Source organism: Schistocerca serialis, chromosome 3 (genome assembly GCF_023864345.2).
Source record: "Schistocerca serialis cubense isolate TAMUIC-IGC-003099 chromosome 3, iqSchSeri2.2, whole genome shotgun sequence".
NCBI classification, from domain to species: Eukaryota; Metazoa; Arthropoda; class Insecta; order Orthoptera; family Acrididae; genus Schistocerca; species Schistocerca serialis.
In genome coordinates, this window is record NC_064640.1 from 1,001,040,784 (window position 1) to 1,001,329,141 (window position 288,358).

Here is a 288,358-nt window from a genome sequence, read left to right on the forward strand (position 1 = left end):
GGCTTCCTATGTCGTTCAGTTTACTAGCGCGCAACATGCGTTTCCTGCATGCACCATCAACGTAATAGCAAGACCAACCACACTGCCAGCATCCTGCTCTCTCGATGGCGGAAACGCGGAACTTACACGTCCGCTGGGTTGCCGCTGGCAGTGGTCTCCGAGTATTCTGCCGCGTTCACTAAGCAAATCTTGGAAGTAAAGGAATTCCATGCGGTACCCAAATAATGGCAATTTTAAGAGTCGAGGGGCATGAAAAGGAAGCAGTGGTTGGGAAGGGAGTGAGACAGGGTTGTAGCCTATCCCCGATGTTATTCAGTCTGTATATTGAGCAAACAGTAAAGGAAACAAAAGAAAAATTCAGAGTAGGAATTAAAATCCATGGAGAAGAAATAAAACCTTTGAGGTTCGCCGATGACATTGTAATTCTATCAGAGAAGCAAAATACCTGGAAGAGCAGCTGATCGGAATGGACAGTGTTTTGAAAGGAGGATATAAAATGAACATCAACGAAAGCAAAACGAAGATAATGGAATGTAGTCGACTTAAATCGGTTGATGCTGAGGGAATTAGATTAGGAAATGAGACGCTTAAAGTAGTAAATGAGTTCTGCTACTTGGGGGGCAAAATAACTCATGATGGTCGAAGTAGAGAGGATATATAAATGTAGACTGGCAACGGCAAGGAAAGCGTTTCTGAAGAAGAGAAATTTGTTAACATCGAGTATAGATTTAAGTGTCAGGAAGTCGTTTCTGAGAGTATTTCTATGGAGTGTAGCCATGTATGGAAGTGAAACGTGGACCAGAAATAGTTTACACAAGAGGAGAATAGAAGCTTTCGAAATGTGGTGCTGCAGAAGAATGCTGAAGATTAGAAGGGTAGATCACATAACTAATGAGGAGGTATTGAATAGAATTGGGGAGAAGAGAAATTTGTGGCACAGCTTGACTAGAAGAAGGGATCGCTTGGTAGGACATATTCTGAGGCATCAAGGGATCACCAATGTAGTATTGGAGGGCAGCGTTCAGGGCAAAAATTGTAGACGGAGACCAAGAGATGAATACACTAAACAGATTCAGAAGGATATAGGTTGCAGTAAGTACTCGGATATGAAGAAACTTGCACAGGATGGAGTAGCATGGAGATCTGCATCAAACCAGTCTCTTGACTGAAGACCACAACAACAACAACCCAAATGATAGCCGTTCTCCTGGTTAATAAGGTTTCCTGTTCCGCGTATCTTCACGAGCTTTTTGATAATGTAACCCCAAAACGAGTTATTAGTAGTCAGATTTGTTGTTTTATCTTATTCGATTATGCGCTCTGTGAATATACAATGTTCACCAATGGCAGACGCCACTCGTTGCAAAAGGTAAGTGCAGCGCTGGTCTTATAAATAACATTCTTCAACGGTGCGGTGCCGAACCGTATTAGCAAGGAGATCTGTACATTCCCGTCTTCCATAATAATAAATCATCCTACACTGATGCAAGAAGGTCTGCATCTTAGATGGTAGACAGGAAAGTTTAAGTTAAAGTTTCCGGGGAATCTTGCCTATTTTGAGCCAAACGTTGCTATTAAACGAAAGAACAGTTGTATATTTTGTCGACGTACTAACTTGTCCGAATGTTGATTTTTCCTGTACTTTCCCTGTTCATTTTTAGAACACAACCTACGGCCGGGTTAGAGACAGAAGTGATGACATTTTCTTCAGTACCTGACCACCATTTTGCAGGACAATGCTCAAGCACGTACAGTGAAAGCTGTTACTGATTTGTTTGACTGATGGGGCTGCTAAGTGCTGTACCATCTACTGCACTTCCCTGACTTAAGCTCTCGTGAGTTCAGCTCGATTTCTAAACTGAAGGAAACACTTCACGGCATTCGCGTCAGAACTGCTACAAATTCGTCGGGCAATAGACCGCGCCGCTCGAACTGTCAACATAACTGGCACTGCTAAGAGTATCCTACGACTTCCACATCGCTGGCAACGTGTTATACACAGTGGTGATGACTACTTTGAAGGTCAGTAAAACTTTGAAACACGTATCTATTTTGTACGAGCTGTAAATAAATAGTTCCCACTATTAAAGTTCCAACCCTCCTATTATGAGTGACTGCTCTTTGAAGAAGTAGATTGTCGACAGAAGAGACTATAGACCTTCATCTAGAACAGTTATTAAAACATAAATACGGATGACAGTCCTACACTTCGGCAGGTAACTGTTACGTCTTTTTGTTCTAGAAAATACTTCAAATTTAATTCTGTATCTGAAGTACGGTGTTTCTGGCGCCAAGAGTCACAATTTCAGGTTCAGAGAACTGAATTGGTTTGGAGGCTGCACTGAAATAATGCGTAACCTAGAAGTCATTCAAAGTAGGGCATGGCATTTATTAACGATCAGGATTACAGAACTATGAAGAGTAATTTGCTGACCAGCGACGAGCGTTACGAGTCTGTGCAAAGGACTAAAAGGTTGCGCTGAACGTTATCCATTGTGAGCCAGCAGTAAACACTGAATGAGATACCTCTGTCGGCAGCGACAGTCTTCATATAACCGTGTTACGCAGTGTGAACGTGAGCAAATGGTCAGCCTTCGCAGTATCGTAAAACTGTAGCCTGTCCAGAGTGTAACAAAGGTGTTGTGATGCGTGTTTGGACGATGTTAGCCGAAGAGAAAGGAATGAATCGTAAATCCGTGAGTTGGCCCTTAGCGCCGCCGAGCGTAAGATGCCTCCGCCAACTATATGGTCGCCGATACAGAAGGCTGATTGCTGATTGGAAGCAGATCGTCTTTCCCGATGAGTTTTGCTCCAGTTCGGACTGCAATGTTGGGTGAGGTTGCGCGAGACTCTACAGAAGACAAGGCGTCTCTCAGAGTTAATTAACCTACGAACATGGTTATTACGGTGAGAGCACAGGTTCGACGCTGGCCAAGAGCATGCAATCTGTGGATCGTGTCAGAATCAATTGTTACTGCGTGTCAGCAATATTGATATGGACACAAACTGCCACATAATTATGTGCTACGAAATTTGCACCTTCATGCTTACTCTATAAATAACATTCAAGTGCCTGGCAGAGAGTTCATCGAACCGCCTTCGCAATAATTCTCTATTATTGTAATCTCGCGCAGTGCTCAGAAAGACGAACTTTCCATGAGAGTTCTGATTTCCCTTATTTTATAATGATGATCGTTCCTCCCTATGTACCTCGGCGTCAAGAAAATATTTTCGTATTCGGAGGAGAACGTTGTTGATTGAAATTTCGTGAGAAGATTCCGCCGCAACGAAAAACACCTTTGTTTTAATGATGTCAACCATAAATCCTGTTTTATATCAGTGACACTCTCTTCCCTATTTCGCGATAATACAAAACGTGCTGCCCTTCTCTGAACTTTTTCGATGTACTCTGTCAGTCCTATCTAGTAAGGAACCCACACCGCACAGCAGTATTCTAAAAGAGGACAGACAAGCGTAGTGTGAGTAGTCTCTTTAGTAGCTCTGTTACATTTTCTAAGTGTCCTGCCAATGAAAGACAGTCTTTAGTGAGCCTTCCCCACAACATTTTCTATGTGTTCCTTCCAATTTAAGTTGTTCGTAATTGTAATTCCTAGATATTTGGTTCAATTTACGGCCTTTAGATTTGACTTATTCATGTGTAATCGAAGTTCAATGGAGTCCTTTTAGCACTCATGTGGATGAACTCACACTTTTCGTTATGTAGTGTCAGTGCCAATTTTTGCACCATATTGATATCTTTTCTAAATCATTTCTCAATTTGTTTTGATTTTCTGATTAATTTACTTGTCAAATGGCTCTGAGCACTATGGGACTTAACATCTGAGGTCATCAGTCCCCTAGAACTTAGAACTACTTAAACCTAACTAACCTAAGGACATCACACACATCCATGCCCGAGGCAGGATTCGAACCTGCGACAGCAGCAGTCGCGCGGTTCCGGACTGAAGCGCCTAGAACCGCTCGGCCACCGCGGTCGGCAATTTACTTGTCGATAAGTGACAGCATCATCTGCAAACAACCTAAGACAGGTGCTCAGAGTGTCTCCTAAACTGTTAGTACAGATAAGTAACAGCAAAGGGCCTATAACACCACCTTGGGGAACGCCAGAAATCATTTCTGTTTTACTCGATGATTTTCCGTCAGTTACTACGAACTGTGACCTCTCTGACAGGAAATCACGAATCCAGTTACGTAACTGAGACGATATTCCATAAGCACGCAATTTCACTACAAGCTACTTGTGTCGTACAGTGTCAAAACCCTTCGAGAAATCCAGAAATACGGAATCGATCTGAAATCCATTGTCAATATCACTCAACACTTCATGTGAGTAAATAGGTAGTTGTGTTCCACAAGAACGATGTTTTTTAAATCCGTGTTGACTATGTGTCAACAGACCGTTCTCTTCGAGGTAATTCATAATGTTCGAACTCAATATATGGTTCAAAACCCCGCTGCATATCGACGTTAATGATATGAGCCTGTAATTTAGTGGATTACTCCTACAAGCTTTCTTAAATATTGGTGTGACCTGTGCAACTTTCCCATATTTGGGTACGGATCTTTAGTCGAGCGAACGGTTGTATATGATTGTTAAGTATGGAGCTACAGTATCAGTATAGTCTGAAAGGAACCCAATTGGTATACAGACTGGACCGGAAGAATTGTTTTGGTTTAGTGGCTTAAGTTCCTTCGCTACTATGAGGATATCTTTTTCTACGTTACTCATATTTGGAGCTGTTCTTAATTCGAATTCTGGGATAGTGACTTCGTCTTCTTTGATGAAGGAATTTCGGATGGCTGTGTTTAGTAACTCTGCTTTGGCAACACTGTCATGGATAGGATTTCCATGGCTGTCGCGCAGAGTAGGCATTAATTGTGTCTTACCGCTATCATACTTCATATAGGAGCAGAATGTCTTTGAATTTTCTGCCAGGTTCAGAGACAGAGTTCCGCTGTGGAAACAATTATAAGCATCTCCCATTGACGTGCGCGCTAAATTTCGAGCTTCTGTAAAAGATCGCCAGTCTTTGAGATTTTGCGTCCGTTTAAATTTGGTGTTAATTTATTTGGTGACAATCAGTCGATTGCTGGCGATACTATTTCTTTGAATTCAAGCCGCATCTGATCTACACTTACACTGTTAATTTGGAAGGAGTGGAGATTGTCTCTCAGAAAAGCGTCAAGTGAATCTTTATCTGCTTTTTTGAATAGGCATATGTTTCGTTTTCTTTGGAGCATTTGGGGGTTACAGTCTAAAATCTCGCTACGACAACCCTGTTTTCACTAATCATTGTATCCGTTTTCATGTTTGTTATTCGCTCAGGATTATTTGTTGCTAAGAGGTCAACTGTATTTTCACAACCGTTTACTATTCGTGTGGGCTCATGAACTAACTGCTAGAAATAATTTTCAGAGAATGAATTTAGCACGTTTCGGATGATGTTCTATGAGTATCTCAGGATTTAAACATGTAATTTCGCCAACCTATCGAGGATAAATTAAAGTCACAACCAACTATAATTGTATGAGTCGAGAACGTGTTTGAAATTAAACTCAATTTTTCTTTGAACCTCCAGCACGTGCATCATCTCAATTTGGAGGTCGGTAAAAGGATCCAGTTATTATTTTATTTCCGTTGTAAAGAATACCCTCTGCCCATACTAACCCATAGGAACTATCTACTTCAATGTCGCGACAAGATAAACTACACTGGAGGTATGAATTAATAAAGGCCTTCAGTCACAACTTTTCGTGTTTCATTAAGTACACGGAGTATATCGGACCCTGTGGGTCCATCATCAGGTGTAATTCGTCTTCATACATGCTTTATTTTTTTCTCTTGAATGAGGTGAAAACAAAGCATGTATTAAAACGAATTACACCTGATATGGACCCACAGGGTCCGATATACACCGTGTACTTAATGCAACACGTAAAGTTGTGACTGAAGGCCTTTATTAATTCATACCTCCAGTGTATTGAATACAGTCACGTTTGCAGCTGCGAAATAAGGATAAAATTAAAAAGATAAACTACTTCTAACTGCTGCGAACACACCTCCACCAACTGTGTTTAGCTTAGTCTTTCGGAACACCGTTGGGATTTTCGCAAAAATTTCCGCTGAATTTATGTGCGGCTTTAGCCAGCTTTCAATGCCTGTAACAATTTGACCATCAGTGCTTTCTATTAGTGCTTGGAGCTCTCGTACTTTCCCCCACACTGATACGACAATTTACAGCTGTTACACCGATGGTTCCTGTGTCTAAGTTCTTCCTATGTTCGGCCTGCACCCTTTGAGACAGAAGCCCTTTTTTGTTTTCCCGAGACCCTCTAGCATAAAAAACCTCCCAGTCCACGCCGCACAGTCCCTTCTATCCGAGTAGCCGTCTCCTGCGAGTAGTGGACTCCTGACCAATTCAGCGGACCCAAAACCCAACCACCCTAGGGCGCAGGTCGAGGAATCTGCAGCCTACACGGCCACAAAAACGTCTCAGCCTGTGATTCAGACCTCGGCTCTGTACCAGAGGTCCGCAATCGGTCCTGTCAACTATGCTGCAAATGGCGAGATCTGCTTTCATCTCTCAAGCAAGAATGGCAGCATTTATCGTTTTTGTTAGCCGCTCGAAACCAGAGACAACCTCTTCCGATCACTGGTACCGACGTGAGCTACCACCTGTAGTTGGCTGAACCCTGTGCTCTTCATGGCATCCGGAAGGACCCGTTCCACGTCAGGAATGACTTAACCCAGTAAGCACACGGAGTGCACGTTGGCGTTCTTTCCCTTCTTGGCAACCATGTCCCTAAGGGGCCTCATAACGCGCCTAACATTGGAGTTCCCAACTTCCAATTATCCCATCCTCTGTGATTACCTAATTTTGCAGCCTGAGAGATTTCCTCTGAAACAGGACAGATGACTGCATCTCGCTGAGCGAGTGTCAGCCACAGACAGCATCTGGAATGTGTTCGTCAGACTAACCGGGGAGGCCTTACATGCGGTCCCCTGCCACGCCGCAAGGCAACCTCCCACTCGACTACGACTGAAGGGTCTACCTCAGTGCGAGAAGTAACTTGGCTGGCCACCGTTAGGACCGATCGGAGGACTCGGACGTGCTGGACGTCCTTTGGATCCATACGGCCGGTACACGGCAGTGATGCCCTTCCACTGAAGCTTCAAGCTGTGTAACCGAAGCCATTACAGTCTGGAGCTGAGAGCGAAGTGTCACCAACTCGGTTCGTATCCGCACACAACAGCACAGTCCCTATCCACACTAAAGACCATAGAAAACTAAACTAGTAAGACAAATGGACTACCGACACGTACTGCGGAGCTCTACTGCAGCCCCTGACGAAAACTCAAGAACTTAGTCTAATAAATTAGATTAATACGCAGAGATTCAAAGACCAAACTACCGAAGCTTTCTGGAGAGACTAAGTAATTCACCCCTGATTAGGAACTTGTAATATGTCACGAAATCGGTTGACTTTCCGTGGAAAACGGAAACACGACAATTTTGTCTATTAGATATTAAATTAACAGACAGAAACTCAAGAAACTGAACTATCAAAGCACACAGATGAAATTATAGAATTCGCTCCAGGTTAGGAACTCAAGAAAGTCATAAAATCGGTTACTTCCCTGTTGCTGCGCCTGCCTCGGCCAGCTGCTGCTGCTTGACTCGACTATAGAGTATCGTGACGATTTGTGGAGGTTTTGAAGTTCACTCATATCCATTCTACGTATACATACACAGTGAGATTCAGCTAAGACGTCACCTCAGATACACTGCAAGGAAAAAATAAAAGAAAAAGGCCACGTGAAGGAATTGCTCGAATTGCCAAAGGAGACGGAAAGCGGTAGACGTGATGTACATGTACAGGCAAGCAAATGATTAAAATTTCAGGACTGGATGATTCGCTCAGGAGAAAGAGTTTCGCAAACTGAGCAAGTCAGCCGGCCGGAGTGGCCGAGCGGTTCTAGGAGCTACAGTTTGGAACCGCGCGACCGCTACGGTCGCAGGTTCGATCCTGCCTCGGGCACGGATGTGTGTGATGTCCTTAGGTTGGCTAGGTTTAAGTAGTTCTAAGTTCTAGGGGACTGATGACCTCAGAAGTTAAGTCCCATAGTTCTCAGAGCCATTTGAGCAAGTCAATAAGTTGTTGCTCCACCTTTGGCCTTTATGCAAATAGTTATTCGGCTTGGCATTGATTAACAGAGTTGTTGGATGTACTCCTGAGTGGTATCATGCCGAATTCTGTCCAGTTCTGCGTTAGATGTTCGAAACATTGTTTATTGGAGAGAGATCCGCCTACTTTGCTGACCAGTGTACCAGTAGAACCTCTCGCAATGTGCGAGTGGGCATTGCCTTGCTGAAATGTAAGCCCAGGATGGTTTCCGATGAAGGAGAATAAAACGGACGTATGATATCATTGACGTCCTAATGTGCTGTAAAGGTGTCGCAGATGACAACCAAAGGAGTCCTGCTATCAAAACAAATGGCACCCCAGACCATTACTCCTGGTTATTGGTCCATACGGCAGGCAGCAGTCAGGTTGGTATCTTACCACTGTCTGGGGCGTCTCCAGACACTTCTTCGCTGGTCATCGGGGCTCAGTTCGAAGCGAGACTCATCACTGAAGACAGTTATGCTCCAATCAATGAAATTTAAGGCCGATGAAGAGTCTGGAGCGGGGCCCCCACGGCATAATACAATGAGGTGACAAAAGTCATGGATAATGGTATGTACATATACAGATGGAGGTAGTATCGCGTACAGAAGGAATAAAAGGATGCTGCATTGGCAGAACTGTCATTTGCATATAGCTGATTTATGTGAAATGGTGTCCGACGTGATTATGGCCACAAGACGAGAATCAACAGACGTTGAACGCGGAATGGTAGTTAAATGTAGGCGTATGGGGCATTAAATTTCGGAAATCGTTAGGGAAATCAATATTCCGAGGTCCAGCGTGTAGAATGTGCCGAGAATACCAAATTTTACCCAGTAGCGCTGACCACGCACAACGCAATGGCCCGCGAACTTCACTTATCGACTGAGAGCAGCGGCATTTGCGTAGAGTTATCAGTGTAAATGCAAGCAACACTCCATGAAATAACCACAGAAATCAATATGGGACGTATGACGAGCGTATTCGTTTGAACAGTGCGGTGAAATTTGACGTTAATGGGCTATGGCAGGAGATGACGCCGGCCGAAGTGGCCGAGCGGTTCTAGGCGCTACAGTCTGGACCCGCGCGACCGCTACGGTCGCAGGTTCGAATCCTGCCTCGGGCATGGATGTGTTTGATGTCGTTAGGTTAGTTAGGTTTAAGTAGTTCTAAGTTCTAGGGGACTGATGACCACAGCAGTTAAGTCCCATAGTGCTCAGAGCCATTTGAGAGCAGCAGATGACTGACACGAGTGCTTTGCTAACAGCACGACATTGCCTGTAGCGTTTCTCCGGGGTGAATGACCATATCGGTTGGACCCTACATGACTGGAAAACCGTGGCCTGGTCACACGAGTCCGAATTTCAGTTGACAAGAGCTTATGCTAAGTTTCAAGTGTGGTGCAGACCCCACGAAGCAATGGATCCCAGCTGTCGACACGGTACTGTGCAAGATGGTGGTGGCTCCATAATGGCGTGGGCCGTGTTTACATGGAATAGACTGGGTCTTTTGGTCCAATTGAACCGATAACTGACTGGAAATTGTTGTGTTCGGCTACTTGGAGACCATTTGCAACCATTCACAGACCCCATGTTCACAAACAAAGATGAATTTTTTTTGGATGACACCACGTCACCATGTCACCATGTCACTGGACTACAATTGGTCGTGATTGGTTTGAAGAACATTTTGCACATCTAGAGTAAATGATTTGGCCATCCAGATCACCGGATATGAATCCTATCGAACATTTATCGGACGTAATTTAGAGGTTAGTTTGTGCACAAAATCCTGCACCGGAAACACTTTCACAAGGACGACTATAAAGCTAGCATGGATCAATATTTCTGCAAGGGACTTCTAACAACTTGTTGAGTCCATGCTGTGTCGAGCTGCTGCACTACGCCGGGCAAAACGAAGTCCGACACGATATTAGGAGGTGTCCCATGACTTGAGTCATCTCAGTGTAACGTAGTATCCCGCCAGCCCCGGGTCGTGAAGCGTTGCATGTGTCGCGCAACCGTTAGCCTAGGTGATGGAGTGCCAGGACATGACCGTCGATCTGGTATAACAATAAACATAATTCACTCGACCAGGCAACACGTTTCCATGGATCTACCATCAAATCTCGATGATCATGTTTCCGCTGGCATCCTAACTGACGATGTCGTGTCGCTGGCATCATGTCCAAGTATGTGCGCTGAGCGTTGGGCTTCGAAACACATGTACCTGTACCAGCATTGCATCCTGTCGTCGAATCTGCCACAGATCGTCACCCATCCTGCTTTACAGAGCGTATAAGCCTTATAAATCCCTTTTCTATGATGGCGTGGACGTACAAATCCTTGTCGGCTGCTCGTGATTTCATCATTCTTCAACTACTTTACATACACTGAGGTGATATAAGTCATTCGATACCTCCTATTATCGTTCTGGGTTTTTCCTGATGTAGTTCAGCAATTCGACGTGGTATGCACTCAAAAAGTCGTTGGAAGTCCCCTGCAGAAATACTGACCCATGCTGCCTCTATAGCCGTCCATAATTGTGGAAGTGTTTCCAGTGGAGGATTTTGTGCATGAACTGTCTTCTCTATTATGTCCCATAAATATTCGATGGGGTTCATGTCTTGTGATCTGGGTCGTCAAATTATTCGCTCGAAATATCTATAATGTTCTTCAAACCAATCGCTAACAAATGGACCACTGACATGGCGCATTGTCATCCACAAAAATTCCAACGTTGTTTGGGAACACGAAGTCCACGAACAGCTGTAGATGGTCTCCAAGTAGCCGAACATAACCATTTCCAGTCAATGTCGGGTTCAGTTGGACCAAAGGACCCAGTCCATTCCAATTCCACGTAAACACAGCTCACACCATAATGGCGCCGCCACCATCTTGCTCAAAGCCTTGTTGACAACTTGGACCCATGGCTTCGTGGGGTATGCACCACACGCTAAACCTACCATCTGCTCTTACCAACAGAAATCTGGGCTTATCTGACCAGGCCACGGTCTTCCAGTCGTCTAGAGTCTAACCGAGATAGTCACGAGTCCAGGAGAGACTCTGCAGGCCGTGTCGTGCTGTTATAAAAGGCACTCCTGTCGGTAGTCTGTTGCCATAGCCCATTAACGCCAAATTTCGCCACACTGTCCTAAGGGATACGTTCGTCGTACGCCCCACATTGATTTCTGCGGTTATTTCACGCGGTATTGCTTGTCCTTTAGCATCGACAATTCTACGCAAATGCCTCTGCACTCGGTCGTTAAGTGAAGGTCGTCGGCCACTGCGTAGTGATTGGTGAGTGATATTGGCTGGAATTGGGTATTCTCGGCACACTCCTGACACTGTGGAACTCGGAATATTGAATTCCCTAAAGATTTCCGAAACGGAATGTCCTATGCGTATAGCTCCAACTACTATTCTGCGATTAAGGGCGTTTAACTTATGTCATGTGGCCACAATCACGTCAGAGACCTTTTCACATGAATCACCCGAGTACAAATGACAGTTCCGCCCATTGAGTGCCCTTTTATAACTTGTGTACGTGATACTACCGCCATTTGTATATGTGCATGTCGCTACTCCTGACTTTTGTCACTTCAGTGTATATGCTCACAACAGTTGCAACTTCGGGGTTTCCTAGTTACTCAGTCAAAGGCATTAATCTATAACAATCTTTCCTTTGTGGAAGTCGCATATGTCAGTCGATTTACCTGTTTGCGGACGTATTATCGCTAGAATGATTCCTCATTCATCTGTGCTCAACTTACTGCGCATATACATTCCTTGCCGCTTCGCATGCCCGAAACACGGGGTGGCGGCATTCAACCTTGCTGAGGGCAGTGATCATGCTGCTTTGGCTCATCTATGTACGTATATATGGTGTTATTGTAAAACAGGAGTTAAAACACCTAACTCATTAAATATTTGTCCACATGATGACACCTCTGCAAGCACCAAATACAATTTTCACGAAACGTTTTTTCAGTAATATTTCCCTGAGTGATAAGTTACCAGGTGATATAATTCTACAGAACGCTGTTTAACAAAAATGGACAAAGAGCGTTACTCTGCTGATTTACTTCTCTCTCTGTGGCACACAGGGCAAAAGTTACTGTTCAGGAGACTCAAATGGCTCCGAGCACTATGGGACTTAACATCTGAGGTCATCAGTCCCCTAGAACTTAGAACTACTTGAACCTAACTAACCTAAGGATATCACACACATCCATGCCCGAGGCAGGATTCGAACCTGCGACCGTAGACTCAGGAAGGAACAGCGAATATGTATGATTGTTACTGTACTTTCATGTAGACAAATTTTTTCTGGGAATAATATCGGCTATCTCAGCTACACAAACTATCAGCAAATATTTGCTGAACCCACTGATCGGACAGTTTACAAACGCTGAAGTTTATTTTTAAAGATGCCCTTATGTGATGTAACAGTAGAGGACGATATAGATAAAACAGCTGGTAAAATGTTGGCTACGTAGCATGTTGGTCTGTCTGCCGAGCTGCTACAGAAGTATCACAGATAAGCAAAGCAGTTTAAAATTAAATTTTCTGGAGGAAGCCTTGAGACGTCTGAAAAAGTAGTGCATTTAGAATGACACCATTTACAATGAAATTACTCAGTCGTATTGCCCTGTAATAACATTAAACTCTATAGAAAATAAAAATGCAAATGATAGGAAACAGGGTTTCTTAGAGCTTGATGGGTAACGGAACGTTTTAAAACTATTAAAATTTGTTGTAGAACAGACATTTTCACGTATATTTACTTACTTATTGTTTTACATAGTGTATAAATTAGCACCTCCTCCTCCATCTTTTACATTCAGACAATGACTACAGTAAAGAGCTTCTACGAATACAGTTGTCTGTGTCTCTAATTTTTAACAGTCCTTGTGATTCAGTTAACCTCCATATCCGCATCCAGTGACGCCTATGGTCTGAGGATGACACGGCGGCTGGTCGGTACCCTTTGGGCCTTTATGGACTGTTCGGGAGGAGTTTAATTTTAGTTTTTTTGTGACTGAGTTAAACACATATGATCATTTAGGTACACCTGCAACAACCATTTGAAGCTGGGAGAGTGTAAAATATATTTGACGTTTTAAAATATATTTTGGCTGTGGCTGTGTTAAATTCTGGGATTGAGAGGCGTTGGCTCAGCGGATAACGCTTGCTTTTGCTGTGATATATACACAAAAGTGGTTACATCGAACAAAAATATAAGATCAGAGAAAATACAACAGGAGATAGAGCGTATGTAAAAGTATGTTAGTTTCTTCGTTCGTATGCAGATAGTCAAATGATATCGTGTACGTCGGCTCACTGAGATTTAAAAGACCAAGTCGAACACTTATCAGCCATAAGTGTAAGTGCAGCGATGTTACTGAACTGATATACAGTACTTGGTACTAGATTTCATATAAAATTCCTCACATATTAATGTTAATTGAGTTAATACTGTTATTAAATTATGTACACTGCTACTGGATCACATCTACATTAGTTCTGTATTCAGAACACATGTGGTACAAATACTCATCTGTTCAATTAAGATGTAAGATCGTAATGAAGCTCTCGTCTAATATTGTGTACGATTATAACAGCACAGCTGTTTGTGCAAATTACATCACCCGGGACTAGCAAAGCCGCGAAAATACACAGGTTACTAGTGGCGCAAAGTATTCTTCCTTCTATTTTCTGTACAACACAAGAATATTGCGCTGAGAAAATTAGCGGTGGGCTTAGCAGCCAAGCTCCTCAGTGGCGGAACAAGAGCTTCTACGTGGCTCGGCATTAACTGGAAGAGACGGTGGCTGGCTCCGGTGTACGGCCGCTCATTTTCCTGTTGGACACAGACGGACCATGCCAAGTCCAGTGCGAACAACTGAAGCAAATAAGCAACCGTAACCAAAGTTGGTGAATATTTGTGGGGAGTCCATTTCTTCATTGTAAACTGTTAAAGAATGTGTCGCTGAATTCAAATGACCTGGACGTATCGAGAATATTATCCAAGTGGAGGGTGTTTCATTTCTATACGGCTGGTCCCGGCGGAGGTTCGGGTCCACCCTCGGGCATTGGTGTGTATGTTTGTCCTTAGGATAATTTAGATTAAGTAGTGTGTAAGCTTAGGGACTGATGACCTTAGCAGTTAAGTCCCATAAGATTTCACACACATTTGCACATTTGTTTCATTTCTATAACCATAAGTGAAAACTTTGGGAAGTAGTACATTGTGGTTCTGGACGACCTGTGATTAATGGTGCATCAAGTATCTGACGCCATATGCATATTAAAAGGAACAGTACTACCACATCGCGATATTATTGCACTTGGCCTCCTGTGGCCGTTATTTGAAACATGCTGTGACCTAACAGCAAACAAGTGCAGTGGTGGCTAAGGTAAACCATAGCACCGCGGATGATTTCAAGACAGCTGTGCATATAGTCTAAGGGGTTTCAACGTGTCCTTGTTCAATATCATGATAAAAACTCGCGATAAGCCGACTGAAGCGCGCTCACTACCAGGGGCAATAACATCGTGGTCAACTAATACCGTACACTTCACATAAACAGGCCTAAGTCGATAATGGCAGCTGTGCGGTGGCACTCGAATCGGAGGTATCCGGTTCGAATCTTGATTTGTAAGAAATTTTCGCCATTAGTATTTGATCGACAAGGGGAGAAGAGGTAGTGGGTAAAGTTTCTGACCACTAGATCTGGTGCAAATATTTTGGATTAAATTCTAAACCTCTTCTAATAGTCTCAAGGAATGAGTGCACGTCACACTGATGATGATAGTCCGTCTGTGCGGTTGGGGACATTAAACTGGGCAGCCGCCTTGCTGCTATTCGACAGGATTAGGCTACGTCCCGGCACCGGATTTCTCCCTCTCCGTGCTCTCATCATCATACAATACAAGCATTATACCACACTATACACTCGTCTATTATAGTACCCTATAATGAATAGTTGTGCTCAAGACGCAGCTCACACACGGCGAGAAATTGGACCATTGAATCAGAAGGAAGAATAGCCTTTACGACTGGGTGTCTGAACCACCCTTCGGAGTATCCCAAAAAAGTCATACGAATCTTTCTTTCATGCATAAAAAATTATCAACTAAGAGGAACGTATGTTCCGGTTAGGGGTAGTCATTTTCGAACCCTGAATGAGAACAAAAGAGAAAAAAAATTTCAGTAATGTTAGAGTTATTTAAAAAGGTATCCACTTGTCCCTTTGTGTCGATTTGTTGCTATGGGTAAAATTGGACCCAAAACATCAGGCAAGAAATGAAACAGCAATGAGAGCTGGACGTGTATTTTGTCCTATGCAAACGGTATGCTCCTGACTGATGAATCTTTAAACAGCTTGCTCTCGTGTAAGGCGAACATGTAAGTAAAGTAGGAAACGATAGTCATTATTCGCAAAAGATCTGTTGATTAATGTGGGTGGTGTGGGACGGTTCGTCATCGGTGTGGGATTGTGTAGCGCTCTCTTTTCAATACGATCTGCGCTTTTCTCAGTTATGATGAATGCATTACAGACGGGATCGAGAATGGTACCCGTTGCCATCCGGGACGTGCCACTGAGCACTGCCTGCCTCTATGTGTAAGAGGAGCCGAATATGATCACGTCTTCCTCTTGAACTGCTTAACTCAGTCAGCAACGTGCTGATGATCTTCGTGCTTTGCTTATGATGTTCATAGGGAGTGAATGCCGTTCAGATTGCAAAGCTGCTGTCAGAAGATAGAGTGGGCCACTTCATGCAGTGAATTGTTTATTGTTGAAGATATCCAACCACAAGACGATCCCTGTGTGATTGAGTGTTGTCGTCTTATTGGGTGACATCATGTCCCATTGCACTAATGTGAAAAGGCACGTGAGCATTAATAATATCTTTTCCATGTGGGAAGACTGCAAACATGGGCGGCAACCTAAGGCAACAACAGTTCACACGCAGACACCGTTTCATTCTTAAGCATTCCCTTTGCGGACGTTTGATAGGTGTCAACTCTATCCTATTTCTGCCTTATCGAAACAACCCTACTGTTAGTTCCCAAGAGAGACCGTGGGCTTTCTGGAACGAGAACGCTGTTTCATTGGCTTTTCGTCATGTGTACATGTTGGCGTACACATTTCAACTTCCCTCCTTCCTTTTTCTTAACCCTTCTGACCCTTAAACCCCGCCGTCTCCCCTCATTCCTGCAACTATACGATGAGCATTCCTCACGTGGCTAGCCGCATCGTATATATGCGAAATCCGTGTAGCCTTTAGCGTACGGTACTCGACGAAATCAGTGACTATAGTAAGAGCAGATTGCATTTACCAGTATATTCCTAATTCTTTATGTGCAGAACATCAAATGACACTGCTCTCTGCATCCTTTGACCTTGAAACGTTTGGATTTCGATGCTGTGCTTCTAAATTTCTGCTACAATCTGTAAAAAACAGAAGGTCATATATCTACCCAGCTGTAGAACTTATTTCACTTCGACCGGCGTTATGTCTTTCAGTGCTCTTCACATTAGATATCGCCTCAATGCCATTCAACCGAGCTACCTACCCCATCTTTAAGTCTCACAGCACCAGCTGCTCTTACAGAACAACTTCGTTTGCAGTCAGAATCGCAGAAAACTCTAACAGCCTGAGATTGAGCTGCTGATCAGCTTCTGTAACGTTGATTAGCAGCTGAAAGCTCTGCTTGCAGAAGTCGACGCTCTCACTCGCATCGCGACCTACAAATATCTGAAGATGACGTAATTACTGCAACGAGTCGTAGTTATTGAAATTTCTACAATTGTTACTGCAAAAAAAATTGTTTGGTAGAAACTGACAATACCTGACGTTCTGCTCTCATATGGCAAATCAAAATTAATATTCACTTGCCTCAAAGTACAGAAGGAATAAGTTCGTCTCAAAAGACCTGTTCATTTTGTACATTAATCTGACATAAATAATATACTCATTTTTCAAAATAGTTTGTTTTGCGGAGGTATTGCCGCTTTTGAGATTTCTCTTTAAGTTATTGAAGTCAGTATTCATCCACTTGTCATCTCATTCACTTTAAATTCTGGTATATAGGCAAACCAACTATTCGCACTGTAACAGACGTGTTACATACCTAGTCCTTCAGGTCGGTGGTAATGAACTACCTTTCTCGGATGAGATAATAATTTACACTTGTAGACCCAACATTTCACCTCTCAGTGTTTATGAGTTTCTATGAGAGATGATGTTTTGCTTACAGGCGTTCTCTGTTTGTTTCCAGAAAAAAAAACAAATATGTTTCCAGATCTGAACAAAACAAAACCCAAATAAAATGAATTGAAAAATAAGACGAAAGAGAAAACCTCTGCGTGGTGCACGAATTGGTTACTCTTCACTTATATGCGATTTTCTGTAACAGTTTTGCTGCGACTGATCCTCTGACAAGCGAGGATTTTTTTCATATTTTGAAGCGTTGGCATATATGTTACTTGGAAAATGTCATTACGTATATTTCAAAGAAATATGGAAGAGTAGGGTTTAACGTGCCGTGGAAGACGAGGTCAGAGGCTGGGCACGCTTTCGAGTAGGACAAGCACGGGAAAAGAAGTGGCTGTGTTCTTTTAAAAGACAGCACCTCGGTATTTGCTTTAATCGATTTAGGGGAAAACGTAGCTCCAGATGATCGGGGATTTTATCTTCATTCTTCTCGAATAGGAGTCCAATGTGCTAACCGCTTCTCTACCTCGCTCGATACCTTGAAAAAGTAAGCTTTGTTCGACATAATTGTCATACTCCTTCATCTATTAAACATTATAGTATTTGCTTTACCTGCACCTGAAGCAAGTGTCAGTAGCCTACATCTTACACAGAAAACAGAACAGAATGATTACCAAATGACGCGGTACACCGGATTGGTATCCGAAAGGAGGGAAATTAAAATCACCCTCCGACAACACTGATTTGAGTGTTTTCGTGGTTTCCATAAATTATACCGTGATGGTTCCTACATCGAAACTGTGTTCGATAACATAGCCCTCCTTTGTCCGGCGAATTACTTGCAATTTCTCTCATCAACGCGATGTCGACTGTCGCCATTCTTTTCTCTGTCAATTGAGACAAGGGTTAGATCTTAATTCAGATATTTTCGTGTCTTTCTCCATAGCTGAAATACGTTTTAAATCGTCGAATGCTGAAACAAGGATTAGACCTTGAAGCAAATAATTTCACGTCATCGGATGCTGAGGTAAGGATTATCTCTTAAATACATCATCGCAAGCTGAAGCAAGGATTAGAACGCAAGTCAGATAATTTCTTGTCTGGCACCACTGCAGAAAAATGTTATTTATCTTCAGAAATGAAGACCAGGGTATATTTTAAGACAGACAGATTAATGTCGGTCTCCACTGGTGAAGTAAATTATACATTTCGAGATGCGAAAATGTATCGGAAAGCGTGTGTGCAACAGTGCTCGAATCACAGTACACCGGAGACCATCGGCAACAGCTTAAGAAGGTCGACGGTGAAGAAAAATGGTTTCGCTGTTGCTAAGGCGCGTGACGGGGGGTTCCAGGGAGAGTGTGTGCCATGTCCTTTCTCTGCTCGCATCGATCCCCACGGAGGGTCACCAGCGGACTGTGCACGACGGCCACCCAGGAGAGAAAGGATAAGGTCGGGATTATTCATTGGAAGCGCGGCTGGGCCCGGACCTCGGGAACTGCAGAGAGAAACACACGGGACCTCGACTCGGCGCCCCAGGCATCGAGGTGAATAACTGAGGGCGCTGGCCGGATACAAAAGTCCACGCCCTCACTCACCTCGCCAATAATTTAGTCAACACTCTGCCCCAGCTCAATCGTTGTGTTTAAAACGGAGCCAAATGTATCTCTGACGCAAGCACTATTAATAGGACCAATGGACCGAGTGCTTGCTAACTGATGGCGTACTGGAACGCCGTGTTACGTCCTCCGGTATTTGTCCCGGTTGTAATTACAACGCGGTAGATCGCAGTAGCTGGTTGTAGCGTTAGTTATTACATGCTTAAAATAAGCAAATATGTGTAGTTCTTTGCAGTTAGACGTGGGATACGGCAACGCTTGTAAAACGAAAGCCAGTGTCACAAATTGCTACAAGATGACAAGACCACAGATAACTTAAAATTTTCTTTTTCGTACCGTATCATTCCTACAGGTCCTAGGTAGGTCGACCGCAATGACTATCAACGAAAAATGTATTGTTCCATTTATGAATTGTAAGCTGCCTTTGGCAAATGACGGCCAGCTTCGGAGACTGTCAGTGCGTACTTCTTTTTTTTTCGCTTAACTTGTTAAATCAATGTTGCTACCTTACTCTTATATTTAAAGGAGAAGAATCTTCAGATGTAAAGATAGCTTCGGGAGTTACCCAAGTAGGTGTTATAGGATCATTACTTTTCACAATATATTTAAAAGACCGAGTGGATGATGTAGGAAGTTCCAGAAGCCTTTTCAAAGTTGACACTGTTGTATATATCGAAGCCGCAACGCTAGAAAACTGTAGCGAAAGACAGGAAATCCTCCAAGACTCGACGTTTGGTGCAGGGATTGGTGGTTGCGATTTTCAGTATTCTCTCACTCTCTTTGCGTAAACTGTTAATTTCGGAGAAAAAATGAGTAGGACCTTCTTCTGTAGGAAGTTTAATGTAGTTTAATTTTGCATCAGGATAAGTTTCCACTTCAAGTCCTGGTTTTCGAGATATTCCAGGAAAACATACAAAAGTGACTTTTAATCACGCCCCCACGCCCACCCTTACGACACGCTGTCCGTTATGAGAATCAAACAGGAAATTTTTGGTATTGGGCCGCATCATTATGCGGTTATAAATATTTTTTTCAAATTCCACTTTGTTGTCTCAGAATTCGGTTATAATACAGTAGAGGACACTGGACTCGCATTCGGTAGGACGACGGTTCAATCCCGCGTCCGACCATCCTGATTTAGGTTTTCCGTGATTTTCCTAAATCGCTCCAGGCAAATGCCGGGATGGTTCCTTTCAAAGGGCACGGCCGACTTCCTTCCCCATCCTTCCCTAATCCGATGAGACCGATGACCTCGCTGTCCGGTCTCCTTCCCCCAAAAAAAAAAACAACAACAAGTCTCTCACAAATAGTCACGTGGTATCTTATCTACGAGGTTAACCATTATTTAGAACATACTTGCCGGAATACTAACTGTTGCTTTTGACAGAAGAGTACTAACTGTTGCTTAAGACAGAAACATAAACATGCCTCCACTGTATTGTGTAAGTCAGTAAAAAGATTAAGTACTACACATTCTTTCTTTATAGGGATGTAAGCTTGATTGTTTTTAACTAGACATGCAGAAAGTAGATTACTAAAGAAAATTTAAACCGATGTGGCCTATAAACTGCGTGCACCACTGTATGGACGAATGACTATTTCTCACGTTTCTGAAAGCGGTCTCTTGTAAGAAACAAGGCAAGATTTTTAAAAGTATACTTAGTGATCATCGGTTCACACTAGACCGTGGACAGAAAAGAAGTAGGTGGGATAGCTTGCCGCAAGAGTAATTCGTTCAGTCTTTATGCACAGATATTGTTGAACGGTTATATAGCAATTTTCAGTATGCAGGTGACCTGAAATTTCTATCCAGAGCAGCAAATTCAGGAGTGTGTACGTGACATACCAATAATATGAACAAATTTTAAGAGCATTTTACCAAATCCTGACAGAAGCCAAACATTTCCTAAACAAATGTGAGCTGTTCCCATTCATCAAATAGACTGGTATTTCATTAGATAAGATCAAGTTCTGACCAAAACGTAGCAATATGTACTTAACCAAACATTCAGAAACTTGATTTCAAAAGAAAATGAAAATGTGCGTTGCTTTCGTCAACCTGTCAGCTGCTTTCACAACTGTCTGAGGCAAATAACTACTTCTCTACTTCTCTAGTGGGAGTCATTTCAGATAAAGTATTAACTTTTTGCATTTCTTGATATAATACTGCTAGTAAACTGCAGCTAACTTCCTTCTAAATCACGGTCGCAGGTTCGAATCCTGCCTCGGGCATAGATGTGTGTGATGTCCTTAGGTTAGTTAGGTTTAAGTAGTTCTAAGTTTTAGGGGACTAATGACCACAGCAGTTGAGTCCCATAGTGCTCAGAGCCATTTGAACCTTCTAAATCAGGCAGCGAAAATATTTCCGATTTGGCGAAATAACCAAAATAACCTTTTTCTTCTTTCCTTTTTCGCAGACGAGTGTTCACAAGTATGGCTGGAAAGAATTCATACTGACTTGGTTGATGTGAAGTTAAATTTAGCCATGGGAAAATCAGTGGCACCATCCATTGGCGTCCACTGCTTTCAAATATTTTCCCAGGACACCTCACAGGGAAAGAATGCTTTTAAATAAGTGGAGAAAAATTATGATTAATATAGCTATCGCTACAACTGTAGCGTCTTAGGTCAAGGAGAACACCACGTGAAGAAAGTGCACGTTTTGCGTAAGACATGTATGAGCGAAAGAAGGACTGTGAGAGAGGATGGCAAAAGGCAAAGCCACATATAGCTGATGTCCTTGGTAACCAACCACCTACGAAATCGTGGGTCCATTTGACTGATTCCGTTCTACACAGTGCCTACCCAACTACGTCAAATACAAAATGGATCGCAGATAGACCTGTGTGAATGCAGACATCTTTAGACCATATACGATAAACAGCGAATGAGGTCATTATTTTCAAAACAACATCTCCATCAGCTGAGTGGTGGCGGTATCCATATGCATGCGACTTACGGAATACTGTTCACCGTATGTTTATCTTAATTGCAGATTATTATTTTCAGTTAAGGTTGGTTTATTGCAGTGGTGAAATCTCGTGCAGCGTTTGTGTGCACCGAAAATTATGGAAGTATGCGGAAACGAGTAATATTTCATTCCACAGATGATTTGTTCAATCAGTTTCAATTTTTTTTCTGCAATAGAGTATTGTAAGATATTTGAAATTCTGCAAAACAACTGTCTTCCTTAATGTTAATTCATTCTAAGAGCAATTTACAGCTTGATACTTGCTTAGATGCGTCAGATATACGATCCAGATGCAAATCTTTCTCAAAAGCAACAGGATTTACAGTGACACGTATCGATTCCTCACAAAATCTTATTAAGTAATTTTTTGTACAAATTATCAAACTCGGTATGCGGTAACTTCGGACAACGTATTCTTCATAAAACAGTTCATCCTCTGTTCACCTTGTCTAACGAATATTTCTAACAACCGTTCCACACTGCACTGGAAAGAAATACTGGAAAAGTCGTCCTAAGCAGATTTACAAAACATTCTCTCTCTCTCTCTCGGCAGGTTGATATTCCGTATTGACGCTGGAGTTCTGTAGAAGACAGTACTGCGAAAGAACGGATCTGTTCGCTATGTATTCTCCCCAGGAAACTCCTTATGAAGGCAGAACACCTCTGTAGTTCTACGTTCGCAGCTACACAAGCATCCTAGCTCGTAATACTGCTTTTGGTGTGGCGTTAAATGATAACCGACAGACATCATTCTCAGGCGGGAAAACAAACTGCCTTCCAAATCAAGACCTTCTAGAGTTCAAAATTGTAATTTTTTTTCTGACTACGCGCGCGAGCGCACACACACACACATACACACACACACACACACACACACACACACACACACACACAATCACACGCACGCGCACACACTGTATAAATATATTTTAAAATTGAAAGCTATATACCAGACACATATTTCAGTCCTTCTGGAGCCTCGCCGAAAAATTAATTTGTAATACAGGGTTCTGTACAATGAATGGTTAGGGAAACGTTATTGAGATGCAAACCGCTTTCTGTCTAGTGATTTCAGTAGTTACATCTCAATAAATCCAAATTAATGAGAGACAATGCGTACGGGGATGGTCACGTTACGATTCTGAGACGTTGAAACAACAGATTTTCATCAGATTTTAGTTGTACGAATTTAAATTGTTCGGTCCCATCCATAATTCTGTGGCTATATAAAAATAGTTTTAGAAGCGTTCTGGCTCAGACAGTGCATGCGCTGTGTTCTATGCAGTTATGCGACAGTAAGCCACGAGTTGACTTCGCCCAATAACCAATATGCTAAATCATTCCATTACACTTCTTGAACAATGGAGCTTAAGTTGCACATGTCCACTTTACTGGAAGATCAAAAATATAACTACTGAAACTCGTCACGAAATTGAATTTTATGACAGCACGATTCTAAATGCGAACTTCTAACTTTTTACGTGGCAGACATAGGCCTAATACGCTCCACCAAAATGAAAAGAAATACTGCTACCTGTATCCACTCGTTACCATTGTCAGCGTCTTTAAATTACTCACAAATAAAATTTTACAATGTAATTATATTACTGATCAGTTAATACATATTTGTTTCCCCGCTGTTTAACAGTACTTTAGACGGCTGCTGTTATTAAATTAGACGTCTCGAGGCTTTTCAATCGAATATTTATCCCAACCTGAATTTGTACTCAGAAAATCGACAGTCAAACAGCACTCTCTTATTTAAAAATGTTCAAAGCTTGTTTATAGCTGTTAACACACCGAATGTTCACGTTATAAGAGTTTGTAAGACTTTGCAGAATTCGTTCTAATTTCTGCACTGTTTTAATCTCTACAGGTAAATGAACAAATCTGCACCACAATACAACATTTTTTAAATAATTACGTGTCTATAAAACTATGACTTCACTGTGCAGTTTGAGACCCAGTATATATCGTAAGTCACACGTAAGCTTCACTGGAGGATCATCGATTTGTGATAGCCTCGTCAAACTGTTAACTCAGCTGTCAGAAAACATTACGGGCTTAAAGAGTTGTCATGCAACCCTTTAGCGAATATCATTGAGGTAGTTGACTCAATGAATGATCAGACATGGTAGGGGTAGGAAGGAATTCATCACTGACTTCTAAGGGCTGGCGGTGAGAGTGCTCGGAGCTCGTACCTTGACCATACAATAAGCTGCTCTTCTTGAGTGATATACATGATGATGATGATGATGATGATGATGAAATGATGAGGACAACACAAACACCCAGTCCCCGGCCGAGAAAATCCCCAACCCGGTCGGTAATCGAACCCGGGACCCCGTGATCCAGAGGCAGCAACGCTAGCCCTAGACCACGAGCTGCCGACGAGTAGAAGAGCTGCTACTACAGGACTCTACCAAGAATAAATGGCGAAATGTTGGCATAATTGCGGAGAGCATTGGAAATTTGATAGGAGACGGAAGTTGGGTACGGGCTTTTGTGCAGACCGGTGGTTACAGAGCAATGGAGCAGGCTGACAAGCAATACAAGTGTGTAAACCATCATTTTATCCCTCAACACTACGTGCTATGCACTCAACCGAGTGAGCTATTTGAAAAAACAGCCAATTCATAACACTAAGACATTCTCGACTAGTGTCACGAGCAAGCGAACCACGTGGATATAGACTGAAAAGCACATGTTGGTTTTGCGAGTCGCAGTTTACACTCCTCTCCCAGGTTTGCTTTATTTGTGACTGACGTCAAACACACGAGAACGTGAATTCAACTTGAAAGGAGTCTAAGTACAGATCGACGGTATTGAGTTCATAGTGTGGGGCATATTTATGTGGTAAAAACTGCTATTCTTGATAAGCTGGTAAGGAAAGAACAGCAAGTGTTCACCATTGTGACTGTCAACTGGTTGCATTTCTCCTAAACGGGGGTGGCACAATTCAAGACAAGACACACGTCCTATACAGTAATAACTAGGAGAACTCACTGCGGATTTCGTCCACTGGATGCGTCTTACTAAACGACACCTTCACTGACAGCCGCATTGCACATAGCGTGGTTGACGATGAAATGATGCTGTTGACATCAGGTAACATTTTCATAACAGTTCGAGCTAAACAAATGACATACCTATCCGTTTCTATGTTGGTGATTATAACTCAATAACTATTTCGCTTAGTAGATTTATTGCGGCTTATTACTCCAGTGATTTTCCGATATATTCTAAAACACGAAAACGAAGTAAAGTGTAATAACTATACGATTATTACATCATCGTTTTGGTCTCCGCACAGTTAAACTCAATTATTTTTGGCAGTTATCGTGCAGGTCTGTAAGAAACACATGTGCCTACGACGAGTGTTTAGGTTTACAAACAGATAGCCTGACTATTGCTTCTAATCGTTTCTGATCTCTTATCTTCAATAATTACGGTTAGGACTAACGTAAATTTTCACCTGCCTTCGTAAATGTGGTAGCTAATAGATACGTTTATGTGAAGTTCGACTGGGAAAATGAAGATCGAATTCTGGCGGTGGAAGAAATTTGCCATCGCCCTTGTATGGTTATCAAGTGAAGGAGAGGTGGTGACACAAAATTCTCTATCACCAGACGGTGTGTCAACGTCCCGGATTAAAAAAAAAAAAAAATGGCTCTGAGCACTATGAGACTTAACATCTATGGTCATCAGTCCCCTAGAACTTAGAACTACTTAAACCTAACTAACCTAAGGACATCACACAACACCCAGTCATCACGAGGCAGAGAAAATCCCTGACCCCGCCGGGAATCGAACACGGGAGTCCCGGATTAATTTCAAGATAGTGGTGTGCAGGTTGTAAAAAAAAAAGTGTCGAATACTTCGAGAGGTGGAAGAACTCATCGAAACAAGAAAAATCAGTCTAATAAACATGGGTCTGAAATGCATACTTTCTGCGATAAACACATGTTTACAGGAGGTGTTCAACGTGACATCTATTCATGAAAAGACCTCTCTGCCCTCCGGCGTATGGAATGACGGGCCCTTTGAAGTATACCCGGTTGTTGTACCTGCTGACACGCGTTGAAGAGGCGAACCTGTAGAGTCCCCACATCGTTTATTGGCGTGACGTAGATCAATTCCTTCAAGTGTCCTCATAACCAAAAGTCTAGGGGACTGAGGTCTGGGGAACGAGCAGGCCAAGGTATGGGTATCCTCGACCAATCCAACGGTCCGGAAATGTCTGCGTCAGATGTTCGTGCACATTGTGACGAAAGAGTGCTGGTGCGCCATCATGCACGAACGACCTTTATATTCGTTGCTGCAGCGGCACAGCCTCCAGCAAGGTAAGCAAGTCCAGATAATACGCCTTTGTGGTAGTACGTATGAGCTACTAATCAGTTGCCAACTTCGCCTGCCCATATGTTGATTATGTTGATTGAGAATAGTGTTGATGCCCTCTTTGGCTCAAATGGCTCTGAGCAAAAAATGGTTCAAATGGCTCTGAGCACCATAGGACTTAACTTCTGAGGTCATCAGTCCCCTACAACTTAAAACTACTTAAACCTAACTAACCTAAGGACATCACACACACCCTTGCCCGAGGCAGGATTCGAACCTGCGACCGTAGCCGTCGCGCGGTTCCAGACTGTAGCGCCCAGAACCGCTCGGCCACCCCGGCCGGCGCGGCAGTGCACACAGATGGATTTTAATGAAATTATATGCAGATAATAACCAACACCTTTTTATTTGAGGAAGACGTTATAAACCTAGATAAGCGAACTGCCTGATTTATCTACTGCTACTCAAAGGCTATCCGACAGACTTCTTTCAGGTCAGTCCTGCACAATGTGGTTCATTGCGTGCTTGGACCATAGATGCATACAGACTACGCACACCCCTATCTCTACCGTGTTACGCTTTGAAATCAACATCAAAGTCACGTGACGGAGGGAAAAAAGCCAAGTTTCTGTCATTACCCAGCTATGTGAAGTGGAGTCAACGTACACACTTTTTATCATTTAAACCTGAAATCAGACTGAGATTTTAACAACTGAACGACTTTTCATGTTAGTGTTACACATGTGTTAGTACACTTAACCTAATTTCTCCGAAATTTCTTATATTAATGCGGTGGCTATCGTATATACCTTTAGGCAAGTTAAGGGGTAACTAACAGTTTGAAACCTTGTGTTGACAGTTCTTTTACTTTTTACAAGCTAAAGTATTATAGTTATTCGGTGAATTCCTATATGCATTGCACTAAGAATTATTTAGTTCACTTCATTCATAGGTGTAGAAGATAAAATAAGTGTGTGGCAGGACTCATTTAATTTGACGATTCCTCAACAATACGGGTGAAAAGTTTTATTATTCTTTTATGAGGAATAACACCTGTTTCTATCCATAATGTCCAATATCTACAAAAAAATGTCTGTTTTATGACTTTTGCTTAATCCTAAATATATACCGAAGCACATAAAGATAAGAAATATAATATATATTACTAAACACCGATTCCAGAGAAAAGTCATGTAGTTAGTAAAATTTTGTTGACTCAAAATTTTTGTCATCATCGAGATTTAGCTCTAAGAACCAACTTGTTTCTACGAGATAGATATATAACGGCTCTTATCATTCAATTTATATTATTTGGACGCAAAGAACTACTGTACAAAAATAAGGCCATTCGCATTTGCTTGGTAACGATAAAACTCCTTAGGTTCTGTAAATTCATTGACTTAATGTGGAAAAATGTGTTCGCAAATTTTTTGTGGTTGTAAAACACCTTTACCTGTGGAATGAAATATTACTTCGTCTTCACATCTTTCGTTGCCAACAGATGCTGCAAGAAGATTTCATCACTGGAATAAACAAATCTTATGCCAACGTCTGAATTAGAGTCCAGGGACGATTTTAAAAACTAAATAAGTCCACGCTTTGAAGATACAGAAATCAGGAAGTTGAATATTTTGCGAGTTTATATTCGCTGCAGTCCTTCTCAAGTTATTTTGAACTGACTTCGGACCTAGTTGAAGACATTAATTTGCACAAAAGAATCATAAGTGGAGTTTACACAAAGACATGTTGGAATGTCTTTTCGGGCTGTTACGAATACTAATCCCAGCTTTGCACTACATCTATTCATTAACGAAATTTGTTGCTAGCAATAAATTTGAGTTTGAGAACAATTTTAATATTAGCAACTATCTGAAAAACTCGGTATTGCCCGAGTATTAATTTGTAGCCGTGCCCTAGACTTCATACGCCTAGGATTTATTTTTGGCTTGTAAAGCTTCTTTGTATACAACGCCTGAAGCTTATTTGCTTCACTAACATGGAAGAGGGCCACGCAGTGCTGGCCATGATAAGCCAACTGACACTAATGTCCACACCTGCAACAGCCTGCTCCTGGCCTTGTACTTTGTTTATAGTCATGACACAATATAAACTCACTGCGAATTGTAAGCGTTTAAAGCAAAATGGTAAATCGTTACGGATAAGGGGGCTTCAGGGTATAAAAACTCGCTTACCTGCACCACTTCCCGTCAAAATTTCCGCTTCTATGATATTATTTTGGAGAGAGGTAACTTTAAGCATCTGTGACTGAGGGGCTCTGAGGAGCAAAATAATGCAAACTGCATGCCATCACAACTGCGTCGTGTCATGCTTTCTAAAGAAGTTTCCAAAGAGCATCGCCTCACGATCTTCATTGGATTCTCGAGACCGCGTTGTACCCAGGCTTTTAGCCGTGCTGGTGTATTCAGAAAACATCTACCATTTTCCAGAGATTTTTATTCGTAAAAAAAACAAAATCGAAATACAAGGGGTAGGCATCCAAACCACAAACCGAACTTAGTCAATTCGTTATTCCTTGCGAGGAATATAAATAAAGCCCATCGAAAGAAGTACAGAAAAGTCGTTAAGTTGTTAATAAATAATGCGAAATCAGTAAATACATTTATCTTAGCTAACTGAATTTAATTTTCGGCCGGCCGGAGTGGCCGAGCTGTTCTAGCCGCTACAGTCTGGAACCGCGCGACCGCTACGGTCGCAGGTTCGAATCCTGCCTCGGGCATGGATGTGTGTGATGTCCTTAGGTTAGTTAGGTTTAAGTAGTTCTAAGTTCTAGGGGACTGATGACCTCAGAAGGTAAGTCCCATAGTGTTCAGAGCCATTTGAACCATTTTTAATTTTCGTTTGTATTCGTGGCGATAATATCGCTGCACTTAACTTACGTAAACTTCCCGAAATACATCTGTCAGCGTGTTAAACAACACAAACATCGTCATCTATTGGTTCTTTGGTGTGCTATGAAACTAACAACGCTAAATGTTGATTCTTTGGTGCACTACGCCCTGATGAGTAGACACCCGAAAAACTAGGCTGGAAAAACAATTTTAGATAAAACTGTAAACTGGGATATCTGTTTTTTCGTAATACCATTTTGACACAGTAAAGCCTGTATGTTTCCCGAGCTACTCTCAAGCTCCCAGTGTAAAACCCCATGAAAATGGTCTAGTACTTTTGGAATTTAACGCGTCCAAACAGGCACGACAGTTTTACAGTTTTATTAGCGGTACAGATTACATTTAGAAACACAGCCCTAGTAAGAAGGAACATCATCATCACTATCGTCTATCGGATCTTAACACTAGTACAAAAATTTGTGAAGCATCTTTTACCATCTATGAGGGAAAGTAAAATGGCTGTCAAAACTAATGTTTATACATACGTATTAGAGGTATTTCTCCTTTTTAGCTTCCTCTATACGGCAGAGAGTAACAAATCTTAAAATAACCGTGATCTTAACAAATGTCTGCAATTTTTTCTAACTGAAACGTCATACATCGTACGAGGGCGTTCTGAAAGGTGCTGCCTCGAATTTTTTATGTGGAAACTCTTAAAGCCATTAAAATAGAACACATGTTATTAACATTGTACATGTTTATTCCTCAGGTCTACATATTTGTAGCCCTCTATCGCAAGAGGGCTCTGAACTGTAGCATGGTGTGTTACGTAACTTCGTTGGTGCTTGAGAAACAATGTGCTGTATTCGACTCTCAAATTCGAAGAGTTCATCTACCTACGAAGCACCCTCTGCTTCATCATGACAATACCAGACCACACACGAGCGCTTCGACATTTGCAAGAATCTCTCGCCTTGGGTTCACTGTCATCGACCAACCTCCATACAGTCCCGGCTTGGCCCCATCGATTTTTATCTCTTTTCGAAACTTAGAGCCCTTCGAAGACTTCACTTTGATAGTGATGAAGCAGTGCAACCAGAAGTGAGGTTCCGTCGACAAAATAAAACATTCTACAATGATGGTATCGACAAACTGGTTTCTCGTTGGGCGAAATGTGTTCGTCCTCTGGAAAACTATGTTGAGAAATAAATATGTAGACGTGAAGAATAAAGAAGCTGAATGTTAATAACCCGTTGTTTTATTTAAAAAGCTTCAAGAGTTTGCACACACAAAAAATTTGGAGGTAATATTTTTCAGCATGCCCTCGAAATTCCCATCGTGAACATGATATAAAGAGTGCGTAAATAGCTACGTGACTAGTTGCTGGAGACAGTCTGGCTTATTTGGAATTGTAATGACAGACGTGTGAATTAAGAGACATGTGTAATAAAGTTATACGCAAGAATCATTTCGTACTACTTTCCGAAGAACCTGCAGACATTCTAAGTATCATATGATTCGCACTCCTTTTATTAGGATTTTGGCATTCGCAAATTCTCTGCGTTATAGGTTGTTCTTTGTATGATTTTTGCAGAATCCGGCGAGGACCCTTGGCACCACACAGAGATCTTGCACGCTGTGTCATGTATAACGATCTGATTCACTTGCTGGAACACGAAGCGAACCGTCACCGCTTCAGGCTACAATGCGCATCAATACGATCAATAGCGAAGCAGGGCGTGTTCTCGGACACGACTTGGTTGCTTTTCATTACAATGATGGCCGCACACGTATTTCGTGCTTAACATGTTCCTGTGTACACTGTGGAGCCCTCCGATTAACGAACTGCTGATATGTTGTCGTAGTTTCCGTTACATACACTATGTGACGAAAATAGTTCAGACACCCATTGTCGTTCATTACAAAGGTTCCCGCCGTGTATCTCGTTTTAATATTTTCCCGATCGTAGCGTGCTTTTTTTTTTTTTTTTGATCAAGTTTAGACTTTCAGCATATCGTTCCAGCAGATTCACCACATGTTCTTCAAACATACAATGGTACTGTCTTTGGCGGGGCTTTAATCATCACACTGTTACGGAAAATGCGTATTTTCAGCCTACAGCTGCAGCGTCAGAAACATGCTGAGGCATGGAATTTTTTTTCAAAAACACCAGCTTTGCCAAATCTAACGGTGGGAATCTAAGCAGGAATAACAGCACAAATCACACCCTCGAGTGGCACATGGTGCGTCCTGACTTATTATGCGTCCATCGTACAATAGATGCATTGTTTACTGCACTCTGAGTGTTTTTGTGCAGCCGTTTTTGAGATCTGTTGGTTCTACGCAGCAGAAAGGCCATGAAAACAAAGTCCGACATCCGTTCGGCTGATAGTTCTGTTACTGAAGTCGGTGTCTGAGGTGTAGTGCTCGACATTGGTATGTGATGATTGTATCGTACTGTACGGTATATAGTCTCGCGGTTACTATTTGTTAATTTGTTTAGTTCACTACTAATGGCTTAGTGTTGTACCTTTACTTTTCCTCTTCAAATCACATTACTATAACTGTGCCAGAAGTGGCTTCTTTCTCTCAGACGTTTATCAGCGTGATGGAGCATCCTTCATTATTTGGTAGTTTATTTTGGAGGTCCAGTGCCTTTTCCTTCACAGTTATCGTCAACTGTGATAAGGAAACAAGGACGTGTGTGTGATGTATTTCAATCAGTCAGAGGTTGTTTTCTGTGTATTCGGAACAAACGAAGAACAAAGGTTAACATCCCGTCGATGAGGATGACCTTCGAGTCGGAGCACAACTCGATTGCGGAACGACAGGTAATGAAATTAGCCTTTTTTTTATATGAAGCTTTCCGGCATTTACATGAACCGATTTCGGAAAATTACGCAAATCCTAAATCTGGATGATTGGACAAGAAATATATTCCCTGTACTCTAGAATACCAGCCAAGGATTTTACCACCGAGCCCACTAGCCATGTGTATTTGTGTTTATTTGCTTATTTTAACTGTTTGTGTATTGTGTTTCTGACGTGGTGTTCGGTAAACGAACTGGAATGTCGCTAAATAGAAGTATAAAGCCTTCAAAACAATACTCGTATGTCTGTTGACTCATACTCGTGGTAGCTAAACATCTAGGAGATTGACTGTGCCGGCATTGCCTGACGTCACGCACAGAGCGTTCATGTGTCTAAAGATGTTTCTTCACGCAGTCCAAAATTGGCAACCTCATACAACGTCTGGGACATATCAAACTACAAAGCTACTCCATTTTTTGACACATCCCTAAGCCAGTGACCAAACAGGGACATCGGCCAGTCACTTGTATCCCAAATTGTTGAAGCTTTCCTCGCTGCACAGCAACAACAGTTTTCTGTACAGCCTAAAAAGGCATAACGACACTGAAAAACAGCATGACTCACCGCCAAGAGCTGCCGAAAAAGAAAAACTTTATTACACAACCAGGTCCACTCCACAGACCATCATCCGATATCATAAAATATTTATGACAGCAAACTAGGCTGTATAAAATCAATGCCGTCAAATAATACAAAATTCATGATTAGCCACTGGTTTCAAATAGTAATACATATTAGGGTCAGTCAAACGAAAACCGATCCCCCGCCAAAAGGGTCCATGGAATGGTTCCATTCAAAGATAATCGCCACACGTGTAAAGACATTTATCCGACCGGTCGACCAGACGATAAATTCCTGTTTCGCCGAAAGTGGTCGATTGCTGACGACCCCACTGCCGCACGCACTCTTGCAATTCCACGTCCGACTGAAACCGACGTCCACGCAAGTTTTTCTGCAGGTCGCCAAAGATATAAAAATCATACGATGGAAGATCATGGCTGTAAGGAGGATGTTACAGTGTTTCCCAGCCAAACCGCTGGCAGTATGAAGGCAAAGTCGTCAGAGGAAACATCCCCCACCCCCACCCCCTCACCAAAGAAATCTAAAGCTGTTGCCACAAGTTCCGATAAGACCACGATGACCTTCCTCTTCAACTCAGGGGCTCTCTGCTCTTCGGAATCGTTGAGCGTGCAAAATCAATCAATGTGCTGTGCTATGAAGACACTTTGCAGCAACTAAGACGCCCCACAAAGTCTAAATTCCCTGGATGAAGATGTTGGTTCGTGCGGATCTCAACATAGTGGTCATCAGCGCCTGTACAAGTTCCAAATCTTTCCATTCCCAGTCTCGGCACTTCCCGCATCATGATGAAATGATAAGGACAACAGAAATATCCAGTCCCCTGGCGGAGAAAATCCCCGACCCGTCCGGAAATCTAACCCAGGACCCCGTGATCCAGAACCAGCAACGCTACTCACTGACCACTAGCTGCGGACTCAACACGCCCAGGAATACCGTCTGAGTGAATTATCCTGTCGCCGGCCGGGGTGGCCGAGCGGTTCTAGGCGCTACAATCTGGAACCGCGCGACCGCTACGGTCGCAGATTCGAATCCTGCCTCGGGCATGGATGTGTCTGATGTCCTTATGTTAGTTAGGTTTAAATAATTCTAAGGTCTAGGGGACTGATAACCTCAGAAGTTAAGTCCCATAGTGCTCAGAGCCAATTATCCTGTCGAATTATAACTCCCTCTCAAAAACTGCCAATCCGGCGAAGGCTACGCTTCAGCGATTTAGTTGAGAAGCCCTGAAACATCCCCCATACGAACCAGATGTTGCACCGTGTGATTTTCACATTTTCGGCGACCTCAAGAAAGACGTGCATGGACGTCGGTTTCAGTCGGACGGGAAAGTGCAAGAGTGGGTGCAGTCGTGGATCCGACAGCGACCAACAGCGGTCTACGAAACGGGAATTCATCGTCTTGTCTAGCATTGGGATACGAGTAAATGTCTTAACGCGTGTGGTGATTACTTTTGAATGGAACCATTCCAGTGTCCCGTTGCAGTGGATGTTCGGTTGACTGCCCTTGATTTTTACATAAACGAGCTCCTCGCCAGGCCACGAAGGCCCAAGGGATGTCGACCGGCCGCCGTGTCATCCTCTGCCATGTGGAGTCAAGCGAATGCGATATTAAGTAGCATATAGTCAGCACACCGCTTTCCCGGTCGTTCTGCCGACTTTCCAGACTGTGGAGCCGCTACTATTCAATGAAGTAGCTCCTCAATTGTAATCACGAGGATCAGTGCATCTCGTACCATTCCTCCCACCAAGGAAAAGTCCTTGGCGGTACCGGGAATCTAGCACGCGTCCTCGGCATGGTAATCATCTACGTTGATTAGTCAGCTATGGAGGTGGACTATATACATCACAGTCAGTAGTAGAAATGTATCACAATCGGTTCTCCTTCATGGTATACTAACAGTCACCTTACAACATTACGAGAGGTGCCACTGTGCACACTGTCACCTGTACAACTAATTAGTATATAAGACAGTATTTCGTGCATACAGCGTGATTGTTATTGAAATATATGAAATAAAATCGTTATAATTTCTCAACGGTTTGCGTTAGGACGTTGAAACCGCACAGTTGGCCGCCAGTAATAATGAGAATCAGTATCCGCAGTATGGTTTGGTTTAACGACGAAGGCAACTTTCATTTGGATGGGTTCGTCAGTACGCAAAATTGGCGCATTTGGAGGACTGGGAATCAGCAATTCACGATCTAAAAGCGTCTTCACCCTTAGCGGGTGACTGTGTGGAGTGCAATGTCCAGTCACGGAATGATTGGTGCAATATTCCTTGATGGCACGGTGACTACCGAACGTTACGTGAAGATTTTGGAAGATGATTTCATCCCCAATATCCAAAGTGACCCTGATTTCGGCACGATGTGGATCATGCAAGACGGCATGCTGTGGGTTACACAGATTGGCCGCCATATTCTCCGGATCTGAACACATGCGACTCCTCTTTGTGGGTATGAGTATGTGTACAAGAATGATCCCAAAACCATTGCTGGGCAGTAAACAGCCATTCAGGAGGTCATCGACAGCATGGATGTTCCGACGCTTAGCGGATCATGCAGAATTTCGCTGTCCGTCTGCGCCACATCATCGCCATTGATGGCAGGCGTATCGAACACGTCATAACCTAAATCCGAGTATCTATAGTGACGTTTACATGTTGAATAAAGTGTGTGCATTCCGTAGTTTGTAACTGGCTCGGGCTCTAAGCACTATGGAAGTTTGTAACTAATTTACATTATTTTGATATAGTTCAATAACTGTCACCCAGTATAAACAGTGAAGAATTTGCACTCTGAGCGTTAACAACGTATTTATGAAGAACATTAATTAAGGCAAAGTGAATCGACAGAAGACGTTCCGAAAGAATTTACAAAATAAAGCGATTACAAAATTTGACGAGATGGAGACAGAACTTTGGTGAGAGTTCTGGAAAGATACCGAGACCATAGAGAAAGCTAAAAAGGAGCATATCAATGGATGTTTCCTACATTTCCACGTAGAAACTTCCGACGCCTATTACCCATGGAGAAAGCGCTCACAGAATATATTGTTTTTGCGACTGCATAAAATATTCCTGTCATAGGCATGTAAAAAATAAAACACTCCTCATTATCATATTATATGGCATGAAAAATTAATAATGATGAAAAACATTGTAAGGAATTATCTGGAATAATTATTATTACCTATACACAGGGTGATTATGCACTAGTGTTGGGAATTAAAACAACAAACAGAAGTATTGCAACGTTTCGTTTATTTTGCCACAAAACAGTATCAACAGGTGATGGAGAGTAGAAACAATGTAAAGAATACAGAAAGCAAAATCGGCAACATGAATAAGGGTAGACAAAAACGTTCTTCGTTTTTTCCAACTTAAAGGATTTGAAGACACATTCTGACAACTAGTTTATGTGTTCAGTATGGGGCGTGACCACCTTTTCCCTGACAACGAGGGGGCATGCTGCGAATGGTGTCATCAATCTCACGCTGAGGTATTAACGACCGTCCTTCCTGCAGAGCTGCTAATAAGTCCTGGAGAGTTGTTGGCGGATCCTGACGTCTCCAAACTGCATCTCAGACATGCCCTATTGGGTTCAAATCTGGGGAGCTAGCACGCCGCGCCACATGTGCAGTATCTTACATTTCCAAGAGAACATCAGCCACCCGTGCTCTATGAGATCGAGCCTTATCTTCAATCAATACGAAGTCTGGGCCCACAGCACCTGGCAACAACTGTACGTGAGGTCCCAAGATCTCGTCACGATACCTGACAGCATTAAATCTTGCCGATTCCCCCGTACAATTTCACGAATAGGGGTTCGAGTGGTCAACATAATTCGTGCCCACACCATTAGGGATGCTCCACGACACTGGTCTCTTTCCACAATGTTTGAGTGTCGAAATCGTCTTCCACGTTCATTCCAGATACGAATCCGTCGAGAATCACTCTCCAGAGCAAATCGGGACTCATTTGTGAAAGAACATTGACCCACTGTTCGACGGTCCATGAGGTATGTTGACGACTCCACTCTGGACGTTTCCTTCTGTGAAGAAGCGTCAGAGTAAACATACTGCAGGTCTCCGACAATAAGGGCCACTCTGCCGAAGCCTTCTGTGTTCTGGCGTAACCACAAGCGCCGGAACCAAGAAGAAGAACGCAAGAACAGAGCAGACGGTGAAGAAACGTCAGCCAAATAGCCCGCTGACAAGGACCGCGCCACGCCAGGAGCGACATCTGCAAGATGTGAATATAAAAAATGGTTCAAATGGCTCTGAGCACTATGGGACTTAACATCTGAAGTCATCAGTCCCCTAGAACGTAGAACTAATTAAACCTAACTAACCTAAGGACATCACACACATCCATGCCCGAGGCAGGATTCGAAGCTGCGACCGTAGCGGTCTCGCGGTTCCAAACTGTAGCGCCTAGAACCGCACGGCCACTCCGGTCAGCGATGTGAAATTAAGCGCCGCTCCTGCCAGCCTCGGCCGCTCAGATCAGCTGAGTGCCATTAGTGGACGGTTATAGACCGGCACTCGCAGAACAGATTGTAGTGATCCGCATCAAGTGCCTACTGGGACTTTGTCTATAGCGAAAACTATTTCTGTTTGCATGTAGCTTACGACACCGATGTAACTCCAAAGTTAAGTATTGTCAATCTACTTTAAAGAAATAAAACTACTAATGTTATTTGCTTGAACTGTTTTATAGCATTCCGAGAACGCAGCATTCTTTAGGCACCCTATAAGCGACGAGTGGGCAAGGTCCATTCTGAACACCGTTTACCTTGATGAAACACGTCCAGTGGTTGCTGCTTGGTCAGATTCCAGTTACCGTGCGATACTATGGGGGTACCGTCTTGCCCTTACAGCCAAATAACGGTCCCCACTTTCAGATGTCACAAGAGGTCGGCCATGATCTGGTCTTCGGGATACAATTTTGGTCTTTATAAATTGCAGCCACATCCGAAAAACAACCGAACGATTCACATTAAGCCACCGGGCCACATCAGTATGCGACTGTCCTGCTTCCATTCTTCCTACGGCCCTCCACCGCAGAGAGTCTGTAGGCGTCTGCTCTGTGCAATACTGCAATGTATGTGACTGAGTACACAGCGATTGTAGATGTGGGACTGCCAGGCAAACAGTACCCCGTTTGATAGGTGCCCTGACATCATCGTTGGTGTGGTTGTCCGTTGACCGGAATGCCATCTTCCATGCAGAACACTATCGTACGAACTTAGACGCAGGACTGGGAAATAGCGGTTGTTGCTTTAATTTAGGACACTAGTGTAATTAAACTTTGTCTACGTAACCCAGTCTGGACGGAAAACTGCTTATCGTATGGGTACCGAACTTTATCTGAATGATGTTCAGACTGTGCGCTGCAGGCTTTGCATTTTTAGCAGTGTCATGACATGGCGTCAGGCGCCGATATTGGTACGGCAACATAGTGTCAAAACACAAGTATCAATGTGAATTACTTCGGCAGACAGTCAACATGGGTCTGGACAAGATTGGCAAGACTTACGCGAAAGCTGTTTTATCAAAACTACAACAATATCGTTTCTGCTCTTCGAGAGTATCGACGCTTTAAGGGAATACGGAGAGGTCCTCCTTCTTCATAGTGGTTGAATAACATGATTCGGGAGTTCGAATTAATTGGAAATTTGGGAATCGCTCCTGGGAGAGGTCGGCAGTCAATTGTGCCACAAACTGTTGAAGTTACTGTTGCTGAGAGTTCTGGATGCAATAAGCGACCTTCAAGCAGTGCACGAGTTGTGTCTCAACAGCTCAACATTCCATGGTCCACCGCCTGAAAAGCGCTGCAAACAATTGTGAAATGTTATCTCTAGCGCGGTCGCAGGTTATCGTGGACGCAGATAGTCGTCACACTGAGTCACGTTTGTAACCTGTAACGTATACATGGTACGCACTCAACAAATGGTATCCTCACATGTGGAGACTGAAAAGTACGTCTTTCAATGATTTGTTAGTTTTTTCTCTTCCACATGTCCTTATAAACTGTAAGAAGAATCTCCTCCTCGGACTGCTTATCGCAAACCGAGAGAAAGTGCGTCTGTTACGGACTATTAACAAAATCAAACCTCTTACTTAAATCAAAAAATATGCCTAGCGTTCGAAACCTTTTGTTTAACCCAGCCAGTACCTAACAGAGAAAAGAGAATATAGCATTTTCAGTTGTTAAACGACTTCTAAGGCCGAACTATATATTTGATAGCAGATCGTGTGATATAAAATGATCAAAGATAGATACTGGCGTCCTGTATTAGTCGTCTTTAATGATCATAGTGCACTTTCGTAGAATCCTACCTACACACAAAAGTCTTTAATTTTCTGCCCTCCACCGGTTTACCGTGTCCGTTAGTTTCATTCAGCTTCGTTGGACAGGGTGGGGCAAATAAAAATGGCCGGGAAGAGTGGATACGATTGGATGTGAATGTATGGATATAGCCAAAACCTCTTTCTTCCAACGGAATAGAGCCACTGCTTATACAGCCGGTCTAAGCTTGGACCACATTTGCGCAATCTTCACGCCTGACAGTTGTTATCAGGGGCCAATCTGGTTGCGCCCTAGCTGGCAACCCTGGTCTCCTGATCTGTCATTGTGCGACTACTTTGTGTGGGGGGAGCCCTCAAGTCTAAGGTGTATCGCAGCATCCCTCATAGTCTTCAAGAACTGCAGCAGTACATCTCGGACGACATTGCAGCAGTTCCAACAGTCCAGCTTCGATATGCCTCCAGCATCTTGCTGATCTGGGCCCAAGAGTGCCAAGAGATGAATGATGGTTACTTTCAACCTCTGCTAGAGTTAGGTTAGTATTGTATTTCCTTTCCTTTGCCGTATTTCTTTGTACCCTGGAAACCTGTTCTGCCGGCCAATTTTTTTTTGCCCCACCCAGTACTACACCTGGGTATCTATGCGATGTGAACGGACGCGGATTTTCATCTCTGATGTGTTAATATTCTCGTCTTTTTCTCTCCTTATGTCTGTTTACGCCTATTCACATTGAAAGAGGGCTACCTTTCAACAGTGAACAAAACACGGTTTAATGCTTTCTTCACGCCCTAACAATTATTTAGCGATACTTCCCTGTAGACGACAGACTTAGGATGCTTCGGGCCCTCTCAAATAAATCTTTTATGTATACGAAGGAACAAGACGTTAAGGGAAAATGTTTTTCCCCAAATACAATACGTTAATATCCAACCAGACTTTCCCAAAATGTTCATTTGTGCAATAACTGTCGACGGACTGTTAATTAAGGGTAATTTAAGCCTGCAGATTTCAGGAAACGTAAAATTTTACCTTTTGACTACACGTTCGGTAAGTCACAATTGGTGTCAACCGTGCCACACAAAATCAGGAAGCCACAGTGCTTGGGATACTGTACGGAACGATCGTGTAACTCATTGTACAAAAATTAAATGAAGGCTTCGACTCTTTGGTATGTTACTCTAACACTGCCGTTAGTCTGCTAAAGAGATAGCTTTTAAACTAAATGCAAGGATTTTACTGGAACACTCCTCAGCCGTGTATTTTACTAACAGCAGACATCAAAATTTTGGGAAGGAGGACAGGTAAACATTGCAGGCTTGTTGACTCGTGGGCGTGTGCAGTAAAATGAGCTGTAGCTGGGACCATGATTTGCAACTCTTTAGCTGGGTGCCACGTCCGCAAGCACCAACGATGAATTTGATTTTAAACATGCACCGTAGAGAGTTGTAGAATCGCCAGGTTCTCCTTTCAGTCATGTAATGATAAAATGGTTTGATCAGATAGACATTTAATAACTACACTATTCACTGTAAAAGATAAGTTTATTTATACACAGCATATCCATAGTGATGTATTAATTACAGGGTGTTTCAGAAGTGATGTCAATATTCAGGGATATGACAGGAATGATCATTTGAAATAAAAACTTCAAGTAAGCATGGGCTCTAAAACACATACCTTAAGAGCTATGAGCAATTCTTGATCCTCGATACCGTAGAACAAATCTCTTCAACTGCAAGCTCTTTGCTTTCCATATTTTAGGACGTGGTAGTTAGGACCAAACCAAGAAAAAAATGTCTAGTAAACATGTGCTCTAAAATGCATACCTTAAAAGTTATCATCCCTTATTCATAAGAACAGTTGTGTTTCGAAGTAGCGAAAATGAACAAGTGCTCATAGCTCTTAAGGTATGCGTTTTAGAACCCATGTTTACTTCACTTTTTTTGTTTAGAATGATCATTCCTGTCATATACCGGAATACTGACCATCATTTCTGAAGCACACTGTATATGTCATACTCAACGTCTTAAGCTGACAGACATCAGATGTACTAGACCAGTCGTTGTCAAGGTTCTTTGCTCAAGAGCCAGTATTGTTTATGTATGTGGTACCTCGGGTCGCTTATGTACCGATCTTATTATTAACTGGTCAATTACGTAATTAGCACGTTATGAGCCTCCAGAGACTAGCCACAGTAAGGGAGCAATAAGCTGGCCACCGGCCCCTTATTTCTGAGCCGGCCGGTGTGGCCGTGCGGTTCTAGGCGCTTCAGTCTGGAACCGCGTCACCGCTACGGTCGCAAGTTCGAATCCTGCCTCGGGCATGGATGTGTGTGATGTCCTTCGGTTAGTTAGGTTTAAGTAGCTCTAAGTTCTAGGGGACTGACGACCACAGATGTTAAGTCCCATAGTGCTCAGAGCCATTTTGAACCTTATTTCTGATCCTTACAACTCGGCACCATTCAGAACACTTCGTGTCGATTTTTCTTTGTTCCGCGTTTCTGCCAGCCTCAGTGACCCCAAAGTTGTAAAAGTATAATTTGCAGACAAACTCTTGTTGTGTTGTCTTTGTGAGCAGATAATTAATTGACTAATAGCAGTAATTGTTCTTATATTTAAATCCATTATGCAATATGAGACATGATCACACGTGTTTATTAAATGTTTTGAATGTCATTTTTTTTCTTGCGTTGCTCTACAACAGCCTTAATTTAAATTCATATTCCTTGTTATAAATACGTACCACATTTGAAGAAGACCATATCTATAATGCGCTTTCATGGATTCGTGTTACTTCCGTTTAAAACACATATCATAGGATCTGATCGGTACGAGCAACGCACGCCCATGTGCGGTCATCACTGGAAGACCAACAAAAAAATATTCCATTCTCAGATCACGTATGACGTCCTACAACGAAGCAGGGACCGCGCTACTTACCCCTCCGCCTCTGAGATAAGCGGCCAACTTTACTTCGCTCACTACCGCATTCACCAGCGTCAGTTAAAATTAAGCACATCTTAAAATAATATTGTATCTGTAAGTAGATTTGTTTGTTACCAATAAGTAATACACTCCTGGAAATGGAAAAAAGAACACATTGACACCGGTGTGTCAGACCCACCATACTTGCTCCGGACACTGCGAGAGGGCTGTACAAGCAATGATCACACGCACGGCACAGCGGACACACCAGGAACCGCGGTGTTGGCCGTCGAATGGCGCTAGCTGCGCAGCATTTGTGCACCGCCGCCGTCAGTGTCAGCCAGTTTGCCGTGGCATACGGAGCTCCATCGCAGTCTTTAACACTGGTAGCATGCCGCGACAGCGTGGACGTGAACCGTATGTGCAGTTGACGGACTTTGAGCGAGGGCGTATAGTGGGCATGCGGGAGGCCGGGTGGACGTACCGCCGAATTGCTCAACACGTGGGGCGTGAGGTCTCCACAGTACATCGATGTTGTCGCCAGTGGTCGGCGGAAGGTGCACGTGCCCGTCGACCTGGGACCGGACCGCAGCGACGCACGGATGCACGCCAAGACCGTAGGATCCTACACAGTGCCGTAGGGGACCGCACCGCCACTTCCCACCAAATTAGGGACACTGTTGCTCCTGGGGTATCGGCGAGGACCATTCGCAACCGTCTCCATGAAGCTGGGCTACGGTCCCGCACACCGTTAGGCCGTCTTCCGCTCACGCCCCAACATCGTGCAGCCCGCCTCCAGTGGTGTCGCGACAGGCGTGAATGGAGGGACGAATGGAGACGTGTCGTCTTCAGCGATGAGAGTCGCTTCTACCTTGGTGCCAATGATGGTCGTATGCGTGTTTGGCGCCGTGCAGGTGAGCGCCACAATCAGGACTGCATACGACCGAGGCACACAGGGCCAATACCCGGCATCATGGTGTGGGGAGCGATCTCCTACACTGGTCGTACACCACTGGTGATCGTCGAGGGGACACTGAATAGTGCACGGTACATCCAAACCGTCATCGAACCCATCGTTCTACCATTCCTAGACCGGCAAGGGAACTTGCTGTTCTAACAGGACAATGCACGTCCGCATGTATCCTGTGCCACCCAACGTGCTCTAGAAGGTGTACGTCAACTACCCTGGCCAGCAAGATCTCCGGATCTGTCCCCCATTGAGCATGTTTGGGACTGGATGAAGCGTCGTCTCACGCGGTCTGCGCGTCCAGCACGAACGCTGGTCCAACTGAGGCGCCAGGTGGAAATGGCATGGCAAGCCGTTCCACAGGACTACATCCAGCATCTCTACGATCGTCTCCATGGGAGAATAGCAGCCTGCATTGCTGCAAAAGGTGGATATACACTGTACTAGTGCCGACATTGTGCATGCTCTGTTACCTGTGTCTATGTACCTGTGGTTCTGTCAGTGTGATCATGTGATGTATCTGACCCCAGGAATGTGTCAATAAAGTTTCCCCTTCCTGGGACAATGAATTCACGGTGTTCTTATTTCAATTTCCAGGAGTGTACTTCACTCTGAAGAAGCTCTTAACGTTAACTGACGTTTTTGGCTTCAGCTGTTAGTTGCTAGACGCGTATTGTTATTAAATAAACTCTCATATTAGCGTAAAATACGGCTAAGAATCGGCTGCTGCACGAATATTTGGTTAGGACCGCATGCGGCCCGCGGGCCGCTATTTGACAAGTACTGTACTAGACGAAGCCGGGTATACAGTTCTGCAACGCACTAATGCTGTAATTACTTGCACTATAGATAAGCTACGAGTGACAGGTACGGATATCCTGTATATCTGAACCATTTACTATATCCACTCTGACGTAGACTTACTTAGGCCACGCTTACTTATTGATGAGATTTTTCAAGTTCCAGAGCATGCTCAGGTTTTGTCTACGTCACGTCCAAATCACTTACTCAGAATTAAATATAATACGAGTTACATTTCAACGAAGGCAGCTTAATTCGTTTCCGACAATCTCTTAGTGACGGTCGAATCTCCAGCTATAAAAAGAGATAGCCAGCGGCGGGCGCGGACCACGCACGATGGAAACACTGGAAATAGTTTAAAGATGTTGGGGGACGGCTTCTTTCACGGTTTAACGTTCATCAAGGGATAGACATTGATATTTACGTGGTAAAAGAGGGGCAAAAATGAAGGAATAGGTCGTTGTTGCCTCTTAACCTAAAATAACAGGAGCCTATGTAAGGCATGGGAAAAACAGGTTTGATGGCACACCCATCACTCTAGAAAGAATGAGGGTAAAAAGCAAGCTCTACTCGGTGCTTAGAAACCAATATAAGGCTTCCTTTCGGCTATGTATTTCACACTGCTTGTAGTTATTTGTCTAAAATATGATAAAAACGATCAACATTGCAGAGAGAAAAATTCATTGTTCTATATGAATAAAGTATATCGCCGCAACGGTTCCACTGCAGTAACTATCGATTAAGAAATCTTCTGTTGAGCAACCCTCTACCGATGGAAATCACTCGCAATTACCAGAGCTCAGAAACTACAGAAACCAGTGCATTAATCGCATATCCACCGTTAACAGGAACAAAATTTTTTTATTCCTATTTTTAAGTTGTTGGTGTTGGTGTTACTCATCTTACCAACACGGACGGAATAAGACTCACAGGCTTGGTGACTAAGGGATTCAAGGTGTAAATAGAGCACTTTAGGATTTAATATCGGTCCGAGTCCACTAAAAGAGAATTTCACATCGGATAATGCTTTGCAAAGCGTTTACACCGAAGTGACAAGTCATGGGACACCTCCTAATGTCGTGCAGGACCCCCTTTTGCCCGGCGCAGTAGAGTAACGCGACGTGGCGTGGACTCTACAAGTCGTTGGATGTCCCCTGCAGAAGTATTGACCCATGCTGCCCCTACAGCCGTCTATAACTGCGGAAGTGTTGCTGGTGCACGATTTTGTGCACGAACCGACCTATCATTAAGTCCCAAACATGTTTGATGGCATTCATGTCGAGAGATTCGGGAGGCCAAATTACTCGCTCTAAATGTCCAGAATCTACTTCAAACCAATTGTGGACAATTTTGGCCTGATGCCAGGCGCATTTTCATCTATTTCCATCACTGTTTGGGAACATTAAGTCCACGAATGGCTGAAAATGGTCTCCAAGTAGCCGAACATAACCATTTCCAGTCAATGATAGGCTCATTTGGACCAGAGATCCCAGTCTATTCCACGCATTGTGGAGCCGCCACCAGACTGCACAGTGCCTTGCTGACAGCTTGGTTCCATGGCTTCGTGTGGTACGTGCCGTACTCGAATTCTACCATCAGCTCTTACCAAGAGATATCGGGACTCATCCGACCTGGCCACGGTTCTCCATTCGTCTACGGTCCAGCTAATATAGTCATGAGCCCAGGAGAGACGCTACAGGCGATGTCGTGCTGTTAGCAAAGGTACTCGCGCCTGTTGTCTGCTGCCATAGCCCATTAACACCAAATTTCGCCTCACTATCCTAACGGATACGTTGCTTGTAAGTCTCACACTGATGTGTGCGGTTATTTCACGCTCTGTTGCTTGTCTGTTAGCATTGACAACTCTACGCAAATACCGCTGCTCTCGGTCGTTATGTGTAGGACGTCGACCACTGTGTTGTCCGTGGTGAGAGACAATTCCTGAAATTTGGTATTCTAGCCATACTTAATACTGTGGATTTCGGAATACGCCATTCCACGTTCAAAGTCTGATAATTCCCATCGTGCGGCAATACCCACGTCGGAAACTCTTTCACACGAATCACCTAAGTAAAAATGCCAATACCCTGGCCTTTTATACGTTGTGTACAAGGTGCTAGCGCGATCTGTATGTGTGCATATCGCTATTCCATGATTTTTGTCACCTCAGTGTGGAGCCCCGCTTTGAAGTGCACGTCGTCCTATTAGTGTCAAACTAAATTGGTTCATAGGCCGCGGGAAAGCAAGTGCGTAACACATTCAATAGAACGGTGCACATTAAAGCAATGGTGTGTTCAAATCAGTCTTCATATCACAAGACCCTTGAATAAGTAGGCTACAGATTGTGAGAGCATATTTCAGTTATCATGCAACATGCAGCTTGGTACCCGCAGTAGTGAACTTCTCGAGGATGCTTGACATGGCAGAAAGGTATAGAAAGCTAATGCGTAATTTACCTGCTCCCATCCAAGCATCCAGATTTATGCTTCCCATAATCCCCCCCAAATCTCTTAAAGTGAATGACGCGATAGTTCCTTTGAATGGGCACGGCCGACTTATTCCCTACTCTTCCCATACCCTAACATGTGCTCCGTCTCTAACAACCTGCTCGTCGTCACGACGTTAAACCCAAATCTTTCTTCCTTTATTTAATATGCTTGTTTTATTGCGATTTTATTCTCTATTAGAGTATCGAAACCTAGGTAGCGTACCACACATTTTCCAAATCTTTTTCAAGAAAACACTGCTAAGCCATGATGCAGTTCTTCGTAAATTTCAGAATTTTAAATCTCAGTTTTGATCAAACATTCTGATTTGTTACAGTGACATAAACATTGAATTTGTAGTTCACGTTGAAAATTTCGCTTTCGTCTGTAGTGAGGTTTTTCCGCTTGACGGTGTAGTGCTCTTTCTTGCCTAGCGTTGAGGCGATACTCTACCTTACGCCTTTCCATTTCACTAGCTTTGCGGAGCATCCACATTTCTAATTTAGAAATAACAAGCTTCCCATTCAGTGTCATCTTTCTCATCCACAAAGTTCATCTAATCCCTTTTAACTACATAATTCAGACTCAAAATGTTTTTACTTGCTTTGCGTCACCTACAATGTAGGTGTGTATTTTACTGGTTTACTAATTTCTCTCTGAGAATTAATCTTCTGTCGTTCCACAAGAGCTGTAGTAATTTTTTCTCTCTGTTTCACAGTATTGACAGTTTGTAGAGTAGTGCGAAGAGAAAACTACGAGGCGGCCGGTTGGGCCGTGCGGTTCTAAGCGCGTCAGTTTGGAACCGCGTGACCGCTACGGTCGCAGGTTCGAATCGTGCCTCGGGCATGGATGTGTGTGATGTCCTTAGGTTAGTTAGGTTTAAGTAGTTCTAAGTTCTAGAGGACTGATGACCTCAGTAGTTAAGTCCCATAGTGCTCAGAGCCATTTAAACAATTTTTTTTAGAAAACTACGACGTTTAGAAAACCAGATGGACGGATGCTACAGTGGTGCTGTTCTGTGACTTACATAGGTTATCAGTTTCTACCTTAGAGATGATTAGAAAGTGGGGTGTCCTGAACATGTTAGTGCGCTCCATATGAAAGTTAATTTATGAATTCTGAGCGGGAAATTTGACTGTCCTTATTAAAGCAGTTACTGCAGACCAGTATTTACGGTTAACTGGAGTAAAATTGTTAGTTGAAGGTCTCTTCAAGGCCAGTAAGGAAACAAATAATTTTCTTATGAGTGGCTTTGTTGTTATTACACTTAAGGTAAAGATGCACCTAACTAGAAGTGTTAAAAGACGGAATACAGTACCGAAAACATTCTTAATAATAAATATAAATATGAAGAATATTGAATAATAAGGCTACTGGACAGGTTTCAACGCAGTGTGAGAGAATTATTGAATTCAACGGAATATAAACACCGAATTACTTCCATCAGTTGTCTGTTCATGTTTGGATATTAGTTTGCTGCTGCGTAAGTCCGACTTGCAGTAGTAGTAGTAACAGTAGTTTCATTCATTCGTGGATCACTTTTACAAGAATACTGTACATGTTGTGGTATTACTATTTAGAAACAAAAAGTATTGTTCCTATAAACACATATTTATAGACGTAGTTTGACAAGGATGGGACAAGTAGTCGACCTTGGCATTATAGAAGGAACCGTGTGGCATTTGACTGAAGTACTTTAGGAAAACCATGGAGAATCTAGATGAAGATGTCTGGATGGAAATTAGAGACTCCGTCCTCAAAATAATGAGGCCAGTCTGCTTAAAACACTGCACCTCATTCGGTTATTCCCTAGCGTGCAATACTTCTTTGTTTATGTATTCTTGCACACAACCCATTTGAAAATAGAAGCCTGCCGTTGTAGCCGAGCGGTTCTAGGTGCTTCAGTTTGGAACGGCGCGACCTCTACGTCGCAGGTTCGAATCCTGCCTCGAGCATGGATGTGTGTGATGTCCTTAGGTTAGTTAGGTTTAAGTAGTTCTAAGTTCTAGGGGACTGATGACCTCAGATGTTAAGTCCCGTAGTGCTCACAGGCATCTGAACCATTGGACGAGGAACTGCGACTGTGATTTAGGTTGGCGTTTATCTTGTAATAAATATGCTACCAGTCGCCTTTTTTATAATTTATTCAACCGTGAACGTGTTTTCGAGCCACTGCAGGCTGATCTTGAGATGGAGGTGTTACAATAACATTATGTTGTGGACCAAGTGAAGCTAGATGCAGTGCTGGTGCTAAGTGCACTCACTGCCTTTTGCTTCTTTTAACGTGCATTACTAAGATATGTACACAAATAAACACAATATGTAGCTACACTTGGTGGTACACTGGCTCACATCCTGTGGATGCCCACTGAGTGGCGACTGGTGGCCTACTCAAGTGAATCACGTTTTTGTTCCATCGTACCGATCGCCTCTGGCGTCTACGGCCTGCAAAAATTGTCGGAAGGTTCCAGGCTGGAGGAAGGAGAGTTATGGTCTGAGGAATGTTTTCGTGACATTCTCTGGTCTTCCGAGGGTTTGACTCGGTGTGGCACGACGGTCTCGAGTTCAGACTTTTTAAACACGGCATACCGACGTCCCACGTGACGCTACTGCCTGAACGAAACTTCCACCTGAGGGCCGACCTCGGTACGTCCACAAATGGGCAGATACGTGCAGGGGTGCCGTAGGGGTCGGTACTCGGCCCATTGCTGTACTCTCTGTACGCTGCCGGCGCTCCGAAAGTGGCAGGAGTTGAACTGGCGCTGTACGCGAATGATACAGCCCTGTTAACTCGCAGCGCGAACGCCCAAGTGCTGAGAAGCCGCCTCGGGCTCGTGGACAACAAAGTGGTGGCTGAAATTCAGCGCCATGAAGAGCCAGGCAATTGTTTTCACCCAAAGACTCCTGCCGCCATCGCTTACGCCCGTCGAAATCCTGGGAGAACCTATCCCATGGAGGGGGACGGCGAAATACCTAGGGGCTACTCTAGACCGCAGGCTCACCTGGAAGCATGACATTCGCGATGTCAAAGGGAGAGCAATAGGACGCCTTCGCGTCCTGCTAAATCCGCAGTCGTCATTGCCACCACAACACGGCATCACGCTATACCTAACATTGGTTCGCCCACTATATGTTGCCGTGGTCCGGAGGAAAGCGTCAGACGTTCACATTGTGACTCTGCAGCGGATACAGAATCGCTCGCCGAAGACTGCCATGCATCTTCTGAGGCGCTATTCGACGCGCCAACTCCACGAGGACACGGATCCTGCCGCTCCGAGATAGGATCCGCGCCATCGCCACGAGGTTCTACAAGTAAGCGGGCCACTCCCGCAACTGGCTCATACGAGGACTGGGCCAACAACCACACCAAAGGCCAACCACGAGCTGGCCTGACCAGCTGAGGGATTATTTGTTTACTTTCCTACAGGTTTCCACCAGCAACGACGGAGCAAGAAGACAGGTAATATACATTCTCTCCCCCTTAGGAACTGCAGGAATGACAATTCTGTCTAAACTGCACCGTGGGGTCCTAACCACTCGTCTCGTATAGGGTGCCTACAAGATGCTGCATTCTTGGAATGCTATATAACAATTCAAGCAAATAATATTAACAGTTTTACTTCAATGAAGCGGGTTGACAATACTTAATTTGAATATACAATGGTGTCTCAAGTGATGGGCGACATGCAACATAAATCCTAGTCCTTTGCTATATGCAATATCAAAGCAAGTTTGACACAGAGTTTGTGTATCACAAATAACTGATATCGTAGCATTCTCTGCTGGGCCATGCTAATACTCTGAGAATACTGTCCACTAATGTCTGGCCGACGCTGGCAGCAGCGGCGCTTATATTCACTTCCGCTTGATGCCGCTCCTATCGTGGTGACGTGATGGTCAGCGTGCTATTGGCTGACGTCGTCCCACCATCTTCTCTTCTTCTTCGTTCTGGCGCTTGTGGTTAGGCCAGAACACGAACCATCTCCAGCCCAGGACCGGCTCGTCATATAGCGTCAGCGTCAGTGTCGTGGCATTCCCTGGCTGATCTCGTCACTCTGGAAGGAACAGTGGATTAACACAAGTATGCATCTATCCTTGGGGACCATATTCATCCCTACATTCAATTTGCTTGTTCCTCGCACGATGGCATTTACCAGCAGGATAAGGCGACGTGTCACACAGCTCGCAGTGCATGTGCGTTGTTCGAAGAGCACCAGAATAAGTTTGCTGTCATCCGCTGGTCACCGTAGTCCCCGGATTTAAACGAAATTGTGAATGTATGGGACCACGTCGAACGGGCTATCCGAGTCATCAGTCCTCAGCCTAGCGCAGCTGACCATGACGCTGGAGTCGGCATGGCTCCACATCCCTGCCGGTACACTCCAGGACCTCGCCGACCCTCTACCTGCACATCTGCGCTGCACAAGGTGCTTATTCAGGGCACTGTCAGCTCACATAAACGTGATCTGACCATGTAAGTTGTTACATAAATAAAATGTTTTTAACGTAATTGTACGTTCTTTACGTAACTGTACATTCACATTTGTCAAATGTAGCGACTGTTTATTTTGCGTCACAGACCGCTTCATCTGTGTCGTAACTGCACGCCAGTGCGCTGTAAACGTAAGCGCCATTTACATTATGATTCTCCCGGAACTGTGCTGTGTTTCACACTATAATATGCCAGTCAAATTCCGTTTATACCTTCTGACGATGCAACTTTGGATGAATCGTATTACGGTAACATAGTGCTTTGCTACAGTAGTCAGATATGTTTCACCACATTTTCAAGCTCTTGTTTTCTGTGTATATAGGTACTGCAGGAATGACAATTCTTTCTAAACTGCACCGTGGGGTCCTGCCCACTTGTCTCGTATAGGGTGCCTAAAGGATTCTGCATTCTTGGAATGATATACAACAATTCAAGCAAATAACATTAATAGTTTTACTTCAATAAAAACCTGGATGTACAATGGTGTCGCAACCATTCCAAGAATGCAGCATCCTTTAGGCACCCTATACGAGATGAGTGGTCAGGACCCCACGGTACAGTTTAGACAGAATTATCATTCCTGCAGTTCCTAAGGGGGAGAGAATGTATATTACCTGTCTTCTTGGTCCGTCGTTGCTGGTGAAAACCTGTAGGAAAGTAAACAAATAATCCCTCAGCAGGTCAGGCCAACTCGTGATTGGCCTTTGGTGTGGTGTGTATCATTGTGATGTGTATCATTACTTTATGATTTATTGTTTGAAAGATGTAGATTGTCCAACAGTTATATTTAGTTTCTCTTTTCCTGGCAGATCTCAAGATCGTCATTATGGACCGAAATCGGTAGTGTCTACTTTTTTGTGATCATTGACTGAAATGTAAGAAACAAACTTTTAAATGCCGAATAGGCTATCCACAGGGTGGTCAGAAACTCTGTGAAAAGCTTATAAGGGTGCTGCAGAGGAGCTTGTGGTGAGAAATAATCGTTTAGAAAACAAATTCGATACGTTGCATTGGAGTGCGCCAATCAGATCGTCGAGCGCCAAAAATTCAAGCAGCATGCCAGAGACGGTGTCGCCAAACGTGTTCTTCGTTTAATTTCATCAAAGCGAACGAACGTAGCTTTTGCTCGCCTAGCTTAAATTTATCACTTCTGAAAAACGCATATTTTAACTGGTAAACAACATTTCAACTAATAGTAAGTCACTGACTCACAGACGTCTGTGCATTACAGCAGTTTTGCTCGTGCAAGTGCTTTAATTTGACTGAATAGGTATTTTCAGTGCTAAATAACTCGAAAACGGAGTCATGTATCGAGCTTTTCTTCTTAACAATTATTTCTCAGCACGATCTCCCCTGCAACACCTATACAAGCTTTTCAGACCTTTTTTTTTTTACCACCCTATATATATTAACAAATTCGATTCAATAAAAATTATTATAATTCAGAGCATACGAAATATATTTGTATTTTATTGAAAATTCTACTCCTGTTAAGTATATACTCTTCATATTATGTGAACAGCAAGTGCTCTAACGACAGCAGGGCTTGTAAAAATTAAAAAGGTCCCCTCTTTAATTCTGTTTGAGATTAGTACCTGGTGATGCTAAATCTGGACATTCCATAGACAACTGTTACCTGAGCGTGACCTCATAGTTTTAAAAATTTTCGTAACTTAGATGCAGAAGCCAGAGTATGTCTGTTGGGAGATATGTAGAGCAGTGGGGTGTCAGAGGCAGTGGCTGGGCTGGGCGTGGCTGCCAGCATCCCAGATCGATCAACACGCCCAACTGTATCTTCCCTCACGTCAGCGACGGCCGTTTACAGCATTCAGGGCTGCGGCTGTCCCCCAGAGCTGGGAATCGCTTCATTCGCGTTTCAAAGCCAAAAGCGTCCAAAGTTGTGTGACATCACTCTGAAGACTTCAACCGTAGTAATGTCGTTTACTCTCGGAAGGAGGGAGGGAAAATTCGGTGCAAAATCCAACGACTTGCGTAATCTGGAAGTTAAAAGACGGTCCTGCTGGATGTCGTCAATAGTGTCGCGATGTCACCGCTGTCGGAGCTCCAACATTACAGAGCCGTCTCGTTTTAGAATGACAGGAAACGTGGCTCGCCTTTTCGGCTGAACATAATCTAATATATGCGTTTCATTACGGACATTTAGAGACGAACTTCGCTTTGAGTCTTTATAATGACCCGCTTCTCCACCGAATCTTTCATATACAGAAAATTATTTTCAGCTTTGACGTAAAAGATGCCTTTGAAGTAACGAATATTTCAATTCTACCAAAAATTATCAACGACTAAAATTTTTATCGAGACTTCCTCACTGCTTTCTACTGATCAGAACTGTATGGTACTTGTAGCACTGCAAGCAGCTCGAAATATTTGGTAGCTGAAAAACGTATGTCTTGAGATACTGGGGAAGACATTTGGTTGGTTAGTTAGTTACTGGTTCCATATATCATATTCACGGTAAATGTTATGATGTGTTACTTATCAACAGAACAAAAACATTATATGGCTACATGCAGGCCATTCAAGTTTTACATTTTTTCTGTAATTGAATGTGTGTGTGTTTTGTTATGTGTGAATGTGTCATTCTTTGTGAGAGTGGATTGTTTTAAATGTGTTATTTTTTATATGAGTGGCTGTTGTCTGTGTGGTGGGTGGGGGGTGGGGGGGAGGGGTGGACAGTTGAGAGAGAGAGAGAGAGAGAGAGAGAGAGAGAGAGAGAGGGGGGGAGGGGGCAGTCATTATCTATTGTGGTTATGTGTCTCTCTCTCTCTCTCTCTCTCTCTCTCTCTCTCTCTCACACACACACACACACACACACACTCACACACACAGACTCCCAAATCAAATGAACGAATAACAAATATCAAACCACACACACGATACAAACAAAAAAAGAAATATACATACACAGCAGCAATTGACAATACGGTACACTGAAATATATAAATGTTCAACACACAATGGAAAGTGCAAAATTTGGGTGACAAAACACCGGAAATCGGCCATTTGGAGTATGGGGAATGAATAAACACATCTCTAGGACCACATACATGAGCTACCAACTTTGGAAATAGTAACACCGAACGACAATTTAACCCCACGAAACTCGTGCTGCAAAAGTTGTTTCTAACCTAAAAAAACAAGAGAAAAACACTACACAATGTAACATAGTAACTAATACGTAATGCATTTATTATACAGGGTGAGTAACTAACTATTGCCACCTAGAATAACTCCCAAAGTATGATAGTAGCGAAAAGTTTGTGGGACAAAAGTTGCATTGGACAACGGGAGCCATAATATGACGTTGGTTTTTTATTGCTAGGTGGGGTCGCGTCAGGGATAAGAAGGTCAACTTTGTTTTTTTAAATGGGATGCTAGGTATACAATGTAACTTCATCAATATTTTAGCATTTTTTTAAAGTAAGAGGTACAAACAGGATAACTGAACTTACACGTAAAGAGTGATCGTAACAGCTGTAATTAACTCACATATTGTCCGTGAGTAAACTTCTTTTTCTGATGTTATCCCGTATCTTCACGTTATTCCTGGATTTGGCAATGTTATTGGTACCGTATGCCTGGACACCTTTCCAGTCGCCGCCTCTTCTCTTTTCAGTTTCCCTAATCTACCTTCCCGATTAAGGGAGCTAGCAGTCCGCACTCCAACACGCAGAAAGCCGTATTCTATTTTGTGACGTAGTCTTATTTAAGCTCTGCCCGTAGATCTCAGTGGGGACTATTTTACCTCCGGAATATTTTACCCAGGAGAAGCTGCAGCTCGCGGTTTCCATACTGGGGAGGGCTGCGACATTTATCGATTGGAACTAACCTAGACCTCGGGCTAGCCTACAGTTCAGTCTGTCACCACAACAAAGAATTCAGGAAGAAGTTGGTGGGGTGGGGGTGGCTGGGGGGGGGGGGGGGGCACATCACGCTCTAGCCAAACGTTTACATACTGCATCTGCTTTCCGTGTCATTATCAACTACTGATGATGATGAGGCCCCATACTTCGAGAAGCGTAGGGAACGATGCGGGAGACCCGCACCGCCGACTAGGCAAGGTGGTTTGCCATTGCCTTCCTCCGACCGTAATGCGGATGAATGATGATGATGAAGACAACGCAATAACACCCTGTCATCTCCAGGCAGGGAAAATCTCTGACCCCGCCGGGAATCGAACCCGGGACCCCGTGCGCATGAAGTTAAACGCTACCGCAAGACCACGAGCTGCAGACTATCAACTGCTAAATAACATCATAAGCTAACTCCCAGGATAAGATCTACAGGTAGATTATTTACAGCCTCACATTTCCCGAAAATTAACCACAACACATCGCACTAAAAGATGCGTTTTGGAGAGATTTTTAATGCTGTGTGTTAGCTTCGCTGCATGCTTAAAGTTTTTGGTATTTTCATTTATAGACTTCAGACGTTTAATGTTTTGTAAGCTCTAACCGCGGTGTTTATGAATTCACATGACGAAACAGAGATTTTTCCATGATGTCGCCGGCCCCTGTGGCCGAGCGGTTCTAGGGCTTCAGTCTGGAACCGCGCGACCGCTACGGTCGCAGGTTCGAATCCTGCCTCGGGCATGGATGTGTGTGATGTCCTTAGGTTAATTAGGATTAAGTAGTCGTAACTTCTAGGAGACTGATCACCTCAGATGTTACGTCCTATAGTGCTCAGAGCCATTTGAACCATTTTTCCATGATGTCACGGATCATGTGCTGAGATTGGCTGACGCAAGCAACCTGAACAACCGCCAAGGAATTTTAGACACCGTATTTGTCGTATTTCTACTCGTGTATTACAGAAATATCCATTTTAAGTGATATGGCGCGGGCAACCAATGAGCTGAATTGTACATTACTCTGTTAAAATTGCTCGTATACCCTTGCCTTGAATTTCACTGGTTTCGTTCTTGATTCATGTTTGCATCTGGTGTGGGCGCACCAAGTTTCTTCACTTTCATCCCTACCGCATGTTTCAAAATTTACCTGATAAATTGCTCACTCAGTTGATATTGTGTTGTTTTCGAGCTCATGGTGTGCTACTGTTATTCGCAAGAAAGTAAAACTCACTAAAATTACGTATAGTACACTCACAAAAAGAAACTTGCTAATAACGCACGCTACCCGCAGTATGCAACAAGGAAACTAAAGTAACAGGACATATTTTGCACAACAAGTATACCGCACGTTTTTTCTTCTAATTATTCGTATAACTCTCGCTAGATGGTGATACTTAAGTTACTGTACTCTAGCGCACTCTGGCGAGTCATTTGCAAACTTATGCTAACGGTGGCTAGAATTTCCAGTGCCAGAGACTGAAAAACTGTCTAAAACACCACAAAAACAAGAACACTAAACGACAATTAAAGGTGCGTCAAAGCATAATAGATGTATACAGAGACAGGGATTCGATAGCCAAGTTTCAGCAACACTGTGAATTTCCTTTTGAGTGAGGCAGTGGAATGTTGATGATGTCTGGTTTATGAGGCGCTCAACTGCGCGGTCATCAGCGCCCATGCAAAGTCCCAAGTTATACGCCGTCCAGTTTTTTCACAATCCAATCTATCGACTGACACGAATGATGATGAGGATGAAATGATGAGGACAACACAAACACCCAGTCCCCGGGCAGAGGAAATCCCAACCCGGCCGGGAGTAGTGGAATGTGAAAATTGTGGCATGTTCGCCGGACACCATTTGGCTGAAACACCAGAGCATTTGGGAAGCCCATAAGAACTGTACTCCGAGAAAAGCACATCCACAAACCTATGGTACGTAGTACTAAGCGTGATTTCAAGTCAAAGGATTGAAACTATCTACTAACTGTTAGGAAAACATCACATGATATTACATATCAACAGTTCCAACAACTTTAGCCGTCATTGTTTAAATGCGTGTGGTAAATATGCGAAATTCTTTATGGTAATTTAAATTTTGTAATACGCTATTGAGAAATTTATTTTAATATATATATTGGGTGTCTCAGCCTCAGATCCTTTAACTGGTTCAAATAGCTCTGAGCACTATGGGACTTAACATCTGAGGTCATCAGTCCCCTAGAACAGAGAACTACTTAAACCTAACTAACCTAAGGACATCACACACATCCATGCCCGAGGCAGGATTCGAACCTGCGACCGTTGTGGTTGCGCGGTTCCAGACTGAAGCACCTAGAACCGCTCGACCACCCCGGCCGGAAGATCCTTTAATTACGAGCCACGCCTGCCGAGAACAATGTCATTATCAGTAATTCGCACAGTGGAGCCGCACGTCCCAGGGGGATATGGTAGTTATAGTTTCCCCTTCCTTTCAGTCATTCACAGTACTAACATAGCAAGGCCCATACGCTTTATGTTACAAGAGCAGATTAGTTAGTCATCCAAATTGTTGCCTCATCTCTCCACAATTACATCTGCGTTGGTTGTGCGTACAGAACGGCTGTCTGTATCGTTGAGGCACTGGTTCCTAAGGGACGGGCGGGGGAGGGTTGAGGTGTGGTGGGGGGGGGGGGGAGGGGGGGTAGGATGCGGGTGTATTGTGGACTAAACGCTAAAATAGATTTTTTTTTTTTGGTCATCAGTCTACAGACTGGTTTGATGCGGCCCGCCACGAATTCCTTTCCTGTGCTAACCTCTTCATCTCAGAGTAGCACTTGCAACCTACGTCCTCAATTATTTGCTTGACGTATTCCAATCTCTGTCTTCCTCTACAGTTTTTGCCCTCTACAGCTCCCTCTAGTACCATGGAAGTCATTCCCTCATGTCTTAGCAGATGTCCTATCATCCTGTCCCTTCTCCTTATCAGTGTTTTCCACATATTCCTTTCCTCTCCGATTCTGCGTAGAACCTCCTCATTCCTTACCTTATCAGTCCACCTAATTTTCAACATTCGTCTATAGCACCACATCTCAAATGCTTCGATTCTCTTCTGTTCCGGTTTTCCCACAGTCCATGTTTCACTACCATACAATGCTGTACTCCAGACGTACATCCTCAGAAATTTCTTCCTCAAATTAAGGCCGGTATTTGATATTAGTAGACTTCTCTTGGCCAGAAATGCCTTTTTTGCCATAGCGAGTCTGCTTTTGATGTCCTCCTTGCTCCGTCCGTCATTGGTTATTTTACCGCCTAGGTAGCAGAATTCCTTAACTTCATTGACTTCGTGATCATCAATCCTGATGTTAAGTTTCTCGCTCTTCTCATTTCTACTACTTCTCATTACCTTCGTCTTTCTCCGATTTACTCTCAAACCATACTGTGTACTCATTAGACTGTTCATTTCGTTCAGCAGATCATTTAATTCTTCTTCACTTTCACTCAGGATAGCAATGTCATCAGCGAATCGTATCATTGATATCCTTTCACCTTTTATTTTAATTCCACTCCTGAACCTTTCTTTTATTTCCATCATTGCTTCCTCGATGTACAGATTGAAGAATAGGGGCGAAGGGCTACAGCATTGTCTTACACCCTTCTTAATACGAGCACTTCGTTCTTGATCGTCCACTCTTATTATTCCCTCTTGGTTGTTGTATATATTGTATATGACCCGTCTCTCCCTATAGCTTACCCCTACTTTTTTCAGAATCTCAAACAGCTTGCACCATTTTATATTGTCGAACGCTTTTTCCAGGTCGACAAATCCTATGAAAGTGTCTTGATTTTTCTTTAGCCTTGCCTCCATTATTAGCCGCAACGTCAGAATTGCCTCTCTCGTCTCTTTACTTTTCCTAGAGCCAAACTGATCGTCGCCTAGCTCATTCTCAATTTTCTTTTCCATTCTTCTATATATTATTCTTGTAAGCAGCTTCGATGCATGAGGTGTTAAGCTGATTGTGCGATAATTCTCGCACTTGTCAGCTCTTGCCGTCTTCGGAATTGTGTGGATGACGCTTTTCCGAAAGTCAGATGGTATATCGCCAGACTCATATATTTTACACACCAACGTTAATAGTCGTTTTGTTGCCACTTCCCCCAATGATTTTAGAAATTCTGATGGAATGTTATCTATCCCTTCTGCCTTATTTGACCGTAAGTCCTCCAAAGCTCTTTTAAATTCCGATTCTAATACTGGATCCCCTATCTCTTCTAAATCGACTCCTGTTTCTTCTTCTATCACATCAGACAAATCTTCACGCTCATAGAGGCTTTCAATGTATTCTTTCCACCTATCTGCTGTCCCCTCTGCATTTAACAGTGGAATTCCCATTGCACTCTTAATGTTACCACCGTTGCTTTTAATGTCACCAAAGGTTGTTTTGACTTTCCTGTATGCTGAGTCTGTCCTTCCGACAATCATATCTTTTTCAATGTCTTCACATTTTTCCTGCAGCCATTTCGTCTTAGCTTCCCTGCACTTCCTATTTATTTCATTCCTCAGCGACTTGTATTTCTGTATTCCTGATTTTCCGGGAACATGTTTCTACTTCCTCCTTTCATCAATCAACTGAAGTATTTCTTCTGTTACCCATGGTTTCTTCGCAGCTTCCTTCTTTGTACCTATGTTTTCCTTCCCAACATCTGTGATGGCCCTTTTTGGAGATGTCCATTCCTCTTCAACTGTACTGCGTACTGCGCTATTCCTTATTGCTGTATCTATAGCGTTGGAGAACTTCAAACGTATCTCGTCATTCCTTAGTACTTCCGTATCCCACTTCTTTGCGTATTGATTCTTCCTGACTAACGTCTTGAACTTCAGCCTACTCTTCATCACTACTATATTCTGATCTGAGTCTATATCTGCTCCTGGGTACGCCTTACAATCCAGCATCTGATTTCGGAATCTCTATCTAACCATGATGTAATCTAATTGAAATCTTCCTGTATCTCCCTGCCTTTCCCAAGTATACCTCCTCCTCTTGTGATTCTTGAACAGGGAATTCGCTATTACTAGCTGAAACGTGTTACAGAACTCAATTAGTCTTTCTCCTCTTTCATTCCTTGTCCCAAGCCCATATTCTCCTGTAACCTTTTCTTCTACTCCTTCCCCTACAACTGCATTCCAGTCGCCCATGAGTATTAGATTTTCGTCCCCCTTTACATACTGCATTACCCTTTCAATATCCTCATACACTTTCTCTATCTGTCAGCTTGCGACGTCGGCATGTATACCTGAACTATCGTTGTCGATGTTGGTCTGCTGTCGATTCTGATTAGAACAACCCAGTCACTGAACTGTTCACAGTAACACACCCTCTGCCCTACCTTCCTATTCATAACGAATCCTACACCTGTTATACCATTTTCTGCTGCTGTTGATATTACCCGATACTCATCTGACTAGAAATCCTAGTCTTCCTTCCACTTCACTTCACTGACCCCTACTATATCTAGATTGAGCCTTTGCATTTCCCTTTTCAGATTTTCTAGTTTCCCTACCACGTTCAAGCTTCTGACATTCCACGCCACGACTCGTAGAACGTTATCCTTTCGTTGATTATTCACTCTTTTTCTCATGGTAACCTCTCCCTTGGCAGTCCCCTCCCGGAGATCCGAATGGGGGACTATTCCGGAATCTTTTGCCAATGGAGAGATCATCAGACACTTCTTCAAATACATGCCACATGTCTTGTGGATACACGTTACGTGTCTTTAATGCAGTGGTTTCCATTGCCTTCTGCATCCTCATGTCGTTGATCATTGCTGATTCTTCCGCCTTTACGGGCAATTTCCCACCCCTAGGACAAGAGAGTGCCCTGAACCTCTATCCGCTCCTCCGGCCTCTTTGACAAGGCCGTTGGCAGAATGAGGTTGACTTCTTATGCCGGAAGTCTTCGGCCGCCAATGCTGATTATTTATCAGAATTTAGGCAGTGGCGGGGATCGAACACGGGACCGAAGACGTTTCGATTATGAATCAAAGACGCTAACCCTAGACCACGTGTTACGAATGTAGGCATACAGTTATAAATTATACGAAAGGCGTCCTGCTAGTGAGTAGCAATATGGTCAAAGTAATAGTCTTGAGATTTCAGAGTTTCGGTGCTCAGATACCTAAAGCATCTTCGCAGTAGAATATTGTGAATACAAAAATCATAGGTTTTAACAATACTGATGTTCTTTTTTCTATCTGCGTGCAGCTGAGAACCAAGATATGTGTAATTTACTTCCTTCTCTATTCCATAACGAGGCTATTTTCACGCGCTCGTGTATTAAAATTTAAAATTAGTGAAGTAATTAATGACAACTTGATCATATTTATATTTGTCCGAAAGAGCAGACAGCGTCTTGATCCAGTAGCCATTATGAATTAAGACACAAAGGAATTATAGACATCGACAGCGAGTGGGCATTGATTTAAATGAATGACTACTCGCTGCCGATGTCTATAATTCCTTTGTGTCTTAACATGAGTATAGAAACTTGCAGAAACTGTACCATTGATCTGCAAAATTTTACAGACTTCCACAGCCCCATGATTGGCAGAAGGTTCTACAAACATTCGAATAGATTGTTATCTGGAAACGCTCTGCTGAGCCCTACCGATTAAAGCCGATTAGCGAGTCACGATTACCCTTACTGCTGGTGATCGTAAAACCAAGACCTCAAGCTATTACGGCCAAGCAGTCGTAACACTGTGAGAGGGCGGGTAATAAACGTCCTCGTAGGAACCTTGCTCTGTCACTTTATAGTTTTGGCATTTATTGTCAGGCACTAAGCCTATGTTTAATTTATTAGAATATAGGCATTTAATCAGAAACGAAATGAATATGGGGGTACCTATGAATATGGGGGTACCTATGAATATCAACACTAATGTCTGTTTGCCTCTTTGAACATGCTAATCCCCAAAACTTCTGGATGAATTTTCATCGGACTTACACAAGTAACTTGAGCGTAGCTTGGGGAAACATGCAGGCTTTATTTAAAGTCGGAACACGGCAAAAAAGGATATCGAATTGTGAAGTTTTATCTAAAATCGTCTGCGCAGCTTAGTAGTCATGATGTTTAGTGATCACAGGGTAGTGTACCAAAGAACCAGTATATGACGCTGTTAGTTTCATAGAACACCAAAGAACTAATACTTGGGGCTGTTAGATTCTTTAAAAAATGAACAGTGACTGATGTATTTTAGGGACTTTAGCTCACTGATAGAATTAAATACCGTTTTGTTATCTTTCCGAACACAAATTAACATTGAATTTTCGTGGCTAGGAAATATAGATTTATTGATATGCCTTTGTGTATTAAGAACTTAGCAACACTGCTTTGCTTCTTTCGATAGATTTATATTCTTTGCCAGGAAAATACAAATTAATTATTTTTTGTGATTTGGGTGCCTACTCATTGTATTTTGATTTCGTTTTGTTAACGAATAAAAATACCTAGAAGACGGTCGACTGTTTATGAATTCAGCAGAACGGCTAGAAGCTGGAGGGCTATGCAGTCTCAGTAACCCATTGAAGATTGTGAGGTGAGACTTTCTGTGGCTCAAGAGCATCAGGCTTCAACACTATCTCTGGAAAAGCTTTCCGAAAGCGAAGCGCAACGCAACTCTGATCAAGAACGTCGGGCGTTATCTCGCTTCTCAGAGCCCTTCACTCAAGAGGCTTAAAGTTATTTCTCTCCAGCGTAAACTTCTCTCTAACCTAACATCATAGAAACAGAAATTTCGACGGTTTGTGGTGAAGGCGAGCTAATTCCACTTATTCCTAACAATTTACCATTTCGCTTTAAACGCGTACAATTCCCGGTGAGCTTATGTCACGCCGTGGCCGTAAGCAAAGCACAACGCCACATGCGGCCTGTTGCAGGCGGGGACTTTAGTGTCAGTTTCATGTTCTAAGTGGCTCTATCCCATGTTAGTGAAGCAAACAACCGCTTCGTGCCTGTCCTCAGTCATACTGTTTCAAACTGGTTTGTACAAAGAAGCTTTATAAATAAAAAATAAATTCCACTTACATGACGTCTCGCTCACAACTATAAATAAATTCCCAAGCAACGGTGGGTTCGTCAGCTAGTTAGTATTAAAATGTATGCAACATTTCTATTCCATTTGCCACCGTAAGGTATCAGCTGGAGGACACGCATGTACCAGAATAAATTTTCTCCTTACACTTCCATTCACGGAGATTACGTGATAAAAAGGGTTCTCAGTATCGCTCTGTATGTGCAATAATTTATCTGATTTTATCCTTGCAGTTACTACAAGAAATGTTTCATGGCGGAAATTACATGTAACTAGACCCATATTAAAACAAATGTTTCGAAGCTTTCAGAATTTCCAGCGGGAGTTACTGTACGTTTCTGTGACGCTCTCAAGAAAGGTGAACAAACCTACAACATATCGAAGGATCTTCTTAAAATATTCTCTATGTCTTCCGTTTATAACAGTCAGTTCATGTCCCAGATTGAGGAACAATAATCATAAATTGGTCGAACCGTCGTTTATTAAAGTTAACTTCTACCCAGATGAATTTAACTTCCGTAAGATCCAACGATAAATCTTAGCTTACAATCTCTTTTCCAAGGCTAGGGTCAAGTGATGAAGCTACGGTCGATCATTTTTGTCAGATGTCCGTAGATACTTGATAGCAGTAGCTTGTTCCACTGACTGATTACCGGTCATGTAATCAAACATTAAAGAACATATGTTGAAGGCGATTTCGAACACCTGTTGCGTATTTTCTAAAACCATGTTTTTAAAACTCGCAGCCTTTTAATCGTATTACTACAACTACCGGTTTCAGTACTACACCAACAACACGTTATCTGTATCTATTCCAACAAAGCAAGAAATCAACAAAAACTAACCGGTTATACAGGGTGTCACAAAAAGGTACGGCCAAACTTTCAGGAAACATACCTCACACACAAAGAAAGAAAATATGTTATGTGGACATGTGTCCGGAAACGCTTACTTTCCATGTTAGAGCTCATTTTATTACTTCCCCTCAAATCACATTAATCATGGAATGGAAACACACAGCAACAAAACGTACCAAAGTGACTTCATACACTTTGTTACAGGAAATGTTGAAAATGTCCTCCGTTAGCGACGATACATGCATCCACCCTCCGTCGCATGGAATCCCTGATGCGCTGACGCAGCCCTGGAGAATGGCGTATTGTATCACAGCCGTCCACAATGCGAGCACGTAGAGTCTCTACATTTGGTACCGGGGTTGCGTAGAGAAGAGCTTTCAAATGCCCCCATAATATGAAAGTCAAGAGGGTTGAGGTCAGGAGAGCGTGGAGGCCATGGAATTGGTCCGCCTCTATCAATCCATCGGTCACCGAATCTGTTGTTGAGAAGCGTACGAACACTTCGACTGAAATGTGCAGGAGCTCCATCGTGCATGAACCACATGTTGTGTCGTACTTGTAAAGGTACATGTTCTACAGCACAGGTAGAGTATCCCGTATGAAATCGTGATAACGTGCTCCATTGAGCGTAGTTGGAAGAACATAGGGCCCAATCACCAACAATGCCTGCCCAAACGTTCACAGAAAATCTGTGTTGATGACGTGATTGCACAATTGCGTGCGGATTCTCGTCAGCCCACATATGTTGATTGTGAGAATTTACAATATGATCACGTTGGAATGAAGCCTCATCCGTAAAGAGAACATTTGCACCGAAATGAGGATTGACACAGTGTTGGATGAACCATTCGCAGAAGTGTACCCGTGGAGACCAATCAGCTGCTGATAGTGCCTGCACACGCTGCACATGGTACGGAAATAACTGGTTCTCCTGTAGCACTCTCCATACAGTGACGTGGTCAGCATTACCTTGTACAGCAGCAACTTCTCTGACGCTGACATTAGGGTTATCGTCAACTGCACGAAGAATTGCCTTGTCCATTGCAGGTGTCCTCGTCGTTCTAGGTCTTCCCCAGTCGCGAGTCATAGGCTGGAATGTTCCGCGCTCCATAAGACGCCGATCAATTGCCTCGAACATCTTCCTGTCGGGACACCTTCGTTCTGGAAATCTGTCTCGATACAAACGTACTGCGCCACTGCTATTGCCCCGTGCTAATCCATACATCAAATGGGCATCTGCCAACTCCGCATTTGTAAACATTGCACTGACTGCAAAACCACGTTCGTGATGAACACTAACCTGTTGATGCTACGTACTGATGTGCTTGATGATAGTACTGTACAGCAATGAGTCGCATGTCAACACAAGCACCGAAGTCAACATTACCTCTCTTCAATTGGGCCAACTGGCGGTGAATCGAGGAAGTACAGTACATACTGACGAAACTAAAATGAGCTCTAACATGGAAACTAAGCGTTCCCGGACACATGTCCACATAACATCTTTTCTTTATTTGTGTGTGAGGAATGTTTCCTGAAAGTTTGGCCGTACCTTTTTGTAACACCCTGTATATATATATATATATATATATATATATATATATATATATATATATATATATAGATGGCGTAAAGTAATACTCAGAAAATATCAGTTATTAAGCGCACATGTAATAACATCTATCACTGTGGCAAACCATAGAGTTCCTGTACCATCTACACATATACCGAAACTAAATGGTATCTTTGCCCAAAAGTTGATGTGTCCAATTAGAAAGCGCAGTTCAAACTGATTAGCAGCTAAGTGCACATATGCAAAGAGTATAAAAACAAAGATGTTTGTTATGCAGAACAAACCTAAGGAAAGATGTAACAAATGCTTCTACATGCATTAATGTCCAAAGATGATGAAACATGTCACGTAAGATATTGACAGTAAACATTAGATCAGAATAAAAGTTGAACAGGGAAAAATAGTAACATTTCAGAACCAATGTATGAGTAATTGGAATTGCATCGAGGTGTGAATTTTTTCCCCAAGTGTTACCAGAAAATTTAAAATGATAAATAAATAAATAAACGTTGCTAGGTTGAAATACTAAACTCCTGTTTCCAAAATGGTTTCATTTCTGAACATGATACAACGGTTCGTCCTTTAAATCGGCACACGAGCACCAAACTGACGGATACGAAAATAAGTGCCGGCGGGATAGAGAATCAACTGAAACTGCTCAACAGACGAAAAGCGACTGGAATTGATGGGACATTTATACAACTGATTATACATAGAGAATGCGAAATAACTTAATGCTCGTCTAGCAGCACTGTACCGTAAGTCACTGAAGGATCGAAGCGTTCCCAGGTGTTGGCAAAATTCCCAGGTCACACCCGTTTTCAAGAAGGAGCACAAAACTATGGTCGTATTTCGCTGACGTCAGACTGTTGCAGAAATTTAGAAGATGTTCTATGCTCGCGCATTATGACACTCTTAGAGACGGGTATCTCTCCTGCAGGAATCAACATGCATTCCGCAACCAGCGATCACTTGGCTCTGTTCGCCCACGATTCCCACAAGGCAGTACATACCGGCACTCAGATTGATTCCGTGTTCCTTGACATCTAGGAGGCGTTCGATATAGTTCTGCACTATTGCCTAATGAGTAATATACGAAAGTATCAGACCAGTTTTGTGATTGGACTGAAGATTTTCTAGCAAACAGCATGTCATTCTTGACGGAGAGAAACCTTCTGACGTAAAAGTAATTACTGGCTCATCCTAAGGAAGTTTTTTACAATATATGTAAACGACCTTGTTAATAGCGTCGGAAGTACAGTGAGACTTTTCGTGGATTATGCTGTTATACAAGGTCTTCGGAAATCCCCTTTACGAACTTCTAGGCCTTGTAGTGGGGAGTGAGTAGATAATATATTGAACACTAACCCATGTCCGGAAACGTCATCCAACGACGCTGCAGAGCGTCAATGATATAGGTGCTGGCGCCTGTAAATGTATGTATACACAGGGTGATTCCTTGATAATTGTTTGCTTTGTTTTGTTCGAGGGCGCAAAAACAACTGGGATCATAAGCACCCAATTCAAAACAATAGAACACGAAGACAGAGAAGAGTTAAGAAAGGCCACACGTCAATCCCAATCGACGTAAGAAAAAACAGCTAAAAACAGGGAAGCAGAGAAAGGTCTGTAAAATACACCATAGAGAAACGGAGATCTAGAATTAAAAATTAAATGGCCTTCGCCGTACTGCTACAACGGATAAAAAGTAAAACGTGGTCGTGCGTCGTTCGCTAAAACGGCCCATAACTCAGACGGAAAACCCAAACGGGAACGTAAACGGCTTCAAAATTGGCATTCGGTCATGAAATGGCAGACAGTTAAAACTTGGGCGCAAGGTGCACAAAGTGATGGGGGAGCGCCACTCAACAAATAACGATGGCTAAAAAGGCAGTACCCAATAAGCAACCTAGTTAAAATGACCTCCTCCCGACGGGAGGGCCGAGAGGAGGTCGTTGAAGCCGCTGGGAGAGGTTTAATAATCTGGAGCTTATTCCCATGAAGGGAGGCAAAACGGAGATGCCAAAGTGACACCACCTCCTGACAGACTGCAGCACAAAGATCATCAGAGGATATATAGGAACCAGTGGGCTGAGGTACGAGGACTGAAGCCTTGGCAGCAGAGCCAACAGCCGCTTTTCCTGGTAGACTGACATGACCAGAAACCCACATAAGCATCACAGTGGCTCCATCAAGAGTGAGCGAGTGACAGTTTTCCTGGACCCGTTGCGCTAAAGGATGGGCGGTGTACAGCGCACAGACACTTTGGAGGGGGCTGAGAGAGTCTGAGCAGAGGACACAATCGAAAAGCCTTTGTGACCAGATATACTCTGCGGCCTGATACAGGGCAAAGAGCTCTGCTGTAACTACTGAGCAATGTGCCAGAAGCCGATACCGAAAAACTTCGGCGCCAAAGACGAAGGCACACCCGACACCATAGTCAGTCCGAGAGCCATCAGTGTACTTAAAGGTACCATCGCGAAGTCCCACGCGAAAGTCGTGAAACTGAAGGCGATAGAGCGAGGCTGGAGTAGTGTCCTTAGGAAGCAAATGAAGGCGATGGTGAATAAGGGTCGCTACACGAAAACAAGATGGTGAAGGGTTCACACCCACTGGAAAAGTTGGTGGTAGAGTGAAGTTAAGCCGCCGGAGCCAAAAGCGGACTCCAGGAGGTAAAAGAAAAGAGGGACGTCTGCATACTGGCAATCAATGGAGTCATCGAAGCAGGAGCCATAAGATGGATGGCAACGCATGGCAGACATACATACCTGCTGAGGAGAAACTCACGGCAGTAGGACAGTGGTAGTTCGGCAGCCTCAGCATAAAGTCTCTCACCCGGGCTAGTGTAAAAGGTGTAGTGGCCAAACAGATGCCATGATAGTGGATAGTGTTGAGGTGGCGAAGTTGATGATTTATGGTGGAGGGCGCCAAACGGCAAGGCCATCAGCGCCCATGGCGTAAGAAGGACGAACGTGCAGATGTATAAGCAAAGCACCCAAGTTTCCAACGGAGAAGGGACCGGTACAAACAGAGGAGTGTGGTTCGATCTGCACCCCAGGAAGCACCATTGAGGACGCATACGACAATGGGGCATCGCGTACAACGGGCTGCCAGGTAAGACACATGGGAGGACCAGGAGAGTTTCCTATCGAGCATGAGCCCCAGGAATTTCGTAGTTTCAACGAACGGAAGAGCAACAGGCCCAAGATGTAAAGATGGTGTGAGAAACGAATTGGCCGGCAGAAGTGGCCATGTGGTTCTAGGCGCTGCAGTCTGGAACCGCGAGACCGCTACGGTCGCAGGTTCGAATCCTGCCTCGGGCATGGATGTGTGTGATGTCCTTAGGTTAGTTCGGTTTAACTGGTTCTAAGTTCTAGGGGACTAATGACCTCAGAAGTTGAGCCCCAAAGTGCTCAGAGCCATTTGAACCATTTAGAAACCAATTGCGCTGCCAGAAAATGAGACCGGTCCGTAAAGAACTGCAAAAAGGGAGCCGGAGATGCCCGGCGGGAGATAGGCCATTGTATAGAGTTAATGGCGATAGCAAAGAAGATGACGTTCAGGACGGAACGAGATGATGATGTTCAGATGTGTGTGAAATCTTATGGGACTTAACTGCTAAGGTCATCAGTCCCTAAGCTTACACACTACTTAACCTAAATTATCCGAAGGACAAACACACACACCCATGCCCGAGGGAAGACTCGAATCTCCATCGGGACCAGCCGCACAGTCCATGACTGTAGCGCCTTAGACCGCTCGGCTAATCCCGCGTGGCTGGGCGGAACCCTGAGTCACACCGTTTTCCTGGATAAAGGTTTCCGAAAAGGTAGAACCAACATGCAACTTGAAAACTCGGTCATCTAAAAATTCCTCGAAGAAATGGGGCATGCGGCCACGGAAGCCACACGTGTAGAGTGTACAGAGGATACCAGTTCTCCAGCATATGTCGTAGGTCTATTGCAAATCGAAAAACACGGCCACAGTCTGGGATTGCCTCCTGACACCTCATGACATGGGTGCACAAAGAGATGGCAAACTGTAGAACGGCGCGCACTGCGCAGTGTGCACTGGGTAGTAAATTGCGAGACTCGAGCCACCATACCAGCCAGGCATGAATCATACGTTCCATGACCTTGGAAACACAGCTGGTGAGAGAGATGGGGCGGTATTTAGAACGTGTTTGTCCTTACCAGGCATAGGTAAGCCTGGCTTCACGCCAGCGTCTGGGAAACGTGCACTCTGCGCAGATGCGGTTGTACATATTAAGCAGAAAGTGATTGCCCGCAAGAGAAAGGTGCTGTAACGTCTGAATGTGAACAACGTCTGTCCCTGGGGCGGAGGATAGGAATGGACTGAGAGCATGATCTATCTCCCTCATAGTATGGCTCAAATGGCTCTGAGCACTATGGGACTCAACTGCTGTGGTCATCAGTCCCCTAGAACTTAGAACTACTTAAACCTAACTAAAATAAGGACATCACACACATCCATGCCCGAGGCAGGATTCGAACCTGCGACCGTAGCAGTCGCACGGTTCCGGACTGCGCGCCTAGAACCGCGAGACCACCGCGGCCGGCTCCCTCATAGTAAATGCGGCATTGTAGAACTCACCATTCTGAGAAGAGGAAGGTATCGCCCGAGTCTCATCCGCTCGTCTCCGACGGAGGACGGCAGGGTGATACTGGGAAGAGATCGAAATTTTCGCAATGGCGGCCCAAGGTGTTGTAGATAGCAATAGGGTCCATGATGGCATCGTTGGCTACTGTTAGGCAGGAAATTGGGGAATGGCTCTCGGTCCCAGAGAGTGGTCGGATGTTAGCCTAAACGACAGAGGAGGATGTGGAACTCTTAAAAGAACTAGTGAATGAAATCCACCTAGCTTTTTTGTTATCCCAAAAAATGCGATGACACTGGGCACGCATCTGTTTATAATGAATGCAGTTTACCATCGTAGGATGACGGTTGAAAAGGCGCAGAGCACGTCTGGGGCACGGCGTGTTAAAGTGGAGGTGCGAGGGATGGAACTTTCTGCAGTTGTAACGATATCGTTTGTAAGATGGTCATCACAACTGAGGAAATCTTGTTGTTCGAAGGTCGCCAGGGAGGAGTGATGCCGCCAGTCAGTCTTGATAAGCTGCCTTTTTGGTGTGTACGCAGGTGGGGCAGGAGTCAGCAAACAGGTAGAACTTGGGAAATGGTCGCTCGAGTGGGTGTCAGAAAGAACGGACCACTCGAGACGATGGCCAAAGTGGTCAGTGCAGAAGGATGGGTCCAAGTGGAAATAGGTGTGCGAGGAGTCGGAAAGGAATCTACATCTACATCCATACTCCGCAAGCCACCTGACGTTGTGTGGCGGAGGGTACCTTGATACCTCTATCGGTTCTCCCTTCTGTTCCAGTCTCGTATTGTTCGTAGAAAGAGATATTGTCGGTATGCCTCTGTGTGGGCTCTAATATCTCTGATTTTATCCTCATGGTCTCTTCGCGAAATATACGTAGGAGGGAGCAATATACTGTTGCAGAGTCTTCCACTGGAGTTTATCTATCATCCCCGTAACGCTTTCGCGATTACTAAGTGATCCTGTAACGAAGCGCGCTTCTCTCCGTTGGATCTTCTCTATCTCTTCTATCAACCCTATCTGGTACGCGTCCCACACCGGTGAGCAGTATTCAAGCAGTGGACGAACAAGTGTACTGTAACCTACTTCCTTTGTTTTGGGATTGCATTTCCTTAAGATTCTTCCAATGAATCTCAGTCTGGCATCTGCTTTACCGACGATTAGTTTTATATGGTCATTCGATTTTAAATCACTCCTAATGCCTACTCCCAGATAATTTATAGAATTAACTGCTTCCAGTTGGTAACCTAGTATATTGTAGCTAAATGATAAAGGATTTTTCCTTCTATGTATGCGCAGCACATTACACTTGTCTACATTGAGATTCAGTTGTCATGTAGGTGCTCCTGTGTTAAGGCACAAGAGGTTAAGTTGATTGAGAAGGTCAGTCAAGAGGGCACCTCTCCAGCATGTTCTGGGAGAACCCCAGAGGGGATGGTGCGCATTAAAGTTACCGAGCAGCAGAAATGGGTTATGAAGCTGCCCAATTATCTGGAGGAAGTCTGCCCTGGTGACACCAAATGACAGAGGGATATTAATGGTACAAATAGAAAACGGGTAGTCAGGGAGATGTGTTGGCTATAAACGTCATCCTGTGTGGGGAGCATGACTCCTCCATGAGATGGATTGCCGACATAAGTGGGGAGATCGAAACAGACCGGGAAGAAATGCAAAAGCTCAAAGCGGTCGTGAGGACGCAATTTTGTTTCCTGAAGGCAGAATACAAGGGAACGCTGTGATTCTGAAAGCAGCTGTATATCATCTTTGTTGGATCGAAGGCCGCGAACGTTCCAATCGATGAGTCATGATTAGGAAAAAAATGAAGGGGTGTCACCTCGACGGCTGCCGAGTGCCAGCCTGCTAAGACCCGCTGCTGCAGGGCACAGAGACAGGAAGTCCTGCTCCATGAGGTCCACAGAAACTTCGGCTTTTTGGTGCGGTCGGTCTGCGGAGTCCAACGGAGAAAAACGGCAGGTGGTGCACCCTGGCGACACAGAGGCTGGCTGGGCGAAGATATCACGTGGCGACACAGTCGAAGAGGATCTTCTAGTCGGCGAAGGAGGAGGCCCTTTGCCTTTGGTGGACTACTTCGAGCCTTTCCGGTTAGAGGAAGGCCTCTTTAGTAACGCAATCCCAGAAGTAGGAGGATTGACAGAGTATTTTTGTTTTTTCATAGTCCATAGTATGGCCAGTCTTTATACAATGGTCGGCCACGGCTGATTTAGTGGCCTGGCGAACTCAAGTTCCATACCGAATTACCCCAGGCCACTAAATCAGCCGTGGCCGACCATTGTATAAAGACTGGCCATACTATGGACTATGAAGAAACAAAAATACTCTGTCAGTCCTCCTACTTCTGGGACTGCGTTACTAAAGAGGCCATCGGAATTCGACTACAGGATGATCTAATTAAAAAGACAGCGGCCTTCAACTTAGTCAGGCTTGGAACCCTGCACTCAGCCTGGAGAGAAATATGCGGTCCCAGAGATCGAGGACCGCCCCCGACGCTGGCAGCAGGGAGACTGCAGATCCCAGTTCAGACCCAGGCGCCGCTTCCCCTACCACCTCCAGTAGCCGCCGCTCCGGCCGCACCGAAGACACCAGGAGAGGAACGGTGGACGGGGTAACGGCTAGTATATATAAGGCGCCGAGAGGAACGGCACAGCATTCGTCATGCACCACCTGAAGATGGCAGCGTGCACGTCTGCCGAAATATTGTGAAGAAATTACGACGCTACCCGGTCGGATACCCGAGAACTGTTCAAATTGGAAATACGCCGGGAAAACTTCAGATCGCAAAACATACACATGTTACTGTTTTTGGAAATTCAACCCCTAAGGGGAAGAAATAGAGGGTGAAAGGTTTTATGAAAATATTTCACTGCAAAAGCATTTTTAAGCTAAATCTTTGAAAATTGGTGTTTGGCTTCTCGGTTAGAGAGAAAAAAAGTACGTGTTTCACTGTTTTTGGAAACACTGCCTCTAAGGATCAGACTGATTCACTGACTCATCGAAGCCCAGCCCAAAACGCTGAGGATAGAAACTTGAACTTTGCATAGGGTGTGGATCTTATACTGTTGGCGTCGTTTAAAAAGGGGTTATCCGGAATTGCACCCCTAAGGGGGTGAAATAGGGGATGAAAAGTTTTTTAAAAACATGTTGGTATTGGGAGTTTTGAAGCTAGAACTACGAAAAGTGATATTTGGTTTCTCAGTAAGAAAATAAAAAAACATGTGTTTCAGCAATTTTGGAAATTCAACCACTAAGAAGATAAAATAGTGGGTGAAAGGTTTTTTGAAAATAAATAGTTACAAAATAACTACTAAAGGATTGTAAAGAGTGCATGTGTGACAACTGGTATTTCACTACTCAGTCAGAAATAAAAAAATTCGTATTTCAATGTTTCTGGAAATTCACCCCCTAAAGGAGTGCTATAGAGGATCAAAGATTTTAAGAAAATATTTCGTTAAATTAAAAAACAATTTAAAGCTAAGTTTGTGAAAATTTGTATTTTATTTCTCGGTTAGGTATAAAGAAACATTTTCTAGGGATGAAAGTTGCTATGGAAATATCTTCCTCAAGAACGCAAAAGGCATGATTAACAAAAACTTCGGACTACAGCTACCAAAATCGCTTTTTGATTAGAAGTACATTCGGAAAAGACCATGCTTATGCGTGAAAAGAAGATGTTGCAGTTTGAGAACGACATAAAAATTTGCTTAAATAAAAAGAAAAATAATCTCTGCAGGCCATACAGTCTACGCGAGCGAAGCATCGGGCACCTTATTTATAAATAAGGAACACCACCATAAACGTGGCGCGTTGCGTAGTAAGCGATTTGGGCTGCTTCGTATCAGAATTCTAAATCAGGGTAATTGTCAGGACACGTGGCTACGTTTAGTTTGTAAATGACTGCGTATAATATGGAGCATATGAGCGGCAAGTCCGTCTCCGTAACTGAGTGGTCAGCAGTACACATGAATGCTGACTTAATGCCATTCCATTCCATACCACATCCGCAAGACGCCGCAAGGCATAGGATGCCATTCCATTCCATACCACATCTGCAAGACGCCGCAAGGCATAGGATGTCACGGCGACTGGTAGACATCCTTTGGGCCTTCACAGCCTTGCGAAGAGTCCATAGTGGTAGGTGCGAGTGTTTATTTATCTAACTAGAATAAGAACGAGATTACCTTCCTTAATATGATTTCGCCATGTCATTAAATAGATCATCCCCGTTTTCACATCTGCCTTAGACAGACAACTTGTCACTAACATTATAATTTTTATCTACAGTATACGCAAGAAAAATTTAAATTATTCACGCAGGTTTGACTTGTGCGTCATGTGTAAATGAATATTAAGGACAGAAAATTTTTCTCGAGGTATTATGGCGCTAAGATGTAGAAGAATATTCTAGAGTCTAGACTCTCTTCGACAGTATTAAAAGGCTAAAATGACGCTAGCCCGTGTATGTGTTGGCATTTTAATTGCAGATTTCAACCATGGTGTGGCGCGGTAATTAAATCGATGATAAATACATCCTGGTTTTCATTAAATTTTATCCAGTCTGACACACATTCCTTTAACGCAGAAACCACTGTGCCAAACAGTTTTAAGGGTAAAAGTTAATTTTAAATTCATAGTAGTAGAAACAAAACCTTATTTTATTCCTGTTTCCTGTTAAAAGTGTTATTCCAAAAAAGCCTTTCGTGCTCTCCTGAAATTATATTTTTTCCCCATATTGCTGGTATGTTGTGCAGACAGATGTGAATTGTACGAACATCTGCGGACTGCGATTGAATGTTAACATTAAGAGGAGTCATACATGATTTTCGTTTATACCACAACCAGTCCAGCGTAATTTATCAGTTTCTGTGTGCAAAACTGTATCGCAAGATGCACGACAAAAATAAAGTATGGGAACATTGCATTGGTAGCCAAAGTGAGGATAAAACAGCATGTTCTTCCCAATTGTTCAGCGCCTGTTTGCCGCCGCGAGGTTTCTTAATCACACCAAAAGAAAAGAAGGAATAAACAAGCGAAAACGAAAATGAAACTCTCTCATTACTGCGATATCGACCAAGAAGGTCTGATTTTGCTTCCGGTACCGTTAAGAGAGATTCCGAATTATTCGTCTCGTTGTTAAATATGTGTTGAAACTGTCTTATTTTCGATGCTCATATTTTGTCACATCTTTTAGAATTACTGCTGTTCTGGAAACAAAGTTCACAGACGACGGCGCTGTGGGAGACCAAAAGTGTTGACAATTATTCAGTTATAGATTTACTGTTTCACAGAATTGCGTTATTATTCAAATGGTGTCCATTCGATCTAATGTGTTCATTTCACCGTTCCACACATTCTCTGAAACAATCTTTAAATTCGTCAGAAATCTTCACGCGTAGCGCTTCCAGAGGTTTTTGTTTCACGTTTTCTACATCTTGAAAAACTTGCATTTTAGTCTCTCTACATTCTGGCAACTAGTAATCACAGGGCGCTACATTTAGTGAAGGCGAGTGTAGTCAGCTATTAGCTGTTATCTCCCACCCCCTTCCAACAAACACCCCTCCGCTCCTCCCAATATAATCAGTTTCGGTGTCTAACTAAACTTTCTTAGAACAACGATATTTTTAAAACGATGTTATTTAGTTCTTGGAGATGTTTAATTAAGCCAAGATCTTATGAGACAATGAGACGGCTAGTACTGCTTATGTCTCAGAACCTCTTTTTTATATGGGTTGTTCTCAGTCAATGCACATCATAAATCCTGCTCCAAATCCATTCAGTTCGTTGTTCTCATTTCCATTGCTATCGTAGTCAAAATTCTTCTTTTACATCTATAAAGCTTGAATACCACATTTATTTTCCATGTGTTACGTTCGAGTAGTATTGTGTGTGTGTGTGTGTGTGTGTGTGTGTGTGTGTGTGTGTGTGTGTTAGAATCAAGGATGTAGCAGTGAGTCATGAGTGCAACCTACAACTCCTTCTCAGAAAAGAAAACTAAGTTAAAATGAGTGCACTATACTTACAGTTTGTAAATCACTTAATTATTGTACTCATTACATCCGAAATGGCTAAAATTGAAAGACTTCAGGCTGTCAATGCTTTGTGTCTGATCACTCTAATAATAATAATAATACTGTATGTAACACTATAGTAACCCTTACTTAGTTCCTTATGTAGTTACTGCTTCGTCTTACTCTCAGGTAGTTCACTTATCTGTGTCGCAGTGAGTCACGAAGCAGTTTCAGGCCAACTACAAGAACTATCTACAATTTGGACAACACATTTTGATGAGCTACTTCGCATTTGTTATGTATAGCTATGCCTCACTTTTACTGTCATAGACATAAGGTACAAAGCGCATGATTTATGTAGTGGGTAGTCCCCGTGATGAATCTGTAACCTTCTCTGTACGATTTTAGGGATTAATACCAGTAATTTAGAAAAAGTAGCTCTTTAGTCGCACGAAGTGTTGAGTGGTATTGACAAGGGATTGCAGATGGTGTCCGTATTTCTAGATTTTCGGAAGGCTTTTGACACTGTACCACACAAGCGGCCTGTAGTGAAATTTCGTGCTTATGGAATATCGCCTCAGTTATTTGACTGGATTCGTGATTAGCTGTCAGAGGGGTCAGAGTTCGTAGTAATTGACGGTAAGTCATCAAGTATAACAGAAGTGATTTCTGGCGTTCCCCAATGTAGTGTTGTAGGCCCTTTGCTGTTCCTTATCTATATAAACGATTTTGGAGACAATCTGAGCAGCAGTCTTAGGTTGTTTGCAGATGACGCTGTCGTTTATCGACTAGTAAAGTCATCAGAAGATCGAAACAAGTTGCAAAACGATTTACAACAGATATGTATGTGGTGCAAAAATTTTCGATTGACCCTAAATAACAAAAAGTGTGAGGTCATCCAAATGAGTGCTAAAAGGAATCCGTTAAACATTGATTACAAGATAAATCAGTCAAACCTAAGGGCCGTAAATTCAACACCTAGTAATTTCGATTACGAACAACTTATATTGGAAGGAACACATAGAAAATGTTGTGGGGAAGGCTAATCAAAGACTGCGTTTTATTGCCAGTACACTTAGAAAATATAACAGATCTACTAAAGAGACTGCCTACACTACGCTTGTCCGTTCTCTTTTAGAATAGTGTTGCCCGGTGTGGGATCGTTACCAGATTGGACTCACAGAGTACATCGAAAAAGTTCAAAGAAGATAGGCACGTTCTGTATTATTGCGAAATAGGGGATAGGGGAGAGAGTGTCACTAAAATGATAGAGGATTTCGGGTGGACATAATTAAAACAAAGGCGTTTCTCGTTGTGGAGGAATCTTCTCACGAAATTTCAATCACAAACTTGCTCCTCCGAAAGCGAAAATATTTTGTTGACACCGACATACATAGGGGGAAACAATTCCCATGATAAAAAAAGGAAAATCAGAGCTCTCACGGAAAGGTATAGGTAGTCGTTCTTTCTGCGCTCTGTTCGAGAGTGGAATATTCGTCCTGCACAAAGAAACATCAGGGCAGGTTTTGACAAGTCGGATAGAACACCTCCCTTGTTAGCCACATGGACACTGCATTAACCAGCACAGTGTCTTTCAACCTGACAGACATTCATGAAATTTGTCTATTTGTAACATTTACACATATACATACTAAATACCCTAGATTAAATTTACGATTTCGTCTTACAATGTTTTCTCTACATTTAACGTTAACAGTCTACCTTATTTATGTTTTTCGCCATATCCGGAGCTGCTGCGAAAGCTACTCAATACTAAGTTTCTACACACATTGGTGGTGCAGTCCTGTGTTTGTCAAATGACAGTATTACCCATATAAAGATAACGAAACATCATTAAATAAACTTGTGGGTTGATAGGATAATAGTATAGGATTGTCACTGTGGCAATAATGAAATGAGTAGATGTGGATAAATAATCCCTCAGGTTCCCCTTTTCAGGTAATTCACTAAATAATTTATAACTGTTTGCTTATGTGTTTAACAGTAATAGAGACTCGTTCATTCCATAGCAGGCATCGAGAATTTCATTAGAGCATGACATATACTTGTATTGCATGTTCGTGTCATTACTTACGGATTTTATAAGCAATTTTAGTTTCAAATCTTAACGCATTCGTTAATAGTAGTCTCATAAACATGAGAAGAATTTTAATGCGCTCGTCTCACTATCACAAATCCGACACAGTCTTTAGATTTTATGTAACTTGTCTGTATATAGTTTAGACGTTTTAGTGAACATATCAGGTTTTAATTTTATGTGTTCAATCATTTCACCATCTTGTTCGCTCAGTGAGCATGCCACGTCCTTGGGATTTCCAAGCTGCCGCCTCACTGTTATTACCCAGCGGCGGACATACTTCAACTCTTACCTCCGCCATCCGGCCGCTCTGTTCTACGTTCAGCCTGATTCACCGTTCTGGACCGCATTACTGCAACTTGCCAGCTACAGACGCTGGACCGAATACTGTGTATACACATATAATGCTTAGCACACTCGTCGCTCTTAACGTCACAGTGGAGGTGTTGGCGTTGTGGAGGAACCAGTCCTTTGATCGCTACAGTGGTAGCGAATTTTCCTGCAGTGCCTCATTCAGCCACTTTAGCACATGAATGTAGTAATACTGGTAAACATTCGTACCTTGGAGAACAAAATCGTGATGCACTATCCTCCTTTCAAAAAACCAATAAATGTAACTTCAACTTGTTTGTCATCAGTTTCGTCTTTTTGAGTCGCATTGTGGAAGTGTTCTTGCACTGTCTCCGTTGTTGCTGGAGTTCTGGTCACAGAAAAGTTTTCTGCTGCTAATTCCCTGCCGGTAAACAGAGTGTGTTCTGTCATATCCGCAACTCATAAAAGAAGTGGTTCGACATATCTGAAAGGTGATTGGTCAGCTGGTTTAAAACGCATCGTAACAGAAGCACTTCGTGAAAAATCCTTCGCCTACGCGAAAGGCATTTTCGTTATTTTTAGACCCCCCTCCCTACATAAACCAGGCGTTCCGTTCCTCTTGTAAAGCGAAATGTCGTGTACGTTGTTACACTCCTAAGACGGAGTAAATGGCGGTATCAGGACATGGGATAATTCAATAGCTCTTTTCGCAAGTGACAGGTATTTATTAGAGCGACTTAAGTTGAAAGATGGAGTCAGACACCTTTGATTTACTAAACATGATTTACTGGCTAAGTTGAAGGCACATCACCACTTTTTACTCCCTGGAGAGAGAGGGGAAGGTGAGGGAAGGAGGGATGGGGGAGGGGGAAGGGTGGAGGAGGGGACAGAGAGAGAGAGAGAGTCAAGTGTTCATGGGAGTCACAAAGTGCGAATCGCTTACACCAGTTGCACTGCTGTTGCGTTCTGTATATGTGTTGTGGATTGAAAGCCCCTCACGTCGGCTTCCGGTTGCACTGTTGCTCGTGGACATCGGCACTAGCTCGAGGTCAATGATTCAGCCTTCGCATCGTCTCTGCTTTCAATTTTGCGTCAATTATCCTTTCAATGACACTCTGCTCAGCACTTAAATCAATTACATACCTAAAATTTAGGTAGGGAAAGCGTGAGAAAAGGTGTGTCAGCGACAGCTGGTCTTTTCCCATGTGATTTGCTTCCTTATAACTTCTCGTAGCCAAGAACAGAACTCCTCATAAGCCGGAGATTTGGAGTCCAGCAAGGAGATAAAAGCATGTGTTGTCGAAGTGGATGGAAGGTGGTGGGCCTGCTAATCACTCCATTCAAGGATTGTTGAATGGTTCATTTTGTCAGGACACACTCTGGTGGGAGGTGAAGTCATAACAATTCTTGAGCATCTTCTACTTTCGAGTATGTTATATTTCTTTGTGAGAGAAAAGCTTCTATCCCCTAATCATCACAGTTTCTAAAAGTATCTCTCGTTGCGAAACTCGACTTGCTCTTTTCTCGCACGATACCCTTGCGAACGATAGGTGACGTGCGAAAGGCAGATCCTATAGTCCAAGACTTACGGGAAACGTTTGACATAGTGCCACGTTGCAGGTTCCAGCGTACGGAACAGATATGTGGTTAGCTCGAAATTTCTTAAGTGTAGGAACTAGTGCGTTTTTCTCAAGGGCGAGTGTCCATTGGAGACAAAGGCACCATCATGAAATAAACGATCTGACGGATAGTGCGAGCAGCAATCTGCCTCTGCTGATGACGCTCTAGTGTACAGAAGAGCGCAGTTTTTAGTGACTGTAGGAAGATACGTAATCACTTGGACAGAGTTTCTGCTTGTTATGATGAATAGCAGCTTGCCCTAAATCTGAACACATTTAAATTAATACAGATGAATAGGACAAACAGTAGCGTCACGTTCGAATGCAATATTAGTGTTGTGCTGCGTGACAGTCGTGTCGATTAAAAACCCTAGCTTTAATGTTGCCAAGTGACATGAAATGGAAGTAGCACGTAATGTCGTCTGTAAGGAAGGCGAAGGGTCAACTTTCATGTATTGGGAGAACCCTAGGAAAGTGTAGCACATATACAGGGTGTTTTCGCAGGTCATGGTACACACTTCTATAGGTTGTAGAGGGGATTTAGTAGATCAAGTTTTACATAGAAACCCATATCCGAAAACAGTTTGTTTCCGTTTTACAAGGAAATCAAGAGCTACTCAGTCGCTCATGAGATGTTTCTTACGCCCTTCGCCTGTTATGTTAGGCTGCCCACATTGCTGAAGGGTACGATGACGCGATGTCACGTGACGTCCTCTGTTACCATTTGCCTTTCCTTCATGATTCCTGAAGATGCGACAGTTGACATTACGGTGACTAGTACTGCAGTACACGTTCTCAAAAAACGGTTCAAATGGCTCTGAGCACTATGGGACTTAACACCTGTGGTCATCAGTCCCCTAGAACTTAGAACTACTTAAACCTAACTAACCTAAGGACATCACACACATCCATGCCCGAGGCAGGATTCGAGCCTGCGACCGTAGCAGTCGCGCGGTTCCGGACTGAGCGCCTAGAACCGCTAGACACGTTCTCCGAGTGCACCGATATGCTGTTAATTTTGGGTAATGGTAAAGAAGCATGACGTCTGTACCACGAGTACTTTCCAACTCGTGTGTCTCCATCTCATCCCATGTTTGCCAGAGCAGCGCAAAAATTGGAAATTCATAATAGAGCAAACTGTGCTGCTCCAAGACGGCGGCGCACTGTCTTATTGGTAGACGAAGTGATTCGTGAGGTTGAAGATAACCGGTCGACCAGACCTCGAGCCATTGCACGTGACATAACATGTATCTCATTCGTGTGTCTGGCGTTTTCTGCGTGAACAGCAACTCAACCATATCACCCTCAAAAGAAACGCGCCATGCTCCCGGCGGATTTTGTGCCACGTGTCAATTTATGTACTTGGTTTTCACACCATTGTATAGATTTTCCTCAGTTTTCAAAGCAAATTTTGTTCACCGACACGCGGAATTTAAGAGAGAAAGTGTTTTGAACACTCAAAATAGCCACATTTGGGATCAAGAAAACTCCAAAGCAACGTGTACATGAAGATTTCAGCACACTTAGGGCATCGTTGTCTAGGAAGGTACCGGCGATAGTCTCGTGACGGGGCCGTACATCGGCTTCCTCCTCCACATAGTGGGTGCGAGGTACTAGATTCTCCTGCAATATGTGCTGGCACAGTGTTTGGAAGATGTGCCATTCGACATTCGGCAAGAATTGTGCTTCCAGCTTGATGGCGCGGCGGTACATTTTGCAGTTCGCGTCTGAAACTGTCTGAAAGTAGTCTACGGGGACAGGTGAATCGGTCGAGGTGGACCACATACTTGGCCACCAAGATCCCCAGATTTAAACCCTTTGCAATTTTTCTTTTGGGGTCGCATGAAGAGTCCCGTTCACGAGACTCCAGTCCGTCGGTGGAAGGTGGCTCAATCGAGGTACAGTGGGCGGTGCGAGTCTGTTGCAGCACCAAATTTAAAAATGGAAACAGATATGGTGGGATGTCTGCCACCGATGTTCTCATACGCATCAAACACGTCGCAATGGGATTCCAGGAAACAATATTGCCGTCGAAGCCATCAAGATGGAAAAGTGCCGAGTGAGACTGAATTGTTTTGCAGCATATTTAATCTCTAGTCACATCGTGCATAATGTGCTCCAGATTGAGAGTTTTGTGAGTTGGTTGCCCCGAAATCTGACTCCTGAACTGAAACAACAACGTAATGATGTGTGTAGACGAGTTCTGTGGTGTGCTGATAAAGAAAGTGATGACACCCTTGCAAGAAACATGGGTCCACCACCGAGAAACGGAGAGAGAGAGTAAGCGCCATTCCACGTCAGCTAAACGAATAAAGGTCTGAACACTGCTGTCAGCATGGTAAGTTATAATGTCATCCTTTTCGCAAGTACTACACTTCGCGTGAGTCCACAATCAGTAGTGCATCACACTTAGACCTTCTGAAGCATCATCCTGAGCGTGCATACAAATCGAATCAATGTCGATTTCTGCTTGCAGATGTTTTTCTGGAACATCACCATTGCGATAATTGAAGACCTGGACTTTTAATACCTACCTTATGAAATGGTTCAAATGGCTCTGAGCACTATAGGACTTAACATCTATGGTCATCAGTCCCCTATAGCTTAGAACTACTTAAACGAAACTAACCGAAGGACAGCACACAACACCCACTCATCACGAGGCAGAGAAAATCTCTGACCCCGCCGGGAATCGAACCCGGATACCCGGGCGTGGGAAGCGAGAACGCTACCGCACGACCACGAGCTGCGGACCCTATCTTATCCGCCATAGTTACTAAACCTTCCCCTGAACGATTACCGTATATTTGGAATACTGAGAAAAGCAATGAGTGCAAGAAGCTCTGTTGTGATGAAGAGGTACTCAACGCGATGCACGAGTGGTTGCACGGATTCCCAAAAGAAATTTTTCCCTCGAGAATTTAGGCCTTATATAAGAGCTATTGAACGTTCGTTAAGAGTTACAGAGATTACGTTGAAAACTGATATGGCTTTGGGGTGCGTGCTCAGAATACATGGTGGGCATTTATAAAACCGACAAACTGCAGGGATGTATACCTGACTGGAAAAGGAGGGGAAAAGGTCCTACGAACATGTGTCCGGAAATGCAGCGTTGCAACGGCAGATTGTGCTGACGAATAAAAGTTCCTTTGCTCATATGCCGTGTGTTTCTTGTGTATGGTAAGCTGTGTGATTGACGCAACGCACTGTAAGCAGCAGAATGGTTGGGTATCCCTTTCGGAACGAGGCGAGTCGCTGTTAAATCGGTCGAGAGCCAGGACGGCTATCCAAAACAAGTAGCCTCACAGACACTAACCGTATCACACAACCCTCCTGGTGCATTTATGTGATCATGGGTCCTTTCAGTCACACGCAAATGCAGGGTGGCGGCGGACTGTGTGTACACCATACCTGGAGGTCCGAGTTCTACAGGATACTGAGACAAACCCTAATACAAGTTCCACGTAAGTGGCCCGCCAACATGGTGTAAGTACGATTATGTGTATCATGCATGACAGCCGCTACTATCCCTGTCACTTTCAATGAGTGCAAGGACTATCAGCAGCGGAATTCTCTCTATGGAAAAGAGACCATCGCAATTACGGGACTTAAGTCATCAGTCCTTTCACCGACGAAGCAACCTTTACCAGAATTGGCATCGTCAGTCCGCATAATCATGTATGGGCTATAGACAATACTCGAGGAATGGCTGAGGCACCTCATCAGCATAGGTTCAGCATCAATGTGTGGGCAGGGATTCTTGGCGACCACGTACTTGGTGCAGTTATCAACCCATAACGCCTCCAAGGAGAAACGTACCTGGTCTTCCTCTGGAATAAACAGCCTGGGCTGCTTGAGAATTTACGTTTGGCAGTACTAAAGTTATGCGGTTTCTGAATGACGGATCACTACTCATCTTGTGCATTACAGTTCGGCAAAACCTCAACATCATCGTCCCCGGACAATGGATAAGGCGCGAAAGCCCTGCAGCATAGCCTGTTAGATCATCGGACTTGAAACCTCTGGATTTTGTGCCTGGGGGCATCTGAGAAGCGTTGAATATGCTGAAACAGATCCTGGTGCACAGCTCCTTCAACAGCGTGTTCACGATGCCTGTGACACTATTCGGAGAGAGGCCGGAACGTGTGAAAGAGTGCGGCAGTCCATAATGCGACGTGTGTACACCTGCAATGCATGCCCTGGGGCCACATTGAACATCTGTTGTGAAATTGAAAATTTGAGCCGGCCGGTGTGGCCGTGCGGTTCTAGACGCTTCAGTTTGGAACCGCGAGACCGCTACGGTCGCAGGTTCGAATTATGCTTCGGGCATGGATGTGTGTGATGTCCTTAGGTTAGTTAGGTTTAAGTAGTTCTAAGTTCTAGGGGACTGATGACCTCCCATAGTGCTCAGATTAAATTTGAGGTAAGGGCTATGGGACCAAACTGCTGAGGTCATCGGTCTCTAGGCTTACACACTTCATAATCTAACTTAAACGAACTTATGCTAAGGACAACACATACACCCATGCCGGAGGGAGGACTCGAAACTCCGACGGGAGGAGACGCGCGAACCGTGACAAGACGCCGAAGACCACACGGCTACCCCGCGCGACCATTTGTTGTCATGTGGACGCAATGCAGCTTTGTACTGTGTTCCGGAACGATTTGTTGTCGTTGCACGAACACCGTCCATTTCTGGACACATGTACGTAGGACCTTTCTTCCTCCATTTCCAGTTAGGATTCCGTCCCTGCAGTTTGTCGGTTTTATTGATGCTCATCCTGTATATGATATATAAAGATAGTTACGGTTCTCGTTTGACTCATCTTCGTAGCACATTTATGAAATCTCTCCATAGTCTTTCGAAAAAACAATTCAAACCATATTAAAAAATTTTTGTGTGTAGTCGGTAAGGATTTATTTACAATACCATTGTAGCTTCTGGATGGAGTGTTTGGCAGATACAGAAAAATTATCACCGAATAGTTGGTATAAAATGTATGATTTTCCACATTTTGTGTTAATGTTTGCATTTATACTTCATAAGAAGGTCATAACAAGGCAGATACAGAATAATTATCACCGAATAGCTGGTATAAAATGTATGATTTTCCACATTTTGTGTTAATGTTTGCATTTATACTTCATAAGAAGGTCATAACAAGGAACTCATCTACACACTATACGTTATCGATCTCAAAAACGTATAAAAATCTAAACTCCAATGAATTGCGGAACATATTAAAAAATTGCCTATCACAGATGATTAAATCCGGGAGAATTTCAATATGCAGGCGAAGCGGCTTCTATGTTACACGAGATTGTGCCACCCCAGGTCGCCGAAAGAGGCTGCTGTAGGTCGAACCTAGGGAAAAGACTATAAAATAGAAGTTTTTTCTTTATTGTTTAAAGTAGAAGTAGGTCAAAAACTTAAAATATGAAGAAAATCGGCTAGTACAGAGATCAAAGAGTGAAACAAAAAGCAAATATGCGGAATATTTCAATTTAAAATAATTTCGTCCAGAGATTCCTTTATACAGGACATCCGCGACTGCTCAAGAAAAATCTTAAGTTATCCCTCAATAGATGGAGGTGTCACACTACCCTGCTAAACAAGTGTGCTGGATAATGACCACGTATCACACGGTCTTGCTCACACGTCAGTCTCCTAAACCCAATAATGCTTTGACACATCCCAAAAAGATAGTTCTGTTGTTTAGCTATGATGAGCACTCCTCATACCCGTCACTAAGGCGTTGTATAGGCAAACACTGAAAAGAAATTCGTGATCAGGACGACCTGCGCTTATTGAGGAGTCATTCTAAAACCATTAGATACCATTCCTTCCTCTAAAATAATTCAAGGTAATTATTCAAACGCTTACTGACGTATACTCATTCGTGCAATCCAGGATCTTGGGGCTAGTGATCAAAGGTGTACAGACAAAAAATCGCAACCGTTGTAAGGAATCTGCCAAGGTTCTTGCCGTTTGTCTAATTAGGCAGATCATTTTTCTTAAGAGGAACTCTTATAGCATAAAGGAATGACGTTGCTGCCAAGAATACTGAGCACTGAGAAGGCTCCCATTTTAACACAAGTGATATAAGAATTGCTGCATCCTAATCAACTGTCAGAATCTGAATGGTTCTCGTAGTCACAGAGACTAGTTGTTCCACAACCTGTTTTCACTGTGCAAAAGCTACAGAAGTAGTTCAAATAATAATCTCTACCTTTCCATCATAGTTGTTTCTGGGTGGCATAGCTACTCGCTCGCTGCAACGAATTAGCACGTTCCCCTTTCCTACTATACATAGCAATGGTCATCATGACGTAAGTACTTTCTCTGGGAACATCATTCCCATGCTAGAATAAACAATGCACCTCACATTGCGATAATGTTACTCCTTCGACATCGTGTAGAATGGCTAATCAGAGTCGCGGTTCGTGTGAGAGGGAACGGGATAGAAGGAAAGAGAAAGAGAAAGACCGAGAGAGATTCACATTATATCGTATTTCAAAGGTGACAACTATTCACAGCACGTTTGCAAATCCTTGTGAGTGTAAGTGAATATAACTGACTCAGAATTAATCGTGAAACAGGTACACCCTTGAGACTCAGTGCTGAAATTAATGTGCACTAACGCTGTAAATTATTTTGGCGTTAGCAATGAATCTTGACGTGCGGCACTGACATAATATTTACCACTGAAAAGGACTGAATGTGGCAATAAATTCGAGATTTAATGCACTCTGCGGTTTGGTATGAAAAGCACTGGAGTCATAAAGCATTCAAAACAGTTATGAATTTATCAACGCTACTATGACATACGTTCCACATGAAACTTCTAAAACTATGACTATCAGTTGTCAAAGTTACTCGACGAGTTGGATTTGCTTAATTATCTTGAAACTGACTTTGTGAAATGTATCACATCCTGACTACAGGACGATTACAATGACTGTTTGTCTAAATCAAGAACCGAAGAATCGTAAAGATGCACTGATGAAAATGAAGCCTATCATGTTTCGGTACTACAAACTCTCACTGGTCCTAATATGATGGAGCTCAAAGCAATACTCGCCATAATCTTTGGTATAATACGAGCAGAAAGGAGATGCCGTGCATCTCTGCCACGAAGTTCTACACTGCGATTGGTCTGATGAGGACTCGAACAATGGACACCAGTCAGCTCCCCACTTGACAACATAGCCTGCAGAGCTCCGATCTGTTCAGTTCCAAGCCCCATGACGAAGTCACCATTTTCACCTTGATAAAAAGCTGCTTACTCCCTTCTTCCCAACAAAACTCTACCATCAATCCTCTCTAGAGTCACTGCACCCTGCCAGTGATATAGCTGTTCCTTACACAAACAACGCCTCCAAGAAAAGGCGAAATGTCAATAAACTGAATTTCGTCCCCTCTTTTCTAAAAAAGAAAAGAAATCTTCCCACTAATGGTTACGCCTTGCGGCCATCACACCAATTGGTGCCCTCTCGGTCACCAGATAGGTCCGCATTACAGATCCTGAGAAATGCTAAAAAAAACTGTTCACGTGGATAGTCGCCGACTCTTCTGCAACTTCTGAACCTTTAGTACTTCAGTGCTGTTTTCCATGCTTTTTAGAAGGCCAGGAGATCTTTATCTGCAAAAGTATTTCTCTTAGCATGATCCTTCGCCAACCTCTCGCTGATAGAGATCCATCCTCCAGAAGGAATGCTTTTAACTTGGCCATCTACAGTAAACCAGTTGAATAAATAGCCTCTGTACCACTACATCACTCACAAAAACGATCTTCTGCCCACGAAGGCGAGGCAGTTCTACCTGCTACTCTCTTCCCCCATAGTTCTACGAAGGCCAACGTACCCTCAGCTTACTGGGAATTATCACACCGAATCTCGCTAAAAGTCACTTGTCTCATATTCACAACACTTATTACTTCCAGAGCTCGCCTCTAAAAGCAAACTGATATAGCCTATACCATGTTCGAGTACACATCATTAAAAGGACAAAATGAAATAAACATATACACTAAAGAGCCAAAGAAACTGGTACACCTTGCATGGGGGCTTAATTATTATAATGCAAATAATTTTTATTTTTCGTAGTTGTATGTCCGATTACGAAGTCTCGTAAACGGTTGGCCCTGACTAGTATTCGTACGCAATCTGACTGCATAGAACAACAACAAAGAATGAAATGAAATTTCCGTTAACACAATTAATTAATTAAGTCCCCAGCAACTATAAAACCTACGAAACAAAAGCACAAGTATAACTGTTCTGTGTGTGGAAGTATGACTCAACGTACACATCTGGCACGGTTCTTTTTCAATAAAACAAGAAATTTTAAATACCATTTATACTGAAGTAATTAAAAAAATAGAAATACTATAATTGCGCAAGAAAACCAGAATTACACTCTAATACAAGAACACAAGCCAGATGCTTTGTTGACTGAACCTGTAATGACGCATTATTCAAGACATTGAAATAATGAGAAAAAAAGCGAGTTTTGTTACCTTCATATATATTGATGAAAAACACTCTAATCATTACAATATCTCCATTAGAACAACATCTGCTGTCTAGCCCATCAAACAACTGCATAAAACATGGAACAAGCACTCTCCACTCCGACTTCTCGACAAGAACCCTTCACTACGACATCTCAGCAAGCACTGACTACTACGAGTTCTCGACAAGCACTGCCAGTGGAGGCGGCGGAATAACACTCTTTGGCGCAATCTCTGGCGCTGTGGCTCAGTGTAGCCACCTTTCATATGCCCCTCCTCCACGGGCCAGAATTTTATGGTATTTTTGCCAGCATTGGTGGTGAAAATACCACCAAATTCGTCCACAAAAATACAGACAAAAATAAAAGATAATATTAATACGTAAATATCATATAATTAGATAAAATTTTGGCTTTGCACTGACCTTTCAATAACCTAATATATGAAATACAGTAAGCAAACAGATTCTTTCATACATGTGACTTTACATAACAGTTTACACAATACACAAAAAAATCAGTTTATACAAATGTTCACATAAAATGCTTTTAATTATTCAAAAAAAACAAGTAGCTGATAGTTCCAGCAGTAGCACCCAGCAATGGTCAACAGGTGCAAACACCAACAAGTGACATCATTTTAGTAAAAGCAGTTCCATCAGTGGCATCCAGTAATGTTGAGCAGGTGCAGACACCAACAAGTGACATCATTTCAGTAGAAGCAGTTCCATCAGTGGCACCCAGTAATGTTGAGCAGGTGCAGACATCAACAAGTGACATCATTTCAGTAGAAGCAGTCCATCAAGGGCACCCAGCAATGTTGAACAGGTGCTGACAGCAACAAGTGACATATCATCGCTAGAATCAGTTCCATCACAGCACCCAGTAGTGTTGAACAGGTGCAGACACCAACAAGTGACATTATCTCAGTAGAAGCAGTCCATCAGTGGCACCCAGCAATGTTGAGCAGGTGCAGACACCAACAAGTGACATTATTTCAATAGATGCAGTCCATCTGTGGCACCCAGCAATGTTGAGCAGGTGCAGACACCAACAAGTGACATCATTTCAGGAGAAGCAGTCCATCAGTGGCACCCAGCAATGTTGAGCAGGTGCAGACAGCAACAAGTGACATTATTTCAATAGAATCAGTTCCATCAGTGGCACCTAGCAATGTTGAACAGGTACACACAGCAACAAGTCACATTATTTCAGTAAAAACAGTCCATCAGTGGCACCCAGTAATGTTGAGCAGGTGCAGACACCAACAAGTGACATTATGTCAGTAGAAGCAGTTCATCAGTGGCACCTAGCAATGATGAGCAGGTCCAGACAGCAGTCCATAATATTCACTATCACTAATCACACTGTTCATCAGAGTTTATAAGCAGAAATTAAACATGTCCTAGTGGCACCAATCATGTAGAAAAAGTGCAAGTAACAGTCCATAATATTCACTATCACTAATCACACAGTTCATCAGCAGAAATTAAACATTTCTAAGTGTCACACATCAATGTTGAACAGGTGCAGGTGTGAACAACAGTTTGAATGCACACACAATTGCTTTTACAAAATTATTATCAATGCTCTTACACTAACATACAAATTATACGAAACACTCAAATAATATCAGATAATTGTCATATTAACTATTACAAATGCACAAATATCAGTAAACCTATAATATTTATGGGTGTCAGTGCAAGCCACAACAAACAAGTAAAATAATATTTAGGAGATAGGTCGGTACCAAATTTGAGATAGGAAAGGAAAACACACAAAACAGACTCACTCATCTTTCATCCACGTTAAGTACTACTGTGTAATTGAATAGTGTTAACTGTGTAAATGCAATTCTGTCAAAGGTTTGATGTTCGACATGTGTATCAAGTAGTAGTGGCAGAAATGTGTAACAGTCAATAATAGTTAGTCAACGTCATAGTCATCATGTCAAGACCAATGTTTGCCAAGTCAAATCAAAATGTACAGTTACTGAACATCTGTCAGTGTGCCAAGATATGCAATTACTTCCTCTCTCCATAAAAAGTATATACTGCTTAGTGATTTAACAAAGTGTGTGTATACACAATCTTCCTTCTACTTGAGTGTTTTAGTCTGCTACCTTCATCCTCCTTGTTCCATATAACCAACAAAAAAAATATGCTCCTCACTTACTTTACCTCTTATCCACCAAAACTCCAATAATCATCAGCATAACATAATCTCAATACTTCAATAATACCTCTTACGTCGATAAATATAAACCTTATCATCAATATCATTTACCTTACCTCTTGTCCACAAAAACTCCAATAATCATCAGCTTCACACAATCTCAATACCTCAATAATACCTCTTCAATACGTCGATACATATAAACCTTATCACCAATATCATTTCTTTTCCATAACAAGTCTTTCCTCTAGTCAGTCTCCTCGAACAAGTACAGATAAAATCCTAATGCAAACTTCATCATCCCATACAATCCGAAGAAACAACGTCAACACACAACCTCTGTGTAATCCATCTGACCCAAATCTTCTACTCATTATGAATTATAAGATTCATTTTGGTTACCTTGTCCATCATAAAATAAAAGAATTGCATACATGACCTCTAACAGAGTTTAGTTCGAATAACTCTCAGTAATTAAGTACGATTACAGAGTGTGAATGATCATAATATTTCACAGTGTGTACATCACTTCAAGAATCATGGCAGAAGCAAACATGTGGAGTATTTCTTGTGTCAAGTGTCACTTGCTATTTCAATTGCTCACGAAGAATGCAGTGTAATAACTGTCAATGGTCTAACCCTAGTGTTGGTATGTCATGTCGTTAGCTTCCATCCTATTAGCATAAATTTATACAGCTTCCATAAAACCTCCAGCTCATGTGACTTCTATGAAGTTTCTTTTACTAATGTCGTTCGTCGAATTATAGCAGTTTATTTTCTTATCTTAAAAATATAAGGCACTGAGCGTAAGCAAAACATGCAATAGCGAGTAAAAATACCAGTAGAGAAAAGAATGTCAACAAGTGGATGCAGCACAATTCCTACAACGCGGCTCTGCCAAGCGAACAATCTATAATTAATACCATAGTGTGACCTAAACTCTATGTTTGTACACAGTATATCAGCATTTCTATATACCAAATTAAATAGTAGTTATGACAACAAACAGTAATGTATAAATATGCAATCCATACGCAAACAGAAATGTGTAAATATGCAGTCCATACGCAAGCAGCAAATATATATCTCACGTAATAAACAAGTCATTAGCATCATATCAGCATAAGCAAATAAATGTTCATATGTCATCTTAATAAGTAAACATGAAGGCGCAAGCAGATAAATCACAAAGTATAACTTACATACATATCAGCACAACTAATCAGGTGACAATTATAATTTAAATAAATAAGCACAGCAGGCACATAATAAAAAAATGTGACATCAGTGAAAAAGCATAGCAGCCAAGCGATGCATAATATACACAAGTAACAACCCTGTTCATTAATCAATCATTATCAAAATCAGATAACACAAAGTATAAATCACGTAATCGCGAGCAGCAAATTACGTCTAAAGTACGTACCTAAGTGGAAATATGTTACCTGAAAAATAAACTCAATTAATAGTTACCTTTTTGGTTTATTAGTTTCTTCTTCGAAATTACATTCTTCCTGAAAATTTCTCGATAGCAAGTCCTCTTAACGTCGGACACACACAGAATTTACCTGAAGTTCTTAAATATTTTATATAACCGTATCCTGAAAAATACTGAACGTTAATCACATAATTCATCAAGTCACTATAGCTTTATACTGAATTTAGTCAGAGAAATTAGGCTGTGTATTTGTTTACGGCTGTCAGTGCATTCGCACAGAGCGCTCGATCAGCTGTAGGTGCGTGACGTAGGAAGTGATTGTTTGCGATCAACGACTGCCTTGTGCGGCGCGCAGACTTGACTGTTGCTTTGAGTATGTGCCGCCGCCAAAACACAGCGCGGTATCCTTGTATTCTCTGCATGTTTACATCTAGCTGTTAGTTTCTCTAAAGTATGTCATTCCACAAAAATTTTAACGTTAGATATATGATGTATACCCTTAGAGCGTCGAGTTTAAGAGTTTCTACTTCAACAGTGTTATCATGAATAATTTTGCGAATTCTATATGGACCGTTATAAAGCAGAAAAAATTTGCGACACAAGCCTTTTCCTTTGTGAGACAAACAATGAGACTTAATTAACACCTTTTGGCCAACTGAAAAAGTTTTTAAACGACCAGGACGCTTAGCTGATTTCTCTCTTCTAGCAGCCGCAGACACAATATTTTGCAGAGCCGGGTTCACAACTTCAGAATGCCGCAGTTTCCGTGTAGGCGGAAAAGGAACGATTTCAGAAATGCGATTTGTCGGTGCTTTGTTTTTTAATATCAGTATAGGCGGTAAAGAAGTTGAATCATTAGGGAGTTCATTCAGAATGTTTTGAAAAATATGAAGATACTGATCCCATGTTCTGTGATTCTGATGACAATGAAGTCGACACAATTTATTGATTTCCTTCATCGATCTCTCTGAAGCGTTAGATTGAGGGTGAAAAAGTGAAATGAAAATTGGTTTAATTTTACGACGCCGTAGAGTACGACGCCAAATTTTAGAACGAAACTGTGATCCATTATCTGATATAACTTTATCAACATGACCCACTTCTTTAAGAAAATGTTTGATGAAAGCATTAGATACTGAACGAGCTGTTGCTTTGCGTAAAGGTGTAAAACACACATATCTTTATGTCAATTCCACTGCTACGAAAATGTATGCAAAACCATTAGTAGAACGAACCACTGGACCGAACAAATCAACTGCAGCCATGTCCTTTAATTTTGCTGGAATGATAGGAAACAACGGTGCTCTATGAGAAATAGTTGGCGGCTTAGGCTTTTGACATAATTTGCTTTTGGCAAGAACAGATCGAATACGTTTTTCCATATTACTGAAGTAGCAATTTTCTCGTAATTTACGGAAGCATTTTCTGGGACCAAAGTGTGCATAACTGAAATTTGTGTACCAAATCAGTTTATTAACCCACTCATCAGGAATACAAACTAACCAAACAGAGTTGTCGACCGATTTTCGTTTAAAAAGAACTTTCCAGATAGTTCACATAAACGAGGTGTGGCCAAATTGTCCAATCTAACAAAGCGTCTAAGAAAATTACAGACACCAAGGAAACTACGAACATCATGTTTTGTAGTAGGAACAGCATAATTACGAATAGCGTCTAATTTTTCTGGATCAGGAAGAATACCTTCTGTACAAATAATGTGACCGAGAAATTTCACCTGAGAACGACCAAATTCACATTTTTCCAAGTTCACCGTAATGCCAACGCTTGCAAAAATACGTAATAACGAATCCAAAATTTTGTTGTGCTCACTCCAAGAACGTTTAGCAATAAGAATATCGTCAACATATGAAGTAATATTGTCACGAAGATAAACAGGTAAAATTTCGTTTAAACTACGAATGAATGCTGCAGAAGTCCAAACAGTCATATCCGGTTATTCTTTACCTACTGTCTAGATAGATTGATAGTCGAAGACTTGTTTTGACAGATGCAAAGAATAGTAAAAGAGTAGGCAGCGGTGCAGAAAACTAAAAGGGAAATAGCACCACTACAGTTCGGGGCCCTATGCACGCTACGGCACATATTCACTTAGTGTAGTGAATCCCCTGAGGACATTAATAGCCGCGCATAATTTCTAGTTTGTGACTTAGTGGCAAATTTGGCGGAAGTGCGTACATAAATTGATCTAGCCATGAACATAGATGTATGTCATTCTTAGAATTGCGAAAGATCTTAAATTTCCGAACAGTCAAAAAGTGTTTATAGTCAAAGTTTTCTCCTCGTGGCGACAAAGACCTACCGCGACTGTTCCAGTCCGCATGTCGATTATTGTCAAGTTCGCGCGCCTGGCGCTCTCTTGTTGCATCCCGTAAATGAAACAAATCATTTTCTTCAAACCCCACTGCTATCTGTGAGTCTAAATTTCTTCTGCTATCTTTTCCTACGATTTCGCCTTCAATATGTTTGACTTGCTTTTGTAATGCCTCAAATTCCCTTTTAACGCGATCATTAAATTTTCTCTGATTGTCAACATGTTTATTTATGCTCTGGTACTCTTCGGTTTCTGCAAATGGCAATGGTGCTGTATCATCTGAATCTCTGTCCCCATTTAAACTAAGACTTGTCAATTTATCTGAAATCTCCTCAACTCTTTCCGATAAATCACCTAATTGTTCTTTCTGTTTATTTACGTCTTCCGTAAGTGTTGCGACTCGGGTTTTAGTATTGACACATTTAGTAGTTAAATGTTCATACTGTTGTGTTAAGTTATTTATTCTGTCATTTGGTACGGATTCCTCGATTCTTTCAAGTATTTCTTCCTTATCATGTGCACGTTGTAAATTTAACTCTGAAAATTTTTGTACTATCACGCGATCTCTTTCTTCCTGTTCTCTATCCTGTTCCTTTTGTCTGATTTCTATTGAAATTAATCTATTACTGTGAGCATTCAAAATCGGTTGTACTTCTTCTCTAATTTCTTTCTTTAATTCATCTTTCATGTTTTTGAAACATGTCCCTATTCGTGAGTCTAACCGTGTTTCCATTGTTCCCATATCAGTTTTTAATTCAGATCCCAAAGTTCCCATCTCTGTTTTAATTGTTCCTATCTCTGTTTTAATTGTCCCTATTTGTGATCCCAGTGAGTCTAACCGTGATCCCATTGTTCCCATATGTGATCCCAAATTTAATATAGCACCCATCAACTCCTCCATGTTAATTGGTTCGAAATTCTTTTCACCCCTAACATTTCCCGCAAAACCAACTTCTTTCGTCATAGCTGTAACGCTATCTGTGTTCGATACTATTTCAGAATCTTCTATCGTTAATCTTGTATTCTGTGAATTTTCTGATTGAGAAAAATTTTGAAATAGTTCCGGACTATTTTCCCGACTTATTAAATTGTTTTCAACTTCATTATTCATCACACTGTTCTCCTGTGTTGACGATTTCGCCATGTTAACAATTTCGTCACTCTCACTATCCATCATTTTTGCCTTTTTCATCGATCGCGTAATCATTTACAAAACATACAAAACTCGTCACTGTACGAAAATTACACACAATGACTCTTTATCTCCAACAATACCATTCAAACGAAATGTTTCCCTCAAACACAATTAACGAACAATTGAAATAATTGCACTAAATTGTCAAACGCGTATACAAGACAACAAAATTAAATTCTGAAAAAAAATACCATTAGAAGAATGACAATTACCAAATCTACACATGCAATACAGACTACAATTACTAAACTACAAATTACTACAACAATACTACTGTGTACTATTTTTACAATCAGAAGATTCCAGGTTCGTATCCTGGCAGGGTCGCCACGTGCATGGGGGCTTAATTATTATAATGCAAATAATTTTTATTTTTCGTAGTTGTATGTCCGATTACGAAGTCTCGTAAACGGTTGGCCCTGACTAGTATTCGTACGCAATCTGACTGCATAGAACAACAACAAAGAATGAAATGAAATTTCCGTTAACACAATTAATTAATTAAGTCCCCAGCAACTATAAAACCTACGAAACAAAAGCACAAGTATAACTGTTCTGTGTGTGGAAGTATGACTCAACGTACACATCTGGCACGGTTCTTTTTCAATAAAACAAGAAATTTTAAATACCATTTATACTGAAGTAATTAAAAAAATAGAAATACTATAATTGCGCAAGAAAACCAGAATTACACTCTAATACAAGAACACAAGCCAGATGCTTTGTTGACTGAACCTGTAATGACGCATTATTCAAGACATTGAAATAATGAGAAAAAAAGCGAGTTTTGTTACCTTCATATATATTGATGAAAAGCACTCTAATCATTACAATATCTCCATTAGAATAACATCTGCTGTCCAGCCCATCAAACAACTGCATAAAACATGGGACAAGCACTCTCCACTCCGACTTCTCGACAAGAACCCTTCACTACGACATCTCAGCAAGCACTGACTACTACGAGTTCTCGACAAGCACTGCCAGTGGAGGCGGCGGAATAATACTCTTTGGCGCAATCTCTGGCGCTGTGGCTCAGTGTAGCCACCTTTCAACCTGCCTAATATCGTGTAGGGCCCCCGCGAGCACGCCGATGTGCCGCAACACGATGTGACTCGGACTCGACTAATGTCTGAAGTAGTGCCGGAGGGAATTGACGCGATGAATCCTGCACGGCTGTCCATAAACCCGGAAGAGTACGAGGGGGTGGAGATCTCTTCCGAACAGCACGTTGCAAGGCACCCGGATATACAAAATTGTTAAGGCTTTCGTGGCCACTTGTTGACAAACTTCCTATTGGCTTCTGTCTCGGGTTCTTGTTCAGAGAAGCTCTAGAAATACAAAAACACGCCAACAGCTTCAACAAGAAAGTGGAAAGCCTTCAGGTAAACGGATCCTGGCTTCCCGTACTGTAGCGAACAACCGTCGCAGGCAGCAAGAGGAGAACCGCACCGGAAATGAGCGCGGAGAAGCACTCGGACGTTCGCGCGCCAGGTACATACAGTCTGCGGCCACGAGCTCGGCTCCAGTTCACCACCGGCAGTGGAGCGTGAAGCTTTGACAATGCCAGCCACTCGTGCTGGCGAAACGTCAGTAATATCATTAGATGAACGTCGGCCGAAGAATCGGAAACAGAAGCCAATAGGCAGTTTGGCACCCAGATATGCTCAACAACGTTCATGGCTGGGAAATTTGGTGGCCAGTGGAAGTGTTTAAAGTGAGAAGAGTGTTCCTGCAGCCACTCTGTAGAAAATCTGGGCGTGAGGGGTGACGCATTGTACTGCTGGCATTGCACAAAAAAAAAAAGGTTCAAATGGCTCCGAGTACTATGGGACTTAACATCTGAGGTCATCAGTCCCCTAGAGCTTGGAACTACTGAAACCTAACCAACCTAAGGACATCACACACAGCCATGCCTAAGTTAGGATTCGAACCTGCGACCGTAGCAGCAACGCGGTTCCGGACTGAAGCTCCTAGATCCTCTCGGCCACCGCGACCGGCAACACCACACTGAAACTCACTTAAATGTTGATAACCTACCATTGTAGCTGCAGTTACCTGTTGTGGATTGGCAAGACAGCCAACCCACTATGAGAGGAAGCCGAAAGGCACGCGTTTTAGCTCACGCAGGCTGGCGTGAGGTCTGGAACAGGTCAAGGAAATGAGACTAACAAAAAAGTACGTAGCTGCTGGAATACTTAACTTTAATCCATAATTGGTGAACATCGCTCTTGACGGTACATGTTTTACAGCATCAATAGTAACTGGTAATGGCGCCTTGCTAGGTCGTAGCAAATGACGTAGCTGAAGGCTATGCTAACTATCGTCTCGGCAAATGAGAGCGTATTTTGTCAGTGAACCATCGCTAGCAAAGTCGGCTGTACAACTGGGGCGAGTGCTAGGAAGTCTCTCTAGACCTGCCGTGTGGCGGCGCTCGGTCTGCAATCACTGATAGTGGCGACACGCGGGTCCGACGTATACTAACGGACCGCGGCCGATTTAAAAGGCTACCACCTAGCAAGTGTGGTGTCTGGCGGTGACACCACATTACCGAACTAACAACTGCGCCAGGCACTTATTGTCTTATACAGGCGTTGCCGACTGCATCACCGTATTGTGCCTGTTTTGATATCTCTCTATTTGAATACTCATGACCATACCAGCATCTTTAGCGATTCAGTGTATAATCACTGCAATCTCATTAACCCCATTAAACTAACTCTACTCGCTTGCAGTCGGATTATTAATGGTAAATGACAAGAGACATTAGTCTAAACGTAGCCGGCCGCGGTGGTCATGCGGTTCTAGGCGCTCAGTCCGGAACCGTGCGACTACTACGGTCGCAGGTTCGAATCCTGCCTCGGGCATGGATGTGTGTGACGTCCTTAGGTTAGTTAGGTTTAAGTAGTTCTAAGTTCTAGGGGACTGATGACCACAGATGTTAAGTCCCATAGTGCTCAGAGCCATTTTCTAAACGTATGCACACGTTAACCATAGTAGTTGATTACACAATATATCAGAAGCACAGTACTGACCCAATACTATTCGACAGGTGTATCCCTCTAGAGAATGTCTCAGGTAAGTTCTTTACTTTTACACGATTTTCTTGGATAAATTCTGAAACACAACGGGAGAGGTGGCATTGTATATACTTCCGAAGCATTAATTGACCTCTGTAGAAGGATGCGACATACAAACAGGTATGTTATCATTGCCATTTAGCAATACCTATACGATTAATTTCAAATACATACTGAAGTGGGCCAAACCGGTAACTGGTTCATCAGCTCATGTGGTTTTCAACATGTCCTTACATCGTCGTTGGGGTACTCTACTGGTGTGCAAAACGTAAGGACAAAAGTAAGGAGGCCGGTGTGGCCGTGCGGTTCTAGGCGCTTCAGTCTGGAACCGCGCGACCGCTACGGTCGCAGATTCGAATCCTGCCTCGGGCATGGATGTGTGTGATGTGCTTAGGTTAGTTAGGTTTAAGTAGTTCTAAGTTCTAGGGGACTGATGATCTCAGAAGTTAAGTCCCAAAGTGCTCAGAGCCATTTGAACCATTTTTGAACGCCCATGAAACATTATGCCTCTCCACACTGTATGACCTGGACCACCATGTTCGAGAATGTTCCTGGATGGATTACGGGCTCTTACCTCTCGTCACATGTTGGTACGTCCAGTATTGCCCAACACGATCCTTCTGGCGGTCCGGGTGTTATACTGCGGGGAGGTACATTGCTGCATTCACGTGCTGACCTCCAAGTCTTTGAACACGGTGCACCCACCGGTCAACATAATTCTGACACTCTACTCCTTCCCCACGTGCGTCTTTTAGGGGAAGCATTTCATTGTTACGGATGACAAGGAGCGACCGCATCGGACAGCCCATGTGGAGCAGTTCTTGGAAAGAGAGTATATTTCGCGAATCGACTGTCCTGCCCGTTCCTCCGACTTAAATCCCTTCGGGCACGAGTGAGATGCGTTGGGAAGACGTATCACAGCACGTCCACACGCACGAAAGACCGTCCGTGAGCTGTCAACCGCACTGATGGAGTAATGGAGCGCCCTGTTGCAACAGCCTTACGGCCAGCATAGGACCACGTTGCACAACATGTAGTTCGTGGTGATCACATACCATAGTAAGAACCACCTTCCACCTTTTGTAATGTTCAAGGGACCATCATGAATCACTATGACCCCGGTGATAATTATTGTTCTCGAATAAAAGTGTTATTTCTGTTTGTCTCGTTGCGTATTTCTTTCAGTTACCTTCTGTACTATACTGTAACAGCTATTTCCATGTATGCTAAAAGTTTCATCGAGCTGTGTTACCTTGCTGTCACACATCATGCTAAACTTACTTCATCTCGGTGTGTTCTGCCACAGCTTCATTGGTGTATTGGTATGCTGACGTTATTCGCAGCGTCCTGTGACGGTGGCAGAAAAGTACTTGTTTGAGATACTCTGTATCACATAACGAGTAGTATTATTAACAGTATAGCTGCTACTTGACTCGTCTACTCGCTTTTCTAATCGGATCTCGCCAAAAACAACACCTGTTGGCCATAAGTGGGTGAGATTGGTGTCAATGAAGTGTGCTCTATGCACGCGCGTTTATATAAAAAAATTGAATCTGTAAGTAAAAGACTGTGTTTATTAAGTCAAAAATGCCTTCCTTTTGCGAAAGCTCTCGAAATACTCATATGGCTGACATAACCTGTAAATTCTGTCCTGCTCCATCTTTCTTTAATGTGAAAATAAGTGGGAATGAGAGAGTGCCACTTTCTGTAAATAGGGTGGACGTTCTCAATATACGTACTTCAATTCCCACATTTTCCTACTGATGAATTAGCGCTGTGTGCAGGTGATTTTCTCCTCACCAAATATTTCTTTCTTCTTTAGTCGAGCTTACTTCTTAAATATTTCTGCATCAGCTTCATCCATAAGACTTACACAAAAATCTATAGATCTTCTTTACCATTTTAAAAATAATCGGTAAGGTCACTGGCACATAAAACAGACGTCGCCTCTGGTACTCACACGTGTTTATTTGACTCCCACTCACTACCGTGATTGCTGTTTCTTTTCTTGCATGAAAAGATGAACCTACTTCCCGTCTACAACAGACAGGTAACCAAAATCGTTTGGATTCTATTTAACATTTTGTTTAGAAATTTGTTTCTTATTTGCGTTTGGAAATTGCTTTTTTGTATTTTTCAGATTGACATTGATAAACGTATCATCCATCATAGCCATTTTTGTAGTTACTTGGTCATCTAAAATGTGTGATAATCTTTCTTCTGGTATTCCACTTGCGTTATCTATATCATACACCTAGAATCGCCGATTATCCAGTGTGGTAAATACTATATTTTCACTTTCTTCAAATTTGAATTTATGATCACAGTTTTTGGTTGTTGTTCAAGCAAATTACCTTCATAAAGGTACTGCCTAGATGAATTCAGCCGTCTATTTCATCACTGTAGAAAATTAAGGAGCAGACTTCCTTAAAACTTTATCGAATTTGATAGCGTTTCGTTTGGGATACACAGTCCACAAACAAGAATTTTATTTCAGTAATTCGCCGCACAACGACTATAAAACTATTCCACAGGACAAGCTGATACTCAGCCTAGGTTATCGAGCGTTATACGCCACAATAATAAAATCATAATTTCGTGTTTGTGAAGACTATTTCAACGCTATAACGAGAATCTTTATCCTTGCCCTAATATGTGTTGCAGGAAGCATACCCGCATTCCCGTAGTTCCAGGAACAAGGTACACATGCATCACCCTTTTGGTTCAAATGGCTCTGAGCACTATGGGACTTAACTTCTAAGGTCATCAGTCCCCTAGAACTTAGAACTACTTAAACCTAACTAACCTAAGGACATCACACACATCCATGCCCGAGGCAGGATTCGAACCTGCGACCGTAGCGGCCGCGCGGTTCCAGACTGTAGCGCCTTTAACCGATTGGCCACCACGGCCGGCTTCACCCTTTTGTTTTTCGCTAGAAAAGAGAATTTTTAATTGAACTGAAGCGTCTACACATGCGTTCAAAAATGGTACAAATGGCTCTGAGCACTATGGGACTTAACATCTGTGGTCATCAGTCCCCTAGAACTTAGAACTACTTAAACCTAACTAACCTAAGGACATCACACACACCATGATCGAGGCAGGATTCGAACCTGCGACCGTAGCAGTCGCGCGGTTCCGGACTGAGCGCCTAGAACCGCGAGACCACCGCGGCCGGCTACACATGTGTGGTTAGTCTTTTCTGTCACGTCCTAAATCCATTTACAGAAAAATTGAAAATGCCTGATACAAAACCCTGAGATTAAGTGACGGATTTACGTAAATAGAATAGCAATATTTGTCGCTCGTCAGAAATTATTTTTTAGTATGCTGCCCATAGACGCATTACCCATCAGTGCTATTTATATGAACACAGTATCTCTCTTTAACTTTTTATCTCCAAAGTTTATCGTCCCATTAATTCCTCTGCGATATACCTTCCTCGTGATAGTTAAGAATACGATATAATTAAAGACTTCGTAGCCTTTATAAAACGCGTATGTGCTCGATTTATATTCTATTCATCAGAGGTTTACTCTGGAAAAGAAAGCCGAGAAACATGTGATGACTAATATGCATCTAAACGGCATCAGTCTGCCTGTCGAATTAACCAGCCTTATTCATAGCAGCACTAATAACGCTGGACTGAGCATTTCATTAATCAATGTCGCTATCAATTTCTTCTTCTGTGTTTACGGAACCTGAGTAAACGGTCTTCGCTAATGGCCTCGTTGAAAACAAAGACGCAGAACGTAAAAAGAGCCAAACACAAGTGCCCGCACACTCGACAGACCGCAAGCGTGCAACAGTGCACTAAGCCTCTGTACGTTCAACAACCGCCAACGACTCCTAAACCATTTCAACATTGGAGATGGGAATTGGGGTGTACTGGTATTTACTTAAGACCCATGGTAATGAAAAAAACTTGAAAATCATTATTTTGCGCACGATCTGAGTACCAGGTACAACAGAGGTACAGAAACGAGGATTTCTTGTCACAATTAAGCTTCGAAATTGTTTTGCTGTCGTAGAGACACTACGATACCATATTAGGTGCTCACTATGCTGGTGCGTCGCCCACTAACTTGTGTACAAGGCGCTGGAATAGAAAATGAACAGAGGAGCAAGTGCTCTACTATACATTAATCTGAGAACAATTGACGGCTTTTAAAATTGCTTCAGTACTAGAGCTAGTACAATATAAAGCGGTAAGAGGCTTTAGTGCACAACATGCAAAGGCAATGACAACAGGTAGAGAGATTTTTATTCCAACCTCAAGCACTGATTCCACTTCCTCTCCATTATAAATTTTGTTCGATTTTGTGTGTCTGTATCTATAAAATATATCAACAAAATCCCATTGACAGCTGAAAACAAGTTGGAAAACAACGGAAAAACGAAATCCAGTAACGGCATAACAGTATTATATGATTCACACCAATAATTTCTGAAAACATAACTTAAATCAAGTCCATTATGGGGCGATTGATCTCGAACATCAACAACCAGTAATCACAAGACTGCAGACGGCGTGCTGCCTTTACATGGTACCTCACTCTGTGTATAACTTCATTTACCCAGTCTAGTGACAGACCCGACTGGTTTAGGGCGTTTTGCAGCTCATCGCACCAGTTCAGTCTATGTCAGCCAAGGGAAAGCGTTTCCTATAGCATTCGTGAGAATTCTAGTCATCGCCTTTACCAGACATTCCCTCCAAAAATGTCCACTCAATCCGCTCGTTTCCTACGTTGTATCTACTTCCTTGTCTGTGCGCTGCCTGCATTGTCCCACATCTGTGGCAGACCGTAGGCCTCAGTATTTGCGACATCAGCCTTCTGTCCCAGACATGGAGATTTTCTATAGAACTATTTAGTAAGTCACATTTCATTGCCGTAAAGTACAATTGGGGTAACGATGGTGCAGTAAACTGCAATCCTTATGCTGTGGATCTCAGCATACCCATTCCCTGCATGTATCTTCTTTAATTCATGTCTAATTCATTGTGTGTAATGGAATATGCTTCTATAAATCTAGAATTCTTCGCTAATTTGAAACATAGTCCTTCTGTAAACATCCGAGTTTTGCCTTCCCCCAGCCTCGACATCCGTTTCTATTTTGTCTTAGTTTAATTGATCTGCAAACAAACGTATGCAGTTGCTACGTAAGTAAGGTAGATTTTACCAACACTTGTAAGATAGGCAAGAGGTGACGTACTAGCGCACTCTGTCTCGGCTGCAATATCTCAGAAGAGGATTTTCACAGGAAACAGTGTGTATACCGACAAGAAGAACAACTGGTTGCCTATAAACACAGTGCCTTGGCGTATAACAACAAATTTTGAGCAGCCATTCTATTTAGACGCCTGTCGTGGTATTTTTTTGCGGAAACCACCACCCTGTAAAATGGTTGACCACTTCGTGTAGTGTTGGGGTTGAACTGTATTTAGGAAAAACATGGTGGCATAGACGAATCGCAATAAATGTAAATACCCGCCGATGGTAGGGTACGCATGCTGTGAAATTTACGAGATCTGATATATCCCTCTTGCTGTGATTATATTTCACGTTGATAAAAATATTATACTGTGAAGGATTGGATGGAACGAAAATGGATCTCTGGTCTCTCAAAGGTGAACGGGTAAAAGCCGGTAACACTGCACAAAATATGATCTAAGCTGAATGCACTTGTCGGAAAGCGTTGTCCACAGAATTTTCTGAGGAGTAAAAACATTTATTCTTGTTTATTACCATGCGAAAGTTTAAAGCATAACTGGTGAATAACACGAACGTTTTCTGTACCATTCAGATGACAAAATACGTCACAAGAGCCATCAGTTGCGCAACAAAGTAATTTCGTCAGGATAATATGGATGACGTCTTGAAAATAGGAAAACTGAGGAATCTGAACCACAAACTGCAGTAACATAAAACCTGTTCACCAGATTTAGTGCCTTCTGGCGTCACTATTTGCACATTGCATAAATGTATGACTGCAAAAATGCAGGGTGTCCATAAATTATGTATACAGCCCAAGACTTTAATATATTTAAAATTATACTGGATATTAACAAGTGGTTTGCGACATGTGATAAGATAACTGATGAAGTTTTGTTTCCTCATTCATACACATCAATGTGTGCACCCTTAAGTGGCACGGATATGTCTGGTCGGTCTCTAGACGTGCCATTGTAGATGTTTCCGGCGACATGTTCAGCTGCACTGCGAATGCCTCACACTTCAAGTCCTGTAGGTGTCTAACTCTGTTTCGGCGCACCAGATCCCTTTCAACCCCCCCCCCCCCCCCCAAGAAGAGGCCTAGCGGTGTGAGTGAGGTGAGGTGAGGGAATCGTGGCGGATATCGAATCGTATGAACCATGTCACACACATTCACTTTCTCCAGTGGCGTCCACATATTATTCAGTTCTGCATTAGAGTTCTGTCACGTAGATGGTAAAAAGTCTTATCACATTTTGAAAATCATTTGTTAATATCTTGTATAGTTTCAAAGTTATTAAAGCCTTAAGTTGTAAGGATAAAATAAGGACACCCTGTATATTACTCCACTGAAGATATTCTGACATCTGGTGATAGTTTGTAGAGGTTGCACTGTAAATCTCAGCGATGTCATCTGCTTGAAACTTGACGTAAAAGTGGACAATGAAAAACAAAACTCACTGCTTAATTACCTTCTTGCCATCGTACGTTGATTGTTTATGTAACACTACAGCTGTCAGTTCACATAATGCACTCCCTACGAATACGAGTCACTCTTGGATATAAGTCGACTAGGCAGCCACGCAAAACATTTTATATTGTCACTCTCCATTATATAATCTATCCAGCAGAATTCACCAATATTCGCATATACAGTATAACTTCGTGTGGTGCTCCTCATTTCCAGAGTAAAGGAGATGTTACAGTATTATACGAGCAATTTTCCAGTACTGACTAAGTATTTTAGTATTTCTTCCAGTAGTCAATAGTGGCAGCTCTACATCGATTGTCCACAAGCCACTTGATGACAGGTGCCTCTTAGTCCGAACAACGGCCCGGCACATTGGCTCCACGGGTCACCATTGGAGTTACATACTGGTCTGAAAATGGTCTAGCTATGATTGATACCGGTTCCCAGAAAGATAAACACCATTTTTGATTTAGACTGCATGTTTTTTCTGTACCTCATATAGCTGCCGTGATGCAAACAGATAACAGAAATGCTTAAAAAACTAACATGACACTTGCTCAGATGAACAGTACATCGGGTCGCGCCGAAGACTGACAATCCCGCGTAGCCGTTTCACGTTGCACTCGGCATTAAATCCTGAGCTTTCTGGAGTCGCGTCTCATAAGTTACGTCACCAGGTACCCTGCTCCGCCACTAGATGTCACACTGAACGAGTCGTGTTTAAATTATGGCGGCACTTACGAACAGACGGAAACCGAGTGCAAACTCCCCTGTTATACCTCAGCCACTGAGGCAAAAACGTAAGATCAAATTGCTGAAAATATTCTAGTAAACATGTTTTGAACTATTGTATCTTACTGTACCAATAAAACATCTCCCTAGCGTTATTTACACTAACATATATGGAGTTCAATATAGGGAACGTACAAAATATTTACATAGGTAGGCCTACGTATTCTGGTTTAAAGCTTATTCAGGAGACAAATCCTGAACTAACAACAACGTAGACTACAAATTTACATACTTTAAGATTTGTTTTCCACATCAAGTGCAAGAAGTTAAACATGAAACACACATTACGCCATATTAGATAAAACTGCACAATAAATATTAATGTCTTAATTTAGACAATAAATCTTCATTTAGGCTATGTCATGAATCTACAAACTTTATAGTCTAAAGTACTGTCGAGGCGATTTGTTCAGCAAAATTTGTTCAAGCTAAGGCTTATTTGCAGTAAACAGAGCTGCAGCAACCAATTACAAATGCGCGAAAAGCCGAATACGTCCTCAGCGCCAACAGTCAGCGGTAATTGTGAAACCGAAGCAAAACTTGGTAGTCTGGATCTTAATAAAACTCAGACTGAAACTTTTCGTCACCAGCAGTGACTAGGAGGTACGTTCTCCATAGAGTACGGTAGTCGTATACACGAAATTTTCCATACTTGGAGGAATAAATGATGTTAACACAAACAAATAAGTCACGTAAAACATTGAGAAATAATTTGAGCAGAGTGAAAAGGAAACAAATATCATGACAGGTATCCCTCACGCAAGTCATCTGGTAGAATGTACTACCGCACGTAAAAATTGAAAACGCTGGGTTGCATCTACAGAAAGATCTCATGGTCAACAGCAAAAGCATTTTCTTCCTGAGTATTCTATATGTCCTGTATTTACTGCTAAGGGTCACTAATTTCTTCGTTGTATAAAGAAACGAGCATACGAAATGCACCAGTGTTATTGATGAAACGTTCTGGCAGATTAACCTGGTTTTAATCTGTGAGGAAGTTTCATTTCAGCACACACCCGCTTCAGAGTGAAAACTCATAGGTGATTATTACTGGATTGATGACCATAGATGTTAAGTCCCATAGTGCTCAGAGCCATTTGAACAATTTTTTTGATTATTTCTGATGTATGTAAGTCATTTCACATATCTGTATCAAATTTTGTTTCATTTATCCCATAACCGGAAAAAAATAATGTTATTTTCATTAGACAATTGTGATTCAGTGTTTTTACTACAATTTCCACGTGACAGAATGTATAAAATTTAAATAGAATTTTAAAAAAGGTTTGGTGTAAAGGGAGATTTAACACAAGACCATTACCAAAGCTCAGGATAGAACGTTGCTACCTGTCCTGCACGGTTGAGCACTGCCACCTCTTCTGACGAGCGTATCGTCTCTCGCAGGATGCTACGCCAGACATCGCCTGTCACCGCCGAATATGGAAGTCTTGTCACGACACGTAATGTATACGTGTTTCAAGCTCACGTTGATAGCATACCTTTTAGATCCTGAGGTTGTTTTTGTGGTCTTCTGTCCTAAGACTGGTTTGCTGCAGCTCTCCATGGTACTCTATCCTGTGCAAGCTTCTTCATCTCCCAGTACCTACTGCAACCTACATCCTTCTGAATTTGTTTAATGTATTTATCTCTTGGTCTCCCTCTACGATTTTTACCCTCCACGCTGCTCTCCAATACTAAACTGGTGATCCCTTGATGCCTCAGAATATGTTCTACCAACCGATCCCTTCTTCTGGTCAAGTTGTGCCACAAATTTCTCTTCTCCCCAATCCTATTCAATACCTCCTCATTAGTTATGTGATCTACCCATCTAATCTTCAGCATTCTTCTGTCTAAACTATTTATCGTCCATGTTTCACTTCCATGCATGGCTACACTCCATAGAAATACACACCTGGAAATTGAAATAAGAACACCGTGAATTCATTGTCCCAGGAAGGGGAAACTTTATTGACACATTCCTGGGGTAAGATACATCACATGATCACACTGACAGAACCACAGGCACATAGACACAGGCAACAGAGCATGCACAATGTCGGCACTAGTACAGTGTATATCCACCTTTCGCAGCAATGCAGGCTCCTATTATGCTGGATGTAGTCCTGTGGAACGGCTTGCCATGCCATTTCCACCTGGCGCCTCAGTTGGACCAGCGTTCGTGCTGGACGTGCAGACCGCGTGAGACGACGCTTCATCCAGTCCCAAACATGCTCAATGGGGGACAGATCCGGAGATCTTGCTGGCCAGGGTAGTTGACTTACACCTTCTAGAGCACGTTGGGTGGCACGGGATACATGCGGACGTGCATTGTCCTGTTGGAACAGCAAGTTCCCTTGCCGGTCTAGGAATGGTAGAACGATGGGTTCGATGACGGTTTGGATGTACCGTGCACTATTCAGTGTCCCCTCGACGATCACCAATGGTGTACGGCCAGTGTAGGAGATCGCTCCCCACACCATGATGCCGGGTGTTGGCCCTGTGTGCCTCGGTCGTATGCAGTCCTGATTGTGGCGCTCACCTGCACGGCGCCAAACACGCATACGACCATCATTGGCACCAAGGCAGAAGCGACTCTCATCGCTGAAGACGACACGTCTCCATTCGTCCCTCCATTCACGCCTGTCGCGACACCACTGGAGGCGGGCTGCACGATGTTGGGGCGTGAGCGGAAGACGGCCTAACGGTGTGCGGGACCGTAGCCCAGCTTCATGGAGACGGTTGCGAATGGTCCTCGCCGATACCCCAGGAGCAACAGTGTCCCTAATTTGCTAGGAAGTGGCGGTGCGGTCTCCTACGGCACTGCGTAGGATCCTACGGTCTTGGCGTGCATCCGTGCGTCGCTGCGGTCCGGTCCCAGGTCGACGGGCACGTGCACCTTCCGCCGATCACTGGCGACAACATCGATGTACTGTGGAGACCTCACGCCTCACGTGTTGAGCAATTCGGCGGTACGTCCACCCGGCCTCCCGCATGCCCACTATACGCCCTCGCTCAAAGTCCGTCAACTGCACATACGGTTCACGTCCACGCTGTCGCGGCATGCTACCAGTGTTAAAGACTGCGATGGAGCTCCGTATGCCACGGCAAACTGGCTGACACTGACGGCGGCGGTGCACAAATGCTGCGCAGCTAGCGCCATTCGACGGCCAACACCGCGGTTCCTGGTGTGTCCGCTGTGCCGTGCGTGTGATCATTGCTTGTACAGCCCTCTCGCAGTGTCCGGAGCAAGTATGGTGGGTCTGACACACCGGTGTCAATGTGTTCTTTTTTCCATTTCCAGGAGTGTACTTTCAGAAACGACTTCCTGACACTTAAGTCTATACTCGATGTTAACAAATTTCTCTTCTTCAGAAATGCTTTCCTTGCCATTGCCAGTCTACATTTTATATCCTCTCTACTTTGACCATCATCAGTTATTTTGCTCCCCAAATAGCAAAACTTCTTTACTACTTTAAGTGTCTCATTTCCTAATCTAATTCCCTCAGCATCACCCGACTTAATTCGACTACATTCCATTATCCTCGTTTTGCTTTTGTTGATGTTCATCTTATATCCTCCTTTCAAGACACTGTCCATTTCGTTCAATTGCTCTTCCAAGTCCTTTGCTGCCTCTGACAGAATTACAATGTCATCGGCGAACCTCAAAGTTTTTATTTCTTCTCCATGGATTTTCACATACTCCTACTCCGAATTTTTCTTTCGTTTCCTTCACTGCTTGCTCAATATACAGATTGAACAATATCGGGGAGAGGCTACAACCCTGTCCCACTACTTTCCCAACCACTGCTTCCTTTTCATGCCCCTCGACTCTTATAACTGCCATCTGGTTTCTATACAAATTGTAAATAGCCTTTCGCTCCCTGTATTTTATCCCTGCCACCTTCAGAATTTGAAAGAGTATATACTTTAATATTTTTTGGTGAAATGTTTGAGCGGAGCGAAACCAAGACTTCCTAGAAATTACACGATGGATTTTGCTCCGAATTTTCATGCTCCAAAGCAGTGAGGGAAAACGGCAAATGAGGTATCAAATTGGCCAGCTTCACTATTTTTGCAAAGAAAGATTTAATTGTTTGATATGATTGAGGTAATTAAGAGAAACATACTTAGTGACTGGAAGGAAAATTGAAATATTTCGTGAACATCCGCTGATGGCTATTTAAATGAAGTGTCAGAATGTTTATCTCCCCGAGGATTAGGTACTTTTCGCATGTTAGTTACATTGGTGTGATATTTAACTGCCAAAAACCTTGAAAATAAAAAAAATAAAAACTGTCAAATGTTTTTTGGATTGATTTGTCTAAGATTAAGAAATAAAGTAGATTAGAGGAACATTTGATTTGCCATTGAATGAGGCTCGAAATCATGTACAGCAAATGAGATGCTGATGGGGAAGTTAAAGTTCAACGTTTAGCCTAGAATTTTAAAGAGTGCTAGAGGTTATTTTTCTGATAAATTATGTAGACTGTGCAGTCTGCTGCTGCGTGGCCTTGAGACACTATTGCTGTGTGAAGTTAAACATTGAACTCTAAATTCTCAAATGGCATCTCATTTTCTGTACATGAATTTGAACGTCATTTAAGGACTCGTCATATGTTTGTCTAATATTTGTATTTGTTAGTTCTAGACAAACCACTTCCCAAAAGTTATGACGATTTACTTTCTCTTTTTCTATATATTTTTTGTTCTGTCATTCCTTCCATAGATTGTAAGTGAAGCTGTCTGGATGGGATTGCCGCTGAGTGGTCAGCGTTTTTGACAGGAAAGATCAGTCTTCGGTCCCAATATTGGTGGAAGACTTAGCGTTTATCTTGGCTGGGAGAGTGATAGAGGAGGTAATCAGTTTCGCGATTACTGTGGTCCTTCAATGTGTAATGCCCCACTTTTTTTTTTCTCAGCACATATTTTTTTGTTAAGAGTCAGAATTTGGTGACAATGTCCTATTTTTCTACGTAGTCTCCATCACGTTCTATGGCCGTACGCCTGCGTTGTGGAAGAGCATGTATTCCCTGCTGGTAAAAACTCATGCCCTGTAGGCACAGCTATGTCTTCACCGCATGACTGACAGTCTGGTCATCTTCAAAGTGTGTTCCCCGTAGAGAATCTTTAAGCGGCGCAAAAAAGATGGGAGTCCGAGATTGCTAAGTCTGGACTGTGTGGTAGATGAGGCAATGATGTCCAACCCAATTTGGCGATGTGTTCCCGGGTTCTCAGACTTGTGTGTGATCGTGCATTATCGTGTTGGTTCAAATGGTTCAAATGGCTCTGAGCACTATGGGACTTAACATCTGAGGTCATCAGTCCCCTAGAACTTAGAATTACTTAAACCTAACTAACCTAAGGACATCACACACATCCATGCCGAGGCAGGATTCGAACCTGCGACCGAAGCAGTCGCGCGGTTCCGGACTGAAGCGTCTAGAACCGCTCGGCCACCACGGCCGGCTATCGTGTTGGAGTAAGACTTTTACTGTATTCTTGTAAGATTGAACAAGTCTGAAACTATTCTTGAGGTTATTCAGGGTCTTCACGTATGCCTCTGAATTGGTGGTTGACCCTTTTGGCATCACGTCCACGAGAATGACGCCATTACAATCCCAGAAGACTGCCATAATGACTTTTCCGGCATAGAGGTTGTCTTGAATTTCTTCTTTTGTGGTGAATGAGGACGATGCTACTCCATGGACTGCCTTTTCGTTTCCGGCGCGAAGTCGTCCCGAGCGTGGCTGATCATGAAGCTCTCTTTCTGCATTTCCTGTGTCTGTAACTCTCTTTACCCATCGCCCAACTGTACTCCCATCAACTGCAGCATCGCCATACACTGCACACAAACGTTTATGGATGTTCACCACTGTTTCTGTTTATGCACACCAGAATTCAATAACAACACGCTGCTGGTAACGTGAGCCGTATGTAGACGCCATTTTGACGCTGTACCACGGCTCTGCCATCCCCCAGAACGGTTCGAAACTTCACCGGTGCAAAGAAAAAACACCAAATGTGAAGCACCAACAAGGACATTTATCTATGTATATTAATGACTTTTTTTTAAAAATGTGGGGCATTACTTATTGAACTACCCTCGTACAAAGGAGTTTCCTGAAGGATAGCTCGCTGTTTCGCTTTCTTTATATGATATTGACGGCTGTATGATTGATGTGTTGACCGAATCCAACTCCAGTACTGCAACCGTAATGATAAATCTTACTCTGCGGCCGATCGGTAGAATAAAAATGTTCAAATGTGTGTGAATTCTTAAAGGACCAAACTGCTGAAGTCATCGGTCCCTAAGCCTACACACTTCTTACCAACTTAAACTAACTTACGCTAAGGACAACACACACATTCAGTGTCCAGCAACATTAATGTGGCCACCTTTGAATGCTGAATAACCATCTTCTGCAGAGCTGACAGCTGCGAGAAGTCATTGAGATTGTGGTGGTTGCCGACAAGGATGTGGCGCCATGCCGACTTAAATAACGCCCCAGCTGCACTGGGTTTCTCGGTTGAGGGGGCATTATGCGGACGCCCGATCGACGTGCTCACAAAGACTCTATTTGGTTTAAATTGAGGGAGTTTAGTGCCCTTAATAACAGGACAATCAGTGCAAGATATTTTAAATACTGTCTGTCAGTTTATTAATCAATTGTTTGACACAATCTGCTTGTTGGTAGTATTTTATTTTACCGGACTAGTTTCGGGCGTTTCCCATCACCAGCGGTATCTCTATTACACAAAAGACTCATATTTATTATAGTACTTTACTTACAGTTTATGTATCGGTATTTTATGGATATGTTATTTTTCAAATCATTGTAATGTGACTTGCATCGCACATAAAGTTCACTAGCGTATGTCAATGACAGTACTTCGTAATATTCATGTCAGATATTACATCTGAGTGAGAGTTTTCAGTTGAATCTGCACACTGTGTTGCCTCTTACAATATTTTTGGGATTTTAATTTTTGTCAATCGCGATTTTATACATAGCTAGGACAGTGCATTAATAAAATTCACGAAAAAGCATGGAGTCTTACACAAATGGTTACCGACTGAGCGAAAATAAAACTTGCCTGCAGGAAAACTGGTATGCTGGCCTTAAAGTTTCAGGAAATAACTCAAGCCATACGGTTTAATAGAGAGTATAACCTTCTAGCGGATCTTTCATTTTGGCAAGCAAAAACGGGGGCTGAGTCGTAGATATGCGAAAAATAGTGCTATATTAATTCTGGGCTCAATGTACTATTTTGATTTTTTTGCGAATAGCGCTTCCATACGAGTGGCGTTCATCATATATACTTTTAACATATATCATATAAGTAATGAGTAAGTAAACATGTAATACTTACTCAGAATACTAACAGTGTTCTCTAATACGAACTTTATAAATGTATGTTTCCAAGGTTAAGAGCTGATTTCAATGTCCGCTACCGAAACTGAGACAATATTCAGTTGTCGTTGCGATTGCGTAATATTCAAACGAGGTGTCATAGTGGTAAGAAGAATGAAATCGTTGTTGGTTAAAACAGGATTCAAATTCCGGGTAAACATACTCATTTAATTTTATCGCGTTTTTCCTAAATTGTTGGAGGCAAATGTCCAGCTAATACCCTAAACAAAACCACGACTAATTTATTTGCCCGTCCTTGTTCGACACACTTAGTGTTCCGTCTCTAATGAGCAGAATATCGGCAGGGCCTTAACCTATACCATTTTTCTCCCGTAAGTCTTTTTGTTTCGTCGTACAGGCACTGGATGAAAAGCGAATGAGTTATTACATCTTGTATACCGATATAGTTACTGCTTATTGACACGTTGTAATTCTCTCAAAGACGGCAAATGTCGTGCAATAGCAGTTGAACAACATTGACATTATCTTGAAAAGAGGGTATAAGATGAATATCAACATAAGTAAAAAGAGTGTAATGGAATGTTGACGAATTAAATCAGGCCATGCAGAGGGAATTAGATTAGGAAATGAGACACGAGAAGTAAACGTTGGGACGTCGTAGGAATGACGACATAGGGAAGTTTGTGCGATATTGCAGTGCATCCGAAATACGATGTAAAGTTCCTTCGGACATGCATGTATGTCCGAAGGAACTTTACATATTACTTCGGATTAGCACAAGCACTGGAATGTTGTTTTTATCTGCCGACACCGGGCAAGCGACTTTCAAGTAAAATGTCTCCCATGTACGGGAATGTACATAATGGATGTACGATTACAGGTTGTAGACGCATTGTTGATGACATATGGAAGTCTTGGTGTGGCCGTGAGCCATGCACGGAGAGCCAATGGTACGGCGACAGCTCGTGTGAAGCGGGAAAGCCGGGTTCGAGACCCGGTCCGGCGTAAATGTTCGTTGTCGTCATTCCCTTATACAGCTGATGGTTGTTCCTATTCACAACTGCGAATACATTTCACGTAACCCTGCGTAAGTCAACATGATTTGATCAGTATTCTTAGGACCAATAATTAAGTAAATACATTCACGATTTGGTATCCAAACTTATTTCTAAGGCTAAGAGACGCGCTGTGAGGTTGATACGCGTTTCACACTTAGAGCATATGCTGCAACGAAGTAAAATCTTTGTACTCCAAATAACGCAGTAAATCGTTATACTAGTATGAGTCTTTTTCCGATTTCCCACATTATCACGATTTACTAACTGGGCGTTAACTGCATTTAGGCAAACTCTTAAACGAAGCAGTCGTTTGGGGCGCACTGCACTTCATTTTGGGGTGTGAGTCACCTATCTTCCAGACAAACACTTCGCTGCTTCCTCACTGAGTATGAGAGTTCTGCATTACCGTCAGGGGTTGAGGGATACTAGCATGGTGGTCTGTTGGTGTTGCTTTTAGTATGCTGATTATCAACACGCCTTATGACAGTGCCTCAAATGATACAGAGGCCTGCAGAACCAGTGGTAGATAATCGGGATTTACCAGAATGAGATTTTCACTCTGCAGCGGAGTGTCCGCTGATATGAAATTTCCTGGCAGATTAAATCTGTGTGCCGGACCGAGACTCGAACTCGGGACCTTTGTCTTTTGCGGGCAAGTGCTCTACCATCCGACCTACCCAAGCACGTCTCACGCCCCGTCCTCACAGCTTTACTTTTGCCAGTATCTCGTCTCCTACCTTCCAAACTTTATAGACGCTTTCCTGCGAACCTTGCAGAACTAGCACTCCTGAAAGAAAGGTTATTGCGGAAACATGGCTTAGCCACAGCCTGGGGGATGTTTTCAGAATAAGATTTTCACTCTGCAGCGGAGTGTGCTCTGATATGAAACTTCCTGGCAAATTAAAACTGTGTGCCGGACCGAAACTCGAACTCGGGACCTTGGCCTTTCGCGAGCAAGTGCTCTACCTAGAGCACTTGCCCGCGAAATGCAAAGGTCCCGAGTTAAAACTGTGTGTCGGACCGAGACTCGAAGGCTCTAGTTAGAGCACTTTCCCGCTAAAGGCAAAGGTCCTGAGTTCGAGTCTCGGTCCGGCACACAGTTTTAATCTGACAGGAAGTTTCAATCAGGGTTTAGATTATAGACTTCCTTTTTAGCCAATTTGTGTGGTAACCAACCTTAATGAAATGTCGACTGTTTCACATTTTTTGTTGCTTAATAGTAAGTGATTTCCAGATCTATGGGTTCAGAACACATTCTCGGTCACAACTTTCCAGGATGACTATCACTAAAGGACGGTAGAGTTAACCCGTCATCAAGAACGAGGTAAATAAAGATGAAGTGCTAGTTCAGATTGAAGAATGCTAGGGCAGGATATCGCGGATGACGTTTGGAAATAAACGACTACGGCATTATCCTTGAGTCAAGCCCACCCGGTTAGCCGTGCGATCTAACGCACTGCTTTCCGGGCGGGAAGGTGTGCCGGTCCCAGGCACGAAGCCGCCTGGCGGATTAGTGTCGAGGTCCGGTGTGCCGGCCAGTCTATGGATGATTTTTACGGCGGTTTTCCATCTGCCTCGGCGAATGCGGGCTGGTTCCCCTTATTCCGCCTCACTTACACTATTTCGGCGATTGCTGCGTAAACACTTTCTCCACGTACGCGTACACCATTATTACTCTACCACACAAGCACTGGGGTTACACTCGTCTGGTGTGAGACGTTCCCGGAGGGGTCCACTGGGAGCCGAACCGCACAATAACCCTGGGTTCGGTGTGGGGCGGCGATTGGGTGAGTTGACTGCTGTAGCCTGTTGTGGGGTTGTGTACCACTGAACGCTACGGCGGAGACGAAGCCTCTCCGTCATTTCTAGGTCCCCGGTTCAATACAATACAACACAATTCGATCCTTGAGCCAAAGTAAGGAAACAACAAAAAATCTAATTCAAAATGGATTCCACTGTTTTCTGTAAACAGTCTCTGCGCTACGTTATAATATATTTCTACATTTATTTCTTGTAAGGAATCCCCTCACGACAAGTTCGCATATATTATCGAGTCATGTAAGCACAATCGCACCTAATGTTGTTCGCATTTTGTAATATTGCTTGGAAAGATGAAAAACATGTAGAATAGCTAGAGGAAACGGGGAAGCAGTGATGTGATACAATATTATTAATTCCTTTTACTGACCTAACCCCCCTTGTTAATTAATTTTTAAGGGAACTGAGTGCAAAATTCCAAAAAATGGTAACATTACGTGAAATCTCTCAGCTACTTCTCATAAACTGCAAGCAGTAGACTCAGGAAAGGAAAACCGTGGCACTTAACGTCTGTGCAGGCAGCCAGAACTGCCTATCGTGAAGTTAAATTGCAGTTCCACGCCAAGAGTCTCGACAGCCGGAAGGAAGTCTTCAGGCGCTACATTGTTCCTTCGAGATAATGACAACTCCACCACGGCTGCTAAACAAAGCGAATAATGATGCATTTTGTCGCAAGGATGACAAAACACGTAGGATTTTTCAGACACATGTTTAGGCAGTGTTTAGCTCTCTCCCTCGTCCTCTCAGACCTCACATTTCTTCGTAACAGTAAGTGCACTGTCGAAGACAGGAAGAAATACAGAAAACAATATTTGCTGAATTTTTCTTCTTTAGGGCTAACAACATAATATCTGTCAGATAATGACATGATTATTAGGAACATGCACCAGAAAGCTGCTTATAATAACTAACCTTTCTTCACGACCAACTGTTTCGGCATTTATTGCCATTGTCAAGTACGTCTAGACTGATCTGAGGTCCATATTACGTCGTTAGTGAACTGATTTACAACCGTAACTGTTTGAATAAGATGGTAAATGGCATACATATACTGAAATTAATACGTTAATGATGGTTTGACAGTATATAAGAAAAAAATGTTCTCATTCTTTTCCAGTTTGATGTTTATTATTATTTTTAACGAAACATGTTTCACTTATTCGTGTTAGGCATCGTCAGTAGCCTATAAAGCAAGTTATAGTTGTATAACTGTAAGTATTTTGTTGTGATGTATACTAGATGTAGCAAAAATGTACAGTACAAATTGCAGAACACATTCTTCACACGTAGACAAAGAAATTATGTTATATGAATATGGGTCCGGAAATTCCTTGTTTCCATGTCACAGCTCACTGTCACCAACTCATTAATCATGGGAAAGAGACAAGAACACAAAATTATAATCATGGGGAACATGCACTCTTGGTGAAGCCTTACGTTGTGCACCACCAGTGTTCGTTCTACATGTTCACGTTCCCATGCGATGTGCGTCATTGCTTGTTTACAGGTTCCAGCGATCAGAACAACCGCTGCAAGCACACGGGTTACTACGTAGATCTGATCACAGACTCGGCTCGTGCAATGGCAGTGTACACAAATGCATAGATGGCAGCTGCCCATTTGATGTATGGGTTAGCTGGCGGCAGCGGCGCTCGTGCTCAACGTTTTTACCGGGCGGGATTTCCAGGACGAAGGTGCCCGGACATGAAAACGTCTGGAGCTACTGATCTTCGACTTAGGAAACGTGGAGCACTTAAGCCTGATAATCACGACCGGCGGATGCCTAGAAGGACGAGGACACCGCAGTGGGAGGCGGCAGTTCTTCATGTAGTTGACAACGACCCTAGTGTCAGTACAAGACATGTAGCTGCAACACTGAATGTTAACCACATGTCTTTCGGGTGAGTGTTACACGAGAACCAGCTGTATCCATACAATTTACAGCCTGTACAGGTACTCTCAGCAGGTGATTTTCCTGCACGGGTACTCTCGTTCGACTGGTTTATTCAAAAAAGTGTCGGTCCTAATTTTAGTGCAACGGTGCTATTCACAGATGTCCGCCCCCGGTAGCTGAGTGGTCAGCGCGACAGAATGTCAATCCAAACGGCCCGTGTTCGATTCCCGGCTGAGTTGGTGATTTTTCTCCTCTCATGGACTGGGTGTTGTGTTGTTCTAATCATCATTATTTCATCCCCATCGACGCACAAGTCGCCGAAGTGGCGTCAAGTCGAAAGACTTGCACACGGCGAACGGTCTACCCGAAGGGAGGCCCTAGTCACACGACATTTACATTTACATTCACAGATGAGGCAGCATTTCAACGACATCAGATAGTACATTTTCACAAACGGCGTATATGGCCAGACGTTAGTTCTCGCGCAACTATTGAAGCAAGTCATCAACAAAGATTTTGTGTCAATGTTTGGGCTGGCATAGTTGGTGAGTGGTAGCGCCTCAGTTTCTTGCACCCAGTCTCAACGGAAAGTTACCGTATTTTCGTAGAGATTGTTCTACCTGATCTGTCTGCAGATGTGCCTTTAGCTGTTCGAAAAAACATATACTTCACGCACGGTGAAGCACAACCTAATTTTAGTGATAATGTCCGTCTGCTTCTAAATAATAGGCGCGGTGACGGCCGGATAGGTAGAGATGCACTAATTGCTGGGCCTCATTGCTCTCTGGACCTAAATCCACAGGACATTTATTTGTGGGGGCATTTGAAAGCTCTCGTGTGGGAAACCCCAGTACGAGATGTTCAGAGTCTCCGTGCCCGTATTATGGAAGGCTGTGAAACCACACGCAATTCTCCAGGGATACATCGGCTCATTCGAGATTCACTACGATGGCGGGTTGATGCATGTACCAATGCCCAAGAAGTGCATTTTGAACATCTGTGAGAAAGAGATGACTGTGGTATGCTGTTGCGTTATGTTCGTTTGTTTTCCCATGTTTAATGAGCTGGAAAAAATGAGTTGTAACATGGAAACAAAGCGATTCCAGAACCAGGTGCATATAATTTCTTGGTCTTCGTGTGAGGAATGTTGCCTGCAATTTGTGCCGTACATTTATCATACCATATATAGTGTTTCCTGGTAGCAAATTTAGATTATATCTTACTATGCCGATACACAGTGTATCTGTAGTTAAACAGTTGTCGCTCTTTATAATGATGCCTAATATGAACAGGCGAGTCATGTTTCCGTAAAAAAAAAAATCGAACACACTGTTTATTCAGGTGTACGTGGCGAACATAATCAATGTATCAAAAGGAAGGAAAATTGGGTTTAACGTCCCGTCGACATCTAGATCATTAGAGACGGATCGATGTATCAGCCGAGAATAAATGGCTGCAAATATTAACAATATAATTTTCAGATCATAAGAAATGCACTGCAATGATAGTCCACCAGAGCACCTTTTTACATATTTCTTCATTTATTGTCATCTGTTCCGAACATGGCTCACTTTCTAGTGGAACCTGAATATAATCAATGTGTTTTAAACACATATATCTCTGTAGGCTGACAGAAAAATCCCAAAACCAAGAAGGAGTTGTGCGAGATAAAGGAAGTTGGTAGGCGTGTTTCTACAACGGAAAGATGATGTCTACTCAGAATTCGTGCCAGTAGCAGAAGAGTGGCGCTACAAACAAATCAGGTAATCTTTAAATATGGGCTATAACCGTCGTAAGAGTTAGTTACCCTTGAGATCGGACAAAACGAGTTTATATAAGTTAAGAATGTCTTCAAGACGACAAAGAGGCCGTTACCAACAGTTCGGTGAGTTTGAGTGAGGTCGTGTAAGCTACAAGAAGCTGAATGTTCCTTTCCCTGATATTGCAGAAGACTTAGCAGAAATTTAGCGACTGTACATGATTGCTGGCAGCGATCGTCACGTACGGACGCGAGAGAACCGGGCTTCGGCCGGCCACGTGGGGCTACCGAGAGGGAAGACCATCGTATTCAGCGTATGGCTCTGTCGCATCGTACTGCGTCTGCAGCAGCAATCCGAGCAGCAGTTGGCTCCACAGTGATACAACGAACCGTTACAGATCGATTACTTGGGAGAGCACCGATCCAGACGCCCTGTTGCATGTATTCCTCTAACCCCAAATCACCGCTGTTTGCGACTTCAGTGGTGTCATGTGAGAGCTCATTGAAGCTAGGAGTGTAGATCTGTTGTGTATTCCGATGAAAGTCGGTTCCGCTTCGATGCCAGTGACAGCCGTGTATTGGTTAGCACTTAAATGTGAACTGCAGCGTAATCATGTAGATGTAGATGTAGATGAGCGCCATTAACAAACCTGTCTTCGGCCTACATCGGGAGTTAGGGTCTGGGGTGCGATTTCGTATGACAGTAGGAGCACTCTCGTGATTATCTCCCGCACCCTGACTGCAAATCTGTACGTCAGTCTGGTGATTCGAGTCGTTGTACTGCCATTCATGAAAAGCATTCCAGGGGGTGTTTTCCAACAGGATAGCAGTCGCCCCACATACCGCTGTTGTAACACAACGTGCTCTACTGAGTATCGACATGCTGTCTTGTTCTGCTCGATCACTAGATCCGTTTCCAACGAGCACATATGGAACATCTTCCAACGACAACTCCAGCGTCATCCATACCCAGCATTAACAATCTCTGTATTGACCGAACAATGCAACACGCATGGATCTCTAGCCCAGCAACTGACGTCCAACATCTCTACGACACGATGCATGCATATTCGCATGTCTACATTCAACATTCTGGTGGTTACACCGGTTATTGATCTATCAGCATTTCGGATTTGCAGTGGCTTTTTCGCCCTTACATTAACCTTGCAACGGTAATCACTTAAATATATTGCGTAGTCAACGTATTCCAGAAATTTCAGTGTTAAAACATCTAAATGTGTAATATTTGGTTATATTATAATTTTTTATCTACACATTAATATCGTAAATACTTTTTTTCAAATATGATGTATTTTTCTTGTGTTATATTTGTTTATGGATTTTACACTATCGGTCTATCTGTCAGGAAAATGGTTTCCTTTTAAATTTTTTTCTTTGATGAAAATCTATTTATATCGTACGTAACATTTTGGTTACTCTTTTTCTGAATTATTTGTCATCGATAAGAATTTTGTCTAAGTTTTCGATATATTTTTTATGTCTGATGTTTTGTTGTTTTTTTCTTTTTCTTTTTTTCTTATCGTGTGTAGATTTCTGTTTCATCCAAGATGCTCAAGTAGCTTCGTTGTTCGGCTCTATGGAGAATGTAATGATTAGTGTCTATTTCTGCTGTAGAGTGTTGATTTTCCGAAGATGCACAGGACCATTTTAAGAAATCGTCCCGTCACTCGCCTTAAGGGGATACGGAATCACCTATCCCCGCAATGTTAATATATGCCTACTATAGGGAACATTTTCTCACAAACTACTGGAGACAGAGAGGTAAAAATTTTACTGTATGTGCATTCATATGTTACAACAATACTGAAACAACAGTTTATTGTCAAAGTATTTTCTTACAGAGATATTGTACATTTATTTTTAAGTAAATTTTTTCCTTCGCTTTTTACTAGACTATCACCCCTAAGTCTTTTGTAAATCAAGTAATTAAAAAATCGTTGTTTCAGTATGTAATAGGGACCTATGTCACTACGTCATAAAAATTTCAGACTTCTAGGTTGACCAGTACCTGAGATAATGTTCCTAGATGAAGTAAAAAGTAAACTTACGGGAAACGGAGAAAGAAGATTAAAACATTCCTGATCCGTAGCTAATACCCCCTTCACAGTCTTCATAATCATCTTCAAGTCTTCTTTTGGCACCCCTCTGCACCTGTCTTGCTTTTTTCACTGTCTTGATTATATTATCAGCATGCCTTAGTCTGTGCTGATCTAAAAAGAACATAGCACGTACCGTACGGGAACCAACACACATACCCAACTTTTGAAGGACCTGACATTTAGTTGTATTTCCAAGATTGAAGGTTGCCACAGCATCATACACACCAAAATGTAGTGTATTAATTCCGACAAACACTGTTTTTGGGAGACGATGCCATATCACACTATTCAAGCACTCGTTGGGGTTCTGCGTTTTTCCGTGAAGACATTTCATCAGAAGACTTCTGTCAGCCAGATCTCTGAAAATGGGCTTTATTTCTGCCATGATGGCTGATGGTAGACTGTGGTGGTGAATGTATTTCTCTCCTGTTGTTAGTCCCCTATTGTATTTACACCAGCTGTTTTCACCTTTGGGGCACAAACCATGTTGTGGATGCTCATCCGTGGATGCGGTGTGGAAATATAAAGCCCATATAGCTCTCCTCATTTCTTCAAGATTGCCTGTATTTTGCCTGATTGCAAGGCCATAGCAGTTCTGAATGTGGTCTATTATGGAATCAGTCAATCTTCCTCTGCCATCCAAGGTTTTCCCATCATCTAGTTTTTTCCCTTTCATAACTGATTTTAACCTTCTCAGCCTGGCACCCATTCTCTTCTGCACATGTCCTATACATTCAAGTTTGCTTATATTTACACTGTTCCCATATGGTTTGCTTTCCAAAACTTCTTTGAATGCTTTAGAGTCACCATCTCCCAGATATTTGACATAGCGAACATTATACCACTGTGAAGAGCGATGAAAAATTTTCTTCACCCCAGCAACCTCCATGCCACCACTACTACCATAATAATTAGCAATACAGTCATCACTGTGTTCATTTTTCAGCCTGCCTGTGCACCTACAGTATTTAGACATTATTGCAACATCAATAACCTTGCCAGTATCAACACTAGTTGCTGTTACAACACCATTGTTGGAGGTGTGGCCCCTTTTCTGCCACGTGCCATCAAACGCCACTGTGAGGTCACGACTGCCGTCATTTTCTTCCACTGCTCCTTCCACAGCAACCTGCATTGACTTCTGTGCTACATCTTCAACTGCAGATCCTAGTATATAATTGTAAGCTTCAAACTTTGAAGGTGCACTTGGAAGATTTAGAACACCACATAGCATATCACCAGCTGCTTTGCCCTTACCAATTGCTCGCAATCCATAAACTAACCTAATATTTACACTATAAAGTTCAGTTTTCTTGTATCCATTATTTACAGTTACTGAAACCGAACTTGGAAACTTACAGCTGTATTTACAAACACTGCATATTAAATTAAACTGGGCAGCCAGGCCAACATGGGATTCTACTTTCAGAGAAACGTTTCCATGACATTTTTTGCAGCACAAACTGTTTTCAAGAGCTTCACACAATATATTCGTATCAATGAGTTCAAAAACTTCATTCCCTCTATCAAGTAAATTATATTTCTCTTCCAAATCTCTTAGTTTTTTATGAGAAGCACTGTTTTCATTTGGTGTAAGTTCGTTCGGCAAATCAGTAATAAGTGGATTCACATTTTCCAACAGTGATGATGATGAACTGCTTTGCTTTGCTAATGAATCATTATTTCTTTTCTTTTGCCAGTTCACACGCTTTTTAAACACTTTTGCTTTAGCTCTAGGCATTTTCACTGCGAAAAATGAAGCACTAAATACGAAATAACTCAACAACAACTACTTTCTTATATCACACTGTTTACAAAACAGTCCCGCCACAAAGTCAAAGAGTAACTTGAGGAAACCAGAGAGAAACATTTTCGGGAACTAGTGTATAAATAGTCGCTGGAAACCGGGATATTTGAATTCATGTCACTTTAAAGGTACTGCCAAAAAGTTCATGGTCAGCCACGAGAGACGTGTATAACTAAAGCACAATACCCGATCTCACAAATATATAAAAATAAAATAGTTATAATTGTAGTAGAGCTATGTATGATACGTCATTTTAAAGAGGAAACATGGCAGAATATAATACGCCAATAAAAAAAAATTCGATTTTTTAACCCAAAATCCGATTCCGTATCCCCTTAAGCAAATTGAGGAAACTAACGTAAGTGAAAACATGAATGGATGGGAGTCGAGTTGAAGATCAGTCCTTCCGAACACACGTCCAACTAGTTTGGTATACAGTTGTAACTGAGACAATTTACACGACATCCGTCCCCTCACAATAAAGTGACATTGTCGCTTCAGAAAAAGAATCCAGCCCTAAAAAGTGCTAATGCAACCACGATAACCAAACATTACGACGCTCAGCTGCGGACCTGGCACACTTCCACAGCCGCTAAAAACTGAAAATAATTTATTGAGGGGAGCTCTAGGTATAAACGAATGCTGAAATAAATGCGTTTCTGAATAATTTGTTATTGTGGAGATCTGTAGCTATACATCAGGGAAAAATAATCGCGTTTCATCATAATCTGCATTCTTGTGTTTCAAATGGTGCAATACGTATAAACAATTTCTCGATTGTGCCAACAGTAAGACGTCGTCGACTATGTCGGCTAACCCTTCAACGTCAAACCGGTGGCAGAAAGATTAATGAGCTTTTCCCTCGCAGAAATTGGGTCTTTGTTGTATTAGCCTTGACGAAGAGATTGAAAGGATAACTTATCGTGTCCATGAAAACATAAATCTATTATAGTTCTATTTTTGTCTACCACGTGTGACTGCAATTAATGAAACTATAAAGAAATAAATATTTTCCTGGTCACACTTTCGTAGAGAAACCTGTGTCTGCATCTACAGGTTCCTAGGGTTTTCAGTACTATCTTACTTTTACGTCATTATTCTTTAATTGCGAAACAGTTTATACAAATTAGTAATTATATCAAACAGATTTTGTATGTAAAACATAAGATAACACAGCAAGAAGTGCTGATGAGTGCTTAACGTGAAAAGTTAATGTATTATCTACAGAAGTAGTAACTTTTATTGCGTAATTTACTTCATACTACGGAAAGAAATATATGACCATGTTAAATTTATAGTGTATGAATTGTAAGTGATAAAATCAGCTATTACATTGTGCTTACTAAAATATACACTGCCTGACAAGTGAGGCACCCAGGAGGGAAGGAGGAAACGAAACCGATCACGAATTGAGAGGGCAGTGATTACAGCGCCCAGTCAAATTTATGAAGAACTTGGCATTATGAGCCAGACACCACCTCCGGCCTGAATACGCGCATTAATTCTGTTGGGAAGGGTGTCATAAAGCCGTTGTATACTCAATCTGGCCAACAACTGTTGTAACTGATCCTTGCTCTCTTGGATACTGTCACTGGGAAGGGGTTGACGTGAGAGCTGGTTCCACACATGGTCAGGCGGGGATCTTGCTGGCCCCGGGAGTATCTCAACATCACGCACACAATTCGTAAGGACGCAGGCCATTTGTGGACGCGCACTGTTCTGTTGAGAAATAGCACCACGATAATGATAAATGAAGGGCAACACTTGAAGACGTATCAATATGCCGTCAGACTTCCTCACTCACTACAAGCCTGACCTGAGGTCATACTACGGTCGAAGGTTCGAATCCTGCCTCGGGCATGGATGTGTGTGATGTCCTTAGGTTAGTTAGGTTTAAGTAGTTCTAAGTTCTAGGGGACTAATGACCACAGATGTTAAGTCCCATAGTTCTCAGAGCCATTTGAACCTGAGGTCATACCCCAGGGTTTCCCACACAGTGTCGCCACGACTAACACCGTTGTGCCTCTTCAAAATATTGCAAGACTGGGGCCTCCTCCCACGACTGCGCCATATTCGACACGATGATCATCCGAGGTAGAGCAGAACCGTGACTCGTAACTGAATGCACTGTGACACCATTCATCAGCAGTTCCCTGTCACGGCACCACTCCAAACGAAGCCGTCTCTGCTCTGTCGTTAATGACAGGCTATTCGTGCCAGTCTCCGACCAGACCATTGCAGAGAGTCCATTACGCTTTCTCGGATGATGGGCGCAGAAATAAAGATGTTACGATGTACTTGTTGTACAATACGGCGATCCTTCTTTTTGATGGTCGGACGTGGCCGATCGGAAATTGGACGACGAGAATGCCTGCCCTATCGTCAGCATGCAGTTCCACACCGGGCCACTGCCACATCCAAATGCCCCAAAAATCTGGATATTTCACGATTCGATCATCTGACCAAAGGGAAGCCAACAATGAGGAGCCTTTCCAACTTTGTCAGGCGCTGAGAACGCTGTCCCGCACGAGAACGCGGAATCAACACGTCATTCAGAATGATCACGCAACATCTGACATCGCGTTAAAGTGGTGTAAGTTTTTCAACTGTTTATTGCGTCTGTCAATAAAGTACACACATGGGACATGTGTGCATCTATATTTTCTTAACATTTATTTCTTATTTTGCTACACTACGCACTGATCAGCCAGAACATTATGAGCACCTACCTAACAACCGGTATGTACACTTTTGGCACGGTTAATAGCGGCGACGCATCGTGGCATGGAAGCAATGTGGCCCTGGTAGGTCGCTCGACGGAGTTGGCACCACATAAGCTCACACAATTCCAATAACTCCCGTGAACTACGAGGAGGGGCGCGATGAGCCCTGACGCGTTCACTTAAACCCCAGACGTGTTCGATCGGGTTCAGATATGGCGAGTTACTGGGACGGGGCAGCACATCAATTGTAGCTGGTCACTATGTTCTTCGAACAACTCCATTACGCACTTTCTTAAAAAATGCCAATGTCGTCGAGAAACATGATCGTCATGAATGGGTGTACGTGGTCTGCCACCAATGTACGATACTCCTTGGCCGTTATGATGCCTTGCAGGAGCTCCACTGGTCCCATGTATGCCCACTTCAATGTTCCCCAGAGTATAATGGAGCCGCTAACAGCTTGTCTCCGTCCCGCAGTACAGTTGTCAAGGAGCTGTTCCTCTGGAAGACGACTAGCTCGCGCCTTCCCATCGGCATGGTGAAGAAGGTGTCGGCATTCATCAGACCATGCAACGCTCTGGCATTGTGCCAACATCCCGTGCCGATGGTCACGCACCCATTTCAGTCGTAGTTGCCGATATCGTGGTTTTAACATTGGCACTTGCATGAGTCGTCGACTGCAGAGGCCCATCGTTAGGAGTGTTCGGTGCACTGGGCGTTCAGACACACGTTTACTCTGCCCGACATTACAGTATGATGTTAGTTCCGCCACAGCTCGCTGCCTGTCCTGTCTTACCAGTCTGTCCAGCCTATGAACGCCCGATATCAGTAATGAGAAATGGCAGCCCAACCCGCGATGTCTGGACGTGGTTTAACCTTGCTTTCGCCACGTGCTGAAGACACTCACCACAACACTCCCCGATCACCCGACAAGTAGTACAATTTCCGAAATTCTCGTGCCGATCCTCCGGGCCATCACAATCTGCCCTCGGTCAATCTCAGACAGATCGCGCACAGCCCGGTCACTGATATTACATGCTCTTTGAGTACAGGTTCCTTACACCAAAACAAGAAAAACTGACACGTATACATGAACCTTAAAATTCATACGGTACCTTAACAGCTATGATCACTTGTTCATCACCGCTGCACGGAGACATCTCTTATATGGAAAGAGTGCTCATAGATCTTAAAGTACCGTATACATTTTAGACACCATGTATACTAGACATTTTATTCTTGTTTTGGTGTGAGGAACCTGTCCCCATCGTTTGTAGAAATATGTTTGAAACGCCTTGTATAGGAGTAACGTTGCTAATCGGTATGGAGTTGGATCATCATAAAAAGTGAATAAAACGGAGGAAATAATATTAGTATTCAACTTACTATCCAAAAATTTTTAAGGACAGAGTGAACTGAACGACTCCAGCTCAGCGAAAACCTAGAGAAGAGAGCCCCTGATGGAACATTACCAAGATACTTCTTACACGATCTGTTCTTCAGCATTTACTGAATATTAGGGATCGTCCACAGGTATGGTTAAACGAAAAGTTTAATGGATTTCAGTGCCGTAGACGTAGATACGAAGTTACCTGGTGCAGTTATCACGAAATTGTTGAGTAGGTGTTCGAAGACTTTTCATAGTAATCTCTGGAAGATGTATGAAGTTCATATCGTTTAACGTCGACAGAAAACGACATTTTTCTGATCTTTAGCGCCGTAAATAGAATGGAAGAAGCAAGTGAAAGAAACTGAACCGGTCCATGAGATGTGTACCGTGAACGTTCATTTTGAAATGACTTACATATGAGAAGGAACATTTACGCAGTATTTCACAAGAATCCATCAAAATTTAATCAAACGTCCCACGGCCATGAAATATCCGCACTCGGATTGCTGTAAGTTTTCTGGACTGTCCATGTGAGGGTACTGCCCTCGAACGTAGGATCCATTCGGCTAGACGTCACTACGGAATCCTACCCAACCCATGCTAAGAAATATAAAATTAAATCGAGTCCCAAAGCACTGTATGAAGGTCCGTAACTTTTAAATTAATTTTTTTTTTCAATTTTACACGTCTACTTCCGTAGGACCAAATTGAGGGACAAATCTCCAAGATCATGAAACGTGTCAGCGTACAAGTAATAACAAATAAAATAAAATGTTTATGAACCAAAAAAAGAGAAACCATAAGTTTATGCAATCGCAATCAGCAATATAAGACAGGAATCACCTTATTTTTCAAGGAATTTCTTGACAGAATAGAAGGAGTACCCAAGAAAAAGCTCCTCAGTTTCTATTTGAAAGTGCTTGGATTACTGCTAACGATTTCGAATTCTTGTGGTAGTTTATTGAAAATGAATGGAGCAGTATACTGAGCACTTTTCTGCACAGGAGTCAAGTATGTGCGATCCAAACACAGATTAGATTCCTACCTAATATTAACTGAGTGAAAACTGCAAATTCTTGGGAATGAGCTGATATTGTCAACAATAAACAACAGCAAAGAATATATCTATATATTAAGAGGCGAGTGTCAGAATACCCAAACTAATGAATAGGGGTCGACAAGAGGTTCGCGAACTGCACCACGTATTGCTCGAACCGCCCGTTTCTGAGCCAAAAATGTCCTTTAAGAATGGAAAGAGTTACCCCAAAATACACTATTGGCCATTAAAATTGCTACACCACGAAGATGACGTGCTAAAGACGTGAAATTTAACCGACAGGAAGAAGATATTGTGATATGCAAATGATTAGCTTTCCAGAGCATTCACACAACGTTGGCGCCAGTGGCGACACCTACAACGTGCTGACCTGTGGAAAGTTTCCAACCGATTTCTCATACACAAACAGCAGTTGACCGGCGTTGCCTGGTGAAACGTTGTTGTGATGCCTCGTGTAAGGAGGAGAAATGCGTACCATCACGTTTCCGACTTTGATAAAGGAGGGATTGTAGCCTATCGCGATTCCGGTTTATCGTATCGCGACATTGCTGCTCGCGTTGGTCGAGATCCAATGACTGTTATCAGAATATGGAATCCGTGGGTTCAGGAGGGTAATACGGAACGCCGTGCTGGATTCCAACGGCCTCGTATCACTAGCAGTCGGGATAACAGGCATGTTATCCGCATGGCTGTGACGGATCGTGCAGCCACGTCTCGATCCCCGAGTCAACAGATGGGGACGTTTGCATGACAACAACCATCTGCACGAACAGTTTGACGATGTTTTCAGCAGCATGGACTATCAGCTCGGAGACCATGGCTGCGGTTACCCTTGACGCTGCATCACAGAGAGGAGCGCCTGCGATGGTGTACTCAACGACGAACCTGGGTGCACGAAAAGCAAAACGTCATTTTTTCGGATGAATCCAGGTTCTGTTTACAGCATCATGGTGGTCGCATCCGTGTTTGGCGACATCGCGGTGAGCGCACATTGTAAGCGTGTATTCGCCATCGCCACACTGGCGTATCACACAGCGTGATGGTATGGGGTGGCATTGGTTACACGTCTCGGTCACCTCTTGTTCGCATTGACGGCACTTTGAACAGTGGACGTTACATTTCAGATGTGTTACGACCCGTGGCTCTACCCTTCATTCGATCCCTGCGAAGCCCTACATTTCATCAGGATAATGCACGACCTCATGTCGTGCCTTTCTGGATACAGAAAATGTTCGACTGCTGCCCTGGCCAGCACATTCTCCAGATCTCTCACAATTGAAAACGTCTGGTCAATGGTGGCCGAGCAACTGGCTCGTCACAATACGCCAGTCACTACCCTTGACGAACTGTTGTATCGTGTTGAAGCTGCATGGGCAGCTGTACCTGTACACGCCATTCAAGGTCAGTTTGACTCAATGCCCAGGCGTATCATGGCCGTTATTACGGCCAGACGTGGTTCTTCTTGGTATTGATTTATCAGGATCTATGCACCCAAATTGCGTGAAAATGTAATCACATGTCAATTTTAGTATAATATATTTGTCCAATGAATACCCCTTTATCATCTGCATTTCTTCTCGGTGTAGCAATTTTAATGGCCAGTAGTGTATAATACCATACTACACTCCTGGAAATGGAAAAAAGAACACATTGACACCGGTGTGTCAGAACCACCATACTTGCTCCGGACACTGCGAGAGGGCTGTACAAGCAATGATCACACGCACGGCACAGCGGACACACCAGGAACCGCGGTGTTGGCCGTCGAATGGCGCTAGCTGCGCAGCATTTGTGCACCGCCGCCGTCAGTGTCAGCCAGTTTGCCGTGGCATACGGAGCTCCATCGCAGTCTTTAACACTGGTAGCATGCCGCGACAGCGTGGACGTGAACCGTATGTGCAGTTGACGGACTTTGAGCGAGGGCGTATAGTGGGCATGCGGGAGGCCGGGTGGACGTACCGCCGAATTGCTCAACACGTGGGGCGTGAGATCTCCACAGTACATCGATGTTGTCGCCAGTGGTCGGCGGAAGGTGCACGTGCCCCTCGACCTGGGACCGGACCGCACCGACGCACGGATGCACGCCAAGACCGTAGGATCCTACGCAGTGCCGTAGGGGACCGCACCGCCACTTCCCAGCAAATTAGGGACACTGTTGCTCCTGGGGTATCGGCGAGGACCATTCGCAACCGTCTCCATGAAGCTGGGCTACGGTCCCGCACACCGTTAGGCCGTCTTCCGCTCACGCCCCAACATCGTGCAGCCCGCCTCCAGTGGTGTCGCGACAGGCGTGAATGGAGGGACGAATGGAGACGTGTCGTCTTCAGCGATGAGAGTCGCTTCTGCCTTGGTGCCAATGATGGTCGTATGCGTGTTTGGCGCCGTGCAGGTGAGCGCCACAATCAGGACTGCATACGACCGAGGCACACAGGGCCAACACCCGGCATCATGGTGTGGGGAGCGATCTCCTACACTGGCCGTACACCACTGGTGATCGTCGAGGGGACACTGAATAGTGCACAGTACATCCAAACCGTCATCGAACCCATCGTTCTACCATTCCTAGACCGGCAGGGGAACTTGCTGTTCCAACAGGACAATGCACGTCCGCATGTATCCCGTGCCACCCAACGTGCACTAGAAGGTATAAGTCAACTACCCTGGCCAGCAAGATCTCCGGATCTGTCCCCCATTGAGCATGTTTGGGACTGGATGAAGCGTCGTCTCACGCGGTCTGCACGTCCAGCACGAACGCTGGTCCAACTGAGGCGCCAGGTGGAAATGGCATGGCAAGCCGTTCCACAGGACTACATCCAGCATCTCTACGATCGTCTCCATGGGAGAATAGCAGCCTGCATTGCTGCGAAAGGTGGATATACACTGTACTAGTGCCGACATTGTGCATGCTCTGTTGCCTGTGTCTATGTGCCTGTGGTTCTGTCAGTGTGATCATGTGATGTATCTGACCCCAGGAATGTGTCAATAAAGTTTCCCCTTCCTGGGACAATGAATTCACGGTGTTCTTATTTCAATTTCCAGGAGTGTATAATGATGGAAGCTGAAAAAATAATACCATACATCAAAAGTCAATGCAAATAACCAAAGTAGATTAGTTTCCGTGTGTAAAGTAAGAGGTGAACCAGTTGTGAGCTACTCCCTGTATTCCGTAATGGTCCAAATTCTGGAGCAATATTTCGTTATGAACACTATCAAACGCCTTATTTAAATAAAAAAAGATGCATAGCGTTCGAAACCTTTTGTTTAATGCATCCAGTACCTCATAGAGAAAAGAGAATATAGCATTTTTAGTTGTTAAACTACTTCTAAACCCGAACTGTACATTTGAAAGCAAATTATGTGAAATAAAATGGCTAATTACCCTCCCAAAAAATCTTTTAAATAACTTTAGCAAACACTGATGGCATTGAAATAGGTCTAAAACAGTCTATATTACCCCTTTCTCCGGCTTTACTACTGAGTGCTTAAATCTTTCGGGAAACTGACTATTCTTAAAGGAAATATTGCAAATATGGCTAAATACACGGTTAACGTGCGCATCACAATAGTTCAATAATTTTCTAGGTGTTGCATCATATCCATGAGAGTCCTTATGCTTCAGCGATTTAGTTACTGAATGAATCTCCCCCTTCTCTGTATCACAGACGAGTATTTCAGCATCAGTATCGGAAAGGCATTTTCCAAGAGAGTTACGTGATTGCCAGCAGAAACTAAATTTTTATATAATTTACAAGCAATGCCCAGAAAATTATTGTTAAATACTCTACATTTGTCTCACTTACCAATAACAGAAATATTTTTACTACGAACTGACTTTATATCGTCGACCTTGTGCTGCTGACCAGACACTTCCTTCACAACTGACCATATGGCTTTAATTTTATCCTACGAAATAGGTATTCTATATCCGCACCGGATGCTCTTTGCCTTCCTAATCACATTTTCAAGCACCTCACAACAGTGTTTGTAGTGGGCTACTGTAATTTGATTGTGACTACATCTAACATTTTGATATATTTCTCACTCTGTTCTACATGATATCCTTATCCCACTAGTCACAGCCACCGAGGCTGACTTTTACTCGTAGTACCCTGTTTAGAACGTTCTAATAGAAAGCAACTTTGAAAGAACATGAGAAATATGTTGAGGAAAGCTTTATATTTGTCATCTATCTTATCGGCACTATAAACATCCTGCCACTCTTGTTTCTTAACGACGTTTAAAAATTCACTATTGTCGTTGGATTAGCTTTTCTCCGTAGTTTGTAACTATGTGTAACCTTTGTTTCAGTACAAAAACCTCTTATTGTAAAAATTTGTGCATCATGGTCTGAAAGGCCATTCACCCTTTTACTAACAGAATGCCCATCTAGTAACGAAGAACGAATAAAAATATTATCCATGGCTATGCTACTGTTCCCCTGCACCCTGGTGGAAAAAACACAGTCTGCATCCGATCATATGGGTTTAGGAGATCTGGCAACATCCTTTTTCTTGCAAAACCATATACAAAGCTAATATTGAAGTCGCTACGTATAACTAATTTTTGGTACTTTCTATAAAGTAAACTAAGAACTCTTTGTAGGTTTAGCAGAAACGCTCTGAAGTCAGAATTATGGGACCTATAGATAACAACAACTAGAAGTTTGGTTTCACTTAATTTAACTATCCCCTTCACAGCATTCAAATACCTCTTCAGCGCAGTGCCGTGATAATCTACGGACTCAAATGGAATACTATTTTTCTCGTGCATGGATACTGACCCACTCAGCAAAGATCTCCTTGAAAAACAGCCAGTTAATCTGTATCCTGGTAAACGAAGCCTTTGAGTAGTCAAATTATTTAAGTGGTGCTCGAATATACCAACAATGTCAGAGTCAACATCTATAAACCCTTCACTAACTTTATCTTTAGTACCTCTTATATTTTCGTGGAATATGTTAATTACTTCTCTACTCTGACGCCTGACCTTCTCTGAAGGTGATTCCCTTGTTAGAGGGGCTTCCCTCAAGAAGGTATAGCTATCAGCTGACTTCAATCTAAGAAAGGTGTAGCTCAAACACTATCTACTACAGGAATTTTCCCATGCATGATCCCACCACCACCCATTACACTGTCACCGATAAGCTTTGCCAGCCTCCACTTCCCATACATATTGAGGTGCAGGCCATGCCCAATGAAACCCGATCTATTGATAGACTCAAATCACACGGCTGCAAAGTGAGCCATGCCATCCACAATCCAAGCCTTTTTCAGCCTCATGGTAATACGCCTAACAGCAGCATTAATATGAGACCGATCATGGCGCTGAAACAGTTGCACGAAGTCCACGTCGGTGCCACCAGTCTGAATAGCTATATTTACCAGGTCACCAGCTACATCATACTCTCCGTCCCTTTCAATACTATTCCCGGCTCCATCTAGAATCACCACCTGATCCTCTTTCGTAAAATTCTCACTTAACTCCGCTATGTTAACTGTCGCCTAAGCCAACCGTGCAATAGGCTTCAGAGTGCTGGTGACCTGGTACTAACTCCCCAACACTTCCTGCAACTGCTGGCCCACACCTCTGCCATGCGAACTACCTAGCAGCAGAACCTTTTCTTTCTATTAGAATTTGACACACATATATCTACGCAAGAACACAATTAACTTTTAGAATGGTCAAAAGAACTGTAAATCAGCAATGGTGGTTAACGTATTCTCCTCTTATACACAGGTGTAATAAAAATCTAATGAAACTTTTAAGAACCATGGATTAAGAGACATTCGAGGACCTATTACGCTGTGGAATGAGCATACGTTCATATGGAACTAACCGGGGCATGTGCGTAGACAATGAACACGAATTTATAATCCAGCCAAAAATTAAAGAAATAATGGCGTAGTGGTGAGGCAGATATGCAAAACAATATTTCTGATACAGTCATGACGGCAGGTGCAGTTGTGCAGCGACAGGACCACACTTAAAGAATGACACACATCTTGCTTCACTAAACATAATGTACTGAAAACCTGATGTGTCGGCAGCTGGGCCAACACCTTGTAGATCGAGATGGCTGAAAATGCACGCTAGACTAACGCAGACGGGCGTGAAGTACTGGAACAGGCTACGTAATTAATGATATGAAGAAAAGTTCGTAGCTGGATTAATACTTATCTTTAATCAATCATTGTGGTACATCGCTCTTGACTATACACAGGAGACTTTAATTACAATCACTGTAAGGCTAATGGCGCCTTGCTAGTTCGTAGCCATTAACTTAGCTGAAGGCTATTCTGTCTCTCGGCTAATGAGAGAGAAAGGCTTCGTACATCTAGTCGCTAGCTAGGTCGTCCGTACAACTGGGACGAGTGCTTGTTCGTATCACGAGACCTGCCTTGTGGTGGCGCTAGGTCTGCGATTACACAGTGGCGACACGCGGGTCCGACATGTACTAAATGGACCGCGGCCGATTTAATCTACCACCTAGCAAGTGTGGTGTCTGGCGGTGACACCACAAAACCAGTTATCCCAGTCGAAGACGTGATCATGAATACGCCGGCCGTTGTGGCCGAGTGGTAGGTGCTTCAGTCCGGAACCGCGCTGCTGCCACGCTCGCAGGTTCGAATCCTGCTTCGGACAGAGATGTGTGTGATGTCCTTAGGATAGTTAGGTTTAAGTAGTTCCTAGTCTAGGGGGCTGATGACCTGAGATGTTAAGCCATCTGATCATGAACACTGTCGTGCGTTAGACTGAGGGGGGTACAGTAAAAAAGCGGGAAAACATGCAGATGGCGCTGAAACAGATTTCACTCCATAACTACGGTTTATAATAAAAATTCCAAAATTAATCCGCGGAAATATTAGAGATAAAGAACATTAATGAAAAAATGAATGCGACAAGACACACAAAAATTAAAAAGATTTAAAAGAAAAATTTGTATAACACACCAACAGATCGCGTGCGTAGCAGTAGGCTATAGTAAGGGACGTGGACTAAAAAGAAATAATGGCGTAGTGGTGAGGCAGATAAAATATGTGAGTAGGCCTATCACAACAGAAACATTAATCCAACGATATAAGCCTGTTTGCCATTTAAAACGTAAAAATCAGAAGCCCAAAAGTTTTATAAGATTAAAAATATGACAGAAGTTTAGCTACATGAGAAAAAGCAGCCATAAAAGAACTGACATTTAGAAAAAAGGAGTGTCATAATAGCCAAAAATTTTACACAGGCTCGATCGGTAGTAAGTTTAAGATTGAATTTAACGAACACCTGTTAAACAAAAAAGGCCATATAAAGCGGCATTCACCCGTTGCTGAGCATTTGAAGTCAGCGGGGCACCAACCACCAACGCTCAATGATCATATTTTGCATTATGCTCAAAACGGCAAGAAACTTTAGATTGTGGAAGAACTGGAAATTTTCCAGCATATGTGCGAGGTTAGTGAATAACTGTTTAACGATCAGCTGAATAGTAAAATCCAGAACTAACTTGACGCCGTGATGTCAATTTTTAAAATATTTACTTAACCGATTTATTAGCTTTGGTTAGTCTACATTTAAATCATTTATACCTTGTCATTGTAATATGTACTTTTAGATGATACACTTCCTGCCACTTTTTATGCCGAAGGTCCCTTTGCTTATGTTACCCATTTAATTATGGGCACTTGTTTTTGTGCATTTATTTAGTTTCTTCCCTTGGGCACCCCTCCCCATTTTTCTAAATGATGTCAATCCTTTTATGCCTGCTTTTCATCCTGTAGACCCACTTACGTCATATTTTCAGTTTTCTATAATCTTTTACCCTTTTAATTTTACATTTTTAAGTGGCAAATAGGTTTTGTCGTTGTAATTAATGTTGATGCGATAATGCTCGCATATTTTTCCCCACTTTTTCGTTTTTGTGACCCGCATGGCTTGCTATCGCGTGCTACTATGCGCGCAGCCTATTGGTGCGTTATATAAATGGGTTCCTTTTAAATATTTTTAGTTTGTAATGTGTATTCCGTCGCACCCAGTACTTCATTTTGTTCTTTATCCATAATGCTTCTGCGGCTTCCTCTCGGAATTTTCATTCTAAACCTTAGTTATGGTTTGAAAACTGTTTATGAGTGCCATTTGTATATGTTCCCACTACTTACCTCTCGATTATGTCCCATAAATGTTCGATGGGATTCATGTTGGTCGGTCTGGGCAAATCATTCGCTCGAATCGTCCGGAATGTTCTTGAAACCAATCGCGAACAGCTGTGGCCCGGTGGCATGGCGCATTGTTACCCTCACAAATTCCATCGTTATTTATGAATAAGAAGTCCATGAACGGCTTAAAACAATCTCCAAGTAGCCGAACATAACCACATATAGTGAATGATGGGTGCAGTTGGACCAGAGGACACAGTCCAATTCATGTGAACATAGCCTACACAGTTTCGGAGTGACCGCCAGCTTGCCATGGTTCCGTGGGCTCTGCGCCACACTCGAACCCCGCGATCAGCCATCACCAGGGACGCATCTTACTAGGCCACGATATTCCAGTCTACGGTCCAACCGATACGGTCACGAGTTCAGGAGAGGAGCTGCAGGCAACGTCGTGCTGTTAGCAAGGGCACTCGCGTCGGTCGTCTGCTGCCATAGTCCATTAACGCCAGATTTCGCCGCACTGTCCTGACAGATACGTTTGTTGTACGTCCCATATTGATTTCTGCGGTTATTTTAAGCAGTTTTACTTGTCCGTTAGCATTGACAACCGTACACAAACGCATCTGCTCTCGGTAGTTAAGTGAAGACCAGCGGCCACTGCATTGTCCGCGGTGAAAGGTAATGCCTGTAATTTGAATTTCTCGTCACACTCTTGACATTGTAGACCTCGGAATATTGAATTCGCTAACGATTTCCGGAATGGAACGCCCATGCGTCTCGTTCCATCTACCATTCCGCTTTCAAATTCTATTAATTCCCGTCGTCGCCCATAATGACGTCGGACACCGTTTCACACGAATCACCTGAGCACAAATGACAGCTCCACCAATGCGTACGCGATACTACCGCCATTTGTAATTGTGCATGTCGCTATCCTATGACTTTTGCGACCTTAGTGTACCGACAGCAAATGTTACATTTATGACGTTTTAAGGCTGGTGGCTGTGCACTACTATCGTGATAGCCACGGTGCTTTCTTTTAACAAGATATTGTCGCTCGTGTCTGTTAACTCGATTGCGGAGTCCGGGACTCGATTCCCGGCCGGGTCGGGGATTTCCTCCGCTCTGGACTGTGTGTGTGTGTTTTGTCCTCATCATCATTCCATCATCACTGATGCGTAAGTCACCGAAGTGGCTTCAAGTAAAAAGACTTACACCAGCCGAACAATCATCGAAGATGGGGCCTCACAGCCAGTAGTGCACATTTCACTTACATTTTGCCGGTGCCGTCCTGACCTCTGTCAGAGTGTTCGACTATTTCCGAAGCGTCAAGTTATCCAGATGACTCAACCACTGAAAATGTCTGACCCTGGCCGGCCGGGGTGGCCGTGCGGTTCTAGGTGCTACAGTCTGGAACCGCACGACCGCTACGGTCGCAGGCTCGAATCCTGCCTCGGGCATGGATGTGTGTGACTTCCTTAGGTTAGTTAGGTTTAAGTAGTTCTAAGTTCTAGGGTACTGATGACCTCAGCAGTTAAGTCCCATAGTGCTCAGCGCCATTTGAACCATTTGTCTGGCCATGGGCTGTCAGTGCGATTGATATATTCTGACGAAGAGTAGAATCAGCATGGAACGATGTACACATATCTGTCATCCATGTCCAATTCGACTTGATTTCAAGCCGATTAGAGGCGTTGTTACTTCAAGAGGTAGCAGCTGTGTATACTAAATTTTGAAACCTGTACATTCTAAAACACCTTCAAATTTAATTATATATTTTCCCAATATACCGTGTAGGCAGAACAAGTGAAATTTTGCTGCAAGCTGTCTTTAATGGTGTTGAAATTTTAATAGCCAGAAGTGTGTATTCTGACTGTTGGGTAGGTTGTTATTGAAATAGCGACATAACCTCATTTAGGGCTGACGATGAAAGAGTGTGCTACGTGTTTAAAAATTGTGTGGAGTGTCTTGGCTCCAGGACTGAACCATTTTCTGCATAAGCCAGCCAACTGCAGAAGTTGTAATATTTTAGTGACTTCTGTACCATCATCTTAACGTGTCTACGCCAAGTAGGGTATTCCACGAGCGGGCAGCAATATAGAGATGGAAACGATTAGTCGCCTCGATAGGGGGCTGACAGTAGCCATAGACACGGTTCAGTCACATTAATGTAAGCACCACCTATGTCAACGTTCAGTAACACAATAATAGCTGACAGACTGCAGGTGGCAGCACAAGCAGTGGAAGGTATATAATGCGTGCCGTTCAGGAGGGCATCATCATGGGCTTTCTAGACAGGGGTGCATGCATTTCCGAAATGGCAAAGTTTGTAAACCGTTCTCGTGCCGCCGTGGTTAGAGTATACGGAGCATGGCAGAATGACGCTATCCACAACCGGTGCCATGGCGACAGTGATGCACTACACGCCATATACGACAGGGATGAACGACGGCTGCTGCGATGTGTACGGACGAACAGACGTACAACTGAGGGGAAACTGACAGCCCAGATGAACCGAGGGGTTACCAGCAGCGTCTCCTCCACAACCGTTCGACCGCTCAGCGAACGTGCTGCGGATGGGCTTCAGCAGCAGGTGCCTGGTTCATGCACCCATTTTGAGAGCTAGTAATTGGCGGGGATGGCTGGAATTTGAGTGGCGACCGGTGGCCTTTTCATGCTTCATCGGACAGATGGTTGTAGTAGCGTACGGCGTGAAATATCTGAAAGCAAAGATCCTGCAACAATTGTCGGAAGGGTCAGGACGGATGAGGAAGTGTTGAGGTCGGGGGAACGTTTTCGTGGCATTCTTTGGGTGATCTCGTAATTGTGGAAGGTTCAAAATGGTTCAAATGGCTCTGAGCACTTTGGGACTCAACATCTGAGGTCATAAGTCCCCTAGAACTTAGAACTACTTAAACCTAACTAACCTAAGGACATCACACACACCCATGCCCGAGGCAGGATTCGAACCTGCGACCGTAGCAGTCCCGCGGTTCCGGACTGCACCGCCAGAACCGCACGGCCACCGCGGCCGGCAATTGTGGAAGGCACACAAATATGCATCTACCCTTAGGACATGTCCACCCCTACATGTAGTTTGTTCTTTCTTGGCACGATGACATCTATCACGGTAACAGTGGAGACTGGGAGTCGATTTAAAACGTCATAGTCAAATGCATTAGGTGCGAGGGCTAGGTAAGACTTCGAGCTAGTCACACATGATGTAGCAAAAGAAGAAGAAATATCACATTTTCGTATAGTGTAACATGCTATGAAATGGTATAACAATCAACTGCCTAGAGAGTTACGTTTTCAGTTTGATTCGATTTAGTGTTGGAGAACCTTAGCTTACTTTTGCTCTGTTTGTATGTTTATCTCGTCTTCACTCGCTGCATGTGATGTAGCATGCGATTCGTTGTCTGTGTTTGTAGATGTGTGGTTTACTATGTACTGCTGATGCGGAGCCTGTCTTAAACTAGCGCATGGTCTATCCCCTTCGAATGCTGTTCCTCGAGAGCCTGGATATTCTTGTCTGTGGTCGACGTCGATGACCTTTCTTCTCGATCGACATCACCCATCTGTGCGGCCGTGGTCAAATTGTTAGCATTATTTCATTATGACTGGACGCGCATTGCAATTGATCCATATACCACCCGAATTTCTCAGTGAATCTGCGTGCTGTTTAGCCTTTTTGATCCTACGAGTAATACTTCCGCGTACATTATCAGTGGAGTTCGTTCCCGCACCTTTCCACTCACACACTGTGATGCACCTGTTACTCTTACAACAGAACGGTGTCTACAAGAAAACCGGAATATGTCATCTCGTCTGACGACACGTCATTCTTGTTGCGCAATGCTCACATAGCTTGAATATAATAATTAAGAGATGGTTGCCAATTAAAGGGGTTAATCGGTGGTATATAATGGAAACTAATCAATTAAAAATGGCTTATCACTGTAATACTGATCTTTAAAAGGCCAGTTACACATAATAAATGTAAAGTGCCGGAACAGCTACTCACGGCCCTAAACTCTCCGTCACTTCTACTTTCGTCCCATGAAGTGCGACATCAATAGCACTTTTAAATGAATGGTGCGAAAGCTGCCTCGAAAGTCTTAGGAAGTTGAAAAGGACGCCAATTTTAGCGGTTGTACTGAGAGATACTCTATAGCAGTGGTCGTCAAACTGCGTCCCTACGATTCTCAGCCTTACTTTATAGTAATACTAGCGACCCGGCCCGGCTACTGCACGGGTAGAACTAAGTATCTAATGACAGGCGACTCGTCTGCGTAGCAGCCATTCTGTTTGCAGGGCACTCCGTACAGTCATGATTAAGAGTCTGAGAAGATATTAGGTAATTGAATGTTACCGCTTTCATACAAATTCAACGATTTAAGTAGCAAACGCCACTTGCCGGTGCACTTAAGCGCTTTAAATCGTGAGCGGACTGCCCCAACACAATCCGCTATGTCAGCCGTGCATCAAAGGCGCCGCTCCCTTGTCTACGGGACCCTCGCACTAGCCCGCCGCGAGCATCAACATCCCTGTAGTAGTTTCTGAGAGTAGCTCGTATACAGAGACAGAAGCTAGCGGGGAACTTCAGTCTATACATGAAGAAAAGAGATGCATATAGCAACTCCCAGCCGAATACAAGCACATACAGATAGAAAAGCGCGACTGGAGTCTCTAATTAATATCATGTACAGATCTAGGCGCTCAGTCCGGAACCGCGGGACTGCTACGTTCGCAGGTTCGAATCCTGCCTCGGGCATGGATGTGTGTGATGTCCTTAGGTTAGTTAGGTTTAAGTAGTTCTAAGTTCTAGGGGACTGATGACCACAGATGTTAAGTCCCATAGTGCTCAGAGCCATTTAGAGCCATCATGTAGAGAAGGAGAAATTATTCACGTATGGGTACATTAAACATTATGACCACTGACCTACTATTGATGCAAACCCATCCAAGCGACAGCAGCGCACGCGGCGAGGAATGACTGCTAGTCAACCACACGCACAGTGCGTGTAGTATTAGTGAGCGTGTTGTCCGTGTGTAGAATGGGAAATGCACACGATCTGTTTGAGTTTGACCGACGGCAGATTGTGATGGCCCGGAAGCTCGGCACGAGCATTTCAGAAACTGCATGACTTGTCGGGTGTTGGTGCAGTGCTATAGTGAGTGTCTTCAACACGTGGCGAAACTAAGGTGAAACCACGTACAGACGTCGTGGGGTTAGGCGGCCACCCCTCATTACAGATGTCGGATGTCGTAGGGTTGGGCAGGCTGGTAAAACAGGAAAGACGGCGAACAGTGGCGCAGCTAACATCAGACTTTAATGTTGGACACAGTACAAGCATGTTTGAACACAGTGCACCGAGCACTCCTAACGATGGGCCTCCGCAGCCGACGACACATGCTAAACACCACGACATCGACAACTACGACTGAAATGGCCACGGGACCATCGGCATGATGGTAGCATGATCTGGTGAATACCGATACCTTCTTCATCGTGCCGATGGGAGGGCACGATTCCATAGTCTTCCAGTGGAACAGTTCCTTGACACCTGTAATGCGGGACTGAGCCACGCTGACGTTGGCTCCATTACGCTTTGAGGAACATTTACGTGAGAATCCATGGATCTAATAGAGATCGTGCAAGGCATCATGATGGCCACGGAGTATCTTACACTGGTTGCAGATCACCTACACCCCATCATGACGATCATGTTTCCGGACGGCAGTGGTATTTTTCGATAAGATAATGCGCCATACCGCAGGACCAGGAGTGCGATGGAGTGGTTCGATGGATACGATGGTGAGTTCCAATTGATGTGATGGCCCCCAGCTCGCCAGATCTGAATCTGATCGAACACACCTGGGAATTTACGGGACTTAGGTGAGTTTTGTGTTCAGATGAAATGCTAGTCCCCTTCAGCGACCTAGAAAGGGCTCATTGCTTCCATGCTACAACGCGTCGCCGCTGTTATCCGTGCGGAAGGTGGACATGCCGGCTATTAAGTAGGTGGTGATAATATTCTGGCTGATCAGTGTACATTTTGGTAGTAAAAATAATTTCGTGTGGCTCCATATTCTGGTGCAAGTCTTTCAACGGGGCATTACTTCGACAACTTGCTTCTCCCTAGCCAGTTATCCAGCCGAGAAAAACGACCTACAGCTGGACGTAGAATCAGAAACACGTATCGTTTCTGACGAACATCCACCATCATTGAGAGGTGTTTGCTAGGTTAGTAAACAGAGATAGGAGTCGGTTGAGCGACCAGGATTCGATCTCGCGATGTTTCGCTTCTAAGGCCGTGCTTGACCACTACGTCCGACTTGGATTCTGTTCAAGCTTCGCTGTTATTTTCGGTTGGGGCGGCTGTACCTCTACATGGCAAAGTCATCGTTTCCACAACGGCAGTAGAATTTAATTTATCGTAGTTCATTCTCCACGAAATATTTATTAATTATATGCGCGGACGTTTCTCGTGGCTCAGTCCTTCTATCAAAATAGGATCAATATTCCGACAGTTGCTTCTGAGATTAGCCCGTACGTACAGACAGAAGCTAACTGAGGCTAAGAGCTACCTGCTCAGTAACAAACAAAAATACTTACAGAGGTAGTAATGTTTTATGGTGTGCTTAATTGTAACTGACGTTGGTGATATGGACAATGAGTAAAGTTAAAGTCGGCGCCTACCTCAAGAGCAGAGGGGTAAGTAGTGCTGCTATTAAAGGGTTAGTGGATGTGAGACGGGGGAATGTTTATTGTCCGTCCTCCAGTGCTGACAGTTCACTGGAGTGCGCGATTGGTAGCGATCAGCTGCTGTGGTATAAATTTTGACACGGATTTAGCATGGATTCGTGAATGCGCGTTATGGAGACGGTCAGCTTCAAATGCAGTACCTATTTGTAACAAGGAGTACGAATTATAATTAAGGTTGTTCTAGTAATATGCCATGAATATAAGAAAATGACATTAAAAACATTTAGGAAACATTTATGATTGTGTCTCATGATGCATAATGCATTTAAATATTAGTACAATGACTGTTATTAATCAATTAATCATCTGCTCGCAAAGGACAACCCAAGAACACTTCGTCAGGCAATTACAATGTCACAAATTACATTTACAGCAGAGATGAACGATAATTAAATATAACTGAGAACAAAGGCATATGTAGGATAATTAACAAAGGTTGTTCTAGTAATATGCCATGAATATAAGGAAATGACGTTAAAAACATTTAGGAAACATTTATGATTGTGTCTCATGATGCATAATGCATTTAAATATTAGTACAATGACTGTTATTAATCAATTAATCATCTGCTCGCAAAGGACAACCCAAGAACACTTCGTCAGGCCTAAGGCCTAAGGCCAAATTGTGCTATCGTACATGAAATGAAGAGAATGCCAGATGAAGGAATCACGAAATCACTCGGAAAAGAAATTGAAGTCGGTAAGGGAGGCAGTAATCGGAAACAGACGACAGTCAACACGAAGATTCCAGAATGCTGTCGTCTTTTCAACTATTCGGACTTGGAGGTCAGCGGCAAACCTACCGTACTCTTGTCTACTGATGGCTCATAAAATAATTGTAATCTTCCTAGTCGTAAGCGCGTTGAAACATGGAGCGTATATAAAAGAGCTTATCAAAAACTGTTCGAAAGACGTATGTTCGTAAAATAGATAAAAACCCCTCTAATTTATTTTATGAGCATTATATGCAGTCATAAGAGCAAGGACGTACATGTCATAATATACTACTAAAGAATCATCAATAAAGTAAGTTATAACGCTCCTAGTACATCTACAGATATGACTTGATCCTATGTCAAAATCACATGTGTCGCTAATGTATCCACTGTATAATGCTTCCGTTTTAGATGCTTGAAAATGACCTAAGGCCTAATTGTGCTATCGTACATGAAATGAAGAGAATGCCAGATGAAGGCATCACGAAATCACTCGGAAAAAAAATTGAAGTCGGTGAGGGAGGCAGTAATCGAAAACAGACGACAGTCAACACGAAGATTCCAGAATGCTGTCGTCTTTTCAACTATTCGGACTTGGAGGTCAGCGGCAAACCTACCGTACTCTTGTCTACTGAGGGCTCATAAAATACTAATTTATGTACGTTACCAATTAATAATAAGATCGGTACATAAGCGTTCAATGGTGCATCCGACAATGTCAGTATTGGCTCTTGAGCAAAACAGTTTGACGACCACTGCTCTGTAGAGTCCCAACAGCCAGGCGCCAAAGGTATCAGACAAAATCTCTCTGCTGCTTTCGACACTATATGTCCACGTCTAGTCAACTGTGAGAGATCCTCGCCCTTGTCATGAGTAAGGGAAAAGTCAGGGGTTGTTGTTTCCAAATCACCCCCGCTTAAGTTGATTTCACCCGTGTGTTGGAATGAGGACATACGAAGTAAACATGGCTAGCAAAAATATTTCATGTTGAGAAGATTTATGTCCATTGGCGTACCCAGCGAGGGGCAGACGGGGGGGGGGGGGGGGCGGGTAGCTGCCCCCCCCCCAGAAGATATTCGCAGTTTTTCACTAGTTAACTGTTTTATTTAATAAGAAATGCTGCATATTTTCTCGGATTGTACAAGTGCATTCTTGTATTTAAAATGTTTATTAAAAGCAGTTTTTGACTGGTTTACTGTTTTATTTAATAAGAAGTGCTGTATGTTGTCTCGAGTCCTTATTTCCTGAGACTAGTATGACCTGCCCCCCCTAGTTCAGATCCTGCGTACGCCCTTGTTTATGTCCTTTAACTTGTTTACAAAGCCTTCTTACTGACAAAAACTATTTGTAGTGCAGTTGTCTCAGCAAATTTTGGAGGTAAAGAATATATAATAAATAAACAAATAAATATAAAAAGTCGTTAATGCAAGCGAGAAAAGGAAAAAAATAAAAAACCAACAAAATGTCGTAGAGCGCTTGCCCGCGAGAGGCAAATGTCCCGTGTTCGAGTCTCGGTCCGGCAAAATAAAATAAATAGTTGGTATCAGCAGGCAGACTGTGTGAGACCTGTTCAGTGGAAAAATTTGAACGGCGATGTTATAAGGCCACCATCGTCGCTTTGTTATACCCTTAGCGCTCAATACCTAGAGCTCCGCCCTCAGTCGAGTTATACGGCCGTCTCCATCGCTGCCGCCGAGCCATTATGAGAACAGCTTTCTACGAGGTGAGCCCGTCTTCTCATTACTCTCCCTTACTGCATACTCCGTCATTTCCACCACGGTTAGGCCCTTCATAAAGCGATTCCAGTATGAGTAGCTGCTGTGGGACAACGTTCTGTCGTAAGGCGACGTGAGGAGCGAAATCCTTACTTATAAGCTCACGCTCTGATCAGCGGTGAAGCGAGATTTAAGGTCATTCGTTTCTTGGTACACGAGCGGCTGTGTACAGGAGTGAATCGGTGAAGTGATCAAGCTGAGATTTTTCAGGTCTCTGTGGCTGGTACAGAAGGATAATTTTTTACAGAGTAAACCGCCATTTGAGGGTGTATTATTATATTTATCTATTACACTATCCAGATTTAGGCTTTTATGCCATTATCGAGTACAAAGCTAAAAGTTGTTCGACCATTATTAAGTCATATCTGTTAAGGCAGTCAAAAGCAGGTGTCTGTCTTCAGGTCTTGGACTGCCTTAATAGACATGACTTAATGATGGTCAAACAACTTTTAGCGTTGTACTCGATAATGCCATAAAAGCCGAAATATGGACAGTACAAGAAATAAATGTAGTAATACACAGTCAAATGGCGTTTTCTTCTTTTAAAATCTTGGGTATTAGGCTGAAGATGTGGATACGGTGATGACAGGGAAATGAAACTCTGGGTTGGCTAACTGGTCTGGTTTTTATTGCTTCGTCACTTGTCAGCAATGAACACGCAGAAGAGCACAGACATTGGTTTATTAGAACACAAATGAGGCTTTCTAGATTCTCCAATAAATTACCGGAACAAAAGGCCGTCCCGGAATATAACTTTAGTATGATTCGGGTACACACAGTAATGTCTAGTACTACAAATCACGAATCGTCGTAACTGCAGTCTACTTCACATCTGCTGTGCAGCGAGCTACGTAAATTTAAGTATTAACTGTGTTTTTCTTATTTGTTACTTCTTTTTCCGTGTATTTTTGCTTTTAGGAGGCTTTAATTTTCCAGTACTAGTAATAGTGTTCCATAGATTTCGTGTTTGTTTTGAATACAGTACAGAGACAGGTAGTGTTTATTTTCATTGTTTCCAACAAGAAGTGTCTAGTACCACAGTTTAGTCAGGTATCAGCCGCCTTTAGTGAATTAGCAGTCTAGTTAAAAGTTGATTAACTCTCTACAGTAAACGGTTGATTTCTTAGGATGGATAGGATGTGTGACTGCAGGAGGAGCTGGCCACTGTTCGCGAACAGCTGAGCGTGTTGATGGCCACGGTCAGCCGTCTTCAGGCTGCTGCCTCGGTATGTAGCGGCAGTGGGGAGTCTGGTGCGTCGCATGGTACACTCCAGGTGTTGAATGCTTCACCCACGATCCCTGCCGTCGAAACATCTTCGCGGCTACCGGCCGCAGTTGGGCCACCCTCTCCCCAAAGGGAGTGGCGGGTTCAGCGGCGTTCGCGTCACACGAGGCGGAGGGTGTGCCAAGCAAGATCGTAAGAGATGGAAAACAGCCGCCGTGGTACAACAACCGAGTTAGTAAACTGCTACGGAAGCAAAGGGAACTCCACAGCAAAAATAAACATAGCCAAAGCCTTGTAGACAAACGAAAATTACGCGAAGCGAACTGTAGTGCGAGGAGTGCTATGCGAGAGGCCTTCAATGAATTCGAAAGTAAAGTTCTATGTACTGACTTGGCAGAAAGTCCTAAGAAATTTTGGTCTTATGTCAAAGTGGTAGGTGGATCGAAACAAAATATCCAGACACTCTGTGACCAAAATGGCACTGAAACAGAGGATGACAGACTAAAGGCCGAAATATTAAATGTCTTTTTCCAGAGCTGTTTCACAGAGGAAGACTGCACTGTAGTTCCTTCTCTAGATTGTCGCACAGATGACAAAATGGAAGATATCGAAATAGATGACAGAGGGACAGATAAACAAATTAAAATCATTCAGAAGAGGAAAGGCGGATGGACATGATGAGATACCAGTTCAATTTTACACAGAGTACGCGAAGGAACTTTCCCCCCTTCTTGCAGCGGTGTACCGTAGGTCTCTAGAAGAGCGTAGCGTCCCAAAACATGGGAAAAGGGGACAGGTCATTCCCGTTTTCAAGAAGGGACGTCGAACAGATGTGAAGAACTATAGACGTACATCTCTAACGTCGATCAGTTGTAGAATTTTAGAACACGCATTATGTTCGAGTATAATGAATTTTCTGAAGACTAGAAATCTACACAGTAGGAATCAGCATGGGTTTCGAAAAAGACGGTCGTGTGAAACCCAGCTCGCGCTATTCGTCCACGAGACTCAGAGGGCCATAGACACGGGTTACCAGGTAGATGCCGTGTTTCTTGACGTCAGCAAGGCGTTTGATGCAGTTCCCCACAGCTGTGAGGACGGGGCGTGTGTCGTGCTTGGGTAGCTCAGTTGGTAGAGCACTTGCCCGCGAAAGGCAAAGGTCCCGAGTTCGAGTCTCGGTCAGGCACACAGTTTTAATCTGCCAGGAAGTTTCATATCAGCGCACACTCCGCTGCAGAGTGGAAATCTCATTCTGGAAACATCCCCACAGTCGTTTAATGAAGAAAGTAAGAGCATATGGACTATCAGACCAATTGTGTGACTGGATTGAAGAGTTCCTAGATAACAGAGCACAGCATATCATTCTCAATGGAGAGAAGTCTTCCGAAGTAAGAGTGATTTCAGGTGTGCCGCAGGGGAGTGTCGTGGGACCGTTGCTATTCACAGTGTATATAAATGACTTTGTGGGTAACATCGGAAGTTCACTGAGGCTTTTTGCGGATGATGCTGTAGTATATCGAGATGTTGTAACAATGGAAAATTGTGCTGAAATGCAGGAGGATCTGCAACTAATTGACGCATGGTGCAGGGAATGGCAATTGAATCTCAATGTAGACAAGTGTAATGTACTGCGAATACATATAAAGAAAGATCCTTTGTTATTTAGCAACAATATAGCAGGTCAGCAACCGGAAGCAGTTAATTCCATAAATTATCTAGGAGTGGGAATTAGGAGTGATTCAAAATCGAATGACCATATAAAATTAATCGTCGGTAAAGCAGATGCCAGACTGAGATTCATTCGAAGAATCCTAAGGAAATGCAACCCCAAAACAAAGGAAGTAGGTTACAGTACACTTGTTCGCCCACTGCTTGAATACCGCTCACCGGTGTGGGATCCGTAGCAGACAGGGTTGATAGAACAGAGAGAGAAGATCCAACGGAGAGCAGCGCGCTTCGTTACAGGATCATTTAGTAATCGCGAAAGCGTTATGGAGATGATAGATAAACCCCAGTGGAAGACTCTGCAAGAGAGACCCTCAGTAGCTCGGTATGGGCTTTTGTTGAAGTTTCGAGAACATACATTCACCGAGGAGTCAAGCAGTATATTGCTCCCTCCTACGTATATCTCGCGAAGAGACCATGAGGATAAAATCAGAGAGATTAGAGCCCACATAGAGGCATACCGACAATATTTCTTTCCACGAACAATACGAGACTGGAATAGAAGGGAGAACCGATAGAGGTACTCAAAATACCCTCCGCCACACACCATCAGGTGGCTTGCGGAGTACGGATGTAGATGTAGATGTAAAACTGTGGAAGTGCCAGATTCTTTTGCTGTTGTCGAACCCTTAGGTTCAAGTACTCGTCACAGTGCAAGTGGCATACTGACATAGTTACGTGTAGGGAAATGTACGATGTAAAAAAATAATCCTAATCCAGAAGTACGTGCAGGCAAGCTCTGCACGTCCTTCTTAGTGTATGAGAATTAACTGATGGCAATGCACACTCACATGGAATCCGCTGTACGCCGGCGCTCATCTGAAGTTGGAACTCTCCTGATCGCTGGACTGTGCCTTGCTTGACGTTTGAGGGTCTCTACATACGGCGTTTGAGACTGTTTGCTAGCATATGATACGTGCTTGCGTTACTTTTTACGTCCGATTCGCGATCAGTGAGCGTGAAATCAGCGGTTTTCTAATACATTAGACCTCGTAATGGACAGCTGAAAGCGGCGTGCACTGTTCGTCTCTAAGTAAATTGCAAACCTTACAGTTAATATTCATATTAAAATTATTTTTTTTTTCTTTTCCTGGCAACCCCTCACGTTTCGGTATCTAGGTTTTGTGCTTGACGTGTGTGTGTGTGTGTGTGTGTGTGTGTGTGTGTGTGTGTGTGTGTGTATGTGTGCGTGTGTGTGTTTCAGCTCCAGAGTATTGTATCATTTTATTTGAATGAATCCTTTATCCATAGCTCAGTGTTAAATACAGGGTGATTCAAAAAGAATACCACAACTTTAAAAATGTGTATTTAATGAAAGAAACATAATATAACCTTCTGTTATACATCATTACAAACAGTATTTAAAAAGTTTTTTTTTCGCTCAAAAACAAGTTCAGAGATGTTCAATATGGCCCCCTCCAGACACTCGAGCAATATCAACCCGATACTCCAACTCGTTCCACACTCTCTGGAGATGTTAGAGAATTGGCTGTTCCCTCAGCTCGAACAAGAAGCACAACAATTCATATTTCAGCAGGATGGAGCGCCACCACATTGACACTTATCTGTCCGTAACTACCTGAACGTCAACTACCCGAGGCGATGGATCGGCCGCCAGGCAGCCCGTGACAGAGCACTTCATCACTGGCCTCCAAGAAGCCCTGATCTTACCCCCTGCGATTTTTTCTTATGGGGGTATGTTAAGGATATGGTGTTTCGGCCACCTCTCCCAGCCACCATTGATGATTTGAAACGAGAAATAACAGCAGCTATCCAAATTGTTACGCCTGATATGCTATAGAGAGTGTGGAACGAGTTGGAGTATCGGGTTGATATTGCTCGAGTGTCTGGAGGGGGCCATATTGAACATCTCTGAACTTGTTTTTGAGTGAAAAAAAACCTTTTTAAATACTGTTTGTAATGATGTACAACAGAAGGTTATATTATGTTTCTTTCATTAAATACACATTTTTAAAGTTGTGGTATTCTTTTTGAATCACCCTGTACATTATACGGAAAAAAATAAAATAAACGACGCTTCACGAAGACATTATCTGAGACGGAAATCTGTAGAAGTGATTTAGATGTACAGTCAAAGTACTGATTACAATTTAAGGAAAAATCTGATTTTATATTGAAGAGAAAACCTTCACAAATTGAGCAAGTCAATAACGCGTCGGTCCACCTGTGGTACTTATGCAAACAGTTAGTCTGCATGGCATCGATTGACTTGTTGGATGTGCTACTGTGGGATACCGTGCCAAATTCTATCCAGATGGCGCGTTAGATTGTCAAAATCACGAGATGGTTGGAGGACCCTGCCCAGAATGCTCCAAACGTTCTCATTTGGGGAAATATTCGGCAACCTTTCTGGCAAAAGTAGGATTTGATAAACACCAACAGAAACAGTTGACATTCTCGACTTGTGCGTATGAGCGTTATCTCGCTGAAATGTAAGCCCAGAATGGCTTACCGTGAATGGCGACAAAATGGGCTTACATTTCAGCAAGATAATGCCTGTCCGCACACGGCGAGAGTTTCTAATGCTTGGCTTTGTGCTTACCAAATCCTGCCTTGGCCAGCGAGGTCGCCGCATGTCTTTCCAATTGAGAATGTTTGGAGCATTATGGGCAGGTCAGTCGAAACAGCGAGGGATTTTTACCATCTAACGCGTCAGTTAGACAGAATTTGGCACGATATCTCTCAGAAGAACATCCAACAACTCTATCAATCAGTGTTAAGCCAAATAACTGCTCGCATAAGGGCAAGAGATGGACCAAAGCGTTATTGACTTGCTCTATTTGTGAAGTTCTTTCTCTTCGAGAAATGATCTAATTTTTCTGAAATCGTAGTCATTTGTTTACCTGTGCAGGTACAGTACTCAAAAACCGATTTCCATTGACATAATTCCTTCGTGGTGCGTTTTTCTTATTTTAATTATTAACCACGTTTCTGGTACGCCAACGATGTATTCATTGCTAAAATCCTTAATAAACTTCTTGTATTTTTTCTCACTAATGGATTTATTGTCTCGAGTAATGGCGGTGGGATGGATATCCCTTAACTCTTGCAAGACACGGTAAATAAGAAATCGTCTTTCAGCAAAATTACTGAACGCAAACATTTCTTATAAGTAGGCAAAGAAATCTGAATAGCTTGTACAAGGGATAAATTATTTAATTTCATCGTTGCGTATACATTATTTTGACATGCGCTGCAACATCTCCCCAGCCAGTGGACTGGCGACGCCGCCCTATAGCAGGGGGACACCTGTTGCAGGGCGCGCCGTTCACGTGGCGGTGGGTGCGCGCCTGGTGCGCGGCGTGGTGGAGCTCCAGCCGCGAGGAGGAGTGCGCGCCCGACCTGGAGGACACGCCCAGCGACATGGGCTACGCCACGCCCGTCAGCGTCGAGACGCCGCTGCAGTCCAGCGTGTCGCGCTGCACCTCGCTCAACGTCATCCGAGACCCCTTCAGCGCGGTGCACACGCCCACGCGCCACGGCCACGCCCACGCCGGCCGCCTCGCCGCGCGCTCCGTCTCCAGCGACTCGGTGAGTATCGCCTTCCGTGCAGTCTTATCTTTCCTCTTCTGAATGACTCGCTGCGGCCAACCGCTCTTTTCTTCGCCTGAGCCAGTATCTCCGTTTCAAATTAGCCCTTGCACCCAACGTAGTGAATTACTGGTACATAATCTAATCTCCGTCCTTTTCTGCTATTTGTGCCCTCTACTGCCAGCTGCCGTATTGACAGAAACCAGACTGCATTTATGAGTCAGTGTACATGACAAAAAAGCTGGGAGTGAGACGGGTTGTAGCTTGTCCCCAATGTTTGCTGCTCTGTATACTGAACAATCAGTCAAAGGAACACATGAAAAATTTTGGTAATAATGGAAGTTCAGGGAGAAGAAATGAATTTTTTTCCTTTTTTAGGGCCACTAGCATAATATATGTCTGATAATGACGTTATTATTGGAATAGATGCACCAAAATAGTTGATTATAATAACTAATCTTTATTCACAACAGACTGTTGCGGCATTTATTGCCATTACAAGCACCTACGATTACAGTTTTGCTGTGAACGTGTATAAACGTGAATGTCATTTATATTAAGGTGACTATGTTTTACTTATGTCTAGACTGATGTGACATCCATATCACGTCGTTAGTGAACTGTCATATATCTGCCACTGTCTACGTAAGATGGTAAATGATGTAAATATATTGAAAATAAAATGTTAATTATTGTTTGACAGTGGTTTGGCAGTTCCACTCTTACGACGTGATACATATACAAAGATTATACAGATGATCAGTTATATTATTTTATTAACTAAAATTTGTTACTATTGTCTTTGGTTGTAGCATATGTTACTTCGTTTTATCCATTTTCGTGTTATAAAAGTTCAGTGAAGTTTTTGAGGTATTACTTGTGTCTGTATTCTGTATGTTTGTTTAATATTTCTTGTGGGTATTTTCTCGTGTGTATATTGGTTTCCAGTTCTTCAAGACTCTTCCTTTCAAAACCTTTTGTTATTCTCTAGAGGATTTAGACTGTATTTTAAATCGTATCACCAGTGTGGTTCTGATTCTTCAAGTGTAGAATCAAGCTCGGCTGATTATTTTCGCTCTCTCTAATGTGTTCGTTATATCTCACACTAAAATTTATTCCTGTTTGGCTAATGTAAAAGGTAATACAGTTGCCACATGTGATTTTATATTTGCCTGGGTTATCATATTTCGATGTTCTTGTGTTGCCGGAAAGTAATTTTGTTGAAAGGTTGTTATTGGTTCGAAAGGCTACTTGAATATTTGTGCCTTTAAAAAGTGCATTAACTCTGTTGGAGAGTCGACCCAGGTAGACTGCTGCTACGTATCTTATTTTCTGCGTAGGTGATGTTCTGCACACAATACTAAAACGTCTTGCAATGAACATCCTTAGAAAACTGGAGAACACACGAGAAAATACTCTCAAGAAATTTAGACACACGTACTACCTGAAAATATGTAAAATATTGAAATTTTAGAGCACAACAATGGATAAATCGGAAGTAACATATGTAACAACCAAAGACAATCGTAAAAATAAAATAATATTCCTCTTCATCTGCAAAATCTTTGTAAACATATAGCATCGTAACACTGGAAATGTCAAACATCTGTCACGTCGTAATTAACGTTCTATGTTCAGTATATTATATTTCACCTTTTAGCATCTTACTAAAACAAAGATAGTTTACTAACGACGTAATATGGAAGTTACATTAGTTTACACGTGACTAGAATAATGTCACTTTAATATAAATGACATTCACATTTATACACGTTTTCACCAAAATTGTAATCGTAGGTATTTGACAATGGCGGTAAATGCCAAAACAGTCTGTCGTGAGTGAAGATTAGTTATTATAAGCAGCTATTTTCGTGCATCTATTCTAATAATCATGTCATTATCAGGCAAAGAAATAAATCTTCGAGGTTTGCCAATGGTACTGTAATTCAGTCAGAGACGGCAAAGGAAATGGAAGATCGTTTGAATGGAACTAATGGTGTCATGAAAAGAGTTTATATGAGAATATCAATAAAACTAAAGCAAGGATAATTGAATGAAGTCTAATTAAATCAGCCAATATAAACGGAATTATATTAGGAAGCGAGACACTAAAGGTAACAGGTGTGTTTCACTATTAGGGCAGCAAAATTACCGGCGATTGTGGAAGTGCAGTGGATGTTAAATGCAGACCTGTAATTACAAGACAAACTTTCTCGGAAAAGAGAAATTTACTAACATCAAGTATAAATTTAAATGTTGGAAAGTATTTTGTGGAGATCTGATGTGTAGTCTTGTACGGACGTGGAACATGGATGATAAATAGTTCAGACAAGAAGAGACTAGAGGCTTCTGAAATGTAGTGCTTCAGGAGAATGCTGAAGATCAGATCGATAGGTTGCGTGATTAATGAAAGTACACTGAATCAAATTTCGAGCAATAGAAATTTATGACTAAACTTTGGTTGATAAAACATACCCTGCGACATAACGCAATTGTCAGTTTGGTACTGGAGGAAAGTGTGAGGGAGTAAACATTATTGATGGAGGTCTTAAAGCCATAGGAACATAATAGCATCGATGACATTTCGTGTATCAAAGTCTACTGGATTACTGTCGAAGATACGTTATGGAATTATTTATTCATACAAGCTACTTTCGATTAATACTAGGAGAAGGATGAAAATAAATGGGGAGGAATATATTTTCATTTGGTATGAAGTAGGAAATGATAATTGTAAAGTAACATTGTCAGGTGATGCAATTTATTATAGACAGAGACTACAGTAAGCAGGTTCAGATGGATGTAGGTTGAAATAATTATTCAGAGATGAATAGACTTCAATAGGACACAGCAGAGTGGAAAGCTGCATCGGACCTGTCTTCGAAATGAACACCTTAATAACGATTACAAATGCTGCTGCTGCTGCTACTACTGCTACTCCCTTCTGTAACGCATTGTGTTCTTTTGGTTAGTGGTTTCTATACTCTCCTTTCACAGATCGTCACTTCTTATGAAACGGCTTAATTTCCAGCGTACTTCTGTAACAAGTAAACGCGAATGCTTAGTCCCTAGTGCATTTATTTTGCCTTCGAATTCTTTCTTTGTCTGTGCTAGTCTGTTTATAACGTCCTCTTTGTTCACAGGTAGCAGAATTTCTTGAGTACTTGGACTCTAGTATTGATATTATGTTTGTTACTAATTTCATTTATTCTGCTCCTTAGTACATTCGGTTTTCTTTGGTTTAATCCTAATACGTATTCCGTTCTCAATAGATCATTCATTCCATTCAACAGGTTCATTAATTCTTCCTCACCTTCACTGAGAATAGCAATTTAATCAGCGAATCTTACCACTGATATACTGTCGTTCTGAAATTTAATCGTAGTTCTGGACTTTTCGTATATTTCCTTCTTTGCTTTTTAGATACATAGGTTGAACAGTTGAGGATAGAGAAGAAAGACTGCATGCCTGCCTACAGCTCCTTTCAATCCGAGCGCTTCTTTCTTGGTTTCCTATTCATGTTGTGCGGTCTTGGCTCTTGTACACGTTGTCGATTGCTTTCCTATAATCCTGAGGGCTTTAAACATCTTCCATTTTACAGTGTCGGACGCTTTTTCTAGTTGGAGAAGTCCTATGAATGTGTCTTGGATTTCTTAAGTCTGTTTTGTTTTTCTGATTCGTTTTATTTGCTAAAGCCCAACTAATCGTGCTGTAACTAATACTCAATTCTCTCTTCCATTGTTTTGTTTTTGTATTCATTATTAATTTGGATTCATGAAATGTCAAGCTTATTCTTTGACGGTTTCATACTTATTTTCTTATTTGCCCTTGCCGTTGCCGGGATCTCGTAGACATTCTTGGAAAAAAAAAAACAGAACTTGTCTTTCAGTCTGTCAGAGTCTTTCCTTATTGGGAGGAAAAGAATGGAATCCACTGAGCGCTAAGGAGGCACAGTAGCTAGAAATACAAGCTGAAACGTTGTCTGCCAGACGACAATAGGTCACAATTGCTCTTATTTTTCCACTCATCCCCCTTTTATATTAATGAGCTTTGTCAAGCGTTACAAAATGCGTTTCTTGATTGCCATATTACCTTTGTAGGTAGAGGGTGGCGCGCGAGATGTGTCACCATTTTGTTTTGGAATAAACACATTATTGTTAAGACGAACGCAAAGGAACCTATACTACCATGGAAGACATTCTGTGGAGAACTGTTGTAACCCAGCACATTTTCAATACGTCAATCAATCTGATTACAAACTTCCTTCACACGAACACTGATCTTAGCAATAATCCTGCGGTACATATCTTCTGTGATGTCACTGCAAGTTTCAAGAATAAGGCGTCTGATTTCCATTAAATAATGTGGACGTTTCAGGGAAATTGTTCCTTTAAGTACACCCAAACAAAGAAGTCATATAGGATGAGGTGTGGACTATTATTAGGGGGGGGGGGGGGGATAAATTGTTCACCATTGAAACGACCCAGAAACCCGAGTTAAATGAGCCGCATGTCACTCGTGAACGAAGTTTTTGCGGAGCATGCTCAAATAACGCGCACTATTGACTGTTCCTTTAACGAAAAAGGTCCGATATGTTCGTAACTGGAAAGTGCGACCCACACTATAATCCTTGGAGCATGATGTTGTTCAGATTTTCCGTAGCCCAAAAGCATACATTTTGCGTGCTAACCACACCATCCAAATGAAAATCCGTCTCGTCTGAAAACCAAACTTTGTTGAGAGTTTGTTGGCTGTCCTCCGGCCAGCGGGCGAACAGTGGTCTCTGCCGTTTGTTTTCTGCAGTGAGCTTCTGAATTGAGGTCATCTTGTACGGGCACTTCTGGAGCCCACGGAACGTCTAAATATGCCCTGCTGCACTGTTGCCTTTCTGCACAATTTGCCAAGGCTTCTCTGTAGAGCAACTCGTAGCACTTCAGCATCCTCTGGCGAGCAAACAGGCTTCGGCTGAGGTCGCTTCGCTTCCAACATTGATCCTCCTCATACAAACTGCTAATACAGCCTGTGAATGGTTCTCTTGCCAGGGGGCCCCCGCAAACTAAACTGTCGTCGAAACCGCCTCTAAGGCGCAACAGGACTTTTTGTTTCGTGAAAAATTCACACAACTCCCGGTAGCTACTGCATTGTTAGTCGTCCATTGTCAGCCATGTTGTAAACACTACTCTCCTAGCAACGTTATCACGAATTACACGTTATTTCGTAACTCATTTGCTTCTCCAAACTCTACTGCTACTGCTGTTGAGATGCTCCGTAGCATGACGGCCACGGTGTGCCAGACTTCATTCGCGCTGCGTGTGTGGGCCCGGCCAGGCACTCGGCTTTACTCAGTCCTTCTCGAAAGTACCCGGAATGGCGCAACATTTCATTTAGCATTGCGGCGTTGTTCGCTCGGCACAGCTCCCTGAGCTCGGTAAAATCGCAGTGTCAGCGCTGTTTACTCTTCGCTATTTGTTCGTGATATGAACAGGACCTGTGGCTGTTTGCACAAAAAGAAGCCATCTAGCGATCTATCGAATCCTTTAAAATGAATGGAAATGACAGAAGAAGAGAGGTATTTGCTATGAAACGACACTACAGTACCGTACAGAAAGAATTTAAAGATTTAATTGACAATGAAAGAACAGTAATTGACAACGATCAACAGATGGGACTTATTGTACTGTACCTCAATAACACTTTGTGCTAAATTTGCAGGCTTAGAGCACGTGAAGAAATTGGTGGTACGAACAGTAAAATTTCTGAAGTCACACGTATTATTCTATTCTCAGTTGCAACAGTTTTCAGTGGAGCTGAACGAAGAGTATAGAGACTTCATATACACTCCTGGAAATTGAAATAAGAACATCGAGAATTCATTGTCCCAGGAAGGGGAAACTTTATTGACACATTCCTGGGGTCAGATACATCACATGATCACACTGACAGAACCACAGGCACATAGACACAGGCAACAGAGCATGCACAATGTCGGCACTAGTACAGTGTATATCCACCTTTCGCAGCAATGCAGGTTGCTATTCTCCCATGGAGACGATCGTAGAGATGCTGGATGTAGTCCTGTGGAACGGCTTGCCATGCCATTTCCACCTGGCGCCTCAGTTGGACCAGCGTTCGTGCTGGACGTGCAGACTGCGTGAGACGACGCTTCATCCAGTCCCAAACATGCTCAATGGGGGACAGATCCGGAGATCTTGCTGGCCAGGGTAGTTGACTTACACCTTCTAGAGCACGTTGGGTGGCATGGGATACATGCGGACTTGCATTGTCCTGTTGGAACAGCAAGTTCCCTTGCCGGTCTAGGAATGGTAGAACGATGGGTTCGATGACGGTTTGGATGTACCGTGCACTATTCAGTGTCCCCTCGACGATCACCAGTGGTGTACGGCCAGTGTAGGAGATCGCTCCCCACACCATGATGCCGGGTGTTGGCCCTGTGTGCCTCGGTCGTATGCAGTCCTGATTGTGGCGCTCACCTGCACGGCGCCAAACACGCATACGACCATCATTGGCACCAAGGCAGAAGCGACTCTCATCGCTGAAGACTACACGTCTCCATTCCTCCCTCCATTCACGCCTGTCGCGACACCACTGGAGGCGGGTTGCACGATGTTGGGGCGTGAGCGGAAGACGGCCTAACGGTGTGCGGGACCGTAGCCCAGCTTCATGGAGACGGTTGCGAATGGTCCTCGCCGATACCCCAGGAGCAACAGTCTCCCTAATTTGCTGGGAAGTGGCGGTGCGGTCCCCTACGGCACTGCGTAGGATCCTACGGTCTTGGCGTGCATCCGTGCGTCGCTGCGGTCCGGTCCCAGGTCGACGGGCACGTGCACCTTCCGCCGACCACTGGCGACAACATCGATGTACTGTGGAGACCTCACGCCCCACGTGTTGAGCAATTCGGCGGTACGTCCACCCGGCCTCCCTCATGCCCACTATACGCCCTCGCTCAAAGTCCGTCAACTGCACATACGGTTCACGTCCACGCTGTCGCGGCATGCTACCAGTGTTAAAGACTGCGATGGAGCTCCGTATGCCACTGCAAACTGGCTGACACTGACGGCGGCGGTGCACAAATGCTGCGCAGCTAGCGCCATTCGACGGCCAACACCGCGGTTCCTGGTGTGTCCGCTGTGCCGTGCGTGTGATCATTGCTTGTACAGCCCTCTCGCAGTGTCCGGAGCAAGTATGGTGGGTCTGACACACCGGTGTCAATGTGTTCTTTTTTCCATTTCCAGGAGTGTATTATTACAAAGTACGTTGTTCAAGACAAGGGGCATGTCTGGGACGATTTTTCGATTTAAAACTCGCTATTGTTGAATTTACGAAGGAAAAAGGAGTGTGGGAACGAAATTCGAATATCCAGAATGGATTGCCGACATCGCATTTTAAGTAGACTTGACTAGACAGTGCCCACGATAAGACATTGCATAATTTCTTTCTGATTTGATGAGGATGAACTTAAAAAGAAAATCACGTTGCAGAAGGGACAAATTCTGACAAAGAAAGTCTGGCTAAGCTGACTGGCATTGAAGGAAATGCTAGGTCTGAAGAATTCATTGTCGTCTTGAACGAATTAAAAGGATTGTTTTATAAAGATTTTGAAGACACTGTCAATCTTACACCTGTTATCGAGCTGTTTTGGAGACCTTTTGCAGTTTCAGTTGAAAGGGCCCCTGTGCAGGTGCGGGTGTGACCTACTAATCTGCAAGGCAGTTCCAGTTATAATGACAAACCTTTTTGTGTTAAACTGTCCAGAACATCTACATTGCCCCCCTCAGGTAGAGTTTTCAAGTCTCCATAATAAGGTCACAAAAGTGCTGCAATATTTCGATCGACATATTTCTGTGCAAGACCTTTTTTCCATTACGAAACTAAAATAAGTCACAATTACATCGCAACTTGAGTACAAAACTCTCTGAAATTGTCTTTATGCTGACAGTCTATACCAGATAAGAAGTATATTATATCTTTAGCGCCAAAAATAAAAAGCCTGATACTGAAAATTTGTTTTGTTTGTGATCTATGTTGTTGACAAGTGTTAAATATAAAGCCAAGCCATATGCAGTGCGTCTGCGTTGCCATTTAAATGCGACGCGTTCGCAGTTTTCCCCTCTTCACCCTCCACGTTCCCAGACAGTGTGGCGTGGCGGTGGTGGAAGTGTGGGGCGAGGCTGAACGCTTTGGCACTCAGGCCCTGGCACGGCCCTCGAACCGAAATCTTGGTTGCCCCTGCCCCACAGGATATCTATGATGACTCATATATTATGTACGAAACAAACGGTGACACATTTCGTGTGCCATCCTGTAGATGCACTCATTAAAGTCCCCTAGAAGCAGGAAGGGAGAAAGGAGTTGTTGAAGAAGGGTGGTTAGGGGAAGGGGTGCGGGCGGCCTGTCAGGTGGGAGGTAGAGATTACAGATTGTGATTGAAGTGGCCATATGGACCCTGACAGCAATTGCTTCCCGAGTGGTATGGAGGGGAACGCATTTACTAACAATGTGCTTGCGGACCAAGGTGCGAACAGCACCAGAAGCCCACAAGGGGCCAATTCGATTTCGAAAGAAAGTGTGGAACCCACGAACGGTGGATGCGTAAGAATTGACAAAATTGGTCTCCTGGAGAGCAATGCAAGCCGCAGAGTAGGAGGAAAGAAAGGGCTGCAACTCCGGGAGGTGACGCAAATAGCCATTACAATTCCACTGGAAGATTCTCAAACTGGAGTCCAAATGGGAAGTGAACGGACTGGAGCCGGTCACGCCACCGAGTCGCCATCCGTCACCGATAAAAATGGGGTTATGTCCTTATAGGTGGGGTCAGACTCTGTTCGTTCATTGGCTGGAGGAGGAGAAGGCGGCACATCAGGGGGTACCGGATGGGCCTTGCCCTTGTTCTTGTGTTTTTGCTTCTTCTCTTGTGAAGGAAGAAAAGGGCAGACTGCAGCCCCTTTCAGGGGGTGCCAGGAAGAGGAGTCCCAGGAGGGACCTCCAGTACCGGCGGCTGCCGAAGAAGGGGACTGCTTCTCCGGCAGAGGAGGGGGAGCAGCATCCAGACAGGTGGGTATGGGTACTGATAGGGAGGGGAAGGACGAGTGGGAGAGTGAAGGTGTGACAGAAGGTGTGGGGAGAATGGGGTGGGGATGGGAAGTGGAGGGGGTAGGAGGGGGAATGGACGTAACTGAAGCAAAAGTAGAAGTTGTAGGCGCGGGATGGAGCAGGTCATACTTTCGACAAGCCACAGTGTAGGTAAGTCGATGTAAGGTCTTGTACTCTTGAATCCGTCGTTCTTTCATATACACTGGTCATGCTGGCGAGCGTGGGGAGGATGCTGTGCATTACAATTTACACACATTGGCGGGGGAGCACAGGTACTCCCCTCATGTAGGGGGCGCCCACAGTCACTGCAGAAGGGATCATTGGTGCAGTGGGAAGGCGTGTCCAAACCATAAGCATTTAAAGCATCTCATCGGTGGTGGAATGTAAGGTTTTGCATCACACCAATACACCATCACTTTTACCGTCTCTGGGAGGATATCCCCCTCGAAGGCCAGGATAAAGGCGCCTGTATCCATGCTTTTGTTTTTAGGGCCTCGCTGTACGTGGCGGATAAATCGGACTCCTCGCTGCACGAGGTTTTCACAGAGCTCCGCGTCAGTTTTGAGAACCTCCCAGTGGAAAATGATGCCCTGTACCGAGTTCAAAGATTGGTGGTGTGCGACGGAGACTGAGATGTCACTGAGATGGTCACAAGCACACAGGGCTTCAGATTGGGCAGCAGAGGATGTCTTTATGAGCAAAGAACCGGACCGCATTATACTCATGGATTCCACATCGCCATACTTATCTTCAATCATCTCCTCGAAAAACAAAGGCTTGGTGATGGCAAAACTTTCACCATTCGTCCTGGTACAAACCAGGTACTGAGGGAAAGGTTTCAACCCAAGCCAGTGAGCTTGACCCTCTTCCCAGGGCTTGGACAGGGAGGGGAATGTCAAAGGATCAGAAGAAGTAGTGTCATGTCTTGTATCGCTCTTAGAGACCACCACATAATGGTCAGGATGTTGAAGTTTTTGTCGCTTCATGTGCAAAGCGTCTGCCCTAGTACCACTCACTCCAACCAGGGGCTCGCCCCGTGGGCACAAACGAACCACAGCAAGGGCCATCTGGCACAGCGGCCATTGCCGGGAGTTCTGATGCCCCAAAGTGATGAGCATCGACTCCTTGGCACACACGAGGCGTTAACAGCTCAGGTAATAGCAGTGTGATCCAAGTGTTGTCAGGGGGCTCAGCCAAGTGGGTACTTAACAGCCCCACCACACGGACTGGCTACCGTGCTGGTGACCTAGCAAGAAGGGGGGCAGGGTGCATGAACGGGAAACGTTGGAAATGGAGGTCTACCCCAAGGGGACCAAAAACGCCGAAAAGTAGATGGAAACAGCAAATTAAACAATAGCACACGCCAAAACAAAGCCAGGAAGATAGCCAGGCCGATATAAAGAATTTCACCAAGAGGGAAAGGAGGGGGCAGGGAGAAAGGAGCAAGGACAGGGAAGGAGAGGAACAGAGACGCTAATGCCGTCTGGAAAAAGGAAGGAGACTGCAATAGCTCGGGGCCTCGTGTGTACCACACATGTACCCACAAAAGAGACTGTGGGCCCCTGGGTGGAGGGGGAGGGAGGTCATACGGACCAGGGGATTTATGGCAGGTGGAATTAGCAATAAAATCACATACTCCATCATCCTAAAAATCCGCTATAAACTCAACATTCTGTTCAGGCATAATCACCTCACCGAGGGTCGCAAACCTATGAGCTTCAGAAGGGGGGGGGGGGGAGGGGGGGGCACTGTATCTTCCGATACATACATCTGCGCATAGTATTGATGTAACGCTTGAGTCACCTCACGTTAAGTAGTCAACTAACGGTCATCATGTACGGGGTTAAGGAGGTAATAAGAGAGCGACAATGACGAGGGTGATGGCGAAGCAGGTGGCACAAGGATGTCAGTTCTTTGTTAATGAGAGAACGTGGCTTGTACTTTATCCTCAACATTTTCATCTGTTGCTTCTTTATCTGCAGCAACTTAGCCCTGATCAGCCGAACGTCTGTTATCCTCAGAGGTGCTTCACCTGCTTTTACATATAATTCACGGAGAACGGTATAATAAAACTCATTCGTATTCGTAAGGATCTCGCCCTTGCAGCACAATAACGTATCAGCGTTTTACGGATTCGCGGGTTTTCATTCTCAGACCTGCATCCCAATAAGGATGGGTAAAGCTCTACCAAGCAGAGACAAACTCACACTCAACACCAGTCACGGCATCAACGGACGCATCAGCAAGATGGGAAACGTTGAGCATCCACTGAACACGACATTATTTCATGGGTTGTCGGGCGACGTTGACAGTCGCAGTAACAGTACAGTGGTTAGCGAAAGGTGTAGGAATTACGTCAACTGCAAGAATCTGGTGACACGAAACGTCGGCCAAGTAAAACCTGTCAAGTCTGCTACTAGACGTCGCAATAAAAAAATTATTTTTACCAACGTCGGAAATTTTCTTTCCAAAACATCTGTCAAACGCATCGTACGAACCAATTCACCGACATCACGGTTAAAATTAAGATGAAGGGACTGCTCAGCGGGATGCAATACACAGTTGAAGTCACGCAAAAGATAACGGAGCTCCTCTTTGTAAAATTTCGAGGGTGCCATCGTTTGACTCGTGCCAGATGCTGCATAAGACACAACCAGAGTAAGGACAAAAAGACGACAACCAATTCCGTGGCCAGAATCAAGAACTTCAATGTCAGTGACAGGAATAACTTCACGAAAAATAGAGCAATATCCATTGAATCTTCTGGCGCTGCTTTAAAAAAAGGTCTGATATTCCGGAAAAGAATGGATGGAAAAGAATATTTCCTCCAAGAATATAATATCTACACTAGAATCATAAATAAATGTACGAAGAGCAGCGAGACGTAACTCAAATTCAATGCGATCGACATTCAAAGCAACAGGGGTGTGTGACTGACTGATCTACCAAAGTGGGACGAAAGTAAAGTCCATGTGTGCCACATTACGACCATCAATACATTGCCGAGTAAGCAGACGACTCTGAGGGAGAGGAATCAGTCCCACGATCTGCAGAACTCTTACGCCGTGATTTCTTGCGCGAGACAGGGCGATCCGGTTGGACGCGGCCGTGAGACTAAATCGCCTCGGCAGCCGGAAGATTAGAGAGATCAAACGCAAGATCTGAATCCACCGGCGCTGGACCAGGATAAGTAGCCTGCTCCGCTGGGGGATTATCTTGCATCGCAGACAGGGACAGAACAACAGGCTCAGCAGACGACAAGATGGAAGAGAACCTGGGGCGGCGCCTGCACTACGGGGTTCAACGGCGGATGCTCCGAGCGTTGTGGAACGGAAGGGCCGTCGACAGAGGGCGACACGGAACGGAGAGGATTTGCTGTCCATCAGACTGCGATATCCCGATATCCTTGGGAGCAGGAGGAGGGGGAGGGGGGGGGGGACAGATCAGACACACTCGATCCCTGATGCGACTGCTTAAGATACACGCACGCCAAAGACCAAACAAACGCTCGAATTCGCCGCCCCAACAGCTTCCACAGGAGGACAAGAGACTATTACGCAACTTGTATCACCAAGAGAGACACTTGATGCAGCAGGGGTTGACACGGGGGATTCCACATCGGACAGAGCTGCGTCTCTTATGTTGCAACACCGGAGCATCGACACGGGGGAGCACACGGCGCAGAATCCTTACGGTGGATGGAAACCTGTGTACTAGGAGGGTGCTCGTTAATTTTACGAAAAAGACAAAGCTCAGTGTCAAAATACGCGGTGTGCATCTGATGTGAAGTAATACAAATGTTTCAACTAACCAAGCATAAATTTCGGGGGGACGTAGCTGTTGATTACGGGTGGACTTTTCAAACGCAAATCTGACCGTACCTTTATGCTGAATCATCCTGGACACCACTGACACGAAAATAGCGGACGAATCCGTCACCAAACAAAAAACCACAAAAACGAGTATTACCCGACGACGGTATTACTACACTTGTCCTCCCGTGCCCATTATCGCAGACTCGTAGTGACGCTTCAGTAATCATGTACTGCAGTGACTAACGAGGAGAACGTGGCAAGTGCCGTAACGAGGTTTTCCAGAAACTTCGCTCAGTGGAAGACCATTCAAAATAGACGAACACGTGCCCAGCTTATCCGTAGATACTCGACCGTTTCCGAGGAAACGATGGTCAAAGTTTTCGAGGTACTTTAAGTGCCTGTTAGCGAATAAATAGTTCAACCAGAGCGGTGGCACAGTTGTTAGCGTCGTGGCTGCAGAGTTTTGCACCCCGTGTTCGAAAGCCGATTATTATTTTTATTTTTGCTTTTCATTTCTCTGCCCATGACCGAAGAAGATTACTACACGAATGTTTCCAATGTATATTGAAGTTAAGTTGTCCTTATTTGTATAATAATTGTATGTCTGGTGAAGGAATAAAAAAATTAACAAATGACAAAATTATTTGAAATTGTTTTCGGTGAAATTCCTCTAGTGTGCTTGATTCATAATCTATTGCAAGCTGCCGTTTTCGGAAAACTGATCCGTTGTGCTTGGTTTACCACGAAATTATGGCCAACACGTAAAATCTTCAGCAATGTTAATGATATTTCTTTCCCGGATGAGATCCATACGAAGAAATGTCGCTGTGATGAACCTGCCTTCGCGTGATGTTCGTAGTATTCGGTATTTCTATGTTTCGAATGTTTCTGCGATCGCTATCATCGACGGAAATGCACCAAATCTTCCTGAAACAAAAGAATAAAATAATTACTACAAAAATTGATATAAGAATGAAACATAAGAATATGAAAATTTAAAGAGCCTGTGATCGCTGGAAATATACCACACACATATATTATACAATAGATATGACACTTACTGTAAAATCCAGTTGTAGTTCTACAATTAGTATGACGCTTTTGTATCCCCTAACTTGATAAGAATCATTCTTGTCGTAACCTTCTACGGACATAGTTGGGTAAATTAAAAAAAAAAATAAACATTAATTAGTTTTAGAACACGGGGCGCGAAAGTGAGAGCCCATGACATTAGCCATTGTGCCACCATTTTTTTGAGACAAACCAAAAGCAAAGGCAAAAAGAAAAATATACTTGTTTATAGTCATAGAGCAACAATTGTGTTTTTTTATTCATTTATTAATTTTTTATTCATTTATTTACTTTTATTTTTACGTATATATAAAAAACTAAAGGAGGAGACTTATAGTAAGCCCTGCTAAGTCGGCGGTGGAGAACTAAACGACGCTTCTATCGCGTGTTACACATTGAGGAGAAAAATAAAAGCAGAATACTAATAGAAAAGACGTAAGTGCCGCACCATCGTGCGTGACGCCCGGTCACCCACCGTGTCTTCTCGTTTTGGTGTGTGTTGTTCCACGTTCGTTCGTTAAAGTTTATTATCAGTCATATCAGCTTCCCTCGCTGGGGACGTTCCAACTACTCTGTGAATGGTGCAAGACACTCCGTAGGTAATTTAAAAAAGGTTGATCGTATTGTGGTCGGTGAACAACGGTGTGGTACCGCTCATGGCAGTAACACCAGAAATCGAGAACGTGCTTGGGGTCGTCACAGTAGAGATATTTCATGACCTGGCCGCGGATCCTCAAGACTGCATTTTCCGGAGCTCTGGGGTAGAGCGCCACATCCAGTAGAAGAATCATGTATGCACCGATATGGAGCAGTGTTGCACGTATTATATACCCTAAAATCTACCTCTCGGCATGTCAGGCAAGTGGGTAAATCCTCATGTGGATCTTATAAAGGCGTTCGTGTGTCACATACTTCCTGTTGATAGCTACTTACTCCGCAGCTTGTGTGTCAGAGTTAAGTAAGGGATGGTGCACCGTTCTCAACACCACTGTCCACTGCGTATGTGGGTATTTAGATTCGAGCCGGCGGTACCACTGTAGTGCAATGTAGAGTCGTTTCGTCGTCACCAAAAGCAGGGTCGCGGTCACTTGGTATAGATAGCTGTGGCCCAAATAAAATCGCCTAAGTTGACTGAAGGGAGCCCAGAGGTCTCCTAACATAATCGGTGGGTCCAGAGAGGACGGTTCCATCGCTGTCAGTAACGTGTTCGTAAACCTCAACGGGCATTTACGACGCAGCTTTACGTGGGTACTGATTAGAAGGCCACCATCCTGTAACAGACACTGACGAGCCCGAGGCCTTCTCTGTCCTTGGGTAGAGTGAGGGAATCGTATCTAATTTTAAACATCTCTTTGCTTACAAAGGAACAGTAACCGGCCGTAATGCTATAAACCAGTGGGTGCATGATGAGAGAGAGTGTGCGGCACGTGGAAGCTGCGATGCTAAGTACACATTGGCATAATGTGCTTGCTGTACGACATTGAGTGACCATAAGCTTCGATCCATTATGTCAGGTTCAATAGGCGTCTATAGCTCAGTGTTATCGTGCACCGGATGTCCCCTCATGCATTGTAGTGCGTCGATAAGCTGAAGGGGGGTAACACACTCTCGTGACAAACCCGACCCTATAGGCAGTGCGAGCAACTTATCAGTGTTAGTTTACTTTCCATTGCGGCTCCGTATATTGCAATCCAGGGCATGACATCCGTCATGTCATCGGCTCCACGGACGACAAGCATTACATCGTCCGCATACACCGTGCATTTATAAGCTCAACCGGTATATTGGAGTCCTGTTAATTGCTGGTGCAGGCCACATGGCAAAGGTTCCAAGGCCAAAATCATAAAGCACTGTAAATAATGGACAGCCCTGGTTCACTGAACGTTTGATATGGAGCATACCCATCAGGGGGCCATTGACGAGTACCCGTGGCGGCGCCCGATGTAAGAGGCATTTGATCGAATCAATAAAGATGTCTGGGTACTGCAAATTGGACAGCGCTGCAGTGTGAGAGGTTTGGCCGACACGATCACACGCCTGACTAGAATTCAGTGAGGCCAGCCCGCATGCGAAGCGCTCGATCCATGCTCGGGCGATTAAATCCCTATATTTTCACAGAGCAGACCTGATATTGTATGAACCTCATAGGGAAGTTTAGTCTGTAGAGATGACGTGGCAGATTGAACATCGTACATGGTTTGCTGGTAGCTGTGTGAAAATTTATAAGTCACTATTAAGCATCCTGTCTTCAGTTCTCACCTTTAGGTTTGTGTATTGACACTACATGACCTCTTAGGATAGCCTCAGATGGGTTCATGTTGGGGACAGTAATTCTCTACAAATCTCAGTCCAACATGGAATCAAGAGCTGCTGGAAAGTCCTGTAAAACTCCAAGGGTAGGCCGTCGGGTTCTCGCAATTTGTTTGCAGCCCCTTTACAGATAGTGTCGTGAACTTCTGCTTTCGTCACATCCTGCAGTAAGTCTGCTGCCATGTCCGATGGAACCGTATCATGGAGTAATACAGAAACCTTGGTTACCGTCGTATGATCTGGACACTCTTCCCCATAGAGGAGCGAAAAATGCATGTGGCAGGAGTTTCATACAGTGTCCCGTTGCACCTATACAACTTGGCCGTCGTCAATAATGGAGTTATGCACCAGCACTCTTGTTCGCTTTTTACTCTCCAAGTTAACATGATGCATCGATGGTCACTCCTGAGGTACACCGTCATTACCTCGCACCCGTTCACTGATACCATGTAGGTGAAGGCTCACCAGGACGATGATCTTAGCTTAGGCGCAAGTGATCAGCAATGGGTAATCTCGCAAGGGTAACAAGTTGGAACATTGTCGCAGGATATTATAAAAAAAGTCGTCACTGTGCCATCTCCATGTTGTTGCATCCCTGCGATATGCCATTAGTGCCCACCAGAGAGCAGGCTTGGCACATTTTATCCACTAAGTTAATGCCGATCACAAATGAGCACGTCCGATGACGGCTTGGTCCACGTAGTCTCCACTACATACCTGTGAAGCGATTTGGTCCCTGTACATCTTCCAGGGGAGTCGAGTCCTCCACAGATCGAAGGGACAGAAAAAATGTTCAAATGTGTGTGAAATCTTATGGGACTTAACTGCTAAGGTCATCAGTCCCTAAGTTTACACACTACTTAAACCTAAATTGTCCTAAGGACAAACACACACACCCGTGCCCGAGGGAGGACTCGAACCTCCGCCGGGACCGGACGCACAGTCCATGACTACAGCGCCTCAGACCACTCGGCTAATCCCGCGCCGCGAAGGGACAGAGGGCTATTGAACATCTATATGTCATGTGTTCGACGAAGGCCGTAGGCCATACTTTCGCACCACTTATTGCCCCCGTTACATTATGTGTGATGTAAAACAGATCCATCCCGCTGGTAAGGTGGATGAATCCAGGGGTGTCACCAGATGTGTGTCACCGCATATCGACCAGACAAAGATCCCGTATAAGGGCCTCGAGTTCCAGGCAAGGTGAACGGCATAGCAGCTGGTCGGTAGGTGCCTGCGTACAACTGAGGTCGCTAGCTATTACTATGTCATCCAGCCGACCCTGGCAGAGTTGCGCTATATCCTCTGTGAAAAAAAACTTGAGCGTTCTCTCCCTTGTCCTGAACCAGAAGAAGAGTAGAAGTCAACGAAATGCACGGCATTGACTATAACGGCCATGCCCATCATATTCAGGAGGTTTCACATATTGGTGGCCGTCAAACCCTCCTATAAAAGGGTGGCAACCCCGCTGTCAATGAGAGATGCGTGTGAGACACAATCCGTATATCCACAGAGGTCTGAGAAGATTGCTATATGGACATCTTGTAAGAAGGCAAGTACAACATCTGATACCGTGAGAATTTATTGGAGCAAGGTCAGATTATGCCCATATGTATTGATGTTGACAGTGGCTAGACGGAAGGTCTGTTGTCTGGCTGCTAGCTGGACATATCGTCATAGTAGACAAGTGGGAGCAAAATCCCTGAGCTTCACACCCTACAACCCCAGTTAACGGGGCTGGTGGTCAGAGGTGGCAGATGAAATACCATGGCTCTCTGCCTCCCCCATCGCCACGTCACCGGCAATCTCGTCGTCTTCAGCCCATGGGACAATAGCTGGTGTTTTTATGAGGGGTGACTCGCAATTCCCTTCATCGTGGGCTGCCAAGTCATTGGTCGGTGCTGTAGGATCACCGTCCTGGTCGTCCAACGCCGAAGCCTCGCTGGCGAGCAATGTGATACCAGTATCATGACAAAGGTTGGGAACCAGTCATCTAGTATCGTCATTCGGCGTTTCTTCCGGACAAGACGCGCGAAGGAGACGTTTGCCAAAAGGAGCCCACCGCCATTTCTTGTGTTACTGACATGATCATGTTTACGGACAAACGTTCGTATTGGCGTGCAGCGGACGTTCCGTTGATACTTCATTATCTATAAGAAAGGCCAACGAAGGCACAATCCTGGCACCCATGTCCATCTCCGCCAAAGATACAACCACAGATGGCTGGCTGATGCTCTGTACTTGCAGTAGGTGTCGTGAGAGTCGTCGGAAGATGTGACGTGGCGTCGTGCGCTCCTGTGGCTAGAGTTTCCATCGGCACATGAATCCTTTCACCGTCCACCAAGAGCAGTATGGTGGACTTGACACATCTCCGTGGATATGACAACATTCTGTGCTGAGAAGCTCGTAAGACGACGCTGAAGGCACACAGACCTAACGTGGAGTACTTGTCCACTGTCGGAACACGTTTGTGGTTGGCCATCGTAGATGATGATGGCACGACATCCACCTACGTTCAGGTATGATAGGACATGTTTCGAAAAGTCGATTTTCGACTGACGTACTCAGCTGTCGACTTCGTACGTTTCGAAAGTTGGCCACTTTTCCGCCGTATGACTGACGGCATTGCAATATGGACGAAAAGCTGGCTTGACAACATCTTCCAGCACTTCAAAAGGAAGCTCAAATACTCGACGAACACGTGAACCAAGTCTCGCCTGGTCTACTGTGACAGCCCCAATATAACCGTCTGAGAGTTTGAACTTACGAGCATCAGCGTACTCATTGACTACGTGAGTGTACACGGCCCAGGTGTCATCTTTGCATAACCAATACTGGCCGTGATGGACAAATGTATGCCCACAATAGGCAATGGATCCATTCTGAGTCGTCTCGAAGGAAATGCTCAAGTTTGAAAGCATGTTGTCGGGTGTGGTCCAGTTGAAGAGTAATTTGTATCGTATCGTGCCTATAGTAATATGCCATTTATTTATTTATTTACACGTCAAGTTCCGTAGGACCAAATTGAGGAGCAAATCTACAAGGTCATGGAACATGTCATTACATGAAATTACAATACAAAAATAATAACAAATAAAAATAAAATGTTTATGAACCGGAAAAAAGTCAGTCCATAAGTTTAAGTAAACGCAATCGACAGTACACCAAGAATGAGCTTAACTTTTCAAGGAACTCCTCGAAAGAATAGAAGGAGTGGCTCATGAGGAAACTCTTCAGTTTGGATCCTTAGGCGCGTGGATTAGTGCTAAGATTTTTGAATTCGAGTGGTAGCTTATTGAAAATGGATGTAGCAGTATACTGCATACCTTTCTGCACAAGAGGTAAGGAAGTCCGATCCAAATGCAGGATTCATTTCTGCCAAGTGTTAACTGAGTGAAAGCTACTTATTCTAATACTATTAACAAGAAATGGCAGTAAGGAATATATATATTGAGAGGCCAATGTCAAAATACCCAGACTCATGAGCAGGGGGTCGACAAGAGGTTTGTGAACTTACACCACTTATTGCCCGTTTCTGAGCAAAATAAACTTTTACAATGGAAAGAGTTACCCCAAAATAAAATACCATACGACATAAGCGAATGAAAATAAGCAAAGTAGACTAATTTTCATGTTGAACGATCACTTACTTCAGATACCGTTCGAATAGTAAAAATGGCAGCGTTAAGTCTTTGAACAAGATCCTGAACGTGGGCTTTCCACGACAGTTTACTATCTATCTGAACACATAGAAATTTGAACTGTTCAGTTTCACTAATCATAGGTACATTCTGTGAAATTAAAAAATCAGGTTTAGTTGAACTGTGTGTTAGAAACTGTAAAAACTGAGTCTTACTGTGATTTAGCGTTAGTTTATTTTCTACAAGCCATGAACTTAGGTCATGTACTGCTCTATTTGAAACCGAGCCAATGTTGCACACAATATCATTTACTACCAAGCTAGTCTCATCAGCAAACAGAAATACTTTAAAGTTACCTGTAATACTAGAAGGCATACCATTCATATAAATAAGGAACAGGAGTGGCCCCAACACTGATCCCTGGGGCACCCCACACTAGATTGTACCCCATTCAGACCCCACATCACAGCCAGTCTCAATATTATGAATAATGACATTTTGTCATCTGTTGCTAAAGTAAGAGGTGAACCAATTGTGAGATACTCCCCGCATTCCGTAATGGTCCAACTTCTGGAGAAATATCTTGTGATCAACACAATCAAACGTCTTACTTAAATCAAAAAATACGCCTAGCGTTCGAAACCTTTTGTTTAATCTATCCAGTACCTCACAGAGAAAAGAGAATACAGCATTTTCAATTGTTAAACGACTTCTAAAGCCGAACTGTACATTTGACAACAAATCGTGTGATATAAAATAATCAATTATCCTAACATACACAGCCTTCTCAATAACTTCAGCTAACACTGATGACATAGAAACAGGTCTAAAATTGTCTGCATTATCCCTTTGCCCCTTGCTATAAAGCGGCTTCACTACTGAGTACTTTAATCGTCCAGGAAACTGACCATGCCTAAAGGAAAAATTACAAATATGGCTAAACACAGGGCTAACATTTGCAGCATAGTATTTTAATATTTTGCTAGTCACTCCATCATTACCATGAGAGTCCTTAGTCTTCAGTGGCTTGATTATTGACTCAATCTCCCTCTTGTCTGTATCACAGAGTAGTATTTCAGACATCAATCTCGGAAACGCATTTGCCAAGAAAGTTATATGATTACCTGTAGAATCAAAAGTTTTTTTTTTTAAATTCACCAGAAATGCTCAGAAACTGATTGTTAAATACTGTACGTATATCTGATTGATCAGTAGCAGAAATATTTTTACTGCGAACTGACTTTATATTGTCAAGCTTGTGCTGCTGACTAGACACTTCCTTCACAACTTCCCAAATGGTTTTACTTTTATCTTGTGAATCAGCTATTCTATTTGCATACCACATAGTCTTTGCCTTCCTAGTAACATTTTTAAGCACCTTGCAATACTGTTTGTAATTGGCTACTGTAGCTTGATTGTGACTACTTCTAACATTCTGATGTAATTCCCACTTTGTTCCATATGATATACTTATCCCGCTAGGCAGTCACCCGGGCTACCTATTAATTCTAGTATCCCGTTTAGAGCGTTCTAATGGAAAGTAACTCTCGAAGAGCACGAGTAATGTGTTAAGGAAAGCATTATATTTGTTATCTATGTTATCAGGACTATAAACATCCTGCCAAAAAATGGTTCAAATGGCTCTGAGCACCATGGGACTTAACATCTGTGGTCATCAGTCCCCTAGAACTTAGAACTACTTAAACCTAAGGACATCACAAACATCCATGCCCGAGGCAGGATTCGAACCTGCGACCGTAGCAGTCGCGCGGTTCCGGACTGAGCGCCTAGAACCGCGAGACCACCGCGGCCGGCGAAGCATCCTGCCACTCTTGCTCCTTGACAAGGTTTAAAAAAACTCTCTATTGCTCTCGGAATAATTTACCTACATAGTTTGTAATTACATGTGATATTTGTTTGAGTACAAAAGTCTTTTAGTGTTAAAATTTGTGCATCATGGTCTGAAAGGCCATTCACCCTTTTACTAAAAGAATGCCCATCTAGTAATGAAGAATGAATAAAAATATTGTTTATTGCTGTGCCACTGTTCCCCTCTACCCTAGTTGGAAAATAAAGTCCCGACTTGGCCATATCCGATTTCCACCTGTTTACAAAAATTAAAGGAAATCTTCGTGGACTTTGCTGTCATACTGGTGAGGCGGTGCTAGCAGAGGTGAGGTTGTGGCTCCGTCATCAAGATAAAACGTTCAGGAATGTCGATATCAACAAACTGGTCTGTCGTTGGGTGAAACGTGTTCGTCACGAGGATGACTATGCTGGGATATAAATACGTAGACATGAAGAATAATGCTTTAGAATGTTAATAACGTTTGTTGTATTTAAAAGTCTTTAAGAGTTTCCACATAAAAGATTTTGAAGCATTACTTCTCGCCGAGCGGTTAAAGGCACTACAGTCTGGAACTGCACGACCGCTACGGTCGCAGGTTCGAATCCTGCCTCGGGCATGGATGTGTGTGATGTCCTTAGGTTAGCTAGGTTTAAGTGGTTCTAAGTTCTAGGGGACTTATGACCACAGCAGTTGAGTCCCATAGTGCTCAGAGCCATTTGAACCATTACTTCTCAGCACGCCCTCGCACATAACGACAACATGTTAAATTATACTGGAAAATTGAATGTAAGAAGTATACAAATAACGAAATTTACAGAGGACTAATCTGCTTGTTCGGATATCGTAATGCGCAGCACGCTGGCTTGCCAAACGAGAATGTGGGCCACACCAGCATAGAAATCGTGCATCGAATTAACGAGTATAGCCGGTACACCGGTAAGCCTGAGTGTGGTTTTTAGCTGGTTTTTCCATGCTCGTTTATGCATTTTTCGTCTCAGGAAATGCGATACACAAGCAGTTAAAGTACGATCACGAGCAGAACACAGTTTACACAATTCACAGACAGGTGGTGCACACGACATCCCTCCTTTTGGTAACTGACGACTGAGTCGACAGGAAGGGCATCCGGCGACAACGTTAAGTGAATTATATCTGTTAAAACCTGAGTAGCAGAAATTGGATAATCGCCAAGTAAAAGAACAAGAAGACAAAAGATTAACTTCAAACACAATCCTAAACACTGTTGTCGTACAAACCATCATTTAAGAATTAGTACGTACCCTTACCGTTAACGTACGCTGGACATGGGGCTACGGCACTAGAAGACCCCCTACATGTTCCCGTGCTGATCCAACAACATCTTCATTTACGACTGGAGTGGAGTAGAGATCATCGAGAATCGAAACATATCGCCGAGTCAGCTGAATCACGTTTCTTGTTACACCAGATCAATACGCGAGCCCAGATACGCCATCATCCAGGAGAGCGGCTGCTCAAAACTTGCTGCACTTCACGAACGCAGACCGGTCGGGTTGGTGTTACACTATGAGGGACGTGCACATGAGATTTCATGGGACCTGTGGTACTAATCGTGACATCTGTGGACTGGTTGATTATTATTGTGAACTACCTCTAGTACTTCATGCTGAAGTGCCTACGGCGATGGCATCTTCTAGGAGAATTACTGTCTGTGTTACAAATGCAGAATCGTGCCACAGTTCTTTGAGGAGCGTGATAGTCAACTCACTTTGACGTCGTTTGATATGAAAGCGATGGAACCCGTCTGTAATGCTATCGGGCACCAGATCCAGGCCTACGAACCACCGTCCCGCAATTTACGGGAATTGCTTGACCTGTGCGCGCGCTAGACATCCAGCATGTCGACGTAAAATCCAAGTGAAATATAATATACAGGGTGTTTCACATTGTTTTGACGATTTCAAATTTCAATACTGCGTGGTAAAAACAGGATACAACGACGAGACGCCGTCTTTTAATACTGCGGAGTGCAAAGTTTCGTTCCGTATACGAGGTGTGCGAGAAAAATCATGAGGCTGAGAACACTATGAGCGATCTGGCAACACTGTGTTGTGCTACTTGCGTCCATCCCTTCCAGATGCTCAGCCCGAGTTTCAGCACCGAACAGCCATCATGTGAATTTTTAAAGTGCCGTCGGTGAAGTTGTGTTTTTGTTGCATCTTCAGTGAACGTGTTATTTTTTAGAGTCCCGTAAGTGAAGTTGTGTTTTTGTTGTGCGTTATGGAAATGGAACAGCGGAATTTAGAACAAAGTTATGCCGTCAAGTTTTGTACTAAACGAGGCTATCTTCGAATGTAGCTTTTGAAATTTGAAACAAGCCTATGGAGAACATTCTCTATCAAGTGTACAAGTTTCCGCTGTTACAATCATTTGTGGAAGGCCGGGAACACTTTGCAGATGAAACTCGGTCAAGGGAGACATTCAACTTCAAAAACCGACAGAAAAGTTGAAAGTGTGCGTGCTCTTGTGAAATCAGACCGGCGTTTAGCAATAAGGATGATGAGTGACCTGTTAATCACTTTCACCCTACTTCTTCTTTTGACCGAACATTTGCACATCCGAAAGATTTGTGCCAAAATGGTGTCGAAAAACCTCACAACTAAGCGGTAGGACTATCGAAGAAACGTTTGTGTTTATATTCTTGAGAGGATTGCCAATGACGAAAAATGGTTCAGTCGTGTGATCACAGGTGATGAATCCTGAATTTTTGACTACCGTCCTGATACAATGCGGCAAAGTGAGAGTGGCACACTGAGACATCTCCTCGACCGAAAAATGCTCAATGAACAAATCAAATATCAAAACAACGCTGATTTGCATTTTTGACATTAAAGGTATCGTGCATAAAGAACTTGTACCCCCAGAACACGCTGTCAACCAAGTATTTTACAAAGATGTCTTTCAAAGACTCAGGAAAATGATGAATCGAGACCGGGCCGGCCGCGGTGGCCGAGCGGTTCTGGGCGCTACAGTCTGGAACCGCGCGACCCCTACGGTCGCAGGTTCGCATCCTGCCTCGGGCATGGATGCGTGTGATGTCTTTAGGTTAGTTAGGTTTAAGTAGTTCTAAGTTCTAGGGGGCTGATGATCTCAGAAGTTAAGTCCCATCGTGCTCAGAGCCATTTAAACCGTATTGATGGAGGCAACATCGTGCGTTTGCGGTGGAGGGCTATTTTCGCTACGACGAATCTGTCAGGAGCGTGCAACGTGCGTTTTGTAAATATTTCAAGATTCAGCTGCGATATCCAATTTCTGCTCGTCAAACAATATTGAACTGGGTAAGAAACTTCCGTGCAACTGTAAGTGCATCGAATCCAAAGTCAACCGTCCAAACTCCCGAGTGCATCGAACGTCTGCATAGTGATTTACAGGCAAGCCCTCGTGGTTCGTTACGAACACTTGGTTCCAGCAAGTCGGCGCGACATCCAACATGACCGCAAGTTCTCGGTGAAGCGTTTGGTAAGTCAAACGGGCTTGTGTCGAGTGGTCGCATCGCTCGCCTGTTTTAACCGTGCCAGAATTTTACCTATGGCGTTATTTGAAAGTGAAAGTGGACTCCCACCGGCAGAGAAGCTTGCAAGAGTTAAAATATCGAGTTCATGATGAAATTTCAAGAATTTCTCCTGCAGTTAGGAAAGATGTGTTCAAAAACTGGGTGAAACGCCTCGCTTGTTCTGTAGCTGCGAATAGTCGTCATTTTTCCACTGCAGTATTTTATAAGTAAACGTGAATAAATGTTGTACCTTGGATAAGTGTAGAACTTTATTCCGCTATTAGTTTACGTGTTACTAAAATCTGAAATCGTCAAAACATTGTGAAACACCCTTTATTATTTGTACATTACTTCTGACAGTAACCATAAATTGCAATCAACTGTCGCAATTGTTGAATATTGTCTAAAAACAAATACAATGCTGGGTTCGTGTTAAAAAAAACTTGAAAGCTTTTTTGCAAGGACATATCCTGCTAAGTTCAGCTGACGGAAATCAGACACGCGTTGGAAAATCTAACATTCAACTCACAACCGATGATATGAGCGTTAACGCAGCGTTCGAGAAAAAAATCTCTAGACGCAGACGAACGCAGGTTGAAGGTCAGTTGTAAAGATGGATAGCGCCAGTATGCTGTTCCGTTAACCACGCCTTTCCGACCTGACTAGACGTACTCTTTTGCATGTTGCCTTTAATGAGTGAAACCAAAGGTGAGAATATTGGAGTATTGAGATCGAGCTACTAACTGATGTAGTAGAAAAAAAGGCTGCATTTTGGAATATAGCATCCGAATTAATTAAAAATAGAATTAGCAGACGGAGAGCTTGAGAATAATTGGTTTTGATTTTCTCTGAGTTAAATAACTCACGAAAAAAAGATTCATCTCTTATCTTCTAAAATGTCTTCGGCAAAATCCACACGGACATCTTACGGGCGATGTTTTATTCCCTACTTTCTTACATGCTTCACCAAAAGTACACTCAATAGAGCTACTTGCTAAAGTTATCCGATTGTTAAATATCGTTGTTTTCATTAGTCAACTGCTTACAATGGTAGGGTCTCATTAAAACTTCTATCAGTCCAAATGTTTCATTATCTACACTCACGGAAGGAAGTGCCGTGTCGTGGTTCCCTGTAAAAGCATTCTGTTCGGTATATCCAAATATTTTTCAGTGAATTTTAATATGGGATGGAATCTCTGAAAATTACTGAGTCGCTGTGTCCTCAATACTAGTGGAAAAAATTTTGTAAGTATAAGGAACTCGAATATTCTGGATTTTGTGTTCTGGTATATTTACCATTGCGAGTTCCGTTACAATGAGGAAACACTGCGTACTGTTCAAATCCTTGAGAGGATTCAATCGATTTTCCTTAATCTTGTGTTACGAGGGGTGTTCAGTAAGTAATGTAACATACATTTTTCTGAAAGCAGGTTGGTTTTATTTGCAATACCAAAATTGCTCACTCTCTTTGCTACAAAACCCTCTTTTTCAACATAATCTCCTTTCAATGCGACTGCCATACTCCACCTTTCTGGGAGAGCCTGTATGCCCGCATGATACCACTCTGCTGATAAATAACCTCCCCATCAACCATGTACCCCTGCTTCTCGTTGAGTGCATCCTCCACTGCGCCAAACAGATGGAGATCGGGAGGTGCGAGGCCCGGGATGTAGGGTAAATGAGGAAGAACAGTCCAATGAAGTTTTGTGGACTCCTCCCGGGTGCGCATGTTTCGTTCTTTTGCATTTTAGCGGCGACCAATACGATGAAGTCGATTCTTCAGTTGCCTGAGGGTAGCACAATACACTTCAGAGTTTATCGTTACGCCATGAGGGAGGCATCAAACAGAATAACCCTTCAGTTTCCTGGAAGACCGTCGCTACGACTTCACCGGCTCAGGGTTCGGCTTTCAACTTTTCTTCTGGGGAGAGGTGGTGCAGCGGCGCTCCATGGATTGCCGTTTCCTTTCAGGTTCGAAGTGATGAATCCACGTTACAGTGCCTATTACGATATTCGACAAAAATTTATGCCATCCACGTAACGCTCAGGCCATTCTTCGCAGACAACCCTCCATTTCCGTTAATGGTTTTCTATTAGGCGGTGAGGAACCCAGCGGAAAAGCACCTTTGAGTACCCCACCCAGTGGACGTCTCTGTTGTCAGCACTACCAACAGATACGTCCATTTGAGCAGCAAGGTGTTTGCTAGTGACCTGTCGATCACCTCGAATGACAGTGTCTGCACGTTCCAACGCTGCTCGAATCACAGCTGTGTGTGGCCGGTCGGCGCGCGGGAGATCGGACAGGTTTACGCGGTCTTGTAGTAATGATGACAGACGTCTCGCCCAACGACTCATCGTGCTTTTGTTCACTGCCGGGTCTCCGTAGACATTCTGCAAGTGCGTGTGAATATCTGCGATGCTCTGGTTATCCACCAAAAGAAACTCAATGGCAGCTGTCTGCTTGGAACGCACCTCCGTTACAGAAGCTATTTTGAGGTCTACGTATAGCGCAGCCACCCATCGGACCTTTATGAGACTTCAGGGGCTTAAGCAGTAATATTCCGCGAAGCTCCACAACACATCCCGCATCTTTTCAATTACTACTGGCTGAGGAAAAAGCGTGTTCCTCTGTTTATTGAATACCTTCCGTAGTATAACAATTTCTTTTAATTTCATGCAGGTAACTTTGTATACTTCTCGAATTATTCCACATTTAGTGGTTTTTCCGATTTTATTTGAATACTATATCTCCGCCACTGAACAAGAGCTTGCAAGGTATCTCAAATAGAAACAGAATGCGAGTGGGTAACTGCAGCGACTAATGCTGCTACCCCTCGTCATCTGTACTCTTTTGAAATTCGATAGTGCGATAGCATGCGTCAACGCGTTACATCTGATTTTAGTTACGAACACTAGAAAAGAAACAGAAATCTAATCAGTGGGCTGTTGTCGGTAATACTGTATCAAGACTACACTCGTGATAAATAGCTTCAGAAAACACTACCTAATACATTTTTTTATGTTAACACATTTCTCTTTTTCAGTAACATTGTTTTTGCTATTTCAGTGTTCGTTTACTATATTCTCTACTTCGTCTATTGTCTCTTATTCTGTTTCCCAAATACCAAAGTAATCTGCGACTTTTACAGTCTCATTTTTTAATCTAATCCCCTCAGTATCGCCTGATTTAATTTGACTACATTCCAAGACCTCTCTTTTACTTTTATTTGGTATTCGTATCATAATCTCTTTTCAAGGCACTATCCATTCTATTCCATTCAACTGCTCTTACAAATCATCTGCCCCCTCTGACAGGGTTACAATGTCATCAAGAAACCAGAAAGTTTTTACGTCTTCCGTTTAAACTTTAATTCCCTTTCCAAATTTCTACTTGGTTTGTGTTACTGCTTGATCAATGTACAGATACAATAACGTTGGGGTTAAGGTACATCCCGTTCTACTCCCTTCTTAACTGTTATGTCCCTTTTTGTCGCCGGCCGGTGTGGCCGTGCGGTTCTAAGCGCGTCAGTTTGGAACCGCGTGACCGCTACGGTTGCAGGTTCGAAGCCTGCCTCGGGCATGGATGTGTGTGATGTCCTTAGGTTAGTTAGGTTTAAGTAGATCTAAGTTCTAGGAGACTGATGACCTCAGTAGTTAAGTCCCATAGTGCTCAGAGCCATTTGAACCATTTTTTGAACCTTTCGTGTTCTTCGACAATTATAACTGCAGCCTGGATTCTCTACAGGATTAGAAAACCTTTCGTTCCTTGTATTTTATCCCCATTACCTTCGGAATTTCAAAGAGAGTTTCCCACTCAACATTCACAAAAGCTTGCACTAAATCGACAAATGTTACATACGTAAGTTCATCTTCCTTCAGTTGTTATCTAAGATAAGTCATAGGATCACTATTGCTGTACACGTAACTACTTTTCTCTGAAATCGAAATTAATCTTCCCCGAAATCCGCTTCTAGCTGTCTTTCCATTCTTTCGTAAGTAATCTGTGTCAGTGCTTTGCACCAATGATGGATATGTCACAACAACCGTATTTGTGTGTTTAGCAGACATTCCAGAATCGCTGTAGGTTGGCGGAACCTTCGCGCTGTTAGAATTCTGGACATAATTCATAAACCTTAAATGGAACTACATAAAAAAAATAAGTTCATTTTTTACATGGAAAACAATCTTCCGCTGCCACACCAAATATACCGACGGAAAAAAGTGGCAACACCAAGAAGGAGTTGTGCGATATGAACGAAAGTTGGTAGGAGTGATTCTACCTCCAAAAGAGGTCGTCTGTTCCACTTTCGCGCCAGTCGCACAAGAGTGGCGCTAGTAGTGCCACTGTGGGAATGCAAATCAGGTTTGCTTTACATACACGCTGTAACGGCCGTAAGCGTTAGTTACCTTTGAGATTGGCTTGGTTCAAATGGCTCTGAGCACTATGGGACTTAACATCTGACGTCATCAGTCCCCTAGAACTTAGAACTACATAAACCTAACTAACCTAAGGACGTCACATACATCCATGCCCGAGGCAGGATTCGAACCTGCGATCGTAGCGGTCGCGCGGTTCCAGACTGTTGCACCTAGAACCGCTCGGTCACAACGGCCGGCCTTTGAGATTGAATCTGGTGCATTGATGTTACTCAAGAATGCCTTTAAGGTGATGAAGACGCCATTATTAACACCTTATTGAGTTTGAAAGAGGTCGTATAATGGGTGTACTAGAAGCTGGATGTTACTTCTGCGACATTGCAGAAAGACTTGGCCAGAATGTAACAGCCGTACATGATTGTTGGCAGCGGTAGTCTCGAGAATGTACGGTCGCAAGAAAACCGGAGCGAAGTCCATCGTGTTCGGCATATGAGTTTTTACATCGTACTGCACCTACAGTAGCAATACGAGGAGCAGTCGTCACCACAGTGGCACAAGGAACCGTTACGAATTGATTACTCCAAAGACAGGCGCCCTGCAACGTACATTCCACTGACCCCAAACCACCGCCATTTGCGACTTCAGTGATGTGAAGCGAGAGTTCATTGAATGGTAGGGTGGAGGTCTGTTGTGTTTTCTGATGAAAGCTGATTCTGCCTCCGTGCCAGTGTTGATAATGTGTTCGCTACAAGGAGGCCATTTGTGGGCCTGCAACCAACCTGTCAGCATGCTAGACACACTGGACCATCACCTGGAGTTATGGTCTGTGGTGCGATTTTGTATGACAGCAGGAGCACTCATGGTTATCCCACGCACCCTGACTGCGAATTTGTAGGTCAATCTGGTGATTCCGTCTGTTGTGCTGTCATTCGTAAACAGCATTCTTGGGGGTGTTTTCCACCAGGACGACTCTCGCCCACATACCACTGTTGCAACCGAATATGCTCTGCAGAGTGTTGACATGTTGTCTTGGCCTGCGCGATCACCAGATATGTCTCCAATCGAGCACATATGAGATATCATCTGTCAACAACTCCAGCAGTCATCCACAAACAACATTAACCGGCCTTATATTGACCGACCAGGTGCAACAGGCATTGAACTCCATCCCACAAACCGAAATCCGGCACCTGTGCTACACAATGCGAACACGTTTGCATGCTTGCATTCAAAATTCTGGCGGTTAATGTACCAGCCTTTTACATTTGCAATGGCTTATCTCGCGCTTGCATTAAGTTGTGATCCTGCCATGTTAATCACTTAGCCGGCCGCGGTGGTCTCGCGGTTAAGGCGCTCAGTCCGGAACCGCGCGACTGCTACGGTCGCAGGTTCGAATCCTGCCTCTGGCATGGATGTGTGTGATGTCCTTAGGTTAGTTAGGTTTAAGTAGTTCTAAGTTCTAGGGGACTGATGACCACAGAAGTTAAGTCCCATAGTGCTCAGAGCCATTTGAACCATTTGATTTAATCACTTAAATGTGTTACCTAGACAAACGTACTCCAGAAATTTCGTTACTCTACATTAATTACATTTGGTGTTGCAACTCTTTTTCATCAGTTTATTTTTCGTCTTGAATTTAATTAGAGACGATGAGTCCTACCACAGGGAGAGAAAATATCTATTTATAAGGAAATTATTTTAAATAGGTGTTCCAAGGAATGTACTGCTACTGAAGCTGTAGAAGGATAGATCCATAGGAAGCTATCATGTCCTCTGGCAGAAGGTCGACGTTGTGGTATTATATGAGTTCCTAAGCCCGGATTGTGGTCTCTGACAGGTAATGGGACATTATAAGGTCCGCTGCCCTGGCCAGGCGGCCCGGAAGGAGGAAGGACGTCGTGGCTCTGCACAGCGGAGATAACGTCGCAGCGACATCAAAGGCGTGACCACCCGCTGTGGGCCCACTCAATTCTCCGCTGCCGGTCTCTGCTGATACGCCTCCTCCTCCTAAGACACAGCATGGCATTTGCCGCATAAACGCTGGTATTTCCTCGCAGCCGACGGAATTTTGTGACCGCAGCATAATAATCATTGTCAGCAGCTATTTTATGTGCTGCTTAACGGCATTTGTGCACGAAGGTTGTGGATGAGATAAACTGAAGTCTACGATAGAAGCCACCGGCCACGACATTTGAATCGCATAACAGCTTACTTGCAACTTCACTCATTCCCCGAGCTAAGCATAGCCCTACACTGCATTATAAAAAAGTGAAGCACCCAGAGAGCTAAGAGAAAACTAAATGAAACTTCATTTCCAGGTTGAAGCTCCGTTTTTGCTTACAAACAGATTTATTTTTGGAGAGGGTCCGCACTTGGGCAAACCACATATTTATCTTTTCTTCTATTTCCCACATTAAGTTTCAGCATCGTCAGTGGGCTTTTATTTCCTATATATTAAAAACGACAAATGTTCTTTACTACTTATAAACATATAATTTGAGTTTTTAAGACAGTATTTACCACATGCTGCGGTTTCCTCGGTTTGTATGTTTCTTATTGCAGTTGGTTTCTTTCAGAGTTTGCCCTCAGCAGCCATACAGAACTTAACAAAAAACAGTTATTTACTCCAAAACTGTACTGTTGGAAATGCTGTGGTTAGGCCTAACTAATTCTATGTAGAAGGTAGAAGGTTTTGTGTGTGTGTGTGTGTGTGTGTGTGTGTGTGTGTGTATGTGTGTGTGTGTGTGTGTGTGTTTTAGTGTTTGTGGAAAAGAGGTTTTGGGAGTGTTTATGGGGTGGCCTTCTACTTTTGCCCTCAATCAGACGACACACACCCACGTGCAGACACACACACACACACACACACACTCACACACACACACACACACACACACACACACACACACACGCAGACACACACACACACACACACACACACACACACACACACACACACGCACACGCAAACGCACACATACAATCTTCTAAATAGAAATAGTTAATGTTAGGTCTAACCATGGCACTACCCCAAATGCATTTGTGTTATGGTGTTAATGGCAGCCTACACAAGGGATGGTAATTCATTAGTCCAGCTGCTGTTAATCTTTGACCATCAGTAATAATAACACAGGAGGCAGGGAGTCCATTACTTATCTCGTATGGCAAGCGCGGATGTGAAGGGGTTATGATGTACTTGGTTCATAATAAGGCGATCTTTCTTTGTGGTGGTTAGGGGTGCTCGCCTGGATCTTCAACGACAAGTATGCCTGTCCTCACGTTCCCATGCAGTCCACGCCTGGGCTGCTGTCGCACGCAAATACCCAACAAATCGGAACACTACGCGAACCGTCCAGTAGTCCATATGGAGACACACAATGAGGCGCTGATAACGCTGTCTCACACGAGCGCACTACATCTGTGAGTCCCTCACAGTGGTCGCTCTCCATCTGACGCTGTCCACGCCCCTTATGTACCCTACTAAGATTGGGAATGACACTACACACGAACTACACTAACGCACCATGGTGGCCATTCCGCCTGTCTCAGAGAACTGTAACTTCAGTCATTTCATATCTGCCGATGGAGTGATGTTACAATGACCTCCGAAAATGTCTTTGGGGTACTTCACATGTTTTGACAAATACAGTTTATAACTGGCATAATGTGGTAGCGTAATACAGTCCGTGTTGTGTGTGCCCTCTGTGGTGTTCGACCATAACTGCAATTCGCTAGTCCTACTGCTGCTGGTCCCCAACTATTAATCCAGGATGGCAAAAAATATTGCTGGGATTCTATTACTATTTATCGAAAGACAGGCACAGATGTGAAAAGGTTACGATGTGTTTGGTGTACAATATGACGATGCCCCTTGTGGTCGTCGGACATTGTAGACTCGAAACTTGATGACGAATATTCCTGTCCCTACGATCCCCTGCAGTTCACTATCAAACTACAGTCGCATCTGGGGATCCCACAGATGTGGATGCTACGTGAATCGTCCAGCGGGCCAAATGGAGACCCACAGTGAGGTGCCTTTCAAACTCTCATAACAGGTGATAATAACGCTGTAGGAATCAGCATGGGTTTCGAAAAGGCCGATCGTGTGAAACCCACTCAGAGGGCCATAGACACGGGTTCGCAGGTAGATGCAATGTTTCTTGACTTCCGCAAGGCGTTCGATACAGTTCCCCACAGTCGTTTAATGAACAAACTAAGACCAGTTGTGTGATTGGATTGAAGAGTTCCTAGATAACAGAACGCAGCATGTCATTCTCAATGGAGAGAAGTCTTCCGAAATAAGAGTGATTTCAGGTGTGCCGCAGGGGAGTGTCGTAGGACCGTTGCTATTCACAATATACATAAATGACCTTGTGGATGGCATCGGAAGCTCACTGAGGCTTTTTGCGAATGATTCTGTGGTATATCGAGAGGTTGCAACAATGGAAAATTCTACTGAAATGCAGGAGAATCTGCAGCGAATTGACGCATGGTGCAGGGAATGGCAATTGAATCTCAATGTAGACAAGTGTAATGTGCTGCGAATACATAGAAAGATCCCTTATCATTTAGCTACAATGAAGCAGGTCAGCAACTGAAAGCAGTTAATTCCATAAACTATCTGGGAGTACGCATTAGGAGTGATTTAAAATGGAATGATCATATAAAGTTGATCGTCGGTAAAGCAGATGCCAGACTGAGATTCATTGGAAGAATCCTAAGGAAATGCAATCCGAAAAGTAGATTACAGAACGCTTTTTCGCCCACTGCTTGAATACTGCTCAGCAGTGTGGGATCCGTAGCAGATAGGGTTGATAGAAGAGATAGAGAAGATCCAATGGAGATTCGTTACAGGATCATTTAGTAATTGCGAAAGCGTTACGGAGATGATAGATAAACTCCAGTGGAAGACTCTGCAGGAGAGACGCTCAGTAGCTCGGTACGGGCTTTTGTTGAAGTTTCGAGAACATGCCTTCACCGAGGAGTCAAGCAGTATATTGCTCCCTCCTACGTATATCTCGCGAAGAGACCATGAGAATAAAATCAGAGAGATTAGAGCCCACACAGAGGCATACCGACCATCCTTCTTTCCACGAACAATACGAGAATGGAATAGAAGGGAGAACCGATAGAGGTACTCAAGGTACATCTACATCTACATCTACATCTACATTTATACTCCGCAAGCCACCCAACGGTGTGTGGCGGAGGGCACTTTACGTGCCACTGTCATTACCTCCCTTTCCTGTTCCAGTCGCGTATGGTTCGCGGGAAGAACGACTGTCTGAAAGCCTCCGTGCGCGCTCTAATGTCTCTAATTTTACATTCGTGATCTCCTCGGGAGGTATAAGTAGGGGGAAGCAATTTATTCGATACCTCATCCAGAAACGCACCCTCTCGAAACCTGGCGAGCAAGCTACACCGCGATGCAGAGCGCCTCTCTTGCAGAGTCTGCCACTTGAGTTTATTAAACATCTCCGTAACGCTATCACGGTTACCAAATAACCCTGTGACGAAACGCGCCGCTCTTCTTTGGATCTTCTCTATCTCCTCCGTCAGACCGATCTGGTACGGATCCCACACTGATGAGCCATACTCAAGTATAGGTCGAACGAGTGTTTTGTAAGCCACCTCCTTTGTTGATGGACTACATTTTCTAAGCACTCTCCCAATGAATCTCAACCTGGTACCCGCCTTACCAACAATTAATTTTATATGATCATTCCACTTCAAATCGTTCCGCACGCATACTCCCAGATATTTTACAGAAGTAACTGCTACCAGTGTTTGTTCCGCTATCATATAATCATACAATAAAGGATCCTTCTTTCTATGTATTCGCAATACATTACATTTGTCTATGTTAAGGGACAGTTGCCACTCTCTGGACCAAGTGCCTATCTGCTGCAGATCTTCCTGCATTTCGCTACAATTTTCTAATGCTGCAACTTCTCTGTATACTACAGCATCATCCGCGAAAAGCCGCATGGAACTTCCGACACTATCTGCTAGGTCATTTATATATATTGTGGAAAGCAATGGTCCCATAACACTCCCCTGTGGCACGCCAGAGGTTACTTTAACGTCTGTAGACGTCTCTCCATTGAGAACAACGTGCTGTGTTCTGTTTGCTAAAAACTCTTCAATCCAGCCACACAGCTGGTCTGATATTCCGTAGGCTCTTACTTTGTTTATCAGGTGACAGTGCGGAACTGTATCGAACGCCTTCCGGAAGTCAAGAAAAATAGCATCTACCTGGGAGCCTGTATCTAATATTTTCTGGGTCTCATGAACAAATAAAGCGAGTTGGGTCTCACACGATCGCTGTTTCCGGAATCCATGTTGATTCCTACATAGTAGATTCTGGGTTTCCAAAAACGACATGATACTCGAGCAAAAAACATGTTCTAAAATTCTACAACAGATCGACGTCAGAGATATAGGTCTATAGTTTTGCGCATCTGCTCGACGACCCTTCTTGAAGACTGGGACTATCTGTGCTCTTTTCCAATCATTTGGAACCCTCCGTTCCTCTAGAGACTTGCGGTACACGGCTGTTAGAAGGGGGGCAAGTTCTTTCGCGTACTCTGTGTAGAATCGAATTGGTATCCCGTCAGGTCCAGTGGACTTTCCTCTGTTGAGTGATTCCAGTTGCTTTTCTATTCCTTGGACACTTATTTCGATGTCAGCCATTTTTTCGTTTGTGCGAGGATTTAGAGAAGGAACTGCAGTGCGGTCTTCCTCTGTGAAACAGCTTTGGAAAAAGGTGTTTAGTATTTCAGCCTTACGCGTGTCATCCTCTGTTTCAATGCCATCATCATCCCGTAGTGTCTGGATATGCTGTTTCGAGCCACTTACTGATTTAACGTAAGACCAGAACTTCCTAGGATTTTCTGTCAAGTCGGTACATAGAATTTTACTTTCGAATTCACTGAACGCTTCACGCATAGCCCTCCTTACGCTAACTTTGACATCGTTGAGCTTCTGTTTGTCTGAGAGGTTTTGGCTGCGTTTAAACTTTGAGTGAAGCTCTCTTTGCTTTCGCAGTAGTTTCCTAACTTTGTTGTTGTACCACGGTGGGTTTTTCCCGTCCCTCACAGTTTTACTCGGCACGTACCTGTCTAAAACGCATTTTACGATTGCCTTGAACTTTTTCCATAAACACTCAACATTGTCAGTGTCGGAACAGAAATTTTCGTTTTGATCTGTTAGGTAGTCTGAAATCTGCCTTCTATTACTCTTGCTAAACAGATAAACCTTCCTCCCTTTTTTTATATTCCTATTAACTTCCATATTCAGGGATGCTGCTACGGCCTTATGATCACTGATTCCCTGTTCTGTACATACAGAGTCGAAAAGTTCGGGTCTGTTTGTTATCAGTAGGTCCAAGATGTTATCTCCACGAGTCGGTTCTCTGTTTAATTGCTCGAGGTAATTTTCGGATAGTGCATTCAGTATAATGTCACTCGATGTTCTGTCCCTACCACCCGTCCTAAACATCTGAGTGTCCCAGTCCATATCCGGTAAATTCAAATCTCCACCTAAGACTATAACATGATGAGAAAATTTATGTGAAATGTGTTCCAGATTTTCTCTCAGTTGTTCTGCCACTAATGCTGCTGAGTCGGGAGGTCGGTAAAAGGAGCCAATTATTAACCTAGTTCGGTTGTTGAGTGTAACCTCCACCCATAATAATTCACAGGAACTATCCACTTCTACTTCACTACAGGATAAACTACTACTAACAGCGACGAACACTCCACCACCGGTTGCATGCAATCTATCCTTTCTAAACACCGTCTGTACCTTTGTAAAAATTTCGGCAGAATTTATCTCTGGCTTAAGCCAGCTTTCTGTACCTATAACGATTTGAGCTTCGGTGCTTTCTATCAGCGCTTGAAGTTCTGGTACTTTACCAACGCAGCTTCGACAGTTGACAATTACAATACCGATTGCTGCTTGGTCCCCGCATGTCCTGACTTTGCCCCGCACCCGTTGAGGCTGTTGCCCTTTTTGTACTTGCCCAAGGCCATCTAACCTAAAAAACCGCCCAGCCCACGCCACACAACCCCTGCTACCCGTGTAGCCGCTTGTTGCGTGTAGTGGACTCCTGACCTATCCAGCGGAACCCGAAACCCCACCACCCTATGGCGCAAGTCGAGGAATCTACAGCCCACACGGTCGCAGAACCGTCTCAGCCTCTGATTCAGACCCTCCACTCGGCTCTGTACCAAAGGTCCGCAGTCAGTCCTGTCGACGATGCTGCAGATGGTGAGCTCTGCTTTCATCCCACTAGCGAGACTGGCAGTCTTCACCAAATCAGATAGCCGCCGGAAGCCAGAGAGGATTTCCTCCGATCCATAGCGACACACATCATTGGTGCCGACATGACCGACCACCTGCAGATGGGTGCACCCTGTACCCTTCATGGCATCCGGAAGGACCCTTTCCACATCTGGAATGACTCCCCCCGGTATGCACACGGAGTGCACATTGGTTTTCTTCCCCTCTCTTGCTGCCATTTCCCTAAGGGGCCCCATTACGCGCCTGACGTTGGAGCTCCCAACTACCAGTAAGCCCACCCTCTGCGACTGCCCGGATCTTGCAGACTGAGGGACAACCTCTGGAACAGGACAAGCAGCCATGTCAGGCCGAAGATCAGTATCAGCCTGAGACAGAGCCTGAAACCGGTTCGTCAGACAAACTGGGGAGGCTTTCCGTTCAGCCCTCCGGAATGTCTTTCGCCCCCTGCCACACCTTGAGACGACCTCCCACTCTACCACAGGTGAGGGATCAGCCTCAATGCGGGCAGTATCCCGGGCAACCACAGTCTTAGTCCGATCAGGGGATGCGTGGGACGAGCTGGCCGTCCCCGACAAACCCCCATCCGGACCTCCACAGTGATGCCCATTGGCAACAGCCTCAAGCTGTGTGACCGAAGCCAACACTGCCTGAAGCTGGGAGCGAAGGGATGCCAACTCAGCCTGCATCCGAACACAGCAGTTGCAGTCCCTATCCATGCTAAAAACTGTTTTGCAAAGAACGTCTGAACTAATCTACAGAGAGCGCAAACAAATCAACAAAATTTAAACGGTTATTAAAATACAAGATTGCCTAGTAAATGCAGTAATGCTGCTACTTGCGCACTGCTGACACTGCTCGGCGGCGGAAGGAGACTACGCGAATTTACACTATTCAGGTACTAAAACGCGATGCTACAACTCTCAAATACTATAATACGCCCGAAATTTATGAATTAAACAATGCAAGTACCAAAAACACGCAAAGAAATTAAGAATTAAACTATGTAACAAATGAGTGAGCTAGGAGTATACGACTTGCTGCTCAGCTGCTTATCCAACGGCGGCAGGGAGCATTTCTTTCTATTCTTCTGTAAACAATTCGCGTCAGTATTTTGCAATAAATCGCAGCAGTAGGATGTGTAAATAGCTATTGTAGTTATAAATTCAAAGCGAAGAAAATCTTCTCATAAGCTCAAGTTGAAGAAAATTTTCAGTCAGCTGCGAATATGGAATGAAACGTAAAGTGGCGAAGCTTTGGGCTTCGCGGGCGGCAGACCCTCCGTCACACACCGTCAGGTGGCTTGCGGAGTATGGATGTAGATGTAGATGTCTCCGACGAGTACGCGGCATCTCCGTGCCATTTACAGTGATCACTCAACTTCTGTCGCTGTTCACGCCTCATTATATCCTACCAGACCTGCTAACAGCACTAAACACGAAGAACACTAATACGATGTGGCAGCCATTCTTCCTGTTTCAGATACACTGAAGCGCCGAAGAAACTGGTTATTAAATTTAATAGATTTCAGCGGTGTTGCGTGCCGTTTGTGGCGAAATAACGACTTAATAAACTTTTGTAATCGTTCGCTCGCTGTGTTTTTTAGTTTTCAGTGTGTTGAAGTCGTTAGTAAATTTCGTGCTTTAGTTTTCAACTGACGTTTATTATTCTTTCTAGTGAAATATTTCAGTAAAATTTTCATTTAGTGTTTTAACTTCGCTTAGTTTTACAGTGGTCGTTTTAATTTTTTGGTTTTAGCTAATAATTTTGTGAAGTTTTGCTGGTATTGGTATCGGCTGTGTTGTAGTAGTATTAATACAAGTAGCTGCTTTCTTCGTAGGCAGAGAATTTCGAGACCATTATTGTTAGTTCTTAAATAGTTCTACTGGTGTAACTAACTTTGGTAACGTAGACGTATAGTTTTTTTGAGTAACTGTAAAATTTTTACCATGAGTGAAAAGTGTGGGCTCTGTCGTAGGTTTGTGAGTAGTGGATTACGGTGTAGGATTTGTTCAAAGTATTTTCACTGGGGGGAATGCAGTGGGGAAGCCAGTGGTCATTTTAGGGAGATCCTCTCCTGGGAATGTAGAATCTGTAGTAGAAACAAGTTAATAGAGGAGCAGGAGCGCAAGATCTGTGCCCTTCAGGTGCAGTTACAATGCGCAGAGGAGGAACTAGATAGGTTGAGGAGGGTGAAGGGTGGTGGGGAATGGGAACTGGCAGTTGGCAAGAAGGTAGCTAGGAAGAGGAGGTATTCAGACACTTTTACTTTGCATACATCCAATAGATACGGCCAACTGTCAGAGTTGAGTGGAGCCTCGTGTGGCCGCAGATGTAGGTAACGTGCAGCAGTCCTCAGCAATTAGGAGGTCTTGGTTAGTTGCAAAGTCTAGCAGAAAGAAGGTTCTGCTGCTAGGTAGTTCCCACGGTAGAGGTGTGGGCCAGCAGTTGCAGGAAGTGTTGGGGAGTGAGTACCAGGTCACCAGCATTGTGAAGCCTAGTGCAGGATTGGCTCAGGTGACTGAAAGCATAGGGGAGTTATGTAAGAATTTTACGAAAGAGGATCAGGTAGTGATAGTGGGTGGAGCAGGGAACAGTCTCGATAGGGACGGGGAATATGATGTCAGTGGTGACTTGGTTAAGATAGCTACTAAAACTGGTGGCACTAATGTGCATTTCGTGCAACTGTTTCAGCGTCATGATCGGCCTCACCCTAATGCGGCTGTTAGGCGCGTTAATATGGGGCTGGGGAGCGCACTGATGGCGGAGGGCATGGGTCACAACTCAGTGGTGCCAGCTGGGTCTATCAGTAGATGGTGTTTCACTAGGCATGGCCTGCACCTCAATAGGTATGGGAAGGGGAGGCTGGCTAAGCTTATAGGTGACAGTGTAGTGGGTGGTGTTGGTGGTGGTAGTGGTATCACTCATGGAAAAATTCCTGTAGTAGTTGGTGTTAGAGCAGCACCTTTTTTAGACTGAAGTCAGCTGATAGGTATACCTGCTTAAAGGAAGTGCCTCTAACTAAGGGCTCACCTCCAGAGGATGTAATGTTTCCAAGTAGAGAAGGAATTAGCATATTTCATCAAAATATAAGAGGTATTAGAGATAAAGTTAGTGAACTGCTAATAGATGTTAACTGTGAAATTATTGGTATATCAGAGCACCACTTAAATAATTTGATAATTCAGAGACTTCCTTTACCAGGCTACAGATTAGCTGGCTGTTTCTCAAGGAGTTCCTTGCGGGGTGGGGGAGTGGCTCTGTATGTAAAAAGCAGTATTTCATTTGAGTACATAGACGTATCACGACACTGCACTGAACAGATATTTGAAAGTTGTGCAGCATTAGTTGAATTTAGTGAAACTAAACTTCTAATTGCTGTTGTTTATAGGTCCCCTAACTCCGACTTCAGAGCATTTTTGCTTAAGCTAGTGAGGGTTCTTGATTCAGTTTGTAGGAAGTACCAGAAAGTAGTTATATGTGGTCATAGACAATATTTTTATTCATTCTTCATTACTAGATGGGCATTCTGTTAGTAAAAGGGTCAATGGCCTTTCAGACCATGATGCCCAAATTTTAACATTAAAAGGTTTTTGTACTCAAACCAACGTCGTATTTAATTACAAACTACGTAGGAAAGTTAATCCAACAGCAATAGAGAGTTTTTCAAAACTTGTCAAGGAACAAGAGTGGCAAGATGTTTATAGTGCCGATAATATAGATGATAAATACAATTCTTTCCATAACACATTTCTCATGCTCTTTGAGAGTTGCTTTCCATTAGAACATTCTAAACGGGGTACTAGCAGTAATGGACAGCCCGGTTGGCTGACTAGTGGGATAAGGATATCATGTAGAACAAAGCGGAAATTATATCAAAATGTAAGACGTAGTCACAATCAAGCTACGGTGGTCCATTACAAACAGTATTTTAAGGTGCTTAAAAATGTTATTAGCAAGGCAAAAAGTATGTGGTATGCAAATAGAATAGCTAATTCACAGGATAAAATTAAAGCCGTATGGTCAGTTGTGAAGGAAGTGTCTGGTCAGCAGCACAAGGTTGATGATATAAAGTCAGTTCGCAGTAATAATATTTCTGTTAGTGGTAAATCAGATATATGTACAGTATTTAACAACCATTTTCTGAGCATTGCTGGTGAATTAAATAAAAATTTAGTTTCTACAGGAAATCATATCAATTTCTTAGCAAATGCCTTTCCGAGATTGACGTCTGAAATACTCCTCTGTGATACAGACAAGAGGGAGATTGAGTCAATAATTAAATCACTGAAGACTAAGGACTCTCATGGTTATGATGGACTGTCTAGTAGAATATTAAAGTACTGTGCTGCACATGTTAGCCCTGTATTTAGCCATATTTGTAATTTTTCCTTTAGGAATGGTCAGTTTCCTAAGCGATTAAAGTACTCAGTAGTAAAGCCGCTTTATAAAAAGGAAGAAAGGGATAATGTAGATAATTTTAGACTTATTTCTATGCTGTCAGTGTTTGCAAAAGTAATCGAAAAGGCTGTGTATATAAGGTTAATTGATCATTTTATACCACACGATTTGCTATCAAATGTACAGTTCGCCTTCAGAAGTCGTTTGACAACTAAAAATGCCATATTCTCTTTTCTCTGTGAGGTACTGGATGGGCTAAACAAAAAGTTCCGAACGCTTGGCGTATTTTTTGATTTAACAAAGGCATTTGACTGTGTTGATCTCACAATATTGCTCCAGAAGTTGGATCATTACGGAATAAGGGGAGTAACTCGCAATTGGTTCACCTCTTACTTTAGCAACAGGCAGAAAAAGGTCATTATTCACAATGTTGATAACGTCTGTGATGTGGGATCAGAGTGGGGTACTGTCAAGTGGGGGTGCCCCAGGGATCAGTGTTGGGGCCGCCATATAAATGATATGCCCTCTAGTATTATGGGTAACTCTAAAATATTTCTGTTTGCTGATGACACTAGCTTGTTAGTAAAGGATGTTGTGTGCAACATTGACTCGGTTTCAAGTAGTGCAGTACATTACCTCAGTTCATGGCTTGTAGAAAATAAACTAACATTAAATCACAGTAAGACTCAGTTTTTACAGTTTCTAACACACAATTCAACAAAACCCGACGTTTTAATCTCACAGAACGGGCATATGATTACTGAAACTGAACAGTTCAATTTCCTAGGTGTTCAGATAGATGGTAAGCTGTCGTGGAAAGCCCACGTTCACGATCTTGTTCAAAGACTTAATACTGCCATTTTCACTATTCGAACGGTATCGAAAGTGAGTGATACTTCGACACGTAAATTAGTCTACTTTGCATATTTTCATTCACTTATATCGTATGGTATTATGTTTTGGTGTAACTCTTCCCATTCTAGAAGGATATTTTTGGCTCAGAAACGGGCGGTTCGGGCAATAAGTGGTGTGAGTTCACGAACCTCTAGTCTACCTCTGTTCACGAGTCTGGGTATTTTGACATTGGCCTCTCAATATGTATATTCCTTACTGTCGTTGCTTGTTACCAATATTAGTTTATTTCCAACAATAAGCAGCTTTCACTCGGTTAATACTCGGCAGAAATCAAACCTCCATTTGGATCGGACTTCCTTAACTCTTGTGCAAAAAGGTGTGCAGTATACTGCTGCATCCATTTTCAATAAGCTGCCACTCGAATTTAAAAATATTAGCAGTAATCCACGCGCTTTCAAATCGAAACTGAAGAGTTTCCTCATGGGTTACTCCTTCTACTCTGTCGAGGAGTTCCTTGAAAAATTAAGCTGATTCTCATTGTGCCCGCATCTCGTGGTCGTGCGGTAGCGTACTCGCTTACCACGCCCGGGTTCCCGGGTTCGATTCCCGGCGGGGTCAGGGATTTTCTCTACCCCGTGATGGCTGGGTGTTGTGTGCTGTCCTTAGGTTAGTTAGGTTTAAGTAGTTCTAAGTTCTAGGGGACTTATGACCACAGCAGTTGAGTCCCATAGTGCTCAGAGCCATTCTCATTTTAATGCTGATTGCGTTTGCTTAAACTTATGGACTGATTTTCTTTCAGGTTCATGAACATTTATTTTCATCTGTTATTACTTTTATGTTGTAAGTTCATGTACTGACACGTTCCATGACCTTGGAGATTTTCTCCTCAATTTGGTCCTACGGAACTTGACATGTAAATAAATAAATAACAGGCTGGGTTGGGTTGTTTGGGGGAAGAGACCAAACAGCGAGGTCATCGGTCTCATCGGATTAGGGAAGGATGGGGAAGGAAGTCGGCCGGCCCCTTTCAAAGGAACCATCCCGGCATTTGCCTGGAGCGATTTAGGGAAATCACGGAAAACCTAAATCAGGATGTCCGGACGCGGGATTGAACCGTCGTCCTCCCGAATGCGAGTTCAGTGTGCTAGCCACTGCGCCACCTCGCTCCGTCAAACTGATATATACATGCGTATTCAAATACAGGGAGACGTAAACAGGCAGAATACGGCGCAGTGGTCGACAACGCCTATATAAGACAAGTGTCTGGCGCCGTTGTTAGATCCGTTGCGCCGGCCTGTGTGGCCGAGTGGTTCTAGGCGCTACAGTCTGGAACCGCGCAACCGCTACGGTCGCAGGTTCGAATCCTGCCTCGGGCATGGATGTGTGTGATGTCCTTAGGTCAGTTAGGTTTAAGTAGTTCTAAGTTCTAGGGGACTGATGACCTCAGATGTTAAGTCCCATAGTGCTCAGAGCCATTAGAACCATTTGAAGATCCGTTGCTGACGCTACAATGACAGGTTAAAAAATGGCTCTGAGCATTATGGGACTTAACATCTGAGGTCATCAGTCCCCTAGAACTTAGAACTACTTAAACCTAACTGACCTAAGGACATCACACACATCCATGCCCAAGGCAGGATTCGAACCTGCAACCGTAGCGGTCGCGCGGTTCCAGACTGAAGCGCCTAGAACAGCTCGGCCACACCGGCCGGCTACAATAACAGATTATGAAGATTTAAGTGAGTCTGAACGTGGTGTTAAAGTCGGTGCACAACCGATGATACACAGTATCTCCGAGGTAGCGATGAAGTGGGGATTTTCCCGTGCGATCATTTTGTGAGTATAGCGTGAATATCAGGAATCCGGTAAAACATCAAATCTCCGACATCGCTGAAGCCGGAAAAAGATCCTACAAGAACGGGACCAAGAACGACTGAAGAGAATCGTTCAACGTGACAGAAGTGCAACCCTTCCGCAAATTGCTGCAGATTTCAATGCTGGGCCATCAACGAGTGTCAGCGTGAGAACCATTCAACGAAGCTCATCGGTGTAGTCTTTCAGAGCAGAAGACCCACTCGTGTACCATTGATGATTGAACGACACAAAGTTTTAGGCTTCGCCTGGCCCCGTCAACACTGACATTGGACTGTTGATGACTGGAAACATGTAGCCTGGTCGGTCGAGTCTCGTTTCAAATTGTACGGAGCGGATGGGCGTGTACGGGTATGGAGACAACCTCATGAATCCATGCACCCTGCATGTCAGCAGGGGACTGTTCAAGCTCGTGAAGGCTGTGTAATGGTATGGGGCGTGTGCAGTTGGAGTGATATGGGACCCCCGATATGTCTAGACACGACTCAGACAGGTGACACATGCGTAAGCATCCTGTCTGGTCAGCTGCATCCATTCATGTCCATTGTGCATTCCGAGGGACTTGCGCAATTCCAGCAGGACAATACGACACCCCACAGATCCAGAATTGCTACAGAGCGGCTTTCGCAGGCCACCAAACTCCCTAGCCATGAACATTGTTGAGCATATCTGGGATGCCTTGCAACGTGCTGTCCAGAAGAAATCTCCACCCACTCTTACGGATTTATGGACAATCCCGCAGGATGCATGGTGTCAATTCCCTCCAGCACTACTTCAGACATTAGTCGAGTCCATGCCACGTCGTGTTGCGGCACTTCTGTGTGCTCGCGGAGGCTGTACACGATATTAGGCAGGTGTACCAGTTTCTTTGCCTCTTCAGCGTAGTTGCAACTCTTTCAGTTTATGTATACGTCGATCGTGTGTTATGTGTGTGAAGTTACTGTGTCATCCAACCATGTGTTCTGGATGTTTCACTTTTTATCTCGGGCATTGTATATGGGTCAATCATGCCAAAAATACTGGCTCCGCAGGATGCTGGTATTAAAGGGAAGTTATCAAAATAGACTTACTTTCTAATACAAGAATGCTCTGTAAATACTGGTTGCCATTAATGCCCTATCTTGGTAAGTACCAGTATGGACTGACACCTTGCACTTGTTCTGAAGATGACTGTAGACTAAAATGAGTAACATGTGCGAGTGCTTCACTAAAATATTATACATACTGACCTGTTATATATGCAATTGTAGGTCCTTAGCATTCGCAGTCATTGCCGTTGGTCACCCTCTGACGTTCAACTGAATGCAAATACACAATAATGGAAAAAATCGCAACACCAAAAAATAATTATTGTAGGTTAATGAAATTTCGGGAGTACATTTGTCTAGGTAACATGTTTAAGTCATTAAACATTGCAAGATCAAAGGTTAATGTAAGCACGAGATTAGCCATTACAAATGTGAAAGGTCGTACTTCAATCACCGGCTTAACCGTCAGAATGTTGAATGCAAACATGCAAGCGTGCATGAATTGTGTTGTACAGGTGCTGTATCTCAGTTTGTGGGATTGAGTTCAATGGGTGTTGCACTTGGTCGATCAGTACAGGGACGGTTAATTCTGTTTGTGGGAGACGCTTGAGTTTTCGTCCGATGATGTCCTATGTGTGCTCCATTGGAGACAGATCTGGTGATCGAGCAGACCAAGGTAACATAACGACACTGTGTATAGCATGTTGGGTTACAACAGCCGTGTGTGGGCGAGTGTCACCCTGTTGGAAAACACTCCTGGAATTCTGTCTGTGAATGACAGCAGGACGGATCGAATCACCAGATTGATGTACAGATTTGTAGTAAGAGTGCTTGGGATAACCACGAGTGGTCCTGCTGTCACACGAAATCGCATCCTAGATCATAACTCCAGGTGTAGGTCCAGTGTGTCAAGCACGTAGAAAGGTTGGCTGTAGGCCATGAACTGGCCTCGTTCTAACCAACACACGCCCGTCACTGGTACCAAGGCAGAACCAAGTTTCATCAGGAAACACGATAGACCTCCATCCTGTCCTCTAATGAGCTCTCGCTTGACACCACTGAAGTCGTAAATGGCAGTGGTTTGGATCCAGTGTAATGCGCGCTACAGGATGCCTGTTTCGGAGCTCGGAGCTGTCCTTGAAGTAATCATTTTTTTAACGGTTCTTTGTGCACCTGTGGTGCCAACTGCTGCTCAGATAGCTGCTCCAGATGCATTACGCTGCGCCATAGCCATACGCCGAACAAGATGGTCTTCCCTCTCGATAGTGACACGTGGCAGTCCGGAACCTGGTATTATTGCGAACCGTACGCTCATGACACCGCTGCCAGTAGCGGTGGTCACGAGACCATGCACAATGCCGACATTCCTGCCAAGTCTTTCCGCACTACCCCAGAGGGAACATTCACCTTATCGTAGCTCCATTACACTACCTCTCTGGCCGGCCGGAGTGGCCGAGCGGTTCTGGGCGCTACAGGCTGGAACTGCGAGACCGCTACGGTCGCAGGTTCGAATCCTGCATCGGGCATGGATGTGTGTGATGTCCTTAGGTTAGTTAGATTTAAGTAGTTCTAAGTTCCAGGGGACTCATGACCTCAGAAGTTGAGTCCCATAGTGCTCAGAGCCATTTGAACGACCTCGTTCAAACTCAGTGAAGTGTTGATAATGGCGTCTTGGTCGCTTTAAAGGCATTCTTGACTAACATCAACTCAGCACGTCCAGTCTCAAAGGCAACTAACGCTCACGACCGTTGCAGCGTATATTTAAAGCGAACCTGATCTGCATCCTGATAGTGGCGCTACTAGCGCCATTGTTGTGCGACTGGCGAGAAATCTGAATAGACGTCATCTTTCAGATGTAGAAACACGTCTACCAACTTTCATTTATGTCACTCAACTCTTCCTCCGTGTTCCAATTTTTTTCCGTCAGTGTAGTTCTGGTACGTACATTTTTCAAAAAATGGTTCAAATGGCTCTGAGCACTATGGGACTTAACATCTGAGGTCATCAGTCCCCTAGAACGTAGAACTACTTAAACCTAACTAACCGAGGGACATCACACACATCCATGCCCGAGGCAGGATTCGAACCTGCGACCGCAGCGGTCGCGTGGTTCCAGACTGAAGCGCCCAGAACCGCTCGGCCACACCGGTCGGCACGTGCATTTTTCTTAGGGGTAATTTCCTCATGGCAATAAAGGAAAACCATACAGTTTAATGAATCTAGGGACTATATATCAAGGTTTATGAACTAAATTCAGTGTCTGGCATTTTTTTTTTCTACCTGATGAAATATTGCCAGCCCAGATGGAGGCCGCTGCTCAAAAACCAGACTATCGGTTTCGGTCCGTAATGACAATCTTCAGGTCTGTAAAAGGTAGGAAAACCAATCGAAAATACGCTGATTTGTATGTATGTCTTAAACCGGGGACCTAGAAACGACAGAGAGGTTTCGTCCCGCCATAGCCCTCAGTGGTTCACAAGCCCGCAACAGGCCACTGCAGTCCACCCACCCCACCGCCGCCCCACGCCCAACCCAGGATTACTGTGAGGTTCGGCCCCAGTGGACTCTCCCAGGAACGTCTCATACCAGACGAGTGTAACCCCAAATGTTTGCGTGGTGGAATAATTATGGTGTATGCGTATGTGGAAACGGTGTTCCACAGCAAAAGCCGACACAGTGTAACTGAGGCGGAATAAGGGGAACCAGCCAGCATTCACCGAGGTAAATGGAAAACTACCTTAAAAACCATCCACAGGCTGTCCGACACACCGGACCTCGACTCCGATCCGCCGGGAGCTCGGGAAGCAGCGTAATAGACCGCGCGGCTAGCCGGGTGGGCATACGCTGATTTCATACATGTAGAAAAGACGAACTTAATAATTTGATGAAACATAGCTGACACTAAAACAAATATTATCCTAATATGATTAAATCAAAGTGGTATCGTCAGAATACGTAAAAAAATTAGTTTGGCATCGTCGAACAGGTATAATAGTGCAAACATATCGCAGTGTCGAGAGAAGCATAAAATGAACGGTGCTTCTGTTTACAGCAAACGGGTGTTGAGCTGCGACACAGAAACCTATTTGTGACGTAAGCTCATCCGTTGTCGCTGCTATATATGTATTTCACAAATATGTATGTAAAATTTAGTTAGGTTAAAACAGGTTAAAATTATTCTAGAAATAAAATACATGAAAATTGTTTCAGTAATACAATGAAATACATGAAAAACCTTAAGTGTAATTATTTTTTTTAGTTACTAAATAGGAAATTGGTGAGTGAGAATATGTGGTGCCGAAAAACTGCGGTGGTAACTCTAGGTAACACTAATAATACACCCACGTATCACGTTTAATGAGGTATTAAAACTGCGTAAAGTAATATAACAAATAATAAAAAGGGTCGATCGAACAAAAGTTAAGGCTTGAGGAATTTAATCAGCAACCTCTGTAGGAGTAGCCTCGGAATGCGGCATAGGCAAGTGCTGACCGTAGGAAGACAACCTTCAGGGCTTCTCATTATTTAAAGAATGAAATTTTATGCTTCCTTGATCATGTTCGTTATCCACGGCTATATCTCAGCTCTTAAAACAATACAGGGTGATTCAAAAAGAATACCACAACTTTAAAAATGTGTATTTAATGAAAGAAACATAATATAACCTTCTGTTATACGTCATTACAAAGAGTATTTAAATAGGTTTTTTTTCATTCAAAAACAAGTTCAGAGATGTTCAATATGGCCCCCTCCAGACACTCGAGCAATATCAACCCGATACTCCAACTCGTTCCACACTCTCTGTAGCATATCAGGCGTAACAGTTTGGATAGCTGCTGTTATTTCTCGTTTCAAATCATCAATGGTGGCTGGGAGAGGTGGCCGAAACACCATATCCTTAACATATCCCCATAAGAAAAAATCGCAGGGGGTAAGATCAGGGCTTCTTGGAGGCCAGTGATGAAGTGCTCTGTCACGGGCTGCCTGGCGGCCATCGCCTCGGGTAGTGCCAATGTGGTGGCGCTCCATCCTGCTGAAATATGTATTGTTGTGCTTCTTGTTCGAGCTGAGGGAACAGCCAATTCTCTAACATCTCCAGATACTGTAGTCCAGTTATAGTAGCACCTTCGAAGAAAAAGGGACCAAAAACTTTATTGGCTGAAATGGCACAGAAAACGTTCACCTTAGGCGAGTCACGTTCATACTGAGTTGTTTCCCACGGATTCTCAGTGCCCCATATACAGACATTGTGACGGTTGACTTTCCCGTTAGTGTGGAAAGTTGCTTCATCACTAAACACAATCTTTGAAACGAAAGATTCATCTGTTTCCATTTGAGCAAGGATAAAATCACAGAAATCGATTCTTTTTATCTTATCAGCTGCAGACAGTGCTTGAACCAATTTCAGACGATAAGGTTTCATAACTAACCTTTTTTGTAGGACTCTCCATACAGTTGATTGTGGAATTTGCAGCTCTCTGCTAGCTCTGCGAGTCGATTTTCCGGGGCTGCGAACAAATGCTTGCTGGATGCGTGCTACATTTTCATCACTCGTTCTCGGCCGTCCAGAACTTTTCCCTTTGCACAAACACCCATTCTCTGTAAACTGTTTATACCAACGTTTAATACACCACCTATCAGGAGGTTTAACACCATACTTCGTTCGAAATGCACGCTGAACAACTATCGTCGATTCACTTCTGCCGTACTCAATAACACAAAAAGCTTTCTGTTGAGCGGTCGCCATCTTAGCATCAACTGACGCTGACGCCTAGTCAACAGCGCCTCAAGCGAACAAATGTGCAACTAAATGAAACTTTATAGCTCCCTTAATTCGCCGACAGATAGTGCTTAGCTCTGCCTTTTGTCGTTGCAGGGTTTTAAATTCCTAAAGTTGTGGTATTCTTTTTGAATCACCTTGTATAAAAAACTGTATGAAATTCGTCACAGCTACATATTCTATCTTAACGTCAACACTGCACTGTAGCACTGGATACTGTATGTTCTGTTCGACCCGGAAACTGTTGAAGTGAGTTCAGTTTCGCCGACGTTTGGTAAATCGAGGGACGTGGCTTGAAGCTTATTACTTAAGCATGTGGTTACGTTGACCACCAAGTTCCCATTTCTTAAACATTCATTAGGAAGTTTGAACGCAACTCAAAGCCGACTGGTAGCTTGCTCACATACAAATTTTCGGAGTTTCAGGAATCACGTTGGTGGTTTTAACAGATTGTGAACACGCGAGAGATCTACACGCATGCATCCCATTAACTCATTCAAAGTTACATGTACAGTCTATGGCAGACCTCGCAAATAATTCAGCTGGAATAGGAAGGACACAGGAGCAGGGCCATGGAGAAACCGACGTAAGATGATGGGACCAGCATGGCAACCGAACCTCTCCCGACCAGGGTACAAGTATCGGAACCCTGTCAGTAAGCAGACACTTTTCTGAATCAAATTGTGTTGTACGACTTACATCTGTAGCTTCTATACTTCAGCCGGGTTAGTTAACTTGTAACTACTCAAAATCGTAATAAATAATCAAATCTCTGGAGAGTTTTCTCTTTAAACAGACATTATGCGGAGAACGCTAGATCCCGAAACGTTGATTATATTATTTTCAGAATTACAGATGTACTTTAGTAAACCAACTTCCTGCAAAAAGTATAAAACGGAGCGGGTAGTAAAGACGAATGCTCATAGTAATGTATAAGGCAGATGGTTTTACATTTTAACAGATTTTATTAACCCAGAAACTGTGGATAACAGAAGCATGACAAGAGACAATGTGCATGTAACTGACTCACGCAAGAGCGTGCTACATCATGAACTGCGAAACCAAGTTATTACACAGGAGGCTTTAGTAAACCTGTCGACGTTCTACAAAGCATTATTTGTTAAGAGCAGAACACTGAGTTTGTCAGCCAGACACAATGAGAAATATCGGAGACATTCGTCCTCAGATCTTCAAACAAAAATTGAATACTGAATACTAAATTCATTACGGAACAAATGTAATAAGTATTCCATTGTTGTGTTTTCTGAATTTCACCTATCACATAATTCTTCCTTCCAAGTGCTAAAGAACGATATTATCAAAATGAGTAAGGTAAAACAGTCCAGAGGACCTGTTGCGTAACTCGAATAGGTTAATATTATTTTCTGTGGAGTGCCATATATTGTATCAACGGCTGTGTGAATAATCACAGTCTTAACGTCACTCAGAACTGCCACTTACGAGGGGACTTCAAAAACTAGACAAACGTCCAAATAGGCCTTGAAGGCCGAACAGTACCGACCTGCGGCCGCGTCGTCCTCAGCCCTCAGGCCTCATTGGCTGCAGATATGGAGGGGCACGTGGTCAGCACATCGGTTTCCTGGCCGTTGTCAGTTTTCGTGACAGGGACCGCCACTTCTTAGTCAGGTAGCTCCTCAATTGGCTTCACAAAGGCTCAGTACACCCCGCTGCGCTCGGCAGACCGGACGGCCATCCATCCAAGCCCGACAGCGCTTCACTTCGGTGATTTTACGGGAATCGGTGTTACCACTGCGGCAAGGCCATTGGCATTTCAAAAATTAAGTTATACATTACTTCGGCAGGCCATGTAACTTTTACTGAATCCTGCACTACGCTTCAAAGTGAGTCGAATACAGGTCTAAACAACGGTCGGAAAGTTCTATGGATGGTTCAGTTCTTCGGCGAGACACATCCGTTCCTTCGTGACGGAGCTATTCGGGAACCGCTGTGTGAACGTCCTCATCGTCGGAAGACCTGCAATTGCTGTGAATCATTTCGTCAATCGCCTGGGTATCATCGCCTTTGACTGATGTCGGTGGCCTCCCTTCCCGATCAGCATCACCTACATGTGTGCGGCCTTGGTCAAATTGTTGGCAACATTTCACTACGATTGGACACTGCATTTAGTGCATCACCGTGAATCTTCGTGCAATTTAGATTTTTCGTCCGCAAGGATCACATTGTTCCACGTATTCATGTTTGGAGTATGTCTCAATTTGCCGCGCCATTTGACTACCACATTGTAATGCACTTCTTACACGTACCGCAGCAGAATCGTCTCTGCGGGAGATCGAGAATATGTACTCTCATCCGGCAAAGCACCGCTGTCATTACGGAATGGTCTTTCCGTGTGACGACGTGTGTTACTCACTTTCTGAGGTCTGCTCGCATACAGCTATTTTCTTCTTCTTCTGAAAAAAAAAATCTCCGCTACTAATTACCTCAAATGTAGTAACCATTATAACACCTTTTTTTTTTTTTTTTTTTTTTTTTTTTTTTTTGATGGCTAGATGCGTTTTACCGTTTCAGTGTATTCATGCATCAAGACAAGTATACCATTTCTGGATATTGGTAGCAACATGTTCTAAAATTTATCATGGATGACTTTTCATCATGAACGAAAGATATGTGTTTTGATATGTCCTAATAGCGATGCCACAAAGATGTAAGTCGTATTGTTGGGTATTGTTTGTCTTCGCCCACCAGTCAAGTAGCAGAAGGAACTTGTTCTCCTACACGTAGTGATTCATCACATAACTCAAGTTTTTTGTGTAAAGCTGTTTCAAGTTTTCCGATTCTGACGAAGTAATGCAAGTATTTCTATATTTTGCCGCGAAGTCATCGACCGTTTTCTGAATCCTCGGGTCCAAAGGACCGGTAATATCATGTAGACACAGACATACGCTGAGTGTTGGCAATAATTTCCCAAGAAGACTTACAACATATTGCACTGTGTAAGATATGATTACTTTGTTCATATATCGGCTCATTTGCAATGTAATGTAAAAAACTGAAAATAAAAAAAGTTTCGATATGGGGACCGGATCCCAAGACCCTCCGACAACCGTTCTGTACTCTCTCCGCTGCTTCAACCGTTGCCTCGAAAGCGTTTTCCCTGTCTAGACGATGAATATCACCCTAGCACGTGTAAATCATCAACTTCAAAGTAACAAAATTATCCAGTTTTATACAGGATTTTCGGAAATTCCCGAGAACTCCTAGAATTCGGAAAGAGAAGTGAGTAGCTAATATTTTGAATTCGATCCCACGTCCGGAAACGTACCATTTCCGTACTACAACCATTTGATAACATGTTGGTAACGCGAACATTTTTAAAAGTAGTTGATTCGGCGTGATCCAGCACATCACATGTTTTACAGTTCCACTCATCAACAGCCAAAGGAATTGCTCCCGTACCTGCTGCCGGGTTCTCTTCAACGTGAAGCAGTACGGGAGCACGGCATCTCCTTGGAGCACCACAGTCACGTCTGCTGACGGCGAAGGTACCCTTTCTGGAAGCCGTTGCGTAATTGTGGTGAAACGGGTATGCAATGGAGTCGGACGTTGTGGAGAACGATCTTGATAAAGGCGACGAGCAGGTCTTCGATCACCGTGAGCCTCGCCATTCAGGAGGATCATGTTGGTGTACTCTGCAAACGCGTAATCAATCCGGTCACGGGTTCCTATTCAAAATATTACGTACTCACTGCCCTATACAAGTCGTACAAGTTTGTAGTGGAATTTCCGAACACCCTGTATACGAAGTGCTCGTACAGGCGTTATGATCCCTCCCTGGTAACTTACTTCCGACTCAGATTTTCCTTTGCCTTTCCTTATCATGTCTTTAGTGAAAATATTAATAAATTCAATAGACTGAACATTAGTTTAGTTTATTTGCAGTGCAGGTAACAAATTGAAAATGAAAAAACAGTACCATATAGGGACTCGACCCCAGCTATTTCCACATACCGTTCTGTACGCTTCACACTGCGCCAACCGCTGTCCGGAATCTACGCTAATATAAACAGTTGATACACGGCCCGACCCGCGTCAGAAATGCTGTTTTCTCTAAACTCTCGGCAACCTGGAGCTCCCACTTCCGTCACTTTCATTTCTGGCCAAGCCCTTCATACACCACACATTCTAATGAAATCGGTTATGAGGAGCAGGCATGCTCCCCTTGGCATTCTGACAGGCAAACCTACCCAAAGGATACACTTTGATTTTGGTCGGTTTCGAATTTGTTGTAGTGTAGAGCAAAATAAAAGACAAAATATTTTTTATACCTTCCCATACGGCCGTTAACGGGCTGAAACACCCACTTCAAAAAATTTCAAATAGAAGTTCTATTGCTGTTAATGTATGTTAAAACGGTGCACCAATATTTGTCGAAATAGCCATTTTTTGATAGTTCACCGCCCGCCCCCCCCCCCCCCCCCCCGCCCACTATTTTGTTTCTCATTTCGACATTTGACAAGAAGCAAGACGTATAGCATCGTTAATACCAAGTTTAGTCATATATGGTGAAGTGGTGGTTCAAAGACGCATTTGGCAGAAGTCAGCCAGAAATATCTCTACATCTCTGCTCGTATATATCCACTTCAATGCCATTTGTTGTGTTGGATTGTTTAATAAGTATTTTCCAGATAAATATATTCTAAATGTATACTGCACATATATTTTTCTATACATATTTTTTCTTTTAAATTTGTTTGTCTTTTAATCTTGTGTTTTATTTGTGTTTCCCTTTTACATTTTCCATATTTTTTCCAGTTGTAACATTTTCAGATTTAATTATTTTAGATTTGAAATTCTTTTTACGTTATTGTAGCAACTTTGAAATAGTGTAGAATTGCTTGGGCCAAAAAGACCTGAATGCACTTCGATTTTGCGCAACGAGCACAGGTTCAAATGGCTCTGTGCACTATGGGACTTAACATCCGAGGTCATCAGTCCTCTAGTACTTAGAACTAATTAAACCTAACTAACCTACGGACATCACACACATCCATGCCCGAGGCAGGATTCGAACCTGCGACCGTAGCGGTCGCGCGGTTCCAGACTGTAGCGCCTAGAACTGCTCCGCCACAACAGCCGGCAACGAGAACAGGAAAATTAAAAAAAAAAAAAAATGACGATTTCGGCAGATCTCGGTGCACCGTTGTAACGTACATTAGAAACGACAGAACTATTTGAATTTTTTTTCATCTGTTACCCTTTCAACGGTGCTCGTTCAGAAATATTTAACTCAGGTATTTTCGAGGGGATGTTTCACCCCCTTAACGGCTGAGTGAGGTACTCACCTGACTTCTGGAGACACTGCAAAGTCACATTCGGGAGGACGACGGTTCAATCCCGTCTCCGGCCATCCTGCTTTAGGTTTTCCGTGATTTCCCTAAATCGTTTCAGGCAAATGCCAGGATGGTTCTTTTGAAAGGGCACGGCCGATTTCCTTCCCAATCCTTCACTAACCCGAGCTTGCGCTCCGTCTCTAATGACCTCGTTGTCGACGGGACGTTAAACACTAACCACCACCACCACCACACTGCAAAGAAGACATTTATCTTTCTTAACTACATAGAAGTCTACCGATCTTTCTGGAAATTTTGCCGCTGTAGGGCAGATAATCGATCCATGGTTTTCTGTTCCTTTCTCAGTTTCAACCTCTTCGGCCGAAATTGTTGGTTTTGACTGCAGCGCCGCCTCAGTTTGTCGACCCGATAACCCATTCCTATTCATAGGTGAATAGTTCTTAGGCGAGGCTCATCATTTTAGATAAAACTTGACAGTCTGGTTGCCGCCCAGGCAGCACACGAGTAAGAAATACGAAACGAACAGTTCGCCTGAAATGCGTATGCGCACTATTAATGAACCACGTCGGGAAAAACTGAAATATCACATGACTAAAAAGCATTTTAAAGAATGAAAGCTGTGCGTACAGAGAACATACAAGCTTGCAGTCTTTCAGACTTACCTTTTCTGTTCCTTTTTGGGGGTCCAGCTACAAAAAAGAGCCGTAATAGTACAAGTAAATGTAGTAGTCGAGCTAGTACTAAAACTATTTAAAAACTGGTTATCCTTGTTGCACCAAGCGAGTATGCCTATCAATCTGTTGTGCACATCAGGGAAAAATTAATATCTCGCTAATAGTGTTATACATAATCATGGAACAACAGCCAGTTTGAATTTACACTGAGGTGGCAAAATTCATTGTATACCTCCTGATATCGTGTCGGACCTCCTTTTTCCCAGCATGGTGCAGCAGCTCAGTGTTGCATTGACTCAACAAGTCGTTGGAATCCCCCTGCAGAAACACTGATCCATGCTGCCCCTATAGCCGTTCATAACTGCGAAAGTGTTGCAGGATTTTGTGCACGAACTGATCTGTCGATTATGTCCCATAACTGTTCAATGGGATTCATGACGAGCGATTTGGCTGGTCAAATCTTTCGCTCGGATTGTTCAGAACATTCTTCGAACCGATCGTGAGCAATTGTGGCCCAGTGATATGAAATAGCTGTTTGGGAACATGGCTGCAAATGGTCTTCGAGTAGCCGAACATGACCATTTCCAGTAAGCGATCGACTTAGTTAGGCCAGAGGACCCAGTCCATTCCATGCAACTACAGTACACACCATAATGGAGACACCACCAGTACCTTGCTGACAGCTTTGGTCCATGATTTCGTGGGATCTGTACCACACTGTACCCTACCATCAGCTCTTACCAACTGAAATCGGAACTCATCTGACCAGACCACGGTTTTCCAGTCATTCAGGTTCCAACCGATACGCTCACTTGCCCAGGAGAGGTGCTGCAGGCAATGTCGTGCTCTTAGAAAGACACTCATGTCGGTCGTCTGCTGCCCCAGTTCCCCAAGTAAAGGAAAAAGGTTACTAAAATACGTCTTTTTAAAGAGACAGGTAAAATGTACTTCATAAGTAATGCATACTTCATGACTAAATATTACTTAGACTCAGAATAATGATTAACAACGAAAGGTGATAGCTGCAACACCATGTCGCATTACAATTCATTATCACGACGAATTGCTTTTATAAGAAAATTATGTGCTAAGACCTATAATGCGTGACAGTCACGTCACGTCGTTCTCCTGTGCTCAACTTCTCACTAGTAAAAGGAGGATGTTGACTCAGTTTTTCAGATAGACCGCAGGGAGGACATGAAGACGTGTATGGGGCATGGCAGCATGTTTACGGGCCTAGAGATTTTTTTCTTTAGAGACTGAAGGGAGTGCAAGAGGCAAAGCAGGATGTTCGTGGTCCTACTACATCTACATCTACTACATCTACATATATACTCCGCAAGCCACCCAACGGTGTGTGGCGGAGGGCACTTTACGTGCCACTGTCATTACCTCCTTTTCCTGTTCCAGTCGCGTATGGTTCGCGGGAAGAACGACTGTCTGAAAGCCTCCGTGCACGCTCTAATCTCTCTAATTTTACATTCGTGATCTCCTCGGGAGGTATAAGTAGGGGGAAGCAATATATTCGATACCTCATCCAGAAACGCACCCTCTCGAAACCTGGCGAGCAAGCTACACCGCGATGCAGAGCGCCTCACTTGCACAGTCTGCCACTTGAGTTTATTAAACATCTCCGTAACGCTATCACGGTTACCAAATAACCCTGTGACGAAACGCGCCGCTCTTCTTTGGATCTTCTCTATCTCCTCCGTCAAACCGATCTGTTACGGATCCCACACTGATGAGCAATACTCAAGTATAGGTCGAACGAGTGTTTTGTAAGCCACCTCCTTTGTTGATGGACTACATTTTCTAAGCACTCTCCCAATGAATCTCAACCTGGTACCCGCCTTACCAACAATTAATTTTATATGATCATTCCACTTCAAATCGTTCCGCACGCATACTCCCAGATATTTTACAGAAGTAACTGCTACCAGTGTTTGTTCCGCTATCATATAATCATACAATAAAGGATCCTTCTTTCTATGTATTCGCAATACATTACATTTGTCTATGTTAAGGGACAGTTGCCACTCCCTGCACCAAGTGCCTATCCGCTGCAGATCTTCCTGCATTTCGCTACAATTTTCTAATGCTGCAACTTCTCTGTATACTACAGCATCATCCGCGAAAAGCCGCATGGAACTTCCGACACTATCTACTAGGTCATTTATATATATTGTGAAAAGCAATGGTCCCATAACACTCCCCTGTGGCACGCCAGATGTTACTTTAACGTCTGTAGACGTCTCTCCATTGATAACAACATGCTGTGTTCTGTTTGCTAAAAACTCTTCAATCCAGCCACACAGTTGGTGTGATATTCCGTAGGCTCTTACTTTGTTTATCAGGTGACAGTGCGGAACTGTATCGAACGCCTTCCGGAAGTCAAGAAAAAGTCCTGGGTTCACCAGCGTCTGTGTGCGGGGATAAATAGTAATTATCGTGTGCAAATAGTGCAAAATGACAGAAACTTTATAACCGGGGGGAACAATAAAAAGATGAAGTGTGCAGCTGTTAAGATACCGACCTCGTATTCAGAAGAATGGAGTTTGTTCTGTACAGCGATCCTTCTTCATATTTTCCGTGGTTTTGCGAAATCGTATCGTACAATGCCAGGACGATTCCGTCAGCAAGGCCACGGCCAGCCACCTGTCCTGTCCTCGTAAAACCGTACCCGGGTACAATGATGAGCAAAACTTAAAGACGAAAGTAGATTTGGGATAATGTCACTGCCAAGCAGCATAGTTCGATGAAACTTGGACCATACATAAAAAGAGCTGCTACAGTAAAGCACAGAAGGCGTCTGACAGAAACGTGCAACAAGATGAACAGAAATGACATTTTTCTTCAAAGACAATAATCACACCGAAGTCACGCCGATTTATGATGGTCGCCGGACATTAAAAAAGGCGCGAAACGGTTCTCGATATAGTGTGTGATCACCACGGACGGCATGGATACTCTGCAACGTGCTCCCACGCTGGCGGCAGGCTGATAACGAGTTCTTGAGGTAGAGGGTTCCATTCCTTTATCAGCACTACTGAGAACTGCTGGATGGTCATTGGTGCATGTGGGTGTGCCGTAGTACATCTCCCCAATACAGGCCACAGTTGTTCGATGCGATTTAACTCGGAGGAACTTGCAAGCAAGTCCATTTGCCGACCGAATATACTCTCTTTCCAAGAGTTACTCCACCTGAGTGGGTCGATGCCGCCGCGCATCGTCATTCATACAAAGTCACGGGCGAATACTCACATGGAAAGACGCATGTGGAGCACAGTGTCAAAATAACGTCGACCTGCGAGTGTACCGTATTAAGGAATCTGGAGTTAAAATGGTTCAAACGGCTCTGAGCACTATGGGACTTAACTTCTGAGGTCATCAGTCCCCCAGAACTTAGAACTACTTAAACCTAACTAACCTAAGGATATCACACACAGGCATGCCCGAGGCAGGATTCGAACCTGCGACGGTAGCGATCGCGCGGTTCCAGATTGTAGCGCCTGGAACCGCTCGGCCACTCAGGCCGGCAAAAATGTGAAGCTCAGAAGGCCATTCGACATTATGTCCCCCCCCCCCCCACCACCACCACAATGCCTGTACCATCAAAATGATCAAATTCGACAATGTTCCTAGGTGCCTTACGTGTCCCCAACTCTCGCCACATGAGAGAATGGAAGGATATTCGACGAAAGGACTTGCCTGCCCCTTCCTCCGACTTAAATCTCATAGAGCACGCGCTGGATGTTTTGGGTAGGCGTATTTCAGCACGTCCATTGTACCAACAATCATCCAGTAGTTGTCAATCGCACTGCTGAAGGAATGGAACGCCGTACCACAACAACTCCCTACTAGCTTATGGACAGTATGGGAGCACGTTGCAGAGCACGCATTGCCGTCTGTGATAAACACATAACAGTGACCCGCCACTTGTAATGTCCAGTGGACCATCACAGATTTGTTCAAACCAATCGCGAACAGTTGTAGCCCAGTGGCAAGCCGCATTGTCATCCATAAGAAATCCATTGTTGTTTGGGAACATGACGTCCACGAATGGTTCCAAATGGTCTCCAAGTGGCCGAACATCCAGAGGACACAGTCCATTACATGTAAACACAGCCACCACCAGCTTGCACAGTGCCTTGCTGACAACTTAGCTCCATGGCTTCGTGGGTTCTGCGCCACCTCTAACCAACTGAAATCGGGACTCGTGTGACCAGGCCAAGGTTTTCTAGTCGTGTAGGGTTCAACCGATATGGTTACGAGCGCAGGAGAGGCTCTGCAGTCGTCGTGCTGTTAGCAAGACCACTCTCGTCGGTCTGCTACCATAGCCCATTAACGCTAAATTTCTCAGCACTGCCCTAACGGATACGTTCGTCATATGTCCCACATTCATTTCTGTAGTTATTTCACGCAGTGTTGCATGTGTTATCTCTGACATCTCTAGGTAAACGTAGCTGCTCTTGGACGCCAAGTGAAGGCCTTCGGCCACTGCGTTGTCCGTGGTGAGTGGTAATGCCTAAAATGTGATATTCTCGACACACTATTGACACTGTGGATGGTGGAATATTGAATTTCTTAACGATTTCCGAAACAGAATGGCCTTGTTAATTCCCCGTCGTGTTTCTATAATCACGTCGGAAACCTTACCTCATTTATCACCTGAACACAAATGACACCTTCGCCAATACACTGCCCCTTTATACCATCTGCATGTGGTAACCAACGACATCTGTATATGTCCATATCGCTATCCCATAACTTGTGTCTCCTCAGTTAATATGATTGTGTACTAATACCTGGTTCAATAAATAAATCATTGCTCGTGAACGTTTCCTACTAACAGCCCAACATCAATTTATTCGCCTTTTCTTACCTGTTGCTGAAGTTTCTAAAATTAAATAAATTCTTGTTCCGTTATTTCTTTATCTTTACCGTTACTATTTTTGCAGTATTATTTTCATCCCATACATTTCATAGATTCGTGTTTTTCCTGTTTTTCTCCTTTCGACGGATTCTATAGGTCGAAGCTTCCCAGCCGAATAAATATAAAATAAATAGCTGTCGAAAGCTGTTGCTGATGTACCTGTTGTCAAAGAGGGTATTACTTAAGAGGCGGGACATATGTTGCAGGTTTACACGATCTTGATACGGCTGCCGCCGGACTCGGCGAGCTGCGACTCGACGGCGGACCAGCCGTCCATCAAGATGATCGCGGACGACGGCAGCGGCGCGGCGGCGGCGGCGGCGGCGAGCGGCCTGGGCGGCGCGGGGGCGGCCGGCGCGCCGGGGGCGGCGGGGGCGGGCGGAGCGGCGGCGGCGGCGGCGACGCTGACGCCGCTGCGGGGGCGGGCGGCGGCGGCGCGCGCTGACAGCGGCGACTACTCGCTGAGCCTGCACCCCGCGGGCGCGCCCACGGCCTTCCCGTCGCCCGCCGCGGCGCGCCGCCCCTCGCACATGCCCGACATCCGCATTCCGCTCAACGCCAAGATCATCCCCAAGCAGCTGGCGCCCGGCTCCAAGGCGCTGCTCGCCAACGCGGGCCCAAAGCTGCAGCAGCACCCCAAGAAGAAGAAGAAGACGCAGGAGAAGAAGGCCGACAAGAAGGCGGCCAAGACGCTCTCCGCCATCCTGCTCACCTTCATCATCACGTGGACGCCGTACAACATTCTAGTCCTGCTCAAGCCTCTGACCGCTTGCACCGGGTGCATACCGGAAGAATTGTGGGATTTTTTCTACTACTTGTGTTACATCAACAGCACCATCAACCCCGTGTGCTACGCTCTCTGCAACGCGTCCTTCCGGCGCACCTACGTCCGTATTCTGACGTGTAAATGGCACAACCGCAACCGGTGCGCAATGAATCGCGGATTCTACAACTGATAGGAGCCGAACAGGGAGGCGCTACAGATGCGCACTCCCGTTACCAACAGACATTTTCCGTGAAGGCGTCGGCCGTGTGATCTGTTCCCACCGAGACGGATAATAAGAGTGGAGAACGCCTCCGACTTACCCACTCGCTCGTATTATCTGCGAATGGCTTTCATTGAGCAGTTACCGAAAGTGACACCAGTTATCTTAGTACGACCAAATTGTACGCTGCGGAAGTTACACCGTGTCACACAAATGCGCATACGGACAAACTCCCGTGACGCGGAAGCACGGTCGTGGTACATGTCCGAAGGGAGCTGGTCATCAGAAAAGCTTTCTGCAGTAGTTGCATATTAGAAGTGTGGTATTTTATCCGGACATTCGCAGAATAGTAAAAGGAGCGCTCCACATACCTACAGACCCTACGTAAAAAAAATCCTTTGTACGTTCTGTGTTGTTTGAATTTCGATCCGATCAACTTTAGATATTACCGCTCGTCATCTGCCTTGTCGTGGTTAAGACAATACTTTTAGATTTAGACTCAACGTAGTACGTCGAATTTTTGTAACAAAACTAACGATGGCAAAACTATGTATTGAACATAAAGATAGAGCTCTTTTAGCACACACTGCGAGATCAGTAAGCTCAGCTTACGAACGTTGAAAATCTGATCCTTGTGAAATCGTTTTACAAAACATGTTTCAAGTAGATACGAATATTATTTCAGAGCAGTAAGTGGTGCATCGTGCATATACATGTTTCAGACTGCAAATGAAAAAAAAAATCCTATTCGAGACAATAGAATACCATACTTCTACTGCGAAATTAAAACACGTCTATCCAGTCAGATCTTCTCGCCACGAAGTTATAATTTTCGAAAAGTGCAGTTCATTGTTGTAATTTCATTTTCAACAGATTTTAGCCCTGTAGTTTAGTGCTTACCTCTAAACCAGTTTACTGAATTTGTGCTAAATACATCGAGTAATTTTTTAAATTAAAAATGCGCTATTATTTTCTAATATAAAATCGATGACTGTACTGTGACCGGAGATTTTCTCCTGAACGATGTGTATTGTGTATTGATAACCCATACTTCAATATTGCAGCACACAATTTGAATATTGGTATGTTGATATTATTAACGTAGTCTAACATTGTGGATGCAATAATGTGGACTCAGTTACGTTTACCAAAGTGAAGAGAAAATCTGTGCATTAATAAACCGAGTTGAACAGAGTGTTTGCGAAGTGAATTACGAGTAAAGACACTGGTGTGTGAGACAGTTTCCTTGTCCTTGTTTTTGACAAGACGTTAGGAGATTTTTCCCTCCCATAAACACAAACGAAACACAGCTTTAATAAACAATTGTCAGACTGAGATATCCCAACAGATTCTGTGTATCCATCACTAAGGGATTCACTGAAACCTTTTTTTATTGAAATTCTGGTTTCTTTTTCAACAATTCAGTCATTACGGAGAAATGTCCCGTATGAGCATCCACTCAGTTTTGACGTGTCTTATTTATTAACAAAGCTTTAGATGTGAACATTGTCTTTTATTTACAAACTTTAATATACTAAAACCTGGAAGATAAAGATCGATTAAAAACAAAGAATTTTGAATGTGTATACATGTGCCTCTTATTATGTAGGAGAGCCTGTTGATGTCTAAAGTAGGCATGCTTTCTTGGTGGTCTGAATATGAAATACACAGTAAATGTTCCCAGATATTTTAAAATTCATTTATTAATCAAATTTTAGAAAAAAAGGCAATTGATATGTAATAGGGTAACTCAAAAGTTACAAGCTGTTAACAATTGATGTATTATAATTTACTTTATAATTGTTCTACAGTAATTCAGAGCAGTGTGTGAGCCATTTTGCTGTGTACAAGTGCTATAAGCAACAAATTAAGTCTTCAAAAGCATGACGGGTCATATTAATAATATATAGCATTTATGATAAATATAAAGTGACATATATAGATGTAAACTGGTATATGTCTAATAAATCATGTGAAAATAAGGAAATTGTACAGAACTAATGTGACCATGATCAAAATTCCTGTAATTATATGAAAACATATTTAAAAAATAGAAAACTATGTGCATATATCAAATACCATATGGATTACCCCATAAAATTTCATTCTTATATTTACAAAGATCCTTGAATCAATGTACCAACATGTCCATTAGAGCATATGCACATCACCAAATTAGACACGAAATTAAACAGCCACAGAACCATAACCACACAAAACCTTATATGAAAAAGTTAACAAGTATTCTTATTCAGTATTTTTCACCATCAGCCAAATGTGAATTTCTAGATGTTGTGGTATTAAAAACTATCTAAACTCTTCTACTGGAACATTGAAGAAACAGTCTTAGATTGAGAAGTGTGAATTAATAGTCACCTATAACAGTTCGATAAACTTTGGCTAAACATGTGCACAGATGTATTCAGTGGTTGCATTTGTAACATCCCATGAACAATTTCCTTACTTTTGAGCATGTTTATATTTTGGCTAGGATTAAATTGGATGTGTCTTATAACATAGGTGTTCCTCATAATCATAAAACATTAACATAATGCCCATGTCATGAAGGGGTGCATGCCTGAGTGTCAGTAAGTACAGGTTGTAAACATACGTTGAAGTACTGTAAAGAAAATCTGAATATATACATATTATGATCCAATGCCCTGCGTAATGTAAGGACCACACGTCATTGATATGCAGACCTGAAGGATTTTTGTAATATTACTTTCAGTATCATAATAATGTCATTGTATTTTACATTGTCTTTCATATGTCATAACCAATAAATTCATGATGTTTTCAGACATTTGTAATATATATTTATTAAATGTCATTTAAAATTCTATGATCCCTTATCATCATATAATATATTGTATTTGTATTACCCTTTTGAAACTGATGTCATTGTTGTCTCTCTTGTTAGTTTTGCCACACAAGTAACATTTAATCAATAAATTTCTCTTTGCTGGCTGAGGCACTTACTTGGGAAAGGTAGTATGTACCAAAAATGAAATTTTTCGGGAAGAACAAAAACTATTTGTAGTGACTTTGACACTCAGTTTATTATTTCTCAACTCAAGAAGCCCAATTACTTAATATACCGTAACCTGAATTTTTAAGGATTAGTCATAGTGTGGTTGGTAAATTACTAGTTTGTACAGTTCCAAAATAGAAAGCTCAACACAGTCAGTACTCCTACATAAAACTCTTTTTTGCTAAACTGAAGTTTCCCTGTAAAATGTATGAAACTTTTCATCCACAAAAGTCCATCATTGATGCACTTTTTTGCCTCATTGACACTCAGTGTTCCTTCTGGGGCTACAAACTCTGAAGATTGATGATGGCTTTGAGTGGGTGATGTCTTTTGAATGTATTATATTGCTTCCTGACTGACTGAACAACTGGTTTTTATCATAGGGAAATCTCTTGAAGTTCGAATCCAGCTGAGGGTGCTTATTTTAAGAGAAATCACATACAAAAATTTATCAGTTTTTGCAGTTAAGTGAAAAAAGTCTTTACGTTTCATGATAAGTACTTCACAGGGCGGAAGACTTCAACACTGCAAATCGTTTCAGCTACTTATTCTGACACCAGAAACCAAGAATTTTAATTCTGCAGTATCGACATATATTTTTGCAACTGCATCAGTCTTAACCAGTAACATTATCCGATTTTTGTTCTTCTCTCCACAGTTATCTAACCATATTTGCAATTTTCGTTTCGTTGTGGTACAGGAGGAAAGAACCTTCAGCACACAAGAAGCGACCTGGTTCCACCATGTCCATCATTGCCCTTGTGCCTCAAGCACATCATACTGCACCCTGTGTGAAGACTTTGAGATCAAAAGTTTTAATTTGAAAGTTTCTGAAAGTAAAATATGTTGGAGTGTGTTAGTGTACAAATGAAAATAACTTGTTGCATGTCGATATTCAAAGTGGTTGATGCACTTGATGGCATACATGATTTGGTGTTGCCACTGTTCAGATTGCTTATAGCTTTTTAGGCACTGTGAAGGTGTAGTTCACTACCATATCCAAGCAACACACGTGGCAACTTGTTTTGGGTGAAGTGGACTTCCAACCTTTTCCACAGCGTGGTACAGGAGCTACTTAGCTGGAACCTTTCCAAGCTGCTCTAATTCCAATTGGCAATCGCTGTTGGTACCATATGCACGAATAAAAAAACAACTAGTGGCAGTTACTACCTTTCCTATGTCAATGCCTCAATTAATATACTTAGTTTTCATAATTATATTCTGGAAAATTCCTAAGTAAAACAAATAACCAAACACCCTATGAGACTGGGTTTTTGATGCTCATAGGGAAACAATAAATACCATTTTCTGGGTGAAGATAAGTTTGATCTAAGAAACATGTAAGTCACTTTTCTGATGTTATTGAAGCTGTAGATTTTGTCTTATTTATATTGGGTATTACACTATCTAGCAATCAGATTATGATTTTTTTTTCTTTTACGATCTCAATTCATTTGACACCCACGTTTGTCAGTTTCCATACAAACATCATATTTTATATCGTAATTTATGGCAATGTATTCATCCATAAAAGAGTAGAAAGTGATTATTGCTCACTTTATATCTGTTTGAAACACTCTGATGTGTTCATTCCACTTCTGCATGTATCACCTGCAAAGATAATAATTATTTCCCACTAATTTCAACGATTTTTTTAAATTTGAGGTGAAGGTTATCAGGGATGTATAATGTTTCATAACGCATTTCAGTAAAAACATATTAAAAGTGTATAGTTAATGTGACCTAGGATCATATGACCCTCTTACTTTTTTACTGTGACTGGGCTAAGACTCATTAAAGAACAGTTCTAAGGGAAAGCAGCAATTATCAGTCATCAGTACTTTGAAATATTTTTTCAATGTTCTCAGTGTCATTAAGATGGTGTTTTCATAAGAAACTTGTTTGCTCTAGTGATTCACCAACTCAGAACATGTTATATTGAAATATAAGAATGAGGTATTAGTGTTCAGTTTAAAGAAGAAACTACAAGCGGTAGAGTTTTAAATATCTGTTCTTTTATATTCAGATATTTCTCCATTTTACTGAACCACTGTGTCTGCATAAAATGTAATGTGAGAATGAGTGTGTGTGTGTGTGAACACATTTGTGTGTGGATGTGGAGGGGGGCAGAGAGAGAGAGAGAGAGAGAGAGAGAGAGAGAGAGAGAGAGAGAGAGAGAGAGAGGAGAGAGAGGGGGGGGAGGGAGAGAGAACTGAACATGACTGTCCACAAACTATGATACAATGTTTGAAATATGAACACACTTCTGATGTTGACCTATTATTATTAAACTCCATTCAAAGTATTAACAAATATTTAGTTTCATTTCATGAGATTCAACAAATATCTATATAATTTTATCAATTTATCTGTATTTCTGTAGGCTGTTCTCAGCATAAAGCAGATTTTCAAACTTATATAAATTTGTCTCTGTTAATTTGTATTCTCTTTTTTCCTTACTCATTGCCCATTAACATAAAATAATTTCCATCATTTGGAATGAGAAAATGTGCTCCAACATGTAGGCTGAAATCCATATGTTATCTTGTTCTCTCAGTCTCTCTGTCTATCTGTCTGTCTGTCTCTCTCTCTCTGTCTGTCTCCATGCAACATCATTAACATTATTTAAATACTACCTCAAGAATTTTTAAGTTGCCTGAAACCTGTACTACTGCTGGATTCATTTAGTGCAGAAGTGGCCATTATTAGAGTGGAGAAAAGAAAATGAAATATAGTAAAGCTTATCATACCAAGACCTGTGCATTTGTTCCTTTTTGGCTGGACTAGAAGTTTATATTAAGACTAACATTACATATTAATCATTTTCATTATGAAGTTTTTGTATTATTCTGTAATGTCCTCATAATCACTGAAGCCAAAATTGGCAAGTTAATAGTGCTACACTATGTAAGTTTCTCTGTAGCCTCCATAACTAACAAGACCGAGTATGTTGCATTCAAGAGTACAATACAATCGTCAACTTGTAACATTTCATATTTCCGTGAATTATGACCATCTCTAACAGCTGTGCAGCTGTGAATTTACGGAAAGTGTTTTTTATTACTCAAACCTGGGATGCATACACCTGTAGAGAAGTGTTCCACAGCTCATAAAATCACTTAACAATACTTTTTTACTACAAAATGTCCTTTTCTATATAATGAAAGTAGAAGACTATATTGTTTCAAGTGGTCCATCACACATGTTCACAAATTCCTCATTGACAGATCTTATATTCCTCCATAAAGCTTATCAGTTTCAATATTTACTAAAATTCCATTCATAGACATCTGCTTATTATTTTTCTGTTACTAATTAATTTGCTTATACTAAAAATATTGTGTAATGTTTATCAGACTTGCAGGAATCTACTTACAATTAATGTCACCTAAAATTAGGGAAAATTGTTAATGCTGCTCGAAATTCTCTCTCGAAATTCTGCCCGAAAAATGTGAAAACATGAACAAATTCTTGGAGACACAATATTTCACTGTTTTTCATGTGTAAGGAGTACTGGTTTTGACAATTACATAAAATATAACCAAACTTCTCCCCCTGTATGATAAATAAAATTACTGTAGTGAATTTGTTTTCTCTAATTTGAGAATATGTCAGAATATTTTATTCAGATCATAATGATTGTAATGATAGCAGCATGTATATAGTCAGATTTCTTTAAAATCATGCCAATGTATTTGGGATATTTTGAAGGATTGCAATTTCAACTTTTAGTATACCTCATGTAATTATCTATTGGGTACATAAATGACATTTTTTACTAGGCATTTACAAGATAAGAAACAATTTTTATATTTTTTGACAAGCTGCATATTCTACTTCATTCGTATGACATTTTAAATAGTTATTAACCTGCATTTCCTTGGAAAAGATTACATTTATTATGGATGAATATAAAAAATTCGAAACAGAACTTCAGTCCCCATCATTCCAAATGGATCACAAACTGGCTCACAACACGGCTTTCATAATTATTTATATCAATACCAACATGAATTATGCTAGTCAGACAGAAAAAGTAACGTAACATACCTTATTTCTGTGATGTCTGAATATCTTCTGTTTGTCTTCAAAAAAAGACATATTTATTTTCTGTTTATATCAACAGACTCAAATCCTATTCTCAGTTTTAGCCACATTTGTAGATTTAGGCTATGACTCAGAAATTTGAAATATGTTTCTAAGTCTCCAACAACATAAATAAGTAGTAAAATGTATGGACGACAATTCTCTTCATCACATAATGCTATTCATTCCTCTAATCTACAATGGTTATTTTTGTTGTTAGTGACTTCAGTTTTAATATGCAACTTCAGTTGTCCAGTTGGAGTAAGTACTCTTTATCGTAATAAATCCTTCTACTTAGACAAAAACATTATCTTGCATGTGACCTCAGCATTTTGTGTTTCATGCACGAAATCTTACATGCTGCAGACTATCATGTTTCATAAATTACTAAACAATCTTGACTGTAGCAGTAAATGAAAAGAAACTGTCTAACAATTAAAACTTCAAGCACCTGAGAAAACTCATACATGATTTTAAGCACTAGTGGAACATACAGGTTAAAACATTTCTTTGATTTTATTTATAGGACGCTTCCTAAAAGCAGATAAAATTCATATTTTCTTTATAGTAGGTAGTCAGTCAGTATGAACAGATATACAGTTGGGTGAATTCTGTTTTATGGATGAATCTGCCAAATTTATATTGTGTTTCACTGGCAGACGTTTTCTGTATTTCATTCATGTACTTATAACTATTGTAAACCACATTTATCCAGCAGTCAGTATCCACATATTCTCATGCATTATTCATAGATTTCTTATACTCATTTGAGAAAAAAATTCGGGTGTCTGAGTGATATACAGAACATGAAAGAGTTACAGATAAGTCTAGCCAGACTATTTGGGATCCCTTAAAAATTGCATAAGTTTATCTTATACATTGTATTGTAGTCTGTCTTGATTAAGTAAATTAACTATACTGTAGGTGTTGATTTAATGTTATATGCAAATCAACTGTTAATCAGGCATGCCTTTATTGAAAAAGGTAACTGTGTATTCATTGTGTACACTGTAATTTTTATCAAAGACATGTTTGTGAGAAATGTTTTTATCAATTTCCTTTGTGCTCAGTTTTTCCTTACATCAAAAATGTGAAAAAAGTGTTTTTCATTTCATTATCAGTATAAAAATTAAATAAACGATATTAGGGAAGGGATAGACCACTTCTTATAGTAATGATGGCATGGTGAGTTACAGACATTCAGGGTCAAAAGACTGTTATACATTTACTTTTTGGTCAAAGCCTTCTTCAGAAAAGAGAATGCACAGACATTCACACAAGCAAGCACACCTCACACACACATTGCCCCACCTGTGGCATTTAGGACCAGTCTGAGCTGCTGGAGATGGCGGTCATGTGTGAAGAGTTCTTGCTAGTATGAGTATGTGTGTTTTTTTCTGAGGAAAGTTTTAGCTGATAACTAAATGTGTAACTGTGTTTTTGTTGCCTATCTGCAACACAGTGTTTAGTGATCTTTTGCTTTCCTAATATTGTTGATATCCCAACCTGGAGTGCCTGTTGTTCAAAAATTAAATAATTATGTTTCCCTTGTTGTCTGAGAGATAAACTTATTTCATTTTAGTTTTAAAAACTGATGTTCTTCCACTACTATAAATCATATGGAAAGCACTTTGACAAAATTATTCTACATTAATTATTTTGCATATGTGAATATACTAAAATTCTGCAAGTTGACTTTTTGTGTTATTAGCAAGTAAGACATTTGCATTTTGATTCACTGTCAAATACATTGTAACACTGAATAGCCATCTTTGAATTGTGAAGTATGTAAAAACGTTTGCGTGCACACAGGGAAACGATGGTGTGCTATCACTATTAACACCCATTCTGTAAGTCAAAGATGGCTAAGGTACTAATTACATTTTGTTGTTTGCCATTTACATTTTGTTCACAGTTCCCTTTTCAATATGAAGTCATGACTATTCAACCAAATATCAGTTCCTCAGCAGGTGTAACTTGTGTGGCTGTTACCTGTTTAAACAATATAAGCTATATTACTTTTCAAAAGGATGTTGAATAAGGTGTGTTTGTGAAATCGCCTGAATGCAGATTATGTTTGTATGAGAGAGTGATAGTGAGACAAAATAAGAAAAAAAGGGAATAATGTGTGAATGTTCTTCCTGGAAAACGTGTAAAATCAATTTCACTGTGGTATTTAGAGTTTGCTGTACTGTTTTACAAGTCCTGGGTTTTGAAGCAAAACTTGGGAACCATTTATATGATAGTTCAGTGTGTATTCAAAGAAATAGAATAAAAAATACATGAACGACGCACATTAGGTACAACTTTTTGTAATATTTACTCCATATTATTATATTAAAGGAAAACAAAAAAAGAATAATAAATTTGTAAAATGATGTTAATAAAACTTTGTTTCTTAAAAAATCAAAGAAGCTAAAATAAATAAAAAGGACATTCTTATAATATTTGTATGTATAATATAACCTTACGGGTATCAAATACAGATGACTTATGAACCTTCCATGCAAAATGGGTTAATGACAACATTTTTTAACAAGATAAAAATTCTCTCAGACAACATATGAAATAATTCAACATTTATACTTTGCTAAAGACAACAAGAACACAAACCATATTATAATACAGCCACACTAACAATGAGAAGTATAACTACTAAATTAAATATAGAAATTAAAAAAGAAATCTCAGTTTTCTTCGATTTTATGTGAAACCATTTTCTGATCCACTACCAAAGTTTCATGCATTGTATCATTGGAGATACCATGAGAATAATCCAACCTTCTATTTTTAAAGTAGGTTTTTATTTTTAGGTACTGAAGTAATAATTACGAAGCTATTTTCTCTGGACAGTTACTATTCCAGTAACAGTATTCACAAAGGTAGTAACTGAAAATATGTTACTCTCTTTCCAGTTTTATGCATACCCATAACATGTATTCATTAAATGTAATACATGAAAGACAATGTATAGACTGCTAATAACAAACTGCAATCCCACAGATTGTCTAACAGGCCATAAATAGTAGTATGGTATTTGTTACATTTGATTTAAATAACGGATAGTGTTTTTATTTAAAATAATTGTCGAAAGCAATCTTCTTTTCCCCAGGGTGACTGTGTACAGCTCATGTACTCAGGAATTTAGTACTAATATTTCTCTCTGGGTCAACAATAATTAAAGTAGCAAAGTGATGAAGAAAATATTAGACAGTTAAGTTATCAGAAGCTGATATTTGCTGTGCAAGGTAAATAAATTCATGGGACTTATTTAGTTATTTTTTCATTTTGTGTAACAGGCACGGTAATCTACTGTCATCATTTCTACTGCAGTAACAAAGTAAAAGTCATACATTACATATCTGAAATAAACAACACAAGAAGCCTTACACTCATACATAACTATGCTTAAATATCTGTTTCTTTTATCTGTATCATGCTTTCAGAGATACAATGTGTAAAAGTTTTTTTCATGCAATGTCAAACAATCATTGTATTTTACATTTCTCTCTGCATTAGGCAATGTAATATAATTTCTGCAAGAGGGAAAGCAAATAGTGTTCACAGGTAAGCAATACTTAAATTAGGCATTGATATTCCATACTATTTATGTAATATGTATATGACCATTGTTTGTGACTATCATAAATATGCTCTTTAGTGTACCTAATAAACGTATCTGGCATTATTCACAGCTTTAGTGAAGTGGCTTGGTACATAAATGTATTGTTTTCTTGTACGTATGTTAAGAATGTTTTATACCAAATACCATAAAAGTTATTAAAGAACTAAATAAAAACTGTTACCACTTCCATCCGTAATCACTTCATGCTCATAAAAATCACTGTCATATTGCGAAGACCAGAACATAAATGACATTAATAAGATGTATTTCACTTTAATCATTTGAAAATTTTAGTGTCATAGAGGTGAACACTATTTTGATACTTGTAAGGGGTAATCATGTTATTGCTTAGGTGTCAGCAGTAAAAAAATGGACAGTTTATTACCTCTGTCTTACAAACTTTCAATGAAGAACAAATTTAAGTATAATTCTGTAGGTTGTACTTCATTTATCCTACTTCAAAACTAGTTTCATTAGAGAATAGCATGGATGATTATTCCTTTTGGTGTAATATTTGGGCTGTATGATATTATTCCCAACTTGGATAGTTCACAGCAAATTCATCACTGGAGAAATATTCAATGACACTGTTGTAGGTATCAATATAATTATATACATCTCTACAGGAATATGAGTGTGCACCTCCAAGAAATGCTCCTAATTTTCTGTTGATCGCAGGATACTTTTTTACAATATAAGGAGAAATACATTAATACATCTGATCTTATGTCTTAAGAGCCAACAATTCTCACAGTAAAAGCCTCAAACAAAACTAACATTAAAATATTCAAATTTCGAATAACTTAGTCTAATTTATTTTCAGTATGTACACTAAAAACTCACAACATTCTATCCTGTTTACTTTGTTGTGTTCATTACTGTCCTTCTGAAAACATTAAACATTTAAAAAACATGTGGAAGAATCACTTAGTTTATAAATTTAGAGCATACACATTTCGACAGATCTAAGTGTATGAGAGAAACTATGTGTGTTGTTTTCTTTTTTATGTACTTTTTCTTATTCGAAAACAATGTTTGATATTAAGTGCATATAATAAGAAGTGCAAAAGGATTATATGCTTAAGACATGCAGGAGGCTTTTTGTCATTTTTCCCACAGTGGTCATATTATGACACAATTTGAATTACTTGAAGTTTTTACCACGCAATTTTGCCATTCATTTTCTTAAATAAGAACTAACACACTCAAGTGTTGAATTTTCTATAAGATCTCTTAGACAGGTTTCTATGTTTGATAACACAATAAAGTGACCTGCAATATCAGCTGAGTAAGTTTCAGCATTTAACACTTTTATTACGTGAACAGTACTCTATAAACAAATATATCAGTAAATCCCTTCCCCAGAAAGGTAAATGATGAGTTGTGTGTGACAAATTACACCATAGGTAACAAAATTTCCGTAAATTAGCTGCCGAGAAAATAGTGTAAGTGGAGTGCTTGGTATCATAGTTAGTGATAACACTAGAATCACACTTCTCATATTAAGGGCTAGCAACAACATAATTCAATCTGGCTAGCAAAGATTCCATAGATTTACTTGTGATAGTAAAATTATGTGTTAATGGGCTATAAGCCGTTAATGTGTTATGAAAATAATATCAAAACATACACATTTCTATACTTCTCTTTAAATTGGCATATTGCATTGTTTCTGGTATTTGACAAGAAGTCCTGAGAAACTATTTCACTATATTCTCTATACTTCTTTGATTTTTTTCTGTAAATGTCTTGAACAATATTCTTAAAACCATCAGAAGAATACTTCTGAAAATATTTCAGTCATTTCTGATCAGTTGAAAATTTGGCTCATTATCATAGAATTATCTACAGCTGCTTTATCTATCTCTGTTTTAACAATATTCTTATTGATTTTTATTTTAGTGCCTGAGATATCAGTTTCCAGCAAGAGGTACACTATCTTGGAATTTTTAAACAAATTTCCTAGTATTTTGCCATTCTGTTCATCATTTTGAACCATTTCCAGTTTGTTGATTATACTGTAGTTTTTATGTAGTTCTCTTCCTACTTTGGAAAGTCTTTAATGTCAATAGTAACTGAAGGTTTCCCATAAGATTGTCTAGTTTCTCATTTCATTATTTTCTTGAGAAAACTTTTTTTGAGTGCCATGACATTCTTCAAAAGCTACTGATTACATTTAGTTCCATTAGGCTCACTATACCTGTCTGCCCTCTCCTGGAGTACTACTGTGTAGTGTGGGATCCACATCAGATCGAATTGACGAAGGACATCGAACAGGTTCAAAGAAGGACAGCTTCTTTTGTATTATCGCGAAATAGGGGAGAGAGTGCCACAGACATGATACACGAATAGGGGTGGCAATCATTAAAACAAAGGAGTTTTTCACTGTGGCGCATTTTCTCATGAGATTTCTGCACCAGCTTTGTCCGCTTGTTGTGTATATATTTTCTTGGTGCCACCTACCCAGGGAGAAATGATCATCATAGCAAAATAAGAGAAATCAGAGCTAGCACAGAAAGACTTAGTGCTCGTTTTCCCCTTGCACCTTTTGAGAGCAGAATGGTTGAGAAATAGTTTGAAGGTAGTCCACTGAACCTTCTGCTGAGAGCTTAATTGTGAACTGCAGAGTAATCATATAGATCTATATGTAGATTCCAAACTTAATCCAACCTAAGGCTATATAGTCTCGATACAGTCCATGCAAAACTACATACAAATATACTTTGTAACACTGCTTGCAGTTCACTCAACATTGGCCCCAACGTTATTAGCAGTTGAAAGGGACTACAAGATGGTTGGTCTTTAAAGACAAAAAGGAAATAAATTCTTGTGGCAGCATCCCACCTAAAAACGAAGAAACATTCAGAATGGAAAACAGTAAGAAAACAAAGATGATATGACACTATTACTTAAAAATAAAGTTAAAGTAATAGCACTTACTGGCATTTACCATTGATTAATGAAGATGGCTAGCTAATGATTGTTTTTCAGACATTGTGGCTTCATAAACGAATGATGTTCTCAAACTTGCACTGTCCACTGCTGGGACCAGCGACAGAGGTTGAACGTTTGAGATTGGCAGCCTTTCCTGATACCAAAAAATTAAATAAATTACAAATACCCAAAGACAAGAAAACAAAAGTGTCAACTAGACTGTTATCACGAAAAGCTCATTGATTTCATATGTTTGTATTTAACATGTAAAAATCTGAATGTGTAGAAAATAATCTTCAAGTATTCTACTGAAGGCTGATTTCTTGACTGGAGGAGGAAAGTAGAAAATCAGATACAAATTTAATGGTAAAAATAATTTAAATTATTGTCTTTGAGAATGTGAATTTGTGGAGTTAAGTGCACGGTGTGGTTCACTGGAATTTCAAGATTTTAAACATGGCTGCAACAGCAACTGTTGAAATTCTTCACGATAAAGGATGACAGCCAAAAACAGTTGCAGGATAAAAATTTATTAAAATTCTTGACCAAGGTTTCGGTACATATAAATATACCTTCATCAGAAGTAAAAAATCTAAAATTACATCATGCAATGGAGATTAATAAAACAATTGTGCCAAAGGCGTCGTCAATAATTAAGACATCTCCATTTGTACAACATGACTATAGGCACAGGGTCAAAGCAAACAGTTTAGCACCATTACTTCGCCTATGGAATTTGCTTCCTGCTTATCCCCGTAGTCAGGTAATAAGTTAGAAATACAAAAAAAAAGTAGTTCAGCATTTGATATAATTATAACGATTAATGATTTTTAATATTTTATTGAGAAAGTTATGTGTTCCAGGTTAACCAAGATGCTCTTCACTTGTAATTGCACATTACAATGGAAATGACCAATGAACAAATTTGTTGGGCACCAGATGCGGCAGTTTTATTATGTTCTGTATACGACTATAAATACTTCAGTAAGTTTAAGAATTACTTAATGAGACAGTAGTTACTTCCATCACGATTGAAAGAAAAAAATCTCATATTAGACTGACAACGATTGATGGTAATATAGGATATAACTTGTAAAACTGAAGTCTCTGAATTCAAATTTTTACATTCATGTATTCAGAAGAGGGAAAGACATAAATATGGAGGACAGTCTCTTTTTACAGAGAAGATCAACCTGCTGCAGGTGCGTAAAAAAGCAATAATAGACCAAACTGGCCATATGAAGCGGTCATTTGTGATTGTTCCAGTTCAAATTATTTACATGTTATAACACACTTTAGCTGATACATTCATTTATCTATTTTGCTATACCATATAGAGAATATTTCACTTAAAACTATATCATCAAAGAAATGTCCTATTTTTTCACATTAAACAAACAACAAAGACAGTTAGGTGATTTATGGCTTTGTAGCTATCTCAAAAGTATCGTGAATGTGTAGCCCTTTCCAGTTGTGGAACGTTGGAGCAGCAAATTCATGATGCCTTTGACTCTGTTCGGATGCAGCCTGGTCGATGTGAACGTGTGAGACAGAACATGTTACGGGCATACACGCATGTGTTGAGGCACATGGAAACCATTTCAAATACATACTGTAACTATGGCCACATGGTGCAGCGCATATTAGGCCGCAGTCTCTGTAACAGTGAATGACTGAATAAATGGTCCCTAGCATGGAAACCTTGCATTGTCGGACATAATTTCGTTAGCCTTTTTCCTCTGTATCCTCTCATCGATCAGTCCTTAGAATTTTCACACGGTGGGAAAAATCGGCCTCTATAACGATGAAATCTCTCGAGCGTCCAGCTCTGATTTCATCAGCTCTTACCTTGTCATCGTGACCTCCAAACAAAATATATTATGAACGCACTTGGATCATTGCATAATTTTCCTCGACTGTTGTTTTTAAACACTTATCAAATAACATATCTCTCCTGTCAGAGAATCAGAACACGTCCACACGATGTCTGTTATATTTTCATATGAAGTAGAAACCATAGAAGGAAACCGAGCTACAACAGATACGTTCCGTTAATGATGAAGAAAGGAAGAGGAGTCCACAAAACAGTCTCGAGTTGGTGATCTATACCGAATCAGAATTCGGACTGAGGACCACTACACGAACAACACTCCAACCTTTTATGCCTCTGAATTCCTTCAGCCTCTTCTGGCACACCAAGCTGATATGGATCGCTGATACTAGAATATTAGAATTCATATTCACATCTAGTAATCGGTGGTCCTGACGAATACACTGTAGGTTTCTCAGAATCCCCCTCCCCCCCCCCCCCAGTAAAGTAGAGGGACAGGAAAGAGAAGCAGTGGTTGAGAAGGGAATGAGACCGGGTTTTAGCCTATCTCCAGTATTATTAGGTCTGCGCATTGAAGAAGCAAGGAGAAATTTGAAACGGAAATTAAAGTTCTGGTAGAAGAAATAAAAACACTGAAGTTTGGCGAAGTTTCCACTGGGGGCCGAACCGCACAATAACCCTGGGTTCGGTGTGGGGTGGCGGTGGGGTGGGGGGACTGCTGTGGCCTGCTGTGGGGTTGAGAACCACTGAGGGATATGGCGGGTTGATGACTCTCTGTCGTTTCTAGGTCCCCGGTTTAATACACAATACACAGTACAACACCTTCTGCAATGGCTGTTCATTCCCGTCTGTCAGTACGTGAGGTCTGTCGGATCTTGGTTTAGTTGTAGCTGTTCCTTCGTATTTCTACTTCACAATTAAGTCAGTAACATTCGAACTGGGAAGCCTTAGAAAGGTTGAAGTGTCTTTGATGGCTTTATTACTCAGGTGGCATCAAATGAGTAGTCCGCGTTCGAAGTCGATGAACTCTGCTGATAAACCCATTTGTTGTTATTGTTTCTCTACTCATAACAGAATACTCGCCGCCTTCTTTAATAGTGCCGGGTACTCCTCCTGACATCTAGTAGTCAATTATGCATTGCATGGGGGTGTCTGGCAAATTTTGATCAGAAATTGCACTTCCGGTACAGCGATGAAATATCTGTACACATTGAAAAATTAAAGCATACTTGGCAGATACTTTATAGTAAATGTATTTTTATATGTATGGTATCTGTTCTTCCAGACTCTTTCAGGTAGATCCGACAGAACTGACACCACACATGTAAAAATCGACTTATACGTGTTGTGGCGGTGAAATGTTATCTTCTGTGCAGCTGCACTCACTTGGCGGACTCAGCTTCAGCTGAATAGCTGTGAGAAAGTAGGAGATAATGGGTGGAGGACACTAAACATGTATTGTGCAGCATGTGAGAATTTAGGCTAGCCAGCAGACGTGCTCGGGCGGCCGACGAAGTCTACCTTTGGCGGAGCAGCGGTTTGGATGGTGCTTACGCCACTGATGTACGTGTTGCACGGAGGTGTTTACACTTAGTGTGTAGTGGTGGACTGCACTAGTGCGTAGTAGTATCATAAATCGACTCTGAAATTTAGTTTTTCTAACGAATATGCTCGTCTAAAGGCTAAAGAAACACAACCATTTATATGGGATGAGGTAAAAATTGATCCTGACGTCTTAGTGAGAATACACCTACCCATAGTCAGTAGCGTGATCTATGTCAAGCTCAGTGATGAGGCAGCATGTGACGAAATACTACTCCAGCACCGACAAGTACTTAGTTTCTGTCATTTGAATGGGAATGTTGTAACAGTTACAGGTGAATACATCGGCATGGGGCTTCGAACGATCGGCGATCCGAGTCTCTGAGCTCCTGTTCGAAGTCCCAGAAAAATTCTAACCCCTGTGGCTGAAAAATGGGTGAGTTTCGATAAATATCCTGTCCTCAATAGCATCAGACAGATATGGACCGAGCTACTAAAATATGTTACGTCCTACCTGTACATCGCTGGTTGTAGAAATATTGTCTATGACGGACAACCACGAACGTGCTATGGGTGTGGAAAGGAGGGACATGTACTTTCCGAGTGTAGTCAGAAAAGCTTGTTACAGGTGCCAGGCAGTGACCCCCCAGTCACTCAGCATTCGACTGTGCTCCTCACGACCTATGTCGTTTCATTACGTGACAGAAACATACTGGAACATACAGAAAATGACAGAGCACGCGAACCATATAAGGATGACGTTGCGCCAAAACGCTAACAGTGGTCGCGGGGTATTCTTGACTTTGGTTCCAATCGTGGCCAATTAGGATGCGACAGTTATGGATGTTGACTATTCGACAGAGCATGATTCTGAAGTCCCCCATGAAAAAGCCACAATGACCACTGATTCAGAGGCTTGGCAACTGACAAAGCGATCACCGAATCGGCAGATGAAGTGCCACCCCACGTTGGAGACAATCAACAAGATCCAGACGGATATGCTGAAACATTTCCGTGTACATATCAGCTACCCATGGCTACAGAAGAATTTCCTACGCCACAGAGGCAGCGGAGGAGTATGGATGGCACCAAGATACTGGGGAGGCTATGGTGCCTGTTACTCACGACAATGATGGGAGGTTGGCAGACTGATCACGAGACCGGCCCAGATGAAGCTAGAGGAGCTGTGCTCACACACTCTCCCACTATAAGACGGGAGGAGTGCATGGAGTAAAGGCAGACCACATGAGCGGATGGCAAGGGGCGGTAGAAAGAGCCCAGCCTGTGTATGCATGTATTAGCTACCAGAAGATGCCTGTCTATGATGACAAGCATACCTCATAGTGTCCACTAACATCAATATCATTGCGATGTCTCTGAAGATAAAGATGCTAACTGGTACACTATGTGATCAAAAGTATACGGACACCCCGAAAAACATACGTTTTTCAAATTAAATGCATTGTGCTTCCATCTACTGCCAGGTACTCCATATCAGCGACCTCAGTAGTAATTAGACGTCGTGAGAGAGCTGAATGGTGCTCTCCGCGAAACTCACGCACTTCGAACGTGGTCAGATGATTGGGTGTCACTTGTGTCATACGTCTGTACGCGAGATCTCCACACTCCTAAACATCCCTAGGTCCTCTGTTTCCGATGTGATAGTAAAGTGGAAACGTGAAGGGACACGTACAGCAAAAAAGCGTACAGGCCGACCCTGACTGTTGACTGACAGAGATCGCCGACTGTTGAAGAGGGTCGTAATGTGTAATAGGCAGACACCTCTGCAGACCATCACACAGGAATTCGAAACTGCATCAGGATCCACTGCAAGTACTATGACAGTTAGGCAGGAGATGAGAAAATGTAGATTTCATTGTCGAGAGGCTGCTCATTAGCTACACATCACGCCAGTAAATGCCAAACGACGCCTAGCTTGGTGTAAGGAGCGTAAACATTGGATGATTGAACAGTGGAAAGACGTTTTGTGGAGTGGCGAATCACTGTAAGGAATGTGGTGATCCGATGGCAGGGTGTGGGTATGCCGATTGCCTGGTGAATGTCATCTGCCAGTGTATGCAGTGCCAACAGTAAAATTCGGAGGCGGTGGTGTTACCGGGTGGTCCTGTTTTTCGTGGAGGGGTCTCGCACCCCATGTAGTTTTGCGTGGCGCTATCACAGAAGAGGCCTACATTGATGTTTTAAGCACCTTCTTGCTTCCCACTGTTGAAGAGCAATTCGGGGATAGCGATTGCATCTTTCAACACGATCGAGCACCTGTTTATAATGCACGGCCTGTGGCGGAGTGGTTACACCTTTGGGATGTTTTGGAAAGCCGACTTCTTGCCTGGCCTCACCAATCGACATCGATACCTCTCCTCATTGCAGCACTCTGTGAATAATGGGCTACCATTCCCCAATAAACCATCCAGCACCTGGTTGAACGTATGCCTGCGAGAGTGAAAGCTGTCATCAAGACTAAGGATGAGCCAACACCATACTGAATTCCAGCATTACTGATGGGGGGCGCCACGAACTTGTAAGTCATTTTCAGCCAGGTGTCCGGATACTTTTGATCACATAGTATATGTTAAGGGCTCAGATATAGAAATAGCTTTGTTACGTTAAGTTCGGGTGCTTTTGCCCTCGGATTTTTACGGTTATGATATTTATTGTTCCCTGTGTGACGGAAGAAGCTTTGACACAGCTGTGCTAGTGAAGAAAGGGATACGTGCAAACGATGTATGTATTTGCCTTCGGCTGCGCCTTAGGCTGTGTGCGTTTGATCGATACTTACCCGCGATCTGGCTCTGATAAGAGACGGGTACGTGCACAATTTTACACTCGCGAGGTTACATCGTTGTTCCGGGGACGATACGATGCTTGTATAGTTGCCGGAGTTTTTAATCGTGTGATCGACTGGAAGAACCAACATTGTAACTACACCCCCAGCCAAGAACTTCCGGAGCTGGTCCTCAGGATGGAATTAATCTGTACATGGGATTTGAAGCATCACAACCAACAAAGATACGTATTTTGTATCAGCCACTCCGCGAGCCACTTGACTCAGGTTTATGTTTCAAGGGAATCGACGGTGGATGCAGAAATTTGGCCGACGGCGCTTACAGACCATGAGGGATGTATCTTTATGGTTACGCTTGCCAGATATCAGGAATTGAGACAGAAGGATAATTGGATGATGAATGTTCCCGATCTGTGTGTTATGGATTGCCGCCACGTGGTGGAGAATACAAAGACATGTTGCCTCCGCCATAGAAATGCTTATGACTCCGTCCTACAGTGGTGGATCGAGTGCGTGAAGCCATCTTTAAGAGGACGTTAATAGGTTATGTGAAGGAGGCTTCTCGATGGCAGAGGACTAACTCGTGCTCCCGATGCCCGAGCCATGTGGCAGCAAACTGCCATGTGATTATCGCCCCTTGACCTTCCTTAATAGTTACTGTAAGACCTTCAGTCACATACTAGACAGACGTATCAAAACGTCGTTGGCAGATTGTATACATGCAGAACAGACATGTCTTTGACGGAACAATTAATATCCATACAGCCTTGGGAGACTATCGTGTCGTCGTTGCCCTTGTGGTGGCATGTCAACTCTGGGTGGCATGTCTTTGTTCATGTGGATCATGCATACCTCACGACGGTGATGAACAGGATGTGCATCCTTCTTTACGAGCCACTGCAGTGATGCGGCTGCGACGGTAATTGCTGCAGGCAACTGTTGACCGTTGTTGAGCATAGCACACACGCCGATACGATTAAACGCCCCGCCGTCGATAAATATGCTGCAGCTAGTGTCACTCGTTAACCTTTATCTCACTCCAAAGATGTGCAAGCTGACACATCTTTCCCTATCGCGCATACGATTACTATAAGGATGCAGGCGGCTTTTGGGTACTATGTAAGCTTGGGACAGCTCTTTAAGGTACAACACAACACATTTATCTTCCCAGCGTGAGAATGGGGTGTTGATTTAGTCAACGTCCACGAGAAGGCGAGGCACGCTTATATTATTATCATGCACAAACGGTGGCTCAACAGGAATCACTCCCTTACAGTGGCGATCATCGAAGAACTAGTATTGACATTGCATCTTCTACCTGACAATGTCAAACATATATACCACATGTAACATATGTTCGGACACTCATCGTTGAACACAGTTACGTTCGAGCGAGTTCACCAACGTCCCACCAGCCTACTTTATCGAAAGATCGCCCGAAACAAGATGGAACGGGAACATCCTCCAACTAACTGGAGAGTAGTGTGGCCCAGAGTTCACCACCCTCACTTACCTACATGGATGAGGTCGACGCGGTACACAATCGTGAACCGGAAGTGCAGGAAAAACGAGGAAAAGTAGATTATTCATTTGGTGGACTGACCGACATATCAACAACGCGCCATGCTTGACATGGACGACCACTGGTTGGTATTTGGCGTGACATTGGATGTTTGTACTCAGGCATGGAAGATCAAACCCTCATGTGGCACAGTACACATACAGGAATCTCTTACAACATGGGGTATTTTCCAGAGGAAACTTATTTTACGCACCATAGGAAGAAAGCCTTGGCTTGGCTCACAGGTGCGACAGACCATTACATACACTGCTGGGAAAAAAACTGGTACACTGTCTTAGTGGTTTCCGATTCACTCAAGATATATCGTTGCAGCAACAGTCCATATGGAGTACATTAAATGATTACATCTACAGATCAGTAGCACAAGTGTTTCTGAGGTATCAGCTATCGACCTATGCTGAAAACCCTGTGTAGCCTACATGGGTGGCAATGCAGGAGCTCACTCTAGCATCCAGTCGATCGTAGTACATATGGCGAATACTATCGTGGGGTACGTCATGCTCTGCATACTCGACCTGTTAACGCATATCTGTAAAAGTTGTTGGTTGACGAGTCACACAAGTCACTTGACGTCCACAGAAAGGAATGGAGAGGAGTCCGGAGATCGTGCTTCAGGAAATTGTGCACGTCTTGCAGAGCACATTGAGTTTCACAGGCAATGTGTGGGTGAGCATTAGCCTATTGGAACCACACATCACTTTCCTGTTGCAAGAACGACAAAAGAACAGGTCTAACAACATTTTGCACGTACCGAGAGCTGCTTAGTGTTCCCTCCAGAAACACCAGAGGTGAACGTGTGATGTAACTTATCGCACCCCAGATCATAAGGCCTGGGACTGGGCCGTGCGTCTTCGATGAATGCGCTCTGTGAGACAGCGCTCACCAAGTCCACGCCGTACACACGAACGACAGTCACCTGCGTGCACGAAGAATCTGCTTTCATTGTTGAAGACCGCGGCGCTTCTGCAACGACTACACCCAACCAAAGGCCTTGGAAGTGGAACATGTCTTTCGCGACATTGCTAAGATCCCAACTTCCGACATCTTCGGCATCCATTTGTCCATTAAGCAGTACGGTGATCGTCAAAGTCGTCAATGACGTGGAGTGCGAAAGAATACTTCGTGACACCAGACGTGGACTACGCTGTTGCCACCCCGACGGAAATGTCGGTGCGCTCACCGTCAACCACGCAGGCCTGGGAATGCGCACCTATGAGTTTTCGAACTCCCTTTCGTGCAACCGGCAGAAGATGTTATCGCGGCTTTCCGCCCCTATGGTACTGTACATGGCCACACTGCCGAACGCTGGGCGCAGTTCCAAACGTTCCCCGTTCTTAACGGTGTACGGCAGATCACCTTCGACCTCCATCGCCACGTGCCGTCTTACTTGCACATCAGCGGGTGCCGCGAGGTGCTCATATACGACGGCTAGCCCAAGGCCTGTTCCGGGTGCGGCAAAGAAGGCCACGTCAAGTCTGAGTGTCTTCAGCAACTGCCAGCCGCTACCGTGGCGCCCCCAACTCCGTCGACGGTTTTAGCGCTCACCTACGCATCGGCGCTCTCTTCTCCTCCCCCTGGCCGCCGTCCGTCGGACATGTAACGGTGACCCTTCCCTCTGCTATGGATACCGCTACTCTGGGGCCACTACCGACAGCGACGACTTTCGATATCCTCCCGGCCGATGATATGGACGCCCCTTAACTTATCGTCTCCGCAACGGCCTTTCTCCCTGACCGCCGCAACTCCCTCCCGTTTTCCGACACGGTGGCACGAACACGCAAACAACGTTCACCCAAAAGGCGCAAGAGAAGGCGCCGTACGGTCTCGGAACGAGGCAAATCACCTCCACCTGAGGCTCCAGAGGCCTCGGAGAACCTACACGACGACACGAATAACGACTCTGGCTGTGCCGGTGCCTACTCTGCTGGCTCGCACGTAAACCAATGGACTCCACCGTTGCGACTGCCACCGAGACGTCCTCCGCTCCTACGGACGAGGTGAAACATAAGATCACCACAACGACAGTGCCCTCGTTGGCGTGGAGCGACGACGTCGACGATGGGCCGAGCCTAACGCTAGGGACGGAATTACCTTAGACGGACACCTAGTTATGCCGCCAATAACGCCGTCAGGTGGCGTACGGCACGACTCGCCGTTGCTTCGACCCTCTTCACCCTCCATTGATGGAATTCCCGTCCACGGAGGGGCGCGACTCCAAACCTACCGAGTAGCGACGATAAACACTAACACCATTAGCTTCCGTGTGAAAATTCAACTGCTGCGAGAGATGATATGGGCATCGGACGTCGACATCGCACTACTACAGAAAGCTCACTTGTCCACACTTCCAGACGTCGCAGGATATAATACTTATCCTTCTCCTGGAGAACACCTGGGACGTGACGTAGCTATCTACACCCGAGGAGGCATGGCGGTGGCTGATATCACATGCCTTCCATCCGCCAGAGGCATGGCCGCCACCGCCATGGGGATGCGTATTGCCAACTTTTACGCTCCGTCAGGCGTTCCATAAAGGAAGGCTACCCGCTTTCTACATTTCTCTATGCCATAAACTTGGAGCCACTCATCGGGAGTCTGATGAGCCACCTCTCTGGTCTCATTTTGCGACAGCACACTTTTCGGTGTCGTGCGTATGCGGACAACCTCCTCCTCTTGGTCCGCTCGCGGAATGAAACACAAATGGTTCTTCATGTGATATCAACGTACCCTTACGCGCAGCTTGGTAGAAATTCTTATGCCCGCGACCATAACGCCACCAGTACCAGTCGGACACATTAAGCGCCATCTGACGCATATTTCGGATTTCATCATCGACATCATTTATGCTCACACTCACTTACCGAGCACGCGTCTTTCTCGAACTAAACATTTTTACACCCCACTGCCTCGTTACACATCCAGCAACAACATCGAACTCAACATCCACCGACGCGGTGATCCACGGTTTGGCGTCATATCCACCAGCGGTTCCTTCCCTCCAACGTCAGGGCAACGTGGTGCAACGTCGCATGTGGAAAATTGGCCACAAATCAACATCATCACGCCATCGGACTAAAGGACACTCCGCTTTGTTCAATTTGCCACCTCATGGATGACGATGCCCACCAACTGACTTATGCTGCCACCAGTGACGTCCGGAAACTTGGTCGACAGTTCGTTGCCTGCTACCTCCGCGTTCCGCCGGAATCGACTGACCCGTGGACTTTTATCCATCCTGAGGATGCTTATTTCCCCGTTACCAAAAATCGTGCGATCTTATGGGTCAAGGGTCACTTACATGTATAATGATGGCGACAAACCACGCCTTGACTTCTGGCAGTACTTACAAACCGCCCACAGTGAAGTCGAGCACCGACCGCGCTACCGTGCCTTCTTCGCCAATTACCTGCACACCATCCTTACGTCACCCCCGCTCAGCTGGGTGGCGCCACACGCGGACGACACTCCCGCCCCCCTGCTGACATCTGCGACTCTCCGTGCTGCTTTCTATATCGTAGCCCACAGTGGAGTAGCCCGATGGACACGCGCCCCCTGTCTTTTATGCACTATACCAGAGCACGCTGGTCACTCTCCCAACTCTACAGCCTCCTCCTTGGCTTCTGTTCTCCTTTCGGGTGCTTCTTCCCGGTAGTGGAGCCGGGGACACCGTGGCCAGGCCTCGCGTGCTGACCCCTGCCCACTCTGCTTCCACGCTCCATCTGCCGAGCAGATGACTGCAAGTCTTATCAAACCACCGCACCTTCATCCCTTTTTGTCTGCGGCCTCACACCTCTTAGCTTACTTCAGTATTTTTGTTATTATTTTTTTCCCACACCTTGTTAATGAAGACTTCTGCTCGCCTAGTTTAAATGTAATCTCTCGTGTTGATTCCGCCGGAAGGATGACCTTACTGTTGTATTTATGGTTTTACAAATATAGATATTTTTACTTACCCTGTTTACGACAAAAAAAGAAAAAAACTAGAGAGGAGCGGTTCAGGGGAGGGGAGGGGGAGGCATCGTGGCCAGGTCTTGGGTTTCGACCCCTGCCCACCCTGTCTTCACCGGCTTAAAACTGACCACTCGACTCTTCAGCATTTCTTTTATAATTTAAAAACAATAAATAAAATAAGCTAGTATACAAGACAAAAAAGTGGTAAACTCTCATACTGAAGCTCCAAATGTCACGGGTTCGATTCCGACTCACTCCTAGGATTCTCATCTGTAACTTATGACTTTCTCCACCTCTGTGTGCGTTTGTTAATATGGAACACTTCACGTTGGTTTGGCGTCCGCGTGAAACTGTAGGCGGCCGGGTGGCCGAGCGGTTCTAGGCGCTACAGTCTGGAACCGCGCGACCGCTACGGTCGCAGGTTCGAATCCTGCCTCAGACATGGATGTGTGTGATGTCCTTAGATTAGATAGGTTTAAGTAGTTCTAAGTTCTAGGGGCTTACAGGCTATGTCCATTTGCTAGATCAAAACAGAATATCATATCCTCCATTTCACTTGTGGAGTAGTAGGCTTCCATTGCTAACAAGTGGTGGAAGAGAGAAAATGTAAATGATTACACTGTTTGTACTTACAAACAGCGCAATGACAGTGTGTGTATGTGTATTGTGTACTGACCTCGGAACCTAGAGGCTTCGTCCCGCCGTAGCCCTCAGTGGTTCACAATCCCACAACAGACCACAGCAGTCCACCCACCCCACCGCCACCCCACACCGAACCCAGGATTATTGTGGCTCCCGGGAACTTCTCATACCAGACGAGTGTAATCCCAATGTTTGCGTGGTTGAGTAATTATGGTGTACACGTACGTGGAGACAGTGTTTGCGCTGCAGTCGCCGACATAGTGCAACTGAGGCGGAATAAGGGAAACAAGGTTTCATTCGCCGAGGCAGATGGAAAACCGCCTTAAAAACCATCCACATTCTGACCGGCACACCAGACCTCGACACTAATCGACCGGGTGGATTCGTGCCGCGGACCGGCACACCTTCTCGCTTTGGAAGCAATGCGTTAGACCGCGCGGCTAGCCGGGCGGGCCGCAGTAACAGTAAACACATAAGTGCATCTGCGTTTGGAAGAAGGTAGAACACCACGATACGTGCCCAGAGTTGACATTAATGTACAACAAGGCTCACAAACACGACGAATACTAACATAGCCTACAACACGACTCGAAACAGATAGCTGACTGCAGACCGCCTAATGGTAGATCGAGTACTGTGCGTAAGACATCATAACACCGTGCCGACACATTTGGCAGAGTGCTATTGCAACGGCTGTGCTAACATCCGCAACCAAGCGTCGAACGGCCCTTCCTGTAAACATGTAGTTATCTCGGGAAGTATGCGTTTCCGGACCCATGTTTATTGGACTTATTTTTCATTTTTCGATGAGTAAAGATTTCGTCACCTTTTTGAACACGCTGTATAAGTGTAAGTGTATACGTATGTTTCTCATCCCCTCTTAAACCCCAGAATCGATTCTAACCAAACTTAGTGCGCGTATCACTTACTGTCTGGAAAGAACTGCGGTGTGGGTAAGGATTATTTAGCTCTCAAAGTGGAGCACCTTACTGTACAGATTATATTCAGCCATTATTAGAGACTGAGAGCACACAGTGACTTGCAACCAACTTAACACATAATTTCAAACGTTTATGAGTTTTTTCCTTGCTGACACTCCCAAAAAAAGGTTTATCGCGTACTAAATTGTCGCTGTTCATGTACCAAAACTGGTGCATGCGGCATGACCTTAAAATTTATTAATTCTTTACTACCAAATCTATTCGCAACATATTTTGCTGACAGTATTCACATATACCACTAAACGTTCGTGCAAAAGCATATCATTGTGCGATACACATTTCAGGAGATATTACGTCATAAACAGTTGCCAGAAAAATTAACACATCATGCATGACTTCTTAATTCATCACTTCTTTACTACCAGCCGGCCGGTGTGGCCGTGCGGTTAAAGGCGCTTCAGTCTGGAACCGCGTGACCGCTACGGTCGCAGGTTCGAATCCTGCCTCGGGCATGGATGTGTGCGATGTTCTTAGGTTAGTTAGGGTTAATTAGTTCTAAGTTCTAGGCGACTGATGACCTCAGCAGTTAAGTCGCATAGTGCTCAGAGACATTTTTTTACTACCAGTTCTATTCGTAACACTTTTCGAAGACAGTATCTACATACAACACTGAATTTATCTGCAAAATTATATCATTTTACGGCACATTATTCAGGATATATGACGTCATAAACATTGAACTGCCATTCAACTGCGTGATAACGAAACTGCATGGGAAAATTTGCTAGATATACAAGTGAAATATGTGTATCAATATGCGTGATATATGTTCAGAATCTGTGAATGTGCAAAGGTGGGCAAAGCTGCGTGTAAAAAGCTCCTACTAAAGTCATGAATGGATTTCAGCCAAACTTGGTACAAACATTACTTACCATTTGGATAAAAGTACTGTAAGGGCAAGAAGCAGCAACCTTCGATTGGGGTGGACGTGATAACGTGAAGATGAAAGAAAGGAGCAGGAGATGGGAACAGGTGAACGGAGAGAGGGGCAGGAGATGTTGGACAAAGAGTCCGGGTGGGAGTGGGGGAGGGGGGGTGACATCATGTATAAATGTAATAGGTACAATGATAGACATATCTGGGGTTTGTGATAACTTGTGGTACCATCCATTCTTTAGAATTCTAAGGTAAGTGGGCTGTCGAAGATTGCTGCTATGATAGGATGGCCCTCAGAGCTCTTCTAGTGGTCCAAAATTCTAGGACGTTAACCTAGAACCACTTCTGGGTAGATTACAAAACAATCAGGAATTGTTAGGAATTGTGGCATTTGCTAATGACTTCTTACTGTTAGTCCATGCAAACAGTTGAGATTCGCTAGAAAAAAAAGTGGTAAACTGCTTGTATGTGTGAGAGACATTGTAAAGTACATTAGAACCAAGACAGGCACTGAAATTTAGTATATCGCACCAAATATCTGGGCTTCGATCTTAATCATACGTCTCTTCCTGTATGGGACTCACAGTACCTGTGCGAGTATAGGATTTAGAAGATGTCGGTGACATATGCAAGTTTGCATCAGTCTCGGGAGAGTTCCGAAGCGGTCAAGGCGACTACTCGCGTTAATTGGAAGATCCAGGTTTGAGTCTCCGCCTGTGCACAATATTTCATTGTCACCAATGCATAGTGAAGCCGAAGTTTAACAACATTCATATATGCGAATGTGATTGTCGTATATAACAGAAAATATATACCCTTTAAAAACACATCGCTGAAACGTGAATTTCTACTCATCTGCTCATCTTTCCTTTCTCTCTCCATTTCCTCCTCCACATCTGTCCATTTCCTTCTCGTCCTCCTTCCTGTATCCATCTCCTCCTTCCTCTCCGTGTTGTTCATGTGCTTCTCCCTTCTTTCATCTTCATGTTATCACCTTCACCCCAATAGAAGGGTACTGCAACTTGCACTGAAAATGTAAAGGACCTCCACTGGGAGAGAAGTATTTTCGGGAAGAGAGAATATTTTCCATTGTGTTGACGAGTGTGAGTAGAAAAGATAGGGGTCTATTAGATAAAAAAAACTATGGAGATTAAGGTAAGTGTTTGGAATGGGAAAGACGGAGGGTGATATGGAGTTTGGTGTGTGGGTAGGGTAGTGGTAACAAGAGGATAGGTATGGATGGGTAAGGAAAGGAAAACGAGCTCTGATATGGAGTGGGATACGTGGGGAAGTTGATAGGAGGGATAAATATTGATGTGGATCTCATGGTCTTTGAGAGTAAATTCTTTGAATTTGGATTGACATGGAATATGGAGTGTGGGATGATGGGACTTGTTTGAGAAGACATAGCAGCATACCAGGATTGGTGGGGCAGAGGGGAGGCACTGCGGTTATTGGAATCTAGTTTGCGGATGGCATAGGAGTTGCGAAAAGTTTCGATATAGGTGAGCAGGTGTGGGACTTTGATGAGATGGTAGAGGATACATGTGGGGGTAAGAAAACAGGTGCGGAAAGCGAGACGGAGTTCATGACGTCCGAGGATTTCGAGGCACTTAAGAAATTTGAAGGGATGGAGATCATGCAACATCTGCACAGCAGAGGATGGGTCATATCAGGAGTTTGTAGGTGTGGAGTGTAATCCTCAAGTTCGGCCTGTTGGCGGTTTTTGTCTATTCTGGGCTCTTTGTTCGATGAGTAGTGAGCGAAGTTAACTGAATAGGGTAGTCGTCAATGCAAAAGTAAAAGTAGTGGATATGGAAGGTGTAGGTGGTTCATCCTATAATTGTTGCCTAAGTCTTGGAGGGGTTGATCTTGAGGAGCCATTAGTTACATCACGAGGTAAACTGAATGATGTGGATTTGGAGAGATTTGGAGTGTAGGGAAGAGGGTAAGAAAAGCGGCGTCATAAGTATACTGAAGGACATGATGTGGTGGTGGTGGTTTGAGCAAATCAGCAGTGTAGTAGAGGTAAAGGAGAGGTCACAGAGTGGAGCCTTGAGGCACTCCTGACTTGAGATGGAAGATGGGGATTGGTATTGTAACAGTGAGGAAGGATAGTTTATTAGAGAGAAAGGATACAATAAATCAGACATATTTAAATGGAAGTGCATATGTGTGGAGTTTCGAAAGGAGGCCAGAATGCCACATACAGTCGTAGGCCTTCTCTAGGTCGAGGGACAGAAAAATAGCGGATTTATGGGAACTGAGATGGTGGGATAGGAGAACAGTGAGGCATAGGAGCTGGTCATCAGTGGATGACGCCACACTTGTTAATGGGAAGGATGCGGTTTAGGTTCATGTGTTGATGGATGTGGTGGGAGAGGATGGATTTGAAGAACTTGATTAACATTGAGGTGAGTTTCGTTTTCCTTGGAGTAGTTGATTTATGTCATACTCTGTGAAAGCTCCATTTAATTATGTTTGTGGTGTGTTGTCCAAGCACTGGAAGTTAGGAGCCATGGGTGATACAGCGTTGTTTGTGCGTTCATGGACGGTAGGGAACAGAGAGTAGTCCAAATGGAGGTCGTCAGGGATGCAGAATATTTCAGACAGATAAGATGCAAAGTGGTCAGCTTTGCCCTCGTTGTCAGGTAAACGATGGTTATTTTGGAGGAGCAGGTAGTGAAAGACAGACTTATTGAGAGAGAGCCAGTGGAACACTTTCCAATACCTGGAAGAGTTAATGGGGAGTGTAGCTCTGAGTCTGGTGCATGTCAGACGGCATTCAAAATATAATTTTTGCATTTAATAAATTCCTTATGTGTCTCTGTATTTACCAGTGGCATGTGAGTGTATCCTAGTCAGGACCACGACTCCACAAGAGGGAGCGGTAGAACAGACAGGATTCACAGAGAAGTAGTGCGAATTGTGGGGGGTGAGGGGGGTGAGGGTTGTATGACGAGGATATATATGTTCTTGGGAGGAATGTCGGTGGATACAGTGTCTGACATGGTCTGTTGCAGGAAGGACATGGGGTGAGGGATATCGTCACATTGCTGTAAGTCAGGGGGTGGCTTTCAGTCTGGGTGTCTATGGATTCCCAGTAGGCATTACAGCTGGTGCAGGAGCAGTCTTGGAGAACTTTTGATAGAGATCAGGGTGGGGTAATGGTGATGAGGTAATGTGTAAGAGATAGTGAGAAGAACTGGTAGGTGACCACTTACGATTGGATCGAGGACTTCTGTAGTAAGCCATGCAAGGTGATTGGGAGATGCTAGATGATGGCTGGGTTGGTGCTGCTTTCAAGGCAGGAGTGGTGTGGTTTGGGGGCCATGTCACATTGCAGATACTGTAAACTTACTCCACTGCTGGAGATGTGCAGGGGATCTACTATGGATGTTGAGGTCAGTGGAAATAATATGGGTGGAAAACGTATAGTCACTATGGGTGAGGAAATCGTAGGGGATGGGGTGATTAAGTTCAGATCTAGATAGTGGCACAGGTAAAAGATATGGCTTTGAAGACTAGAAAAAGATAAGGTATTTTGTGGGAATAGTGTGAAAGGGTTATGCCTTATTTGCATTAACAGGTAGCACTTCCACTTCTGGCCAGGAGATGGGGAAAATACAGGTAGAACTTTGGATTGGGCTATAGGGTTGCTGGAATTTTCATCAGGGGTGAAGACGTCGACGTTGTGTTCGCACAGGGTATGCATTAAAAGATGCTTGTTGGTGAGTCGGGATGTTGTGGTACAGGATATTGGAGTGCTGTTGCGCCATTTGAGGGATAAGAGTGGTGTGAGAGGGTGAGGACTAGAGTAGGTTTAGACTAGTGTGTTGAGATGGATGAAGACAAAGTAAACTTGGTTGTGGAAATTCGTGGCTTGCGCGTTGGGATGGAAGGTGGAGAGTGCAGAAAGTGTAGTCTGTTGGAGGGTGTGTGGACGTTGGAACAGATGAATGTTTTGGAGGTCGATTTTCGTGAATTTGATGTAGTCTGCAGCAGTGGAGGTGGGGTGGAGGGAATTGTTAGGGTGAACAAGGATATCAATGGGATGGACTGGGACAGTGAGTGTAGGTGTGGTTGGTTGATGCTTGGCTTTGCATTTCGTGTAATAGGTGGAGTAGGAGTCATAGCACGTGTTGCAGGTTGGAGAGGAAGCAAGGCTAAGACACTGGTTAAGAAAAACTGGAGGCCTTGCAGTGTGCACAGATGAGTGGGTTTTTACAGTTGAGTTATCATTATAGCAGAGACATTTTAGATAATGGTAGGACTGAGTATAGGATTTGGGAGGTTTGGCGAAGTGGCTGTGGTGGTATATCAGGCTCCCTTTTTAAGGGGAAGATCTACGATGGAGGTAAATTCAGTAAAGTCTTCGACAAGGTGACTGGGACCAATGTCATTATTGATCTGAAGGCTATTCGAACTTGTAAATTTGGATTGTTGTTCATTTCAGGTTCCATTTAGTCGTTTATGATTTCAATACAGACTTAGGCGGTGAGGGTAGTATGATGGTGAGGAGGTTGGGAATGCTTGGCATGGAATATTGTGGTGAGAAGTGTTAAGGAGGAAGAAAAGTATCGAGAGAAATTTTGGGGAGGATTTCAGAGTCAGTTCATGGACTTTAGTAATAGGGAATCTTTCTTGGGATCATTTGTTGGATATGGAGCCTTGGTAGGTATTTTTTTATCTCGAAGGTGAGAAATTTGGGTTTGAGGAATTTTAGGTCTGGGTAGGAGAGGATGAAAGTGTGTGTATGTTAGGGGAAGATGTTGGAGGAGAGCGTACTGTGTTCAGATGTGGGTTTTTGACGTTCGATTGGTTTTTAACGGCTGTTGAAGGGGAGGACTGTTATGGGATAAAAGGTGGCACGATGTGACGTTGTTGGAAGTTGTGCAGGCCCTTCAGCACAGCTTGTATTGCTTGCTGATGAGGCTTGAGGATGTGATGCTTGTGGCAACTGTTGCTCAGCGGGCTGTTACGTGTGAGGAAGTGGTGGATGTGGTGGCGGGTAAGTGGTGGCTGCAACAGGTGAGGTAGGGGTAGCCGGGGACAGAGGTGTATGTGTTACTGCCTGAAATTCGGATGGGTACTGTAGATAAAAGTGGATAGATGTAAGGCGATTGGTTAGAGGACGTTCTCAATTTGGTGACAGGGGGAGCAGAAGAGGAAGAGGTATAAATGATAGATGTTGTGAGATGATCCATGATGGCGGTCAGTGGTGAGTCACGTTGACTGGGGTGAGTAGCCGCCAAATCAGCGCTAGGACGACGGTGACGAGCTGCGATGGAGCTGTGAAACTATGATAATGTCTCTGCTTTGACAGGAATGGCAGCAGCGATGTCCGCGTTTATGTGGTGGTGACGACAAACAGTTGGAGGTGGTGGCGGCGGCAGCTGCGGTGTCGACGGCAGCGGTGTAAGTGCGGTTAATGGGTGATGTATTGGTGACGTCGACGTAGACGACAGTGACGGCGTGGCAGCACCTGCGGAGAGCCGGAGATGGGTGCAGTGACGTTAAACACACAAGCACACACAGAGTAGGAGTCTCGATGACGCAATTAAGCTACACACACGAACAAGTACTTGTGAGATGGATAGGGGAGTATCCCTACAAATCTATGCAGAGCAGTAAACGAACACGTACAGAAGAATGTCTCGAAGTCATAAGCGAACTACACACACTAAACACGTACGAGAGAAGTACCTCTAGCAGTCTATGCGACGAGGAAAACAGCAACAAGTGAACTAGTACTAGGGTGTACCCTAACCGGTTTAGTCGATTGGTGCTGGATATAAATAGCACAAGACGTCACATGACGACGAAACCGTTTAAGTCTTCCATACTAGTTCCGAGAACGAAATTCTGGGATGTTTCATATCCCATAAAGGACAAAACATGGTAATGGATGTCATGACACAGGGAAACAGGAGGGCATGCTGAAAACTAATGACACCGAAATTTGTATTTTGTTCTTAATATCGGTTGAGGTATTACATATCATGCATATTACTCCGTGGACTTTCCCGCTTCGCTTATGCAAGTTGCATCCCTCTGCCGCTATAGGGATTCGAATTTCAGTATGTAACATACCGGTGAGTGATGTAACTATGTCAGTACGTGAGAAACAGTGTGGTGTAGTCCTGTTTCTAACTGCAGTAGAGTTCGTCCACACATGGAGCATGACAATGCCAGACAACAGCACGAGCGGCGCGACATTCGCGACAACACGACGCCTTGAATTCGCTGTCATCAATCATCCTCCATACAGTCCCGACAAGGCCTCACTCGATTTTCATCCGATGATGTGGTGCAAGCGGAGATGAGGTTGCAGCTCCGTCGTTAACAGATGTAGTGAGAACTATCAATGTGTAACTACAGGATATCTTAAACAACAGGGTCCGCAGCTCGTATTCGTGCGGTAGCGTTCTCGCTTCCCGCGCCCGGGTTCCCGGGTTCGATTCCCGGCGGGCTCAGGGATTTTCTCTGCCTCGTGATGACTGGGTGTTGTGTGACGTCCTTAGGTTAGTTAGGTTTAAGTAGTTCTAAGTTCTAGGGGACTGATGACCATAGATGTCAAGTCCCATAGTGCTCAGAGCCATTTGAACCATTTTTAAACAACAGGCAATTAGTGGTCAAGCGCACAAAATAAACGTGATAAAATACATATAACTCGAAACTACATTCTAACAAATCCTTAACACGATAACACGTTTAGCCTAACATGAAACTTTACAAGATGGTTCAATCTGCACTGGCAGTTGAGCCAATACCACATGGGTGACTGGAAATCAATGCCAGAAATACGTACTCACCATGTTGGATCGATCTTTGATTAATAACAAAATTTCACATGCAGTATACGCTAAACATATTACCAAAGCTACACAATGATGTCCGTCGCTCATTGACTGTTCAGCCAACATCATAGGGGTACTAGGAAATTAAAGGCACAAATATGTACTCGCCATGTTGAATGTCCTGGGATTAATAGCAAAAATTCACGTACATCACACGTGAATCGAGTCCTTAACTAACTCAGGAAGCGAAAGGTCCTTTCTCCTTCCAGTTCTGCTTACGTGGGAGCTTGGGGACAATGACCAACAGAGAAAAACAAATCAAATAATTTCACACGCACGAATACTTAAATACTTAACACTATTCACTCGATTATGATCCTAACGTGAAAACAATTGTCGAGACTGCCTACTCCTTGTTATAACTATTGCGACCACATGGTTGACTAATGCACATTAGATGAGACAAGTATCACTAAGAAAAAACGTTAAATATTCAACAAAAATGTTAATGATAGTAAATTAATGTACGTGGAGCGAAAAATGAATGCAACAAACATTAGGTGTGCTGAAGGCACCACATGGTTAATTTCATACGACTGGATTTGAAGCTAGCGCCATGTGTTCGTTAGAAATCTTAGTCCTAACCACTGAATTTACTTGGAATATAATTATAAAAGGTGTTCGCTACATAACCCTGACTAAGATGGTGCTAAGAAACAGGAATTTTTTAAAGATTGGGATATACTTCATATTACGAGCTCTACGAAACAGCCCCTCAATAGGTTCTGCAGAGTTGGTCCATCCTCTATGCCACCTGGAACTGAATGTTCAAAACTTGAGGAGTGCCAACTAACGGTCACTCTACTCGTCTCTGATGTGGAGAGAACAAGGCTCCTACCAACTTTAATGATTCCACCACCACAGGTGCATTTTTGACTGTTTAACCCAAGTATTAGTTTGGCACCAAAATTTAAGTAAAACATCTATCTTTGCACCATAGCTGCTCAACTCACGAAACAACATTCAAAATACTCCGTCATATCGTAACTCAGAGCAGCATAGTAGGGGTGGGAAAGGATGTGCAATATGAAATAAGTTAAGCACAGTGATGTCGATCCCCTCACCAGAGACTCTCGGTACTCGAATAAAAATGTGAAGGTGACCAATGTGGTAATGGTAAAAACACTGGATACGTTGAGGCGAAGTAATGGGGCGGAACAACCAGTTCCGTCTCATCACATCTTCCTCTACGCAAGAAACTGGATTGAGTCTGTCCTTAAAATGGAAGGGCAAAGTCGGATGATATTTTTCTTTGATACCACGACAAGGTGTAGACCTTAGATTCAAGTCAGTTCATGGCAATATCAAATCAATAACATCTTAAGAAATTCAAGTAAATGAAACGAAGAGTTATTACACATGAATTATGACCCAGTCTGGTCAATTATTGTTCCAAAAAACATCATGAAACATAGCTACTTAACAAATCACTAAAACTTATTAATATTACATAATATGAAAAGGAATTGTTTTATAATACTTATTTTTATTAAATGCTCGTGGCATGTACCTCACCTCAGCTGCACCGAAAATCTATTCATGATCATTTATTCAAATTACAAGAGAGCAACTAACCATATGGCACTCCCATGAGGTCTTCGACCACAAAATTAGAAGTGTGATATTTTCCTAATCACCGCTCACGTAGTTAACAATTCATTACACTAGTACACCATAAGACCAATTCGCTCACTCTATCAAAGCCAGGCACTGTATCAACATCTCAAAATATCACGACTGCCTTACAAGCTAAGCTGCATTCACATCAGTGCAGTTTCCTAAGATTAAAATACTATCACAAGGTAAAATATAATGAAGTTGATGATCATATGTGAGCAACAGAGAATGTGAAGAAATTGCAAACGGAATGTGTCTAATTGCTGAAGGCAGTAGTTCCATAGCACATCACAATAAGCGTAATAGCATCTGATCTGTACACATCTGCCTGAAACACACGATAACCACCTCTGCGGCAGTCATATCCATTAAAATATATTCATATCATCCAATGAATGAAAACTAAGTCCAGAAGAACTCTGTTTCGCCGCGCGGGATTGGCCGAGCGGTCTCAGGCGCTGCAGTCGTGGACTGTGCGGCTGGTCCCGGCGGAGGTTCGAGTCCTCCCTCGGGCATGGGTGTGTGTGTTTGTCCTTAGGATAGTTTAGGTTAAGTAGTGCGTAAGCTTAGGGACTAATGACCTTAGCAGTTAAGTCCCATAAGATTTCACACATACACACACAACTCTGTTTCGTCGGTAATAATTACATAACAAGAATAACCCGTGGTGTTTCGTGTGTTCCACGTAGATAGTACTGCGTCTGATAAAGAGATGAAATTCACGAACACACAAAGCTCTAGACCCATAACAAGTAAACAATGTCATGACTATAAGCATAACTCAAACGAAACTCTTAAAACATTTACTTAACATGGACAGAGACAAGAGCTTACATCAGAAGAACAATAAGGCTGTCGCTCAGTTTATGTTAACACAAAAAATACAAGTGATTTATACAACTGAATAACTGTTTGGCCAGAGTACAGAACATTACCTAATCATCACTTTAATATTTCACTTCAAAGAATTTAAAAACATAGCATAACTTTTCGTTTGCGAATAAACGTATTAAGCACCTCACACAAACATAGGGGTAACCAGGGTTATCATAGATGAGGACTTGCTTCAAACTTACTTCGAGGACTGGCTAGCAGGGACCACTTCATGGTATGTTCGCAATACAATGGAAAGGGGTTAAACACAATTCAGTCTCGATTTCCTCTCTTAGATCCTGCCGCCTTCGAATCGAAGTTGTCCTCACATTTCCTGCTCCCTCATCATACTACACCGACCAAGTAACAATACTCACCAAAGCCACAGACGCCCCATGTTCTACAGTTCCGCATTCTCATACTTCGTGGAAGTCAACACAACACAAGACTCAATACATTTCTATTAAAAAATAACGTTGTGCACCTACTCAAAATTTCATTAGTTCTGACAACTATGAATTGATTCATCACTGAAAATGATAAACTACAGTACTGTCTCTGTTCCAGCCCCGTCTCAAACACATTTATCAGGAGAGTTATCGCCTCTATATTTTGCTGCTCCAACTTGCTGCGAGTGTTCCATGTTCATCTCATGGCACAAAACACGGGGGTACAGAGTTTTTGTAGAATAAGTGTGATCGCATGCCGTCCTGGACATGAGTTCTCGCTCGCCTTCCGTTTGGAGGTGTGGGCCTGCAGAATGCCGTCTGTGGATTGACGGCTGCGTACCTCACATCAGCCGGGCGACTTGAAAGATAGCCCCGGCCGGCGATCAGCTGCATGTACACTGCTCCCAAGGGAAGGGGTACCGGGAAATCTGTCGGCGAGTCCCCGAGCAGGTCTGCGAGTGTGAACGGAGCTGTTGAAGGTTGCAGGACTCGTCCCTCTGCGTTTACCTCCGATGAGAGTGCATCACTTGCAACATTGATATCCCTGGGGATTAGCATCATATCAGTAACTCCCCTCTCACACAGTTACCTCCTCCTCTCCCTTCAGTTTGCTGCGCTCTGCGTAGTAGAAAACACTTCGAAATTACTTGTTTGATAGTCACTGCATTACTTTACATTAATCTGACAAAACTAGATCATGACCGACAAGCTCTTTAAAATATACAACACGTGCAAATAATAATTTACTGTCGCTACCCAACAACGCTAACATATGTATTTACAATTCATATTAATCATTGTACTTGAGAAAACTACATTACAGTAAGTGGAGTACACCTACAAAGTGATTCCCTTGGTTACTTTATAAAGCGGAGGTCTCCTTAATCACATACAATAAATATGACAGTATAACCTAAATGTACCACACTGGCATGACTATTCTCCGAAATCAAAACTTTCACAAAAGGTGGTCCATTTTAATTTCTTATAAACTACTTAAGTTCTACCACAGCAAGTGCAGGAAAGTTCACATCTTACTTATTTACTATTACTTATTTAGAAATACAGTCTCATTAATATCCCCATCCCAGAAAGGGAAACATTTTGTGATCTCTCTCTCCCTCCCTCCCTCCCTCTCTCTCTCTCTCTCTCTCTCTCTCTCTCTCTGTCTGTCTCTCTCTCATTGTTTTTTGTTGATGTTGGATATAGAATGGGCAAAGATTACTAACAACACATCACTGTCTAAGAGGTTATGCACAACAAAATCTACTCATGTTATTGAAATAATTTTGTCTTTCAATTGGGTTAAGTAATTTTAAGTTAGCTCGATTGAAACATTAGAGATTATTTGTTCTTATGTATCACAATAAAAAGCAAGAATATATGGCTAAACTCCTAAATAGAACACAAGTTATCAAAGCATTACCACTGGGGCCATGAAGGCTACTTCAAAACATAAAGAAATAGTCCAGAAACGTGGAAGAACCCGTTCGACTGCCCCATATGGTCATATCCACTCAGAATCCCACGTGAGCATCATACAACACATCAGTAAGACAAAACACCTCGTATTTGTACCCCTGTACTCACTTTATTATAAACCAACCAACCAACCTTTGGCAACAGTACATTAAAAATACTTCACCTCATCGTTTAGTACACTCATATCCATTCTGAATTCATCTTCTATGGAATACAGTTGCTAAGAGCAAGAACCGGCGCCCAGAATTCATACATCCCTCAGTTTTCACTGTGCTACTGGGTCCCACGTCACACTTCCACATCTATGCATACACCACATGTTACACATGCCGTTTGACTTAGGATTACCTACTGATAACAAAAAAAAACCATGAACCATGGACCTTGCCGTTGGTGGGGAGGCTTGCGTGCCTCAACGATACAGATAGCCGTACCGTAGGTGCAACCACAACGGAGGGGTATCTGTTGAGAGGCTAGACAAACGTGTGGTTCCTAAAGAGGGGCAGCAGCCTTTTCAGTAGTTGCAGGGGCAACAGTCTGGATGATTGACTGATCTGGCCTTGTAACACTAACCAAAACGGCCTTGCTGTTGTGGTACTGCGAACGGCTGAAAGCAAGGGGAAACCGCAGCCGTAATTTTTTCCCGAGGACATGCAGATTTACTGTATGATTAAATGATGATGGCGTCCTCTTGGGTAAAATATTCCGGAGGTAAAATAGTCCCCCATTCGCATCTCCGGGCGGGGACTACTCAAGAGCCTGTCGTTATCAGGAGAAAGAAAACGCGTTCTACGGGTCGGAGCGTGGAATGTCAGATCCATTAATCGGGCAGGTAGGTTAGAAAACTTAAAAAGGGAAATGGATAGGTTAATGTTAGATATAGTAGGAATTAGTGAAGTTCGGTGGGAGGAGGAACAAGACTTTTGGCCAGGTGAACACAGGGTTATAAACACAAAATCAAATAGTGGTAATCCAGGAGTAGGTTTAATAATGAATAAAAAAATAGTAGTGCAGGTAAGCTACCACAAACAGCATAGTGAACGCATTATTGTGGCCAAGATAGACACGAAGCCCAAACCTACTACAGTAGTACAAGTTTATATGCCAAATAGCTTTGCAGATGACGAAGAAATTGATGAAATGTATGATGAGATAAAAGAAATTATTCAGGTAGTGAAGGGAGACGAAAATTTAATAGTCATGGATGACTGGAATTCGACAGTAGGAAAAGGAAGAAAAGGAAACGTAGTGGCTGAATATGGATTGGAGCTAAGAAATGAAAGAGGAAGCCGCCTGGTAGAATTTTGCACAGAGCGCAACTTAATCATACCTAACACTAGGTTCAAGAATCATGAAAGATGGTTGTATACATGGAAGTACCCTGGAGATACTAAAAGGTTTCAGATAGATTATATAATGGTAAGACAGAGATTTAGGAACCAGATTTTAAATTGTAAGACATTTCCCAGGGCAGATGTGGGCTCTGACCACAATCTATTGGTTATGAACTTTTTTATTAAAATTTATTAAAACTGAAGAAACTGCAAAAAGGTGGGAATTTAAGGAGATGGGACCTGGATAAACTGAAACAACCAGAGGTTGTACAGAGTTTCAGGGAGAGCATAAGGGAACAATTGACAGGAATGGGGGAAAGAAATACAGTAGAAGAAGAATGGGTAGCTTTGAGGAATGAAGTGATGAAGGCAGCAGAGGATCAAGTAGGTAAAAAGACGAGGGCTAGTAGAAATCCTTGGGTAACAGAAGATATACTGAATTTAATTGATGAGAGGAGGAAAAAAAAATGCAGTAATTGAAGCAGGCGAAAAGGAATACAAACGTCTCAAAAATGAGATCGACAGGAAGTGCAAAATAGCTAAGCAGGGATGGCTAGAGGACAAATGTAAGGATGTAAAGGCTTATCTCTCTAAGGGTAAGATAGATACTGCCTACAGGAAAATTAAAGAGACCTTTGGAGAAAAGAGAGCCACTTGCATGAATATCAAGAGCTCAGATGGAAACCCAGTTCTAAGCAAAGAAGGGAAAGCAGAAATGTGGAAGGAGTATATAGAAGGTCTATGCAGGGGCGATGTTCTTGAGGATAATATTACGGAAATGGAAGAGGAGGGAGCTGAAGATGAAATGGGAGATATGATACTGCGTGAAGAGTTTGGCAGAGCACTGAAAGACCTAAGTCGAAACAAGGCCCCGGGAGTAGACAACATTCCATTAGAACTACTGACAGCCTTGGGAGAGCCAGTCCTGACAAAACTCTACCATCTGGTGAGCAAGACGATAAGACAGGCGAAATTCCCTCAGACTTCAAGAAGAATATAATAATTCCAATCTCAAAGAAAGCAGGTGTTGACAGATGTGAAAATTACCGAACTATCAGTTTAATAAGTCACAGCTGCAAAATACTAACGCGAATTCTTTACAGACGAATGGAAAAACTGGTAGAAGCCGACCTCGGGGAAGATCAGTTTGGATTCCGTAGAAATATTGGAACATGTGAGGCAATACTGACACTACGACTTATCTTAGAAGAAAGATTAAGTAAAGGCAAACCTACGTTTCTAGCATTTGTAGACTTAGAGAAAGCTTTTGACAATGTTGACTGGAATACTCTCTTTCAAATTCTGAAGGTGGCAGGGGTAAAATACAGGGAGCGAAAGTCTATTTACAATTTGTACAGAAATCAGATGGCAGTTATAAGAGTAGAGGGGCATGAAAGGGAAGCAGTGGTTGGGAAGGGAGTGACACAGGGTTGTAGCCTCTCCCCGATGCTATTCAATCTGTATATTGAGCAAGCAGTAAAGGAAACAAAAGAATAGTTCGGAGTAGGTATTAAAATCCGTGGAGAAGAAGTAAAAACTTTGAGGTTCGCCGATGACATTGTAACTCTCTCAGAGACAGCAAAGGACTTGGAAGAGCAGTTGAACAGAATGGACAGTGTCTTGAAAGGAGGGTATAAGATGAACATCAACAAAAGCAAAACGAGGATAATGGAATGTAGTCGAATTAAGTCGAGTGATGCAGAGGGAATTAGATTAGGAAATGAGACACTTAAAGTAGTAAACGAGTTTTGCTATTTGGGGAGAAAAATAACTGATGATGGTCGAAGTAGAGAGGATATAAAATGTAGACTGGCAATGGCAAGGAAAGCGTTTCCGAAGACGAGAAATGTGTTATCATCGAATATGGATTTAAATGTCAGGGAGTCGTTTCTGAAAGTATTTACGTAGAGTGTAGCCATGTATGGAAGTGAAACATGGGTAATAAATAGTTTAGACAAGAAGAGAATAGAAGCTTTCTAAATGTGGTGCTACAGAAGAATGCTGAATATTAGATGGGTAGATCACATAACTAATGATGAGGTATTGAATAGAATTGGGGAGAAGAGGAGTTTATGGCACAACTTGACTAGAAGAAGGTATCGGTTGGTAGGACATGATCTGCGGCATCAAGGGATCACCAATTTAGTACTAGAAGGCAGCGTGGAGGGTAAAAATCGTAGAGGGAGACCAAGAGATGAATACACTAAGCAGATTCAGAAGGATGTAGGCTGCACCTCGTATAATGGTTGCAATGCACTCTACCTTCTTTAAAACAAAACATCTATAGCATCCTGTATCCACAGGGTTCCCTTGACCTGAATCACTTTCATCTCTCTATTCTCCATCTATTCCGTCTGTCTTCTCAGGGTTCCTTGAGCCGACTCCAGCACTGCTTTGGTGCTACAAAACGACCTCCATGGGCACCATTCCTCCATGGGCATGTCTGTATGTGCTAAAAAGCACATAAAATCCCTACACTCCCTTGGCTTTACTAAATCATTGTTCCCTTTAACAGACTACTTTTTAAACCACATGCCAAATATTCTCATGTACACCAGTATATAAGTATTTCTTAAAATCCATCCAATACACACATCTGTATTCCTTGACACCAAACTGAATACAATTTTACCGGAGTTGCACATTTCATATTTCCAAAACATTGAGAACAAACAGAAAGTCTCACCCTTCTTCTAATTACCTTTGTTCACTGCGTGGTTTCACATTCTAGATGTGATGCGATCCAAGAGATTTCTTACCTCTGAGAATTTCAACATCTACTGAGAGCCACTCTTTGTACACGGAAAAGTTATACATATACGTTAAAGAATTTACTGGCCAAAAATTGATATTTCTTACATGGCCTACAGCCCTTGATCAAAATTTCGTCTTCTTCCTGTAACGTCAGATGACATACCCGCCCCTTGTATGTTCTCTGCTTAATTAATGCTTCTTTTTTAATTTGTTTTATTGCCATGCTGACTACTTCTGAATGTCGCTGTTCACCATTTGGTGGAAAGTCTACTAGTTCCCTCATTCTATCAGGTGATGCTCGATTCTTCAGCAGTGCTATAAGGCTCATACCAGTAGCTCCATATGGCATCTCATTAACCATATCTTGAATTTCTTGTAAGAACAAATCCCAACTATAGTGATATCGGTTGTGGTTAAGTACGAAATAATTTGTCCTGTTCCTTAATTACACATGCTGCAGGGTTCAAGTCCAGGTGAAATTTCGAGATAAATAGTTTTAATTCGATTTCTCCTCAATATGGTTTGGCATAACTTCATTCTGTTTTGTGGTCCATTGTCAGAAATTACTTTCTCAATATGACCTACACCCCTGAGGAACCGTTTCAGAAAAGCAACTAACACCGTTCTCACTGTGGATTTCTTCATGGGAACAAAAGTCACATGCTTTGACACAAACTCCGCAATTACCAACACATACTAATATCCATTTATCGTCCTGGACAAGGCGCCAAACATGCCAGTCACCTCAAATTCTTTCAGACATGCTGGTACAATTGGGTAAAAAGGTGTCTTACAGGTGATGCTGGAGGATTTAACCTTCTGAAAAACTTTGCCTGTACAAAGTAGCCACTTCACTCGATACTCCGTATTGATAAAATACATTGACTTCACTAGCTTCTGACGATACTTTCTGGCTCAAAAATGTTCTCAGCTAAAATGGTAGTATCAAATTAGTTTATTAATCACTTCCTCTGGAATACACACTACCCAGTTGGGCTTATCTGGGTGTCGCCACTAAAACAGATCACCACCCTTACCAAATAGAACTATCTTAGTCTCACTTCCTCTTCGTTTTTCAACATGTCTTTATTCACACCCAAGAATAGATCTTTACCTTATTCCCTGCCAATGTTTGTAATAGTTGTAAGTCTCCTCATATATATCAAATCATATGTCTTCTCGTTTAGATATGCAGCATTACTTCACGTCAGCCCAGTTGGGCTGTGAAAAATTGCATCACTGGCAAAATTTTGCAGGCCTGGGATGCAAGTAACCTTAAATCTGAAATCTTGAGGATACAATGAGTATTTTAATAAGCAATTACGAGTCATCTTCGCAGACATGAGAAATTACAATGCCTTGTAATTGGTGCAAATTTTGGTCTCACAACCAAAAAGATAGTAGCGAAGTTTAGAGAAACCCCAACGCTTCAAGTTTGGTGACAGTGTTACCTTCATTGAGGACACAACTATTTAATTAGTTATTTACACGTCAAGTTTCGTAGGTCCAGATTGAGGAGCAATTTTCCAAGATCATGAAACGTGTCAGTACATGAAATTACAATGTAAAAGTAATTACAGATAAAACAAAATGTTTATGAACCCAAAGAAAATCAAGCCATAAGCTTAAATAAGCGCAATCAACAATATAACATAAGAATCAGCTCCTCTACCAGAATAGAAGGATTGACCAATGAGGAAACTCTTCAGTTTCGATTTGAAAGCGCTTGGATTACTGCTAAGATTTTTGAATACTTGTGGTAGCTGATTGAAAATGGATGGAGCAGTGTACTGCAAACCCTTCTGCACAAGAGTTAAGGAAGTCCAATCCAAATGCAGACTGGATATCTGTCGAGTATTAACTGAGTGAAAACTGCTAATTCTTGGGACTAAGCTGTTATTATTGACAAGAAACGACAGTAAAGAATATATATATTCAGAGGCCAATGTCAAAATATCAAGACTAATAAACAGGGGTCGACAAGAGGTTCGCGAACTTACACCACTTATTGCCCGAACTGCCCGTTTCTGAGCCAAAAAATCATTTTACAATGGGAAGAGTTACACCAAAACATAATACCATACGACATAAGCGAATGAAAATAGGCAAAGAGACTAATTTTCGTGTCGAACGATTACTTACATCAGATACCGTTCGAGTAGTAAAAATGGCAGCATTAAGTCTTTGAACAACATCCTGAACGTGAGCTTCCCACAACATGTTTACTATCTATCAGAACACCTAGTAATTTGAAGTGTTCAGTTTCACTAATCATATGCACATTCTGTGAAATGAAAACGTCGGGTTTCGTTGAATTGTATGTTAGAAACTACAAGAACTGAATATTACTGTGACATAGCGTTAGTTTATTTTCTACAAGCCATGAACTAGTGTCAACAACAAACAGAAATATTTTAAAATTATCCGTAATACTAGACGGCACATCATTTATATAAATAAGAAATAGGAGCAGCCCCAACACTGATCGCTGGGGCACCCATCCCCCATTTGACCATACCCCAATCAGACCCCACATTACAACCATTCTCAGTGCTGTGAATAATGACCTTTTGCTGTCTGTTGTTAAGGTAAGAGGTGAACAAACTGTGAGCTACTCCCCGAATTTCGTGATGGTCCAACTTCTGGAGAAATATTTTGTGATCAGCACAATCAAACGCCTTAGTTAAACCGAAAGATACTCCTAGCGTTCGAAAGCTTTTGTTTAATCCATCCAGTACCCCACAGAGGAAAGATGATATACCATTTTATTTGTTAAACGACTTCTAAAGACGAACTTTACATTTGACGGCAAATTAAGTGACATAAAACGATCAATTATCCTTAGATACACAGCCTTTTTCATAACTTAAGCAAACACTGATGGCATAGAAATGGATCTAATGTAACATCTCGTTGAATCGGATGTACAGCTGGTGGTCTGCGTTTTTCTAACACAATATTTCGACGTCGTACCTCGGCGTCTTCATCAGGTGCTTCGTGTGAGTGAACGACAGGCTGCTCGTGTCCCGTATTTACGTCTGGACGGTGTCTGTCGTTCCCTACGCCGCCCACTCCCGCTGTGACCGTGTCGGTTGCTCGCCAGATGTTCCATCTTCCGTCCGCGCCCACTTCCGCTGTCTTCCCCGGTGGCGGCCGTTTCATGGCGTACCCTACAAGGTCTGCGCCCGCCAGGCGCTTTCCTAACATTGTCGACAGGCTGCGCTTGCTGTTGTTGACCGTTCCGACTTTCTCCAGCGCCCCTGTCATTCTCCTGGTCTTGTATTGTCTTCTATTGTTTGTGTAATAGGTCTAAAGCCGGGTTCCACGGCGTGCTGTGTTGGTCTCCAGCTTCCCAGTTCATCAAGTTCTCTGACATTTTGATTTCAATCGATACAGTGATGACGCTATCCCAAAATTTGGGGTCTGAGATAAGATCCTGGTTTCATCATAATTCATGGTGTGCTCAAGTTCCAAACAATGTTCTGCTATTGCCGATTTAGTGGCTTGTCGTACCCTGGTATGCCTTTGGTGCTCTTCACATCTTTTTGTCCACGGTCCTGGTGGTCTGGCCACTGTAAGACATACCGCATTCACATGGTATATGGTAGATACCAGGTTTTCACAATCCCAGATCATCCTTGACCGTTCCAAGAAGCGCCCTGATCTTGTGTGGTGGGCAGAACACACTCTTGATATTGTGTTTTTTCAGTATTCTGCTGATTTTAACAGATATAGGTCCTGTATATGGTAGAAAGGCTACCCTCCTGGTCTCTTCTTCTTGTTCTTCTCCCTCAGTATCAGGTCGTCTGGAGGGATGTAGCGCCTTGTGGATGTCCCTTATTGAGTATCCGTTGTCTGAAAACACTTGCTGCAGGTGTTCTCATTGTGAACTTAATGCTGGGGTGTCTCGAGTTCAGATGGTCAAGAACCTCGTTCAGGTTTTCGCGACAATGTGGCCAGATGACAAATGTGTCATCAACATACCTAAAGAAACAGGCTGGCTTGTAGGCAGCGGTCGTAAATGCCTCATCCTCGAATCTCTCCATAAACAGATTTGCCACTACCGGAGATAAGGGACTACCCATCGCCACTCCTTCAGTCTGTTCATAAAATTGGCCTCCACATAGGAAATAGGTCGATGTTAAAATATGCTTGAAAAGGTCCACTGATTAAATTGAGTGTGTCCTGAAGTGGTATCATAGTGAACAAAGACACAACATCGAAGCTTACCATGATGTCTTTGTCAGAGATTCGTAGGTTTTTGAGACTTTCCACGAAGTCTGATGAGTTGCGGATATGATGGACCCATTTTCCCACATACGGTGTTAACACCTTCTGAAGGTGTGTGGCTGTAGGATAGGTGGCTGCACCAGTAGTGCCCTCTTTATGGACCTTGGGAAATCTATTTAATATAGGTGGTAGTGGCGCCCCAGCTTTCAGTTGCTTGACAACCTTCTCAGGCCATCCTGTTTCCTTGAGCAGAGCTGTCGTTTTCCTGTCGACTCTATCGGTGGGGTCGTTCTCTAGTGGACTGTAAGCAGGGTCCTCTGAAAGCTGACTGGCCTTCTGGTAATAGTCGGTCTTCAACAGTACTGTTTATGGAGAGATTCGAGGATGAGGCACTTATGAACACTGCCTACAAGCCAGCCTGTTTCTTTAGGTACGTTGATGACATATTTGTCATCTGGCCACATAGTCACGCAAAACTGCATGAGTTTCTTGACCATCTGAACTCGAGACCCCAGCATTAAGTTCACAATGCAACTAGAAAATAATGTTCAACTTCCTTTCCTGGATGTCCTGGTGAAAAGGAAGACAGACGGCACATTAGGCGATAGTGTGTGTAGAAAACCTACACACACCACTTATAGCTATGGGCTGACAGCTGCCATCATCTGGTACAGAAAAATGGGGTGCTGAGAATACTTGTTCACCGAGCCAAAACACTGTCCGACTCAGACAGCTTTGCAGCAGACTTAGAACACCTACGGCAAGTGTCCTCAGACAACGGATACTCAATAAGGGACATCCACAAGGCGCTACATCCCTCCAGACGACCTGATACAGAGGGAGAAGAACAAGGAGAAGATACCAGAAGGGTAGCCTTTCTACCGTATGCAGGACCTACATCTGCTAAGATCACCAGAATACTGAAAAAAAAACAATATCAAGAGTGTGTTCTGCCCACCAAACAAGATCAGGGCGCTTCTTGGAACGGTCAAGGATGATCTGGGATTGAGAAAACCTGGTATCTACCACATACCATGTGAATGCGGTATGTCTTACATTGGCCAGACCACCAGGACCGTGGACATAAGATGTGAAGAGCACCAAAGGCATACCAGGGTACGACAAGCCACTAAATTGGAATAGCAGAACATTGTTTGGAACTTGAGCACACCATGAATTATGATGATACCGGGATCTTATCTCAGACCCCAAATTATGGGATAGCGTCATCACTGAATCGATCGAATTCAAGATGTCAGAGAACTTGATGAACTGGGAAGCTGGATACCAACTCAGCACGGCGTGGAACCCGGCTTTGGACCTATTACAAAAACAATGGAAGAAAACACAAGACCAGGAGAATGACAGGGACGCTGGAGAAAGTCGGAACGGTCAACAACAGCAAACGCAGCCTGTCGACAGTGCTAGGAAATCGCTTGGCGGGCGCAGACCTTGTAGGGTACGCCATGAAACGGCCGCCACCGGGGAAGACAGCGGAAGTGGGCGCGGACGGAAGATGGAACATCTGGCGACCACCCGACACGGTCGCAGCGGGAGCGGGCTGTGTAGGGAACGACAGACACCGTCCAGACGTAAATACGGGACACGAGCAGCCTGTCGTTCACTCACACGAAGCACCTGATGAAGACGCCGAGGTACGACGTCGAAATATTGTGTTAGAAAAACGCAGAGCACAAGCAGTACACCCGATTCAACGAGATGCGACAAAATCGCCAAGAAAGTCTGAGAAATTAGAGATCTAATGTTATCTACATTATCCGTTTGTCCCTGTTTATAAAGCGGCTTTACTACTGAGTACTTTGATCGTTCAGGAAACTGACAATTCTTAAAGGAAAAATGACATATATGGCTAAGTACAGGTTTAACACGTGCAGCACAGTACTCTAATATTCTGCTAGGCACTCCACCCTATCCATGAGAGTCCTCAGCTCTCAGTGATTTAATTATTGACTCAGTCTCCCCTTATCAGTATCAGAGAGATGTACACTCCTGGAAATTGAAATAAGAACACCGTGAATTCATTGTCCCAGGATGGGGAAACTTTATTGACACATTCCTGGGGTCAGATACATCACATGATCACACTGACAGAACCACAGGCACATAGACACAGGCAACAGAGCATGCACAATGTCGGCACTAGTACAGTGTATATCCACCTTTCGCAGCAATGCAGGCTGCTATTCTCCCATGGAGACGATCGTAGAGATGCTGGATGTAGTCCTGTGGAACGGCTTGCCATGCCATTTCCACCTGGCGCCTCAGTTGGACCAGCGTTCGTGCTGGACGTGCAGACCGCGTGAGATGACGCTTCATCCAGTCCCAAACATGCTCAATGGGGGACAGATCCGGAGATCTTGCTGGCCAGGGTAGGTGACTTACACCTTCTAGAGCACGTTGGGTGGCACGGGATACATGCGGACGTGCATTGTCCTGTTGGAACAGCAAGTTCCCTTGCCGGTCTACGAATGGTAGAACGATGGGTTCGATGACGGTTTGGATGTACCGTGCCCTATTCAGTGTCCCCTCGACGATCACCAGTGATGTACGGCCAGTGCAGGAGATCGCTCCCCACACCATGATGCCGGGTGTTGGCCCTGTGTGCCTCGGTCGTATGCAGTCCTGATTGTGGCGCTCACCTGCACGGCGCCAAACACGCATACGACCATCATTGGCACCAAGGCAGAAGCGACTCTCATCGCTGAAGACGACACGTCTCCATTCGTCCCTCCATTCACGCCTGTCGCGACACCACTGGAGGCGGGCTGCACGATGTTGGGGCGTGAGTGGAAGATGGCCTAACGGTGTGCGGGACCGTAGCCCAGCTTCATGGAGACGGTTGCGAATGGTCCTCGCCGATACCCCAGGAGCAACAGTGTCCCTAATTTGCTGGGAAGTAGCGGTACGGTCCCCTACGGCACTGCGTAGGATCCTACGGTCTTGGCGTGCATCCGTGCATATACCGGTCCCAGGTCGACGGGCACGTGCACCTTCCGCCGACCACTGGCGACAACATCGTGCACTGTGGAGACCTCACGCCCCACGTGTTGAGCAATTCGGCGGTACGTCCACCCGGCCTCCCGCATGCCCACTATACGCCCTCGCTCAAAGTCCGTCAGCTGCACATACGGTTCACGTCCACGCTGTCGCGGCATGCTACCAGTGTTAAAGACTGCGATGGAGCTCCGTATGCCACGGCAAACTGGCTGACACTGACGGCGGCGGTGCACAAATGCTGCGCAGCTAGCGCCATTCGACGGCCAACACCGCGGTTCCTGGTGTGTCCGCTGTGCCGTGCGTGTGATCATTGCTTGTACAGCCCTCTCGCAGTGTCCGGAGCAAGTATGGTGGGTCTGACACACCGGTGTCAATGTGTTCTTTTTTCCATTTCCAGGAGTGTATTTCTGACATCAGTCTCGGAAAGGCATTTTCCAAGAGAGTTATATGATCCCCTGTAGAAACTAAGTTTATTTAATTCACCTGCAATGCTCAGAAAGTGAATCTTAAATACTGTACATACAGGGTGAGTCAGCAGGAAAAGTACATGCTTTGAGGGGTGATACTAGTGGTGATTCTGAACAAAAAAACTCCAATAAACATATGTCTTTTTCTCAACCGTGCCGGCCGGAGTGGCCGTGCGGTTCTAGGCGCTACAGTCTGGAGCCGAGCGACCGCTACGGTCGCAGATTCGAATCCTGCCTCGGGCATGGATGTGTGTGATGTCCTTAGGTTAGTTAGGTTTAATTAGTTCTAAGTTCTAGGCGACTGATGACCTCAGAAGTTAAGTCGCATAGTGCTCAGAGGCATTTGAACCATTTTTCTCAACCGTTTCCGGGTAAACCAAAGAAAACAACTAGGAACGGGAAACGTGTAGCGTCGTCCTTACTAACCGTGTCAGTACGCAGTTCACTTGCGCATGGTGCAGTAATTTACCGCAAGTCAGTCCGACAGTGCTTGCCGTAGGGAACGATACTACAGTATTGTTACGTGAACAACGAATACAGTTTTGTGTAGTGAAAATGCCACGGATCTTCACACATGCAGAGTATGCTGGCATGGTGTGTGTCTGTGGTTTGTCCAATGGGAATTCCAGAGCTGCTGTGCGAGAATACCAACAACGTTTTCCGAATCACAGAGAGCTAGCGAGCATAGTGTTTAGCAGGTTGTTTCACGGGTTGCGAGAGCGTGGTACGTTTCCCAGCGTAAATGTTGTCTCTGAACGTCCCGTACAACAAACTCTTAATGAATTTGAGGACATTCTTCAGGTAGTGGAACGCAACCCTACTACTAGCTCTGGAAGAATTGCTGCCCAACTTGGTATTCCACAAACACGAGTGATACGCACAGTACACGAGTACGATCTGTATCCCTTTCATAGGCAGAATGCACAAGATCTGAATGAAGGATATGCTGCCACCCGGCAAGAATTCTGTTAACGTATGATTGCCAATGAGCGATTAATTCCACATATTCTGTTCACTAATGAGTCAATATTTACCCGCAACTCTCATGTATGGACAAATGAAAATGTGCACGCTACTGTGCACGTTTCTCAGTCAACGTGTGGTGCTGTATTATTGATGACGAACTCATCGGTCCAGTTGTTTTAGATAACCGTCTTGCTGAGACACGATATCTTGAGTTTCTTCAGAGCGTGTTACCAGAATACGTGGAGGATATCCTTTGGCAACACGATCTCGTATGTACTTTCAGCATGACGGAGCTCCTACACATTACGTACGGCCAGTGACACAGTATCTCAACACAACGTAACCTGGTCGTTGGATCGGTCGACGTGGAGTCATTAATTTGGCCACCGGGGTCATCCGATCTTACCCCATTGGATTACTGTTTGTGGGGGTGGCTGAAGGGCGACATCTACAAGCTCAGAGTGGACACAAGAGAGGAACTTCTCGCTCGTATTTTACATGCTTGTGCCCAGGTAAAGGCATGCAAAACTGAGCTCCGATCGGCGACACAACACCTGTCTACAAGAGCATCAAAATGCATTGAAGTTGACGGTGGACTGTTTGAACATGTTCTGTAAGGAAACGTACACAATCAAACAAACCATAACATAACAGTATCTTCATTTACCGTCACCTACACCTTTCCCGTTCCTAGCTGTTTTCATTGGATTACGCGGAGACGGTTAAGAAAAGGGCACATGTTTATTAGAAGTTTTTTGTTCAGAATCACCAGTAGTATCACCTGTCAATATCTAACTTATCGGTAACAGAAATATTTTTACTACGAACTGACTATATTGTCGACCTTGTGCTGCTGACCACACACTTCCTTCAGAACTGACCATACGATTTTAATTTTATCCTCTGAATTAGATATTCTATGTGCGTACCACATACTCTTTGCCTTCCTAATAACATTTTTAATCACCTCACAAAATTTTTGTAACGGGCTACTGTAGCTTGATTGTGACTACCTCTAACATTTTGATATAACTTCCGCTTTGTTCTACATTATATCCTTATCCCACTAGTCAGCCACCCAATCTGCCTGAGCCGTGTTATATCGATATTCGGCTGTCTTGCTATCTTTAACTGCTCTCCCCGGCGGTTTTCCGGGTGAACGTGTGAGGGGGAGTCTCCGGTCGGCGTTCATCGAGCCACCTTGTGTTGAAAACAAGCCGGCATCCCTAAGCGTGGTGCATGGGCCTTACCGTGCTCGCCGCCCCTATCTTTTGTCGTGCCGGATGTACGGTGCCGATTATTGGGCGCCTTGACGTGCAAAATTGTGGTGGCTTCGTCGTCTCACTCTGAACAACTTCGCAGCTCGTAATTTGCAAGCTCCAAGTTACGTATGACTTTTATTCTGTGTTTAACTAAGAAGATTGTTGAAACTTATTGTGGCATGGGTAGCTGCCGGAGATGGTTCTGAAATTGGTTCCACAGTGACTATTTTAAGGACGCTGATGTTCCTCATTTCGCTTCTCATCTTCTGTAGAGCGTGTGTTTTAAGTGGTTTGGATGCAAGTTTAGACTTGTTTTAGGGCATATTGACCGCTTGGGGACTGGTTGCCGTTGTGTATGCGCCCGGCAGCCGTAGAGTTAATGGTTTAATCATTTGTCAGTGCAGGATTTGGTATGTTTATTTAATGTTGAAAGTGCCTTAAGGCAACTGGAAGCGATCTCTGAGTTTCCTGCTAATTTACTGGGAGACGGGTAATGTTGGAGTATTGCTCCGTAAGAATTTTGGGGCATGCTTATTATACATTCCAGTGTGGCTGTGATTTGACCTTCTTTTCATTGGCATCCATTTGCACTGCAGGCCATTTAAGTCTGCTCGATTCCTGGCGTCAGTGCAGTTATGGATTCTTGTCAGGACAGCTCATTGCGAGGCCGGTCGGACTATATATAAATAAATATCGCCTGCTAGTGAGCCTGTTCACAAACCGTGTGGCGTGAACGCTCGTTCCTGCCGGCCGTAGCGCCATTGCTTCCAAATACTGCTGTGGGCCTTAACGCTGTTATCTAAAGTTAAGTGAGGCCACTTTGTTAATATTAGCGTTTCTGTAAGTCATTTTACTGGTTGAGTTATTACTAGCCATTCTTATTTAACACTTACGTTAATCATTTGTGTATCTTTAATGAATGTGCAACTTGTTAGTCTTCCTGTGTGCCAGTTTTGCGACCTTGGTTGGCCCACTTTGCATTTTTAGTGTAAGCATGTTTCACTTTGGACCTTCACGTGGGCAGTTCAGTTTTATTAAGCTTTAAGATATTTGTTTTTTAATGAAGTTGTAATATTATGTGGCTGTGTAACTTTGGGTTGGAAGTGTATAGTGTTACTAGTCTTTTGAGATATGGTTAAACAAGAACGATTGTTCATGATTGAGTATTCACCGTGCCTACTGTGGTGTCACCGCCAGACACCACACTTGCTAGGTGGTAGCCTTTAAATCGGCCGCGGTCCGTTAGTATACGTCGGACCCGCGTGTCGCCACTATCAGTGATTACAGACCGAGCGCCGCCACACGGCAGGTCTAGAGAGACTTCCTAGCACTCGCCCAGTTAGACAGCCGACTTTGCTAGCGATGGTTCACTGACAAATTACGCTCTCATTTGCCGAGACGATAGTTAGCATAGCCTTCAGCTACGTCATTTGCTACGACTTAGCAAAGCGCCATTACCAGTTACTATTGAAGCTGTAAAACATGTACCGTCAAGAGCGACGTTCACCATTTAAGGATTAAAGTTAAGTATTCCAACAGCTACGTCCTTTTTTGCTAAAGTCTAACTTCCTTGTCTTGTTCCAGACCTCACGCCAGCCTGCGTGAGCTAAAACGCGTGCCTTTCGGCTTCCTCTCATAGTGGGTTGGCTCTCTTGCCAATCCACAACACCTACTATCTATGATTTTGGTTGCTGACGCGAAATATGATCCTTATTCGTGTTTATGTAATTCAATTAAAGTGTGGATTTGTATATTGCATCAGTAAGAGGGCAAATGTTCGAATTAAAGTATATAATAGTCTGTTTTGAGTCAAATTAAAACTGTAAAACAATCACAATCTTATCCATCACCAGTGGCCCCGGGCTTCCTATTTCCTTTAAATAACTGTGGTTAGATTGTAATTTTTTATTTCCTAAAGAATTGAGTAGTACCACGGTTCACTGTCTTTTACTGCTAGTACCGCGTTTAGAACGTCCTAATGGAAAGCAGCTCTCAAAGAGCATGAGAAATGTGTAAAGGAAAACATTATAGTTGTCGTCTATGTTATAGACACTATAAATATCCGACCACTCTTGTTCCTCAACGAGGTTTAAAAAACTCTCTATCGTCGTTGAATTAGCTTTCCTACGTAGTTTATAATTATATGTGACACTTGTTTTTCAGTGTTAAAATGTGTGCATCATGGTTTGAAAGGCAATTTACCCTTTTACTAACAGAATGCCTATCTAGTAATTAAGAATGAATAAAAATATTGTCTATGGCTGTGCTACTGTTCCCCTGCACCCTAGTAGGAAAAAACAGTCTTCATCAGATCATATGAGTTTAGGACATCTGCCAACATCCTTTTTCTTGCAATATCATATAAAAAATTAATACTGAAATCACCACGTATAACTAATTTTTGGTACTTCCTATACAGTGAACCAAGAACCCTCTCTATCTTGAGCAGAAATGACCTGAAAGAGTTAGAGTATCTATAAACAAAAACAATTAAAAATTTAGTTCAACTAAACTCAACTGCCCCTGCATAACATTCAAACATCTGTTCAGTTCAGTGCCGTGATACGTCTATCAACTCACACGGGATACTGCTTTTTACGTACAACACTCCCCCACTCAGCAAGGAACCCTTTGAAAAACAGCCAGCTAATCTTTATCCTCGTAAAGGGAACCTTTGAATTGTCAGATTATTTAATTTGTGCTCCGAACATGTGCAGTCGGCTTGGCTACAGCCTCTCCATCCTCTTCAAACTCTTGAAACAGTGAAACACCAAATCCACTCCATGAACTGTCTGAGGACATACATAACACTTTACTAAGATGTAGGTGTACGAGTAGTGGGAACGATAGTAGCGCCTCTTTCAGTGCTTAAAATTCATTTGGGGCTACATCGTCCCAGTTCCACAGTATCTTCTTCCCTGTCAAGGAGCATAACCGAGGTGAAGCTAAGCTTTCCATCTTAGTGAATCATTTATAAAAATTTATAGTCCAAAGCACTCTTGCAAACGTCTTTTTGTTTTGGATACTAAATACTCTCTAACTGCCTATAAATTTTCGGAATCAGGTCGAATTCCACATGGGAACACAATATGATTTAATAATTTTACTTCCGTTCTTACGAATTCAGAGTTGCTGTGGTTAATTGTTACATCATGTCTATCACAAGCTTGTAAAACCTGATCAGACACATCATTATGTTCAACCCTGTATTTCTCGGCAGAAAGTATGGCATCGACATGAAGAGTGATCATCGTACGTAGCGGTTCTGGTACTACGGTACCTGACGCTCAAATAAATGCCGGCGACGAAACATTGATTCCAAAGAGTAATTTTTTAAACATGTAACACCTTACACCCTATAAAAATACGGTGTGATTCCTACAACATGAGTCGAGATCCACCTGCCTGTAGCTCGCCCGCGTCTCTTATGAGCTAAGTGCATTAATGCCGTGAAATTTCTGAAGAAATTTATCTAGCGTTTCAGGCCAGTCTGTCTATGTCAGTAATGGTGCTGATCTGCCCAGAATCGAGAACAAGCGTCACACTCTCATCTTTCATCGGTACACACATTATTGAACTGTTGTGAGAACGTACTCTCAATTTCATAACATATTGTTGTAACACAAACTCGATTTCCATCAATACCTTCTCTGTTTACAACAGGTACTATCCATTGTCTCACAAAAGGGGTCGGATTGGCTTTACCTGAAGTTTATTGTTAAGTTACGTATTTTTCCTGTGCGTCCGGAAAATACTCACCTATTCCTCTGTAGTACACACCTAAATTTCCCTTATACTTCTCACTCTATATGTTCGATCTTCTGATTATTTCTCACCTCATTAATCTCTTGATGCAAATCAATATATACTTGGTAATGTTCGTCATAATTCTTTCCTGAATCTACGGTCAACTTAAATGGTTCTGTCACATTACTCCATTCTGTGATTCATCAAAGCTCAAAATTTCCTCCTCCTCATCCATGACTAAAGTGGGAAGTCCACACCTCAACTGAGTTTAGCCCAGGCATTTCATCCACCCTTAGTTTTCACACAATTAAGACTACTGTGGTGAAAATATGTTGTTATCGACTTGACTTTGCTGCTTAACATCAACGCTTGTCCCCTGAACAGCTCCTCTAACTCCTATTTTTTGTATAGGTAACGTTAATCATTTCTTTTCTGCTCCAGAACAAATCAACACATCCACAGATATCACTGATATCTGACACTCAAAGCCCAAAACACAAGCAACGATTACATTATTGATAAATACACTAACTATTGGATACTAAAGAAATCCATCTCTTCATTCTCTTCAATCGAAATTTCTCTTATTTCCCCATAATCTCTGTACACCACCTCTCTCCAATCTACAGTCCACTACACTAAATACTCAGGATTCACTTTCATTAGTAATCTTGTATCACCCATCTCCTCCTGATTTCTAACATTGTGGCGCGGACCAAATGACCACACCTCAACAGTTTGTTGTGGCGGATTAGTGTATTGAGCTTAATTCTGTCCTGAATGCTTTGGGACCAGAATTTCTTTAAGAATACTCTGCGAAAGTCATCATATGTGACACAATCACAGATCATAATTTGCATCTTCACACTCTCTTCTTCGTGCAAATGGCTACACATTAACCTCATGGTGATGAAAGCATATGTTCAAACTGCAACAGTCAAACCTTGGGATATTGCTGGTAATTTGCATCTGGAAAATGAGAGTAATCCAGGACCGCCACAAAATGTCACCTACATTCTCCCTCATCTATACAACCGCTACGTCTTGCTGGAGCTGCCTCTCCTGGAGATACCCGCATGTCACCCAACTGTTCTTCCAGTTCTCTATTTCCACCGAATACGTACGTTTCCTTTTATTCATATTAGCAGCATCACTTATATAATTTGGATTAACTGCATTACAATCATTTTCATATTGATTGGTTCGCATCAAACCCACCACGGTGGAACGATTTCACTTACTTATTTCTACTTGTGCTTGCTAAAACTCTACCAAAGATTGCACTTCTTCAGTGATGCCTAGTATTACCGGCTATATTCTAACGGATTACGCTTCAGTCCATAACGTAATTTCATCAACTGCCTTCGCACATTTCTCGAGTTTGCCCATGGCTTGGCCATCTTTGCCATCTTAGTACAACTTACTGTTGATGTACCTGCTGGCAAACTCGTTCCGGTATTTCGTGTTATTTGGAACAAATCTCTACCACTACTTCTTTAACCAAATCCTTGTCTAGCAAAACACCGGCATGAACCGACAAATAAATGACGGCAAAATGGTTCAAATGGCTCTGAGCACTATGGGACTCAACATCTTAGGTCATAAGTCCCCTAGAACTTAGAACTACTTAAACCTAACTAACCTAAGGACATCACACACACCCATGCCCGAGGCAGGATTCGAACCTGCGACCGTAGCAGTCCCGCGGTTCTGGACTGCAGCGCCAGAACCACACGGCCACTGCGGCCGGCGACGGCAAAACGATTTTCAACTTGTTCGCTCATATCACCTATGCTTTGCCTAATTTCTTTCATGTAATTCTGCATTGTTTCAATGGACCCAAGACTTTCCATAAGGGTATGAACCATAGCAATAAGCTCGTCTAATCTTTTACTTTGGTCATCAAACCTTTTATTAAAAACCTCTTCATGTCCCTCAAATTTTCTTTCTAGATTCTTATACTGATCATCTAATCGCGTCTCAAATTTTTTGAAATTATTTCTTAATAATCAAATCGTTTATGTTGTTGGTCAAATCGCTTAGTGAATGACATTTTCTGATCATCGTTTCTTAAATACCTATCGGTTATTGTGTTGATCACATAAAGCTGCCCGCCTAAAACTGCTGTTTCCGGGTCAGCTGGAACCGATTCACTGCGCCGGCCATTCCTGTTACTTCCCTCTCGGCCTGCCCTGGCTTTGTGCTACAAGGTTGTAGTACCTGCTTTTGTCTGTTCTCCCGAACCCACGCTGTCCAAATCTCTGGACACGACCTTTTTATAGCGCGCATAACAGAACTGGCTAGTAAACGTACAACAGAACCCACTAGGCAAAACAATAAAGTACCCAATCCTACTTGTACCTAAAAGTTTCAAACGAACATATTTCCCTACAACTACCACAAAAATAGCTTTACTAACACAAATTGAAACTTCACGCTAAAATTCACAAGATTACAATGCTGAAACCGAACAGTCAATCAAATAGAAAAAATATATGTGAACGAATCCTCAAAAGATTGTTAATTAGTACATATGCATATTTCTGTCTGGTTCGTCAGAAGGATCCTAGGATTCTGGCCCAAATCCTACGCAGGGCTCACCAAACGAGAGCCTGCTGGTTTCGTAGCAGTTACGTTTAAATAGGTATAACTCCACTGATATGTCTTTATTGTTAGTCAATTGTATACACGGTGTTACAAAAATGTACGACCAAACTTTCAGGAAACATTCCTCACGCACAAAGAAAGAAAATATGTTATGTGAACATGTGTCCGGAAACGCTTACTTCCATGTTAGAGCTCATTTTATTACTTCTCTTCACATCACATTAATCATGGAATGGAAACACACAGCAACAGAACGTACCAGCGTAACTTCAAACACTTTGTTACAGCAAATGTTCAAAATGTCCTCCGTTAGCGAGGATACATGCATCCACCCTCCGTCGCATGGAATCCCTGATGTGCTGAAGCAGCCCTGGAGAATGGCGTATTGTATCACAGCCGTCCACAATACGAGCACAAAGAGTCTCTACATTTGGTACCGGGCTTGCGTAGACAGAAGCTTTCAAATGTCCCCATAAATGAAAGTCAGGAGGGCTGAGGTCAGGAGAGCGTGGAGGCCATGGAATTGGTCCGCCTCTACCAATCCATGGGTCACCGAATCTGTTGTTGAGAAGCGTACGAACACTTCGACTGAAATGTGCAGGAGCTCCATCGTGAATGAACCACATGTTGTGTCGTACTTGTAAAGGTACATGTTCTAGCAGCACAGGTAGAGTATCCCGTATGAAATCATGATAACGTACTCCATTGAGTGTAGGTGGAAGAACATGGGGCCCAATCAAGACATCACCAACAATGCCTGCCCAAACGTTCACAGAAAATCTGTGTTGATGACGTGATTGCACAATTGCGTGCGGATTCTCGTCAGCCCACACATGTTGATTGTGAAAATTTACAATTTCATCATGTTGGAATAAAGCCTCATCCGTAAAGAGAACATTTGCACTGAAATGAGGATTGACACATTGTTGGATGAACCGTTCGCAGAAGTGTATCCGTGGAGGCCAATCAGCTGCTGATAGTGCCTGCACACGCTGTACATGGTACGGAAACAACTGGTTCTCCCGTAGCACTCTCCATACAGTGACGTGGTCAACGTTACCTTGTACAGCAGCAACTTCTCTGACGCTGACATTAGGGTTATCGACAAATGCACGAAGAATTGCCTCGTCCATTGCAGGTGTCCTCGTCGTTCTAGGTCTTCCCCAGTCGCGAGTTAGGCTGGAATGTTCCGTGCTCCCTATGACGCCGATCAATTGCTTCGAACGTCTTCCTGTCGGGACACCTTCGTTCTGGAAATCTGTCTCGATACAAACGTACCGCGCCACGGCTGTTGCCCCGTGCTAATCCATACATTAAATGGGCATCTGCCAACTCTGCATTTGTAAACATTGCACTGACTGCAAAACCACGTTCGTGATGAGCACTAACCTGTTGATGTTACGTACTGATGTGCTTGATGCTAGTACTGTAGAGCAATGAGTCGCATGTCAACACAAGTACCGAAGTCAACATTACCTTCCTTCAATTGGGCCAAATGGCGGTGAATCGAGGAAGTACAGCACATACTGACGAAATTAAAATGAGCTCTAACATGGAAATTAAGCGTTTCCGGCCAAATGTCCACGTAACATCTTTTCTTTATTTGTGTGTGAGGAATGTTTCCTGAAAGTTTGGCCGTACCTTTTTGTAACACCCTGTATAAATTTCTTGCGTGACAGTGGTCATTGAAGTTTCTATACTGGTGAAAACTCGTGCTAACCTCTTTGAGTCAATGGTTGCTGTTGATAAAAACTGGGGATGGCCTGAATATTTACTTAAACAATTACTTAGTTATAACCTTAACTTTACAACTTAGCACAACGGATAATGCAATGGTAGGGGGCAGGTCACCAGGGGAAGCAGGTGTGTGAAAGAATTTGCCCCATTGTCAGACGCAATCTAAAACAACATAGGTTTGTGATTTAGATGATGACTGATTCAGTATTGTTTCAGGAGGAAAAACAATTCAGGATTGCATTATCAGGAGGGTTAGGTAACCGAAATTACTAGTAGGAACAATGGAGTTGATTCTCATTATAGATACAATATTGTGGCATGAGCCGTGCGTGGCTCATGTTCCCGCCATCATGTATTTTACATCCTGTTTTTAACGACTTTCACCTCACTACGTTAACTTATATTACTACTCTCATTCAGTTGCTGCTTTGCCTCATCGTGAGCGGCGTTAGCAGCGCGCATCGATATATCTCCTCTCGTAGTATCTTTGCTCGACTGCTGTTACTTCCCGGTCGTTGTCAGTCGTAAGCGAGTGTTAGCTCGGCTTGCAAGTTGGGGTCTGCCAGTCAGTTGGTACGCGTCTAGAGCGAAGTCCGGACCTGCCAGTCGGGGAGTTGCAATGCGGCACTAGTGCGGACGGTTGGAGCAGTGAGGTCTGCGTCGACATGGCTCGCCCGACCATTGCCGCCACGCATCACTTGAGCCGGGCCACGGTCTTGGTGGATCGTCGGTCGGTCGTTCTACCGGGCGACGCGTTTTAGCTCGCCGATCGTTCATGAGTCGGTTGTGTGTGTGTGTGCATCGACTCCCGATTTGTCTTCGTGTGTGCTTGGTTACTGTTGTGTATTATGCAGGTCTTCGTGCAAGCGTTTGTCAGGTTGTGTGTGTACTCGGCATTAGTTCCGCTGACGATTATTTTAAATTTTGTCGGCGTACTGGCTCTGAGAGGTCTGTCGTCTCATCGGGCAACGTGTAACTGGTTCTCTGGGCGCTTCTGGCCCCCTTCAGTTACCACCTTGTGGAACTTGGGTCGGTGCCTTCCTGGTGCAGGGATGTCGTTTAGCCAGTGGGCGTGTTTCCTCTGCATGGTTGGGTCCGAGCCAGTATTTCCGCCGTCGTGTGTCTGGAAGTGAGTGGGAGACGCACCAGCAGTGCAGTCACGACGGAGCAGCAGTCGCGGACGTACCAACAGGCAGTCGGTCGATTGGTGCGGACCAGGGAAGATATCTCGGAGTGGTGCAGTCGCTGAATCCGTTTCCGGTCCCTGCGCAGTGTCGGAGCGTGTGTGTGGAGCTGTCCGATCGCTCCGAGCTTCGTGGTTCACCGACCCAGGACGTCAAAGTTGAGTAGTGGTTTCAACTACCCAAGCCATGTCTATTCATGTTGTGGTGGTTCGCTTCGGTGGTTTGCTGTTGGGGAGGTTTTCCGGTGAGGAACACCCAGTGGTTCTGCTGCCGAGATTTAGCCGCCATGCGGTGGAATTAACTATTTTGGTTGACTTCGATTTGAGTGCACCAGTGGAATTTTCTGTCTTGTGGCCGTTAGTGTTCCGGTTACCTGCCCTGGCCACTAACGTAATTTCTGGCACCGTCCTTTCCTCACCTGTTGTCGCTGTCCAACATGGTGTGTAATTTTGACAGCTAATACATACTCCGTTGTCGATTATCACGTTTGTAACATTGCCGGTTTGAGTTCTCATGTACTGATTGACGGGAAACAAGTCGTTGTGTCGGTCGGTCCGTGGCTGTCCCCTGGTTGGGTTCCGATGGATCAAGTATAGTTGGACTGACCACCTGGCTCACCTATGTGAACGAGGGCAGACCGACCTCCCTGGAGGCCTTCTGAGTGCCACCGGTGTTTAATTATCTGTTGTCATCTATTTTAAAATTTAGGCTTATGGTTATTGTTCTTTTTCTTGAAATTTTGCAAAATTAATTTCTAAAGTTATCTTTCAAGCTTAAACACTGCGGCCTTCTGCCTTTAAAGATTGTGGTAATATATTTGAAAATTTTGAAGTTTAATTATGGCCCTCAGTCATTGATATTGCACCTTGCATATGTTGCTTCTTTAAATTATTTTATTGCTATCTTAATTGGATTTTTAAGATTTCTTGTTGTTAAACATGCTGGCCTTCTGCCTTTAAAGGTCTATGGTAATATATTCTAAAATTGTGGAAATTAATTGTGGCCCTCAGCCATTTGTGTTCCACTTTGAGTATGTTGTTTTTTGAATTATTTTATTGCTATATTAATTGGATTTTTATCTTGTTAAGATTTCTTGTTGGAGGCCTTCAGCCGGGAAAGAGTTGCTGAATTACAATAAATGACAATTAGAAGCAGAAACTGACCTCAACCCTTGACCCTTTCCACAATCCTATTACCTGTTCTGCCCAGCGGGTTTAGCGAGAGTTTCATGGCACTTTGCCCAAATCTCATTCGAGCACAAAGCATGTATAATACATTTAATGCGAAAATGGCACTCAACACCTACACCTAAGAAGTCTTATACGTTATTGTGCACGAGATTGTGAGGAAAATTATGTTTCTCCCAGGATTAAGATGGTTCTCACACATAACATCCATAATCATGCCATCAACACACTGGTCAATAGCTAACATTCCAGACAATGATTCACACAACATAGCTACTGGTGGACTGAACAGATTTGACGGGAGCACTCAATGCGTAACGGCAAGCTATCTTAAAAATGGGGCCAGTGGATGTCAAGCAGACAAAAATATGTTGTTGTTGTGGTCTTCAGTCCTGAGACTGGTTTGATGCAGCTCTCCATGCTACTCTATCCTGTGCAAGCTTCTTCATCTCCCAGTACCTATTGCAACCTACATCCTTCTGAATCTGTTTAGTGTATTCATCTCTCGGTCTCCCTCTACGATTTTTACCCTCCACGCTGCCCTCCAATACTAAATTGGTGATCCCTTGATGCCTCAGAACATGTCCTACCAACCGATCCCTTCTTCTAGTCAAATTGTGCCACAAACTTCTCTTCTCCCCAATCCTATTCAATACCTCCTCATTAGTTACGTGATCTACCCACCTTATCTTCAGCATTCTTCTGTAGCACCACATTTCGAAAGCTTCTATTCTCTTCTTGTCCAAACTAGTTATCGTCCATGTTTCACTTCCATACATGGCTACACTCCATATAAATACTTTCAGAAACGACTTCCTGACACTTAAATCTATACTCGATGTTAACAAATTTCTCTTCTTCAGAAACGATTTCCTTGCCATTGCCAGTCTACATTTTATATCCTCTCTACTTCGACCATCATCAGTTATTTTACTCCCTAAATAGCAAAACTCCTTTACTACTTTAAGTGTCTCATTTCCTAATCTAATTCCCTCAGCATCACCCGATTTAATTTGACTACATTCCATTATCCTAGTTTTGCTTTTGATGATGTTCATCTTATATCCTCCTTTCAAGACACTGTCCATTCCGTTCAACTGCTCTTCCAAGTCCTTTGCTGTCTCTGACAGAATTACAATGTCATCGGCGAACCTCAAAGTTTTTACTTCTTCTCCATGAATTTTAATACCTACTCCGAATTTTTCGTTTGTTTCCTTTACTGATTGCTCAATTTACAGATTGAATAACATCGGGGAGAGGCTACAACCCTGTCTCACTCCTTTCCCAACCACTGCTTCCCTTTCATACCCCTCGACTCTTATAACTGCCATCTGATTTCTGTACAAATTGTAAATAGCCTTTCGCTCCCTGTATTTTATACCTGCCACCTTCAGAATTTGAAAAAGAGTATTCCAGTTAACATTGTCAAAAGCTTTCTCTAAGTCTACAAATGCTAGAAACGTAGGTTTGCCTTTTCTTAATCTTTCTTATAAGATAAGTCGTAAGGTTAGTATTGCCTCACGTGTTCCAACATTTCTACGGAATCGACAAAAATATATGTGATAAGATATATAACTCATCAATACATCCTAGCAAATACGTCACACGGTCACACGTTTAATATACGATGAAACTACACAACAACGATCAGTCTGCAATGACCGTGGAGCCAATTACACGTGGGTGATTGGAAGTTAATACCAGGAATACGTACTCACGATGTTGGATTGATCTTGAGTTAATAACAACATTTCACACACAATACACTCAAAACCTATTATGAAAGTTATACAATACCGTCTGTTGCTCATTGACTGTGCAGCCAACACCATGGGAGTGCCTGTAAGTCAATGGCACGAATTTGTACTCACCATGTTGGGCGTCTTATGGTTAATAGCAAAATTTTACATGCATCACAATCAAAACACATCCTTTACTAAGTTAGGAAGCAGATGGTCGTTTCTACGTGCAGCTGTGCCCACGTGGGAGCGTGGAAACAATGAACAACAGAGAAAAACAAATGAAATCAAATAATTTCACTCGTACAAAACCTCAAATATTTCACATTATTCACTCGATTATGATCCTAACATGAAACCAGTACTCGAAAGTGCGTACTCTTTGTTATAACTGTTGCTACCACATGGCGGATTGGTACACAATGGATGAGACCCATATCACGAAGAGAAATCGTTACAGTTTCTGCAAAAAAGTTAATGAAAATAAATAAATACAACAAACACTAGATGTGCCGAAAGCACCAGATGGATAACTTCATACGACTGGATTTGAAATGAGCTCCATGTGTTCACTCGAACTGAATTTACTTGGAAAATAATTACAAAAGGTGGCTGCAACATAATCCTAACTAAGAAGCTGCTAAAAGGATAGCAGATTTGTTGGTTTAATTACGATATACTCCATATTCCGAGTTTTACCTAACAGCCTGACGGAAATCTTCACAGAGTCCATCCATTCTCTAGGCCACCTGCAAAGTGAATGCCCACAACTAGCGGAGAACCAGCTAACGATCCGTCTGCTCGACCCTGAGGGGGTCAGGAGGAGACTCCTACCAACCCCAGTGATTCCACCATCACAGGTGCATCTTTGACTGTCCACCAAAAGTATTAGGTTGGCACCATATCTTGAGTAAAACATGTATCTTTGACCTACAGCTACTCAACTCACGAAATCACATTAAAAGAACTCACGCATTTCATAACTGAAAGCAGCACAATAGGAACGCGGAAAGGCTGTGCAACATGAAATAAATAAATAGCCACAATTTTGTCCACCCCTTCGCCAAGACTACGGTTACTCGAACAATAGAGTGAACGTAACATATGTGTCATTAATGATAAACGACACAGGGTACCTTGAGGCTTTTTTCAGAACAACCTGTTCCGTCTGAAGATTGAAATGTTTTCACACCAAAAATTCGGAGGCATTACTTTTCAGCACGCCAGCGTAAAATGCTGACAAACGCACGTACGTCACGTGGTGGTTTATTAATCGTGGAACTGATACATGGAAGTGCCCCAAACACTCGACTATGTCCCTCTTTCCTTTAACTTTTCCGTTCAGTAAATTTCCTTAGATGCGGAAATAAGTGGGGAAGTCAGATTATATTAAATGTGGAAAATGAAATAGTTGTTCCAACAATTAATATTTCAAATCCTTGAAGATTTTCGCTGTCAAAGTACCTTTTTCCTCTTGTGCATTGCCTTAATTTAAGAAAGGAAGTATCGATCTAGGTCTCTTTCCACATATTTCCTCATCCACTTTCTATAAAAGACTTGGATATTATTCGTCAGTTACTGACTATTATAAAATAGTGAATTAAAAGAATCGCTTTTCCATTATGATAAAACGCAGCCGTATTCGATTTCGCATTTTCTAAATTAATACCACCAATAAATACAATTTTCGTTGTCTTTTATATCGACTTCCTTCCAGTTCTTTGGCTGCTGTTTAGTTTTTACGTGAAGTCGTAAACCCGAAAGTCTTTTACAGAAACAATTACTGTAAAAAATGACTCGAAATGTGTTTTTCAAAATGTTGTAGATGTCACTGCGAAATCCATTATTGCAATTGCTTATTTTCAGTGTTGAACAAAAGTGGCTAACCACAACCATGCCAGTAATGCAGGGTTCTTGCAGTGCTCATTTTCTTCGGTTTCTTTCGGGTAACAAATTCAAACGTAAGTATGAATATGAGGACGAAAGTGAAGTAATTTGAGTGAATACAAGAGGAATCAGACGAAAGTTAGGAAGGAACGCTTTTCTGGACTTGATTTTCGTCATTTTTCTTCTATTAGACTCACATTTTTTACGTTAAATTTGAGGCAAAAAGAGGACGTAATATGAGTTTATGTCTTGGATTCATGGCTTCAAAATAAAACTGGCTTCAATTATCTGATTTCGTCGCGAATCTATGTATTAATAGACTTGTCTAGAGGGTTCCTCAGTCCAGTGAGATTATTTTCCTGGAGATCATAGCAAAAACTTTCGTTTCCAAGCTATCTTCTTCCGTCGCGTGCTTCTTTCCATGATTTCTGCGTTTTGAAACAAAAAAGATTTTTCAAACAATTTCATTCCGAACAACTGACTTTTCCTCCAGTGCTTCTCTCTAAACAGAGACACTGATTCTCCTTAGTTCGCAAAGAGTAATCATTTATTTTTCCTCCTATGTGCACCGTGTTGTTAGGTTGAAAGAAAATCCTGCGGCGAGTTTTGCTGCTTGCAGTGTGCCGTAGAGGTTAGCATAGAAACCTGGCAACCAGCTATTATTTCTTATTTAGTATTTATCATTTCTGGAATATTCTCGAAATTTCTTATGTATGTATGCCTTGGCTTATTCGACGTTTCTATAAACAGAGACACTCACCGTCCAGGAGTTGAGATATGTTCTGGCTGTAGGTTGATGCCCTGAATACCGACCCCATAGGTCAGGAGGTAATGTAGAATGTTAAAGAAGATGTTTATAGGTCTTTCACCCTATCAGACTCGAAATGTTGAAAATATTTTTTATTTTCTTATTTTTATTAGATTATTAGACATACACTGAGACAGAACAATGTACAAAACAAGTGTTACACACATTGATTGAACAACATGGTTTCAAATAGAGCCACTGTGCGTGAAATGTCGTTACTTTTGGTGATACGGTAAAGTGCATTTCCTTCCTGTAGTTAGACATAGGGTTACTTGACAGAGAGCACACTTCCAACTGCTTCTGTGAGGTTCCTTCCTTGTGTTACAGTGTACACACTGCCTTGAGCTGTCATTTATTGATAGAGGCTTTGCTTCTGATGTATGATTTTGACTGGAACAGCAGTTTCACATTTTTTTGTTAATGGTTCTTTGGCTTCACTCTCTGAAATAATGCAAGACAACAATGATTTTTTTCGTTCGAAGATCAAAGAAGGGAAGGAAGATTGGGTTTAAAGTCCCTATCGTCCCGTCGACATCCGAGATTCTGTCAAGGATGGGGAAGGAAATTGTCCATGCCATTTTAAAGAAACCATTTCGGCATTTTCCTGGAGTGATTTAGGGAAATCACGGAAAACCTACACTGATGAGCCAAAACATTATGGCCACTGGTCACCGCAAGGTTTAATGCCTTCTTATGGTGTTGAGGACACGTGACGCAGTATGGAAAGAATGTAAGTGGAAGAGAGATGAATGGGCAGTCATTATAGCGAAGATATGGGCCCCAAATGCGGAAATCTATTGATACAAGCGGTTTTGACAAAGGGCACATTGTTGTGGCTCTGCAGCTGGAGACGAGAATCTCTGATACACCGGAGCTGGTCGCCTGTTGGCCTACTACTTTCGTGAGCATCTATGGAAAGTGGTTGAAGGATGGTGAAATATCGAGCAGGCCGTATGGTATTGGATGATCGCGTCTCATTACAAAACACAGAGATCGGAGAGTGTCCCACAGTGTAATCCAGGAGAGGTAGCGAGCTGTGGCAGATCTGACGACAGAGTACAGTGGTGGTGCAGGCACAAGTGTTTCGGAGCACACCGTTCAAAAGCTATTGTTGAACATGGAGCTCCACATCACACGACCACTATGTGTTCCTGTGTTGAGCCAACGACATTGCCAGTTTGACTGCGGTGGGCACAGTATCACTGAGTTTTCGCCGCAGACCGATAGAAACGGGTCGCCTGTCGAATTAATCGTATTTCTTGTGCCACCGGGTCGATGGTTGGGTCCTTACACGCCGCGAATGGCTGCACGAAACACGCACCGTGCTACAGATGCAGGCCGGCGAGGACAGAATTTTGCTATACGGTACATTGAGTTGGACTCCCGTGGGATCTGTAGCGGTAATCGAAGGCATCGTGAAAAATGTCAACGTTGTTGCTGACCACCTGCATCGCTTCATGCTTCAAGTCTCCCCCTACATCGATACCCGTAAACCACCGTCGCGTAATTTGCGGGAGTTTCTTGACCTGTGGGTAGACATTCGGTGGCACATACTTCTAGAATCATGTCAAGGACTCGTAGAATCCATTCTAAGCAAAATATGTGTTGTAATGTGTGCGAAAAGTGGAACAGGACGCTATTAAACACGTCATCATAATGCTTTGGTTCATCGGTGTAAATCTGGATGGCCGGACCCGTGTTTGAGCCGTCACCCTCCTGAATGCAAGTCCTGTGTGGTAACCACTGCACCACCTCGATGGGTTCTAAAATCGAGGTCACTGTCTTCAGCTAACATATCATGTCCACTTTCACTGTCACTGTCAGTCTCAGTCGTCATCAAAAGAAATCCCCTTCATGTCTCGCCACAATTTTCTCTTCCTTTATTCTGCGGTAGTACATTGTGTGAAACTGGAAATACAACAGTCCGTTACAGTTACTCACATTGCCATTAGCGTCGAACTGGTTTAGAAATGAACCATCACAATAATTATGAAATTAAATACATAAGCGTATTTATTATTGCAATATAGAGAGTATCGATTTGAACGGAACAGTTTTCTCTACCACGTGAAAAAAAACGTGTCTTGTAGAGAGAGATTCAATCGTAATTTGAAAACAAAGACAATCGTGCAGTGCATACAAAAACGACTCCTATGTTTCCCCGTCTGCCTGCTAAGATTCGAAACATGAAATTGTTCAATCTGGAGCCGATACAGGGTAGCATCTACTGGAACGTGAAGGGTGGCTACGGACGTACTGCTGTGCCTGTTCCCCAAAATGAGAAAATCCCAGCTGGTTTCAAGCGGAGCAACATCGTCTGAAAGCGTTAATACCAATCTCCGCCACCAGTGGAGCGCGCCAGGAAGAATGAACACGGCCAACTTGGACTTACGCTCCAGCGGTCAGACGACAACCCAACAGCCGATCGACACGGGTACAACCAACAAATTTTACATAGACCAGATGGGAGGAAACTAAAGACAAGCTTTCATGAACACACACAACAATCAAACACTTCAGCTCTAGGCATCAATCTTAAAGCTTGTAACCACACAATAGGTACCATTGACAGAATATGAAAATACTACATCAAGTAAAGATGGGATTAAGTATGGATCTTCTGGAGGAAACTGAAATTTTTGTAACTTTAAAAAGATCCAAATGATGTTCTCCACGGATAAAAATATTTGAAAAATAAGGCTTTCTTTGAGAATTCCCCTGAGGTCTTTCACTTAGCTGTTGCCCTCGCTTAAAATATGTTGCTATTCCCAAGATGTAGTTCTCTTTTTTACTTAAGACTGTGTATTTTCAAATTCTATTATGTACATAACCACTATGCATTGAAATATTAGATATATCATCTGTAGCCCGATGTCTGCATTCCATCTAATGTGTTCAAGTGTGTACATATACAAGCACGTATTTTGTTCAGCAATCACTTGCCTGGATTAGGCAAAGAATTTTTTGTTTATGCCTCTCAAAATGTATACTCACTGGCCAAGCCTCTAATGCCTTCACCTAAAGTTTTAGACTGTTTACATAATGTTACTCCTCACTGCCACTACTATATACATGTACTGTCAGTATTCCTTAAAGCCAAATTTGAGTTCATAGTTCCAATTAAGCACTGCAATGAAACTTTATTTACGTAAGAAGATTTACTTTAAATATAATCGATATGTGAGAGTTTCACTACTATAATTTGATACATATAAGGACTGACTTATATGTAAACCCGTTTCCGAGCACTGTATTTTAGCTTGTGTTCATGTTACAATGCAATGTCCGTTACATTTATGATATAATTGACGTCTGTTTATATACGTTTCATCAGGTATATGCAATGAATATGATACCATGTGACATTAGGAGTTTATAATGTTTTCTACCTTATATTGCAACATCTAGTTTATCTTGTAGCTTGGACATAGCAACTTCGTGTTCTGCTTATGTATGACACTGTACCAAAGATGTTCACCAAAGATAGTCTAGTCCTCTACATCATCAAGTAACTTGACGTCGAGATATTTTTGTACCACATGACGAAAAATATTCTTCTAAAGATCATTAACCAGCTCCTCAGTATTTTATATAAGTAATACTAACAGTCCTGATCTTATCTTTAGTACTCCTCTATATACATTTAGAATTCCGATGTTTGCTTTTAAAGTCCTGTCTCATGCATTTACGTTCATGCCATGCACTACCCATTTTAAGTAATGACGAATGCAACATGGTGGCTTAAACCATATTAACTCTTGCAAGTACTAGTGTTATTTTGCACTTCTTTATAAAAAAACTGTTAACATTTCCTTCGCACTGCGTATAATTATTTGTATCTTTGGATAGCATCCGTGAAGATTATCCAAGACCGAAACCGGTAGAATTTGGGTTTAAAACAAAACCAGGTGACGGTTCAAATATGCAGTTCAAACATTACTTAATGGTTGTTGGCAGTCATCTTCCGAAAAATGTTTATAACAACCAACTCCTCCGCCAAATATAACGTCCAGCAGAATAACAGACATTTGGAGGACAGAGGACATGTTCATGAAAGCTTGTCTTTAGTTTCCACTGCGGACACCCTGGACTTGTGCGCCACTACAAAGAAAGAAGGCGAATATGCGACGATAACAACCGTCAGAGCAGTCACGCCACTCAACTGCAGACGATTATTGTCTATCTGTGGAACGAAGCCTCTTCTGTACGTGGTGAACTTGGTCATGATGGGAAAACGAGCGGGAAGCGGGGTGTCCGATGTTATTAGGAGAAAACCTTGGAGAGAAAAGCCTACGTCTAAAGAGTACACTGAACTCGGTGTGGCACCAGGTGGCTGTCGCTGTTAAAATGAGAGACACTGCGCACCAAAAGGGAGGAACTAGGGGGCACGTCCGGTAGCGGACCGAGCTGACAGGGAAGAGAGCACTCTCAGTACCGATGTATTCTCATCAATGCGTCCGGCACGCCCCACGTGACCGCCCCCTTTCCCCCAGTCCTCCTATTAGTGGGCAAAGGGTGTTTCAGTGGGCGTCCCTCCGTCAGCGGTACTCAACATAGCGTAGCTACTCAGCGGTACTACCGTGGGACTAT

At 43.1% G+C, this 288,358-nt stretch overlaps 1 protein-coding gene across 1 annotated transcript; it reads left to right on the forward strand.

Moving 5' to 3' along the window:
- The first annotated feature begins 98,389 nt into the window (after positions 1-98,389).
- Positions 98,390-215,802, forward strand: LOC126471360 (muscarinic acetylcholine receptor DM1). The gene is made up of 4 exons (XM_050099481.1): positions 98,390-98,398; positions 152,464-152,784; positions 214,874-214,964; positions 215,052-215,802. The coding sequence occupies exons 1-4, from the start codon at positions 98,390-98,392 to the stop codon at positions 215,621-215,623; spliced, it is 993 nt and encodes a 330-aa protein (XP_049955438.1). The 3' UTR covers positions 215,624-215,802.
- Positions 215,803-288,358: the final 72,556 nt, after the last annotated feature.

Excerpts from the sequence above, each read along its gene's own strand:
- LOC126471360 (XM_050099481.1), top strand. Across the intron at positions 152,785-214,873 it reads GCTCCGTCTCCAGCGACTCG|GTTTACACGATCTTGATACG; the intron begins GTGAGTATCGCC and ends CATATGTTGCAG. Across the intron at positions 214,965-215,051 it reads CAAGATGATCGCGGACGACG|CGGCGGCGGCGGCGGCGACG; the intron begins GCAGCGGCGCGG and ends GGGCGGGCGGAG.